Raw genomic sequence first — 288,358 nt, 5'->3', positions numbered from 1 at the left:
TTTTATCACCGTATGTGGCTGAATGATCCTGAAACCAGCTAAGTTATATATTTGTTTCCTGTTGAAAGAGGAGATCTTTAGATGAACCGTCTGGCTGTGACTCCACAGAATCTCATTGGTTCTGTTTTAGAACCAGCACTGGGATGTAGGGAGGAGTGAGATGTTAAAGCATGAATGTCAGAGACATGATTCACCAGGTTTTGTCAGTATGTTGGTGATTTTCAGCCATGACGGACACATTATGAACAGCGAGCGCATTGCTGCCCTTCTCCCCAGAAGCTCCTTAAACCGTTTCCCCAAGCAGCACATTTTTAAACCTGCCACACAGCCGTCATCATTTAGTTCCCTAATTCTCCAAATTCACGCATGATCAAACAAATTAGCCTTTATGCTAATTTCTTATGACTCAATTATGTTAAAAGCTGGGCTTGAATGACACTCATAATTGCAGCAGTAATGCCGGCAGAGATATTACTGCTGAATAACACGGTAATGGATATCAAAGCTTCTTCTGGCGAGTGGGTTCGCAGGAGTAAATAAACGCTGATGTGTTTTCACTGATGAGCTGATCTCTCTCTTTCTTTACTGCAACACAGCTGAGACTCCACAGAGTTCAGAGCAACACTGATGGAGTAAAAGACAGCAGGAAGAGTTTGGACAGCTGGCACTTCCTTACCGTGCATTTAGATTATTATTAGAGTTAGTTTTATTCTCTTCAGAAGTTTACACAAACTACTTTTGCTACAATTTATACCAATATGATCCGCTAACTTCAGGCCATGTCATCAGCACGGGTGAAGCAGTGAATGGTCCAGCTGAAATCACTCTATCCGTCTAGTTTTCAGACGGACTGCATACTTCCTGTTGCTGCAGGAACCAGCAGAGCTGCTAACTGCAAGTCATCAAGTTAAAAACAGTTAAAATTATATTTTCTTAGAAAAAGGAGAAACTGGTAATGTATTAAAAACTTATAATTACCTTTCATAAAATCTCCTTCTGCAGTCTGATTTATTTCTACATATGAATCTGACCTTTTTGTCTCTGCTGGGAATCAGAGATTTATAAATAAACTGAATTAAACAAAACTGAAATGAATTAGCTGATTGTGACACCAGACTCTGCAGGAAATGACCAAAGTAGACAAGTGGAAAACAAAAGTAGAGTCAGGCCTTAGAAACATTAAGTCTAACTTAATAACGGAGAAGATTTGAATGAAATTGAAAACTGAAATTAAGCTGATCTGGCAGCAAACATGAGAAATGAAACATTTAGAGCTCAACTGTGTTCAAGTTTTTAGTGAAACCTCAACATAAATAAATGTATAGCTTCAGGGTAATGCAGTTGGTAGCACCTTGCCTGCAGCAGAAGGTCCTGGGTTCACATCCTGGAGTTCCTGGGATCTTTCTGCATGTTTGCATCTTCTCCACATGGATGTTAGGTTACTTGACCACAGTAAAATATTGTCATGAGGGAGTACTTTGCCCTGTGAATGTATGTACTTTATCACTGCATCCATTTTATAGCTAAAGAAAGGAGGAACATAGAAGCTGAGGACGGAAACGCTTTAATAAGATCTAAGATCTAAAAAGATGGAATAAATAGATGAGACTTAATAGGCAGAAATTCAGATTTGGGCCATTTTAAATAAAAAAATATAATGTCAATTGAAAAAATGAAGCTTTCCAATTTCCTTTCTGCAGCTGCAAACAATAAAAAATAACCACATAAAAAAGTTGTAAATATAATTTACATGAAGGCATTAACACGATGTCCTGTGTAATAATTTAATGATAAATAGCTTAAAAATGATGTTGCTATTGAATAAAAACTGAGTTCTTTCTGGGCTGGGCTAAGCTCCCAAAGTTTCAACGCCTCTGACACTCCTGATTTATAAACCTCATTCTGCTGTTCACAGACTATTTCATATGAGATGAAACATCTCAATCAAAGATTCCTGCAGAGGCAAGGAGGAGGAGATGATTTAGTTGCCTCACATGTTGATCATGTTATATCTTTGCTTATTATAGCACAACCCGTAAGGCTTTTTCTTTTTCCCAATTTGCTATTCAGAGACTGTCGAAACTTTGTTCCAGGAGATAAGAGCCATTTGAACCCACACACTGGACCCTGGAAAAACAGTAACTAGGCTGAATTCTGTTTTCGAATGAGTAACAGGAGCCAAAAGTTTGTGGGAAAAGAAAAAAGAAACTTTCAGAGATCTGGACATGAAATTAGTTTCTCTGTTTTTCCACACAGGAATATTTGCAGTTTAGAAATTGTTTATTCACTTCCAGGTTTCGTGATGCTTGGATCATTTACAGTCGGGGCCAAAAGTTTGTTCAAAGTTTTGCCAAACTTTTCAGGTTTGGTTTTTGAGCTTAATATTTCATGTTGCTTTTAGAGTATTTTTATGTTTTGTAAAAATGAATCAACTAACATCATAGGTGTGAAAGAGTCCAGCTGAAATCACCGTTCAATTAGCAGACTGACTGCTATAGCAGAGCGGCAAATTAGCCTGAAAACATAATGTTCCTGCATTAATAATGGTTAAGCTTTGCAGCCACCAGTTTGCGTAGAAATGACCACAAAAGGCCAGAAAATGGCCTCACAAACATGCAGAAAACATTTAACCTGTTCAGCCCTGAGGGGTTTTAGAGCAATTTCCGCCTGAAACAGGCATCCTAGGTTGAGCGGAGACTGTTAAGAACATTTTAGCTGAAAGAACAGCTACTGGATGATCAAGATCTTCAGGGTGAGAGGGTTAGCTGCAGAGAAGAAGGTTCAAATGTCAATAGAGTGTACTGCAGGAACCAGGATTTTCTCCTCTTAAGGAGTGAGCTACAGAATTGTGTTTCCAACCAGTGCTGAGCCCGCATAACAATGGCAGCAAGTAGGAGAACTGCATCTGCATGTGTGGTGAGGTGAAGAGCTTATCTTGTAAAATGAAGGGCAGCATTTTCATCCAAGAAAAAAATGAAAGACACCCAGAAATTCAGTAACTTGCAAACTTTTAAAATTCATCCATCTATTTCTATAACCTCTTCTTCCATACAGGGTCGGGGGACAGATGGTGCCATCTCCAGCAGTCTACGGATGAGAGGCGGGTTAACAGTCATGTTTTTGGACTGTGGGAGGAAGCCAGAGTACCCGGAGAAAACCCACGCATGCACAGGGAGAACGTTCAAACTCCATGCAGAAAGACCTATCCCAGGACCTTCTTGTTACAAGGCAATTGTGCTACTAACTATGCCAGTGTGCAGCCCCCTTTTAAATCATTTGAAGCTTTTTAAACATGTGTTATGTTACAACCACAAGCATTAATTTATTTTATTGGGACTCTATGTGACCTAAACTGACACATAATAAAATAGAAGAAAAATGGTTAACGGTTTTAATCATTTTTAACAAAAGTCTGAAAAGTGACATGCATTTGTCTTTAGCCACATTTACTGTGACACCCCTAAAAACATCCAGCGCAATCAACTGAGTTGTTCTTTATTAATGTGTTAGAATGGTCCAGTCAAAGTTCAGGCCTAAATCTAAATGAGAATATGTGGTAAGGCTTGAAAACTGAGGTTCAGAGACGCTCTCCATCCAACCTGACTGAGGCATACCCTAAAGGAGCTGTAACTGCGGTGAAAGGTGGTTCTGCAAAGTACTGACTCACTTTTCAGAACTTTTAGAATCATTTTGATAACTTTCACAATTATGCACTACTTTGTATTGATCTTCTTTGTATTGATCTTAAAACCCAGATTTAAGGTTGTCTTTGCTAGCGGCTAACAGGCTAATAGCCTTGCTTATAAACATGGTATACAGCTTTGTTTACAACAGAGCTTGTCTCATTCGCTCCGTAATCGTTGGATAACGCACCATCAATGCTTGTATACACATTAATATTTGTATTGTATGGTATTTAAAATAACGTATACAATTATTGAATAAGGTATTTTCTTTGTCTTAGCAGCTGGTGACCTAGATGTGAATCACCACATTGCTAGCCGCTAGCAAAGACAGATTTTCAGAGGTTAACCTGAGGAGAAGTAGAATAAGTTAACATCTTGTTTCACTGAGAAAACCTTCGGCCATGATGAGACAACATGATAGTTTCTTCCCTCTGTATATTTGTTGTCATACATTTGATTTTTAAGACCAAGGAAACCGAACCAAACATCTACCGGTCTGGTCCTTGACTCCTGTGCTGATAAAAGCGTCACATTTCATCGTGATAGATGGATCCAGAGCTACTGCAGAGTAATTGCATATTTTAGAGCCCTCAGATGAATTATCCAGCACCGATCTGTCATTATAACACTGAAAGTCAGGCCTTTATTTGGAGTGAGCAATGTTGCTCAGCAGTGGCATTTGCACAGCTGCAGGGGATCATAAATTATTACAGCGGACATGTGCACATTAGATAAACTTTTTCATCACAGTACCAAAAACAAGGTGACTTCCTTCCTCCCCACAGGCTGCAGAAGACACTTCAGATCTTAGCCTCCAGACTACTTCTACATCTCCATGAGGATACTGATCAAGAAGGAAGCCACTGCTCTCAAACAAACACCTTCAAGTTCCAATTTGATGTTTTAAATTAAAACTTTGAAAGGTCGAGGTTACCGACCAACATCTACCTTGCAATCCAAAATGGCTGCCTACGTATGAAACTGTGAAAATTGCAGAAATAAACAAATTATTTGCAATTTGAATGTTCATACCTTGCAAAATTAGTCATGCATATAGCACTGTGCAACATCAATATGTGAACCAGGAATACTCTCTATTTCAGAGAAAAATGAAGGGAGAGCATGCAAACCACATGCAGAAAGACCAGGATTCAGCAACTGGACCTTCTTGCTGCAAGACAATAATGCTACCACCGCTGCACAGCCCCTAAATAGAATCCCCCTTTGTGTAATTAAATGTCAGTAGACATCCAGGTGTTCTGTGACGGGCTCCTCTGGAGGAGCTGCAGATGCCACAGCTCAGGTGGGAGAATCTGTCAATAGGACAACTAATAGTCATGCTATCCACAAATCTGGTCTTTAAAAAAGAAATCATGAAAAGAAGCCAAGGAAGTCCTGCTTGCAGTTTGCCAGAAACCATAACAGGGACACAGTAAACATTTAGCCTACATGCAAAACGATTTGCACACCAGAACACTAACATGGCACATCTACCTGAACACACTATTCCCACAGTGAAACATGGTGGTGGAATCATGCTGTGGAAATGTTTTTCTTCAGCAAGGACAGGGAAGCTGGTTAGAGATGATGAGAAGATGGATAGAGCTGTTCTGGAAGAGGCCACAAAGAACTTGAGACTAGGGTGGAGGTTCACCGCCCAGCAGGACAATGACCCTAAACCAGGAAATGTGCGTTTAGAGAAACCATCCATCCAGTTCAGCTGAGCTTGATGAATTATTTCAGTGTCTGGATGTGAAAAGCTGATAGAGACACCAAAAGACCTGCAGCTGTAACTGCAGATCAATGCGGTTCTTGACTCAGAGGGAAACAAAATAATGGCACCGAATTTTTCAGATTCTTAATCATTTGAAAAACATGAATCTTTTTCCTTAAAAATGTACAGTTATGCTGCGATGGGCTGGCGACCTGTCCAGGGTGTACCCCGCCTTTCGCCCATAGACTGCTGGAGATAAGGCACCAGCTCCCCCGTGACCCACTATGGAATAAGCGGTAGAAAATGAATGAATGAATGAATGAATGTACAGTTATGAACTACTTTGTGTTGGTGGGCCACATAAAACCCAAAACAACACATTGACATACATCCTGTGGTACCAACACGACAAAATGTTAAAAACATTAAGGAGGGTGGATACTGTTGCAAGGCACCGTAGCTAATGGCAGTAGTTGCTTTTAAACTGCATTGTCCAGAAAAAAGACAGCTAAACAGAACCAGCTGCACCAGGATTACTTTCTAAAGGGAAAAATAAAGAGAATACACATAGTTATTGGTAGCAATAGCTTCGACAGTGGTTTATGGTCGTGTTCATAGTGGGTCTCCTCATCTCTGAATGTAACATTTGGCAAATCCCACTGGATTTTCAACCAAAGTTGGGTGTGACGTTGTTCCAAGCTCTGATTTCTCAGATATGGAGCTTGGAAATCAGATGGGAACGGATTGTTTGTGTGTTTTGTGGAGCAGTGGAGAAAACCCAAGCCCTGCTTTATTGAACCAGCTTTGTTAGAAGGGGAAGGAGCTCTACAAAAATAAAACAGTCCAGTCCAACATTTTGTTTTAGAGGAACAGCTCAAAAATCAGTGAGGCAGAAAACTTCTGGGATCAGAACTAAATGTGTCTGAAACTCAACACTGCAAAGGTCAAAGTTCAGATAAAAGCAAATATACATTTAGGATAGAAAATTTATTTTTGGATGTGAGAGAGTAGCAAAATTTGGTTTACGTAGACAACATTCAGATGAAAATTATTTATATTTGTCGCCATAGAGATGATATTCTGTAGTTCGAGGTGTTTATGTTGTTTTTCTTTGCTCTGTTCACTTTCTAAAGTTTGTTCCCATAAACTATCAAACTACTGTCAGTCAAACATGAGTTCATTACAAGTTATTTTTATCATTCTTACAAACATATTTTTGGACTTTCTGGGTGCTGTTGAGAACTGAGCATCCACCACATGTAAGGACAGCAATCAGTCACTAATTTGTAATTTCCTCGGGAAGGTTAATGTTTCATTTTACCGGGGATGTCTCTGCTAAAGTTGGAGAACAAGTGATGCTTCATTTGGAAGTAAATTAAATCCTGCCACGTATATCAATACAAAGTACCTTCATATTTTCTAATTCCAACGTCACCCGGCTCGGTCTCTCCCATATACTGTAATCAAATTTCTGAGTTCTGTTGTCCTCATCACTGCTGCGGCGGCGGCGATGATTGCTGAGCGATTACCGCCACCGTCGTCATGATCATCAACATTTACACTTGATTTGATTTTAAACTCATTATCTGTCATCTTTAGCAGGAAATGATAAGGATCCACGATTCGCCCAAATTCATTTCTGCTTTCTGTTTCTTGCTTTTCAATTAGTTTGTCAAGTCATTAAGAAATATTGGACAGGCAGTTACCTTAGCTTGGGATGGAGGTATGGAGCTTTAGAGAACGTCTGGTGAAGAAATAAGAACTACATAATTGTAAATAATCTCTAAGTTCCTCAAACAATCATTTTCCCTACCTGTTTATTGGAAAGGCTGGAGCCAATCGAAACTCTTACCAGATAAGAGCTGAGATACCATCCGGACAGGTTCTCAGTCTATCAGAAAGCTAACAGATTTATAACACCAAGGAGAAGAGACATCAACAACAACCTTTTGGAAGAAATTATTGCTTCCCATCAGTCTGGGAAGGCTTGAAAATTCTGCTGAACCTTCCAGGAATGGACATCCCAGGAAATTCACCCCTATATCAAGGCATGCATTGCTCTGAAACTGAAGGAGGGTTGACTGGGGTCTGTTTTGCACCAAACAGACCTGGACACCTTTCAGTTTTTGAGTTTGCCCAAATTCCTCTGTATACCAAAGTATTCTAAAGTCAAATGTCAAACCGGGTCATCAACAGAACAATGATCCCAAACACTGCAGCAAATCTACAACAAAACGACTGAAGAAGAAAATAATTCAACTGTTCCAGTGGTCTAGTCAAAGTCCAGACCTAATTTTGAATGCAGTGCTGTTAAATTCTGGACTGTGGTTTGTTTTTTTCACACCACTGATCTATGTTAGCTTTACCTTTGTGTTTTTGTAAATGTGAGATTAGATCAGAATAATTTTGGAACCTGTTAAAACCTACGGATTCAAAGTCAGTGCTAAAATATGAATTTATGATACACAAATTGTATTATCTTTATTTACGTTTGTGATGTATATTAACACTGAGTATTTTCCTTTTTCATGTGTCTGCAGGTAAATTTAAACCTCATATTTATAGCTGGTAAATTTTTGTCTGTTTAATGTTAAATATTTCTATTATTTATATTTGAGGCCTTTCATAATTTCTATTATGACTAGCCTGAAGTGACAACATGCTTTTCCATCAGCTGGCCCAGTTGATTGGCATCCGCATGGACTCATTATTTTCCTCTCAGGAATTCTCCCCTCCTGACGACCCAGACAAGCTCCACCAAACCGACGGGATACCTGATCCCGCTCAGAACCTTTAGAGTCCTCTTCCCAGCCAAAATGATCGCTGCCTTTAACGGTTCAGCCTGGATCGCGGGCAAACATGCTTTGAGTTAGTTCTCGGCAGGGAGAGGAGACACATACCGGTGAGGAAAAACGAAGAGAGCAGGAAAAAGATATTTCTGGAGGAAGAGAACATCAGAGCAGGCTTGCTTGAGCTCTCGTTAACATCAAAACAAAAGCGAAGGGTGTGTATTTGATGTGGAATCACACTGAGAGGACCAGATTGAGTTCAAATGGATATTAAATGTGCAGGAGGTGGTCACTGTGGGGAGGCAGACTCCACAGCGTTCCCACTACACTGTGCTGCTTCATGAACAGAAAAAAACTCAATAACCACCACAAATCTTCAGATTTAATGAAGGCTGGACTGTTTATTTATTCCTTTATTGCTTCTGTGTATTGAATTGGAGGAAGGAGACTGCAATACCATCTGCACCCCCATTCCAGTTGGCCTGTACATCAGCGGCTGCTGATGTCAGCCTTGTACTATCTGATCGCAGAGTTTCAAACAAAGGAAATTTCTAAAATAACAGGTTTCGTTAACTGAAGCTCTCATTAAGCATTAGACTGTGCGGCTCCTGTTTGATCGGCCTACCTTCTGCTGTTACACAGCTTGTTTTCATGGGTAGGTGGTGAACACACGGTAAGCTGAGCCGTCAGATGGACAAATCTGAGCCACAGCAAAGTCAGAAATGCAGCTGCAGCCACCCACTCTCCCCTTGTTGCTGTTCTATTGTTCAATAGAGGTAGAACCGCTTGTTAATCTTCGTAAAACTATTTAAAACCCACACAATACACAAAAACCCTGAAGTTGTCACCTTAAATTAGGTACAAACAAAGAACCGTAAAACTGTGGAATAATAAACTGTACTAGATTTCAGTTTTTATTTAATTTGGCAATCTGCTACCTACAAATGCTTGCCACAGTGAGACCAGTCTCAGAGTTGAAGAACCATCTGATTCTGTGGCTGTGCTCATCTTCAGCAGTGATTGGCCAAGAGACGGGTCCACCCTGGACAGGTCACAGACGATCATAGGACAACACAGAGACAAACAGGACAACCATTCACAGACACACACACACACACACACACACACACACACACACACACACACACACACACACACACACACACACAGGGAGAACATCCAAATTTCACACAGGGATTCGAACCCTGGACCGCCTTACTGCAAGGCTGTGGCGCCACCAACTGTGTGATGAAAGAGAAAAAAGCCTGACTCCAGATGTAACTACATGAACAAGCAGATGATTTGGACCATGATATAGGAGAGCATGTCAGAACAGACGGCAAGCAATTAGGTCAAATGAGCTGTCTGCAGACGTCTGAGACCCAATTAGTCAAACCTCTAATCTGGGGAAGGATACAAAAATTGTTGGAAAAGGAAGGAGTTTAGAATCATCCTAGAACCTTCCTAGATCTGGCCACCTGAATGATCAGCGACAAATGGCCTTGGTTAGAGAGATGACCAGAACCTAGTGGTCACCACGACGAGCTCCAGTGGAGATAGAACCATGCAGACATTTAACCATTGCTGAAACGCTCTAAGAGTCAGGCCCACTTGACTCCTTCCAGAAAAACATCTTAGAGATTTCCAAACAAAAATAAAACCCCATGCATAATGTCACCTTAACATCAACCCTACAGTGAAGCATGGTGGTGACAACATCACGTTGTGGGGATGTTTTTCTCAGGGCAAGATGACAAAAGAAATCCTTTAAGAAAATCTGCTCCAGAGTGCTCCAGACCTTAGACTGTTCCAACCCAACAGTGACCCAAACCAAACAAGGCTGGCTTCAGGAGCAGGCTGTGAATGTCTTTAAGTGGCTGAGCCAGAGCCTGGACCAAAATCCAATTTAAAATCTCTCTAAAGATCTAAAAATGTTACTAAAATACTGATGTTGTCCAACCAACCTGACTGAGCCTGAGAGAATCTCCAGGTACCAAAATCAGGTGTAGCAAGCTTGTCTAACCAAACCCAAGAAGACCTGAGGCTCTGATGCTTAGGTACCTACTACCTTTAAACATTTTTATACATTTACAAAAATGCCTAAAACACATCATTATGGTCTATTTCTTGTAGACTTTTTAAAATTGCAAAACAATACTCCAGTTGGTTTTAGAAGAAGAATGCATTGCATCAAGGGATTTTTGGACCGTATGATTGTACTACAAGAGATCTGAAAGGTCATCCTGAACAGGGGCCAACATGTCTGTGGGAAAACTTCTTAAAACTAAAACAAAATAAGTTCAGTGGGATCCAACATCTGCTGCTGATGAACTTCTCCACTGTATTTTGTAAGCAGCACACAGACTCCACAGCGTTCAAAGACTAGTGTTGTTAACATAGCAACACATCTGTCAGTATGAGTTTGACGCAGTGTTCTCAACATTTCCCACCACTGATGTCTCTTTTAGACATTCCTGTCGTGTTAAAGTGTGTTTCGTTCAGTTTTTCCCCGAGTCTTAAAGCTTAAACATGATGTTTCCAGCATGCTGACTGACATGTTTAGATACCAACATATTGGAGGTGAACAGATGAAACGTGTTTGTCTGGCCAAGGCAGAAGAAGACCCCTGGGGTCCTCTCATTCATTCGGCCCCGTTCCTCATGTCGCGACCCCGCTTTGACCCCTCATCACTTCTCACTTCCCGTTGTGCATTTTCCCACCGACATAATGATGCACTGCTGATGGCCTTTCAGTCCTCTCCGATCCGACCGCTGCCACCTTTTTTAATCTAAACTCAGTGGAAAGGGCAAAGGTCAGAGTCTTTTCATAGATGTGTTCCTACTTGTCCATTTCAAAATAAACCTCACCCTGCTGTTTTAGAGATACCACGAGAGGCCTGAAAGAGAGGCTTGTTCTCGCATTAAAGCAAAGTGTTAAAGCTCAGACATTGTTTAAACTGCAGGTGAAGTGTGTTTATGGGTCGGTTAAAAGGTTTCTTTAAGACTGACAGGCCTGTCAAATAAACAGCAGGCTAAGTGTTGGCGCTTATTTCTTCCTTTCCCCATAAAGTCAAACATGTCCCAATCATATTTCACGCTACCAGCATGGGTCACTGTTAGTCGAACACATTTAACCTTTATTTTAATTGCTGCTCACTGAGCGTATTTCCTGGAAAAGAAGGAGCTTGTGTTGAATGGAAGGCATTTTTAATGCTAACAGGAGGAAATTCACTGTGATTGTAGGGGGGACTTTATATGTATTTACAGCCATTAAAATCTATGTTCTGCTTCAGGATCTTCTTCTTCCATTATATTTACAGCCCCTAATACATTATTCATGACAGTGATGTCATGATGAAAGAAACAAAGTGCTTAAGGTATCAGATGCATGCAGTGAATTATGGCTGCAGGGTGATTTTAAAAGGACATTTCTAATAATAGTGGGGATTTTTGCTCCCAGGTTTGGTGCCTGATTTAGACCCCAGTCTACTTTTAAAACTAGGCCTAAAACTTTCCGTCTTAATAAAGCCTCTAGTTAGAATTGCTTGTGTTGTCTTTAGCTATAACTATGTAATCCTGGATGCTCGAGGACATCAGGCCCACTTTTCTTCCTGCTGCCATTTACTGCTGCTACTCTTCATTTATGCATTGCTTGCTATTATTGCTGCCATTTATTTTGCTTCCTCTCTGTTTTTTACTTTCTATAGAAGGTAGTCCTGGACAAGTGCTTCTGTGTTCTGCTGTCTGTCTATCCTGGAGCAAGCCTTTGAACTGATTAGAACTGAATACAGACAGAAAATGATTCCCTGTAATTAGAAACGGATTGGACCTGTTTGTCTTGTAAAGTGCCTTGAGATGACTCGTGATGAATTGGACCTGTAAAAATAAACTCAATTGATTCCTATAACAGCTCAGTTTAAACTCCTTTAATCATATTTGTCTGACTAAATCTTCTCCAACCAGAGTTAGTGATGGAGTACCACAGGGCTTGGTGCTTGGGACAATTCTCTTTACTCTGCAGAGGCTTCCACTTGGTTAAATTATTAGCCGGCATGGGAAAAATGGCATTTTTTGGGCTATATTTATATTATATTATTTTTATATATATTTCCAATAGAAATTTCAGAGGTTTTTAAGAAATGCCAACAGCAGCTTTGCACAAAGCCGACATTTAGATCATGCAAATGTTTGTTTTGAATAATAGAAAAAAATTATACTGCAACTAAATCTCACATTTAAAAAAATACTTTACATTTTTTTTAAAGAGAAGATTAAGGTAAATATTTATTTTTTTATATTTGTTAGCTGATCTTCTGGAGGGGAATATCAAAAAAAAAAATCTGAGCAGACGAGATAAAAATTTTAAATTCAATAATTTGATCTGTAGTGGAAAACTAGCACTTCAAATGACCCTGAACACACCATCCCCCCCCCATGGTGGTGGCAGCATCATGCTGTGGGGATGCTTTTCTTCAGCAGAGACTGGGAAACTGATCAGAGCTGATGGGAAGATGGATGGAGACAAATAAAGGACAATCCTGGAAGAAAACTAGTTAGAAGCTGCAGAAGACCTGATTGGAGTGTATGTGTACCTTCCAGTAGGACAACCATCTGAAATGTTGGAAACAATACTCAAAAACAGCTTAGTGAGACATAAATGTAGCTAAAAGGAGATCACAGACATGCTGGACAAGCAGTAAACACTGTGGTTGCCTTCTAGATGGCATGTTTCTATAAGATGTTTGTTTTAATACGGCGAAAAGGTCAACGCAGCTTGTTTGAAAACTATTAGCTTTATCTAACGAGCTGTAATCAAGCGTCGGAAACTGACTGTGCGATTGCTGGCGATGTTTATGTTGTTGTTGCTGGCATCACCACCCTCCTTTCTCCACTTCTTCCAGAGTTGGATCTATATATAGAGGGAGCAGTCGGTGGTAATGGGATGATGAATGAACACAGCGAGGCCTAATTTCATGGGGCAGGCAATCACCGGAGAAAAAAACTGAACTGTAGAGGCTGTAATTATCCCCGGGGACAGATTGGTCCCAAACTACGCTGCAGGAAATATGACTTCTGATAAAGTAACATGTTGTACATGCTCAGGTTTTTACAGCGATGCGGCATTCAGTTGTGCTTGTGGGCATTTATGTGCTTTAACCTCAGGGGATCATTTCTATTCATAGGAGGTGTATGATTCAAGTGACCTCATCTCATTCGTCTTCTTAAAAGGCTGCGGACTTTTGGCTGCCAACAACTGTTTGTTTTATAACAGCTGCAGGGATTTATGCCATAATGTTAGATGTTAATAACAATGTTGAATGATTTACTGCAGCCCAGAGAACGCTGTTGCACAAATTTATTGGCTCGCATACTAAAATATTTTCATTTCACTGTCCACGTTCAGAAGAAAAAAACATGGTTGGTTTTGGGGGACAGATTGATTGTAGACAGCTCAGCAAGATAACTCAGATGTTGTAGGTGTACTTTAAGGAACTACAGTATGGTGGAAAAGTTTAAAACCACAGTATTTCATCTGCCGAACCCGTAGATAAAACAAAGAGCACTGCCTGCTCTTTCCACAGCATTTAAGAGGAATGCAGAAACCAGCTACTGCTGCTGAGAAGATGCCTTTATTAGTGGGACCAACTCTATTATAGCTGGAGTTTTGGAAGTTTCCTGTTCTGCAGCACAAAGCTGTTTCTTAACACAGTGCCAAAACTGAAAGTGATCAGCAATTACCTAAGAGTAGCAACTGTTGGTGCAAATCATTCAGGAACTGAAAGATGGCAAAATTCTCAGAGAAACAGGAAAAAAGAAAAGAAAGCTCCATCTAAGACTCTCCAGGCCACAGTCACCATGTTAAAGGTTAAACTAAAATAGGTTAATATTAGAGTCACAGGCTGACAAAGTATGGCTTGCTTGAGTGGGTTGAAGAAGAAAGTCTATTCTCATAAAATGATAACAAATTAGCTTCTGAAAGAGTTCAACAATGTTCTTTGGACCAAAGCAAGAAGTGTTCAAGGAAACAAACCAGATTAATCAACCATCAAGTACTGTCTGTGGAGAAATTAATTCAAATTCAGTTTGTCACCTGAAGCTCAAATGTACTTGGGCTGTGCAGCTGGACAAGGATCCAAGGAACAGAAAGATGTCCAATAGTTCAAAAAAACAAAAACAAAATAAAATTTTACAATGGCCTAGTTAAAGTTCAGACCTGGAGACAAATGAGATGCTGTGGAATCTTAATAGAAGAAGAGTGGGCTGTAAGAGTGGGTTCCTCCACTGCAGCCACAGTGACCTATTCCCAGTTGGAAAGCATGGAACAACCAGTTATTATGTTCAGGAGGCGATCACTGTTTCATGGAGAAAAAGTGATCGCCTCCTTTTTTCCTTGTTTGGCGTGAAGAGTTTTTTTTTATTACTAAGCTTAATAAATGAAATTGCCCTTTAAAAACTGCTTTTTACTTTGATTTTAATATTTCTTTGTTTATCTGAAACATTTTAGTGTGACTAAAAAGCAAAACAATCTGTATGGGAGAAAGCACTGAAACCTTTAGCACCAACCCCGTTTACGAGCACTTACTGCAGTTCACTTGTTGTTGTCATTGTATTTTAGCAATAATATGAAGTATCACTGAAAAAATAAAACAAGGCTAAAAAATTGTATGTTACCAAAAATTGCCTAAAATGATTTAAAACATTTGGAAAGAATTTTGTCCTGTTTGTACGATAAACCATTAGCAGCAGCACCTCAAAAGTGATTCAAAATTAAAATAATATGAAAAATGTTATCATGCAAACAAGGTGAGTGCAGTATTATTCCTTTTATTTCTAATGCTGATACTATAAATGAGATATATGTTTTGAGTTATTTCTAATAAATATAATATTTGACCCTTTATCTGATGAAGAGAGTTGTTAAAGAGGCAAAGTCTCAGCACTTCTATTATTATTTCTAACAGTAAATCTTCTGGGGTTTTATTCCAGACAATTAACTGCCTTAAATCCAATAACTGATGTTACAACTGCCACATGTGAACATTTTCTTAGTTGTTTTGAAGGTAAAGTGCTCTCTGTAAGGCAGGTCAGTAGCAGAGCAATGAATGTGTGTAGTGGTAATGACCTGATGATTAACTCAGCTAAATCTGGTCTGTTCGATCAGTTTAAACTGCCTTCATGTGAAGATTTGTGCAAAATTGTGGGATCTTTAAAACCTACCAACTGACCTATGGACATTGTCCCTACCAGAGTGCTTAAATCGGTTTTAATACATTTGGGCAAACTCTTCTCTTTGTTTTAATAGGCGTCTTTCTTTAGGAGTTGTCCCTGCTGCTTTTAAACATGTGGTGGTCAGACTTCTAGTCAAAAAGCCCAGTTTGGACCCTTCTGTACTCTCAAATTTTCAACCTGTATCTCATCGTGGAAAAAGTGGTTTTTAATCAACTGCGGTCCTTTTTAGAAACTCATTTTATTTTATTTTTGAAAATTTCAGTATGGTTTTAGATCCCATCACAGCACTGAGACTGCACTCTTAAAAGACCACAACGATATTGCGCAATCTGTTGATGCAATCTGTCTTGGTGCTCCTTGACCTCATGGCAGCGTGGATCACTCAGTCCTTCTGTCAAGTTTAAGTCAAAATGTTGGAATTCGAGGTAAGGCACTTAAATTGTTTGCTTCATACTTAGAGAGATCTTTCTCAGTAATGATTGGTGACATGTCTTCTTCTACTGCCCCTCTTTCTTGTGGTATCCCACAAGGCTCCATCCTTGGCCCATTACGTTTTTTTTTCTTTACATGCTACCACTTGGATCAATCATTGCCAAACACAACCTGCCTTTCATTGCTATGCCGATGATATACAAATATATCTGCCTGTAAATTCTGACAGGGATGAAGCCACTACTTCACCGTCTGTCTGTATCTCAGAATTTATTGGTTAGGACGAGCTTCTTTTACTTACAGCTTCTAGCCAAAGCCAAAAGGTTTTTAAATTGCATGACCTTGAAAAGGCTGTCCACGCTTTTATAACGTCGTGTCTGGATTACAGTATCTCCCAGTATTTCGGTATAAACTAATCTTTATTGAGTTGCCTCCAAACCATCCAGAGTGATGCTGCCCGTCTTGTAACAAGCCCTAGCAAACAGGATCGCATCACACTGATACTTAAATCCATTCACTGGTTCCCCATTAGGTTTAGGATTGATTTTAAACTTTTAATGCTTGTTTTTAAAGTTCTAAATGCTTTGGCTCCATTGCATTGTGTGATCTTTTAACTGTTCGTGTGCATAGCCGAGTCTTGAGGGCCTCCAATCAGGACTTGTTGGAAGAGCCAAGGTCTAAATATAAGCAGTGGGGTGATGGAGCCTTTTCTGTGGCAGCTCCTAGACTTTGGAATAAACTCCCGGCCGAATTAAGGCTTGTCTCTGACCCGGGCCTCTTCAGTTTGAGACAGCTATTTAAGAAAGCTTTGATTACTGTTTTTACATCTATTTTATGTTTCTACTGGTTTTATTTATTGTGTTTTAGGTGTTTTATTTTATTTTACTCACTGTAAAGTACTTTGGTTAACCTAGTGGTTATTATAAAAGGGCAGTGCAAAGAAATTATTATTATTAATAAGAATTTACTGTTAGACCTTTATTTTATGCTTTTATTGCTCATTTTAAGTAAAGATCCACATATATATAGTTTCAAAAGTAGACTGTGTAATTAATAAAGTTTTTAACTTTTCTTTTATATGAATCATTTTGAATTATTATATAACCCTTTAATTGCCATCCCAACACTTTTTTTTGGTTTTGCCATTTAAACAATTTTTTCACCAAAAAAATCGAAAACACTGAATAAGTGCCTGAAGTTGTCCTTAAAAACAGTTCGGATGGAGCACTTACTCCATAGACATTGTTTTTGGGCAGTTCTACAGTTGTTAAAATCAAAATGATTACATGTTGTGACCCTGATTCCTGCACGATGCTCTGCTCTGCCTGTGTTCACCAGCAGAGGGCGTAGTTGATCACATCATGCTCTATTTTCTGCTTTTATCTCAACTCTCACGTTCATCTTTGCTCTCCTTTGGTCTTTGTCCAGCAGGAATAGGTACTTCTCCCTTTTTGTCCATGATCCGAATTGTTTCGAATGCTGTTCAGCTTCCCGATGCTCTGGAGTAAATATGAAAATAAAGCTTCATGCAGGAAAGTCCTAATTAGTCTGTCACTCCAAACTAACACTTCAGACCTCCTCCTCCCCACCTCCACTGCCCTCTCTCCAGCTCCAGCCTCAAATCCCATCCCAGCCTCAGTATTTTCTCCCCCTGTCAGAGCTGGTCATGAGTGTCAGATTTAATCTGGTGCAGGGGTCGAGTGGGGCCTGGGGTGCTGGGAGAAACCCATCATTTTCAGTTTGTGTGTGTGTGTGTTTGTGTGTGTGTGTGTGTGTGTGTGATGGATACAACAGATAGAGGAAAGGATTGGGCCTCTGAGAAGGAAACAGCCTGACAAATTCAATAAAACACATCTGAGGAGCGCCTGCTGCACGTTCTGCTTCACTTTGCCTCTCAGAATAAATATGAGTTTGTCTGAATGTGCCGCACAGGGCATTACTGTTGTGTATAATTGTCTCATTTTTTTTTGGACGGGCTCTTTTTTCCGTTGTTTCGCAGAGTGAATCCAATTACAGGTGTCGCCATCACTCACGATGGTGGATGCAGCAGATGATGCGGGGTTCTGGACGATTTATTGGCTGTTTTGGAGGGTGATCGCATTGATTATCCATGAAATGTGCCAAGCAGCAGTTTCCATCGCTCATTCCTAAATAAGAGCATGGAGAAGGTTTACTCGAGGAGGGAGCCACTGGCCGAGCGTTAAGGAAATCAAAGATATCCATCTTTCCTGGTGGGGTTTGAGGGGAAACAAAAACATCATTTTATATGAAAACGACAAATAAGAAGATTCATGTTGGTCTTATTAAAGTGGCAAAGTTTTATTTCTTCAGGCCGGAGGGTAAACCATGAGCAAGACAAATAACAGAGAATCTGACACTGCACCAAACTTTACTGAGTTCTGTCATAACAGATCCATCCAACCGTCCGTCCATCCATCCATCCATCCATCCATCCATCCATCCATCCATCCATCCATCCATCTGTTTATCCATCCATCCATCCATCCATCTGTTTATCCATCCATCCATCCATCCATCCATCCATCCATCCATCCATCCATCCATCCATCCATCCATCCATCCATCCATCCATCCATCTGTTTATCCATCCGTTTATCCATCCATCCATCCATCCATCCATCCATCCATCCATCCATCCATCTGTTTATCCATCCATCCATCCATCCATCCATCCATCCATCCATCCATCCATCCATCCATCTTTGATGTGTCACGGAGTGACATTTTTGGACTTTGTTTGTGGCTTTGTGTTTGTTTACCTTTTGCTTAGTTTTTTCTATTTTGGTTTTTGTATCATGTTTTTCTTTTCTCCCTCTTCTGCCTCCTAGTGTTTACTACTTAAGTTCTTTTATGGTTGTTTTCTTATTACTCTGTATGGTTTATTATTATTATTGTAATTATTATAGTTCTTGGTCTTCCCTGGATTCTCTAGTTTTATTTCTCTTTAGTATCTTTGCGTTTTATTGTGTTTTATTATTTGTTCCTTTGCACTCTTCTTGTTTACTAGTTTATTTTCTGTTTCCTTTCCAGTTAATTCAGTCAGTGTGGTTAGGTTTCTTTACTTTTGTATTCAGATTTTCTTTATGGGTTCTTTGTTTGTTCTCAGGTTCTTATTGTTGTTCCTATGTTCCCTCTAGTTTCTCTGTTTACTTTAGTCATGATTATTCTAGTTTTCTTATTCCCCATTTGATTATTTATCTTTGTCTATAGGTTTGCTTGGTCTGTGTTTCTGTTTATTGTTTATTAGTTACTTTGCTCATCCTCAGTCTTTGTATTTGTTTCACCCGTTCCTTGTTTTCTCTGATTACCGGCCCTTTGTTATCCCTCAGTATATTAGTTGGGTTTTTTGTCATTGTTTGTTGCTGGTTCCTTGTGTTTGTCATACCCCGTTCTCAACCCACGTATTTGTGCTGAGTTTTTCCATGTTCCTACAGAACCGATCTTGTAAGTTTTTGGATCTGGACTTTGTATCTGCAGTGCCTTGTTTGGTTTCTTTGAAAACCTCTGGAAATAAAGCTGAAAACCTTTTACAACATGTTGCTACCCAGCTCTTGTCTGCACTTTGGTCCGCCCGCAAACCACATTTTGACATGATGGTTTTTTTTTTTTACTGAAAAGTTTTACATCTAAGTTAAATATGGGCAAAAACAATAGTAAAAGTAGGATGAATACCAGACCATGATGTGAAATTTAACAGAGTAAAAACAGGTAAACACAGGGGTTCTGGGTTTAAAGTAAAAGTTTCAGTAAAAGAATAAAACAGTAAAAAGATGCAGCTATTTTTAAAGCTTAAACTGAGGAAAGACCTAAACCAGTAAACCGAACTGGAAAAACATTAACCAAAGAATCTTATAGACAATCGGTGGTGTGTGGAGCTGTTTTCTTGCTGTTGGAGGGTCAGCATTAAGTATCGGGGTTAGAGGTGCAGAGAACTCTGCCCTGAACAGCAGAGGCCGAGGCTGGGACCCTGTAATCAACAGGCAGAAACACACAAACCTAGTGAAACCAACACTGGGAGTTCATTTTATAACTGTCAACTAATTTAGTCTGTCCAGCCTTCACTTTTTATTAACTCGCATAAATTTGCTGTTTTTATGCGTCTGTTAATTTGTCAAAATCAATAAGCTTCACATTTTGTTCACTCATCTGTAAACTTCATCTGTCTACAGTTACGTAAAAAAATTAGGACACTGTTATTAAATATTCAGTTCTGGGCTTTGAACTATCACAACTGTCTGGGCTTTGACTAGGCCTAGAACTTCATAATTCCTTTGTCATGGTTCAGGGTCTAGTTCTCCATCAGCTTTAATGTTTCTTTAGCTGGTCTCACATTTTCCTCTAACACCATCCAATACAAGGTAGAGTCCATGGTGGATTCTATAATGTTGAGCTGCCCTGGTCCTGCTGAAACTAAACCCAAGCATGACACTGCCACCTCCGTGCTTCACAGTTGGTATAAGGTTATTTTTCTGGAATGCTGTGATTCTTCTAATCCACATATTTCCTCTGTTCTGGTGTCCAGGTAATCCAATTTTATACTCCTCTGTAAGAGACAAAATGTATTCCTTCAGTCTGATCCTCATGTTTTTATTAAAGAACAAAACCTTTTTTCTTGCACTCCTCCCATGAACAATTTTTCCTGATTGTACAAACTAACGCTATTATATCAACCTCCTCAAGGTCCCATGAAGACATTTATGGATTTCTGGAGACTTCTTTTAGCATCTTGCAGTGTGCTCTCAAGGTGGACCGGTTAAACATCCAGAACTGGGCATGTAGGAGTGTATTTGGAATGAATCCCACTTGTAGACTGATTTCTGTACAGATAACTTGCTGAGACATCCTTTGAGACCTCTCTTAACTCCTTAACCAGACTTACTTGTTATGCACCTGTAGTGCCATCCTGCCAGTAAACTTTATGAGGTGTTTTTTCATGAAGCACCTCAGACATTTCCACCCTTGGATGGTCTGGAAATAAGCCTGAGGGCATTTAACTGACCCCAGAGTCTTCTCTTGTTGAAAATCCAGGCGGTGTGTTGGAGCAGGCCATGTCTCCATGGAGAGGTGCTACATCCATCCCCCCAAAGGGTCAGAGTTGTTCAAGTACTCAGTCTTTAAAAACTTTCAACTGACTCCTTTTATTCTCCTTGCATCTAAATACAGTCATTAACTTTTTAATTATTTGGTTCTTAAAGATCATTTTGTGTCCTTAAAAGTAATTTGTCCCATGTTTTAGTGAATTAAATTTCGTCTTCAGGGAAGAAAGAAAAGCCCTTGTGGATTTAAAATTAATTAAAATAATACCTTTTACACTGTCTGGATAATACCGAAAGCTTCAATTTATTTCTCTTTCATATTTTCATTCAAAGGTTTCATCTCCTCCACCTGCAAGTTTCTTTTCCCCCGCTAACGTGCGTAAACCACCTTGAACTGTTGATAATCAATGTTCAGCCATAAAAACCTGTCTGAGCCGCTCCCAGGAGTGAAGGGCGGTGGTGTCTTATTTATGAAACCCAGTATGCGTGCAGAGAGAGTGGACTGCGCTCCTCTGGGGTATCAGTAATCGTCTGGAATAACTTCCAATTAATGAAGCAGATGGTATTTTCACAGCAACACCTGGGATGTCCAGGCACTCAGGAGGCAGGAATTAATTCCACTTAAAGTAAAATTTCAAAAAGCTTTATCCTCTACATCCCGGTCCCTCCTTCTTTCCCCACTGCTGACTGCTCAGGGCTGTAATAAATACCCTTTGGACTCCTCTAACAGAACTGCGATTCCTCGGTAAAGGCCTCGTCTCCTTTTTCAGAAAGCTTTTAGTTTCCCTGTAATCCTGCTCAAAGACGTAACTGTCTAGGACAACTTCCAGGAGAGCACAAGGACAAAAACAGAAAAATGTCACATTCCACGTGTAGGTCCGTTTATAACTTAATATGGACTCATGCTCCTGCAGTGCAGAGTGAAGGCTCGAGTCGGTGTGCACCAGCGAAACCTTGTTAGCAAGGCAAACATTGGAACATGACGGGATTAACCAGGAATGTGAGGAAAGGCTCAAACTGGGCTGCAATTACTAAATTCTGTCCTGTAAAATAATAAGTAATTATGACTAAAACTAGCCCCACTAACAGGTAGCCACACACCAAAGGTAAATGACTCCCCAGAGGAGCTTCTAAAAAAACTAGACAAATGAGTAAAACTCACCTTTCTCTTAGTCACGTTTCCCTAACTGACACACATTTTAAAGGTTAAATAGGCCCTAAAATTTTAATATTTCTAGCCAGAGGTTCATCTACCTTTCTGCAGCTGTATATTTCTAATAAAAACCCATAAGGATAATAAATGATTATTTTTCAATGCAGGATTTTCATACATATAAAGTTGGCTAATAAAAAAAAAAACCATTATCTCCATTGAGTGAACCTCTAGGTCACTGACAACAGACAGCAGGAATAGTAGTGAGAAACAGGGATCGACTCAAAGAAGCAAGTTTTGAACATGATGTTTTGGCTTTATCTGGACAAATGACTTTTAACAGGTTCCAACATGGGTTCTGGAGAACTTTTAACAAGTTTGGCTACCTTGTTCCCTGAGGAGAATACAATGAAGACTGATAAGAATATGATGAAGACCAGGGATCGTCCCTGCTGTAAGGGGTTTGGGCCAGAATATGACTCCAACAATCCACAAATCATGATAAATGCTGTCATAGATGCTGAGGCTGAGGCAAACAAAGACCACATATGGGGGATCCGGCTCACTCAGGGCGGCATGGTCTTAGCAGCGCCTTGTCAGTTGCACCTTAAGCAAGTTTTCTGTTGCATTTTCCCTGTCCAGTCAAAAGAAGGGTTGGCACCTGTAGGAAAATATGGTCATACATCAGAACTGGCCAAAGACAGTGAAGCTGGTACCTGATTTGAATCAGTGGTGGATTTGTTTATGAGAGCGATATGGCTCTCCACCAAGGGCGGGATGACCTTAGGGAGAGCACCAGCTTTTTTTTTTTTAAAACACACCCAGGCAAAAGGGAGATTAAGCTATGGGTGTATTCACACCAGGAAAGTCCTTTGGTCCGCTTGTTTGGTCCGGACCAAAAGCGAACTTTGTTTCATTTGGTGCGGTTTGTTTTCATATTGTACTTTTTGCACGTGAACTATTACTTGTAAACAACACCACGTGGGTGACAATCATTGTTCCCATTGGACAGAAATGACAGGGGCGGGACAGAGCACAGCTGTTTCTTAACACAGTGCCAAGACTGAAACATCTGTAGACGTGCTGCGTGCAACACCTCTGTTCTGCATATTTGTGCCGTTAATACAGCTGCAATATTATTGTGAGGGTGAAGAGCAGCTCATTCAACACAGACTTTGAGACGTTCCATTTATAATTCTGGAACCCCGTCGGAGAATGCGTGCTGAACGCAGACGTTCTCTACGTATCTTGTTCCACAACAAGCCAGTAGCGTTGCTAAGCAACACAGCTTATCAGGTATGATTACCTTTCAACACACACCTTTGCTACCGGCTACGGTGGCTTTTTATGTCCAAAGAGACGTACGCTTTTTGTAGTTGGGGTTGGTAGTTGGGGTTCGCTTGAGTGTATTCACACCTGCACAAAAGGTCCGGACCAAGGGGGGAAACAAACTCTGATCCGTTTAAAGTGGACCAAAAGTGGCAAGTGTGAATACTCTCTATATTAAAAGGGCTATTCTGGTGTTTTTAAGGATTCTGGACTCCATTTAAACATCTCTAGTTGAACATCTAAAACAGCCTACTATCCATTAGGCAGAGATGAATCTCAACCCAAATCCACCAAAGAAGTAATTCTGGTATATCCAACTACAGTCCTTAAAGGCTTCAGATGTGTCCCTGTTGCTTTTGACCCATTTTTCTTTTATTTAGATGCTTTCAACCAGAGAAACATCTTCAAAATGCAATACACTGCCCCTGAAGGACTGACTTCGGACTACTGAAATAATCAATGGTAGTTTTTTTTAAATGGACAATGAGGCTCACCGCCCAGGGAGGCATGGCTACTTGGGGTGGCACCAGCTCTCAACAAATGAAATTAAAAGTTACCAGTCAGTTGTTAATCAACTCAATATTTGAGAGATGCGTTGGTCATTTTAAGGAACCTCCGGTTCACAATCTAAAAGAGCCAACTGAATGAAGAGCAACGGTAACTCACAAGCTTAATCCCCCCTGGAGATATGGGTCCGCACCCAGGGCAGCAAGATAAAAGGTGGGCGACACTTCCTCCTGACAAATCAAATGAAAAGTTACTTGTCAAAGAGGATCGGGCAGCTGAAAGAAAAAATGCTGGTCCACCACAGCTCGGCAGGTGAATGACCAATGATGGTCCCATTTTTAAGTCAAGCTGTAGATCTCAAAGGCAGCCAAGGTTCCAGTTTTAACTCTGGGTTTCTGTCCAACTTGACCATGTTAAATATTTTGACTAAGTGTCATGATGCTAAGGTGTTTTGGGTTTCTTTATACATCTGTTTCTTCCTTTTTATTTACGTTCTCCTAATGTTACCATTTTAATTATTCCTGAGGTTTTCAGTTCATTCTTGTATTATTCTCTGTTAGATTTCCCCTCTGTGTTCCTCGGGGTCTGATCTGTTCTTCTCTCCCTCAGCTTCTCACTTCATTGGTCTCAGCTTTTCCTCATGTCCTCCAGATTACTCACACCAGCATTCTGTGTCACTTCTCCATTCATCCCTCACCATTTTCAATTCAGTTTTATTTATATAACACCAATTCACAACACATGTTGTCTCAAGGCACTTCACAACAGTCAGGTTCATACATTCCAATTAATACTAACAATTGAACAGTGCAGTCGGAGTTAGTTATTTATTCAAATTGGATAAAAAGTTTTTCTATCCAAGGAAACCCAGCAGATTGCATCCAGTCGGTGACTTGCAGCATTCCCTCCTCCCGGATGAGCATGTAGAGACAGTGGACAGTCACTGGCGTTGACTTTGCAGCAATCCCTCATAGTGAGCATGCATGTAGCGACAGTGGAGAGGAAAAAACTCCCTGTTAACAGGAAGAAACCTCCAGCTGAACCAGAACCAGGCTCAGTGTGAGCGGCCATCTGCCACGACTGACGGGGGGTTTGAGAGAACAGAGCAGAGACACAAAGAAGCACTGATCCAGGAGTCCTTTCTATGGGAAGGAAAAGTAAATGTCAATGGATGTAGCTCCTTTAGTCATTTCACCTGGAAAGAAAGAACAGATTAACCTTGAAAACTGGCTCAGAGTTTGAGTCTGAAAGAGAGCACATATAATTAGTTACAGTTAAGCTCAATCGCCATGTCTAGGAGAGAGAAAGGATTGAACACTAAAAGACAGGGCTATGTGGATCATCGGTAGAGGGTGAGCATGAAGTTATTTCCCGCAGAAGCTTGGACGATGCCCCTCTCCAGAAAGGTGTCACAGGTAGACACAGAGCCAGGCCAGGTGTAGCTTCTAGGAAGAGAAAAGAGAGAACAAAGTTAAAAGCTGAAATAACAGCAAATAATGCAAAATTGGAGAGTAGTACGAGTATGCAGCAAAGAGGGTGAAAGTGGTCATTATGTCCTCCAACAGCCTAAGCTCACCTGTTGCATTTGCTCCCCGCTGGATTCTCCCGTTACACTCCCAGTTTTTATGTCGTTCTCTCCAGCCTGTGACTTGGACATGTTCCTCTCCCGTTTTTGTGTGCTCCTTGAAAGTTTCCACATCATTTAATAAATCATGGCCATTAAATGCTCCAGTCTGCGCCTGGGTCCTGCTCCTCCACCACACCCCCTGACAAACTGACTACTTCTATATGACGTTTGCACTGTTTTATTCACAGAAGAAGTGCAGTGACCATGTTTTTAGTTGATTAATGGATGTAACCAAAGTGTTGAGATGAAATTCACTCAGAAATAAAAGAGAAATGATTTTGACTCCCTCTGCGATAAACATTTCTCTCTAATAAAGTCGTTCTGGTAAATTAAATTATTTTCCTTCCAGAGGCCAAACAGATTAGATGCAAATTACACCAAATATCTACAACAAACACCAATGCTGTAAATGTATGATGCTTCATCACAAATAAAAATGAAAAAGGGATTTCAAATAATGGAAGTTGGCATCTTTTGTCTGTTTGCAGTAACATTGGGTTTTTATGCTGCGATGAGCTTTGTCTTTGAGGATCAAAACCAAAATCAGAGCTCATTATGTTTGTTGATGATCACCCATTCCTTTTTGTTTCATGCTTGTAATGATCAGATGTGGCTGAAGAGCATCTCTCTGGGAATTTCCTGTGGTTTCCAGGAGCAGGGCTGCAGCCCAGGGGGAGTTTCAGCGCTCCATATGGAACGCATACAGTCATTTACCCGTGCAGACAGACCTCTCCTCTCTGCCTTCACTCTGATGTAATTAGCAGCGTCTCCTGTCAAGAATGAGGCTCCTGTTTATCTTTGTCACAGCTTGTCCATTAAACCATCATTAGTCGGCTAAATGCTGCAGGAGTTTGCTCCCTGTGAGATCGGTTTGCCGAGTTACAAACAAATATCTGCCTCGGCTGACTCCTGTAATTGATGGCTCCGGTTAGATCAGGCGGATCTAGAAAAAGCACTTTGAGGTTAATGCCGGCCTGGAAACTCTAGAAATATAAGAGATGGTTAGTCACAGGAGGACACTGAAAGTCTGTCCACATGAAAGCAAAAAGCAGCATTACATAAATCCTTGATGCTCATCTGCTCTGAGCATTTTGAGGATCTAATAAGAGCAAAACTATGGGGCCATTTTATGTATGCCTCTCATTTCATTAACATTGCTCGATATTCATCATACGACATCTAAGACTTAGAGTGGAACTCCAGCAGGACCGTAAATCTATAGAAGGGCACGGATATTTGAGCCTAATGCTAACTTTGGCATGGTGACATGCTCACAATGTTAATACTAACATGCTGAGGTTTAGCAGCGATGGCGAGCATACTGTTCAGCATCTGATACAGCTGAGAAAAATCAGCAAGCAGAGACTCATGGGAACATTTTTCCAACAAAAATACATTACTGGGGGGCTTTTGTACAAATAGTAGACAACATAATATTTTATCTTACACAGAGGCATATATTTCAAGAAGGAAATTTGAATATTACATATGACCAATAAAAATGATTTTTAATACAGAAATTTGAAAAAGGTATGGCCTGTATAATGACAAGAAAGACTCCCAACTTGACAGTCATTGACACCCTCCACAGGGAGGGTAAACCACAAAAGCTCATTGCTAAATTAGTGTCAGGATCTGTCTGTGTTTGATTCAGTTTTTGTCATTTAACCTGCTCTGATCTTTTGTTTTCCTGTAGCCTCTCCCACAAACCGTCTCTAGTTTTCCCTGATTGTCTGGTCTTGTCATTCATTGGTTCCCTCTGCTGTTCCATTTGTATACATGTTCCCTGGTTGCCTTTGTTCCCTGCAAGTTTGTTATCATATGTAATGTTACGTCTGATTTCTGGTGTCCTGGTCTGGTTCTGTTCTCACTGCCTGGTCCGTGAGTGAGAGTGATTGAACCTCAAACTTACCGGCATGCGTCTGGCTCTGGCCTCCTTCCTCTGCACTTTGGTCCTACCCACAACCGCACAGCATGACATGAAGTGTGTCACCTCCAAGCATATTTATGGAATGTTAAGTGAAAGGAAAAATTGTGGTACAAAAATGTGCAGAAGCAACAGGGAAAACTGCAGCCTTGAGATGATTGTGAACCAAAGCCCATTCAAGAGTTTATGGGAGATTCACAAACCACCACAAACAGGAATCCATCACATGGACCACAATTGTCTCCTCTATGAGTTAAACTGCTCCAGACGTGGAGACAATGTCAGAAGTGTCTTACCTGGGCCAGAGAAAAGGGTCTGGACTGTTGCTGAGCAAGGAACACAAACATGGACAGGCTAGTCACGACAAACAGTAGAGTTTAAATACAGAGGTAGGGTCTAGAATGGATCAATGAACAAGAGGGACTAATCAGTAGAAATGTGAAGCAGCTGGTGACAGAAGGAGGGAGGCTAATTAACACAGATGAGCAGGGAGTCCAGGGAAGTAACAGAAACATCTAAACACAAGAATAAATAAAGAACCTAAGCTACAATAAATGAACTAACATGACAGCAACTGAAGAACATAAACAGGGAAATGAAGAGAAACAGATAAGGAACTCAAACTCAAAGCCCAACGCAGGAGAAACATGACAGGTCCACTGGGCTTTCTGAAGTCCGCCATCAAAGTAGCCATCTGAAATGAATTTTTAGAGCACTTCATGCTTCCTTCTGTTGACAAAAAGCTGCTTTAATCACCATGGTATCACTGTGCTGGACGGGCCAGTAAAATGTGCTGACCTGAACAATCTAACCCCAACGATCTAAGTTAAAGAACAAAAAAAATAAAATAACATTCTTTGCCAGAACAGTAAAAGTTGCATTTTTTTAAAGTTTAATTTGTTTCCCACTCCTCCTGCAAGTTATGATAGGAAGAGGATCTGGAGCCCACTTGTCATAACTCTTTCCTCCAAACTTGATTCTTTTAAACCATCTGGCAGCAATATTTTGGCAGATAAATTAATTCAGTCCAATATCCTCTCTCATTAAGGAATGTGTGCATAAAATGTCACAAATAACAAAGAATTTGAGGAAAACCTGTAGGAGTGGACATTTTTAGGTTACCATCATCAATAAGGGCACATACGCATGTTACTGAAGGTTGCAATGGTAGAAAAGGAGCTAAAATGCATAAAAAAACATGCATTTAAGGATCACCACATCTGAAAACGTTTCTTTTAAATAAAAATAAATATTCAAGCTGCCGTTCACTGCTTGATGTCTGCAGTTTTCTGCAGACCTGCAGAGGACTCACAGGGCAAACATCTGTCCTCAGCAGCTCTGTGCACCAGTGAAAGCTTTTGTTTGTGTGGACACGACTTGTGACAGTGTGTAGTCCCAATTTGCTGGGACGTCTGGCTGTGTGGGCAACATGCTGTGATGCATGCTGGGACCCTGAGGCTGGGGGGATATTAATTAGCTCAGACAAAACAATACATGACTGGCTAATCGAAAGCAATGCACAGAAAAAGGCTTTTAAACAGATTCATTTTCATTCTAACTAAATTAAATGCATTATGAAGGTGTATTTTCTTTGTGGATGGAAAAATATACTCCACCACCCGCATTTCTTTTCAAGAAACATTAAAACAAGCTCATGTTACATTAAAAAGGGAAGATGGAGCTGAAATGAATCTCTGTGAGGTGATCTCTGCACAGATAAGAAGTGCTTCACAACTTGTTTTCTAACTTATTGTACAACTGTGGGATGTGTTCAACATTAGCTTTCCCATCAGGCTTTTAACACTGATTAAAATTCTTTGCACTGTGAATTGAAACATCTTTTTATCTCATCTGCAGTGCTTCTGCAAATCTAGTATTTAATCATTATCGTGTTGTATTAATCTTTTATTTCTGGATGTTGGGGATTGGTCCGACGTGAGGGCATCGTTTGGTAAATTATGACTAAGAGAGACTGCCTTTCAATAAATTATTGACATGAACTTGCCGCAACACTAAAATCCCCTTTGTAATGTTAATTACATTCTCCTTGTTGTGCAAAAACTGCTCTAAATAGTCTGATGTTGTCTGGCATTTAGCTCCGGGATCTTTTGGGTCACATTAAAGCCACATCTAGATGAACTCCAAGAGACCATTGCATCGCAACAACACGATCATTGTTAATTATTCCAAAACTCAGCTGGGTTAGTGCTGCAGGTTATTAGCATTTTTGCAGCAGATAGTAAAATAGTCTGTGCTCTGTGCAGCAGTCATGAAGCATGCTGGCTAGATCATAGCTAATCCCCTCCACAATAGACATCTTCCAACCTACTTTGTCTGAAAAAATGACTTCCAGAAATTGTCCAGACCTGAACTATTGTCAGATGATGAATTCATTGCAGTTCTTCTTCAGAATCACGTCATTTATTTACTTTCTTTTGTTAACTTGTTGTTTTGTTAACTTGTTCATGGAACGTTCCATAAACATTCAAGGAATAGTTGAACATTGGCCGGAGATCTTCGGAGTATGAAGTTTTACTGAAGGTTTCCTAATGTTTGCTTCTGAAAACAAGCACCATCTGGGAAACGTTCCCTGGAAGTAAACCTCATGTTTTTACCTATTTGCTAAAGGTTGCAGACAATTTTCCAGTTGCTTTTAAAATCAACATCTGAATCAACTTTATTTGCCAGGTTTATGCACAAAGGCAAGGAATTTGGCTTTGGTTCCACTTTATTCTCAATGAAGACTTTTTTTTGTGGCCGGAGCTAACTTTCCTGTAATTTGTAGCAAACATTTACAAGACTTTTACAAAACCAAGTTTAGGGTTGCAGTCAACAATCAGTACCTTTTAGGCAACAGTAAGATGTTTAGCTAACATTTCCGGATCTACATCCACTAAGCATTCAGAAAATGTTTGTCCGACCACCTTTCCAGTTTAGCCAATGTTTCTTGGAAACTTTCTCAACTTTCATGTTTTCATGTCATCTAAGCATTTGTAAAAATTTTGTTAATTGTTGTGAACAACTTCCCAGTAAGACTAATAGAATGTTTTTTGAAAATTTAGCCAACTTAATTTTTTTAAATGTTAGGAAAGCTTTTGCTAAAAATTGTGACTACATTCCCATTAAGTCATCTGAGTGTTCGTAAAAGGTTTGCTAAATATTTTTGCTAACTTTCCCGTAGCCTTTAGCAAAAGTTTGCTTGGCTGCCCTTTGCTAACAGTTGAAGGTACCTTTTCCATTTGCAAACATTTTCTGGACACTTACCTACACAAAATGTTGTGTTTAGTGTTTGGACAACGTCAGCTAAAGGTAGCAGCGAACTTGCCTGTAAGTTTAGTACATTTTCCAACTTTTACTTTTTTAAGTCAATGACATGTTTGAAAAGCATTCGCTAAAAGCTGCAGTTAACTTTCCAGTAGCCTTCAAAGAGAACGTTACCTGGAGCTTTGTAAACACTCCTGTTACAATCCTTCACTTTTCGATCCATCAGTTTTGTTAAAATGTTCACTTCAGGTTGCAACATTTCAGTAATTTTTAGCCAACATTCCCCAGACGCTTTCCTAACCTAGGGGGTAGGGTGTCCTAACTTTTTCCTTCAAAGTCAACAAAGGAAAATTCTACACTAAAATTGCAGCTAACCTTTGGTAATGTTTAGCAAGTGTTTGTCAGATCTTTACATAACCTTAATTTAAATACAGTAAGTATTTGGAAAATGTACAATGGACTTGCAGTAAACATTCCAATAACCTTCAGTGGATGTTTCCCACAAGTTTGCATATAAAAACATCTAATACTTGAACAATGTGTGCATACAGATCTATGACGTAACACCAAGGAGTAAGTACTTACATTAGATTTTTTAAATGTTTTTCCTCCTATTTTTCCTTCAGATAACCTTTGTTACCTGGCAGTTATTTCCAGCCGTCACTTTGTGACCTTCAGGAAACAATACCTAGGTTACGAAATCTGTAACCTTTAGAGTGGGTTCCCTGAAATTTCTCTGGCGGTTGGGTTCTTCTAACCTCAAAAGGAACTTGAGCAACCTTCTCCAAAGGTGAATTTTAATTCTGAAAGTAAGAGAGACCAAATTTTTATTAACTTTTCCTGCCCCTGTTTCTATTTTACATTTCAGCCTGACTCATGGACTCATGGCACCTGTAATTTATTTTAAGCTTTAAAATTTTACCTTCACTGAAACCTAAAAGCAGCAAGGAAGTACTAAGAATGACGATTTACTAGGCTTCTAAAAACCTCAAAGAGTGCAGTATGACACGTACAGAAATTATTGCTATTGCTCTGCAGTGACGAGGTGAGAGCTGTTCCTCTGAGGTGGTGAAACGAGCACATGAAGCCTTGATTTCCGGCCATTAAAACTAAAAACCCAGATTTTGCCGTCGTTAAGAGGCAGCTGCGTCTGCGAGGGTCAGCTCTGAGACAGAGTTCTGCTCTGATAGCGTGTCTCCAGCTAATTATGAGAGCAATCATTATGTCTGATAAGGAAAACCATAAATCACAAAGAAAAGGCCTGACCTGTGGCTGGCCCCAGACGTTCGGTGGAGGAAACTCTCAGCGGCTGACTCAGAACAGCTAAAATTTCATTATGTCTTAGACTTGACAAAGTGCCAGCGCCATCTTTGTTACTGCAGAGGAGACCAGCTCTCATTCATCCTGGCTCTGTTATTTATTTATTGGTTTGATAAAACTCAAAGCGATGTTATCACCAACTACAGCAGTGAGACTTGGATACTGCTGCGTTGACATCCTTCCTTCATCACTGAAAAGTCCGGTAATGTATGTCTGAAAGGATCCTGTAGTCCAGTCATCATTACTTTGGTATGTGAGTTTTTAAATGAATAAAAAAACAAATGAATAATTTATTTCGGACAGTATTAACATTAACACACACAGACGTACACTCACCGGCCACTTTATTAGGTACACCTGTCCAACTGCACAAAGCGCAAATTTCTAATCAGCCAATCACATGGCAGCAACTCAATGCATTTAGGCATATAGACATGGTCAAGACGATCTGCTGCAGTTCAAACCGAGCATCAGAATGGGGAAGAAAGGTGATTTAAGTGACTTTGAACGTGGCATGGGTGTTGGTGCCAGATGGACTGGTCTGAGTATTTCTGAAACTGTTGATCTACTGGGATTTTCATGCACTACCATCTCTAGGGTTTACAGAGAATGGTCCAAAAAAAAGAAAATATCCAGTGAGCGGCAGTTCTGTGGGCACAAATGCCTTGTTGATGCCAGAGGTCAGAGGAGAATGGCCAGACTGGTTCCAGCTGATAGAAAGGCAACAGTAACTCAAATAACCACTCGTTACAACCAAGGCATGCAGAAGAGCATCTCTGAACGCACAACACGTCAAACCTTGAGGCGGATGGGCTACAGCAGCAGAAGACCACACCGGGTGCCACTCCTGTCAGCTAAGAACAGGAAACTGAGGCTACAATTCGCCAGGCTCACCTAAATTGGACAATAGAAGATTAGAAAAATGTTGTATGGTCAAATGAGTCTCCATTTCTGCTGCGACATTCGGATGGTAGGGTCAGAATTTGGCGTCAACATCATGAAAGCATTGATCCATCCTGCCTTGTATCAACGGTTCAGGCTGGTGGTGGTGGTGTAATGCTTTGGAGGATATTTTCTTGGCACACTTTGGGCCCCTTAGTACCAGTTGAGCATCATGCCAACGCCACAGCCTACCTGAGTATTGTTGCTGACCATGTCCATCCCTTTATGACCACAGTGTACCCATCTTCTGATGGTTACTTCCAGCAGGATAACACGCCATGTCATAAAGCACGAATCATCTCAGACAGGTTTCTTCAACATGACAATGAGTTCACTGGACTTAAATGGCCTCCACAGTCACCAGATCTCAATCCAATAGAGCACCTTTGGGATGTGGTGGAACGGGAGATTCACATCATGGATGAGCAGCCGACAAATCCGTGCCATCTGTGTGATGCTATCATGTCAATATGGACCAAACTCTCTGAGGAATGTTTCCAGTACCTTGTTGAATCTATGCAGGATTCAGGCAGTGCTGAAGGCCAAACCCAGTAGTAGCAAGGTGTACCTAATGAAGTGGCTGGTGAGTATATACCTCAGTGTGAGTACAAACACTGTTTTACATATTTATATATTTAGCAAATTGACAATGAAAAAGTGTTTGTCCTGTGTGTGTGTTGCCCTGCGATGGACTGGCGACCTGTCCAGGTGTACCCCGCCTCCTACCCATAGACTGCTGGAGATAGGCACCAGCTTCCCCGCGACCAGCTATGGAAGAAGCGGTAGAAAATTACTGACTGACTGACAATGAAAAAGAAAAGATAGTTAATTTCTAATCTTTTAATTGCGAATACCTCTATAAAGGTCTTGGCAATGTGCAGTCTGGAGTATGCAGATGTATGCTAACAACAGCAATGATATGAGAGGAGCAACACAGTGGTTGAAGAATGATGATCTGGGCTTGATTTGCACCTACAGGACCTGTGGACCTTGCAGTCATTGCACTCATGTTTCCCAAAGTATCCTAATATCAAGATCTTTTGCTCTGTTCGGGTCATAACACATGACAATATCCCCTAGTGCAGCAGCAATTCTACAACAAGAAGGCTGAAAATAAAATAATCATAGTGTTGCAACCGTCCAGTCAAAGCTGAGACCGCACACTAACTGAAATGCTGTTGCAGGACCTAAAGAGAGCTGTGCACAAGCAAATGTCTTCAACCTTATGGTATCAATGTCATTTGGACAGAGGAGACCAAAGATGTCTAATGATTTGGGCTTGTCTTGCAGCCACAGGCCCTGGATAGATCAGTCATCGAGTCAACCATTAACTCCTATGTATTTCAAAAGTCTTACACAAGGTCATCTGATCTATCAGCTAAAGCTCCACCCCTTTGGATCACAAGATGACAACATTTCTAAGAACACCAGCAAATGTACAGCAGAAATACTGGAATGGAAAGGAAACAATGTGTTGCCATGACCCAGACAAAGCATTAGTCACAACAGTTATAACAATATGAGGAAGCTAAAACGATGATAGTTTTTCTTTGCCCATACTACGAGTTTCAGTTTCTATCCCACTCTTTCTGTGGCCGGTCATTAGCACTCCCGCTATATGAAGCAATTAGTTTTAGAGCTTTCCTTTTCAGGTTCTTGTTTGAGGTTCATTTCTGGTTTTAAACTCCTGCCTTGGTACACTTAACATCTGGACAATACTGCATCTTTAATAATACAGAAGGGGAGTATGTCTGTTGAGCAGATGGAAGCATTAGTTTGATGTTGAATCTTGACTTTGGCTACATGCTATAAATCGTCCAGAGAGCGGAAAGCACATGGTTTCTCTCTTTTCTTTCCAACACACCTTGGTCCTCCCATTAAGTATGGTGTGTCCACATCTTACTGCAGGCTTTGACATTCTTTGCTGTTTTTCTACTACACAGCTTCTTTTCTCTTCTACACATTGTAAAGCCAAAACAAATATTCCCTTTCACTCTACAGTGAGCTTGAATTATGGACCAGAGGGGTTGAACGCATTGCAGGAACCAGCAGCTGGAAACTTCATGCTGCCACTGCGGACCCCAACTCATCCGTAGATTAAATAGATTAATGAAAGGCTTTATTTGGTTATAAAACTTACTTTCATTAGATTTTTAAAGTGTCCATGTCCTCAGACAGTGAAATGTAGAGTCAACAGTGACTGCACATGTTAGCATTTCCAGAACATTCCAGATGTCTGAGAATAAAGTCATAAAAAGCATCTGCATACCCGCCATCCCGTCTAATTTAACTACCAGACTGGGCAGAAATTATTCTTAATGTAATTTAATGGTGTGTACTCCAATATTTCCTTTCCCAAAGACCAGACGTTCACATGACATTTAAACACCATGTAAGGAGTACCGAAGAGTCTCTCACCATTAACAGCAATGCTCAGATAATAGTCTCGACTGGGGGAAACAGCAGCCATAACTGTATGTACTGTAAGATGGCATCATTATCACCCATTTCGACTGAAAAAGCCAAAGTGTGCAGGAATGTCAGCTATAATGCGTTTTTCTATTCATTTATATGCTAAATGGCGTGACCTGTATAATTCAGGATAATATCAAATAACCAGCTGTTTTCTTCACACAACAGCTCCAACAAATAAAACTCGTAAGTCTTCAGACTTGCCTCCCAGATCTTTTTGGACTGGAGTCAGGGATGTTTGGCAGGCTGCTAAACTCCTTTGACTCATTTCAGTTTGTTAAATTTAAACTAAAAAATGTAAATGTCTGAACAAAGGTGGTAACACTAGGTATTAGGGGGTAGGGCGTGCTAACTTTTTCCTGCTATTAGAAGGTAGAGTGTCCAACTTTTTCCTGCTAGTAGGGGGTAGGGTGTCTTAACTTTTTCCTCAATTAGAAAACACACTTTTGTTGATATATTTTATTAAATGACTAAAAAGGTTCAATTCTGTTGTTTAAGTCAATTTATATAACATTGTTTTGGTGACATAAGTTAAAAAGATTAGACATTATTATGGGAACATTTATTAATAAAAAACTAAATATTTTATGCAATTTTATCATTTTTATTTTATATCATTGTGTGGCAATTCCACATGGGGGCATCGAGGAGTCTAGTTCACTGGGAATGGGGGCATCGAGGAGTCTAGTTCACTGGGAATGGTGGCTGGTTAATGGTACCAGTCGACAAATGGATCACTGTTTCTCATCCATTACATCGTGTGAACATCTGACAGCAACCATACTGTACAGCAACACACTGCAGGTCTCCAGACTGCTCGGTACTGTAATACAGAATGGGAAACAGACCCAGTTGTCAACCCACCGCACTGTAAAGCTATGCTAATTAGGCTGGCAATAAAAACACTGACGGTAATTAAGAACAGGAATGTGAGACAGAAAGGGCTCAGAAAACAGAAAAATATCCGAACTCACGCTGAGAGTCTGCAGGATGGTCTGTTGTGAATTTTCTTGTCCTGGGGGATGGGTGGTGTTTTTCTGGCTTAATGTTTGCACATGAGACAGGCATGAAAATATCTACAAAAACCCATTCTAGTCCATTCTTTGATGAAGTCAAAAACGAAAGTTTTCCTCTTCGTTGCTCTTCTGTGAAGCTGATATTTGCACAGGTGCCACTGCAGCACCGCTCCCAGAGCCAGCAGAATCTTTCTGCAGGTCTTTTTACAGTCAAACAGGGGGTTTTATTTGCCTTCCTAGCATTCCTACAGTCACACTCACAAAAAGTTTTGTCTTTCAGACCCTAAACTGACCACCACAGTTTGTATTCATGACCATTCCTTTATTACATCACTAGTGACAAGTGAAACAATTTACCTGGCTCTTCCTAACAGTGACTGCAAGCAAACAAGAACCTATTTAAGGTTTTACTCCAGGGTTGTCCTGGATTTAGCTCCATTAATCTTCTCATATATGTAGACCAGCTTCCCTATCCCTGCTGAAGAAAAGCATATAAACAGCATGATGCTTCCATCACCATGTTTCACTATGGAGACACAGCATTAAACGTAGAGGCCAAAATTTAGCAAACAGCTTTTTTGCAATAAAATCTTTCATCTTACGGTTCTTCCATATAGTGCAGATTTGTGTAGTGCACTATTAATAGTTGTCCTGTTGACATATTCTTCTACCTGGGTTTTGGATCTCTGTAGCTCTTCCAAAGTTACATCGACCCTCTTGGCAGCTTCTTCAATTAATGCTCTCCTTGGCCGTCCTGTCAGTTCAGGTGGACCGCCATGTCTTGGTAGGTATAGGATTATGCATTTATGCAGACCACACTGTTTAGGTCCACCTCACAGTTATGCACTTTGTGTTGCTTCTCACATAGAATCCCAGTAAAATACTTTGAAGTTTGTGGTTGCAATGTTACACAGTGGGTGTGAATACTTTAGCAAGGCACTGCATAATGTTAACAGTGTGGAGACAGCTCTGAACCTTATGACAGTGTGACATTATTCAAACAATGATGCATAAGTCGGGGTTTGGAAGAACCTCAGTGCTTTATGACAAGTTTTGTAGAACAAACATTACTACAGTTTTTCCTCTTGGGACTCATTTATGTCTGCAAAACACATGTATAATAATCACCTTTGGGTGTGAGCCAATCGCATGTGGACATTTCATGAAATATCAAGAAACCAAAATCTGGGTATTTATTAATGCTGATGAACACTGTCATGTCTTTCATGGCACTTGCATCTTGAATGGTTCTGTATTAAACTGAAGAAGGTTCTCAGTGACCAAATACACCAGATCTATTCTGAGTTTTACTGTTAGTTTTAATAATCTTTTGCAATTCTGTCTGACATGTCTTGGAGTCATCCATTTTGGTTGCACAGTTTGACATGCGCAGCTCAACAGACATCGCAGCTTTGACGTCACCGGGATTATAAATCCGCCGAAAATAAAGATTTCGTTGCCATTTCTCGCGTGTCTCACGGGTCGACGCAATGGAGGCGCATATCTGGAGAGACAAAAGCTCGCAGGCGAACTTTTGCTCCACAAGGCCATTTCCGGAAGAGCTTGAAAGCTTGAAAAATCTGTCTGATACAAGAAGGTCAGAAGATTCATATACCGATCGAAGACCATGCCGACACCTGGCGCAGGTGAAAACCCACAGAGGTTTTACTTCCAAGGAGATGAGTTTCCTCCTTGTTGATTCAGTCGACTAAACGGTTCTTCATATTTTCCCCTCCTGGATGGATGGTAGGTTTACGTTTTTTTTCTTGAGTTGATCACAGACGTGTGATCCCCCTCCCTCGTTTTTCTTCAGACCTGACCCAACCAGTGAAGAGAAGAAATCAACGTCAAAGTAATTTCGTTCTTCGTACTCGTTGTCTTCCGCTTATCCGGGACCGGGTCACGGGGGCAGCAGACTCTGCAGAGACACCCAGACGTCCCTCTCCTCAGACACCTCCTCCAGCTTCTCGGAGGTGAGCCCAAGGCGTTCCCAGGCCAGCCGAGAGACATAGGCCTCCTCCCAGTGAGACGTGCCTGGAACACCTCCCGAGGAAGGCGTCCTGGAGGCATCCGGTATAGATGCCCGAGCCACCTAGACTGGCTCCTCTCGATGTGGAGGAGCAGCGGCTCTATTCCGAGCCCCTCCCGGTTGGCCGAGCTCCTCACCCTATCTCTAAGGGAGTGCCAGGCCACCCTACGGAGGAAGCTCATTTCAGCCGCTTGTATCCGGGATCTCGTTCTTTTGGTCATGACCCAAAGTTCATGGCCATAGGTGAGGGTAGGAACGCAGACAGACCGGTAAATCGAGAGATTCGCTTTTCGGCTCAGCTCTCTCCAGGGGGACCGGCACAGCGCCCCCATTCCTGCGGCAGCTGCACCGATCCGTCTGTCGATCTTCCGCTCCATTCTTCCCTCACTCGTGAACAAGACCCCAAGATACTTGAACTCCTCCACTTGAGGCAGGAACTCCCTTGATGCTTAGGCTGGCTCTAGGGACGTGGAATGTTACCTCACTGGGGGGGAAGGAACCTAAGCTTGTGCGGGAGGCCGAGAGATATCGACTAGAAATAGTCAGGCTCATCTCCACGCACAGCGTGGGCTCTGGAACCTATCTCCTCGAGAGGGGCTGGACTCTGGTGTGGGTTTGCTTGTTTCCCCCCAGCTCAGCCGTCTCGTGTTGGGGTTTACCCCAGTGGATGAGAGGGTCGCATCCCTGCGCTTTCGGGTTGGGAACAGGTCTCTGACTCTCATTTCGGCCTACGGGCCGAGCGGTAGTGCGGAGTACCTGGCCTTCTTGGTGTCCCTGTCGCGGGTGCTGGATAGTGCCCCTCCCGGGGACTCCATTATTCTGCAGGGGGACTTCAACGCCCACGTGGGAAAGGACAGTGACAACTGGGGAGGCGTGATCGGGAGGAATGGCCTCCCCGATCTGAATCCGAGCAGTGTTTTGTTATTGGACTTCTGTTCTAGTCACGGATTGTCCATAACGAACATACATAAGGGTTTTCATCAGTGCACTTGGCACCAGGACACCCTAGGCAGGAGGTCAATGATCGACTTTGTTGTCGTATCATCAGACCTTCGGCCGCATGTTTTGGACACTCGGGTGAAGAGAGGGGCTGAGCTCTCCACTGATCACCACCTGGTGTTAAGTTGAATCCGCTAGGGGAGCAGAAAGCCGGACAGACTTGGCAGGCCCAAGCGCAGAGTGAGGATCTGCTGGGAACGTCTGACGGAGCCCTCGGCCAGGGATGTATTCAACTCTCACCTCCGGGAGAGCTTTGACCAGATCACGGGGGATGTTGGAGACATAGAGTCCGAGTGGACCATGTTCTCCGCATCTATTGTCAATGCTGCTGCCCGTAGCTGCGGCCGTAAGGTCTGCGTTGCCTGTTGCGGCGGCAATCCCAGAACCTGGTGGTGGACACCGGCATTAAGGGATGCTGTTAAGCTCAAGAAGGAGTCCTATTGGCTGTAGCTGGCTTGTGGGACTCTTGAGGCGGCTGACGGGTACCATGAGACCAAGCGTGCCGCGGCCCGGGCTGTAGCTGAGGCAAAAACTCGGACCTGGGAGGAGTTCGGTGAGGCCATGGAGAAGGACCACCGGTCGGCCTCGAAGTGATTCTGGCAAACCGTCCGGTGCCCCAGGAGGGGGAAGCAGTGCTTCGCCAACACTGTTTATAGTGGGGGTGGGAGGCTGCTGACCTCGACTGAGGATATTATTGGGCGGTGGAAGGAGTACTTTGAGGATCTCCTCAATCCTGCCATCACTCATTCCCTGGTGGAAACAGAGGCTGGGGACTCGGGGTTGGACTCTTTCATCACCCAGGCTGAACTTCAAATCTCTGGATGCTGTGAGGCTGTCATGGTTGACATGCCTCTTCAACAGTGCCTCTGGACTGGCAGACTCGGGTGGTGGTCCCCCTTCATAAGAAGGGTGACCGGAGGGTGTGTTCCAACTACAGGGGGATCACACTCCTCAGGCTCCCTGGTAAGGCCTACACCAGGGTATTGGAGAGGAGAGTCCAGCCGATAGTCGAATCCCGGCTTCAGGAGGAGCGGTGTGGTTTTCGTCCCGGCCGTGGAACACTGGACCAGCTCTATACCCTCTACAGGATACTCGAGGGTTCATGGGAGTTTGCCCAACCAGTCTACATGTGTTTTGTGGACCTAGAGAAAGCATTCGACTGTGTCCCTTGTGATGCCCTGTGGGGGGTGCTCCAGGAGTATGGAATCGGGGGCCCTTTATTAGGGGCCATCTGGTCCCTGTACAAGCGGAGCAGGAGTTTGGTCCGCATTGCCGGCACTAAGTCGGACCTGTTCCCGGTGCGTGTTGGACTCCGGCAGGGCTGCCCTTTGTCACCGGTCCTGTTCATAACTTGTATGGACAGGATTTCTAGGCGCAGCCAAGGGCCGGAGGGGGTCTGGTTTGGTGACCAGTGGATTTCGTCTCTTCTTTTTGCAGATGACGTGGTCCTGCTGGCCCCCTCTAGCCAAGACCTACAGCATGCGCTGGGGCGTTTCGCAGCCGAGTGTGAAGCGGCTGGGATGAGGATCAGCTTCTCCAAGTCAGAGGCCATGGTTCTCGAGCAGGAAAGGGTGGCTTGTCCTCTTCAGGTAATTTTGTTCTTTTTATATTAAATTGGATAGGTACATTTAGAGGTCTGGGCCTCTCCTGACCACTCCTTTGTTCAAGTTTTATTACTGGAGTTTTTCCACTGAGTTTCTGCCTCAGAGTTTTATGACTCTTTGTTCGAGATTTGGGGCAATCATCTAAAGACGCGTGGCCCCATCGTTTTATCAGCTGATCATTGCAATCGAGACATCAGCACAATAGGAGGACTTCTCTTTCCATTTAACCCAAATTACACATTTTGTCCATAAAACTGCTGGTTTGATCTTCATAGACACTAAATGTGCATATATGTTTCTTTTATTATTATTGTTAGGTAGTCATTTTTATTCCCTTTGTGTAGAATAGTGCTTGTTAGTTAGGTGAAGGTTTTTGGACAAGAATAATGGTATATCAGAATTATTCGGCTTCAATAAATCTTCATATATAATTAAGAGAAGCGTTTGTGTTTATTTTGTGCAAGAGTGATTTATCAGTCAAAACAAGGTCGAAGTTCCTCCACCTTCATTGCAGTGGTTGAATAAACAATAACATTTTGTGGTTTTGGTTAATAATTTATCAATTGTTAATGATGAATAGCTAATTGTAATTATTAAAGAGCTGTGAGCCCATAAGCACAACACCAGAGGACATCTCTGATTTCTATTCGTAAGTAATGAGTTTTGATTAAGACATCATTTTTTTTTCAAATTATGATTTTAAATTATAATTCTTGATAAATATTAATTAATAAGTAATCATAATTCTTACACACGATAAAGTCCAACTTCTGGTACACATAGAGACACATTCTTTTCTTATTAGTAATTTTCCTGATGTCTCGACCAATCAAAGGTGCATTTATACCCACCTGCTGCTAATGTTGAAGAGGTCCTATACTGGTTGCAACATGATTCTGCAAGAAGTCACCATCCTGGAGCTTGCTGGACACTCTTAGAGGGCCCGAAGCCCTCTTCTCTATAACTGAACTTCTCATTTTTGGTGTAATGCATTTGGTCAGGAAGCTCTCTGCAGCAGAACCTGTCCCAGAACAGCCCAAACTGCAACACAGTGATGCAGTAAAACAGATTGTAAAACATTACAACAGGAAGACGTTTTGGATTCCAGCACATCTGCGGACTTTCCAGGTATTTACGAGAGCTTGGTGAGGGAAACACCAGCAGGCTCTGGCTGAGTGTCTGTCTCAGAAGGTTAGTGGCAGACTCAAAGGCTCTTAAAGGCCACGCCCAAACACAGGTGAACAACACAAGTAGTTGTCAGTGGGTGATAAACTGAAAGTACAATCATAAAGTTTAACGATGATTGTAACATTCAGAACTGATCATTTCAAACTGCAGTTTAAACAGTTGGAACAACACAACTTTCATCACTTGCTAACTTTAATTCATCTCAGTTACATTCAGTTTATTTAAACTGCACCGATTCACAACACCAAAGCCACTTTACATGAGAAACAGATCCAATTCATGATTAGCGTGATTTATAGAATACATTTCAACTTAAACTAAATTAAAACCAATACAATTCATTCCAAGTTAAATCCAATGAAATACACTCTAACTCAGTCTAATCCAAATAAAGCAATACACTCAGATTTAACTGATAATATACTAATAGGTAAAAAGTTATTTATTTAAGAGAGCACAGCTGATTGCATTTCTACAGGAAGAAACCTCCAAAAGAACCAGAACCAAGCTCGGGATGAGCCTTCATCTGCTGCGACTGACTGGGGGTTGAGAGGATAGGAGGGAGCTACACCAAATCACAGGAGCACTGGGCTAGGAGTACTTTCTTGAGAAAGGAAAAACAAAGAGAACAATCCATGTCATAATATGTCCATGTTTGGTTTTTGGAGTTTGTGTTCTGTTTGCTTTCGCTACACTGCCATGTTCTTCACTTGCTTTATTTCATTTCAGGTTTATTAGATTACTTTTCTGGATCCTATGTTTTAGTTTGTATTTCCCTATAGATCTGGTTCCTCCCAGTTTATGTTGTTTTGGCAGTCCCATTGTTTACTTATTTCAGTTCACTTAGATATTGTCTATTACCTCCCTGCACTCCCTGCTTATTAATGTTAATTAGTTATTCTCCCTCAGTTACCCTCTATCTCCTTGTTCCACCAGCTGTCCCTGATTTCCTCAGATTACCTTGGTTCTTTGGTCCATTCTCCTCTCTCCTTCAGTACTTATACTCCCTTATTTACATTCTTCCCCACTGGTTCCTCTTGATATCTCACCTGGAAACTACCCTGTTGACATACCTGAACCATGTAAGTTTCCCGTTTCATTCCATTAAAGCATTAATTCACTCACCATGTGGCTCCCGTCGACCTGTATGCACTTTGGTCCTGCTTTATCTCCACTCACCCTGACATTCCATGAAAGAAATACAACTAAACACAAATACATTGAGCCAGTAACACTTTCTATTGTAAACAAATCTGCATATATAGTGTGTGAAAGCCATGACTCAGTTAGTTGTTCTATCCAGGAAAAAAAAACACACAGAACTAAACATTATTACTGTGCTTGAAGTACTTTCTATGCAAAAGAAAAACAAAGAGTACACTGAGTTCCTTATCATCAACAGCTATATCAATGGCTTTATCCAAGAAGGAAACAATTAATCACAGAAGCACTGAACCAGAATTACTTTCTTTGTTAAAAAAAACAAAAAAAAACTGTCTTTGGCAGTAATAGCTTTCTCAATGGCTTGGTCCATTAATGAAACACAACTAATCACTGATGTACTGAACCTGAAGTACTTTCTATGGTAAAAGAATTCAAAAGGAGTACGCACAGTTTATGGTATTAATACCTTTATCAATGGGTTCATACATGAAAAAAACAGCTCACAGAATCTCTGAGCTGTCCAATGAAACCAACACAACCAAACACAGACGCTTTGGGTCAGGAGTATTTTCTATGGTATGGAAAAACAAAGAGCAGACACAATTCATGGCAGTAATAGTTCTATTTGTGCCCTTGTCCAGCAAAGAAACCCAGCAAAACACAGGAGATCTTGGCTAGGAGTACATTCTATGTCAGAAAACAAAGACAGAGGTCTTGGGTTCAAATCCCGGCCTGGGGTCTTTCTACATGGAGTTTGCATGATATCCCAATGCATGCATGGGTTCCCTCTGTGTACCCTGGCCTCATCCACAGTCTAAAAATGTGACTGTTGATGGGTAATTGGTCTCGCTAAATTGCCCTTAGGTATGAGTGTGTGTGTGTTTGTCTCGGTGTTGCCCTGTGATGGACTGGTGACCTGTCCAGGGTGTACCCCGCCTCTTGATCAATGGCTGCTGCAGATAGGCACCAACCCCCCTACAACAAAAAATGGGTGAGATTCTAAAATCCGTTCTAATTCCGCCCAGCCTTTCAGGTCCCAACAGCACACACTTCCAGAAGTGGAAACTTATAAGCTAAATAAACTTAGCAGGTTGCTCCACCCAAGCACTTCTGGTGCTAAGCCTGGACCGGTCATAGAGACAAATCCCATTAATTAAATGTAACAGCTAAGACAGCTAGAAATCTGAGCCATGCCATTTGTTTGAAAGTTAACAAGTTAGTATTTCTTGTTAAGGACATCACTTGGCACTTTGATGTTGAAATTATTCTCCTTCAATTGAGCTTTACGCTGTGAAAGAACCATGAATGTGTTTCATGGTGTATCTATTGGCAGCTGCAGGACGTTGAGCTCCATCAGGGAGGAAATGTGTCATTCAGCCAAAAAAATAACCAATCCTTGTCATCATCTTGACTTCCCCTAATAATTCCTTTATCCTTGATGGACCAGTTGAGTGGTTTAACATGTAGCAAGCGTTTTTGTGTTTTTATTGCAGCAAAAATAACTGAAGTAAAAATCCAAAGCAAACTTTAGTCCCAATGAGGCTTCAACACAGACAGAACAACCTCTGTGGTGGTTGTAGTGACATTAACTGCTGATTTAATGGCTGAGCTTGTAAAAACATGGAGCCGCTGCCAATCAGGCGATCAGCGTTTGTCCTTTTTCATTAAATGTGCATTAGTTGGGACCTCTTAATTACTAGTCATTGATTTTTGAAGACTAGACTGAAAAGTACTGGAAAAGCAGTTTTCCTTGTGACTCATGCACACTGTGGGATAGGTTGTGTATTTAAATATTATTAAAATATCTCTGCCTAATGACACATTGTGAGGCTCCACTTATAGTTCTGTTCTTTTGTGACATTCAAGACGCCCACCATTAGCCACTGGATATCTAAACAGCATGTAACTGAACTGCTTTTACAAAAGGTTCAAATCCCCATGAAACCATAAAGTCAATGTTTCCACTTAACATTAACAGGAGATGTAATTCCATATGCATCCCAGCAGAGTTTCAGTCTAGTAATTGTAGCGTGTTTATTCATTCCCTCTGCTGACTGTTTCACCCTGAGAACTGATGCAGCGAAAGATTGGGGTCCATCTAAAGTTGAGATGAAACCAACAAAGCTGGAGAAGGCTCTCCAGAAAACACACAGAGCTACCAGAACCCAGCAGAATAAACATTAGTTTGCTGCCCAGTAGGGGAAATTCACACTGCTTTAGGAATAAAACAAAGACAACTGATAAAAACCTCTAAAAAAGTTAACTAAAATGAAGTAAACGCAAAATATCTACAGAAGCCCTCATTCAAAATGAGGGCATTTTGAAAATAATGTCTGTGCTGTTTGAAGTAGCTGTCAGAATCTTGATTCTGGGTATTTAAAACGACACTTTTGAGTACAATGGGTGTTATATATTAAACTAAAAAGCTGGAAAAACAGCTGATTCTCTGCTGGTTTAAAATTGGTTTAACTGCACTTTGAAAGTCCAACAAAAACATCTCATGGAGCTAAATAAGGCCATAAACTAATTAATTCAATTCGGTAATTGAATTACCGAATTTTACTTTTACTTTTGAATGATCCTACCATTCTTGTTAAATCTTTATTGGCACTATAACAATCGAATCCTTCTCATAGCTGCTGAGCAGCTTTTTGCATGTTTCCACTGGAGTTTTGACCATTTATCTTTGGTGATAAGCTCCAAACTTTGTTGGACGATTTCCTTGCCATAACCCTAATCTTTAGCTTCCTCCACAGATTCAAGTCAAGTCCCTGGGAGCAACTCCAAAACGTTAATATTACTTGCAAAACATATTTTTCAGCCGCACATCCATTTATGAATCTCTATGGAGGCCATTGGATTACAATGAACTCACTGCTAAGTTCAAGAAACTAGTTTGTAACATGGTGCTCTATACTGGTGGAAGCAGCCATCAGAAGACAGGTGCACTGTGGTCATAAAGGGATGGACATGAGCAGCAAATCGATCAAAGAGCTGGAGGCTGCAGCAGATTCCACGAGGAACCTCTCAGATGTTTGTCCAGAAGATCACAGCCCTGGGAACAGTAAAGATGTTGCGTAGAACCTTCACCTGTTAGAGGACCATAACTTTAGGTGGAACCTCCTGTTTGGATAGAGCGAATGCTAAGTTTCTGCTTGTTTTATATAAGCTCACTGGTCACTTTATTGGGTATGCCTGTTCAAGCATGGTTCTGGTTATATTTATAAAAGCCAACTTAATTTGCCTTCTGCAATCAGCTGAATAAGTTGAAAAAAACATAATTTCTGAGCTTAAAAGACACTGATTTGCATAGCGTGTGTCTGCTCCAGTTATTTGTGCCAGTTTTGCCTCGTTGGAGGTCGTCTCGGCAGCAATGTCTTGGTGTTTGTATGTTATTGTGAAGCTGCCCCGTCTGTGAGCCGGCTCCTGGGACACCATGCTGACACATTGCTGTGTGGTGTGTACTTCCACACAGAAACTGTTTGTGATCGTGTTCCTGGGAGCCAGGTGGCCTCCAGGGGCCCCGGGCTGAGAGAACACCTGCCTGTGCAACGCCTGCAGCCGCTGTTGTCCCATGTGTTTCAGCTTGTTGTTGTGTAACAGTTACTGTAACGCGCCCGCTGAGGGCTGCTAACTGCAGCTGGTGTGGTATCACAGCTACTGAGACATTCATCAGCATGTAAATCCCTAATAATTATGATTTTTATCTGACCAAATTCAATGTTTCATGGTAAAGCTGTGCTTTTCACAAAAAAAACATGAAAACATTTCATTAGAAACAATTGAACATTTTTCTACATGTTTTTTAGCAGCAGTAAATAGAAAAGTGGTGGGATACAGGCTGGACGGGTCCCTGGTCCATCAAAGAATCAACATGAAGACTGATGAAAAAAACAACTACGCAAACAAAACCAATTTGCAGTTGCTGGTAGGCTACATGTGTTTTTCTTCCAAATTAAGCACAAAATGCCACTTTTAATGAGCCCCTGGTGCAAATTTAATTCACAGTAGCTTCTGCTGACTCTGAACAGTAGGCCGTTGTCCTCACAGGCAAAGGACTCCAGTTCATTTATGTTGTTGGGTTTATGTGTGCAGGCACCTTTCTCCAATTCCATTTTTAATAGAGTTCAAGTCTACAATGGCCACTCTCAAATCTTCAAGGCCTTTTGGTGAAACCAGGCCTTGGTGGACCTTAAGGTAAGGTTGGAATCATTGTCCTGTTTGAAGATCCAATGATGCCCAAGGTGCAGCTTCCTCACAGACTGTGTGACATTTTCTCCCAGGTTTTCCTAACTTAATCCATCCTGCCCTCCACATGCGGCAGGTTTCCTGTGTGAAAGGAAGCAAAGCTGGCCCTTAACATCACTGAGCCAATACCATGGTTCACTGTAGGCATGGTGTTCTTTTCAGCATATGTTTCATTCTTTCTCCTCTAAATTTGCGGTTGATCAAAGTTTCAGGTTTGATTTATTGCTCCACAAAACAGAATCACCAAATCTCTTCAGATGGAAGGACTGAAGGATGGATGGATGAATGGCCTTTCTCATCTTTTTTCACACTGTGTAGGACACTTAGTATCTAATTTAAAGGCAGATGAGTAAAAATGACCCAAAGAGCTCCAAGTTGTTTTGGAGAAGCGGATTTCTGTTCTCTTGTTGCAGATTTTCTGAGATTCAGCGGCCTGCAGTCACTCAGGAGAGCCTCATTCAGCTCAGTCATGAATATGTTCTGTTCCACTCAGTCTGTATTTTTAGCTTTGAGCAGACTTACAGATGGCCTACATAAAACTGAATAGGGCTTCATTATAGCAGTGGGGCAGATAATTGGCTGCCATGCCATTGTGTGGTCTCTATTATGGGAATACGGGGGAGTTCAGTATTACAGTCTGTCCCTCGCCGTCCACGCTCACGGCCAACATGATTTTCCATGATGATTTCTAAAATGAGTTTATCCTCGGGGTTTGCGGCTGCGCTGCCATGTGGTCGAAGGTCGCCAGTTTTAAAGAGGGAGCTTGAGTGTTTGGCTGTGATATTAACGCCCCCAAACCAGAAAAAAACGATTCATTTACCTCGGCCCATTGCTCCATTCCATCTGCTCAGGACCTCAGATAAATTAGATAGGACAGGAATGAAGGTTTGAGGAAGATGATTTGGGAATTAGAGTGGAGATCTTAAAGAGGGGCGCTCTCCCCATGAGATCAACTTAACATAGGCCTCATGAGATGTTCTGAAGACCAGAGCGACAGGAAAATTAATCAGCAAAATGAAGGATCAGGAATAATGGGGTGTCAAACCTGGAACCTATTAAGCTGAGATTTCTGTCTGGAAATATGTCCCTCAAACCTGGATTTTATCCCAGAACACCCAACAACATCTTACAACTTTTAAAAAGGAATGCTTACAGATGAAGCTCTAGAAATCTTCCAGAACCTTGCAGGAACTGTTTGAAAACAGCACCATTTGTCACTGATTTCATTTGAACTTCACACCTTCGTATTGTTTTCCCAAATCAAGAAAAAGATTTCTGCCAAATTACTAAACGTTGAGTTAAATAAACACTTTCTTAAATCAGTTTAAGAACATTATATCACTGACTGCCTTTTCTAAACTGAAACTGTCCTACTGAGATTTTTTAAAATAAATTTAAATCTAAATTTTTTCACATTTGGAGAAATATTTCAATACATTCATGATAAGAAAGAGCTCTCATAAGTTGTAACAGTTCACAGTTTTGCCTGATTTTTTTGATAAAAAACTTTCTGAGCGAAGATTATTTTTATTACTTTCCACACAGGTAAAGTAAATTGTTTTTTCTTTGAAGACGAGTTGGTGGTGCTACATCCCCACTGAGGAAGGTTTGGCCCCAATGCTACACCACATGTGGAGTAAAAATACTCCCCACAGTACCCTGAACACATTTTCCCCATGGTGAAACATGGTGGTGACAGAATCATGCTGTGGGCTTTTCTTCAGCAGGGACAGGAAAGCCGTTCAGAGTTGATGGGAAGATGGATGGAGCTACATGCAGGACAATCCTTAAAGAAGTTAGAAGCTGCCAAAGACAGTAGACTGTGGTGTAGGTCCTTCCAGCAGGACGCCTCTAAACATAATAATAATAATAATAATAATAATAATAATAATAATAATAATAATAATAATAATAATAATATAGACTTTATTGATCTCACAATGAAGACATTGTCCTCTGCATTTATGCCTTCCCTTGGCCAACAGTGGGCTGCCATTATGCGGCATTATTGCTCAGGGACCCAGAGGGGCAGGCTGTGGGATTCAAACCAGGGTACTTGTGGCCTCTCTGGGATGCAGATGCCCTGCTCTCTAATCACTAGGCCACCACTCCCCCAGTACAGCCTGAGATACAATGGATGGTGTAGATCAAAGCATGTCTATGAGTTAGAATTGCCTAGTCAAAGTACTAACCTAAATTCAATTAAGAATCTGGTACATACATTATATTTAGAGGCTTCAGTTCTTGATGCAGTCTGTCACGGATTCAACTATCGGTCCAGACAACCTTCTCATGCATGTCTTCCACCCTTTCCTGTCAGCTTACTGTCGTAAAAATGAGAAAAATATGTTCTTCAGTGTTCATTATAAACTGTCTATTTAAAGGAATGTTGATAACTATAGTATCCTGGTAGAGGGAGAATTATGGTCTGAATGAGATCAGCTTAAACAGGCGCTGAGGGCCACCTTGGATCCTAAGTATGTGTGCATGTGTTGTTTAGTAGACCATCTCAGCCGGCAGTGTGAAGCACGTCATGCTTTCCCAGGTGAGCTAAAGCAATGGAAAGTTGTCAATAGAGAAACAAAAACTAAGGATGTTATTTCTTACTAATGCATGCGTTGCCGTCTCATATTGTTTGAGTGTGCAACAAAAGGTAAATCTAATATTCTGTTTTAGGCTAAAGGTTGAGAAGACATTGTTAGAAATAGACTAGTGTCTATTTAACATTAAATCCGACTTTGTTACAGCATCAGTAGCAGTTTAACAGCAAGCAACCCTGCCTCTACTGCAAACAAGCCAACCACTGAAAAATATTCCTTTGAAACTGAAGCCAAAACGGACCATTTATGTTCAGCTGCATGAATGCTATACTTCTCTAACTCTAAACCAAACAAACATGTGGGAATATTTCATAGTCCCTGCTGGCCAATAAGCAGCCGGTTAAGTCCTGAGTTGGCCTGTGCAGCAGCAGCAGCAGCAGATACTCCTGCCACAATGAACATGTTCCAGGATTTATTCACCACATTCTCAGAAGAAGCGCTTTGTCTTAATGCCTGATTATAAAGAGAAGATACAGGTGTTTGGAAAATGTGACAGAAAAGAGCCTGACAGATTTATTTCCTCGGGCCCAGAATGCTGCAGATAACAGGAGTCTGGTTATCAGTGGGAAGCCCGAGAGGAGACATTCCCACAGCTTTTCACATGACAACATGGAACAGCAGGTCGAAATAAGCCAAAACACAGGAATAAAAACATGTTCACTCTAGGTCTGTTACAGATCTATTTGCTTGGGTCTTACTGGAAAAAACTGTGCAGGTCTGCAGATAACAGTGAAGTTGATTAGTTTTTCGGCTCTTTTTACAGAAATGCAGGTAGTTGGTGAGATTTCATAAAATAAACCAAGAGGCAAGATCTTTGTCCTGTGTTTCTTGTTTGATTTTTCTTGATTCTCCTATTCTTCCTTTAGATTTGTGGGCAAATTGTTGCAGATTTTGAGAAACCAGGGTTAATATAGGTGCATTTCAGTAAATGCTCTGTTCTCTCAAACCCTCAGTCGGTCGTGGCAGATGGCCGCTCACACTGAGCCTGGTTCTGCTGGAGGTTTCTTCCTGTTAAAAGGGAGTTTTTCCTCTCCACTGTCGCTACATGCATGCTCAGTATGAGGGATTGCTGCAAAGTCAACGCCAGTGACTGTCCACTGTCTCTACATGCTCATCCAGGAGGACTGAATGCTGCAAGTCACTGACTGGATGCAATCTGCTGGGTTTCCTTAGATAGAAAAACGTTTTATCCAAATTAAATAAATAACTGAATCTGACTGCACTGTTCAATTGTTAGGATTAATTGGAATGTATGGACCTGACTTTTGTGAAGAGCCTTGAGACAACATGTGTTGTGAATTGGCGCTATATAAATAAAACTGAATTGAATAGAATTAAATTAGAATATTGTTGAAAAGTGAATTTATTTCAATCATTTATTAAAAAAGTGAAAACTCAAATAATTTATTTATTAATTCCACACAGACTACAGCTGAATTGACGCTTGTCTAGCAGACACTCTCCACAAGGATGGTAAAAAACAAAAGGCACACATTGCTGCAGAAGTCTGATGTTCATAGAGTGCTGCAACCAAGTATTTTATTGGAAAGTTAAGTGAAAAACGGAAAAACGGAAAAACGGAAAAACGGTCTTAGAAAAAGGTACATGAGCATCAGGGATTGGTATTTTTACAGTGTGGGCAGGTGCCAAAAAGGAAATCAGCATCTCCATGAAGCTTGTCAACAGAGGGAAGAATGAAGTGCTCTAAACTTTCCTGGTAGCAGGCTGCTCTTGACAAAATAAATATGTTTGTTTGGGGCTGCTCGATTAAGAAAAATAAACATATTCATGATTATTTTGGTATATTTTGAAATCATTGGCATATAAATTATTACTCATGTTTGGAAAATGCATATATTGGACCTGAAAAACAGTATTTTGCCTTGAAAATAAAACTTTCCATATATATAGATATGTGATATAGTTATGTGGGTAGCAAGCACGATTGTCGCGGCTCTGTGTTGGTGTGCAGTGTATGTGTGTGTGTTTCTTTCCACCCTCTGCTCTAGAGCGTTTCCTGGCAGGTGCTGCTGATCAGGGCCTAATCACTGGCCTTCTTAAGGAGCTGAAACCAGGAGTGAGACATCAGCCTGTTGCTACATTTTTGTGGTACTGACCGTGATGTGCAGTGCTTGTGCATACATTTTGTTGTACCTAATTGGAATTTTCTCTTGTCGTTTTCCCCAGACCTTGCCCGATGGGTTTTTAAGGCTCCTAGTCCTGTGATCTGTTTTCTGAGCGAGCTTCAAGGTTTCGTTCCTCATCTCACCACCGCGAGTCTCCCTACCTTCTCAGCTTCTGGCCCTGGCTTGGGTGAGGTTTTTTTTGGAGAACCTCACTTCTGTTGTCACCTGCCTGTCCACCCTCCTACGTGGGAACGCTTAAACTGAGTCGTCACTTGAGAGCTAAAGGAAAGAATGGAAACTGCCGCCTACCACACTCATCCTGCCAACCTCCATCTCAGAGGAAAGACTTACCTCCCCAGCTAAACCACAACCGCTCTGGCTGTAAGTTCCTGAACAAACCCTTATAAAAGAAAACACCTTGTGTTCTCCTCAGAGTTTAAAGAAACGCTACATTATGACAACGATAACATTTAAAGGATTCGGTTGGCTTGAATCACGAAGGTCATTAAAACAAAGTGGGATTAAGAAGGAATAACTCTGAATGTTCTTCCTCCTGGATCTGTCGTTGATTGTTTCCAAGACATTTGAGGCCATTATGTTTCAATCTGATTAATAGAGGTGACAATTGTCTGGATCAACCAATGGGGTGCTGAGATATTTACAGGTGCAGCGCTACAGTGAGTTGTTGTGGACAAACTTTACTTCTGTTATATGGTCTTATTTGAATGGGGAAAATATTTGGAGGTAGCAGAGAACTATCAAAACGAGCTAAAAACTATTTTATTTAAATGAAATGACCACCGTGATATATTATTGGAATATAATTGTCCAGCCTGCAATGTGAAAATTCAACACAAACCTGTGTTCAAACACCTCTAATCATTATTCATTTCTCTAGTAATTCCCAGATGTGTTTACCTTTTATCAAATTATCCATATGTGGTTTTCACTCCAAGTAAAGTGTTTTTAGGCCAAGATAAAGGTAACTTTCTATTTAAGGGGAATTTAAGCACACAGTAAAATACATTTTCCTTCTGACCTCTCAGTTATAATCTCACCTATCTTGGCCTTCTTTGGAGCCCAGATTATATATTAAGGCCTTGTAGTTGTGAGAATCCATTTTAGTGGAGTCATTTTGGAAAGGAGGGCAACAAAATAGGCCTCTTACTGAAGCATGTGCCACCAGCTTTTTTCCAATTACATTGTTTTTGTGATGGTTTGCAACTGAACTCAAACCTGGACAATAGATTTGATTATTTCTACTGTCCTAGAGGACCAACACCAGCAGGTGGCATGGCTCCCCAAACCATCTGAGTGGGGAAACTTAACACTGGACCTCAAGCAAATCAGATTCCCACCTCATCACTGCTGCTGGAGACTCTGGGACCTTGATTTCCAAATAAGATGATGTACTTTCATCTGAAACAAGAACTATGAGCCCAAGTAAAACTCTTCTGATGTTGGATTTGAGGTTTATGAGAGATGTACCCAGATTTTTCTGTTGGAGAACCTTGGCATCAGATTTAGAGGAGCTGACCCTCATGCTGGTTGCTTTACAGTTGACTGGGAACCCCAGCAGTATGGTCTGAAGGGCCACTAGAACATAAAAAGATGAACCAAAACCAGAATGTTCTGGACTCCTTCCTGAAGATTTGTCATATTTGTGTTGATACTGTTTAAACACAATTACATCTTTAGGTGCCTGGAGTAGGTTAAAGCAGAGAGGGAGGAGAATGTCTGAGACAGAACGCGCAGGTGAAAAATTGAAGCCGACAGCAGAGGAGGCAGACCGGAGCGAGGAGCAACAAGAGCGCGTGAGATGGCGTTTTCTTGGCAGAGCTCCCTGAAGCACTGCACATTCCAGCAAGATTAATTCAGGCCACTTCTGTTTTTGTTATTCCAGTCTGCGAATTACCCCCAGATTACAGAGAAGCAGCTGTTCAGCCACTTCCCCCAGACTCAACCAAGACAAACATCACACTCTCTGTACGTTCTTTCCACTTCATAACCTGGCACCCACCAACAAGATTAATGAAACAGATCAGACACCGCAATTACAACCACAAGGAAATATTTATTAAACCTTTTTTTTTGTTTCTTTCAGTTAGTCATAGCTGCTCCAATATGTGTATTTACAAAGACATGGCCTTTTTGTAGAAAAGTCTGGTGAGAGACTGAACAGGAAAAAAGACATTAGAAGAGTTTAGATGGGACTCATTTAGGCACAAGGTACAATCACAACAACGTTAAAACAAGTGTGCGGTTTTGTGCCACATCCACGTCTTGCTGTGGGGGGAAATGAGTAGGAAAAATGTTCCCACTGACAAAAACATACATAAGATTATAAGATAAAGAAGAACAGATGCTGCAAAGCAAGGACAAGGTGGTAATATCTATAAGGTACCTAAATCAGGTGACAAAGTCCTTCTGAACACATTATCCACCCTACATGTTGTGGATTTTCATAAAGAAGTCATGAAACATGAATATTTGATGCAGAAACCAAAGCTATCCATCTCATCGGTCAGCTTGAAAACACCTGAGGGTGTGAAGATAAAACAGAAACACAGCACATCTTGAGCCTTCCAGATATTTCCAGCAACATAATGAACCTAAAAAAAGAACCAGGAGGACAGATCTTCTATTTCTTGCTTTCATTCAGCATCTCACGATTAATGATTGTAACATGAGCCTACTGCATGTCATGTGCATCAGCTATTTGGATAAAAATATCTACAGATACGAGGCCGTTAGTTCTTATTTTTTATATAAAAGACATATAAAATGAAAGTCAGCAGGTTCTGTATCAAACTTGTTCATCTTGTTAATGTGTTGGTTTGAGTCATCCCTAAAAAGAGGTGCAGAACATTACAGAGTGGCTTACAACAGACTAAGCGTTGGGATACACAGTATCCAGGAAAAGATCTGACTGTTTTTTTTCTGACCGCAGGCGATCGTTTAACTCATGCTGTATTTATAACGTTAAGTCTCAACAGGAAAAGTCACTCAACTATTTCACCTCCTCAACTCCATTTTTGTAATTAAACTATCACGACACCAGGTTATGAATTATATGACTATTTAGTCTTCTCAAATTAATACTTCAATGGTCTAGTTTCACTCTTGGGTTTTTAGTCAGTCCAAACAGTAACACAACTTTGCCAACTATGTAAGAAAACAGATCCAGAATAAGGTCGCTGACAGATGAAGGCGATAATTCTATCCAGTTAAAACAAACAAAATCAGCTCCAAATGTTGAACTTTGAAGGGGTTTAGTAAAGAGATCTTGAATTACATTTTAACGTGGCACTCCAGCAGTTTTACTCATCAGTTTCAGTTTACCAAACAATACAAAGGTTCTGATTTACTATTTTCAAAAAGAAGGCAGAATTTTATAAAAAGCTGAGTTGCTAAACTTTGGTCTGCTCAGTTTTGGAGTATTAGGGCTGCAATTAAAGGTAAAAGTTAAATTTTTAAATGTTTCTGAAATGGGTTTGCATGTCGTTCATGTCTGGCTAACAGCCATTAAGAGCCAAGCCAATAGCCATAAAAGCCTAGATAACAGCTACTTATAGTTGAGCTAATAGCTAGTCCAGGTACCAGCTAGTTAGAGTCAGTCAGAAAGCTACAGAGTCAAGCTAATAGTTACAAAAGCTGGGGGCTAGCTAAAGTGATGTTAACAGCTGATCAGAATCAAGCTACAGCCACACAAGCTAGCAGGTACATAAAGCCAAGCTAATTGCTGCTCTAGCTAGTAGTCAACATCAAGGTAATAGCTGGTCAAAGTCTAACTAAAAGCTACACAAGCTACCATATACTCAGAGTAAAGCTGGTAGCTAATAGCCACTCAGTGTCAAACTAATAATCTTTCGGTCGAGTTGACAGCTACTCAGAGTTGAACTAAAAGCTACTCAAGTTAGCAACTAGCCAAGCATGTACATACTCAAGCTAACAATGAGATTCACAGTCAAGCTAACAGGTAATAAGTAAAGCTAATTGGTAGATTCAAACTAGTCAGTTTAACTAGATTGAGTTGTTTTCATTGTCACAATGTTCTCAGCCAAAAATGTGTGTGGTGATTTATTAAGTGCATCAGCGGAGGCTCCTAAACAAATTTCGAGTGAATTATAATTCCACTTTAAAGAATAAATAAATATAGATAGTAGTAATGAAAATTTGAAAAACCATTGGTCAAATTGATAAAACTAGGACTCCACTATTTGAGATTGTTGAATGCAGCAACTTCTATTTTTTTTAATTTAGTATAGGAACACGAATGTCATTATTTAGCAGGTGTTAAAATACCTGATAAAGAGTTCGCCCAAACAAAGAAATATTTATTTTTTAGTTGTTTCAGAAGGTGAACGTTTGTTTTGAGTAGGCCCCAATCTGAGTAGCCGTGACTCTTCAATGAGAATATCTGATTCTCCAAACTGAATTCATTCTAACTGCTATAAACTGTAGTTAAAAGTTAAAAAGCCAACATACAAAGACTGAGCTTTCAAAAGGACAGTTTTCAAAATTTAGATTTTGATAGAATCAATTATCATTTCCTGTTATGATTTTAAAAAAAGTATATTTTGCTCTTATGCAAATTGTTTGTAAGCTTTATTGGAACAAAACTACAATTCTGCTCCAAATTATGATTCTAGCAAGATTTGTAATTAAGATATCTTTTATTCGAATGGTACATAATTATATTCTCTTGTAAAAATTGATTTTCCTTATTAAAGCTTCTGTTAATATTATTACAAATTCATCCTGAAAACTAAATTTGTATCTTTTAATATGTGATGTTTCATAAATTCACACTTTTACTTCAATAGCAACTTTAACTTTTTCTTTAAAAAGTTAACAATTAAATACATACTTATCTGAAAAATGTTATAAAGAAAGAATAAAACTTGAACTTTACATTCTTGGTGACACATTAAATTTCTGATTTAATTTTCTCTAAAGCCCAATTTAAATCCTGATTTAATCTTTTTTTTTTTTTTTACTTTAACAGTTCCCCTAATACTTCCCTGCAAGGAGCAGTTAGCACAGACCTGTAACCACAAGGCTTTGTGCATTGACAGCTGACTAAATATGAACATAGTGTTGCATTGAAACAGCCTCCTCACATGTTTCTTACTCCCTCATTTTCCCCTCTCAGTTCCAGCTCTAGGAGAGGTTCAGATTTCGTTGACCACACTCTGTGTTTTCCTTCTTCTCTGGGGGTCAATTTTTCATTCCAGAAATAACCGGTACATGGTGGATTTTCTGTTCAGACAACACTTTACCCAACATCAAAGAGAGAAACTGAATCACTCAGCTGGCAACCCAATGCGCACCTCTGCTGCCTGCTTTGTAAATAGTTTTTACTGTTTTAAAGATAAATCTCACCGATGTGGAGCCCAGTTCATGCCAGGTGTAAAAATAAATATATTTTTAATTAGATTTAAATGTAGATTTAAAAGAACAACCTAATTAAGTAAAAGGCAGATATTTCTATAATTTCAATCAAATGTCCAAACTCAAAACAAATTTTCTTACAACTTGTCGCTTGAAGGCATTAATGTTTGTTGTCCAGTGTAATGTATGATATTTGAAAAATTAAAATTAAGCTGTGGCTTCTTGTCTGTTACTTGGTGGTTAGGGTATTAAAGAATAAAGTGCCCTCTACAATTATTAGCACTCCTGTTGGTTAAATGACTTAAAATCAAAGGTTGTTATGGAGATTTTTTTTATTTTTCTCTTAACTCCTCTTAAATGTGTGTGTTGGGCCTTGTCCTCTCATGCTTATCAGAACTCTAGTTGTTTTAAAGACAATTTATTGCTTTGACTGACTGTAGGTTCTGCTCTAGCATGGTACAGATTTCTCTTGTGAAGTACCTCAAGGCTCTATTTTAAGATCCATACTGTTATCACTCTACACAATTCCCCCATAATATCTTTTCATGGGTATTTTTGAATAACTTTATTCCTGTTGCAATTTCCTAACCTATGAAGATCAATATACAACTGCCTTACTTGAAAGACATGTTCTCTTCTCTTTCCCATTTTAAAGGGTAACTAATAGCAAAAGGCCTTTGTCACACCATATTTATAACCTATAAGTCCCAAAACACCATGATCAACATAAATAACCAAAGTATAAAACTGCTTCAGTTACATTTGTTTTCATTTGAATTTTAGAGACACCAAGAATTATAGTAATTTTGTTGTTTTAATGTGTCTACCCCAGTGATACAGAAAAATATAATAGCAACAACAATAATAATAAGAAATCCTTTTACAAATCTCTGCCAGGGGTGCCAATAATTAAATTTAATTCCCTATTTTTAAGAATATAGAAAATCCATCAATAAATCTGTCAAAAGAGTTTTATGGTTTAGGAACTAATAGAGCATATTATTTATTGAACGAGGAGAATTTCCCTCAGGTTTGAATCATTACTGGTACCAGTAATTTTGCTACCAGTGATTAAGATTTAATTTTTTTAATTAGAATTTTTTTCCCCACTGAAAATTTGTACTCAAATCTATTGTTAGATCTCTATTTTTTCAGTGCAAAATTATTATGCTGCAATAAAAGATTAATTGAATTTTTCTACAACATTAGCAGCAGTACTAATCATTGCAGAGAGAGTTGAATGTGTGTAAGTTCAAAGACACTGAACTTTAAAGCTAGAATATGTGAAACTTTCTAACTTCAGTCAATGTTAAATTCTGATTTCCATGTTTGATGACACAAAAAACTAAAACTAAAAGTAAAATAAAGTAAATCTGTTCCATCAGCTTACTAAAAGCATAACGTTTAGAAACTAACTGGACAGATTCCCCCCAACTTTAACTTAACTTCAGCACCTGGCGGTAGCTGAGTTACATATGTTTTATTCATTCGAGGCAATTTCCCTCAAATTGTTAGAATTATAAAGGTTGCCAGAAACTTGAGATTTACCTGTGATTTACATTATAAAAACACCAACAAGGGTTATTTACTCTCCACTAACTAAATAAGTTAAAATAACAGTTGGAGATCTAAAAAATGTTCAAGCTGAGGTTGTGCTAGTGCAAAAAAAGATGTATTTATACAAAAAGAACTGTGTAGCAACTAGTGTTGCTGATAATTGTAGAGGACAGTCTATGTGTGGTTTATTTAAAACATACTGAACTTTTAGAATTTGTAAAACTTTGCAACTTCAGTCAACTTTAAAATCTGTTAATTGTTTGCAGGAATAGAAAATAAGTAAAAATGTCCAAACAGCTTACTGGGAGCTTACTCTGATTTCCCCACATACATTTTTATTTGTCCACCTGCCACTTACTGGGTACAGCATTATTTATTTATTTGTGACAAATTAGATAAAAACAATTATTTCCTAATGTTGACTTTCTGCCAACTGTAAAAATGCGCTCGAATTAAAGGTTATAATTTAAAAATTTTTCTTTATGAGACTATTCTACTGCAATAAAATATTTATTTTTTATGCATTTTTACCAGGAGTGATAATAACTGGGAAGGGCATGTGTCATCTTTTGAATATATTGAATCTTTGAAACCATCCAGCGTCAGTCAATCTCAGAATATATAATTTATGTTTGCTGACAAACGAAAGACAATAAGCAACTTACCAACAGTTATGAATTTTATGAAACACTATTCCGCCTACTTTAATCTTTATTTTTGCATCTGGTTCTAGCTGGGTTCCATACACTTTTAAAAAATCAAGGGAAATTTCCCTCAAGATTGCCATAAAAAGTTGTTCTTTTTATTGATCTCATGTTCGGCATGGATACATCCCTGAATTTTAAATTTGCCTATATTTACAATAGCAGTGTAAATAGTGATCCACAAAAACAACAGCATAACTACCTTTGTGACATTTGTCAGTGGCAAATTCAAAACACAAGTACTCATTTTCTACACCCTGATGAACACCAGTCTCTTTTTCTTTTCCTACACTTTGTTAAAAACAACTAAATCCATCACATGTGATCATTTCCAAACAGACACAAACTCTTTTTTTTTTAAAACAAAGGTGTCATATGAACTAGCATCCTGTGATGGGTATTTGTTTTTATTACCTTTCTATCTGTACTTACAGAATAAACCAGAACAGAAAAAAAGCGCAAGGACTTCACAATAAATAGGAAAATAACATTTTGCCTGGTAAAATGCCTTGTCCACATCTGTTCTCTGTTCCAATATTTTACTGTACACCCGTGTTGGCTGCTACACTGACATCGTATATTAAAAAAAAAAAGCAATGCATTAATTGATCATTAAATTGATTCTGTCCAAAAACGAGATGAGTGCTTCCTTAATATTCTTTTCTGTTAACAGATCCACAGTCCGTGACGATGCATCCTTTCTAACCTGAGAGGAAGGTTAAGTCATTACAGCGCCAAGCTCTTATGCAGTCTCTTCATAGCATCCTCCGTCGTTCCTCTCGCACCGAGGTGAGACTTAATCGTGTTCCACGTGGTGGCATTCCCAAACGAAAATAAAAGTCTGTAAACTTTTTCAGGATCCTGCTGTGCTTCTTTGCAATTCGAGCTAATTAGTGTTCTGACTGTGTATATCGTGTCCTGTGGGGGAACATTTTAAAAAGGACGTCTGTGTGCTTGTCTTGTCAACACAAGGAAATGGTGAAGTATCTGCATACGGTGAATTACAGCAAGGCTCTTCCATCAGCGCCCAGACTAGTTGGTGCTTTTACAAACTCAACAAACAAACAAAGGCTTCTCTGCTGAAGTCTCTTCCCCTCTCCTTTCAGACGGAGACAGTCTCATCAGTGTTTTTGTATTTTTTTTTAAAAGTGCTCCTTTAAGAGGGAGGTGTTGCAGGGTAGAGAGGCCTGTGGTCCAATCACGACAGTCCATTACCCGGGCAGAGGGCTCTTCCCTTCGGATTGGCCGCTATAACGATAAGATGGCAGCCAGGAGCATGAGGGCGGAGCTCAGGAGCAGGATGGAAAACTGGTGCCGACCAGCAGAGTTCACGTCTCTTCTGGCTGGTTCTGGTGACTCGTGACTGATTCCATCTGAGAGGAGAAAAAAAAGACATTTTTAATGAAAACATGACTTGCCATTTCCAGGTGGTTTGAGTTTTAAAAAGCAAAGTCCTCGTTCTTGTTTATTAAACCAGTGCCTTGCAAAAGTACATTTGGACATATTTTTTGGGACTGCATGTGACACACCACAAAGTAACACAAAGTATCTCAAAATTGTAAAAGAGAAGGAAGATATGTTTTTAAAAATTGCTAACAAACAAAAATTTTTTATTTGTGGGATGCCTTTACTATGATGCTTCTAGATAAAATCCAGTGCAAACAATTTTCCTTTCATTTCCTTATACATCATTCTATTCTAACTCACCACTAGGTGGTGATCAGTGGACATCTCAGCTCCTCTCTTCACCCGAGTGTATAAAACATGCGGGCGATGGTCTGATGATACGACAACAAAGTCGATCATTGATCTCCTGCCTAGGGTGTCCTGGTGCCAAGTGCACTGATGGACACCCTTATGTTTGAACATGGTGTTCATTATGGACAATCCGTAACTAGCACAGAAGTCCAGTAACAAAACACCACTCGGATTCAGATCGGGGAGGCCATTCCTCCTGATCACACATCTCCAGGTGTCACTGTCGTTTCCCACGTGGGCGTTGAAGTCCCACAGCAGAATAATGGAGTCACCGGGAGGGGCACTATCCAGCACCCCTGACAGGGACGACAAGCAAACCCACACCAGCCCGCCGCCTCTCCCCGTGGGCCACTCCAGAGTAGAAGAGAGTCCAGCCCCTCTCAAGGAGATGGGTTCCACAGCCCACGCTGTGCGTGGAGGTGAGCCCGACTATTTCTAGTCGAAATCTCTCTACCTCCTGCACAAGCTCAGGCTCCTTCCCCCCCAGCGAGGGGACATTCCACGTCCCTAGAGCCAGCCTAAGCATCCGTGGATCGGGCCGCCGAGGTCTCCACCTTCGTCCGCCGCCCACTCCTCTTTGCACCGGTCCCTCACGGTTCCCCCTGCAGGTGGTGGGCCCACTGGGGAATGGTTTTGCGTCTCTCGTTAGAGTCCGAGTGGACCATGTTCTCCGCATCTATTGTCGATGCTGCCACCCGTAGCTGTGGCCGTAAGGTCTGCGGTGCCTGTCGCAGCGGCAATCCCCGAACCTGGTGGTGGACACCGGCAGTAAGGGACGCTGTCAAGCTGAAGAAGGAGTCCTATCGGCTGTGGTTGGCTTGTGGGACTCCTGAGGCGGCTGACGGGTACCGTGGGTCCAAGCGTGCCACAGCCCGGGCGGTGGCAGAGGCAAAAACGCGGACCTGGGAGGAGTTTGGTGAGGCAATGGAGAAGGACTACCGGTTGGACCCGAAGTGATTCTGGCAAACCGTCCGGCGCCTCAGGAGGGGGAAGCAGTGCTTCGCCAACACTGTTTACAGTGGGGGTAGGAGGCTGCTGATCTCGACTGGGGACATTATCGGGCGGTGGAAGGAGTACTTCGAGGATCTCCTCAATCCTGCCATCACGCATTCCCTGGTGGAAACACAGGCTGGGGACTCGGGGTTGGACTCTTTCATCACCCAGGCTGAAGTCACCGAGGTGGTTAAAAAGCTCCACGGTGGCAGGGCTTCGGGGTTTGATGAGATCCGCCCTGAGTACCTCAAGTCTTTGGATGTTGTGGGGCTGTCATGGTTGACACGCCTCTTCAACATTGCGTGGCGGACGGGGACAGTGCCTCTGGACTGGCAGACTGGGGTGGTGGTCCCCTACATAAGAAGGGTGACCGGAGGGTGTGTTCCAACTACAGGGGGATCACACTCCTCAGCCTCCCTGGTAAGGCCTACGCCAGGGTATTGGAGAGGAGAGTCCGGCCGATAGTTGAACCTCAGCTTCAGGAAGAGCAGTGTGGTTTTCGTCCTGGCCGTGGAACACTGGACCAGCTCTATACCCTCTACAGGGTGCTCGAGGGTTCATGGGAGTTTGCCCAACCGGTCCACATGTGTTTTGTGGACCTAGAGAAAGCATTCGACTGTGTCCCTCGTGATGCCCTGTGGGGGGTGCTCCAGGAGTATGGAATTGGGGGCCCTTTACTAGGGGCCATCCGGTTTCTGTACAAGCGGAGCAGGAGTTTGGTTCGCATTGCCGGCACTAAGTCGGACCTGTTCCCGGTGCATGTTGGACTCCGGCAGGGCTGCCCTTTGTCACCGGTCCTGTTCATAACTTTTATGGACAGGATTTCTAGGCGCAGCCAAGGGCCGGAGGGGGTCTGGTTTGGGGACCAGAGGATTTCGTCTCTTCTTTTTGCAGATGACGTGGTCCTGCTGGCCCCCTCTAGCCGAGACCTACAGCATGCACTGGGGCGGTTCGCAGCCGAGTGTGAAGCGGCTGGGATGAGGATCAGCTCCTCCAAGTCCGAGGCCATGGTACTCGACAGGAAATGGGTGGCTTGTCCTCTTCAGGTTGGAAGGGAGTTCCTGCCTCAAGTGGAGGAGTTTAAGTATCTCGGGGTCTTGTTCACGAGTGAGGGAAGAATGGAGCGGGAGATCGACAGACAGATCGTTGCGGCTCCTGCAGTAATGGGGGCGCTGTGCTGGTCCGTTGTGGTGAAGAGAGAGCTGAGCCGAAAAGCGAAGCTCTTGATTTACCGGTCGGTCTACGTTCCTACCCTCACTTATGGCCATGAACTTTGGGTCATGGCGGAAGAACGAGATCCCGGAAACAAGCGGCTGAAATGAGCTTCCTCCGTAGGGTGGGCGGGCACTCCCTTAGAGATAGGGTGAGGAGCTCGGCCATCCGGGAGGGGCTCGGAGTAGAGCCGCTGCTCCTCAACATCGAGGAGCCAGTTGAGGTGGCTTGGGCATCTATACCGGATGCCTCCTGGACGCCTTCCTCGGGAGGTGTTCCAGGCACGTCACACTGGGAGGAGGCCCAGGGGACGGCCCAGGACACGCTGGAGGGACTATGTCTCTCGGCTGGCCTGGAAATGCCTTGGGCTCCCCCACGGAGGAGCTGGAGGAGGTGTCTGGGAAGAGGGACGTCTGGGCATCTCTGCTGAGTCTCCTGCCCCCGCGACCCGGTCCCGGATAAAGTGGAAGACGACAAGCGAACGACGATCATTCTATTCTCTCTCTTTTTTTAAATTACCTCTATTGTTTGATTTTCTGTATCATTGTAATGTTTTTCCTTATGTGCAGCGCCTTGAGTGCCTTGTTGCTGAAAAGCGCTATATAAGTAAACTTGACTTGACTTCCCAGATCAGCTAACTAAATTCACCTATACTGAATGGCAGGACAGTGAGAGCATTAACCAGAGAGGCAACAAAAAGACACATGGTTTCTCTGTAGGATCTGCAAAAATGCACAGCTCAGGTGGAATAATCTGTTGTCAGGACAACGTTTAGTTGTTCACTCCACAAATCTGGACTATTGGGAAGAGTGGCAAAATTGCTGAATTCCTAAAAGCAAGCCAAAAGAAATTCCTTCACTGGTTCCCCACAAGACACGTAGGGGACTCTGCAAACATGTGGAGTCAGAGACATGTAGTCAGAGTAGGCTGAAACACGTAACACTTGGTGTAAAGGACAACTAACACCCTGAACACACCATGCCCGCCATGAGAACTGGTGGTGGCAGCATCATGCTGTGGGAATGATTTTTTTCAACAGCGACAGGGAGGCTGCTAAGAGTTGATAGGAAGTTGGATGGAGCTAAACGCAGGACAATCCTGCAAGAAAACCTGTTAGAGGCTGCAAATGACTGGGGTGGAGGTACAGCTTCCAGCAGGACAACCTGAAACATACAGGCAGAGCTAAAGTGGGATGGTTCAGATCAAAGCATATTCATGTGTTAGAATGGCCTAGTCAACGTTGAGATCTGAATCTGACTGAGAATCTGTGACTTGAAAATTGATGCTATCTATCAAATCTAACTGGGTTAGAATGGGCCAGTCAAAGTTCAGGCCACAATCCTACTGGGAACCTGGATTTTATTCTGGAGTATCAGATTAAATATATGCAAAACCTTTAGCTTTTTATTTGTACACAATTATGAGATCCATACTATTTTGTAATGAAGAATGGCCAAACTTTCAGTCTAGATGTGCAAAGCTGGTAGAAATATAGCCCAAATCCTTGTAGTTGTAACTGCAGAGAAAAGTGGTTTTAGAAAGGATTGTTTGTAAAAAAAAAATAAAATAAAATAAACATTTAAAACCATGCATGAATTTTCCTTCCACTTCACTATTAGGCATTGAATTGGTATGTCACATAATTCCCATAGCAATATACTGAGTTTGTGGTTGCAATGTGCCAAAGTTAAAGGGGTATTACCACACCGTAATAAACAGAAACTTCACCATATTTTGTCTTTAACACACAAATCCAATTAGCAGTTTCTGTTAACTGTCACTAACCTCTGGGTTCGAGTGAATTGTGACTGTTTTCATCAAATTCGACTCCTTCCTGCGAGCTCCCAGAGTTTTTCACACAATTGTCTTCAGGAAACAAAGAGGAAAGAAAAAGAGATTTGAAGATTAGACTCATCAAACGTCACAGCTCTGATGCATGATCACAAGCTAAATTAAAGTAAAAAAAAAAAAAAAAACAGAAACAGAATGGGAAATCTGGTCATAGACACAACAAATATGCTGCTCACTTTGGGGCCTGACGAAGACCTTGAGCCGAAGGCAGCTCCTCCTTCCTCTGACGTCGGTGAGGGAGGCTGCAGGAAACGTGACAGTGTCAAACCAGAACACTTCAGACACATTACCTTTGGTTCTACATGTTAAAGTACCCCCTGTGAACTAATCTGCAGCAGTGTGAGCATGGAAAATGTTATTAAAATGTCAGTCTAAATGTCACCGTCATTACTGCACTTGAACCTAATTTGACAAAGGACATGATGAACAATGAGTAATATAATACAATGAAGGTGATTCAGGTTCTAAGGCATCAGCATTGCACTTTCAGAGTAATTTCTAGCTGAACCTATTGTTCTGATTGTTTTACTTTGACTCCTCGAACCAATTTCAAACGAAGGCAACTTTAATTTTTTAATTACTGTAAATGTTTTTGCATCATACTACATCTGAAGTTTACAGCATGCTCCAAACATATCGTCACTCCGTATAAAGATGGCAAAAAAGTCTTCTTTTGCTGCAGTAGCGTCATCTCACACAGACATCTGACTACATTTATTGAATAGAACAAAGCTAGATATGGCCTAAATATGATAAATTTAAAGGGTTCTCTTTGAATGCATGTTCTCCTATTCTGAATAGGGCATGTCTATTGGAATCAAGGCTTTGGAATTTACAGTGTTCTGCTGCGTCAGAAGAGAGTCTGTTCATTTTGCTGAGACTCGCGCACAATTATGCAAAATCTTATTGATTTTTCTAAATTTAACTGTGTCAGATTATGCTTCTGCAATAACAGAATAATTATATAAAAGAATAATTATAGCTCTATTTACATTATACAGGAAATCATTCAGTCATGTAACTGAATTTTATCTTTGTATTTAAAACTTAGTTTTAAATATGAGATTTGCTAACTTTTTATGCCATACCTGACCTGTATGAGGTCTAGAATACCAAAAGAAATATCATAATTTGATAAAGCACCATATTTTAAGGTTTTAACAGTAAACTATCTCACCACTTTCATTCATTTCATCTAAGACCTCTTCACACACTATACCTACTTTTAGTGAAAAACAGCGGTGAAACAGGAGGAACGGACAATCCCACAAGGTCGACGGTTTCTTCATCAGAGGTGTTCCACACTTATCTCTCATTTTAAAAACCCAATGACGAGCTTCATCCCGCTTTCTGAGCTCAGTGCTCGCCCTGATGTGTGAGTGTTTCAGCCTCCATATTTTATGTCAATGTCACCCTCATATTTCCAAGTCTAATTTGGCCAGGGGCAGTCATTTCTGTAGATGCATGGCACGCCGTTATGCTCACCTGCAGAATCTCATTTCCTGTGTTTCCTGATTGTGAAAGGCAGAGATTAAAACCCTTTCTTCTGAATTAATTTTCAAGTAGAGCTGAGGGGATCTAGCTCTGACTCGTGCTTTTGTCAACAGCGTTTTCATTTTTAGTGTGAACTTATCTTCAACCCCCAACAGATTCTGTCTGCTCTTTCAATTCCTTTGCACACATGCTACAATAACATGACCTCTTACATTTTCTGCAAGTCAAGAGTCTCAAACACAACTGATCTGACCACACAGAGACAACCTTTAACACGTCTGGATATTTAAGCATATGTACGTGCCTGTATGTTGGTTGTGGTTTCCCACGTATGTGCATCTGTGCACAGGCGTGTCCACAGTTTGTCTGTCTCCCAGACTCTACCGGGGAGTGAATCTGGCCAGCGGTAAATTCCTGATAGAAGCAAAGTGTGTCAGTGTTTCCACGGTTGCAGATAATTTCAGCTATTATTTCAAGACACTTTATTATCAGATGCCATGCAGCTGTGAGGAGAGACAAAAATTCTCACTAAACGTCGCCACGAGAGGAATATTGGATGGGAAGCAGCAGAGGAAGGAAATAAGCGAGAAAAATACTGTCAATCAACCATTTCTGTCTGTGTCAGCAGATATCGAGTTACTTCACTGGATCAAAACCTGACCGAACTGACCTAACAAAACTGTCTCTGTCATTTAAAAGGTCTCTCTCACCCTTCTTTTCTCCTGGTTTCCTATGCTGTCTTTTAGGGACTTTCCTGTAAAAAGTACATTTCTCCATTTTTGCTGGAAGATCTGAATCAGTCCATTCTGAGCTGGGGCCAGGAGCCCCCATTCAGTTAAAGTAAAATACAGGATGAGTAAATTCTGCTAAAAGCAAACTTTTCCCATAATTGTTATGAGAGATCAAAATAATACATAAATGTAAATAGATTTACTTTAATACTTGCTCTCAATTAATTTGAGTTATGGCAATTTATTTGTATAATCTTTAAAAAAGCTAAAACTTTAGCTCCTTCCATTAAAACTATTTATTTACATTCTTAGGTACTAGGACAGGGAGACCAAAATCAAAACAGTAATTGTAGTAAAAATATCATTATGCGGATATAGTTTAATAAAATATTTTTTTCATTTATTAATCCCTGTATTTGTGAGTATTTCTAATGTTCTGGTAGTTTCGTCCTTCTGCTACCCTGCAGTGTAATTTACCTCTGCTTTTGATTTTTGAAAAATAAATCCAATAAAATAATAAATATTATTTACTAATTTATCTCCCATCCCAACATCTCTGCTGTTATTTTACATCTTTTTATATTTCACTGCTAACAGTGTTGTAGCAAGTAGCACTAGATGTTAGGACCTGTCCAGCAGCTCAGAATTAAACAGAGGAAGATTATAAATAAAAATAAATAGAAAATTATCTAGATACAGATATAGGAAGCTGATGGCTGTAATTTATCTTGTTCACTGAATTTCCTGTTGATTAATCAATAGCCTAATACACCAAAACAATAAAGGTAGCCACGGTAACGTGCACAGACCTCACACTGTAATGCCAATTAATTCATCGTTGAAACAGACCCCACATGGCACATATGCAGTCAGTTAATATTGCAGCACACTGACATTGTCGTTACCAAGAGGTTGTTGTAATGCTTTGAAATAAATGGTTTGCAAAATGAGACGAAGAAACAAAAACTGAATTGGGGATTCAAATTCTAAAAAGGTTTTTATGTTCACAGTTAAAGTTTAATTAGCTGCTGCAGATCATTTTCTGCCTTTTTAATAATTGTTATTCCCATGTTTCCCCTCCCTTTCTCACCTTTCCATCCCCCTTTGCCACCCTCTCCTCACAGATTCCAACACTCTCACACAATTATCCGACCGTCTCTGCTCCTCTCTCTCTCATGTCTGCCACTGAGGTCAGAGTCTGGGTTTTCTGTCCTCGAGCAACGCGGCCTGTAACTCCAGCTCTGTCTGCAACTCTACACCGCGGTGGTAGTCAGGTCTTCCACGTTGCTGCTTCTCCATCACGGCGGGATAGATTTCCTGGTTATGCACTTCTACATGTTCAGACATGTGCTGTCATGCTCGTGCCTTATCGCAGATCACAAAACAGGATTTGGTGTGACTGTGAGGTGAATTAATACGGATCCTGATATAAATACTCCAGGATCAGATGTTTTTTTTTCTCTTGTGATGATCAGGTTATCTTAGAGAACAAAGCCTTTTGTCTGTGCTCCAGCCATGGGATTCTGAAAGGGGAACTGAAGGGGCACTGTGCTGCCGGTGTCTGCGTCATTATCGATGCAGATCTGCGCTGACTGTACAGAGCCAGCATTTGAAGCACAAAGGCTTTACAGAGAGACAGTCATTGCTCTCACACAGGGAGAGCCAGACTCTCAACTGTCTCCTCTGAAAATTGGATTTCTATCCCCTGAGATTAGGATCAGGCTTCCCCTGCTCCACCGTGGCTCTCTTAGAAAAACATGAGGCCAGGAGGAGCTTATAGCTCATAGTTCCTCATCATCCCACTGACCTTTGACCTGCAGGGACAGACTGTAACACTGAACCCCCACCATGGAGGCTTTCCCCCAGGTACTGACTGGTAACACCCACTGCAGGTGTCATCCATTTTGACAAGAACCCCTCCCCCATCTTACTGATGCCAAGAGCAGATGAGCATCACCTCAGAGGAGGACAAAGACGCGTCTGTCTTCACTGAGACATGGACATTGCCTATATCCCCATCTCATCGATCCTACAGGCGTATTGTGTGTTGCTGTAACATATATTGTGTTTAAACAATGGTCAACATGCAATTTGACATTAATTCAGTGCCGAGCAAAAATAATTGTAGCTGGTATTTGTTGTGGAGAAGCTGAATTTCGGGAAACAAGGGAAATCACTTTTATTCAGTTTTAAAAGCAATACTACATTATCAATGTGTTTTCAACTGTGGGCTTCAGCTTGTGACGCACTGCAAAAACAGGGCATATTAATACATGGGTGAGGTTCAGAACATTGATGGACAAGACTTGAGGCAAAGACTGACTCCAAACCTCGAGGGAGCCGTTACAGTGCCAGGTCATGGCATGAAGATAGCAACAGAACCACGTCATCTGCAAAGAGCAAATACGAGACCTTGTGGTTTATCTTACTAGACAGTCATCTCTACAACTATAGATTGAGATCTCGTTCATGGTGGCAAGGAGCAGCCCAGGCAACTGAGTCCAACTGACCCTTGAAATAAGCCTGGCTTGGTGCCGAGAATGTGGACACAGCTCTTGCTTTAGGTAAAAAAGTACTGGGGAGCTCTTAAAAGCAAACTGGGTACCCCAAACACCTGCAGAATCCCCTCAAAAAGTACCTTGAGAGGAATGGTTGCAAGCCTTTGCCAAATCCACAAAACAAATATGGACCGGACAATTAACCCCTGATGATCCCCTCAGCCACTCTGCAAGGGTTAAGACCTGGCAGAGCCATGACACGGAAATAATTTGCACCGCTCCTCCTGAATCTGACATTTAGAAATCAGATGGAGCCTCCTTTCCAACATGCTAAGCTTTCCCAGTGTGGCTGGAAAGTGTGATCCCTTGTTGTTTGGACACTCTCCAATCCAGTCCTCCATGCAAAATTAAAGAAGTGTGTCAATTACAGCGAAGTCCAGTTGCTTCAGCATCTGAGGAACAATCTCACTGATGTTTATAACAAGTTAATATATTTTAAAAAGGCAATCTTTAGGTCATTTACTTCAGTCAACTTGACATGATGTGTCCTTCCCTCTGAAAAATAAAGGTCACTAAAGTCTTTAAAAAACACAATCTCCCAGAGATTTCCTTTTTTCTGTGAAAAAGAAGAAAGAAAGGAAAACTTGGAGATTGCATTAATCATCATCCCTGATGGCAGGATTATATGTTCTAACTAAAGAGGCTCGGTATGTTCCCAGAGGTGTTTTCTCCTCATTTGTCATCTCTTCCTGTGCTCACATCAGATAAAACAAGGATCTCACAGATGAGTCACGCATCTGAGTCAGCAAGAGGCAGCACAAATGGCCTAAAACTGCTCAAAGGCATATGGACTGTCTCTGGGTCTCTTTCTCCCTCTTTGGACATTCAATCATCATCAGAGCTGACATGCCCTCGCCTTCACAGAGCTCAGAGCCAATTGGACAAATAAAGACGAATTTGGAAAGCCATCAATTGGCGTATTGACTTCTAAGGAATTACAGCAACGTCAACAATTCTCTGGAATGACCACAGCCTCTCTAAACAATGCAGCCTTACTTTGTAATCTGGAGTCAAGAAGACTCGCCTAGCAACGATAAGGGATGTTTTATCTCCAAAGATTGATCAAAGGAGCTAAACAATTTCTGAAACACTTTTCCTGACCTTTGAAGGAAGCTTATGAAGCTTCAACAGGACAGGAGGGGGAGCATGGATAAAGACAATCTCCTCGTTCACAAAGTGTCCTGTTATCCATCTTTTCTTCCTTGCTCTGGTGCCAAAACATCACTGGCTTTTTCACTCTTTATTACTGGTTCCTGTTAACACCCTTGAAGTCTCAGCCTGACCTCAGATGTCAGCCAAATATCTTAAAATCCACCACTGTGTCTCATTTAGTCCACCTCTTCTCTCCCTGCAGGGCGCTGACTTCACTTATGAAAACACGACTTCCCGGCTGCTTGTTTTGCCCAGTCTTCTTATCAGGAGCAGAAAACTGAGCTCAGCCGGGCGGCAACAAAGGACACTTTAGGCGAAACCCCACCGGTTGATGTGTTTTGCACCCACTGACTTATGTTTTGGTCTGGCTGACCACTGCTGGATCATCACAGTGATATCAATCTACTGATTTGGTTTTTAGGTTGAGTATTGTTGTAAATTTTTAGTCTTGCTCCAAACTCTGAATACTTAAAGACATTGATTTAATACAGTCTAATTTAGGTCAGTTGTAATTCATTTTAACAGAAAATAAACTCAAAGTAAATAAAAAAATTTAATTAAATTGTTCATTTAACTTTATTGTATATATTCATTACACACAGTGATATATTGCAAATGTTTATTTCTGTACATTTTTTATTAATGCTTACAGCTGATGAAAACCTAAAGTTCAGTTTCTCAGAAAAATTGAATATCACAGAAGACCAATTAAAAAAAGATTTTTAAGACAGATATTTCAGCCAACTGAAAAGTATGTCCATGCGCTGTATTGTAAGTACACCCAATGCGTTGTCCGTAGTTTAGAAGTGGCTTAAGACAAGGAATATGAAAGTTACAACCCATGCCCTGGATATGTACGTGCAAGGGGTGGCTTTCTGAAGGTTTTTACATTTTTGCATGCGTTTCTAACATTCTGAAAGTTGCAGGTATCCCTGTTGCTAGGGCATCTTATTTACCACACTTTTTCCTTCCACTAAATTTTCCATTGATATCCCTGGAAACGGCACTCTGAAAACAGACAGATTTTTTGTTAGCAATGACCCAATGCTGCTTACATTCCTTGTAGAATGTGTCAATGACTGCCTCATCATAGCATGACATTTCTGTATTAAAAATCTTTTTTTTATTTTTTGTGATATTCTGATTCTAAACACTTGTCTTGACCTGTGATAGCCTGACAACCTGTCAAGGGTTGAGATAGCCGCATGACCCCAGTGACCTTGTATTATTAAGCAGGTATAGAGAATGTATGGATGGAAGGGTGGAAATATATCACTGTGTGCAATGAATCTTTATAGTTTATTAGTTTCCCTTTTTTAATTCTAGTAAAATGAAATTAGTTAGACAGAATAGACAGACTGATTACACTGTATTTTTTATTAGCTTACATTTAACTTAAACTCAAATTAAATGGTTTCAATATAACATTGAAGAGATGTGAATAAAATATGTTCATTAGACTGAGTTGGAGTGTTTGAGACAGAAGGGATTTATTCAGTTATACTGAGTGTGTTTGCTATTTGTATGTCCCATAAGAGGATTTTTGTTGTAAATTATATAAAAAAAATAAAGATTGCTTGGCTAGGACTTTGGATTGCTTTTTGTATTTAACAAAAAAAAAAGTTGTTTTTTTTTATTACTCCTACTGCTAAAATCGCTATAGTCTAAAACTGCTCACATTCTGCTCAAACTCTCCATACAATGCCATCTTTCATGACTCTACAGTTTTAGATGCAGGGGGTTGGGTGCGTACTCACAGATATAATAATACTCTCTGCCAGGGCGGAACTCAAAGCCCAAGGAGAACGGAGTGAAGAGCTGGAACTTCTCGGAGAACTTGAGTGGCCCGTTAGGCGACAGAGGCCTGTTGCACTCCCACCGCTTGAAGCCCTTGGCAGTGTGATCACAAGAGCTGTAGCCATCATAATTTACCATGTAGAGGACGTAGCGCTCGGCCCGGTCGTCGGCCACCAGGCTGATGTAATGCGGACAGTAGACGTCAAGGTAGTCGTTGATGCAGACGTCGATGTGGTAATCACCTCGGTAAAATCTACAGGGACACAACAAAAATTTATTGTGAGTGTTTTGTGTTGAAAATCAGCAGAATGAAAACTGAAAGCTGATTTTAGTGAGTTGGTTAAAGCCGCAACCACAAAAACTCTTTCATGAGGTTCACGTGCCTTTCTGCAGTTTTCAGTTTTAAGGGCATAAAACGTTTCCTAAAATAACTGAATCAATCAAGTTTTGCACTGAGAGAAATTGTGCAATTTGGATAAAATTTGGTACAGATGCAGAGAGATTGTTACATATATAATTCAATTTACAAGCAGTTACTATGTCTAAAATGGACACCACAAGACATACAATGAATGTTGGCATTAAGAGTAGAGAGAGAGAGAGAGAGTTATCCAGCGGTAACCAAGTGTGTTTGGGAAGTACAGATAACGCCAGAGCAACTTCTAACTTTAGCAATTCCAAATTCAGTTTGAATCAGCCATGCAATCCTCTTTTTCAATGGAGTATGTTGAATTTGGGTCTATGCCAGCACTCTCGAGGTCCAGTTTTCAGTGGTCAGTTTCCTGTATGTGTTTTGGCACATCACAATAACAAGAACATGTAGTTTACAGGCCTTTGCACAACCCAACAACATGTTTCGGAGGCAGTTTTACAATTTAAACCAGATGTGTTGCAGCAGGCATGGATTTAAACCTTTCAACTAGTAGAGGTGTGGAGGCCTTTGGCCTAAGACAGGGTGTCAAACTCCAGTCGTCGAAGCCTGGTGTCTTGCAACTTTTTGATGTGTCCCAAGTCCAACACACCTGAATCAAATTACTGAATTACCTCCTTATGCTCTCAAGTTCTACTTATGTGATTCAGGTGTGTTGACGCAGAGACACATCTGAAGGATGCAGGACACAGGCCTTTACCTCCTGGAGTTTGACACCTGTGGTCTAACAGATAGGATTAGAGATAACACTGGACAGATGGGATCTGGCCTAAACATCCTCAGATCCTGATTTAACAAAATGCCAATAACATGGCTGCATCAGAATTAAACATTTTTAGAATTTAAGAAAAATTCATTAATTTAATAAAAATTAAGTTTAATCTCCAAAACACTCTTTATATCATAGTTTAAGGCTGGGAAATAAAACATTTTAGAATTAGGTTTGCAACAAAAAAATTGGGCTGGCGACCAGAATTGCCGAAGGTGTTGCCTAATAGGCCCTACATGCAGACCAACTCGTCAGAAAATTAATAACAAGATATTTTAACAACTAGTAAACAGAACATCCCTATGCTCTACATGGTCGCAGTAACAACACTCTTCAGTGTGGATGCTGTTACTGGTGAAAATGACTGAAAGTTTGCTATTTTCAGCATCCATAAAGTGGTAAAAAATGAGAAGACAACTGAACGATGTAAAAAGCTATATTTAGATAATATATTTTCAACAATATACAAAGATAAGTCTGCAGTCTGTTCAGGCTGTGAGACAGTGAGAGAGAGCAAGACTTTAGTGGAAAGCTGAATGGAGTATAGCACTAAAATATGCTGGATCTTGCCAGTGTTATAGTTAAGGTAAGAATCTACATTCTCTAGTAATATACAGTGAGGCAGGTGTGTCAGTAATGCTAGCTATGCTAAATATGCGAATTGCTAATATGGGAGGCTAATTATTTTGTCCTTTCTTTCAAAGAAGCTGTTCTACAATGGCTGCTCTCTAAAAAAAATGGATGACCACTCATGGTATGAAAAAACAATTAGTGCTGTAGTTTTAGAAATCTGTAACTAAATTCTAATAAGTGAAAATTAATTAACTTTCTCTAGATAAATATTTTAATTGATTGGTTTGGGAGATTTTCTTGCTATTATATGTTTTCCAAGTTCTGAGTATTCCAAGACATAAAGACATAAAAATGAAAGATGGAAAGATGCAGAACATCTTGTTGCTTTTACAGGATCTCATTATGTCAGTTTGAACCTGTAAGGATTCCCTCCTAGCAGAAACCTTTGATGGTGTACACTTGTCAGTCTTGAGCCATTTATCAATGTTGGCGCTCAGCTGAGATGACTTATGCTGCGGCTGAAATTAAACTCCCCCAGCGTTACAGGGCTAATCCCCTGGTTAGGACAAGCCTTTAGCAGCTTTAGGAGGATCCCTCCGCAGAGTGAGATTTTCATTAGCCACAATGACAGCTCTATGTAAGAGCCTCTCCCAACCCCTCATAAAATCTGTAAGGAAACAGGCCTGTTCCCAAGCTTTGCCTTCATACAGATTCTCTGCTTGCTGTTTACTGTAAACCGAGAGGAAAAGAGTCAGGGGGAAAGAGCTGCAACCAAAAGATATGCCAGGTATTCATTCCTGAGGAGAGTGATTGGAAACACATATTCCCACAGGTGCAGGAGCTTTTTCTGGGCTCACTGTGTCTCTGTAGCTGCTAATAGCCCTGTGGTTCTGTATCTCTGACATGCTGTGGATGTCTTCAATACCCCACCACTGTCCACTGACACATTGATGGCTGACGAGGGAGGCTGGGTGCATCCAGTAGACTGATGATCCAAGTGAACTCACTCTGGGAGGTAGTGGTGGTGCTGTGGGGGTCATAGCCTGACTTGTCACAGATAGGTTATCTGCTATGGCGTTATGAAAAACAATCAGTTTATTTTACGCTAAGTGAAACAGAGAAATGTTCAGGTAAAGTTCCACCACATTATATTTTTTATTATTTAATACAAGACACAACCCCATTAGTTTTGGTTCATAAGTTTAACTTTAGTTTGGATTTTCTCCATCCATATCTAAATCTTTTAAAAGGTGGTCTTAAAGTCCGCAAATGTAATTTTTTTATACCAAGGTCTAACAACTTCTGGTCATTGGTTATAAGTGTCGATCATATGCACTAAGTTAAGTACGGATGAATTACTGTTGAAAGAATCCGGTATTCATTCATAAAAAGGGGAACTTAAGGTATAAGCATTGCTCGACTTTCTCTCTGAGGCCTGCAGAAGCAAACGGTGTTCCAGAGAATCCCCTGCAGAGACGCGGTCTCTACGAAGCCAAGTGGAGCGGTTTTCCCAGTCTGAAAGGAGGACAACAGGAGCCGCATCACCGTGTTAACGTGCAGCTTGGTCGGCCCGACAGAGCGGCCCCCAGTCACTGCTCCAGAGGTTAGCTGGTAGCTAACCCTTTGTTCACAGAGCTTCCTTTAAACGTCGTTGTCGCCCGGTTAACTCCCCCTCAACATGTTTCAAATGAGGTTAGGGTTTGGGCAGAGAGATTTAGGGTGAAACGATCTTAACGTTTTCATTTTATGAAGTTTGGTTTTGTTTGTGTTGAACTCAGCTATCTTGGTGCTAGCAGGCTATCTGCAGCACACGTGCTCAGTTTTGTGTTCTGTTTGTGTGTTTTTGAAGTTAAGACAAACTTTATTTAAAGGGGTGATTTTAACACAGACGATTGATCATAACGCACCGTCCGCGCTTAAGCATTTTAACCCTTTTATTAACGGTATTTTAAAGGTGTGTGTTTGATTCTGGTGCTAAGCTATCAGCCTCCTTTGTTAGCTTCAACTGCTAACAGCTTAGAACACGTGCTTGCCTGCTAAAGAATATTTATCCAGAAAGGTTGTTAGGGAAATATAATTTACTGGATTGAAAACTAACATTTAACTAAATTTGATAACTAAGTAAACACAATTAAGCCCCATTTCTCCAGCAAGATTTGGCTCTTTTCCAAAATACTTCCTTAAATGTTTTACCATTTCCTTTAATGATATTTCTTTGAATATTATTTTAATAAATAAAGGCTGCTAATGAGACACCGTTGAGAATTAGTCATCCAGAAGGTTGGTTTTATTCAGCAGATCATTCTTAAAACATTATTTTATTAAAATAATATTTTATCTGATTTTGCATTGTGAATGGTTGTCTAAACGTTTGCTGATTATTGCCTAAGTTGGTTCCAAGACTAACTTAGCTTCATTTCCAGATTCTTCAAGATAATCCTTGGTTCTCAAACATAAACATTGCATGGTAATGTTGCATCACTCTTTTGGTCATGATTTCTAATCATCTTTAATCAACTTGTTTATATTGTACATAGTCCATTAGTCTTCGTTATTCTTTAATTCTGCTTGGTAGTTTAGTTGGATTGTTTTAGCAAAGTAAAGAGTTTGTTGATTGAAATATGTTTGACTTTGAGTTGACTTATTTTTGTTAATAAAGTCTTGTATTTTAATAAATTGTGTGAATTTATTCCATATATGTGCAGAGTTTATGCTGTTCAATAATGTCAGAGCTCGTCTCACACCTTTCTATTTTGTCCTAATACCATCGCCTTACTGGGCTGGTATTCACAGGACAACCCTTAACAGACTGAAATATTATTTGATAAAATATTAAAATGTTAATATTAAATAATATTTTCAGATTCATAGTCACAACATAAGTGAGTGCAACTTAAAATTGATCTTTGCTAGTATAAATATTCCTTGACAGCATTCATTAGATTGAAAAATACTTGAAACAATAGGAATGTCCAAGGAACTCAGAGAAGAACCAAGTAGGTCAACTGTAGATTTACACACTTTTGGGAAACTTTTCTGAACCATTTCTAAACAACTGCAGATTCCAAGAGCATCAGTTTGATCAATTATAGGTAAGTACAGGTTGTTTGGATGTGTCACTATTTTGCCATAGTCTGTCATTGTGAAATGAAAAGACATTGGCTTGGATGCTGAGGAACAACCCAAGAACCACCAAGCCAGTTTAACATTACCATGGACTGAACAATGCTGACCAAAAAATTATTTTCTACTCCAAGCCTGCCTACATGGACAATTCAAATGGCTTTGGGAGAAATTTTGTATGGTCATGTAAGACTAACATTGAGCTGTTTGGACACAATGACAAGAAGTGTGTTAGGGAGAGTCAAGGTGAGGTTTTCAAACCTAAGAACAACATACAAGCTGTGAAGCATGGTGATGGCAGCATCATGGTGAGAAAATGTGTTACTGCCAGTTGCAAAAAGTGAATGAAATGAAAACTACCTAAATTTCACCTCAAATCACCAACTAGATGGTTGAAACCTGGACATAACTGGATTTTCCATCAGGAAAATGATCCCAAACACACATCTAAACTGGCTTTAGATTGATAAAGGAGGCTAACATTAAGCCTCTATACTTAAAAGCTGCATCTGTCCTAGGAAGTCAACCAATTTAAATTAACTCTACCAATCCTCTCAAAAGAATGGTCAAATGTCCAGTAGCTTATTGATGGCAAGTTTTATTTGACATCGTAGAAATATCAGCTAATGAAGTGGGGTTTTGTTTCTCCCATAAATATGCATTTAACTAACTGGTTACTAGGTTAAACCAAATAAGTCAGATGTCTCACTGAATGACATTATGTCTTCTTAGATGTTTTCATCCAGCTGTTTCTGGGGTATATGATTAAACTGTCGAGAACAAACATGATCTAAACTGAGTAGCTTGTGATAATTAGAATGAAATAAGAGCAAAAAGGAGCCAAACTGAAGTTGTGTTTATGTCTTACTGAATAGACTCACTGAGTAGGTACTTCTGGGTCATTTAATCTTGTAACAAACCTTCCTAATAAGAAATAACTCCCCACCCAATGCCAGGTTTGTGCTGCTGATTCCTAGCATCCTCAGTCATTCTCTGGTCCTCTCTAATTATAGCCCAGTACAACGTGAAACCAAAGCCCTTGTTTTCACTCCACCCCCAGCTGGCTGCTTTGGCTCCGAACAGGCCCAGCATGATCCGTTCACTTATTGATATTATGACTTGGAGCGGTCGGACGGCTACACAGTATCACCTCCTCTGTAAGGAGCTCTGCGGGATAGCCCGCTTTGCTGTCTGCTATCTTCACCAAGACGTTAATTTCAGCCTCCGTTTTGTTTGTGTCAACTGCTGTCAATCAAGACTGGCCGCAGAAGTAGCACTTGAGCTTAGTCAGGATTGGGAAGGGGTTTACCTTATCCCTTTGTGGGAGAAAGGTGTGAAGTAGTTTGGGAAAGTCACAGTGACCCGGGTCGGACAGGGATGTTTAGACCAGGATTCATCCATATTGTGTCTGAAGTGGAAGAAGTGTTAGCAAGCATTTCAAAATAGGTCTCCAGTGACTCATTAGATTTCCACTCTGCACTTAAACTGGAAATGAATGCCGTTGGTCAGCATTTTGTTTGTGTTTTCAGTGCAGAAAGATAAATTAAGCTGTTCAAATGAATCTGTATATCTCAGATTATTTATTTAAAAAATAAATCCAGCCTTTTTATTTTGAAAATAAAACTTCTCAAACCCTACACTGTACCTTAACGGAGGCACAAATCACTGTGACTGACAACTCGGAACCCATGCATGAAAACAATACTTCCTAAAAGGCTGCATGTGAATGTAAGGATGTGGAATTTGCAAATGGAAAAATAAATATACCCTCAAGTAGCAAGGAATACAACCCTAGCAATGGAATACTATACTTTTCTCAGCTGGATTTTAGCTCATTGGAGGCTGAATCTCATCCACCTCTATGGCCACAACGAATCAATACAAATTACTGTAAGGTCCTGCAGAAAATATCACAGATCATCTTGGGGGGTTATAGCAAACATACCGAAAGATTTCATCTGGGAAAAGACAGGGGCGAGAATAGGAGGGGTGCAATGTGACAAAATAAAGAAAATAAATAAAACCAATCCAAAGATGCATAAGGCATCTTTTTGTGGGGTTTTCTGCAACCTCTTGGTCGGAAATTCCCTCCAGATCGCGTCAGTCAATAAAGGTCACCAAGAAAGCTCACAATACAAAGCTTGTACACCTTGTTAATCAATATCATCCTTATATTTTTACTTGATTCAACATGGTAGGTGTCCACAAATTACCTTTACCACAAAGCTCAGAATACACTGTGTACAAATTTCAACCGATGGTACAAATACTCAGGTTTGCCTTATCCTGGATCCTAATCAGTTTGTAGGTGCAAAAGGGTTGCTAACCATCGTCTATCCACAATTAAAGAACTCTGCCTGGTTAAATATGGTGTCCCTCAGGGGTGAGTTGTTAGTCCATTCTTTCTTTTGCCTCTTTACTTCATTTCGATTTTATTTTGATGTCACATTGGTATGTCTCCCGGTTACCTCTTTAAATCCATTTAAAATGCACTATATTTAGTCAAAAACGTCCTTCCTCTTAGCTGTATTACTAGTAACACTTCTATGGTGATGACAAACCAGTATGTCTGCTTGTTACTCTCTTCAAATTCAAGTAAATTGAGCTATTGAAAGCCTGAATAATTGTATATTTGTAATTCTTGTGACCGGATGTTAAAATAACCTGGAAATACAAACAAATATGACTGATGGGTTGGAGGCCCATGTCATCACACCAATTTATTTCTACATACTTTTTGTACATGACATTTTGTCCACTTCATCCATATTTTTGTACCAGCCTTTGGGTCATTTTGTACCTAGTTTGACTACAGATGATTTTAAACAGTTTCTGTTTTAAGAAAAATGTGGTTGTGTGACTTCAGTCAAAATTCATTATCACCAGGAAGTTGCTGAGATTATTAGCGCATTAGGGCATAATCTCTCATATTCAAAAAGTTGACTGGCCCAAATAGGGATGGCAAGACCTGGAACTCACTAGAGTCCCTTCTGGTCTGGAACCAACTTGATCTCTCAAGATCTTCTAATTGTTATTTTCCGTTCAGAAGAGGGATGTTGGAGATCTCTACATCTCAATCCCAGATTAGAAGAAAAAAACGAATAAATGGATCAACATGGTGAGGATGCCCGAATTAAACTCAGCATCTCAATCTCCATGGTTTTAAATGTGTCCCACAACAATTCATATCCTGAGTGTTTTCATTCCCTTATCTCTTTTTGTTTGAGCCGTTTGGCTTAGAGTTGGATTGTAGGGTCAAAACTGTTCAAATGGCCTCCAAAGATGCTGCACGGACTAAATGAGACAAAAAAACTGTAGCAAAAGACGCAGAAACACCAACAGATGAACAGCTGTTTGCCAGATGGTGGCAGTAGGGAAATGTTTGAGTGGCACAAGTAAAAAATTGAAAAGAAACAGAGCCATAAACATCATGACTGAGTCAAGATGTGAAGCAGCAGAAGACAGTACTGCAATCCCAGCCTTCTGGTTTTGTCCTTTACCCCAGCAACTTTCCCTGAGACAATGAGTACACCCGTCACGTCTTCTCTAAAGCGTGAGAATTAATTCATTCTCCTCATCCCTCGCTGAGGCTTTCTTTGTTTTTATTACAGGACAGATTTATTCCTCTGTTTCTCTAAATGGCTTTGTTGTTCTAGGCATTTTAGAGAATCATTAAGTCTTATTGAGACAATTTCCCCAGTGGAGTTTTTCTTTTGCTGCTGTTCTGAACAGCAGGAGGTGCTGAGAGCTGATGGAGAGTCTAAGCTTTTTATTACAGGAGGGAGAAAGAATGATGAGTAATAAAAGAGAAGCATGGTTTATCAGTTCAGAATCAGTGATGGATATGTCATAATGGGCAAAATGAAAGCCCCTAAATCCTAAATCAATTTGTCTTGGTGTTTAATCATCACTGATTGGATGAATTACTCAGTTTAGAGTAGCTAATCGATGAATCAGTAACTTGAGCTCCTAACAAAGCACACATCCAGGGTTAATCCCTCTTTTCAGTCATCTGGCCCCTTGACTTGTTTGCTTTCTTTTAGCCCCATCTGTTGTGTTTGTGGCCTGGAGCAGGTAGGGAATGAGGGAGGAAAGAAAACATTTCTACGGGTGACATATTTTAATTATTCCATCAGCTTTTTTATTTGATTTCCCGCATGTTTCTTGTGCAAACCTACAACTCAAACCCATCTAACCCAGTAAGATCTTTTTGTATTATGTGTTACATGCCAGATGTCAAAGCTCTTTCTGGGAAATGTTGCTGGAAATTCTTGGAACTGTGAATAAAAGTGTTTTATTTCCCAAAGCGAAATATCTGGAAATATTGTTTTAAGTTGTCTGAATGATGCCAGTGTTTACATTCTGAGGGGGAGACTGATTTTTTTTTTGTATTTGCTTTCTCTTTCCACACCTACTTGATTTATATCGATCAGATCATGAGTCTAATTTATAACAAGGCTGGTATATACATAGTAGGAGTGTTTTGATGACAATATTACATTGTTGTTATTCTGCTGAACATAATAAATTGCAGGCTGTGTATTAGACAACTGGTGATCTCTTACACTAATTTCTCTGTTGCAAATCTATCTTCTCAGCTGATTTACTCCTTCAACTGATCATCACTGTTTCCTGATAACTCATTTGTTTTCCCTTTACTTAAAAGAAAGACTCCCCCCTTGCCGCTCGACATCACAGGTCGCCGTGTCATGTGTGAAGTGACTTTACATCACATTTACCCAGCTAGAAATGGGAATGTATCAGCAGGTATAGGCCCAAACATGTGTTTCCTGCATGATGTTACTGTCAATAGAGAAAAATAAACGCTTAAAAACTGAAAATATATTTTACACCAGTAGGTGGCGACTGTAACGTGCTAAAGCGTTATGCATGTTTATAATACAGCCTGCCGACGCTGAAGGCTTGGGTTTCCACATCTCATTATTGGGGTTTTGGTAAAAACCTTAACTTAAATGTTCGAAATAATGACAGCACATTCATAAAATATTTTACAATTTCTGTTTACTAATCCACCTGCAGCCAACACTATTCTAAACAATAACAACTGGAAGCATACAGCATGCAGGTGCAAATAAGAAACATAATGCATAAATGCTTAATTTCAAATATGTTTAAATAAACATGTAATAATTTTGTACTCAAAATGCAGAATTTCCAAGTTCAAAGTCGGAAACAAAAATCATCTGGAACAACTCCAGAAGTTCAATTTCTGACTTGGAATCTTGGAATTTTTACTAGCCCTGAGTTGAAAATCACATTTGGAAGCATAGGGATCGCTGCTGCAGAAACTGTTTATCCGAACAGCGCCATATCATTGAAACAACCACATGAAATAAACATATCTCTGTTACTAAACATGTTAGTGTTTAAATAAAGGAAATGCTGATTATAAATAAGAAAAAGATGAACATAAATACATTGTTATTGGCGTATATATTGAGTAGTTATAATCTTAAACATGAACATCGACATGAACACAGCATTGCATTCGCAAGAGCGTAATGACGTCAGTAGCCGCTGGTACCGTCAACAAAGCATGGCTGACAGAAAGCGCTCGAATGTAGGGGTCCACTTTTCAAAATGCGGCGCGGATTACGCTCCCTGCAGTATTTGTGATGCGAAGTGCAAGGCCAGCGGCGGGAATACTTTTAATCTGAGTAAGCACCTGGTGAAGCACAATTTCCGTCAGCCTCAGATCTACGGCTACAACTCCTGCATTCGGCGCCGTTAGCACGCCTGCATCCGTTAGCAACTCGTCGTCTGCAGCAACATGAGAGAAGAAATGTTTGAAACAACTGAGATGCTAGAATACAAACAGCTGGATGTTGTTTTGATATTCATTAAAGTTTAAATATTGAGAAATAAATATGTTGCGATTTTATTATTAAACAGATAAAAATCTATTACAACATAAACACACAGAAAAGTACCGAAAACTGGTATCGTTGAGTACTGGTATCGATTTCCAGGTAACGGGTATTGGCTCCATGTCAGTTCAAATGTAAAAGGTGCCCATCCCTAGTCGTGCACAAAGACATTCAAATTATCTGTGAGTAGTGTTTTCTGGAGAGCACAGAATTGAGCAATTCTGTTTTAATGCCGTAATTAAAACTGATAATGCAGGATTATTGTACTCCAATGTGGTTGCTGTGCAGAGCCTGCCTTAGGCAGGGAGAGAGTCCAGCTGTGGGTTTGCAGGTTCAGAGAAAAACAAGCAACTGCTTGATGCAATCTTTCACTTCAAACTTTGTGCCCAGACCAGGTAAGGAGAGCCACAATAACAGGACAGATCTCTCTAATTTATGCAAGTGGGAATTTTGTCAGCTAATGTGCTGATGACACCAAAAGAGGCCACAAACAACTGTAAAAACCTTTTTTGTTTTTACTTTTAAACGTATTTTGACAAACTGGAAAATATGTGAATGCGAGCGGCTTTAATGAGGATTTGGCGACATTGAAGTACAGCTTATATGAGCAAAGAGAATAGGAAAAAATTAAACAAAAGTAACTAAACTGACAATGGCCAGATTGTAAATGCTACACAACTGATGGATAATTTTGGCTTATGTCATAACCTACATTTTGTTAGCTTTATTTCAAAAGGAACTGACAAATGACCAAGAACTAGTTTATTTTGGGGCTGTGAGTTTATACTAGAATGTTTAGGTTGCGCATGAAATAATTAATTCAACTACTTTCTGTTAAGGGAAACTTGGAGAGATGACAATAAAAATTATGAGAAAGAATGGAAACATGAAAAAATAAATAAGCAGGCAGAGAAGAGAAGAGAAGAGAAGAGAAGAGAAGAGAAGAGAAGAGAAGAGAAGAGAAGAGAAGAGAAGGACAGAAAAACATGGAAAAGGGGACAGAGAAAAGATGATATATAATGATGGAGACACTGGAAACAATGATGATGAAAAATGGCGACCAGAAAATGGAGGCTACATGGTAGGAGAGCTGAAAGACATGAAAAGAATTGCAAAAAATAATTTGTAAGAAGATGAATGTTGACAAAACAAGAGAGCAGAGGTAGGTAAGAGGGAGGCGGAGAGGAGCATAAAGCCCTCCTGTTGTTTCCTCCTGGACACAGCCGGGTCAGACGAGGGGCAGCTTCTCAGGGTAATTCCACATAGTGGGAAAAAATTAGATGTTTTCAGGTTGTGGTGACGCATGAAGCTGCTGTCTGCACAAATCACAAAGTTCAATCCACAAAGAACTCACTGCACTTTCATATCACAGCCTCTAGAGGGAACCATTTAAAGCAAGAGATCTGACCATTTGATGATGTCGCCAGATGGGGTTCTGTCCATCTCATTGCCTTGAGGGTGAGGAGGTCTCCACCAGCCTAACTCCACCTGTCTCATCATTCACAACTCTGCACCAACGGGAAGTTAAAGCCATTTCTACTTAACTGATTAATTACACACAGACACACACACACACACACACACAGAGTGAGTACATTTAAACACAATGTGTCAGCCAGAGGGCTTGGTCCGACTGGGCGCTGACAGCGGAGGGATTGGAAAACCAGAGCCTGTAAACAGCAGACAGTTGTCTGAGTTGTTTGCTGGGAACAAACCAGAGGAGGTGAATAATTGGGCTCAGATTAAAAACACATTGCTGCTCGTGGGAAGGCACCTCAGATGGTTAAAAACACAAGAAGAGGCGGGAAACAGAGCAAGGAAGGAAAAATGGATGGATCCGAGTGGGCCTGACCATCTTAAATCCCAAACATGTCCTTCAAAGCAACTTCAATAGACCAGAGACACACTGACGTTGCAGTGCGTTCCTCAGTTAGTGGACAAATCCAGAGTGTCTCTGAACTTTTAACTACTAATCCATCATCTTCTGTTTCAGAGGGGTATAAACAAACCATGACACAGACCCATTTCCATTAGCCACTCTTTAAAGTAGGAAAGACAAGAGACCATCCCATTGAAGTACGGCAGATGTGTGTTGATCTTTATAAATCCAGAAATAGCAACAGGAAAATCGTCAAAACTTGCCTAAATCTACAATCTAATGAAATCTAACACGTTAATAAAGCACATTTAAAAATCAGTCCCACTGATAGAAGAGCTGGATGTCAAGTGGAAAACAAAGCACCTTGATTAGACATTAAAAACACAACACAAATAAATAGGTATGATCATAAAACACACTTTGTTATGTGTAAAACTATAAAACATTACAGAGTAAAAACAATAAAAAATAATGCTAAGTAAAGCCAAAGCATAAAATGCGTTTTCATATGTAATTTAAAGTCTCAGCGTTGGAGGCTGACCACCGGTTGGTTCCACAATAAATGGGCAACGACTGCAAAGCCTCAATTAACAAATACAGGAAGTCATCCCCTGAGCTAATGGATCTTAATGACTCAGAGAGTGATCAGAGATTAGTCAGAACTCTTGGAACTTTACTATTACAATGTTTGTAGGTCACCCTAACTGATCTTAAAATGAACAGGGGGGCAATTTAGAGCGATCACAGCATTCTACCAGGACGTTTAAATAAAACTCTGATTTGGTCTTTGGACAACATGATGATCCAAAACATTTTGCTAGTCTAGCATAGAAACGGTCCAAAAGGCAGACAATCAGCTTTCTTTTATGGTCATCTCTGTCCCCAGAGATAAATCCTAGAAAAAAACCTGTGGGCTGAGCTGATGAGTAGAGAAAATCAGCATCCTACATGGTCTAAGATTTCCCTGAGAAAAGACCAGAAATCACCTGAACAAAGCTGCTGCTATCAGCTGATTTCAGAGAGCATTCCTGTCAGAAAAGACAGACTTCATTTATGTGACCTGACCCTTTTAGATGAATATTTCACAGACTGACTCCATGGAAGAGGCAGGTTAATTACTAACGGAGTTGTGGAGGTCAAAGGAGCAGCAGCAGAATGGAGTTTAGTGCCTGTCATCTCATGCAAACAGCAGCGCTCTATCATTAAAATCCACTGGGGCCGATTGAACTAAAAACAGCTCTTTAGGTTGATCCCAGTTTACAGCAGCAAAATAAGTAATGTGGGCGTATATTCATCTACATGGGCGGGCAAATGCAGCAGCTCACATAATCCTGCACAACTACAGGAGTTAGAGCAACCTGCAGAACCAAGAAGCTTTCCAGAATTAATCCAGGAACTAATTTCTCACCAGATTCTGCTTGCCAAATGTGCTAAAAAGAATAACTAATACCGCAGCACAATTAACAACATAATTAAACTCTGATGTGCAAAAAGGTTTTTTACCAATTCTGTGGACATCGGGTTGTGAATTTAAACACGGTTCCGGAAATTCTATGGAACAAATCCAAACTTTTCCTGACCTTTCCTTGACACAAGCAAGGAAGGACAGACACAAGAAAAAATGGAATGAGTAGAAAATAAGAAGAAAGGACAGGAGAAAGAAATGGAGGTAACAGATAAGTAGGAAAGGAAGGTCAGAACGAAGGGAGGTAGGAAACAAGGAAGGAGGGAAGGACAGAGACAAGAAATGAAAAGACCAAGAAGTATAGAAAATAGGTCAAAAGGAGGAAGGAAGGAAGGAGGGAAGGAGGGAAGGAATGGACTGCTTAGGAACCCAAGTGTCATTATGGGATGACTTATTTTGGACCTCGTCCTGCTGAAGGCCCCCTTGGCGAAAGTTCTGGACTCGAACCTGCGGTGCTTTACTCAGTAAAAGTTGTGCAGAACTGAACCTGCATAAAAACAAAGTTCTGAGTTTTAAGGGATTTTCTGTTGTATTTCTGTTAAATCTGAGTAAACATTATGTCCAATCAGATTGCTCCTCAGCTTACAGGCTGCTACAGATCACTGTCAGGAACACTGACTAAACCTGAAAACATCATCATGTAGGAGGCTACACCGAACGAGCTGATTATTCCCTGGTTCCTCCTGCCCAGCTCGCCCAGTATCGATCCAACACCTTAGACTCTGAGCTAAGGTCAGAGGTCACTGACAGCCAATTATTCAGCCTGAGAGTCAGCATTTGGTCAGTGTCTGAGCCTGGGAGATGGCTGGACCTCGCTGCCGTTCATTTTAGGAGCTGCTGAGGGATGGAAGGTGAAGTTTAATTTCCCCTCGGGGATCAATAAAGTATCTTTGAATTGAATTGAATTGTTTAGTAAAGTTACTAAGAAATAAACTCTAATCCCCATGAAATTAACTTGTGATCTTCTACCTCAGTGGGGATCTTGTTGCCCTCCTTTGTATGGAAAATTGATTTGGTTATAAGACCACATGGCAACCATTTTTCAGTTTTAAAATCTGCTATACTATTCACTCTAAAAAGGTTCTTAGGGTCTTTGGAAGAGAAACAGGCCCACAGCATTACAGATCCTCTATTTACCCTGAACCTGTGGGGTGGAGTTTTGTGAAGGGGTAGACTGTAAAACATTTCAGGTTGGTTGAATATTTTCAGTATTAAACCTCATCCCAGTTTAAAGTTGTCCAGAGCCCACATTTTAAGTCAACTTTACAGTTGAAATTAACTGACACTGACAGAGGGAATAAATGATCCACTCAATGTAATATTTCAGGATTTAAAGGCATTATGTCAGTGTTTTACAGCAACTATGTTTGATGCACAAATTTAAAAAAATGGTAACCCCTCCTGAGTGCACAAGGGCAAATGTGGGTGAATGGTTAGGTTTAGGACTAAGGTATGACTTTAGGTTAGGTTTAGGTATATGCTGGTAAGGGTCGGGTTTAGGGTTAGGGTTAAGCTACAGCAATGAATAGAAGTCAATGCAAGGTCCCTGTAAGGATAGAAAGACACTACATGTATGTGTGGGTGTCTGCGTGCGTGTGGTTAATTGTCAAAGTTTTTGAATGTTACTAATTTTCTCTGACTTTAAAGTGACTCTAATTCTGTTTCATAGTGTAACTGCTGTGATAAGACAGCAAATTATGACCAATTAACTCAACCAGGGTTCTCTATCCTCTTGTCCTGCTTCAAAATCAAGAGAACAGCAAATGTCTTAGTCACAGTTACACCTTTGCCTAAACGTTTTAGTGACTTTATATAAATTATGAAGTTTAATTGCTATTGACAGAATCTGTTGCAGAATCATTGTAATTTATTGTTTTTTATAATGTAATTTACATAACCAACCCTGTTTTGCGCCCTAAAGTGAAAACACACAAAAGAAACAAGCAGGTTAAAATAAAAAGTTAAAAGGAAAATGCATTCATGGGGAAAGTTGCTGAGAGATGTTTGGGTCACATGTAAGAAGGTCTCTCAGTGAGCCAGGCTAACAGTGCTAACAATGGCCATAGCTTTGAACTGACAAAGCCCTTCGGATGAAGAGCAAAACGTCTTTAACTACAAGAACTGAAGTCCAATTGTTTTGTTTTTTAACCCTTTTTGAATTTGCCCTGTCCTGGATGACTGAGAACCTCCACCGGCATCACAAAAAACATAATTCAGTTATATTTATGTTAGAGGAAATATTAGATATGCCAAAACCTCTGACACCAGTGACTGTGTTAGAAAATCAAATCATTCCTTAGTTTGTGATTTTATACCGCCCAATGAAACATTACGAAAGTAGTAATGTAGGATGTAAACATGCAACTGCTTCTAAAATCCCATTAAAATCTAGTTATATAGAAGCCAAAAGCACTTCTTAAACTACTAAATGAAACGTGTTACAGAAGGTTTTTCAGAAGGTTACTCTGAAATAAATCCAAAACAATTTTAAATCCTGAAAAAAGCTTTTAATACTTTAATCTAGATGGAACATATACAGAACCTGTTAATAACCAAACAGTAACACAAATTGACCTCTAAAATCAGTTCTTTCTGCATCATTCCATCAAACTACTTTCTTATGTAAGAATGCAGCAGAGTTGTTTCCACGCCACTGAGTCTTATTGTTTTTCCTGTCTGGAGGCTACTGTAGCTCTCACAATAAACGAACACTAATGCTTCTTGTTCTGCCACCGAGTTGTAAAGGGACAAACGCAAATGGACAGAGACGTAAACCGTGGATGCATTTAGGATGTCCAAATCAGAGCAGATGTGTCCTGCAGTGCACTTTTGTTTTAGCTTTTTTTTTGTAAAATTAACTTGCATAAAACCAAAGCTTTAGCAACAACCTCTCCCAGAGAGGATGCAGAAAAGCTCTACATCTGTTAATGGCTGGATTACCTTCACTTCCTGGTCCCAGGATTTCAGGAAAATAATCTGAGTATCACCTGGGTAGTCTAAATGAGCTTCCAACTGGATCATAATTGGATTGCATTTAACTGAACAGAAATTCAACTGAATTGGCACCAAGTTATGGATCCTTTTTTGTCTATGAAAATGTAAAAGTAAAATTCTCCTAAAGTGAACCAGGCTTGTCACATTTCTAAAAAATGTAAAGTTTAAATAACTGTTCTGACTGTAGGTATGGGAAATTTGAGGCAAGTAACCATTTACTTATTGTCAATTTTCCAGTCTTATTTTTTTGTCTTTCCCATTTTGAGGAGTGGCTACGAAAGACGGTCTGAATGACGTCATATTTACAAGCCAGGGAAACAGGAAGTAATGGCGTACAGAAACACTAAGTAACCTTAAAATGAAAGCCTACATGACAAAAATGCTTTGGCAACATTTATTTGGAGAGATTATTGATAATAGTGCAACTTCTGTGTGAGACTATGCAACAAATCGACCTTTCAAAACAACTCTCACAAAGACTTTTCAAATTAAACGCTTAACAAGCAATAAAATAGTGCATTATCCTGTTGGGTGGTGGCAAGCACCATCAAGATGTCTACTTTATTAATAAGGCTTTCCACCCATATGTATCAGGCTGCCAATAAGTGTGGAGAGTGTTGCAAACAGAAAACCCAAAACTGTTGCCTCTGAGCAGCTGCAATGCACTAATCAGTTAGCCAATTTTCCCTTGAACGGCTCTGACTGATGATCAACAAGCCATGAACTGAAAAGTCTGCTTTTCTCCAGTCAATTAAATCCATCAAAACTGAAAACTCCCACTTTTATTAGTGTGTAAGTGTCTGTAAGTCCATCGAAAAACAGCATGTTCATTGTTGCTTTATAGGGATTTAAATGCATCCTTAAATCCTTAGATAGCGAGTCAGCATTAGTACTGGAGTGTAAAAGCCTGATTGGTGCATTTCTACTGTTTAGGAACATTTGAGTAAACATATATTTACTGAAGCAAAAAGTAAAATAAATCTATTAAGAAATCAGTTTTTTTAACCAGTAATTGGTTTAGACCCCTAAACGTTATTTTAATAACATAAACTTTGGCTCCTACAAAGAGGAGCAAGTAGGAGTGAGACCTGAACACTCGGAGAGCCAGATGTGAGGCACTTTAAGCAGCAGGAAGGCCCCACCTAAAGCATGTTTGACTAACATGGCCTCGCTCCTCGCCCCGCAGATCCCAAACTGTGCCCTCTGACCTGCCTCCCCAGGGGCGAGCCGAGCCCCCCGCGCAGCCCTATCGCTTTACTGCACCCGGGGGAGCCACAGCCCCGCCCGCCCGGGGCCCATCGCACTCTGAACTCTGAAAAACCGGGGGCAGGGGGACCATGGTGGAGAGAGGAACCCACAAGGTCTGGACTCAATCACTCGCCTGTGACAGGCTAGCAAAGCTTTCACACACACACACACACACACACACACACACACACACACACATCAGTACGACTGCAGACAAACAGACACACACTGACACTTATCCACCAGTGAGGTCTCCCACACATCAAAGAACAGAGGGGCTGACTTGTTTGAGTAATAGGCGTTCTGCAGGGAGATGGTGAAATGTTAAAAAACCTGGAAAAACTGTTCCGTTCAAGGTTCTGGTACAAAAGGGTGAGAGCGGATCGCTTCCGAGCTCTGAGGAAGAAAAAATACACGTGTCAGAGTGAAAGACTGAGCAGTGAAAGAGGGAGTTGAAGTGATGTGAGAAGAAACTGAGGAGAGGTGAACAGGGGGGAACCGCGTGTGAGAACATCCTTGATTTAAAACTCCCAAAGGTCCAGTACACGAGCTCGGAGGTCTCCATAAGAAGGCGCTCCGTTCCCAGTTTATTTGTTTGGCCCAATTTCACATACAATGTCTCAACAGGCTGCAAAGGCTCACAGCATCTCCAGTTCCCATCCCTGAACAATTCGTTGAACAAGGCAGGAGAGAAACCCAGCAGGGCAGGGATCCAGTTCTTTATTTCCGAGGTAAAACCAGCTTTTCCTGGTGTTTTATTTAGTCATAGGAAATTGTTTCTGATCATTCGATAAAATGATGAAACCCAAAGAGAAAAAACATCTGAAAGTTTACTGATTCCTTGTAAAACTTTTGCACTGATGTCTTTTCAATTTGCCAACATTCCTATGTAAATTACAAGAAAACTCCAAGAAAACATTATTCTGAATTAGTGCTAATTAAAACAGCAAATGGGGAAAGAGTTTGTCGCTACATTAAGCTCCTCTATTTTATTAAGGCCACATAATTAAAATTCCTAATTCTTAATTAGATGTTCTACACAGACCCATATTTAACTGAACCATTTTTCTTCTTCCTTTCCATTTGCCTTGGTAATCACCTTGGAAGTCCAAACTGTAAACTGGAAATGATGGATTTGCTAACTGTTATGTTTATCCAATAATAATAATAATAATGATAATAAATATTTCTCTGAAGAGACATTTCCACAAATAAATCTTGTAGAGTACTACGTTTGCCTTTATAAATGCAAAGAATGAAATAGTTATTCAAATCTTTACCAGGTTTTCTCCACAGGTTTGGATTTCAAGGCTGGGCTTTGTGAGGTACCACTGATTTTCCATCTCTAGATTTACTCTTTAGGGGCATCAAAGATTATTTTCCCTGAAATTGTACCTTCAGATTTCAAATGAAGCCCACAACCAGTGCCAACCCTGCCTAATCTCTGTATCATGGCATTATGTTTGTACTGTAGGAGAGGACTTCAATTTTTAGAACAAAACTCTAAATGATGAGTAGCAAAAGTACTCAAACATATTCTCCCTTTAAAAAAACATACAACAAATTGTCACAAAAGAACATGGTTATTGTAAATGCAGATTGTAACAAAGAAATAATGTTGCGAAACGTATATTTTGTAACAAGCACACATATTGTGGCAAACACAAATATTGATACAAATCTGTAGTAATACATATGTATTGTAACACAAAGCATATTGTGACTTACATACATATGCTACAAAATCACATATAGTAACAATAATGCATTTTGTTGTAACAGTATGAACTAAACTGAGTGAGTTCTTATTTTTGATTCATTTAATGAAAAACAAATCTGTTTTTTATGGATTTGTTTTGTTTTTGAACCGTTACCTGGTTGTAATACCGAGCTGATACCACAAGGTGGTGGTAATTTACCAAGTTACCAACCAGCAGCAGCTGAAGTAGGGACTTCTGCAGTAAATAGAGGGAGGTTTTTGGGTCTGGGGGGAGTTTGTGAAATACGTGATTGGTTGACTTTACCTACAGGAAGTATTGAGCAGAATTAGTAGTGGCTAACAGGAAGTGTAATATTATAATACTTACACACATTTAAATGGTATTTCTGTGGGGTTTGGGACTCTTTAGACATTCTACTTTCAAAATAATTCTTGTAGCAATTTTTTTATTAATATTATTACAGCTCCTGCTGATAATACTGTTGGTGTATTATGGCTGATTGGCTGCGTCAGAATAGCTACAGCGAGAGGCTAGCTATGTGTTTGCAGTGGAGGCTGTTCTTGAGCACAATGAAGTAAGTACAGCCGCGGTATCCTGACAGACTGGTTGTGTGATGGCTAATTGCTTGATCAGTGAGCAGAAGCAATGGGTGAGTTGCTGGAGTTTGTAACTAGTGTTTGTTGACAGTCTAGTCACTTAACACCTCAATGTGTGATGCAGCGGTGTCGAAGTGTATAGCATAGCCTTATGTACCGTGGTGGCTAACAGTTAAGGCAGCAGGTTCTTCAAACTCCACTCCAAATTGTCAATTCGACCAATCGATTCTTTCACAAACGCCTCCCACATCCAATCATGACAGTTACAAACTCCTCCCACACACAAGAACTTCACACTCGGGCTTTGCAGAGACCCCCTTCTCCATGGATTTGACTTTGTCCATGTGAACAGAATTTGAAAACGTCACAGTGTATGGATTTGAATAGTAACAAAACATGTTATTAAATGAAGTTGAGCTTTAACTAGCAGGTGGTTCTAATCCCTTGCTGCTACCACAGAGTGCTGGTAAGGCATCAATTAGTTTGCCAACGGCCATGAAGCATCAAAAAGAGAGGGTTTTTCTTTAATAACCTGAACATTAAACTCTGAAGACATTTGCTATCATGCACATTTAGACAATTTATTACTCGTTGCCACAGTTTGTCAAACTGCTGAAACTGTGGCAAAACTATCTGGAAATATTCCAACCCTTAATGGTGAAAGGGGTCCCAGTGATGAGTAAGGCTCAATCACACAGGATGTAATTCTGCTAAAGTTGGATAAATTATTTAGAACTTCCTAAATGACTTTTAGCCTGTTATGAATTTCTGAAATTTCAATTAGCTGAAAATTTAAAATTGGAAGTTACATTAACTCATGAGAAATTGACAGAAGGAATGAAACTAACAGAAAGATTGTGGAGAAAGAGTTGTGGGGTGAGAGCTACTTAGGAAGCCAAAGCCTTCCACTTTACATCCAACCGCAGGCCTAGAAAAAACAGCACATGTAACATCATGTAAAGGAGCTAAACATAGAAGAAGCCTGTGAGTGCCCCGCATGCCAGCGCCGAGCCGCACCACCTGGTCCGCTCAATCTGCAACCCCCTTTCCCTTGAAACAGGACGTCTGTCTGTCAGAGTCTCATCCATCAGCCTACAAACCAGAGGCTATCACAGATGCACTGTGCATACCGCCTTGAGAGGGCATGGGTTCGGATTCAAACGGTCCGCCTTCAGAAGTCTCGGACTGGGTTTTGCAGGCTGTATATTACATTGATGTCCAGAGACTCACTATAAAATTCCAGTGTCAGCGCCCACAGAGACAGTGCTCCTCGTCCGGATATTCGGCGTATTGAGAGGCACCCACTTTGTGAGATAATGGCCCATCGTTCGGGACCTCCGGTGGACACTTTTCAATGCATATGAAATGGTTTCCTACTGTTACAAAGCATAAATTGAGATGAGAGGTGCTCCAAATTTTGGAGCACCTGTAAATGTATACCTGCTGATGCTAATGCACACAGAGACAGCTGTAGCCGGGCATAAAAAGAACCAAATTTATGTTGGGAAAGAGTAAAAAACACAAACCTTTAGTTACCAGTGCTCCCCCTATCAGACATGGTGTTCATTTTGTCTATTTTAAAACTGAAATTTACTGCTTTAAAGATTCCAAGTAATAAGTGCAATAAATAATTTAGCTTTAAATAGATAATTACGTTTTAAAACATTCCTTTTTGGTTGTAATTTCATTTTCAACAATATTTTGGAGAATAAATTTCCACTTACTGCAATTTAACTTTTTTTGTGGTATGTCTACCAGTTTCGCACATCTGCAGACTGGATTTTTTTATCTGTTCTTATTTGCAAATTAGTCAGATTGAATGGGAATCATCTCTGGACATCAATTTTCATGTTTTGCCACAGATGTTCAATAAATATTAGGCCCAGACTGGACCCCTCTAACACATGAATACGCTTTGTTCTGACCCATCCTTTGTAGCTCTAGCTGTACGTTCAGGGTCGTTTAACCTCCAACCCACTGTGTCGTTTTGTCACCTCTAACAGTTTGTTTTTCTCAGATTTTCCTGTCTCCTGCCAGCAGATTCTCCCACCTGAGCTATTGATCTCTGCAGCTTCTCGAGAGTTACTATAGGCCTCTTGGCTGCTTTTCTGAGAAATACTCTGTGTCCAGCCTGTCAGTTTAGATGGACGGCCATATGTTGGTAGGTTTTCAGTCCTGCCAGACTTCTCCATAACTTTAACCCATTTTACCACTTCCAAAATAAAGGTCAGGAAAAATAAAAGCGAATACCATCCTTTACTTTTACTTTGAGGTTTTCCAGGCTGATTCAGGGTGTTATAAATAACAAGGACAAATCTTGTGGTATTCTGACCAAAAAGGCCACAGAGAGCCGCTCAAATGTGGCTCAGGATGAAACAAATATTTTTTTCCATAGCTGCTTTCCAACAGCTGATCAGCATTAAAACAAACCAAGACACAAATATTCCTTTCATCTGCTTAAAACTCCATCATTCCTACCTAAAAAAAATGTGTTGCAATACCCGATTAAAATCCAGTGTGATTTCTCTGTTTCTCAGCTGACGCCGGATACCCAGTTAGCGCCACAGGGAGAACTACCTCAGCTGAACCCAGGCCAGTTTTGAAATTGCTGGATAAGAACCACATGTAAGAGGCTTCATGTCAGTTTGAAGAAGGATTTACTGCGTCGATGTGATGATGGAGAGGGCCATAAAGGAGGAACAGAGGCGGTGTTGATAGATCACCTCACTGCCGGCTGGCCAGCCGGCCAGCTTCCACCTCCGAGGGATCGAGACGTGAGACAGATGTGTATCTCTTCTTCTGACAGTCTCAGTGTTGAAAATTTCCCTTTTATTTCTTTTTCCAGGCTCACTACACCTCTCTGTGTGTTTCTACATGTGCAGTATGTGTCCGGGTTAAATTACTTGTTCGTCTGCAGCCAAATCCTGCTCTACCGCCTGTCATTATCAACGTATTTTAGGGAGCGGAGCGCAGTGATTAGCCCTAGCCCTTGAACTATGGACCCCCTCATTTAACACACCACTTGATGTAATTGTTATTAGAGTGGAGATACTACCCTGCTGTTCAGACTGTGGCACATAACAACTCCCTCCTCCTCTCTAGGCTCAGAGAGCTCACAGTGACGCCATCATGGCCTGCACTCGTTAGTGAGGTGGAAAATAAAACAAAGAAAAAAACCCAAGGAAATTCGCGTTTGAGTATCAGTGACATACAATCAATTCAATCCAATACAATCCAAAAAAAAATAGAGAGATTCAGGTTCAAATTCATATTTTTCAGTTCAATCCCAGTTACTTCTCATGTCTTTTGGTAACAAGCGACATAAGGAAGCCCAGTCGACTGCTTGAAGACACTGACTTTGCTGCAGCAATCCCTCCTCCTGAGCAAGCATGTGGCGAGAGTGGAAAGAAAAGAGCCCCTTTTAACAGGAAGAAACCTTCAGGAAACCTGGTTAGGAATGAATTTCCATCAAATACTTAGAGTTCCTTCTTTTAGACTCACTGTGGTAGATATTTGTGATCAGTATTCATGACCTGAATATTAAGAGTATAAAACTTTCACCTAGTTGGGGTTTATTTTCTGTTCTTTTAACAACATCTCCAGAAACAGCACAACGCTGAAGCTATTCAGCAATGTGGTAAAGGAGTATTTCTCTGGGCACGCTTTAATTAAACAAAATCTACAATATTTGCAAAAATCTGGATTGGATTATCCAAGATTAGATACAGATCCTTTAAATCGCAGTAAACGTTCAGCGATGCCGTTATTTCAGAAAACAAAGATGAAACTTTGGGTTCAGTTTAAAATCCAAAGAACAGAGTGAAGGAACAGAAAAATGTCCTTTTTAAAAAAAGATAAATGTGTTTATTTTACAGCTAGTAACTCAAAAACCAAAATGATCAATAATTAAACTCAAGTTGTGATGAGGCAAATCAAAGATAAAGGTCATGATTTATATATAAATCAATGTTAAAACATCTTTATTTTTCTTAAATTCTGATTTTTGTCTTTTAAAGAACAGAAATGAATGTCTAGGAACTAAAATGCTTATTCATACAACATTTTCCATACATATGCAGACTTGAAAAACGGTGAAACTAAATTAATCTCTACCTATCAGCTTCACAGACCAGTTTATTTTACTACGAGTACGAGTATTTTGTTTTGTATTTAACTTTATTCATACCACTAGCATAGTTCGGTTTAAAGAAATCTTTTAATTTTACCAACATGTTTCCTCTGACTAGAAGTAATATTAACACTTTGGAGTCATCTACCTAGAGTCCTAATTTAAATCTGACAGAGAATCTGGATGGAGCTAAACATTAGGGTGATGGCAAAGAGGCTTCTTAACCTTAAAGACAAAACCTCAAAGTACTAGTGGAAACATGTCTCATTTCCCATCAGGAACAAACTTCTTGGTTCAATGAAAATAACTGTAAATCCAAAATGACCAAGTGTTTGAATATTGTTCTGTGTAACTGTATAAAATGCAGCACCTCAGCATGCAGACTGCCTTCACTTGCAACTGTAAAAGAATGGGTCCAGTCATGAAATTTCCTTAATACAAAATATTCCAGTCAACTTTTAGTGGTATTATAACATAAATGGAAGCAATTGGCAACGTCAGCAACTCAGCTATGAAGTAGTAAGCCACATGAGATCATTGAGTGGAGTCAGCAGATGCTGAGGCCCAGACATCACAGAGGTCACGAACCTTCTGCAGAGTCAGTAATTACATACGTCCAAACTTCCTGTGGGCTCCAGATTAGCTCATGAACAGTGCTTCATGAGCTTCAAGGAATGGATTTCCATGGCCAAGAGGCTGCATCCAAGTCCTGGATCTTTAACTGCAATGCAAAGAATCCGATGCAGAGGCGTAAAGCACTCTTTAAATCTAGAGCAGTGAAGACATGTTGTCTGGAGTGATGAATCGCAGCCAGGACTTGGCAGTTGCCAAACGAATGGCACTTTTCTAACTGTGTCAAGTATAGAGTTTGATGGAGGGAGGATTATGGTTTGGGGCTGTTTTTGACGAGTTGGATTCAAATGCTTAGTTCAAGTGAAAGCAACTCCTATTGCTTCAGTGTACTAAGACATTTTTGGACAATTTCATGCTCCAAACTTTGTGGGAACAGTTAGTGAATGGTCCTTTCCTAAATAACATACCTCCTAATAATTTCAAAAAGCTTTAGAACCCCAAGAACCTTCATTTCAGAGATTCCTTTGGTGGGACATGAAAGGTTTTATAGAACAAACTGACAAAAAAGGCATTAAAATCTCAGAAAAAGGAAAAACAGAGGATGAAGAAATTTGTAAAAGAAAGATTCAAAAGAAAACATGAACTTAAAAGGGAAGAAAAGCACACATTAAATGAGAGTCCTGAGGTTGAGAGGCTAGATAAATATACTCCCCTCCACTGAATGATGGCCATTCTCGTTTGTCATCCACCCCCTGGGGAGACAGAGAGCAGGGCAAAGCTGGACCTACAATCTTAACCCTTCCTCTGTGCTCATTTTACACGACCATCCTCATCTTCATCTCTATAACCGCTCGTCTTAAATTCCCGCTCAGGGCTGCTGTCTTGACCCTCCGTCTCTAATCTTTTTAATGTAGCCCCTAACTCCCCATCTGGTCCGCCCTCTCTCTGCCCCGTTACTGCTATTAGCGGCTCGCCCTCTGACGTCCTACATGCTGTGTGATCACCATTAGCGCCTCGTGTAAAGAGCACCGTCATCATGCATGCCATCATTTTCATCCATAACCATTAGGATCTTTGTAAAAAGATACGACCACTTCTACAGTGTGTTCAAATAATGGACTGTAGCTACATAGTTGAACTGTTCAGCTGCTCGCCAGCACCAGCAGACGTTGTCATTATTTTTTACGACTTTCTCCTCTTTGGCTTTTAATGTATCTCCTTCCTGTCCTTTACCAGCTGAGGCCAGAGGATGAAATTAGTGGTCGGAGAGACCATCCGGTTATCAAAACAGCCGCAGGTTTGATTTCCCTCACAATTACCAGAGTTCTGAGTGTTTTTTTTTTACTCAATCGATGCAACTGTTATCTGACAAAGGAAGGTCTGCAACTCAATAAACTCGAGTCCTGTTTCATTACAACCAAGCCACGGCATCGTAATGTTCTCAACCTGTAATGATGGACAGGATTCATATCCAGACCCGATTCAGAGGAAATCATTGGTTTGTTCCATCAGGTTGGGATTGAAGGAAACGTCTTTATGTCACTAAATATACAGGACAACTTGTTGTTTACAGGGCGAAGCAAAAGTATTCATCCACCTTTATCATATGTTATTGCATTACAACCACAAAGTTTAATGTTTTTGATTTGTACTATGATTTAGAGTGCCTGATGTTAGAATGATCATAGTTTGAAGAACAATCAAATATTAGTGTTCATGTTGGAAGGAGTCAAAAGGCCAGAGTTTAAAATCGCCAGCATCAGTCAGCACACACACACCCACTCCAGTCAACACTCAGGACGTGGACGCACACAGAAAGCACTTCACGTGCTCAACACTTCTCAGATTGTGTTTACCCTCAGAACAACAGCCAATTACTTGAACCGGGTGGCTTTCAGCAGCTAACCCGGAGTTACTACAGCCGCAGAGACACAAACATTTGGATGTATTTCATGTTTTCCACACGACACTGTTTGGTTTTAATTAAACCGAATCAAAGCAGCGAACATTCCTCACTGTAGAAATAAATACACAGTTGAAACCATTTCTCAACAGAGACCTCACTGTTAAACATGCCCAAATCTTTCCGTGCCATCATTTCTCAAATGGACTATTTTCTACTGTTTTCACAGAACTTGTTAAGCACGTCGATGAAAACTGTCATACAAACATAATTGGGAGCACAGCCATATTAACCCTGTGAGGGGCCCACACCAGCTGTGGGCAGTTACTGCCCTCTTTGTTTCCCAGTGACTGGGAAGAATATTTTTCATATACACCAAGCATGTGCTGAGTATTCCCTTAACAAAACCCTTAGTTAAACGGTGCTTCTTTAGAGTTTAAGGTTCTATTTTTACAGCTGCATGCAGCTCATCTTAGGTTTTCCAGTAATATGCACCAAGTTCTGTCATGTTTGGCTACTAAATACATGCATCCTTCAGCATAAGTATGCAGTTCAATGCCAAAAATGATTAACGGAATTGGGTTATTTCCGAAATTAATAATAATGACATTTTAAAACAGTAGTACTTACTATTTTATGTCAAATGAACAAACTGACAAAAAATACATGGTGTATTCAGTGATTGAGTGGTATATATGTATGTATATAAAACATAATGGTGGATAGATGTTTTCCTCCCCAGTAACACATCTCAAACTGAGGTGTGCAGAAATGTCTTACAGTGGGCATGGTTGAAAATAGTATCACAAATAACCCCTGTAACACTATTGTAAATGTCCTTATATTTTAAGATACAAACACACTGCCATAGGAAAATAAAGCTCCTGCATCACATTTCCACACATTTCAAATAGCAGCATACAAATTTTGATCAAATAAGGCAGTATCAGTGATGAAATGCAATAACATTACCTAATCTGCGCTATATTATGCAGACAAGCTTGAGAGTGAAACTGACATCATGACCTACTTTCTGATATATTGTGTTAATAAAAATAGGACCAATTGAGAGAAGTAATAGACCATTACAATTTTATGCAAAGATCAGTTGATCTATAAATGTTTTTAAAATTTATTAAATAAAACTACAACTTTGCAAAAAAAGAGTGAATAACCCCACCTGGGCTCAGCAGAACACTGAATTTCACAGTATTGATTCCAGTATGCATGCTCTATTTAGAAAGGAAATCAAAAGTGATTCATCAAAGGTGACTCACAACTAAAAAACCGTGATGGCTTCCACAAAATGCCCATAAAATGTCTCACGTTTAGACCCACTTAACATGTTTTTCAGTGTGCCAGCATACATGGCAAGGAAGGAAATAGTTTAACTTCAGATAAAGTGTGACATCAGAAAATTGCACTGGTTTGAGGAAATATTTTGGTGAACTTTTGGCTTTGAGCAATCTTGCAGCTATTTCTATAGAAATGTCAAAATGTAGTTTTTAAAATCTCTTATTTTCCTTTTCTGTTAATAAGTAAACATTTTTACATTTTATAATAACATTAGAGATTAATTTACAATCCTTGCAAACAAGTTGCTGAAATGACCAGGAGTTTATGAGTAATAAACAATTCTAATGCCCAATTAGCTAACTAAGAGACCAAATGGTGACAGTCTTGTACTTTTCCTTCCATGAACAATGACTAAACAAAGAGGCATCAAATGTGTCTAACTCAAGCCAAAGTAACCCAAATCGGAAACTCTGAACTGCAGATGTCATCTCTCACGTTCAGCCTGTCCAGTTGTAGAGCCGAGTTGAGAAGGGGTCCCAGTTTAACACCTACAGGTCACAAAGAGCACCTTGCCTCTGTCATTCGGCGCTGGATGAGCCAAACCCAGGAAGGTAACCCGAGCCTTGCCCTGCAGGCGGCTAATCCACCGCCACAAAGCCTTTTTACTGCTCTGACAGCCTGGACGATCATCATTCAGGTAATACAAACTACTCTGACCTGAGCCGTATTCACACAGGTGGTTTTACTGAGTGTTTGAGAAGATGTGTGAGCTAAGGTGAAAGGAAATGCAGGTGATTAACATTGTGTCTCAACAAGTGTGAAACATGTTCAGACCCAGTGCTATGATAGGCTGGAGTACCAGCAGTGATCCCACACAATGAATATAATTACCTTTTATCAACAGGTAAAGGCTCAAATCCATATAATCCATGTGATAATAGAGCTCAGCTAGGGAGACCACACACAGGTGCAAACTCCAAAAAATAGCAGCTTATCACTAATATTTAACAGTTAATTGGCGTGAAAGGTTTTTATGAATGATGTTTATGAATCAAAGGATCAAATGTGGAGTTAGTTCCTTTATACCTGTCTCTTCAAGCTTTTGGTCTAGTGCTGCAGATTAACAATAGAAAGCTTCATTTATAAAGCACAAGTGAACCCTAAGGTGCCACCAGCAACAAAACAAAGACATTTAACAAACCTCTATGGGATAAAAAAAATTACAAAATTCCCCAATTTAATTTTACACAAATCGCATCAATTTTCAAATGCCAGGATAAAAAGAACTAAGATTAAAAAGTTGGTCAAAACAGGTAAAATACAGAGAAATCAATAAATTAAATCTGAAGAATGTATCAGATACTACTGCAAAGTTTTAAAATTAGTCTTAAGGGGGTTATGTGTTTAAGCATCTATTAAATCAGCTGAAACAAACCAGATTACACCAACGATAAAGATTGAAAATAATGCGGATATTTGTGCCTTGTTTTTTAGTAAAGTTATATCCTTTAACCACTCACATGCATAGAACGGGGTCAAAGCAAGACCACAAATGGGAAAAGTGGTAAATGATGTTTCATGCTTTCTACATCAAAAACACAAGTATCAAACTGTCGTGTGCAGAAATGGTTGAAAATGTGTCATTAATACTTATATCACACTATTGTGTATCAGCCTTTCGTTTCAAAGCAGTAAGCAAATTATGCATCAAATGGGTGTTCTCAAAAATAACTAGTAATAAAAATCCTACCATTACAAAACCAACAAATTTAAATTTTACTTAGGAAACTTGGATGTTTGCTTTTGGTTATTTACCAAAACACAAAAGATTTACAGATAAATTCCATCTCAGGTTAGGTTGAAGCAGTAAGACCAACAAGTAAAGGACCCAGAACCCCATAAACCATTACTTACTTTAATACTTCTGTAACCCTGTGGGAGGTGTGCAAACCAAAAATCATGAGAATTACTAAAGAATACCAAAGGCACTAAATAGTAATATGCGATGCTTTGCATTGGCATCATTAATCAAAAAGTAAAGAATAAAAGATGCAAAAGGACAGCGTGTATGCTGTTTAAAAGGAGTAATTGCAGGCTCAAACTCTTTTACAAACCTATGTCTGCTAGAAAGAAAGAGGGGGAAAAAACAAGAACTTTCTTTATTAAGCAGGATGAAGCAATGCTGCCATTCTCGGCTCATACGTGAAGGGAAAAGCACATGCACACACATGGTTGCTGCAGCATTCCTGCGCTCCTTCTGGCTCTTGTCCCACCACACTTGTCACTGGACAGCGCACAGGGCCCTGCAGTGTGTGCCAGTCGGCCTGAAGAGGCTTTCACGACCCTCTTAACATGCAGATGGTGTCAGGTGACAAGACCCGGAGCTGCAGGACACAGATGGGAGGCGGTGGCTGCTGGAGGCCCGGTACTCAAGAGCTTGTTTCCAAAATGAGACACCAGCCTCGGGGAAAACTGCTGCAGCCTGCTAAGAGCTGAGGAACATCAGCTGGACCATCTCTTCTAACGAAAATAAACACATGCACACAGCCTGGGGTTTCAGGGTAATTCATTTATGCTATAATCAGGGTTTTTAAAACTAGCAACAGTTTTGTTTTGAAAACTGTCAATGAAAAATTCATTTTATAGCACACTGAAATGACTTAAAAACTGTTTGTAGCGACTGACCCTTCAAAATCACAACATATAAATACGTAATTAAACCACTTCCAAAATCTCAAACCAGAATAATTCACAGATGAGTCTTTTTAGCTGTACATGGACACTAAATGGGCTTTGCAGCAGTGTAGTCAGACACACTGTGGCATGGGGGGTGAACAAAGCCAAATATTGGGACAAACGGACTCTCAGTGATTAGTGGCAGCGGTGGTTGATGTGTTTATTTGAGGAGTAGATGGCTCTTAATTGGAAGGAACAGCATTTGCTCTTTTCTGCCCTGTAGCAGATGTGAAGCAGGTTTCACACAGGCAGCACATGAGAGTGTAAATGGCCTTGTTGACCTTTTTCACTTATCAGACGCGAATGTCAGCCTTCCCTTTTTTTAATGTGGGCTAAATGAAGACAAGTAGTTTGCTAACTCATTTACTTCTGTTTGCAGTATTGTAGCATTATGAAAACCGCATTTTATTTAGATTCTCTATAGGCCGCTAACTGGGATTTCATATCCCCAGAAACCATATTTTATTTCTGTATAAATTAGAACAAAGCTGCTATTAATTAGATAGTAACAGATATTGTGAATTTAGCTTTATTTTGTAAAGAAAATTATTAGGACTTAGGAAAGGTTTATTTGCTGGGCTTCCTTCATAGCGTATTAAAATCACCCTCCTTTCTGCAGCACCGTTCAAACGTTGCTCAAGCGTGGCAGATTTGAATAAAATGAGACGTAGTTCAGTGTCTTGAAGGCAATCATGACCCTGCTGTTTCTGTTTCTTGTAGCTTTTTTCCTGTAATTTCATTGGCTGTCCAATTCTAAACACCAAGGAAATTACGTCTACACCACAGTGTTTCACCATACATGCCTGTTACTTAGGAGAGAAGGTTTCTACACCTCCACCACATGTTTCAGCCCTACAGTGGAGGAAGAGGAAGCACAACCAGTAATTTCGTTAGCAATCAACACCATGAAAATGTAGATGAGGGTGTTGTTTTGTAGTGCAGTGTACTGCCAAGTGCCATTTTGCACAATAACTATGTAAAATCCAAGATCTGCTCATCATGTATCACTCTGAACTGTTCCAACTGAAGCCTGAAGATGTTTTTTAATAAGTTCTGCTGTGACTATTTTAAAACCCGAAGAGGTGCTGCTCATGCTTCCCTCCTCATTCCTAAGAACAAAGCAAGTACTATTTAAACCAGGACAGATACATTGCAGCAGGAAATGCTTCCGGCTTCCTTTGGTTTCCTAGTATCAAGCCTATATGTGCAATTCAGAGGCATGCACACTTCTCTATGAGCAATTTGGAGGCATGTGCGCTTCTCTATACATTATTTGAAGCCATGTATGCTTCTTTAGCACTTCCGCTGGGAGCTTTATTCCATTGGTAGCAACTTCTATCTGCCAGGAGCCTGTTCACAGCATGTTTTTATGTCTGTCAGGAGAGTGTGGGAGGTTTGTTTCAGTTGCTTGGTGAGAGCAGTGGCAGGAGGCCATACTTATAGCAGCCTTGGTGCTAAAAGCATTGTAATAAACTACTTTGAGTGTGGTCAGGTTGGCAGTAGTGGCAAATCCTGCTTCAAATTCCCTTATGGTCAGTCTACACCAGTGTGCAGGGTCCATGCGTCTTTAAAACGTTACCACTGCTGCTACCTGCCTCTTTCAAACTGCACCAGGACCCAGATTTGCTGTAACCTCAACAATGAAACACCACAATGTCACCACAGACGTTTTGTGCATAAATGAAGTGAGAAATTTAGAAATTTGAGTCAGGATAAGGCCTGAATCATAAAAATGAAGGCTTGATTTGGGTGATGAATCAGATGTTAAGAAAGGAATGTCCATCTAATGGTGTCAATGTGAAGTTTTTTGCATTTTGGAGGAACATATTTCTAGAAATTACATTTAGTGTTTTCAAAATGCAGATGACAAGTTTTTTTTTCCTAATCGATACTTGAAAAATTGCCTCAGGGCAAATTTCATACGTTCCTATACTGCGTAGGATCGCTGTTAATAAGAAAATAACCTGGTGAGTCACTTTAAGAGGAAAATCACCTGTTACAAGCCTAAACATCTGCAGGTTCAGCTCAGCCTCTTGCGAGTTTGAGTAAACTGGCAGCCAGCACCAGCATCCTCCACATCAAACATTTTAATACCAAACTTCCTCTTGAAACCAAAGTAAAGGTTCTGGCAGAACATGCTGGTATTTATTTTCTTTCATGTCCAGGTTCTGTATTCCATCTTACATGGTTTCCCCCCTCGCAGGATGCAGTACCAAACGGAGGGCGAGCAGACATGGGTTTTAGGGGATTCTGGTGTAAGATATGGACCCCACAGAAGGGTTGCAAACCAGCTGGACTCTCTTGGTTTCAAACCAGTCAGGAACCAGTCACTGTGGATACTGGGCAAAGGAGGAGGCGTAGTTGACCTTTTGCTGGTTAATCTGCACAACCTTTACCAACTACATTTATAGTCGATAGCGGGTTCAGAACTCACTTTGCAGGATTATGTTGAATATTTATATGCAGTGCTAACTGTCTGGTCTGCTCTGGTACGGTCAGTGCATCACATGCTGACTCCTGTTTATATTTCACCACATGTTTTACTAAAAACTGTGTTCATAAAAAGCATAAAAAATGTCATCTTCTTATAAAGCTGGTACACTTAACTGTTAAAATTGATCAAATGAAAGAAAACTACAACACTGCAGTCAGGAGTTAATGATTTGTTTTTATTGTGAAACTCCTCCCTACGTTTTCTCACCCCGGGTTTGTCTTCCCAAAGAGAAATTTTCCTCGTTTGGAATAAATATTCACCTTTGTGTTTTCTCTGTTTGACACCGGAGATGAGAGCACGGACACACACACACACACGCACGCACGCAGGCACACACACACACACCTCTGAGGCAGCTCTGCTTCTCATTAACACCCTGCAGAGTAGTTAAAACACCCTCGTGCCAACACATTTGCATGTGTGCACATGTTGCAAGCTGCCAATGAGGATTCATTCAAAAGAATCAGCCCATTTGTGTATGGTCTAATATTTTGCACAGTTCTTTTGCTTCCAAAACACAAATGATTCTGAGTGATTCTGAAGTCAATCATTCACTGACAAACACTCCAAAAACACTTGTGGACTCTGTCCGCTTTGCTTCTGGGCCTATGGTCATGAATGAAACCCTCTCTGGCTGACTGAAAGTGGATAACAGCATTGGAAAGGTGGGCCTGTGGTCAGTGGGATCCGGCTGACAGTTTTAAAAAGTTCTCAAAATGTTTCCTAGACATACTCTGGTGTTTTTATTAAAAAGGCACTGCAAACTGGTGGTTACAGATGCAACAGTTGAAGCAGAGAAAAGGACAAAGGTAACGAAAACGACTCAACTCATGCAGAAGAAGATGCACCAAAAAAGCATCTGAACAGAGATGTGGAACAAGAACTATATATTTATTAACTTAACAGCTTGCGACAGAGCAGCCATCTTTCACAAGAAAATTTCTTTAACGGTAAATCAATTCTGAGAAGGTGTGCAATGTAGTCATGTTCAGCCCCTTTAATCTGATACCACAAAATGAAATCCAATGTAACCAACTCCCTGACGAAGTCAACTACCAGGTAAATAGAGACAGGATGATTCTGGAAGAAAACCTACAGAAAGGCTTGAGACTGATGAAGAGGTTGAGTCCAACTCGACTTCCTCCCTCTTAAAAACTGCTGGTAGGTGCAGTAATAAACTGTAGAAAACTGTCAACTATATCAACTGAGAAGCAGGAGTTAAGAGTTTGTGCTGAGCTGAAATTTGACGTCTGCTGTAAATCTTATCGTACGTCGAAGAACAAAGACCAGTAGTTGGAATGAAGCAGAAATGCGGCGTACTGGGGGAGGGTTGTTGGTGAAGAATGACGGGTGGAGGGAATGGTGAGACTCTTGACCGAGGCGCTAATCCTCCAGGGCTCAAGAGAAGGTGTCGGGGTAGAGAGGGAATCTGTCAGCACCCAGAAACACCATCCTTTCCCCTTTTTATCTTTCACCTCCCTACACCCCTTTTCCCCTTGGTCTTGCAGTATTCCCAAATTCCTTAGATAAAAAAGGCAGGCAAAAAAAACTGACGAGGCGGAGAAGAGCTTAGGTTTGTGCGCGTTGGGAAAAGCCCACCACTGTTCCCATGATAGGTGTATCTCTGTCCCTCATGTGTGCCAGACAAAACCCATTTGTTCCTCATCTGTTCCCCCTGATTTGGGCCTGACAGCTCGGGGTGAGCTGTGGAGGACCATCGACAGACTGATGGACGAGGAGATAAGGCACATAAAGGGACAGACAGGGAGAACATCATACCTTTCTTCACTAAACATCCACTCATGCATGGATATGAAGTATAACAACAGATCCACTGGATATGAAGGGGTTTATGTGTCAGGATTTAAAGCCAAAACAGATCCAGAACAAACCACAACAGCTTTTAGCAAGTTTTAGCCACACAAACCAAGTTAGAAACTCAATTTTAACAAATCTTTAAAATGTCGTTCTAGTCTTTCACTGAGAATCTGCATTCACTTCAGGGCTTGTTCATGGTTTCTTTGCTCGTGACATTTATTTACACAGACTTACTTCAAAGACGTGCAAATCATAGAGGTTTTACAACCAGTGCCTTCAATTCCCTGCCTCAAAATGCATACTTAAATGAATTTGTCTTTAGAAACTGAAGCAGAATTGTGTTTTGCGTTGGATAGTTTTTCTAAATCAAATGTAAATCAAAATCTAGTTTTTTTTATTCTGTACATTGACGTCACAGGTGGTTAAAATATCACAGCTACTCAACTCAACTGGGCAATATGTGAAAAATAGCTCTTAAAGTACTGGTAGAAATATTTTTACATCACTGGGGCAGAACTGTTTCCTTTCAGCAACATCGGAGGGTTTTCCAGCATGAATGTCCTGTTCAAGTTTAAACCCCAGCATCTTAATCAGATTTAAGTCTGGCCTTTGAGTAGGCCATTCTAAAGAATTGCTATTGTGCTACAGATCAATGTCCTGCTGCATAATCTAAGTACATTTGAGCTTAAGGTCAAAAACGGATGACCGGACATTCCTCTTCAGGATTTTTGGGCAGAGAGCGGAATTCATAATTCAATCAAATACTACAAGTCATACAGGTCCTGGAGCCGCTAAGCAACCAGTGCTTTAGATGTTGTTCTAGGTTTTTTTTGGGGGGGCCTCCTGGATGAGTCCTCAATGAGAGTAATCTCGGTAGGTCGGCCACTCCGGGAAGGTTCTCCACTGCTCCAGGTTTTCTCCATTTATGGATAATGGCTCTCAGTGCGGTTCTCTGGAGTCCCAAAGCCTTATGCCCATTTCAATTAGAACCAACTCTACTTGACATAGGTCAGGTCTACATGGTTTGATTCATTTTCCATCACAATTGAGTACCATCTCAATGTGGGTGGGATCGTCAATAGCAAGGCGGCCCCACAGTCCTAAAATGTAACGTGATGTGATTTGTACAGACATAAACACAATCCCACCTTGACTGCTGCTCAGTCAATGGCTGCTGTCAGACCCAGAGTGAAAGAAGAGAGCCAGAGGAGCTGGACCACCAATCAGAGCCAAACTTGGGTAAAATCGTCAGATTGTGGCCACCAGCAGGTTTCTCTAAGCAGCTCTTAATGTTAATTTTAGGTTTAACAGTTCAACTCGTCCACAGGGCTCATTTCCTTCACATAAACAGAACATTAATGTCTCATGGTCTGGTACAGGGAGTGAAGTAAAAATTGGTCACAAAGTAGCCAAAGTTCTGAAAAGCAGGAGACCTTTTGATCTAGAGAACTTCAACAGATTACAATAAAGTCTGGCTGAATATATGAAGACCTTAGGAATGGCTCAAGACATTTGCAGTGTACTTGTACTAAAAACAAATAAATTTGATAGGTTTTGAGAGTAAAAAGCGGAGTTTTCCTAGCAGTATCTCAAGCCCGTTTCCAGAATTTATTTTTATTGGGTGTGTTTTCACTGGAACCTTCTGCTTCTGAGTGTAAACCTCTTGGGAAAAGTGAACTAGCATATGAAAGTTGCCGCTCTGCAGACGAGTAGGGCAGCTGCGGCCGAGGCAGCTGTCGTTGCAGAAAGCAAGGTGGCATTCCAACAATTTTACAGAAGCTGCCGCAGCGTAACGAGGTCTAACGAAGCAGAAGAGGCTTGTGTGTGGTCCTGCGAAGTTGGAGCGACAGAGCAGAGTGTGGCACCGCTGGGTTGGCACCGCTGAGCTCCCAGAGGAGCCGCCGAAGCTTTACGGTGCTGGTACGGTGAGGCACTTTGGATAAAAGTGCTAAATGACGCTGGAGAACAAAGAACAGGAGGAGTCAGACGAAGAACCCATCTGCTGTTTGTAAATGGACTCTCTCTCTCTCTCTGAATGTAGGTCTCTTATCCCTCATAATCCCCTCCCCAAACACTGATGAGTAACTCCTGAGTAACACGCTCAGCCATCCCTGCTGGGGATTTTCTACCTAAATAAACACTCACTCGCTCACACACAGAGCCATAATAAACAAATAAGCTGAAGCGATACATTGACAGTCATCTGTTACTAGATCTGGAAAATGATTGCTACTCTGCTTCTGATTCCTAGGAATCTGCTGCAGGATTATAGATTTTGTGATTGCATGCACTGAAGAATAAGAGACAACCTAAAGATTTTGGGACAGCTGGAATTGATCATATCTCTCAACAACATTCTTATAAACACAGTTGCATTTCAGAACAGGAGAAAGGTTTATTTATACCACTAATTTATTTCAGCAATTATACCTCATATACCAATCTATTACATAAAGATTTAGTTCAAGTATTTAATTCTGTTAACTCATCATCTTTCATGTGCACCTTTGTCTGCACCTTCCACTAAACCTTCTATTAATATGCATGGATCCAGCACTATAAACAAACAGCTTCTATAGCAACAACCGATGGCTGTCTGCAGGGCAATATTTAAGAAATTGAAATCTGGGTTTATACTAGCAGTGAGCTTGAACATAAAATTAAAGTGAGGGACAAAAACAGTTGATACCATTCAACTCAATTAAAATTATTAGCGTAGCACCAAGACCTTATCAAGAAACTTTACAGGACAAACAGGTTCAATATATGACCTGAGGACCTCAGCCTATATTAAAGAGATGAAAACTGCACACCATTCTCTACAAGAGCAGACTCACAACATGAGCATATGAACATTGATGGTTTATTTAGTTATTGGTTTTCTAATTCCTGTCCAGGTTGTACCCCGCCTCTCGCCCATAGACTGCTGGAGATAGGCACCAGCTTCCCCGCGAACCACTATGGAATAAGTGGTAGAAAATCCCTGACTGACTGGTTTTCTAATTTTTGTGAATAAGTGAAAGACTAAAACACTTCTGAAGCAATAACTAGAGGGTTAGTTAGAAAATGCCAATAGTTACTGGAAAAAACGGATTGCACCCTTGTTGCTACCTCAATAGGATAGAAAAGGGAAAGCAGCAGACAGATGCTGCTGATCAGTTACACCTGATTAATTGATCATCAGTGTCAGCTTCTCTATAAAAGCAGCAGCTTTGGGAATTTAGTGCTCAGGAGAAGACAGGTGTGTGTTCAACACAATCCCAGGGCGGAAAGACATCAGCAAAGACCTCCCAAATGCAGCAGCAAATCTGCAAGAGAATGGCTGAAAAAGAAGTGAATCCATGTGCTTAAATGGTCTTGTCAAAGTCCAGACCTCAACCTGTTTGACTTACTATGGTGGAACCTTAGGAAGGTTGTGAAAACGTTAATGAACTGAAGCAAGACAGGGTAGGACAAACTTCCTCCACAAACAACCAAGAGTTAATGGTCCTAAAGGTGGCTCTACAGGTTGTTGGATCATAGGGTGTACTTAGTTTTTGTCATGATTGTATATGACAGTTTATCTTATCTGGATGCTGCCTTGAAATAAAGTTAAGGTTAAACTTATTTAGATGTGCTTATAGTCATGCCTTGCAATATGAAATATTTCGCTACAAGGATACAGATTTTAAATAACACCCATTATTCCTTTAGATGAAACATCTATTGTCAGAATTTAGCAGGTGGTCCAGGAGATGCCACGCTGGCAGTCAGAATGTAATAATCCTCGGTCCCACTGGAGGTTTTTAGCGGTACATGAGCTCAGTGCTTGTCCAGAGGCTAACATTAATTCTGAGGCCATACCCGGTTTAAAACAAAGTTAAAATCTCATCTAAGACAATATAAAGTTTTATGTTCCAGCTAATGTGATACACAGAGCTGGAGAGACAAACGGCGCCCGGGGGGTTTAGGTTTCCCTCACAGCCCTGCTTCCATCTCTCTGCTCAGCATCTTCACTCTAATGACCAACGTGCTGATGGCTGGCACATGGCCCACACCGATCCATAACCCCCCATTTGGTCCTCCTGTGTGAGAGCCAGCAGTGAATCTCAGTGCATACGTGTGTGTGTGTCTGTTTCTTGCCTTTCCAACACACCTGCTCCACGTCCAGCCAGATCCAGTGCTCCGGTGCTCAGAGCTCCACTCAGCGCTGTGCGTTGTGCTCTTAGCCAGCGTGGCGTTGCTAATCCTCTGCATTCATGGCAGGCAGGGAGTTATTTCATCGCAGTCTATCAGCTTGTGTAAGGAGATGCAGATGTTTCCCAGCTACTGATCTGTGTCACAGCGTCAAAGACTCAGAAGTGTTGGACTTGCCCACATCACAACCACAACATTCAATGTATTTGATTGGGGTTTCAGGTGATATACCAACACAAAGTAGCAAACCTGTAAAGTGGAAGGATTTTAAGTGTAGTGCACTTATATTCACCCTCCTTTGTTTTGACACGCCTAAATTAAATAGATAATAGATAACACAGATAATCCAAATGGTTGAAGGTCATACAAACACAGGTTACTATTACATCAAGTTATTCACGCAATTAGGATTTCATCTTGAGATAACCTTTTTGCAGAGCAAAAACCACCCTGGAACATATAGACAACCAGCTTCTGTATATGGTATGCCTGAAATGCCAAGACAGGACATGTGAAAACTACAACTGTAGTGTGACTTTTTATAAGCAAGGGAAAAGTGTAGCTTTCTTGTAGCCTTCTTTCAGCCAGCTGACAAGAAGTACAAGTCCAGCTGCAAGTGGAGGAAGGGCAGCGCTTTATGCACCTGGAGAAAACTTAAAGACAAGCTTTGAAATTGTTACTTTTTAAAGCCTCAATATATCCTGCCTAAATGCAATAGTTACTGCCAATATCCTGAATACATCTCTAGGTGGTGTCTCAGGTCCTGGTCCCCACATTGTGCATCTTTGCCCGACCACAGTTTTTCTTTCCACTCAACTTTCCATTAAAATGCTTGGATAAAGTCCTCTGTGATGCCAGTGACTGCCAACTGGAAAGTTGTTAAGGCCGGCAATCTCTTCAATGATTAAGAAAGCCCTACGATAACAAGTATAACAAATGAAATAAAACTAAATGATTAGTCTCATGTCAGCTGTATTCCATACTCATCTGAATTAAGAAAAACATTAGAAAATACAGGAAAACTTCACGTGCAATGATTTTACATGAGTTTGTTATGATTGAAATAAAGTACATTTTCAAAGCCATCCTAATTTATTTAGCAGCACCTGTAAAGTGAAATCAGTCCCAGTGAAGCACATCATCAAGTCTTCCCAACATTCCCAACAGTAGCTCCATACCTGCAGCTCCTGCAGCATTCCAAGAAGAAACAGCAGCAGCAAGACAATGAGGCCATAACTCTTCCTCCCTGACAGCATGGTCATTATGTCAGCAGGCCCATTAGCTAAATGGAGGACGAGCATGTAGATCATGTGGCTCTGGCTAGATAAATCAGCATCTCTCACCCTGACCTCTAGCAGGCATTTCTTCAGATGTCAACCTGGGATATCTCCCCAGGATGGCCAGCGCTGGGTCGGGTCATTGTAAATCTCACTCCAATCTGGACCGAGTGACAACTGGGAACGCTCCTGTTCTTCAACTTCAACACACCGTCAGCAGATATGAAAATGTCAAGGACTCTGTTGTGGACAGAAACTGCTTAGCTTTGCAGCCGGTGGTCAGGAAGCGACCCTCATCACGTGTCTTTGCTTTTAGTTTCTCCATTCGGGATATTTATGTGCCTCTCAGTAAGCCTTCAGCAACAAGGGGGAGAGAAGGAAGAATTAAGCGTGCCTAATAGCCATGTTAGCTAACGAGTCACATGTGCTGAGAGGTTGCTGAATGACTTCCCCTCCGCGCTTTGAAACAGATGACGGCTGTTACTGCACAGTTAAACACAGGGCATAAATTACGGCCTCCTCTTGTGGAGGAGTGTTGGGCGAAAATAACAGTCTTATAATCCGACGCTCCAGCGCTCTTCAACCGCCTCTGGTAAACTAAACTGCAAGAATCCTGAAATAATGGCATCAAGACTCGTACTAAAGATGTGAGCTGGAAGTAGGCGGACAACCCGCCCCACATCAGCGTGATGATGTGATTCGATTCGTCCAGATTTGTTTACGATTCGGGGGGAAAAAGACACTTCTGACAGCTCGGGCTCTGACATTTTTCATTTCATTTGGCACACATTGTCTTTGGAAGCTTTTTAACTTAGCAGATGTTTGTTGTGCACTAAAAAACATATTTTATTTGCTAAACGAATAAAGAAGTAATCATTTACAGAGCCAAACGTTTTTGTACAGGGGCAGAACCAAGGGGTGGCCAAGGGGTGGCCATAAGCACCGTGCCTAAAGTCGCAGTTCTCATAGAGCGTTAAATGCATGTCAAAACTCCTGTGTGACACTTTATTTGTACACTACTTTCAATAGCAGCACACAATATGTTGAAGTGAAAAAAAAAAACTTTTTTAACAACTAAAATAAAAGCATCCAACTGGTTTTTGGAAATTTAGATATTCTAAATAATCAATCACATTTGGGTTTTTTTTTTATCTTGGTTTTTGAGTGTCGGAGAGAAGAGGGGTACAAAACATCGAAAGTCCTCAATCAAAATCTGAATCTTAAACCAACCATCTGTTAGTTAACCATGTTAGTCACTGATCCTCTGCCAGGCCTATTTACAAAGTTTTGTGAAAATTAAAGATTATACAAAATCAATAAATGTAAAAGGTCTAAATAAAAATATTTGAAATATTCTTTAATTTAAAAATAGAGCCTGGTAGGGGTGGACATTTATTATGTCATTTATCATTTTCGTGAAAACTTTGTTAGCATGATAAGACTGTTGACTTGACAACAATAAATTGCTAATTATTAATGTCTGAAAACCCCCAAAACTGACTGGATTGTCGAGCTTGTTTTACTATTTCTCCACCGTTGGTTCCAAGAAAGCAGCAAAACTATAAATAACAAATGTCATTAAAAGCACTTACTGTGTGCAGTTTAGTGATAAAAATCACACTTCCTTATGTAACTGTTGTCATTATTTCATGTGATTCAAAATGTGCATGATTTTTAACAGCTGTATTTGTGTTTGTGGGCTTTTGACTGCAGTGACACTTTACTCTTTTCATCGTAACTTTTATCATAATCACAATATATGCCATACAAAATCATGATAAAAGTGTACAACTCCTAGAGTGTGGGCAGTTTCTTTTGTTCATATATTAAACTTTAAAATCTTGAAGTTCTCCAGAGGGTAAACACACCTTTTAGCTTAATTTTATAGTAAACAGGACCACAAACATCCAGGGAATTTTACCCCAAAACCAAAACAGTGACCCAAATCCAATTGTTGTTGCTGAGAATAAACATGTTTTCTAGACCAACAAGAGAAAACAGTTGGCCCGAAATGTTTATGACATTGTATGCCTTTCTTCTAATTAGGCGAAGGTGCAAGACACATTTTAATGTTTCAGTACTACTTTACTGCAAAAATCTGACTACTGTGTTTGTTTCATTAAAATATTGTGTGTTTACTTTATTGTTAAGCAGATAAAAATAAAATTAATTAATTAAATATTTTGCATTTTTGGATGAAAGCAGCTTCTGCTTCTGTATTTACATTTGGTTCTCCCTCTTCGGGGACACATCCGACCAATAAACAGACTAAATGTTCCCAAGTGGTTTGTAGTGACACGTTCTGGTCCGAATTTTTCCGTGTGTGAAAATAAATCTGAAAAGCTAAAAGTTAACAAACTCATTAATTGATACGGACCAAAGGAAATGGACTCTAGGTGTTAAGATGCCCTAAATAAAGCTCCTGAAACCTAGAAAAAACAACAATGCGTCATCAGGTTTTGCACAGCTCCAAGGAGACCCAATTAGAGTAAAGATCCTTTAGATAATCCAAAAACAGTCTGTAGATCAGTTCAACTGATTTCATTTCATTAATGCTCAAAACTTAGATTTTTTTAAACAATCAATGTGTTTGGCATTACACATTTAATCAGGAAGAGTCCGTAGTTTTCAGAGAGAGGTTCCTCATGTTCCTCATCCAAACACCGTTTATGCTGGCAGATTAAATCTGCTTCATCTTTACTCCATACTAACACAATGTTTGCAGCATGTCAGAAGAGGTCACTTGGATTATGCCGCTTTTACACATTTTTGATCAATTAGATATGAATTCCAATTAGGAAAATCAAAGTGGGCTGACTCTCAGTGTTTTTATGGGTCTGTGCCGGTTTACATAAATCAAAGAGGAAGAAAATCCATGCCCACTGTTGCTTCCCTCTTTCTAAGTGACCACATGTCGATTATGGGACCATCCAGCTGCCTCCACCCCATCGGCATCCATCGTTTCATCGATATCTGCTTTCTGAACACACCACCACACATCGGCAGGAGTCCCGTCTTTTTAAAGAGCGTTGCTGACTGCCGTATCGAGCTGTTTTAGAGGATTTCCTCTGATCCACTTTGTTTGGGTTTGCGTGTGTGTTTATATTGACGATCTGCGGAGCAGAAAGGAAGGACAGGGTGTGAGAGGAGGAAGAGGAGCTGTGATAAGGTCAGGGCCCCTTACATCTCTGCTGATAAAGAAGGACACACTCTGGCAGCCACGACAGGACATCAAAGACTGATAACACCTCGCTGTTATCTTCCTGTGGCTTTGTCTCAGACAGGTCAAATCTATCTGCGACTGTTTAGACTGCATCAAATGCACACTTTATTTTGATGAAACAGCTTCCTGGAAATCAAGTTTTAATCAACTGAATGAATCAATACAGACAGCAAAGAAAGCTTTAATGTAGAACCTCGAGAGATTTATAGAGGTCTAATTTCCAGGGTTCCTTCAGTTTTTCCGTTTCAAAATTCCGATTTCTTTTTCCAGAGTTCTCTATCCTTCCTTCTAAATGATAAAATATTAAAGTTCACTACAAATGTAAGGTAGATATTTCTACAGTTCAGGATTTAGATGTAAACCAGGGAAAAGCAGAAACAGGAAGGAAGAAAGGAAGGGCACGGGGGAGTAAAGAAGAAGGAAGTATGGACTGAAGGAAAGGACGTGGATACAATAAAGTATGGACACAAGGATGTCTGTTTGAAACATACTTTAATGTAATACTAGTTTCTGGATCAAAACTGACCAGCAGTCGCTACCAGAGTTCAGAACAGAACATTGACTGTTTGGTCTGTTGGAAGGGAGTTAGGGCAAAAAATAGGAAGGAACGACATAAGGAATGAGAGTAGCAAAGGAGGAAGGTTACAAGGAAGATAAGATAAACATTAAGAAAGATTGGAAAGTGTAAATTCAGGCTATATTATTTGTATTGTGTTGAAAGAATACAGCACACAAGAAAAGGAGACACTGACAGAAGGAAGAAAGTCAGCACTTAGGAAGGACTGAATGACCAACAGAAGGAAAGAACAAAAGAAAGAAAAGGAGACGATGGAGGAAGAAGGTGACAAAGGAGTATATGAGAAAGGAATGAAGGAATGAAGGATGTAAGAAAGGACACAGCATTGAGACATTGTGATAAGGAAATACAAGGTCCATACGTATCGAGACCTGAAAAAATACTAAAATCTAATTACAAACTTTTCCACAGTGGAGAAAACCTCACCTTCAGATAGTTTACAGGTAACCACACCCTCATCGACAAAGACACAGACTCAGTTGTTGCAGCACACAAAGTAAACAGCCCATCTGGACCTGACTCCTCTTGGTCACTGGCTGGCACTCCAGCTGGCATTGCCACCCGATCCCGGAGCCATGCGGGCACTGCCGCCGTAAATCAAGACGCATCCGAGATGCTGAGCTTGCGGATGACACAAAAACGAGACCGCAACCAGACAGACAGGAACGCTGATGTGCTGCTCTGATATTACACACACACAGATCTACATATCCCCTCGGTGTTCCCACTCAGCTCACAATGGAGCTCCACACAACAGACGAACAAGAGGAGATCACAGGGCGGCTGACATAGTTGTGTACACACTAATTAGGCACACTGCCTCAGCCACAATGGGCTTTTTCATGGCCTGCATGAACAAATCATGCACTCTTTCTCATGCACACAGTAACAGAAGCTGGGTGTCAGGACTGGGATCACCGCCATGTTTTCTATGATACCCTCTTTGATCCGGGGTGAGAAGTTCCCTGCCCCCGATGATAAAAACAAAAAAAGAGTGAGAGGAGCTTTTGAGAAGCTCTTGTTGGACGGTTTGACAGTCGCAATGTGAATGGAGGATGCTGCGTTTTGTTCCGGCTCTTTATGAACAGCCATTTTGTTTGCCAGATGACATCTAGACAATGGCTGCAGAACGGGTATGGAGGGGGTGTCGGTGGCGGCCACCGTACGAAGCTTTTGTGGGCGTTTGAATAACATAGGGTCAGCAGGTCGAGACTGGTCGACCTTTGCTGACATAAAGGCACCGAAATAACATCGAGAGAGGAACCTATAAAGCCTTGATGTTGTTTTTTCCACTTAAAAGCTGTACAATTTGACATCAACGCCATGTTGCCATCAATCAGATTTCCTGCTGTCGCTGCGGCTCTTTTCACCAGCAGCCACACTACTGGGACGTGTCATCTGGTTTAAGGCAGCTTAGGCTCCCTGGAGATCTGACTGCGTCTGAACTTTGAGTCGTTTCCAGTGAAACATCTGAAACGTGAAGGAAAACTGATTTATTCTAAAAACTGATTTTTATAAACTGAGGAATAAAGGAGTATTACAACAAAAAGAAAATCGATCAGGCTTTTTCTGGCAGATACTGAACTCTGAATCTGCGAGAGAAAAACAAAGTGAGCTGCAGGGTCCCTGTTAGAGTTAGTCCTGTTGATGCCAGCAGGAAATAAATAAATTAGAAGATTGTCCCCATTTATGCATAAAAGCATACATCTCTAACATCTATCAGAGTTTTTTAAACAAAAAAAAAACTGCATTAAAGCCCATTCAAACTTGTTAGTCACAATGCATTTTCCCTTTTGCTTACTTTGTGGACAGTCTGTGCCATTTACATTCATAATAAATATTTGTACAACTAATGATCACCTGAAAAACCCTGGTTTAAGAAAAATATTTAAAACTAGCCTGTTAATCCTTTTGCGAAGTAAACTACCTTGCGACCATTGTCCATTCCTTCATTGACTGTCCAACCCATTGTTGATTAATATTATAATTTTGTGGGAAACTTTTAAAAGGACCCAGATTGATTAGGTCCACCATGTTTGAATGATCTTCTCACGCAGACACTTGTAAAAACACTACTGTCAACGAGGCCTTTTCCTCTTAGAGGTCCATGTTAAAGAATAAAAGTTTGTGTTAAACCAAACTATTCAAATTTGTGCTTAAAATTGATCTCTTTGGCTTTAAAACAGTTAATGAAATCAAATATATTTTGTAGTGTTTTCATTTTATTCTAATATTTAATTTTGCACTCTACAGTTTTTCATATCTAGCTGTAATTCATGCAAAAGGAGCCCCAACTAAGTACTGAGAGAATAGAAATTATTGTACTTTTCAGAAGCCAGAACTTTCGGTTTAAAATATAGTTTTTTATTGATCTTATGTTATTTTCAAATTTTTGGAAAAACCAAATTTTGGGTTTTCATTATTAGCAAGCTATAAATCATCACAATTACAAGAAATAAAGGCTTGAAATATTTCACTCTATGTGTAATGAATGTATAATTTATGAGCTTCAGTTTCTGAAGTGAGTAACAAAGAATACTGAACACTTTCACAAAGTTAATTTTTTTTATCTGAATTTCTGTTCATATCTAGCTGCTAAATGAAGCTGCAGTTAACCGGCATTAAATGGTTATTTTTAAATTCGCCTTCAAAATAAACTCACATCCATGAACATCCAATAAATCCAACAGCTGTTGCATATTTTTTATAAGTTCATTTGGTCTTAAATTCATCAAGTATCGTATTTAAAGGATTTTTTAAATAAATATTCTGTGTATTTGATGTGGCCAAATACAAAATCAATTAAACTTTTTAAAATCACTGGTATACCAGGCGAAGAAGAAGCTCACAGCATTTCTATATATAATAACCCGTGTTCGCAATTGAGTTTTTTACAGTTGTGATGATAGTTCTGAGGATCATTACCACTAATTAATTAAAACAAAAAATAAAAACTATAATTTTTGTCATAGTTGTAAAATGACCTAAAGCCTTTGGTCATAAATCTATGAAAATCATTAGAGTCACAAATAAACACAAAATTGCAATAACTGAATAACGCTAAAAATAGGAAATAAATAAAAGAGTATTTCAGATTTTATTATATTTTACTCTATTTGCTGTGGCTGAAAAAACTGAGATAACATTACTGTATGATGGTAGCTCCTTAGCAAGACAGCAAAACACAGAAGACCCCCGCAGGATGTTTAATAATGTGATTAAGAGCGAAGTCACTTGGCGGAAGAGTTAAACTAAAACAGAAATGGTGCAATATAAAGATTACTGAAGTAAAAGCACTTAATGTGAAACATTTAAACTCGTGTCACTTACCTGCCTGCATGAAACCGTTAAATTCAGTGGTGAAAAATGTACATTTTGTAGGTCTGTTTTAAAACATTACCTTAAACACTGTTATCAGATCAATTCATTTGTTTAAATATTGCCTTGTTTCTCTTAGCCATCCAGGTCAACATTTTAGCATGCAGATCAAACTCTGATTCTACCATCCAAAGAGGTACCGGTACCGTCTCTGATGGATCATAACAGCTAACGGTATATCTGTGTTGTTGCTTTTTTAACTTTGGCGTAAATGGTAACTATTGGTTCAAAGCAACGACTTGAAAAGTGTTTCCAGAGAAATTAAATTCTTAAATATTGCCTAATTTTTCTACAAACTATGGCTTTCCGTGTGTTTTTTTTATTTTTAAACAACTGGAAACTTTTTTCTCCAAAAATAGAGAAACATGTTTACAGGGTTTTCCTTTTAGGTCTCATAAACACTGAATGCTGACTCCCATTCTATAAACCGGATATATACCTGGACCGTTTGGCCCAAATGGTAACATTACGTCACCCTAAAAAGTCCACCCATCCTACCAACCTCGTTTATACCGTCATTGCCTACAAATTATTCACACAAACAGCAATTTTTGACATTAATATACATGTTCTGCAGGTAAGAGGGAATAAATTAGTATTGGAAGCTTCCTATATTTCAATTTATTATCTTTTTATTGTGTATAAGTGGTGGAAATTGTATAAATCAGTAGGTTTTAAGAGTTGGTTCAAGATTTTGTTGGCTGAACACACCCAGTTCCAATTTATTAGTAAATAGCAAGCACCTGCAGAACCTACCAACATATTGAGGAGGTGATTAAATGATCAACCAACAGGGAAGCATCTAAAACATGCAGCACCAGCCATGAGGGAGTAGAAGAATGAAAACTTTAACTGTCTTAATACCAGAAGTACATCAAGGCCACTTGGATTTATTTGATTCTTATGGTTGAATAATCAGTAAAAAATAATGTGCAAGTGTGTGGTTCCTGCACCTTTATCCAAGACAACTTTCATTATCAGTAGATATTCAGTTTTACTGTGTTTTTGACTGACAAACTAAGTACACGCCAAATCCCATCTGTACTGATGGGATGGTAGTAGTTGTGTAAAAACTACATGCAACTTTTTCTTATTTTGTGCACTGAAAACTCCCATTCCTGTTGACCATTTACCTGCTGGCTAGAATGGAGACCCAGAAATCTTTGGCATGGCCTCAAGAGGAATGGTTATTAAGACTGCAGCAGATGGGTTCCCAGATTGTGGTAGGCTAAGCTAACAGGCTGTAGGCAATAATGTTAACTATGCAGAAATAAAAGTATGAAGCCTTTAACACATTCAACCAATTAAGTTTTCCTTTAAATTATTTTTTGCCCCCTTTGATTGTATTTCTTTCCTTTTTGTCCTACAATCCTCATCATGCATTGTAACCTCCCCCAATCTTCAGAAACTATCCAGCTAACTCCTTCGGGGCTTACAGCTAATTCCTGCAGCATTCTTTTCTCTTGAGACGCATATAAGGATCGTCATATTTGGGATTAGCATGTTTGCTTCATAAAGTTTCTTCTCATCAAACAGATTTGAGGATTACCACATCTGGTGTGCACAGGCGAATGGAGTGAAAAGAAAAGTGGAATGTGTGCCTGTCTTTACTTACCGACATGTAGCTCTGAGACGTTGCTGTGAATGAATTCTTTGGATTTTTGGAGAACATTACTGGAGTGAAAAAACACTATTAACCAGCTACCTTTCAACAGGGAAACAACCAGGAGACACAATACTCCAAACATCACCACAAACGTGGCATGAAATGCCTTGGATCCCTTCCAGAGAAATCATCTAACCTGTATTGTATCAAACTTGACAAATTCTCAGTGATGATGGAGGTACAAGAGGAAAACTACTCTAAAAGTTGCAAGAAAGAAAGAAAGAAAGAAAGAAAGAAAGAAAATGCTATCTCAGCAATCAGACAACACTTACAGGGCTAATCTTGCCCAGAGATTGTGATCAAACAAAACACTGCGAACAGAACTGTCAACAGTCCAAACATTGTCTACTCAAACTGAGATACTGAACGTCTGTGTGCGCGGGAGTCTGTCTCCGGCTGTGAGTGCTGAGTGATTTTCCTGACGACTGGTTGCAGTCTTATCTCTGAGGCCGATCGCTGTGATAAACGCCCAGCCGGCTTCATTACACAGATGTGGGATAACAGCAGTCAAATCAGTTTTGTTGTGTTGCGGTAAATCGCTGCATGTGGTGACTCGGTTTGGAGCAAAATCAGCCCAAGATGCCCGAGCAAGGTGAGTCAAGTGGCAGCAGACATGAGATTAGGTCACGATTTGGCACACGCAGCAGGACTTCAGCTCATATTCCCTGAGGTTTGAAAAAGAAATGGTGCAACATTTTATGACAAGATGAAATAAAGATACAAAAAGGATTCAGTCTGCATTTTCTTTCAGCATTGACCCCATTTTCTTCTGCTTTCCCACATTCTGTTCTATTGGAAGTATGTACTTTAATTTAATTTTATTAGATTGACCAAAACAAAGTAGCCGATAATTGTGAAGTTAAAAAAAAGTCATGCATTGATTTTAACAATTCCCCAAATTATTATTTAACAACTTTTGGAGTGTATTTGTTTATTCTGTTTTACTCTAAAACCCTGAAATATAATTCCATAAACCTAGATCACGCCATCAACTCTGTGAAACATGGTGGTGGCAGCATCATGATGTTGGGATGCTTCTTTTTCTGCAGAGAGAGGGAAGCTGGCTCAGAATCAATGTAGAGATGAAGGGAGTAAAACACAGGACAATCTGTAGGAAACCCTGTTAGTAGCTGTAGAAAATGTGAGACTGGAGTGGAGTTTCACCATCCAACACGACAACAACCCTAAACATGCAGGCAGAGCTACAATCAAGTTTAGATCAAACCATTACTATGTCAAAATGGCCTAGTCAAAGTCCAGACACAAAACCAATAGACAATCTATGGGAAAACTTGAAAATGGATACTCTCCATCTAATCTGAACAATCTTGAAATATTTTGGAAAGAGGAAGAGGCAAAAAGAAAAGGACCCCCACAGTATGATGCTGCCAAAAATTTTAAAAACCATGCTTAATTTTTCTTGTGAATCAAAATTTAACACTACTCTGTGTTGGTCAAGCACATAAAGTCCCAATAAAATTAAGGTTAGTGGCTGTGACATGACAAAATGCAAGGCACCACATTTCTTAAAAGTACCTAAACGTGCCAAAGCAGTGCTATTATAAACCAAAACATATCAATAAAATACAATTTTAATTAAATTTTAAGTTAAAGAACAACACTGAATGTGCTTCAATGAGTAGAAATACACTGCATCAATGAAAAGAGTTTTCTTCTCTTTGCTTTCTTTTATTCCTACATTTCCCAAATCAAGTCCATCAAGATCACAGGCCATCAATTCGCCTTAAATTTATCTCCCTGATTTAAACACCTCATCAAGCCGGCCTCACAAGTCTTCCTAAAATAGCCGCTTTCCATAGATAGTGAATAAAATAAACATTTGTCTCTGCACTGCACTTTCTGGCCCATCAGCTGTTCAAGGGCTGTGGTAAAGGAGAATCACATGTTTGGCTTGACATGAGAAAACTCTGTCAGATGAGAGAAGAGGGAGAAATGCAGAAATAAGTGTAAGAAGAAGAGTGACTGGTTTTACTGGTTGCCTTCCAGCCCGACTCCTAGCTCCCAGCTCTGACCAGCTTCGGGAGGTAAAGAGAAACAGATTTTTATGGAAGCTTTTACAGGGTGTAAAATATTGGGTGTTGATAAGGTGCTGTAGGGTTGCAAACTCAGGGGAAGATCAGAAAAGAGCCCTGGTTTTTCTGTTTGGGGTTAGTTTTACCATTAGTTTAATCTCAGGTACTTTAAAAGCTCCATTAAGGCGAGTTGAGCAGACATCCGTCACCTCCAGTCCTTCAGAAACCGATAATGCACACCCAAAAAGAAAGCTCGTAAAAGAAGAAAGTGGGTGAAAGCGCCCTCTTTAGTCTCCAATCCTATCAGTGTCAGAAAGGTTACGCTCCTTCAGAATAACCCGTGGAGATTGCTCTGAGCTCCGGACTGTTTTCCCCCTCTCCACTCTTTTTTGTGATTATGTGTCAGCAGAATTTCCTTGGTGCACAGACGACGCCTTTCAAGTCGAGGGTTTCTCATGGTCTTATGGCCTATTGGGCCGCCCATTCAGACAGAGGTTCCAAAGCAAGGATCACAATGTCTGTTTGTAGTCTGGACACACAAGCAAGAGTCCATATTTATCTTTAAAAATTCACTGCTGCACTTTCCAATGTTGACTGGCAGCATGAAACTGTCCCTTTCTTTTCTTTTTAAATGCTGTTAAGTCTGGAGCCCAACAGGTGTAAAAAGGTCAGGAGACTGCATTTACAACAGTAATGCAGCTTGCTTGCAGAAAGCGTTTTTCTTAAAGGCCTAAAATTAAGCTCATTCAGGTCTTCAAAAGTCTGAACATTGTAAACATATCGGCATATTTCTGCTGCAAGGAATGCAGCAGGAAAACCTTGAGTAGGCGCAGATGTGGTAGCACTGGTACCAGAGACCATAGCAGTGATTTTTCTTTTTTCTGCAACCACATAGCTAGACTGTGGTTTGGTTGGTATTTTTTTTACATAAATTGTCACTTACTACATCAAATATCCAGAAAAGGCCCCTAATGTTCCCCATCAGTCTATTGTGCTGTTTGAATGGCTTTGACAACCATTCCTCACAACGACCAAATAATAATAAAAGTGAATTCTAGTGTCATCAAAACAGAGACACAAACACACGAACATAAAGAAAATCTGCCAAGTTCTATATATGGAATGGGAAAAAAATCTTTCTGCCAACATTTAAATTTCTAGGGTTTTTCTTTAAAGAAAACATTTAATTTCTATGACTAGAATTTAAAGGGATAAAAACCATAACTTTGTAGTAACACAAACTATCACATAACCTTATCTGCATTGCAGCCGACCACTATGAATGTAAATGTGAATGTAATTCACCATGGGAACTTTAAACTGTGACTCACCAGTCTGTTACAGCTGGCAACATTTTGCATTAGCATCTCAGCATAGGAAAAAGCCCGTTAGCTCAGTTAGCCTCCAACTTTCCAAGCTAAAGGAGAGGACTCAAAAATACACTTCTATTACAACAACTGTTTTAAGAAAATGTTTTAAGAATAATTCACGTTTCCTAGTTGAGTCATTGTTAGGTCACTGACCGAATTTCCAAAAGACATAATGAAATTTAAGCTATGATACAACTTTAAAACTGACTGATAAAGTTTTAAAGATATTTAAATTTTCTATTTAGGTCATTATTAGATTAATTTTTCAAGATGATTGGAAATGCTTATGAACATTGTGTATGATAGTTAGCTAATTCTAGCTAAATTCAGCAAAGTTAGCTAAAGTCAATGGAATCTCTTCTATCCTATTCCCCTGAACACAGATAGCCCCCAACTTTTTAAACACTTCTATAACAGTAATTAAAAGACATTCATAGATCCTATTTAACTAATTACCAGGTATTATTTAACTGGATTTTAAAGATAAATTGAAAAGGTTTCTAAACATTGCCTCCTAACATTAGCTAGTTTAGCTAACTTTACCTAATTTAGCTAAAGTTAAAGAAAGTTTTACCAAACAAATATGCTGCCCCAATGCATTGTAAATATTTGCAAAGTATATTTTGTGTACTTTCTAGTTAGATGTAAATCCTCTGGTAGCTATGGCAACATCAGAGAAGACCTTTATGGTTTTTTAATGGAGTTTTGTGTTGGGGGCCAGAACCCAAACTGTCCCTTAATGTTTGTAGCATTCTGGCCAGGCACCGTGTATGTAAATGCGAATGTGATTTACCATGGGAACTTCGCTGCATTCCTCTTGTTTTGTATGGCTATGAAAAGAGCCGGACCCGAGCCAGCTGAGAGAAACAGAGAGGTCCAACAGCCAACAATCGGCTGCACTCAAGTTAAATTGAGAACAACATATAAATCTTGGGGGTTTTAGAGACATGCAATCACTCACACGTGTGAATACGCACATGCTCTGCAGCTCTGCAGTGACGTTCTACAGGAGTAATAGTGGAAGAGGTTCATCTCGAGCCTGTTAAGTAGCATCTAAAAAGCTTGAGCTATAATGATGGTTAGCCCCCCCAAAAAAGCAACTTGGCAAATGAGGACAGTGGTGTAACACTAAGAAGGTGTCCTGTAGCTACACACCAGCATGCCAGTCAGTCCGTGTGAAAGAGGGAAAAGAGACAGTTGGCGGTAGGAAGCAGGAGAAAATCAAAGAGAGAGAGCAGTAAAAAGTGACAAATCCAAACAGCCATCGAGGCACTAATGCTCACTGCAGGAAGAGATGTCAGGAGAAAAACTAGGAGGAAGGAATGAGATATGTGGGATAGTGTTAGGAACAGTGAAAAAGGACTCCAGTTAGGTGTATGGACTTCACTGGTAGTGACAGGAAGGAGCAGCTTGTTCAGTGGCTGGAGGAGAGTGGAGCAATGGATGCAATTAGAGAGAATAAGATAATACATAACCCCTTCATTGTGCTCATATAATACTGATACTAATACTAATGCTTTTTGGGTTTAGGGTTCCTATACAGTCATGAATTTTAAACAGCCCAGTTTCTGCTTCTGAAACTGGCATCATGCATGTTTGGTAAATGCAATAAGTGTTAACTCTTATTCAAGAGTCGCAATGCTGATAAGGTTTTGTTCAATTTTACTTAATTTATGTAAGTCTTGAATTTTAATAATTGTGTTTGTCTAAGTCTGAAACTGAACTTGCTAAAACTCAGAGACATCTTTCCTCAACGATAGAAGTTGAGAAAATGTTTCCTCAACTTCCATTAAAAGGAGTTGAAAATCGAGAAAAGATAAACTCTGCGAACCAACAAGCTCAGCTATAAAATGCTGATTAATGTACTGATTATTTTTTATAAATAATAGCTTGTTTTTCAAAATTAAATTCAATAAAACTTACATTCATACTATGTTATCTGCATAAAGGTCTCTAAATGTTAAACTGCTTATCTGCAGTTTTATTCATAGGCGAGACCAAGCGGTGTTCCAGAAAAACGTTTACAGGATGAATAACCAGAAATCCCCAAAAGAACAAAATTCGTCTTCCTTTTTTTTCTTTTCAAACTCTCGACACTTGACTGTCTGTGTGAAATAAGGATACCTCTAAACAGTATTTAAATACATACAATGAGACAAAAACACCAGGAACCACCAATCCACTCAGGATATTTATGTCTGTTTTCTTCGTTTTTTAAAGTTTTCCACAGCTATGTCTGAATCTGTGAATGACCTTTTAATCCCTCTAATCTTAATTACCTAAACTGTAAAGAAAAAACAAATTGTTCGAGGGGATGTAGATAAACATCCTGGGAACTGAATATCAATTTGTGAATTATATTGTCAAGATGCTGGTTTAAACTGTTTTTTAACTACAATGTAGAATCTTACTTGAAAAAAGAACCATGTGCAAAGGTACATTCTGGTATATGTACTGTTTAAAAGATACAAATTCCCAATCTGCTTTTCTGTCTGTAGCTTTGGGACTCCAACAAAGTACTCTGAAATCACAATATAAATAACAGGAACAAAAATATTCAAAAGGACCAAATTCATGGACTCCAAGATATCTTTTTCCTTTTCAGATTTGCTTTGGCCATTCACCGTCATGGAATCATTAATAGTTTTCCCATCTCGTCTCTCCAAACAGTATTCTAAAAGAACCTATCTGAGGAAAAATAAGACAAATATATCAGGAACCACTTTTCCAAATCACACTACAAAACTATCACTTTACCAGGAAGGAGGAGGAAAGCTTTCATTCTGGTCCACATATTCTACAAATACAAAAATGGTTCTGGATGCAAAATTCCTGATCCGCAGGTCAATTAATAACAGTGGGAGCCTATGAAGACAGTCCAACATAATGTCACAATATGATTAACAGAGCATAGAAACGTCTAATGGACCACATTCATTTCTTCCAATTTTTTTCCGTTTTCGTTTTCTGTCCAAGAAAATGTATCAGAAACCACATTTCCACTGATGTTTTGACCAAATATGTTAACAGTGTATATTTTACATAAGTGGTCATTTGTGCAAATCTTCAAGATTGAAAAGTATCTAAACCACAACAAAAAAGCTTACAAGAAATAAACTCTCATCATGCTGTATATATACTATACGTAATAGAAATGCAGTGAACAGCCTTTTATTGGCCAATACCAATAAAATGCAAAATAAATCAATGAATTATATTTTCACCATGAAGTCATAAGATCACAAGTTCATAACCTTTGATTTTGTCCTAAATTTAAACAAAGTGCTTGATGATCCATTTAAAAAACAAGAAAGGTAGGACTTTTTGATGCATTGCATAATGACAGATTTTTTGGTGCATTCACTGTTTTCCGTCTGAAAGTTGTCCTTATATCCCCACCCTATAAAGATTTGCATAAAATCTGTTTGTGAATGCTCTTTGCAAAGACAACGCAAATTTCTGAACTCAATTATAAACACCAACAAGATTTTTGAACTAGTAGGATTTAGATGCAGCAGCAGAATTTATGTGCTCCCACTGCAATTATAAATACCAGCTGGATTTCTCAATGGGAGCTGGATTTATAAACATCAGCAGGATTTAAAAGCCCCAAATGGATTAATAAAAACCCAACAGATTTATAAATGGCACCAAATTTATACATACCATCTGGATTTATAAGTATAAACAGGATTTATAAACATGATTAGATTTATCAAGACCAGCTGGATTAAAAATAACAGCTGGATTTATAAACAAACATTTGAGCTGACAATTTATTATTGATAGACTCACAATGTATCTAAATTTAAATTGATGGATATACAGACTGAAAAAAGTGAAAGCTTAAAGTTTGAAAACATTTAATGAGAAGGAAATAAATTCAGATATTTTTTTTGTTTTTGGCATACTAAACTCCGGTCAGAATTATTCAAGCAAAAATTAATATGTTAAGTGGTGAATCACTAAGAAAGATTTTATAAAATACTGGTTTCATCATGCCCGATCAGCGAGTTTATTTAGAATAGTCAAGTCTTAAATACATGCTCCAACCTAAAGTCACGAAATGATTCATAGGAAGAAAAAAAAATCTACTTTCTCAGATTCTCTCCCTCTTATCTGTCATAAAATAGTAATTTACCCCTTTAATCATGCTAATTTATATCAAAAACAAAATAACTGAAAGGAAAAATAATACAGAGATCTGTTTTCCGCTTGGGAATTTTAAGGTAGTGACAGAAAACAAACTTGTAAAACTCTGCTACCATTTGTTTTCTTTATTTCCTGCTGTGGGTTTTCCCTTCCTTCTCCATCAGCACAAGCAAACTGCAGGCCTCGGCCAAACACCAGCAGGGATTAACCCGGCGTCCTACGACACTTCCGCCTTACACGGGACGCGGCCTGCTACTCCGCCCTCACCACATGCACAAATATGCTTCCTGCTAAACAAATCCACAAAGTAGACCAAATAAACAGGCAGAGCTGAAGAGGAACTGTGGATAAATTGTGAGATGTAGAGTAAAAAAAAAAAAAAAAACTTGCATGGATGTTGAAGCCAAGCAGACTGAAGCAATGCTGGCAAAGCACCAACACACACACACACTGGGTATGCAGCGAAGCGAGGTGTCAGAGCCCGTTACAGGCCGTTGGCTGGACGCAGCCCCAGAACAAGCCGGACAAAAGCGCTGCCTGTCTCCCCTCATTAAGTGATTTAAGATCCCATGTTCCTCTTAGTCCTTTCATCGCCATCCAAAGTGAACACACTTAAAAAGCCTAACAAGAATGCCAGGGCCTGCTGACATGAATGGGGTAAAGAAAGCCAAGTTCATGGCAGAGGACAAGGGTCTAAAGCTGAGCTACACTAGCCATGCCTATTAGCCTTTCGGCAGATGGAGAAGGGGGGTGTAGTCGAGCCTGAATGCACCAAGGTACGATCTCCGGGTGGGAAACAGCGAACACTTAATCCATTAACAGTTCTTCGTCCACGGAAGGAGCAACGCTTTTCTCATGAAGTTTAGCAGAAATGGGCTGTTTCCACATTCCTGGCTAATAAGGTAGTGCTATCCAGCAGGGAAGTGGTTGGAGACGGAAAGATGCAGGAGCTACAAGATCCATGCCAAGTCCAAAATCAACCTCGTGAGTTCGGCTCTGTGGTTGAACACTACGGACAATTAAAGTTGAGTAACGTACATCACACCATGATTTATTATGTAAACTTCGTTATGGCCTGGTACTGTGTTTGGATCTGGATTTATCTAGACATAGCAAAGCTGCAAAAGTAGCAACATAGCAGCCACATAAATACATTTTAAAAGCCAAAAATCAGATTTTGGTCAAATGAGGGATAAGAAACATAGTGAAGGCCAACACATCTAAGGATTTAAGCAGGGAAATAAATGCCAGTAGCTGTTGATCACATACATTAACTGATCATCCTCAGTGTGAACACCTATAAAAGAAGGTGTTTGGGCCGTTTGCTGCACAGGGGACTACAGGTGTACATTTTCATAATGCCACGATGAAAAGACACAAGTGACGACCTTAGAGAGACAACCCTTGTTGACCAACTTCCTTACAATTGGGCAATTCATTATTTCTTAATTCAGGCAACTTCTAAACTATTTTAAGTCCATCCTGTGTTGGACAGTTGCCGATCTTTCTAGGAGTGGACGTCCCAGCAAATTCAGACCAATATCAGGGTGTGCATTATTCAGATATCTTGTGAAAAACCCAAGAGCTGCCTCTCAGATTCTACAGGTAGGATGTTAAAAGTTGAGGTGTTTGACAAAACAACTGGAGAAAGACTGATTTGTTCGGAAAGGTTGAAGGAGAACCACAGCAGTTCTGGAGCAATCCCCTTTGGACAGATCAGACCAAAGTAGACATGCTTGGCCATGATTCACAGAACCATGTAGCAGAAAACCTAACACAACACATCAGCACAAATGGCTCAAACAAACTGTCAAGCATGGCAATGAAGGCAAAGGATGTGTGCCCCTTCAAATTACAGAGCAGACCATGAACTCCTCTGTATTTGTGAGTTAAATGTGAGAACATGTCAGGCAACTGAAGTTTACCCAAACTGGGTCATCAACGAGACAATGATCTCAAACACAGCAGAACATGTACAGCAGAATGACAGAAAAACTTAAAACATAAGGTGTTGCATTGGCCCAGTCAACGTTCAGGGCTCACCATTGAAATTATGTTGTTAGATTGTAACAAGGTTTTACTAGACTGGGGTGACTGGGGTGGAGATTCAACATAGAGCCAGAGGTACAATGGAGCGCTTTAGATGAAAAGTACAGTCATTTGACCCAGTCAAAGTCCACACCCAAATCCAATTTAGAAGCTAAGGGAAGACTTGTGATGTTCTCAGTCCAATCTGACTCATCTGGAGCTGTTTTTCAAAATGGGGACAAGATTTAGGTCTCAGGCCTCCCATAGCAAAAAAAATCATAAGTTTTTATTTTTAGTCACAGAGCTGCAAATTTATTCTTGATGTATCAGAAAAACTCATGCCTCTAAAATCACAGATATTCAAAAACGTGGATTTATCTCTCATCTGATGGTCCATAAGTGAAAAATACTTAACCTGTTAAAAGAGTGAGCTAAACTGGAAAGCCAGAGTGGGTTTTAGAGTGGACAGAAAACACAAAAAATGCGTTTTTCTGGATTTGCAGAAAAGCTGCCGTGAGTCAGCCAAGGTCCAATTAGTGGTGGTATACCATGTGGGATCCAAACATTTGTTTACAAGGAGCCTTTTTTCTCCTCCTGCAGCTCTCTCCTGCAAGAATGAAGGTCCCTGGTCAGATTCCATGGCGGCGCTTCAACAGAGTAGGTGTGGCCACACCGCACAAACCTCTGGGCCTTTTGACATTATGCCACGCAACCATGAGGTCAGAGGAAGGCTCTTTCTTCCTCGACACAAAGGAGTGATTTTTCACTCGCTCCGTGAGAACACCAGCAAATAATGGACTCTCGGGCCCCTGGTATCACGTTTGGTTTCACACGCGTCAAATCCATTCTGGGGCCGGAACAAAAGGGGGCAGGAGGAGAAACATTTGTGGGGAGGGACCGGTGTGCCCAGGAGATGCCATGCAGAGTGGGTCGGATGCATTTAAATGCCAGTGGTAGTCACATGATTAAGAGGGGATTGTTTCACAGAAAGCAGGAATTCTTAGCCAAATATGAGCTGCACAAGCTGAAATACACGCAAAGCATTTATCAAATGTGCTGCTTTGAAAAAATTCAGGTCTTCAAACTGTGATCTAAAGCTACAACAAGTTAAAATCTGAGGAAAAATCATCTCTTATCACACAGTTTGTTCCAGAGCATCTAAACTTTACAGCTTTTGACTCAAAACCCCTTAATGTTAAACAAAACCTCTTGACTCTTGAGGACAAATTTTAATGTCATAACAGAACTACGGTGGATCTAGGAAAGCCACACATCTCGGACTGATGATTAATAATTTTAAAGCATTTTCAATTCGCTTCTTCCACAGTGGGTCGCAGGGAAACTGGTGCCTATCTCCAGCAGTCTAAATAAATTAAATTGAATCATACAGATTTCATGTCAGGTTCATCCATTCCAATTAATCCTAACTATTAAACAGTGCAGTCAAATTCTGTTTATTATTCAAATTGGCTAAAACGTTTTTCTATCTAAGGAAACTCAGCAGATTGCATCGAGTCAGAGACTTGCTGTCCGGGTTCTGGTTGTGTGGGTTGTTTTTTGTTCCTGTCTGCTATTGTCTGTGTCTACCCTCTAGTAGGCGCTGGTGACTGTGGTGTGAGGTGACAGGTGTTCTCCATCCCTGATGATTACTCCCTGGAGTATTTAAGCAGGAAGCGGCCAGCATCTCACTGCTCGAGTGTTAGCCAACCGTGGTACAGCTCAAGCCAAGTATCCTTGTTGAAAACCTAAGTCCTCGCTTTGTTCTCGTCTAACCTGTTGTTTCCTCTTTAACAATGTTATGCTGGAGACGACCTGGTTTTTACCCAGACTTGCCTCCGACTGATTGTTCCTGTTCCTACCTCGCTTCTCGGATTACAGAAGATAACTTGAGAGTTTCCAACCTGCAACCAAGCCGTGATCTACCGGACATATTCGTCAGCTGGCCGCTTCCAAACTTCAACCATCAAGGACAACTAGAGCGAGCCCTGTCCACCCTCCACCACACCCATGCCCGACCATCGACACAGACTCTGCAGAACTGAACGGTGTCCTCCTGGATCAAGTCACTAGAGGCAAACCTCCGCCGCTTCCAGTTTCCCCACGTATTCTCCTCCTGGCGGTTCACACCCCCCAATCTAGTAAGATACAGTTTCAGTCAGTATTTCCTCTTCAAAGTAAACCGTTATTCACATTCTGCTTTTCTCTCACACAGTTGACAAGAGTTTCCAGCCGGTACAGACCTAACATTTACAGGGGTTGGACAATGAAACTGAAACACCTGTCATTTTAGTGTGGGAGGTTTCATGGCTACATTGGACCAGCCTGGTAGCCAGTCTTCATTGATTGCACATTGCACCAGTAAGAGCAGAGTGTGAAGGTTCAATTAGCAGGGTAAGAGCACAGTTTTGCTCAAAATATTGAAATGCACACAACATTATGGGTGACATACCAGAGTTCAAAAGAGGACAAATTGTTGGTGCACGTCTTGCTGGCGCATCTGTGCCAAGACAGAAAGTCTTTGTGATGTATCAAGAGCCACGGTATCCAGGGTAATGTCAGCATACCACCAAGAAGGACAAACCACATCCAACAGGATTAACTGTGGACGCAAGAGGAAGCTGTCTGAAAGGGATGTTCGGGTGCTAACCCGGATTGTATCCAAAAAACATAAAACCACGGCTGCCTAAATCACGGCAGAATTAAATGTGCACCTCAACTCTCCTGTTTCTACCAGAACTGTCCGTCAGGAGCTCCACTGGGTCAATATACACGGCCGGGCTGCTATAGCCAAACCTTTGGTCACTCATGCCAATGCCAAACGTCGGTTTCAATGGTGCAAGGAGCACAAATCTTGGGCTGTGGACAATGTGAAACATGTATTGTTCTCTGATGAGTCCACCTTTACTGTTTTCCCCACATCCAGGAGAGTTACGGTGTGGAGAAGCCCCAAAAAAGACTACCATCCAGACTGTTACATGCCCAGAGTGAAGCATGGGGGTGGATCAGTGATGGTTTGGGCTGCCATATCATGGCATTCCTTTGGCCCAATACTTGTGCTAGATGGGCCAAGGACTACCGAACCATTCTTGAGGACCATGTGCATCCAATGGTTCAAACATTGTATCCTGAAGGCGGTGTCGTGTATCAGGATGACAATGCACCAATACACACAGCAAGACTGGTGAAAGATTGGTTTGATGAACATGAAAGTGAAGTTGAACATCTCCCATGGCCTGCACAGTCACCAGATCTAAATATTATTGAGCCACTTTGGGGTGCTTTGGAGGAGCGAGTCAGGAAACGTTTTCCTCCACCAGTATCACGTAGTGACCTGGCCACTATCCTACAAGAAGAATGGCTTAAAATCCCTCTGACCACTGTGCAGGACTTGTGTATGTCATTCTCAAGACGAATTGATGCTGTATTGGCCGCAAAAGGAGGCCCTACACCATACTAATAAATTATTGTGGTCTAAAACCAGGTGTTTCAGTTTCATTGTCCAACCCCTGTATGTTCCTCTAATAAACCTGTTAAACTTTTCTAATTCTCCAGAGTGTTCTCTGTATGTGGGTCAAATCGGTGTCTAAAACGATGACACTTGTCGCAGTCACTCCTCCTGGATGAGTTTGTAGAGACAGTGGACAGTCACTGGCATTGACTTTGCAGCAATCCCTCATACTGAGCATGCATGTAGCGACAGTGGAGAGGACTTGTAAAGTGACATAAACCATATACCCAAAAGTATTGGGTCACACCACCAAGTCAATAATTTCTGGTGTTCCAGTCACTTTCATTGCTGCAGGTGTGGTTTTCTCATCTAACTATGAACACACTCTAAACCTTGTGGAAGATGTTTACAGAATAGTCAAAGTTGTTGTTGCTGGCAACGGTGGGTCTATCAACAATCTGGACCTTATAGATTAAAAATCAAAGTTCATGTACATGTAGAAGTAGAAGCAGACAGACAAATACTTTTGGCAATATATTGTATATCCTGTTCAGCCTACCTGAAAAAATAAACAAATCTGTTTGAGGGAAAGTGGGACAAGTAAAAAATCTGCAACAACCTGGTTGTGCACACCTCTAGACTAATACTTCGTTGTAGCAACTTTTGATTGAATTTCAACATTCAGGCATCTTTGTTAGGAGCCCATCAGCTTCCACATCTTGACTTGGTAATATTTGTCTGCTATGCCATGCCAAAATCCTTCAAATCCACCAGATTGTGAGGAGACCACTTGTCCGACGCCATTTTTAGGTGACCCCCACAGATTTTCTTTCAGATATAGTTCTAGATTCTGGCTCGGCACAGTCCAAACGTTTGTTCTGATCTAGCCATTCTTAATGATCTAGACAAATCAGAGGTGGAAAAAAATGGTATTGCTCTTCATCTCTAGCTTCATCTCAGCAGACACCTGGAGATTTTGCCTCAAAGCTGACTGATATTTGGAATTGCTCATAATTTCAATAAAAAAGGGATCCCTCAGCATGATGATGCCACCACCATCTTTTACAGTAAGTATGGTGTTTTTTGGCTGTTGCTCACTTTTGTAACATTTAAAACTGTTGCCGAAAAGATTAGGTTTGGCTTAATTTGAATATGACATGTTCTCTAAGAAGGTTTTGGGTAATTTTAGAGTTTTGTTTTTGGAAGTAATTCTCCTTAAAATGTAGATCCCTTGTCACCTCTCTACAGACTGTGGCTTTAGCCAACAATGCAAATTAGCAAATGTTAGGTTAATACATTTTATTTCAGGTAAATCAGATTCTCTTTAAATGAATCAAAAGGTGATGTAACAGAGCATTAGTTCAAGGAACAGGGTTTTAACCTTTTTGTTCCTCTAGTTCAATTTCACAGGATAAGTGAGACTAACAGTGGGAAAATGTTTTTCAGAGATGTTTCAACTTTTTATATCCACTGTACGTGATCCACATTGTTATATTCAAAATGTGGGAAAAGAATAATCATATCAAAGAAGCAAGTGCGTCACCAAACACCTTGACTGTTTAAGGATTTTCTAAATTATTGTCCAAATAAAGTTTGCAAGTGGAAATCTGTTGTAAAACAGTGAAAGTGGGCCCAGATCTGCAGTCATGAACAATTAGAGCAAACAAAATAAGGATTCTTTCACTACAAGAAATGATCCTTAACAAACGATGTCAAAAGAAAGCAACTGTTGACAGATGCAAGTTTTAAAGTACATCATAAAGGCTGAAAGAGGAGCTTTCTGTGTTTATCAGGATTACTTCCACTCCTATTCTCTCTTGCAAAGCTATTCATACTGTTTTTCCATTTTTGGCTTTCTTTACAGTTCAGGTCTGGACTAGGCCATTGTATCACATGAGCATGCTTTGATCTAAACCTGGGGTATGCAACCTTTGCAATCCAAAGAGCCTACTAGATACATTTTCTTCCAGGGTATGCTGATGTTTGTGGAAAATGATTCAAAATAAAAGCATCAAGTTTCCAACCTAATGATGTAGCATGGTGGTGCGCACAGATGCAGTGCCTAAGACCATCACCTCATGGCCCGAAGACTCTTTTGTCCAGCTAAAAGAGTTTTTCGCCCATGCTGGTTGGAGAGTCTTTGAGCACTAGGGCCTGGCTATACACACAGCTGTGTTTTCTTACATCAAGTTCTGCATTGGGATAAACACATCAAAATATTCCCCAACAAGAAGTCCCAGATGCCCAGTCAGGTCCCGATGTTCCCCAAGAAGCATAACACCGCCTTCAGGTCAGACGTTTCTGAGCCGACCTTAAAAGAGGAATCAGAAAAGCCAAGCTGGATTGTACAAACTAAATAGAGGATCACCTCTCCAACAATAACCCACGGTGGGTGTGGCAGGGCATCTAGCAGACAGGCGACTGCAGGGACCAGTGCAATAGGGGTGCGGACTTGAGCATCTCACTGGTGGACAAGCTGAACACTTCACATGCTTCCAGATCCCAACCCAACAGTCTGCAGCCAAACCTGTTGCTGTTTCAGATTGTAAAACAGCAGCAGGTCAGTAAAGTTAATCGTAGAAAAGCAACCGGACCCCAAGGTGTTCTCAGAGCCTGCAGTGACCAGCTCAGACAGGTCTTCACCACAACCTTCAACCTCTCTGGTCTCTTCAACCTCTTGGTCTCATCCGACCAGAGCACGTCCTTCCAAAGGTCTGCCGTGTCCCCTATATGGCATGTGACAAACTGTACTTATTCAACAACAGCTTTCTTCTTGCCAGCGTCGTCCACAACGGCCAGACATGTGGAGTCCACGAGTAATAGTTGTCCTGTCAACACATTCTCCCACCTGAGCTGTGGATCTCTGCAGCTCCTCCAGATACCATGGGTCTCTTGACTCCTTCTCGGACTTATGATCTACTGACATATGAATGCCACACGTTAAACATTTCTATTTCTAAAACAAAAGATCTGAAAATCCTCGCACCTCAGTACTGTTTACGTTATGTTGATCTGTCACATAAAACACATTGATGTTTGCAGCGTCACAAAATATAAGGAGTTCAATAGGTATAGATACCTTTGCAAGGCACTGTACTTTGTAGACATCTCAGGTGCGCTTTATCTGGATTTATTGCAGCATTTCTTCCCCTTCCTGACATTAAGGCTGTTCAGAAACTAAAATATTGACAAACAACAAATCCCCCCCAAGCCAAGCATATATTCTGCAGTAAAACCTGTGACTTCACTGATACTAAAGTCCACATGGACCAGCAGCTCAGTCGCCTCGCTCAGTGTCATGAAGGGCTTGAAGAAAGGCCAGACGGATTAGGCTGCAGCTCCACTGACATGAAAAGCTGCACTTAATTCAAAAGCTCTCACAGCTGATTAATCACAAATTATGATCAAACAGCTGACTTACAGGATAAACATCCGACAGACACCCTGCTCACGAGTCTGCATGTGTGTGCAGGCATGCATGGCCCCTGGCGCTCCGAGGGAGATCACACTGTCTCCCCAAAGTCTGCAGACTCACTTTCCACAGGCGGATTAAACGCGCGTCCGCGGACACAGAGCCCGGCAGTAAATTAAAGCCTCCAACATACTCATTTCAGCCTTTACTCTGCAAGCGCAAGATCTCACAAAAAGTGGGTCAAATTTAGGATCAGACTTAGGCCGAGTGTGATGAGCGCTGAGGTCTTCTGGGTTGGTGCTGCACACACATGTAGGAGTTTGTACTTCAGTTGAGGCTGACAGAAGGGAATGAGCTCAGTAAAGGTGCATTTCAGAATAAAACGATAGTCTGAGTGTATTTTTTCATCCTCATCTCATCTGGAAACCTGCATCAGATAAGCTGAAAGGACATTTTAAGTTACATTTTTAAGGGTTTACATTAAATCTATTTTACAATAAAATACATCAGTTTAAAACGTCTCATCTTTTTATAGATGCTTTTCTTTACGCTGGAAAATATTGGAAAATTTAAACATTGAGAATTTTTGTAGATATAGAAAATGTTAGGTTAGCACTATAAAACTATCTAAAAAAGAAACTATCAAAAAATAAAAAAAATTTATTTTTTATTTGCATTTTTTTTAAACAAGTCATTCCTAATGCAAACTCAAAAAAAAAGAAAATCAGCCGCAATTTTTTGTAACAAATTTGCTGCTTTGATAAATTTCACATGCAGAAAAAAGCCTGAATTACCTTGACATTAAGACTTCAGGAGCATCCGAGAAAACCTTTACCGGAAAAATATTTTGTAATTTTGCAAATAATTCTAAAACTTTAACTCGGAATAAAAAAAAATTTAATAACAAACTGTCACAATGACCTTACTTTACATTTTTCTGAAAAATTAGATCTGAGTTCAGTCAATTCTCTATTGGAATTATAGAAATTAATAAAGTATAACTATTTTTGGATTTTATAATATAAAACATACTTTGTGTATTTAGATTCAACAAAGGTTTGTAGTATTTGCACCAGGTAATTTCATTTTACTGGAATGTTCTTGTTTGTTTATTTTAATAAATCATAAATGTGCACATAAAACAGAATTAAAAAGAAAGTTGGATCATTTCTGTCACAAACTTGATATTCAAGATTTCCTGTGCAGTACAAAACCTTAATGATACATTTTGCACACATTAGGCAATTGTTAAAACTTCAGCAACAGGCAAAATGTGTTATTTTCACAAAGATTAGAACATTTTATTGCTAATTATAAAATATGCTGCCAACCAGATTACGGCTGAAGAGTTTAGACAAATTGTGAGTCAGGTGCTACATTCAATGAACAAATTCACCGTGTATTCCCTGAAAAATTATTAGCAATTCATAAACCCCTAGCTTTAAAAAGCTGCATTACCTTGGAGAAAGAAAGTTTCCTAGATAAACTTATAGCAGCAGAAGGTGGTGTTTCTGCAACACCTCTAAAAGTCATGAGAAAAAGTGTTTTTAAGCTGTCAGTTTTCTTAGTTTTCTTCCACAGTTACCTTTTAATTGCAAATATTTAATATACTCGACAGGTATCCTTCAGGAAAATGACAGGAGTGTGAGGTGCAAATGAACCAAGATTTGTTCGTCCTCGTCAGAGCTCATAGTGACCCAACAGATCCCTGCTTCCATGTCAGGTTCCTGCAGAAAGCATCATCCAGCATTATACGCTGCATTATACCAGCCTCGCCTGCTTCAGGCAACAACCATTATTATTTCCATTCTGGTGTTTCTGGTGCAGATTTGGTTATCTGGGCTCTCAGGGGCCAATCAAGGCACAGCTGCTTCACGCCTCATTGGCTGCCAAGTGCCTAGGAGTGCATCCTGATTGGTTGGTTTCCCACACAAAATTCCCCATTTTATTTTTGAAGTTGGGAGGGTTGGATTAAATTAGCATATTTTCATTGTCAGTGCAAGATTTTAACCTGGTTTGTGGATAGTTTCCTAAAATATGACATGACCTTATGTTAGAGAGGGCTCAGAGTTGGAGCCTCTAAAGTTTCTTCAAATTAATACCTGCAATCATGACTAAACCCATTTGACCAACAAGTTTCAGGTGGAGGAGCAGAATAAAAGGCATGTTAACCATCATAACTGCACGCACCACAGCTCGTCTCCCAGCATGCTGCTGAGTTGCTGGGCAAAGTTTGGAGCGGGCAGCCTCCATACAGGAGTGACGTGTTTGAATGGTAAACGCGCGTGACGTGTTATGGCGGGCGTGATCCTCCAACCCCCCCGTGTATCGCGTGTCTAGAACTCGACAGCACTACTTCTGGAGGAAGACCACGTGACCCTGAGGAGCGTTTTCAGGGTTTCAGCATCTTCAGCCTCATGGCCTCGTTTTTTTTTTTTCTTCGATCAGATCTTCAGCAACACGCTGGGAGTCGTGAAACTGAGGAAAAGTGACAGAAGAAGGCGATCTTACAGCAGACATGAGCTTGGCTAAAGCTAACTGGAATAAAACATTTATTTCACTCCTAAATGTGGGTCAATAGCACAAGCATTAAATATCTAATGAACTTTAAACAAATAAATGAAGGCGTTATTGCAAAAAATAAAAATTTTTAATATTTTATTCAATAAATGAAATTGAGGTATATTTTAAAGGTTATATTGATTTAACTATTTTTATTTAAAGTGGTTGATTTTATAGTAAAAACTTTAAAAAAAATTTTATCTAGATGAGAAATGTCAATCTAAAGAGGCTTTTAATATCTTTAACTTTGTACAATTTAAAGGAATAAATTTTTTTTAAAATATAATAACAACAATCTCGGTTTATAGCTTGAGACGTTAACACCCCATGATGTATAACGATATAAATAATCAAATAAAATATTTACAAATAACGCCCTAATGAAAAATAGAACAAAATGAGCAGTTAGGTAGTATTATTTATATTAACTCTTAGTTTCTCCCACATCCTTAATTAAATTTTGCTTATTTATTTGATTTATTCTTATAGTTTTAATTATGATAACATTTACTATTTTATAGTAAAAAAAAACCTTTGATTTGATGCTCAGTATTGAACATGTTTGATAAAAAATGTAAGTGAAAATATAATTCTATGGGATGAACCTTTATAGAGTATTTTATTATTTTTGATTTATGCAATGAAAAAGGATGCGATTTTTTAAATATTAAATTCTAATTTTAAATATATTTTTTAGGTTAAATATAGATTATTAGCTAGAATGCCAGATATCTTTATGCCTCGAGACACATCTAAGAAATAATTCACAATATATTTTTCAACATGTTTACTGTACATTACTGACTTCTATACTTTGTTTTCAATCATAGCATTTGTCTATCAGACTCTTTATATCTCCAGCCATAAAATAAATCCTAATCTTACCAATAGTCATTTAACAAGCATTATACTGCAGTTATAAGAGTTCATTTAGGAAGAAAAAGTAATTAGTGAACTTTTTGTGACCAGACTTTTGCTACTTACAGAAGTCCACTAAAACTTAATGTTCACCTCCGTCCAGAGACAGAAATATGAGCAGTGAGCCATAAAGGTTTCTGATGGAAACCTAAGCAGCCGGCACACTCAGGAAACAAATAAAACATCTTTATGAGCTGGATTTTATGATCTTAATAGGCATACTCCCGGTCCAGCAGCCTCTAAGTGCTCCGCTCGGACAGCTCTGAGCTTCCGAAGCGACTTCAGCTACCGTCTGCAGAGAGCACGCTCTCCCCAACTTACTGTTTTCATTACGCAGAGCTGTGCACAATTCAAACTTTCTCTGCCTGTAATAAATTCTCATTAGACCAAACAAGGGTAGGGCATTAAAGTGAGGAAGGAAACTCATTGGTGCAAAATACACACAAGGATGAAAAAACTAGAAACAAGTTTTCTCATTGATTCTTTTCAGCAAATCTTTAGTTAAACTAAAAGGTGATAATTAAACTAAAATTATCTCCATAGTTTCAAGTTTGCCTTTTATTTTATATATATATATATATATATATATATATATATCCTTAGAACATTTGTAACTCAATGTGATAATTTAGCTATAAATACAATAATGAAATTATTTGAAAAATATTGCAGTTTTTAAAAATAAATAATTCACTTAAAATATGAAGAAAAACCTGGATCAGAATATTTGTAAAAAATAAAAACTGTGTAACTATATAAGAAATTAAAATAGTAAGAGCTTAAAAAATAAAAAAAATCAAATTTAAAAAAAACATTAAATACTTAAAATATTTTTAAAAGTCAAAAATAATACAAAATAGATTGTTTAAAAAATATTAAAATGGTATAAAACTGTTGAAAGTTATGTGAACAGTCAAAGAAGTGAAAACAATATAAAATAATAATAATTTGTGAAAATATTTTAAAAATCAATTATAGTAACACTATAAGCAATGAAAGGCAATTAAAAAAATAATGTAGTGCAATGATTTACAAAAAGATGAAAAGTTATTTTATTTAAATTATTTTAAAAAAATTAAAAGATTACATTTTTTTTTACCCATTAGATTTTTTTTTTTATATAAAACTTATGTCAAAAACAAATCTGTGGTTTAAGTTAAATGAGCCAGTTTGTGATTGTTGGACATAAAAACTCACTAAAGAAACCCAGAAACTTGTTTTTTTAAACTAGTAAATGTTCTTGTTTTGTGAAATCTTTGGGCTGAGACAGGAGCCGAGCTTTTCTTCTCGTTTGAATTCTTCTCTGCCGAGTTGCTCGGTGTCTTTGAAGCCACAAAGGCAGGTTATCTGACCTCTTCTCTTGTGTTAAACAGACAATACGAGCTTGTCGGGCCATTAGTTTCTCTTTGTAGATGCTCCTCTAGGTGTGATATCCACCCTGTTCAGGCAAATAACACAACATCGACCTAAAGAATTCAGGACCATAGAAAAACAGCTTTTTGAGACCATTAAGCCCCTCTGGGATGATTCATATCACTCCTCTGCAGTCAGAGCGGAACCAGAACTCAGATGATCTGAACTTTGCGTGAGATTCAAAACCACATATAAGGAGCATAAAGGCACTAAAGACAATCTGTGGTCTGATTTATGAGGATGTAGTACTCTGCTCCTGTGGAGACGCCTCATTGGCTCAGGACAGGAGAGCCGTGATTGGCTGAAGTGGCTGACGAGTCAGTGCTGGGACCTGTTACGCCAGATGCCCTCCTCTCGTCCCCTGCAATGTTTGCAGCCCGCCGCACGCGATCCCTCGCTCCGCTTGGCTGCACCCTCTCATTGCATTACTTCTGCTATTCTAACTCCTCCATCAATTATGCACTAGAATAACTCCGGGCCCTGATGGAGCCAAGACATGAAAGGGGGATCATCAGCACTTGTACCGTCCGCCCGCTTGTTCCCACCGTGCCGCCTGCGATCTGAGCGCCACCGTACCAGCAGCTCGCACAGGGCATCAGTGCTGGCATGCACTGACGGAGCCGTGCACCACACCAACATAACCATCAATGTGTTAGTAGGTCAGGACTGGGAACTGTGGAAACCGGGAATTCAACAAAGCTGAAGAGCTTTACTGTGGCACCACCAAAACCTGCTCTGATTGTTCAGATGATCTCACCTTAACTAGAGTTCAGCTTATGGAAACTGATGAAATATCCACAAGTTAAAAGTTTTTACATTCAAATTTAGGGAAAAATATGCTGAATATCTTTGTTTTTGCTGAGTGAACTTTTTGTTGGTCTGCGACGGACTGGCGACCTGTCCAGGGTGTACCCTGCCTCTCGCCCATAGACTGCTGGAGATAGGCACCAGCTTCCCCGTGACCCACTATGGAATAAGCGGAAGAAAATGACTGACTGACTGACTTTTTGTTGGTGTTTTATCAGTGCTTCATATTGATCACTCACAAATTCCACCTTTCTTTTGTCAACAGCTCCAAATACTTGCAGACAAACTTCCCTAAATTCTGCATTTAAAAAGTAGGTTTGTCATTGTTTACACAACAGAGAACTGTGTCGCTTTGCCACAAAATTTACACCTCTAGTTCCTTAAACATTTAGGCAGCTGCAGAAGTAGCTGGAACTTTGTTATTGTCAGCAAAACAAATTCAATTTGTGTCAACGGGTTTATTCCAGTATGTTTCATCGCTTTGACACAAACTTTACTTTATGCAAAAACTTTAATTTACCAATTTAACAAAATTTTACATCTGAGTCAGTGAAAGTACCTTGATTATTTAATGTTATTGTAACAGTAGTATTTTTTACTTCACACAAATGAAAGAGCTTGAAAGACAACAAGTTTCCAAATTCCACCAAAACGTTTCAAATTATTTGGGACTAGAGGAGAAATGATGTTTGAGAAACTTTCCCATATTGCACACTTAGGCGTTTCCATTAGTGATTCAAACACTGTTACCTTTAGATAAAAAATTTAAATTTGTTTAAAAAGATCTATTTCTTTGCACGAGTTAAGTCCAGTTTTTTCAGTAAATTTCGCCAAATCTTCACATTGAAATACATTTAAATGTGTAATCAACTGTACATAATTTACCAGACGAGTGTAAGAATAGCATTCTTCACTTTGAATTGTTAAACTTTACACAAATGAAAAAACTGGAACTAAAACGGCAACAAATTTTAAGATTGTAGCAAACTTCTGCCACAAATGTCCAAACTTAGCACTAAAGAAGAAACCTCCCCAGATTCCCCAGATTTGTATTATCGTAGGGTTTGATACCAATATTTCAGTTTGTATAAAAGTTCTTGTTTTTAGAATTATTACAATTTGCTTGTATTTATATTTACATTGTAGCACAATCTTGTGTCCAATTTGTTGTTTGATACACATTTTTATTCAAGTTTGTTAAACACTGTCCTAAATTTTCCTGTTTTGTGTTTCTGCCACGACATTTAATCCTAATTTCATTATACATGTTACATTAAACTGGCTCCAAAACAAAGTCACTGATATTTTTTGTATAATTTTTCAACTTAATTGTAAAGCTAAGTGCTCTTAAACAACATTCCCAAGTAAATGATGATAATTTCACCCAAAAGTTTACTAAAATTATTCTTTTAATATGAGCATTACAGCGTTACTTGATTTTGATTGGTATAAAATCATCTTAAACCAGAGTTAGGAAATCAAGCATTATAACTTGAAGGAAAATCTTTTAATGTTTAGCAAAATCTGCTTTCATTTTTTTGTATATAAGTTAAAACCATATTTTTCAGGTTTTGTCACAAAATCTACATTTTTCACAAAAATGCTTCAAATTTGCTAATTCTGCATAAATAAAAACAGGCATTAATTTCACCACTTTTAAAAGTAGTATGATAATAATGGTTTTTGATAAAGATGTCAATAAGCCTGAATAATCTTCAGCCAGAATATAACATTTGGCACTAACAGAACTCTCAACAAAAAGTTTTAAATTCATTTGAGAAATGAGAATTAGAAATGTTGCTCAAGGAATATTCCGGTTTTAAAGTTCAGTGATGGTAAATTTTACTACTTTCCTTCAGCTTTTTATCATCAATTTTAGAGTTAACAATTTATTTCTTATTTTTTGGGGGGAAAGTTTTTTTCCATTAAATTCCACTGTATTTTAAATTAATTGGTGACAAAGTCAGATAAATTGTTTCTACTAAAAAGAAAAATGATTTTCTCCAGTCGACATTTAAAAATCATTCAGAAAATAATTTTATTTGTAAATACTAATATTGTAGGCAGAATTTCCGCACTCGTTTTAATTCAGTTTGATATTAACGACTCCTTAACTGTCACAAAAGACATAACGGATATAGGAAGGTTTTTCCTTTTCTTTCATGGATTTAGTGTCAGATCAGAGAAGATTGGAAACTGCTCATGTGGGATCTCGGGATTCTTAACCTACTTTTATTCCCTGAAACAAGATGGAGTCGACTTTGGAAAATGGCTGCCTGCGTTCCTCCACACAACGCTGAGGAAAGGAAGAAGATGGGGAGAAGAAGTTTGCCTTGGTTCGGGAAAGGTGCAGGTTTTATTAGTCAGAGACTTCAATTAATGACCCTTAACTTCAAGTTGTACGGTGCTAAAATACATTTAAATAACTGTTTGCTCTCAGTAATTCATCAGCAAAATTTTACTGACGAGGAGGAAAGAGCAAGTAAAAAAAAAGGAAAAGTCGACCTCTCTGTTAAAGCCGTGGCGTTCCTGACCTGGATTTCTCCTGGTTGCGTGTGAAGGTTTGTCCAAGCCCTATCGTGAGATCACAAACAGCTTTTTTTAATATTTCATGGGTCCCAGAGCACAAAGTGAGCAGAAACCCAACAGGAGGAAACACATTTGACTTTCAACAGGCCGCAGATCCACACAAAAGGTCCCGCACAGTCACACCAAGTTCAAGAGAAAACTGCTGATCAGATTTGCTTTATCAGTGTGAAAACAGCAAAAAATTGCTTCATACCTGAAGAATTACACAAGACTGGGAAATCAAAACTAATAAGCACCATAGATGCTTCATCTGAGGGGTTTTGGTTTGTGTTTGAGTCGTCCGAGAGCTTTGTCAACCTGAATCACACAATTCATTGGAAAAGTCATGCACTCCCACATCAACTTTCCCTGATTCCCTCCAAGAAACACAAAAACCTACAAGTCAGCAGTCATTAAACATCAGGAAATATCGTCCCAGCGAGGAGGTTTGCATGCTTTTAGTTTCAGGCGTTTGTCCAAAGCCGCACTGACAAACACAGAGTTCCAGAAAACGTTTACTTTTTCAGACTTGGGTCCAAGCTGTCAAAATGATCACGATTTTACTTTTTAATCTAGCTGTAATTGTGAACGATGTGGCCCTACTGGCGGGCCAGTTTATTCTCATTACCTCCATTTTACTCGAACCAGAAGAGACAGCAAAGATTTTCCCTGTCAGAGTGAAAAACAGTGACAAATTGGACACAGAAACTGTTAGATTTGACCATTTCAGGTCGAACATTAGACTCAGTGATCACTGAAAGAGAGCAACTGTGTTCTGAATCCTTAAAAACTATTAAAAAATATATAATCTAATTACACACACCTTGAGAGAGGCTGTCGGTCATTTCACTCCTTGCCAATTTACTGCGTTTCTGTATTTTCAAGAATTATAGAGATAAACTGCGACAAAATCACTAAAATCTCACCTATAACTTAGCTGCATATTGTTTTCTGAAAACCTTGGATTACACCCCCTTCTATTGATTGTGGTTCTGATCCCGATAAGAAATTACAGATTAGGAGCCCTAATAACTCTAAACGACTCATTGGTTGTACACATAATTTATTAGTCATAAAACTAAATTTTCTTACAGCAGACTGTAAGCGGATCATAAAAACTTAATTTAATTTAAATTTAATTGGTAATTTCCAAGCCAGTGCAAAACATTCCTGAGGTGGGTAAGAACTGACCTATGACCGATCCTTTCTGTACTCTAAACAAGTGAGTAAATGGTAAATGGGCCGAACTTATATAGCGCCTTCCCAGTCATACCGACCCGTCAAAGCACTTGGAGCCACATTCACCCAATCGCACTCAGAAATGCACACACATTCATACACCAATACTCAGATCTGTAGGCAACTTGAGGTTAAGTGCCTTTCCCAGGGGCACATCGACACGTGGCAGGAGGAAGCTGGAATCCAACCCACAACTTTCGGATTGCAAGATGATTTCTCTTCGCACTAAGACACAGTAAGAAATTCATTGTTGTATTCACCAATTCATACCCACTTTGAGTAAGTTTAGAAAGCTATATTAAACTGTAGAATATCAAAACAGGTATGTATCTGCCAATTCATAACTCATCTCAAATAAAATAACTGACGGTTGTCAAAACAGGTACGAACCCCCTCCAGCCCAATCCCCCCCAACCATAGGTGGAAACTGAAGTATTGCCAGTAACAGGCGCCCCATAACACACTGGGCCTTCTTGTACCTAATGTTGACCGTATTTATTTTTGCATATTCCTGAAACGATGTGATAACTTCCCCACCAGATAGGTATGTGTAAAATATCACAATTTATTTTAAATTATTGGTTGTCAAAACCAAGGGTCCTAAAGGGAACTTTCTTGAGGTACTGAAAGTGTCATTTTGGGTCACCTACCAAAAAAGACACTTTCTTTATGCATATCCTTATAGCTCAGTTGTGTAAAAGGACACCTTCTTGATGCATTGAAGTTGTCCTCATAGCTCAGTTACCTGTAAAAACACCTGCTTCCATCAAGGAGGTCCAAAGAGTCTCAGCTCAAGTTTTAGATGAGATTCAAAGAGCATAAAAAAGGAGTTGTTAGGGTGAATGAGCCCCCAGTCGCCTATCTTTGATGCTTAGTGATGCCCTGCAAACAGCATCAGCTGTGGCCAGTCTGTTAGCAGCTTAGTGGCTCTTTAGGACCTTTTTGGAAGCACTTTCAGAGGCTTTCCTGCAGTCATTAGGAGCTAAGGCTGATTAATGTGAATGGTCAGGCAGGGCTTGGCTTTCTGAGTGAGGAACAGAGAGGGGTGAAGGGTCCCACAGGAAGTGTTTTGTGTCTCCACACAAAGGGAAGCCTGACCTCTTAAGCCCCTTAGAGCCTCTTTGCTAATACCCTCACCGGTGCCTACAAAGACACAGGGGATGCCATTTCACCATTGCATTTAACAGGGTACACACACACACAAAGAAGCCCCCACTAAGATTAAAACAGCAGAAAAAAGTGAAGCTCTGTGCAGCAGGGTGAGACTGGCAGAGATTAGACCTGAAGAAGCCAAACTGTTTCACATCTGGACACAACGGATCACATCGAGGCATTGTTTCCCGAATTCAATCGCTTTCCAGCTCACTGTTGCATCCTCTTTACAAATTCCAAAAATCGAATTCAAACGTGGCATTCAAAACAAATCAGTACAACAGATGCTCTTAAATGCAGTGATTAATTTTTCCCCCTGAAATTTAAAGTAAAATTTAAAGGCATTCTGTCCTAAATGTACAGTCCCTGTTACAAGTTTCAGATAAGGGAACTGGTCATTTCAGCCCGTTTTACTTATTCTAAGTTGTAGTTTAGGATGTTCTGTACCTGACTTCTTTTGGTACAAAAAGAAGCAGTCTGTGAAGACACGCTCTGTGCAGACCAAGCACGAATTCAACTTAAAAAAATATATTTTGTCATTTCAAATATTCGTTTCATAGTCCACTGTAAGAAAATTTGGTTATATGGCTCTAATAATTAATATATATGAGTAGGAGCTTAGTTATTTTGGTTTGGTCAGGCATCAAAATATCTCAGATTTTGAGTCAACTGGTCAAATGCAAATCCTAACCACAATCAGTGGAAACCGGGGAAAATATAGTCTTGAGAGAAAAATACACAAGTAAATGAAATTTGAGCATTTATTCTTATTCATCTCCTTAGTTTATCAAAATGAATCAAAAATACAGGCAAATTGACCTGAAGCCTCTGATAAGTTTTAGCAAAAAGATTAAATAAATGACATTATAATTGAAAAGTAACCCTTCTCCCAGCTACAATGCCTTTGTAGTTTGATTATATTACTGTTAGCTCTGGTAACGCTCATAAACGGGTTATTTTTTATTTCAGTTTTTTAAGGCAATGCTTGGAGCTGAAGTTAGTTATGCTGGTAAATGTTGTACCTGTCCCATTTTCACCTTCAGAAGGCTGTTTATACTACTGTTAGCCACAGAAACACTTAAAACTTGGCAACTGCCATTTAAGTTTCTACAGCAAATTGTAGAGTTCATGTTAGCTAGGTAGTTAATTAAACAGGTTAGCTGCTCCAGTAAAAATGCTGCAGCAGGCTAATTGTATTAAAACTGGCTACTGTAAATTTCGTAAGCTAATAACTGATGTTTTCAACTTGTTTTTGTTAACATTCAGAGATGATGTCAGGTAGTTAATTCAACACATTAGCATTTTTTAATGTTAACTATGTTAACTAATGCTTATTTTAATGTTAGCTGTGTTAGCCCTCGTAAGCTCGTAAATGCTTTGTAAGTTAACATTAAGCACTAATGCTTGGTAGTTTAAATTAACAGCTAGCCACGGTAATTGTCGTAAGCTGGTTAAGGCTCTACTCAGCTTTATTTATTGTTTAGATCACAAGTTAGGCAATTAATTAAATGTTTTAGCTGCGGCAGTCTATATATTTTAACATTAGCCATGCTAGCACTTATTGGTTTTCTGGTTTTTCTTAACTTTAACATTTTGAGCTGATGCTTGACAGTTACATTTGTTTGCTGCTCTGGTACAAAAATAAAATAAAAGGATTGCTGACCACAGTCACTCTCTAACTTGGTAATTGCTTTTCTTAACATGGTGATTTGATGTGTAAAGTTTATGTTAGCAAAACATGCTAGTTGCCCTGGTTGAAATCCTCTGTTTGGGTACTTTTTAACTATTAGCTAACTGCTGCATAGATAACATGTACAGCTAACTCTTGGTAGTACCTGCAAATACACATGCTAGCTCCTGTGGTAGTTCTCTTTTCTTTCTTTTAAGGGAAAAGCTTTATGTAAATCTACTCATGGCTTTTTGAACGAACAGTATTCATGTAAAAAGTTCATAGTTTTGAAACAATAACTATTTTAAAACTTTGGTGCCAGATACATGCATGTATTGTCATGTAAGTAATGCAAAATCACATCTAGGATAACCTTAATGAGCGTTATTCTTTCTCCCAGTTTGAGTAATTTTTGGGCCATAAAAATAAATATATCCATTTATGTAGAAACATAATATGCTTTTGCTGGAGAAATGTCCAAATATTCATAAAACACATTTAAAAAACAGAAATTTTCTCCAAGGTGCTGTACAGAAATAAGAATTTGTTCAGTTCTGTTTTAAACTGTGATTCACAAACTCATGTTTTCGTAAGCAATCAAGGGACCACAGCCTCCCCAGGTCCAACCTGTTTTATTGCTTGTTTATTTCTATTGACTTATATATAAAATAATCAGGGCTAGGTTGATTTAAAAAGAAGTAACTAAAATGGCACAGCAATTCTTAACCCTTTGCACTATTTTCAAAGGTCTGAAAACAGTTGAAAACATTTTTTTTTTTTTTTTAGAAGGATTTTTTATCATTGCATCTGGTTTGAATGTCTTGACAATGTACAGTCAGGTAATGTTGGGTATAGTTTAAAGAACTCATAAATCATCTAAGAGGATTAGCATCCTTGATGTTGATGTAGTTCATTTGTATCTACTTGCAATGTACTTCTTTTTCTTATGTATTATCGAAACTCAGTTTTAGACTAAAATACCCTGCCTCATAGTCATATTTGATCTCTTGTAAGTATTTCATTTGAATTTTATCCTCTCTCACAGAGTCCTCGGTAAATAAACTGACTTCTCTTATAAAGTTAGAATTCTTTTAATTCTATTTTTGATGAATATAAAAACTTTTTGAGAGTAAAACTTGTTAAAAGAGCAATAAAATGGATGAAAAGAAGTTGTTTTGGTTGTTAATGTGTCGACAGTGCCGTTGCTGTGCCACAACATGCGGGAAAGTTAACTGAAGCAATAAAAGCTACCATTCTTATTGGTAGTCAGTAGTTTCTGTCAATCACTCCCAGGTAGTCTGGGGCCCTTCGCTTTATTAGTCAGAGCATGAAGGGTGGGGGAGGTCACTGGCAGCTTCCTTCTGCCAGGATGGGGGGTGTTGGGTATCACCCTATGACTACAGCCTCCCCTCTTTCTCTGATGCAGAAAGCTAAGTGTGAAATTCACAGCTTACCTGACCAGAAAGTTCAGTCTCTGAGTGGATTATGTCAGGTAAAACTGATCAGCAACATCATGGGGGGCGGCGACAACTGAATGCGGCAGATTGTCTTCCTGAGATTTTTTCATTTTGCAGAAGTGCTGTGTGGAGGCTTAATGTTGCAGACTTCTGTAATAAAATGGAAGATAAGATGCCTCTCTGACTGTTTATTGATAGTTTGTGAAGCCCTCTGTGCAGGAAATCACATTCACTCTGCTCCCTTTGATGCCTCTGGAGATTGACACTTCCTGCGGGTGGAAACATGGATTCTGACCCCACCTTAAGACTCCTCAGCATGGATGCCTCGGGTTACAGTCTCTCCTTGTCCCACGTTAGATACAGAGCCTTTCACGTTGCAACCAAAGACGTTGTTGTGTTTTTTGGGGATTTTATGTTGTAGACCTTCATAAGGTACTGGATAGTTCTTTTAATACATGAATACCTGAAAGGTGTGGTATGCATTTGTATTTACCCCCCTGAGTCAATACTTTGTAGAACCACAATTTACTTCAGTTACAGCTGCAAGTCTTAGGTAAGTCTCTACATGCTTTTCACATCCATTCTTCTTTGCAAAGTAGCTCAAGCTCAGTCAGACTTGATTGAGAGTGTCTGTGAACATCAATTCTCAAGTCTTGCCACAGGTTCTCAGTTAGATTTAGACCTTGACTTTGACTATATCATTCAAATTCAAAAATATGGGTTGATCTGAACCATTTCAATGCAGCTCTTTCTGTATGTTTGGAAGACAAACCTCTGCCCTGGTCTTAACACTGCAGCTTCTAGGGTTTTTTCCAGGATTGCCCTTATTTAGCTCCATCTATCTACTCATCAACTCTGACCCTGCTAAAAATGAGTAGCCCTATACTATGATGCTGCCACCATTGCAGGGATGGTGTGTTTAGGGTGATGTGCAGTGTTAGTTTTTTAGACCACAATGTTGTCCATGTAGGTTTGCGATGGGACATCCAGCTCCTTTCAGGGATTCATGTGTTTGGGCTTTTACAGTTCCCAAAGGGCTCTTTGTTTAATATGACACTGAGCCTTCTATTGTAACCTAAGTTAGCAATTATGATTGGCTTGGGGCTGCATGGTGGCACAGTTGGTAGCACTGTTGCCCTGCAGCAAGGTGATCCTGGGGTCTTTCTGCAAGGAATTTGCATGTTATCCTCGTGCATGCATGTTTTTTCTCTGGGTACTCCAGCATGTTCCCACATTCCAAAAACATGACTGTTAGGTTAAATGGCTGCTCTACATTGCCTTTAGGTATGTGTGTGTACATGGCTGCTTGTCTTGTGTTTCTCTGTGTTTCCCTGTGATGGACTGGCGACCGGTCAAGGATGTAACCTAATGTCCGATGGAGACAGCCACAAGCTCCCCGGCGACCCAGCAAGGACAAGCAGATATAGAAAATGGATAGATAGATTAGGGGTTTGTGTTGGTACACAGATTTTTGTTCTGTGTTTTATAAAAGCCTTATTTTTATCTTTTTCAGTTTTTCAGTAATTTCTTTACTTATTCCCAATCAAACTTGCATCCAAACTGGCTCCTCTTTCTGTGTCACTTTCTTCCCTTAACAGAATGATCCTACTATATCTTTGCATGTGATTGGGCTTATGGTATGCTCATCAAAATGAAGTCCCACCCCAGCCTGCATGGATTCTTAGAAGAGCTGAGCAGTAACACTTGAAGATTTGGCTCTTCCAGTTCACTATATACAGTCATGTAGGCCAAAAAGTTTCCTCCTCATGTTTCTGATTTCCGTTCTGAAAAATTCAATTGATTCTCTCACCTCAGCTTTGGATCTCTGCAGCTCCTCCACAATAACCGTGGGCCTCTTGGCTGCTTCTTTGATTAATGCTCTCCTATCCTGGCCTGGCAGTTCAGGCGGACGGCCAATCAGTCTGCAGTTGTGTCATATTATAGCCTAACCCTGTTTTAAACTTCTCCTCGACATTATCCCTGACTTGTCTGCAGTTTTCCATGATCTTAATGATGCCTTTCGTTCACAAACGTTCACTAACAAACTTTGTAGCAACCAATAACATATTTTGCTGCAAACCTCTGAGGCTTTCAGAAAGCAGCTGTATTTATACTGAGAGTACCCCACACACTGATGGACTCTCTTCACCATGTGAACTCTGAAGGCCATTGGTTGCATTGGATTTTAATCAGGGGTACCAGAGTAAAAGGTTTCTGCAAACAAATGCATGCTCCACTTTTCAGATTTGTTTTGTGAAGAATTCAGAAGCCTTGTGTTGGTCAGTGACATAAAATCTCAATGAAATACACTGAAGTTTGTGATTTTAATGTGAAAATGTAAAAAGGATCCCGGGGTGTGAATACTTCTACAGGACGCCGTTAGACATGCACCCTCCACTCACCACCTCTCCTCCTTCCCTCTGCCTGAAAGGCGGGCCACCGACTACAAGCCGAACAATAGCGGGCTTTCAGCAGGTCCACGCCATCCTTGGGAGAAGGCTCGTAGTTCCTAGACCCAGTCAATATTTGGACGTGGTCCCCTTTTTTTTTTTCTCCTTTTTTTGTGTCCGTTTCTTAATCCAAGCGGAACCGAGCAGCAGGGAGCCGGGAAAAGGCTGAGAGGGGAAAGCGAGGGTAAACACTGGGAACAATGCAAATGGGGCTACTCACAATGCCACTGGGAAACTATCACAACATCAGCTCACAACCAAGTGCAAAAACCGAGCATTGTGTCCTAAAGTGGAGATTAAAAAGAGAGCAGAGTAGGAAAAGCAAAGGAGCGGAGGTCAATCTGGAAAGATTTGGATCATCTGAAAGGACTTTCTAGGTGAAAACAGAAACCAAACATGAAAACAAGAACCTAAAAAGATTCCTTAATTGTCTTAAGAAAAATATGTTGCATCTGCTACGGGAAGCTTTGGTTGGGAATTATCAGGGATTAAAGTAGACCCCTGGGGTGAAGCCGCTCTCCCTGAATGCAGGAATCCCTCTCTCCCCAGCTGTCAGGTCCTTAGTCCCACCCAATGAGGTTCTTTGATGACGAACAGGGTATCAGTTTCCATGGCTTCGGAGACACAAACAGCCAGCAAGATTAGGGAAAGAACTCGGCCCCGATTCTCCGCTGATCCTGCCTATCAGCAACAAATAAACACCTTGGGCAACAGGCAGCGGCTCCATGCGAACCATATGGACCCGGGTGGGCTCTAATGAAGCAGCTAAAGAGCTGGTGAGCAGGGAATTCACTAATGGCTGCTTGTCAGAGCAGCAGTAAATATCCAACTCTTACACTTTTTTCCATCTTTTGGTTACTAACACAGCCGGCGTGGCTGACAGGGAACATATGGGGCTCATTTTACTTTCCACCAGGAAAAAGCTACACTTCGTGTTTTTCCTGGTTTGGATTTCTTGGGATAATTTCTTTCTGGTGCCACTATTCCAGCTGAGCCTATTTAGAGTCGGTTTTGTAATTTGTCCCTCAGTTGTTAGAAATAATCTACAGATTAAAGGCAACATACTTCAACACTGTTTGCCAATATGGACATTTTAAAGTTGGAGCTTAGTGAAGTAAGTTCAATACAGTTTATCAATATTGTGTTAGTTCACCAGAAAAACAGTTCTAATTGTATAAAAACCTATTCGGTCCAGATTCTTTTCCAATTCATTCCCGTGCAGTTGCAGTCTAAACATTAGTAATATTTTTAAAAAGCTAATTATGTTTAGTCGAATCTAATCACGATACCATTTAATGCAGATTTAGTTTATTCTGAAAGGTCATTTACTGGAAATTATCAACTCAGAAAAAACTGCAGATTTGTTGAATCTTATCCTACTTAATTTTAACTTTGGCAAATAAATTCCTACATAAAATGTATGTAGGAATTTATGTAGGAATATGCAGATATCGTCCCAAACGCTGAACCACAATAACCTTTTTAGCTTGTAAACCATTTACAGCATTTAATATATTTGCCGCTCTGTTGAGGCTTTATTTAAATGACCAGTAATACAACAGTTAAATTCACCACACGACATGACTTGTCAATTCCAGTGGTATTTATAAACAAAAGCTGGACTTTTGTAAGATTTGTGACTACTGAAAAAGGATTTCACCAGCAGGATTTAAGGGTAATAAACACTAACAGGACCTAGAAACACCATCAGAATTATTAAACACAGCAGTGAGATGTATAAACACAGCAGAACCTATAAGCACCGACAGGATTTATGAACGTCAGCTGGATTTATAAACACAAACAACACTTATAAAAGCCTGCTAAATTTACATATATTACATATACATATATATAGTGGCGGATGCTGGTCTTTCAAGGAGGGTAAGCTCAATTTCAAGTTCGCTGATTCGCTGATTTCGCTGTCAATCAAAAAGGGATTCAGCCTCAGATAGATCATCCAATCATCATGCAGAAGCTGAACGTCCGGGCCAGCCGAGGCCAGGCCACTGCCCCATAGACCCCCAGAGATGCTGAGCGTCCGATGGGCGGGACAAAGCCCAGCATCTTTGCTTTGCTATTGAACTCACTGTTTAAAGCGCTGTGAAGCTGCGGGAATGAGTGAGAGGAAAGTCGCGTCGTTACCAGTGATAAGAAGCTGATTCTGAACAAAAGTTGAGCGCGTTGTAGCGCATATTTAGTCAATGACATGTACACACAACAGTATGTATTTGATCACTTATTTTTTGACATTTTAGGGGAAGCTGAGCTTCCCTTGCAGTCTTAGAGCAATCGCCACTGATATATATGTATATGGACAGTATATGGATTAACAATTAAGCTAAGCTCCTGACAAAAGCGATTCTTTCCTTAGGCCCAGAAAAGAGTTGATAAGAGCATTAACAGAATAAAAACCAGACAGAACTGATAGTAACCAAGTCACCATTGTCAGTTTAGTTAAAAAACTTTCTTTATCCACAAATTTTCAACTGGCTCCAAGAGGATATATGATCCTGTTTAACTGATGTTGGCACATTTTTCTAAACACAAGAACAAGTTTTTGCAAAAGTGTATTTGCAGCACGGAGAACATGAGGAGGAGGCTGACTCCCTTTAAACAGATTTAGCATCAAAGAAAGGTTGAAAATTTGATTGACGAAGGACAAGCTGACGACCTAAAGATAGGGAGACCCATCATGCTTTATTTAAACAACAATGAGCTCAGATAAAACAGATGTCCAACATATTTTTAACTGATATTCACATTTACAGACTCTTTAAATGAGCAGAGCAACCTTATACTCAGTGTAACCTCACCACTGTCATGTTAATGTAGCAACTGTGACCAGCATCGTAAATGCTGAAGATTTTTGCCTCAAACTGTTAGAAGTGCAGCTTCTCACAGCAAATCCTTCCCATCCGAGCCACTTCAGCACCGAGCATCAGCGTGGGAACGTTCTCTTTCTCAGATCAAAGCTTTGCAAACAAGAGCTCATATTTATCTAAATTACAGAAGGAATCCTTTCAGTTTCTTTTAAATAATAGGGGGGGGGGGCATGAAAATGTCAATGCATTTCCATTTTTCACGACTCAGTTCCCATTTCAATTCCAGAGCTCCTGTAGAGGGATTTCATGAATGGCTGAGTGTGGACTCCAGCTCCGGATGCTGGTTCTCCTTCGCTACAGAGATGAAGATGAGGGGCAGGAGGGTGAGGCAGCTCATCTGGAAACACCGCGGCAGGTTCCTACACCAAGTATGGTTACATTGAACAGCGGGGAACCTGGGGGCCCGTGGAATACTGTGAGATTCTGCTGCAGGTCAGAGGGGCCCTTCATGCTTTCAGCATGGCCCTCGTTTACATCATACAGGTTTAAAGTCATGAATGAGAAAGGGAGAAAGTCATTTAGAGTTACTCGTTTATTCGGCTTCCATTCTAAAGGAACAAAGACTAGGCGGGGTGCCGCGCCGGGGCCGTCACCGGGCCCCTGCGGCCAGTGCTGCTGCCCCGTTTTTGACCCTGACAACGGTGCTCCCTCTGCGCTGCTTAACCCGCGCCTCGCCTGGTTACTGTTGAGTGTGTGACCCCGGCATGTGTGAAACTCTCACAGGGCCGGGAAGCCCGCTGAGCCCTGGCTGCTCCGGCAGGACCCCCCGCCCACCTCTTTATGGTCCCCCAGCATGGGCTGGGAGAAGGCGGGGGAACGTTTGGACGTGAGAGCATGGCAACCGAGTAACAAGACTTGGAAGCTGGGAAGTGTTTCAAGGACAGGAAAACTAGAGACACAAAACAAAAGCACGGGCAGGCTGGGAGCGCCGTTTTCTGACTCGGATATCTGCGAGCGGAGCAGGATACATCAACATCTCTGAGTGTAACACCAACATCAGTGCAACTGACAGGGTCACCATCATAGAGACACCCAAAAGCCTTGGTGGCTGTTTGGCGTCTAACGACCAACAAACAGGCTTGTTATCCTGAAGCAAAAAATGCTGATATGACATCAAATCCTGCAGAAATAAACTGACACACACTCTCACGCTCACTGCGTTGGTTTGATTGAACACCAAACATGTGGCACTGACTCATGAGGGGAGGCGCCTTGCACACACAGAGGACCAGAAATGTCCCCCCAACACACAATCTTAAGCTTTCAGTCACCAACGGAGAGGAAAACTCACAAACCAAAACAGACTTTAAACAATAAACAAAGTAAACTCTGAATCTGAACTCTGACAGGATCAGACTCTTTAGAGCAGAGACAGAAGACTCATCTCCACTTAAAAACCTCCAAAGAGCAGATCGTACGATTAACCCAGAAACATTCCAACACACTACAGAAGCAGGCAATGGTTTGTCAGCACAGACCATCAGCGATGAAGGAAATTATCCACCAACGTGAAATCCTGACAGAACGCTCAGTTAACTGACTGGAAACACCCTGGAATATCACACTGCTGCTGCAACCCGGCTGGCATCTGATCCAGAGCTCTTATAACGGGCGGGGGGGGGGGAATCTGCACTACTTTCAATCAGCTCCAGTAAAAAATATAAAACACTTAAACTGGTCAAAAGTGGACTGATCTGTTGTACACTGATTACAGATTCTTTAGAAGCACTGTTTTTATTCCGTGTACCATTTGTTTTATGAATAAAATGCAAAACTATCCATTTTAATGGTTATTTTGCACTAGAACCACTGCAATATATAGACTTATCAAACCTGCACTGATTGGTTATGCACCAATTACAGATTATATAAAACACAATTTATAATCTGTAAGAGGTTTACTCTGTAGATGAAAGCACAAAGTGACACATTTCAATGATTGTCTTGCACAAGGAAAACCTTAGACTGAGATTGAGTTATAAAACCTTAATATATGGGATGATCAAGGTGAGAACAGGCTCTAGTTTATGATATTTTCCCCCCTTTTCACACCTTAGCTTGTGTCCAGATTGAATATCTAAACACTTCTACTACCTTCTACTTTCTACTGTGACTACATATGTTTTACAGCAGAGTAAATCTTATTTATGATCTGTTAAATGTTTATTATATAAGTAAAAAACAGAAACAGTTCAAGATTCCTTTTCTTCTTGGGCATTTACACATTACTGGTCAAATTTGGACTAATTTACTCCGGAGGCGAGATGAACCAGTCAGCCAGAGATCAAAATGCTGATTGGCAGGTGAGTTACAGAATATTTCATGTTTTTCTTCTGTTGCTATTGATTAAATGCATCTAAATTACAAACTCCCACCATTTTCAGTATATAAAAACATGAACCAACAGCTCATAGTTTAACAAAAACATAATCTAATAAAGATTTTAACTCGGTTTTCTGCTTTGGTTCCAAACCACTACCTCTGTGAAAGAAACTGCAGCCAATTTTTCTCTTTTATGAATTATAGTCCTCAGGAAAAAAGGCAGTAAAACCAGCCATACTGGAGACCTGGAAATTGGTATCAACTGGGAAATCCTGATTGGTGCAACTCTGCTTCAACCAGATTCACTGTGATCAGTGCAGAATAATTTGGTCTTAAGCGGGACCCCATCCAGTCTGGTGTAAATGTTGTTGAAATTGTCCTTTCTGAGTTTTCCCTACAGGAATAAAAGCTTCACTGATCAGAAATTGAATTGTTTTACATCACAGAATCCAGGCCAGGTTTGACTGGTTTAGGTGCTGCAAGTTTCAGGCTTAACATCATCTAAGGAGGCTTAAATGTCTGAAAGCATCGTGTTTTCACATTTCACGGATCACAAACCGGGTTTTATAGAATCTGACTTTGGTGCTGAATAATTTGGTCCAGGTTTCATATATCGGTGGTTTTAAGGAAAAATAAAAGCATTGCAAATACTCTATTTTTCTGTTTTTACAAAGAGAACAAAAGTTTCCCAAATCTGTGTTATAAACAGTCTGCAAAAAACAGTTAAGTCCAAGTTCAACACCGTCTAAGTTGGTGTAGAAGACTAAAAGCCCTAATTTTCACCTATTTGTGGTTTCCCTAAAGGTTTTTACAGATAATGAATAGTGTTTTAAAGGGTCTGTACAATAATTCAGCACCAGTTTAAACAGTCTAAGTATTTTGATTTCCAAGCTATTCCCCATCTAAGGTGGTGTAAAAGCTTGAAAACCATTTAATTTTGTCCTTTTTAGGTTTTTCCTTATAGATAAAATAATTCATAACTCACAAACAGACTCTTAAACACTCTTAATAAAGAGAGAAATAATTCAGTCCAGGTTTGACAGCCTAAGGTTAGGGTTGCAAAACCACCACTGAAACCGGCTTATTTTTTACAAATGAAATAAAGGTCCAATAAATCTTAAAATGTGTTTTAAGGAATCTGTACTCAGTGTAAAATAATCCAGTCCAGGTCTGATCATCTCAGTATTTCAGATTCCGAACTGGAGCTGATCAAACTCGTTGGAGAGTCCAGGAAATGTGGGGGAATAGCCCTTTAGTGAAAGTTGAGCGCAGCGCACCGCCGGGGACTCCCAGCGGAACCGCCAGGGGTTCGGGACACTTACCTGGGGTTGGTCCGGTTCCAGAAGACAGCGTAGCGGTCGGACACCACCTTGGACGCCGGGTCCTGGCCGAACACACACATCCCAATAATGAGGATGAGGAACAGGATCATTTCCACCTGCGGCATGTCTGAGCTGAGCTGAGGTCCGGTTCTGGTTCTGCGTGTAGAGCGGAGCTGTGAGACAGCCTTTCTCTGTGTTTATCTGAATATTTTCTGGTAAAGCAGCAGATCTCAGATCACTTCTTCTTGGTTTTACTCCGCATGCAGTTGTCCAAGCGACGAGGCGCACATGGAGCGGCGCTTCTCCCTGTTCCTCTGTGCGGAGGACCGAAGAAAACCAGCGGAAGATCAGCTTTCTGCGGCTCCGGGCTGAACTCAGAGCCGTTCCCGTCCTGTTTGACACGCAGAGTGAAGTGAAGCAGAAAAATGACGCACAGTGTCTCCTCTGCGGATCTGCGCCAGGAGCGCACAGGACGCGGTTGTTTTCGGGGGTCTAACAGAAGGAGAACCAAGTCAGCAGCGCTGTGGCTCCAACTGCCATGCTCTCTCCCGGACCAGCCCCCTCCTCCATCCCTCTCTCTCCCTTCCTCCCTCCTACTGTGCCAGCCGCCGCACGCTGGAAAAAATGTTCTTCTTCAAAGCGCCAGCCTCCTCTGTTGGAAACTGTTGGAAACTGTCGGATCTTAAGGCTCCTTTTGCAGAGGAGCTGAGGACAAATCCATCCATCCGTTTTCTTTATGCCAGCTTTCCTGCAGAAATCAAGACAAATATTGCAGCAATCACCCACTGGGACACGAGAATGAATATAAATATAACCAGACAGACATACACTAAAAAACACAAACTTTTCATACAGTCTGACATTATTTAGATTATCATTCCTGCTTCCGCTCAGTCAGGATTATCACAATTCTTTCTAGTTGCTAAATCCTTAACGTTTGGCCCAAGTCTTTTATAGTCACTGCGGAGGACCCTAAGAGCTGCATGTGGCTCCGGAGCTGCGGGTTCAGACTGGTTCACTGTTATATCATCGCTGTTGGACAAAAACCTCAACAAAAAACAATGAACGTTTTGAGGAAATGAAAAAAAAACCAAACAGATTTCTTCTAAATGTAAATTCAAATTGTTTGGTCAGAGGAACAAGCAGTTCTGATGCATTTAAATGGAAATGTATCAATAAAACCACAAATAGATGTGAAGAGTGATCAATAAGAAATGATTTTCACAAGAAAAATGAAATTAATTAAATTGGAGATTTGAGGTTTTGGCACGACAGCAATGATATAAAAAGCTTGGACATGTCCACCCACTATGCTGTTCAGGAAGGAGACGGGTTCTGTGTTCCAGGACCAGAACTAGAGCTGAAGAACTTGTAAAGATGCTTGCTGAAGCTGGTAATAAAGTCATTAACCACAGTGGAACGACTCCTGTACCGCAAAGCTGAAAATCCACTCAGAGGAAGAGGCCATTACTCCAAAGGACACATAAAAAGCCAGATTACAGTTTGCAAATCACATAAAATTTTTGGAGACATGTACTGTGGTCTGATGAGACTAAATTAAATTTACATTTTCGTCCACAATGACCACCGTTACATTTGGAGGAAAAAGAGAGGAAGCTTGCAAGCCTGAGAAGGTACGGTGGTGGCGGCATCATGTTGAGGACAGGTGCATTTCATACAACAGTATGTGTACATATTTGTATACTTATTTAGTCTTTTTATTCCTTTATATTTTGCTTTCTTAGGGACATTTCACGCCCAGTTTGATAACCAATTATTTTAAGTAATACTCTTTATTTTATGTAAAATGGGATGAACCCAAGTATGACTTTCATATCTGGACACTGAGTACGAGAAGGAGCTGTCTGCCAAAGGACATTTCATCCCACCCATGCATCCATTCTAAGATGTCATACCCGATTTGTAAAGAAACATGTTGAGTACTTTTCTAGACCTTTCTGGAAATGGGCTAAAAAATTGTGAATGCAAATTTTGTATCGAACTACTTCGGGTATGAAAAGTAGCCATCTGCCAAGGCATGTTTCACACCAACAACGTGTCAATTTGCAACCACCGGGGGGGATATGTCCCAATCGTTTAGACAACTCGGCATTTTAAGTAAATTTCTGTGTTTTACTTGGACTGGAATATTGATTGGCGAATACAGATACAAATTTGCACCCTACTACTGAGGTAAGAAAAGAATTAATCTGAACTGTTTTGTTCTATAATGAACAAAGATTGTTTAAATTTTGATGAAACCTTTATTCTTTTCCAAAGAGCATTTTTAGTGTTTTTTGTTTTTAGCATGAGGGCCACCTTAGAGAAGAAAGAATGTACAGCAAGGTCAAACCTGGATTGGATAACTCTACAGTGAATAGAGATTCTGTTTATATGATTAAACATAGCTCTCTTCCCACTGGATGAGTGTTTGTGTGTGTGTGGTTCAGAGGATGCAGGCGGTAATAGGGGGCTTAATAAGAGGGGCTCACCCAAGGCCCCATTCATGCTAGAACCGCCCCTCCCTCACACAGATACAGACTGAATCTGATCCCAGCTGCTGCAGCCCTGCTCTGCTCTGTTTGTTGTTGCAGACATTTCTTACAGCGTTGAGTTTCAGGCTGCGCACCTTCTCATTGGCTTTGGGATGTTTGAATGACGGCGGCTTGGTTTACTAAACCAACATCCCTCCTCTCCCTGCAGCATTCCCAGACCTGCAGACCGACCCAGGATCCGCTCATATAGCCCTATATCACTTTATTATCTTATTAGACATTATCTTGCTCTGTCTGTTTCATATATTTTCTCAAAACTCAATACGTTCTGAGATTTTGGTCGTTTGAGTAGACGGATGAAAACAGTTCTGCACCAAATGCATCATCAAAGATCAAGTACATACTTTTACGTTGATTTAAAACCTGATTTTATTAAAATGTTTGCATAAAAAGTCACGTTTCAGTGATGGGTGGACTGTGCTGCTCAGTGCTCATGAACCACAGCGCCCCACTGTGGTCAAACTCGGAAAGCCTTATTAAAGTGATAAAATATGACTTCTTGAGGGTCCCTTGAGTCTGAGCTCCACCTGGGGCTCTTGGACCCACAAAATGCTCTTTTTAAATAAGCTATTGAAACATTATTTGTCTACATATTTTTTATTATTTTCATGAATGTCATGACTAATTACAGTCCTCACCATACATGACCAATATTCATGTTTTTTGAATCGCTGAAATGCAAGTTTTAGTGATTAAAGTCTCATTCCTTTACAAAAACCCAAAGTGCTGAATTCTTTCATGCTATATATGCAAACTGTAATTTCAGGTTGTGTTTCACCTGAGCCTAAGAGCCTCAACAGTTGGTAATAATGCTGTTTCCAGTACATTTTTTTATAATAAATTACTCTAGCTGTGTCTCTTGGACAAAATAAATTGTATTTTAGCTGTATATAGTGTATCATTATGTTTTTCTATTTTTAAAATAAATGCTATTATTAGCTCCAGTCCTCAACTCACATAAATGCAGATACATTTTTAATCCTTAAAATGCCAGTTTAAAAAAATAAAATCTCCTTTCTTTTAGAAAAGCAGATTTTCACCATTCCATCACATTTTTTATACAAAGTTCCTAAAAAGTCTTCAGAACGTTTATACTTCTTTTTATATAAATTAATAAATATCCTTATCTTGAGAAAAACAATTAAACCTGACGTTTTGAAGGGATTTTAACATCATCGAATCAAAAATCAAGCTGCAATGGAAGGTTTTAAATTTGTAGTTTGAATGGGAGTCAAGTTGATTTGTTTAGGTTAAACTTTATTTGAAAGATCTGAGTAAAACAAAAAAACATGAAAAATGTAACTTCTCTCTAAATGTGCATGTCATTTGCATCAAAACAGCCACGTTTGTGCAAAAATAAAATAAATGCAGCATAAATGTGGAGGGGCCCAGGAGGGTTAATAATGAAATAAGAGAAGATTATAAAGAAAATATCTGCAGGATTAATTAAGTTATGCAGAACAAACAGGATTAAACTGGTTATTAAAAGCTGGCTGCCATTCGTAAAACCAGTCAAAGTCACCTCAGATGCGGTTTGTCAACCATAAATCAAGATGTTAAGATCACTTTGTCTTTTTGGTTTTGTAGTAAATCACTAATAAATAAAATTCAAATCTGTCCTCCCAAGAACAAGCTCCCATGTACCTCTGATGACATCACAAAAGGCATGAGGCGACTGACCAAAGTTCGTTGGTTCCTTGTTTTTATCTTCTTTATTCTCATGATTTTAATCAAATTCCCGCTTTGAGGGTGTTACCTTGTGTTCTGTGGACGCAGTAAAACGTTTGGGCCGTCTGTGGGAACACTGCATGGAGGTCTGGAACATCTGGCAACACATGGAGGAGGTTTTTGAATAAGAGTGAGGCTGACTAAAATTCACAAATTTATTTAGGGATCATTACGAGCCAAGTCCTAACAAAAACCACATGTTTGGTCGCTGTGTCCTAATAAGATGATTCTCAATTCCTAACAATGTCTCTTGAAGAACTGCTCCATCAGCTGCTGCTGCTGAAAATGGCTGGCTTAAAGACCTGTAATCAGACGTGGTGAATATGTATGGTAACCGATTAGATGGAAAAATTCAAACAGGAATATGAACACATCTGTTCCATTAAAGTTCTGAAGACAATCATTGTTGCTTCAGTTTCAGTTTATTGTATAGCGCCAATTCACAACACAATTCAAAGTCAAGTTCATGCAGTACAGACCAAACGTTTGAACACACCTTTTCATTCAAAGAGTTTTCTTTATTTTCATGACTATGAATATTGTAGCTTCACACTGAAGGCATCAAAACTATGAATTAACACATGTGGAATTATATACTGAACAAAAAAGTGTGAAACAACTGAAAATATGTCTTATATTCTAGGTTCTTCAAAGTAGCCACCTTTTGCTTTGATTACTGCTCCGCACACTCTTGGTATTCTGTTGATGAGCTTCAAGAGGTAGTCACCTGAAATGGTTTTCCAACAGTCTTGTAGGAGTTCCCAGAGATGCTTAGGACTTGTTGGCCCTTTTGCCTTCACTCTGCGGTCCAGCTCACCCCAAGCCATCTCGATTGGGTTCAAGTCCAGTGACTGTGGAGGCCAGGCCATCTGGCGCAGCAACCCATCACTCTCCTTCTTGGTCAAATAGCCCTTACACAGCCTGGAGGTGTGTTTGGGGTCATTGTCCTGTTGAAAAATAAATGATGGTCCAACTAAACGCAAACCGGATGGAATAGCATGCCGCTGCAAGATGCTGTGGCAGCCATGCTGGTTCAGTATGCCTTCAATTTTGAATAAATCTCCAACAATGTCACCAGCAAAGCACCCCCACACCATCACACCTCCTCCTCCATGCTTCACGGTGGGAACCAGGCATGTACAGGTCCTTCTCAAAATATTAGCATATTGTGATAAAGTTCATTATTTTCCATAATGTCATGATGAAAATTTAACATTCATATATTTTAGATTCATTGCACACTAACTGAAATATTTCAGGTCTTTTATTGTCTTAATACGGATGATTTTGGCATACAGCTCATGAAAACCCAAAATTCCTATCTCACAAAATTAGCATATTTCATCCGACCAATAAAAGAAAAGTGTTTTTAATACAAAAAACGTCAACCTTCAAATAATCAATCAGCTGCATTGACCTTGCCCTTGATAAAACACAGTGGACCAACACCAGCAGCTGACACGGCACCCCAGACCATCACTGACTGTGGGTACTTGACACTGGACTTCTGGCATTTTGGCATTTCCTTCTCCCCAGTCTTCCTCCAGACTCTGGCACCTTGATTTCCGAATGACATGCAGAATTTGCTTTCATCCGAAAAAAGTACTTTGGACCACTGAGCAACAGTCCAGTGCTGCTTCTCTGTAGCCCAGGTCAGGCGCTTCTGCCGCTGTTTCTGGTTCAAAAGTAGCTTGACCTGGGGAATGCGGCACCTGTAGCCCATTTCCTGCACACGCCTGTACACGGTGGCTCTGGATGTTTCTACTCCAGACTCAGTCCACTGCTTCCGCAGGTCCCCCAAGGTCTGGAATCGGCCCTTCTCCACAATCTTCCTCAGGGTCCGGTCACCTCTTCTCGTTGTGCAGCGTTTTCTGCCATACTTTTTCCTTCCCACAGACTTCCCACTGAGGTGCCTTGATACAGCACTCTGGGAACAGCCTATTTGTTCAGAAATTTCTTTCTGTGTCTTACCCTCTTGCTTGAGGGTGTCAATAGTGGCCTTCTGGACAGCAGTCAGGTCGGCAGTCTTACCCATGATTGGGGTTTTGAGTGATGAACCAGGCTGGGAGTTTTAAAGGCCTCAGGAATCTTTTGCAGGTGTTTAGAGTTAACTCGTTGATTCAGATGATTAGGTTCATAGCTCGTTTAGAGACCCTTTTAATGATATGCTAATTTTGTGAGATAGTAATTTTGGGTTTTCATGAGCTGTATGCCAAAATCATCCGTATTAAGACAATAAAAGACCTGAAATATTTCAGTTAGTGTGCAATGAATCTAAAATATATGAATGTTAAATTTTCATCATGACATTATGGAAAATAATGAACTTTATCACAATATGCTAATATTTTGAGAAGGACCTGTAGAGTCCATCCGTTCACCTCTTCTGCGCCGCACAAAGACACGGTGGTTGGAACCAAAGATCTCAAACTTGGACTCATCAGACCAAAGCACAGATTTCCACTGGTCTAATGTCCATTCCTTGTGTTCTTTAGCATAAACAAGTCTCTTCTGCTTGTTGCTTGTCCTCAGCAGTGGTTTCCTAGCATCTATTTTACCATGAAGTAGCCTAAGCATCTCTGGGAACTCCTACAAGACTGTTGGAAAACCATTTCAGGTGACTACCTCTTGAAGCTCATCAACAGAATGCCAAAAGTGTGCGGAGCAGTAATCATAGCAAAAGGTGGCTACTTTGAAGAACCTAGAATATAAGACATATTTTCAGTTGTTTCACACTTTTTTGTTCAGTATATAATTCCACATGTGTTAATTCATAGTTTTGATGCCTTCAGTGTGAAGCTACAATATTCATAGTCATGAAAATAAAGAAAAACTCTTTGAATGAGGTGTGTCCAAACCTTTGGTCTGGACTGTACATCTTAATTGATCCTAATTAAGTTCAGTTCAGTCACTTTTAGTTTATTATTCAAATTGGATAAAAAGTTTTTCTATCTAAGGAATCCCAGCAGATTGCATCCAGTCAGTGACTTGCAGCATTCACTCCTCCTGGATGAGCATGTAGAGACAGTGGACAGTCACTGGCGTTGACTTTGCAGCAATCCCTCATACTGAGCATGCATGTAGAGACAGTGGAGAGGAAAAACTCCCTTTTAATAGGAAGAAACCTCCAGCAGAACCAGAACCAGGCTCAGTGTGAGCGGCCATCTGCACCAACTCACTGGGGGTTTGAGAGAACAGAGCAAAGACACAAAGAGAACACAGAAGCACTGATCCAGGAGTACTTTCTATGGGATAAAAAGTAAAATATTAATGATAGTAGCTCCTTAAGAGGCTTCAAATAGGAGAACTAGGACATAGGAAATAGGACAGCTAAGCAGTTAAACTCTGAGCCAGTTGTCAAGTCTAGAGTATGAAAGAGAGCACATAGAGTTAGTCACAGTAGAAGCTCAGCCAGTTGCTATGTCTAGGAGAGAGAAAGGGTTAACACTGAAAGACAGGGCCATGTGGATCATCTGCTTCACCGTCCACAGCAGGATCCATCATGGCCTGTGGGTTGTCAGAGTCAAACTCTTGCTCAGACACATACGCGTATAGCTTCTGCAACTGTAGTAACTATCAACTACTCCAGATCTGTAATATCAAGAAATCACTTTAATTGTACCTGCCTGACAACATCAAGTAGGCTAAGAGATCTCAAAAGCACCACATCATGCCTCGATATAAAGAAATTCCAGAACAGAAGAAAAACTAATTTGTAAGAGATGAGGGATTCACAGTGAGAACCAAAGCATGGAACAGTGGGTACCTTCCCAGGAGAGCTTTTTATTATCAGTGTCCATTTTCAGTGAAAGAAAAAGAGACGGCTGGATAGTTTCTTAAAACAGCAGCAGCAGCTTGTCTGAAACCTGAACAGAAACGACTAAAACCTCACTGAGAACCGGAGCAGTAACTGCTGCTTCTTTTCACAAACAGCCTTATTTCTTCCACCTAAAAAGGTCTGCTGAACTCCATCCAACCCGCTTCAGTCTCCCCCTCCATCTGTTGCTCTCCATGTGACCACACATTTGTGCAAAATGTGTTTCGAAACTGCAGCTTTCTCAGAGCACCGAGCTTCTGTTGCACAGGAGTTAGACATACGGGAAATGCAACGGCATAACAATTTTGGGAAGAAATGTTTGAATATCTGCTTCAGAAAAGTTGCACACAACATGTTCTCCCAGGGCATGTTCCTCCTCACTGTGCCTGCTAACAACATATATGTAGTTTCGCACAGTTTCAGTTTTTTTCAGTTATCGCTGTGACTGTAGATATGAGCTGGTGCAAGTGATTTCCATTTGCTGTCTTATGAAGATCAACACAGATCTTCCTCAATGGAATTGCATGTTCTCTTGTCTTTGCCATATTGAAAGCGGCTAAAAGAAAAATACATTTGTGTCACGTCATATTGCTACCCCAGCTTCCAGTTCACAATTATGCTTTGCCTTGTGTTGGTCTGTCACATAAAAACCCAATTAAAAGTCCATGGGCTGCATTCCTGTCACTGTAACACCTCAATTTTATCAGGCACTGCTGCATTCAAGAAGACAGTTTACACTATTTGCAGAGTAAAAAACTGTGCAAACAGTTCAAACTCAGCTCCAACTACAGCAAATAAACCACACTTTAGTACATGACTTCAGAAACCATGACAAATTTACAGCAGAACACAGGAACCCACAGAGCATAACAGCTCCAGCTGCAGAACCAGCAGCCTGAAACTGAACAAGCACACCTGAGTGATGCGCACCTGTTCGAAAGGATGAATCCTCAGCTCACCGAAGAGCAGGCTGAACCCAGCAAAGCATGCTGAAGTGAGGTCACTGGGTACATTTATGTGTTTTTACATGCAAACATGCACCTTGTAAATTCATCAGGGTTTTAATGGACATACACAAACCAGCAGGTCAAGGGATTTGCATGCATCCTCTGCAGCTTGTATGTGTGAGTGTGTGTGTGTATCAAGGCGATGATCCACCTCACCCAGGCAAGACTAATCCGTGAGCTATAATCACCTCATCTCCCTTGCTAAAGTGCCTGTCCTACTTCATTTACGCCTGATAGACGTCTGTGTTCCCCAAGACAATGGAGTCATTATAAATTAGGGTCTGCCAGAACAACACGCAGCAGCCTGGTATTTCTCATGGCCTCATGAGTCAACTGTCTCTCTCACACACACACTTTGCAGAATATGATTTCCTTTAAATTTATCAATCACATATATCAAAGCTGTGCAGTAAAGAAGCCCCGTCAAATAGGCTATGAGTGTTTATGTTTGTGCTGCAGCCCACTTCCATTAGCAGCTGGTAAACAGTCTGTAATCACGTTCTGCTCTGTAAAGAAAAATCCATTTCAATAATCTTGAAACTGAAGAACTGCACAATCAGCCTCTTTTCATCACAAATCAAATGCATGCTATTAACATTTGGCTTGTCTATGTTTTGATGATTAATTCGGCCTTTGTGAGGATTTCACTGAAGATCTTTCAGGGAGGCATTAAGGAAGCGCTGCGGTTTGTTCAGAGGATTCATAGAAAAGCATTCAGAGGTTTAATTTTCCTCTAAATGAATTAAAAACATTTCATCAGCCCGCTGCTTTATCAATATATTAATTTCTATGAAATACAGATAAGAGCTGCTCTGCCTGTTCTGTGTTGGTGCACGTCTACAGCTAATAAAAAAATCCTATAATATCCTGAAAGTTTCTTAGAAAATTAGAATATTACATAAGATCAGTTTCAGTTTTTGCATAATTGACGCTCTGGGTGAGAGCCTTAAAGATTTTTTGAAAATTTAACAATATTATCAAATTTTAACATCTTAAGGGGCTCGGGCTGGATGTGAAGCCATTCTCTACAGAGATGAGCCCAGTTAAGAACCAGTACCAAGCACCCGTCCTGTAGTGTACGGTCCAGTACTGAACCACTAACTAACTGTATGTCTATATTCACTGGTCATATCTTCTATACAAATACATGTAATGCATCATTTGTCAGACAGTTAATTAATTATGTTTGAGCCCTTATTTAAATCTAAATGTCAGGTCTCATCGTTGGAGCCACATGCAGCTGCAGCATGGACATTTAGCAGCCAAGTGTACAATTACAGCAGAACCCTGGCAGTTTACGTAACAATGCACATAAAGGGCTCCAACTGAGGGTGCTGAGGAACACAACCTAGAGAACAATGATTACAGCTTAGACTGCTCATCTGCCACTGGGTCTACTAATGCTGACAGCTCAGAGAGGAAAACTTATTCAGGAAATTTTATTGTGTAAAGTTCTGGATCCATGCAGGACCACCTGTGGTGATGTGGTTTAATCTATAAGGAGGCAGGTGTGTCTTCAGAGTTACTCTGCTCTCATTAGTGCCTGGAGTTCCCAGTTGATCACAGTTTGATTTTCCCGTTTGTCCAGAAATTGATGGACAGGTACCTATTGGAGCTAAAATCTGAAGAATGCTCCAGCCACAAGTCCAAAACGTGATGTTCTGATCATCAAGACTTTTTGTTATCATTTTTGTCTTGTGACATGTTGCTCCATCATGGAAAAAAAAAAAACTCAGAGATCGTCACCCTAAATTTTTGGAAGAAGTTAGTCTTGATCTTTGGTGATGGAGACGTTCTTGGCCTGAATCGGAGGAATAGAGAACAGACTACTCCATTGGCTAAGAAGGAACCAAGTGCGTTTGGCACCACACTGATGGTAACCCTCAGCTTTTATTGTAGAAGGGTTCATCAGAGGAAACGTCTCTGCTCCAGTCTTCTGCTCACCATCATGGTATCTCTTAGAATTATTTTTTAATGTTACTTATATTTAACCCTCGTAATGGTCTTAGTTCCCCCAAGGCCTTTTTTGGTTTGTTTTTCCCTGATCTGTCTGCTGTGCTCCTTGGTTTTCATGATGCTGGTTGTTCTCTAATGTTCTCTAACAAACCTCTGAGACCTTCAAAGAACAGCTGCATCTATACTGAGGTTAAATTACTCACAGCTGGACTCTGTTTACTACTCACTACTCACAGGCACTAGATTTTATTTAGGGGTATCCGAGTAAACGGAGCTGATGTATGCATGCTTCAAATCTTTATTAATAAGAGATGTTGAAAACCATTTATTATTTTCCCACCACTTTACAATCATGGTCTATGACTGTATCAGCCTCCGCAGCACAGCTGGGGATGGTTACAGTCACTTAATCGTCAACAAGCTTTGCTCTGCTGGTTTCCAGTACGGTATTTAAAAAAAAGCAAACACGTAGGCCAGTGTTATTGAAATAAATGATGCGTAAGAAACAGACTGAAGAGTCACTGACTTCCTATTTCCTTATGAATGCTGTCCTCATCTTTTCATAGAAGAGTAAATGTTTGGATTTCTCCCAGAGGAGCCCTAAATATTCCTGGTCTTTCCCATCTTCCTCGCTCCAGGTCCAAAACTACAGCGTGACCCTTCCCAGCTGGCTCCAAACAGCATCCGGACGCTCACCTTAGAAGAAGTCATAAAAGATTTGCCGGGTGATGAAAAATATACAAATGAAGGTGAAATAGGAGTCGAAGTGACGGGGTCGGTGGGGTGTGAGGAAGATGCATGATGACATGTTGACTCAGACCCAGAGAGACGTGGGAGGTCCGAGTTATTCCTGTTCAATCTGCACTTGCGGGTCTGTGTGTGGCACCTAGTTAAACTCTTTTGTATATGTGACCTCCGAGAAGACAAATACACAAACTCACACCGGCACAAACAAAAACCTGAGCCTGTGTAAAAGTAGACAAACGCACACCTCAGGCTTACGTGGAGGGAAGAAGTCAGAACTGCACAGCGTCCATGTTTTCACAGTGATGTTTCCCTGCATGTAGGTAAGTAATGTCTGTGACCCGTGGAGCCGGCGCTGCTTAGAATCACTGAGACTGAGGCGCTGCTGACACTGGAATGTGAGCTATGTTAGAAACGGGTGGGGGTGGGGGGTTCTGTATTATACCGAAGCTCTGCATGAGATGGGGCTGACCGTCAATATGGAAAACATTAGGACACCCTATGAGTTCAGACATATGGATCTTTAATATCAATTGTAACAATACTGAAAAAGTAAAAAAAATATATATAACCAAACAAAAAGATCTTTTAAAAGTTTTGGTAAAAAGTTTTAAAAAATCAATATCTGATGAGGAATAATTTACAACAGCCCTACATTTGTTCTTAGTTTAAATGATTAAAATCACAGAATATAACAAGAAGTTGAAGGAGGTTGTCCTTGTTTAAACATCATAGTTTGGTGCTCCTGACTGTTGAATTGAGATTGATTCTGGTAAGGGCTTTAAAGAGGTCTTAAAAGGGTTTGATTGGTTTATGTGTATGAACACATGTGGGTCTTTTTAACCTTCAACAGAATATCTGCCTTTGAGGGCAAGTGTAAGGTAAAACCAGCCAAAAAAACGACTGAATGGGTTTTTTTTGTGTTTGGACTGTTTGTAGAATCATTAGAGACCCAAAAAGAAGTTTTAAAAAATGATCAAAAAGTAAATTTTGCATAATAGGTCCCCTTCAAATGGAATGTCCTAGGCCTAGTCAAAGCCCAAATCTTAATCTCAGTGAATTCTGTGGGGGGGAGTTGGATCGGGATGAATATACAAGAAACCCCTCGAACATTTTATAGCTGAAAATGAGGAGTGGAGCAAACCTTACTCAGACTGATGTCAGGAACTGGTAGATGGATACAAGAAGTTATTTCAACCAAATGGGGTAACTCTAGCTATTGGGGTGTCCTAAATATTTCTCAGATTCCCAATTTCTATTTGAATACATTTTGTTTATTGAGTAAAACAATGTTAATGTATGTTGTCTGGGCACAAATAAATCACTTTTCCTTTCCAGAAATAAAAAACAGATCTGAGATTGACATGTCTTCTTGACTAAGGATTAAATACATTATGTGGTAATTCTCGTTTTTTCACATCAATGTACATGTTAGGAGATACATTTTAAATTCCTAAAAAGATTTTGGCCAGAATCTTGAAAGAAGAAGAGAGGAGACATTTTTACTATCCCAGTAGCACTTTGAATTCAGCTGGATTCAACCTAACAACGGAAATATAATATTCGAACTTTAAATGAATCATAAAAGGCCTGCACTTGTATAACGCTCTATCAAGTCCCCAGAGATCCCAAAGCACTTTACACTACAATCAGTCATCAGGTTCAAACTGGCAACCCACCGGTTACAGGACGAACCTCTACCACTGCCGCCACTGTTGAAGATAAAATTAAAACACGACAATGTTGTATTTAAGACCAATAATGCATGCATGATATCACAGGCAAAAACAATTGAGATGCTATAGATGTAATGACAGGGAAGCACCAGTAGGGGATCCAATGTTATAAACCTTTATGAACATATTAGAGAGGTCAAACAGAGTCCAAATTAATTGAAAACTAGATTAATCAGATATTACACATCAGTAGTTCCCTATTCCACTGTAATCCTGACCTTTGGGGGTTCTGCTGCTCACTTCTTTGAAAGTGATGGCTGGCTGTTCTTTGTCTCCATACTGCACTTTAAATAAGTGAAAAAGCACCAGAGTCTAAAGCAAATATGGAAGACCTTCAGTAAATCTAAACAACAATTGATCAAGACTACTTTAAAGATTATGAGAAAGTTTGGCAACCTCAGAAGAAAGTATGAAGAAATAAGAGATGACACAATGTTCCAAACAACAAACGATGCTACTATCCAAATATGACTTTAAAACTTCAGGTGTGAGGCACCAAACATAAATTACCTCCTTCAGTTTTGTCTTTTGCATACAACAATCAACACATCAAGATGTTACACTGCGGCAACTCCTGTACAGCATTCTGGGCAACCAGCAAAAAATGGAGAAACTCACAAATAACCAACATGAAGCAGCAGCTGGGTGTAGCACTGGTGGCATGACTGATATGGACATGTAAGACCAGCAGGTGGCCCGTGCAAACACTCCAAACATCAGCTGAACCACTCCACCACATTTATTAACATTATAGTGGAAAGGTAAAGAACAGCTGAGATGTTTTTCTGAATAAACTTCAGATTTAACGTCTTTCTCAAACATTCTCTCAGTGATCTGAAGTAAGGCTGCTTCATGTTGGGAGCCTAACTTGGGATACGGGTGTTATTTTATAGCACCAGAGCTGCGTTACGTCTCTGTGCTTCCACTAATTAGCGACAGCCTGTGGAGAATGTGGGGCTGAGGTGACTCTGCATCGGCTCGTAATGATGGATCACAGAAACCGATGCCAGTCCAGCAGAGCCTGGATCCTGTGCAGCGAGGAGGGCTGTAAAATATCTGCATTTTAGATGCTAATTCGTGCATGTAGTGAGTCAAATTCAAGTGTTTCTACTTGATTTTTTATTGAATGTTGTTTATAATAAAATGAACAGATATAATGGTTAATGGTGCGGTAAATTGGGCTTAATACGGAGGATTTTTAATTCTTTATTATTCCTGGGATTTCATTCAAAGGAAAACTAAGTTGGGTGATGCAAATTTATTTTCTTTATCATTTATAAAGCATTATAGGAATTGGTACTTTAGAATGAAGAAAGGTAGATGAAGGTGAGGGCTGCAAAGGCATGCAATATGTGACCTGACAGACGCCCGTGCACTTGCCCTTTGGGTCTTTGTAAGGTCAGCAGTTTGGAGAGCAAACAAGACACACCCATACAGATAGACTTCACAGAGATAACATAAAGGATTTGGCACTTTTTACCAAACTGAGGTTGAATCATCAAAATTGTTGCTTTTAATGAACATGTGTCTTATTATTTGCCTTAAAGATCACAGCTCCAAGCAAAAAGGTTTACTTTGCACAAAATCATAGTGACTTTTAAATAACCTGCTAGCATTCTTAGAGACAATATAACTTAGAAATTCTTAAGAAAGTCTTAAGAAATTAACACAATATTTTCAAGATGTACTGTATGCTTGTACCATGAGATCCAATCTCCAAGCTCTGCAGAAGAGTCATTTGTTGACTCTTCCCAACTGGGCTGGGCTTATAAAATTTGAACAGGGCTCTTAAATACATTTGCACTGCAAAGAAACAATGCCCTTACAGAGTTTGTATTATGCCTTGCCACTTCCCTCCTCATCATTTCATATTTTGCTGGTTAATACTTTTGTGTAGATGTTTTGGATGTGAAAAATAACCATCTGCTACTGGATTTGCAAAAGTGGCAACGTAGTCTGTTCCAGTCTGGACGATGTTTCGTACCTTTTAGATAATCTACTCATACTATAACTCTACTGTAACAGTAGAGTATTTAAATCCATTAAATATCTATTGTCATGATGTCACTCAGAGATTTGTTGTTTTACTTAGGGGTCTGTTATATGGCATAAGATGATTGGTCCAAGCAAAGAAAAGAATCACAATTAGCTAAAATGAGAATTAAGTCCTTTGGAAATAGTTAATAATTAAATTAGATCATATGAGGGATTTCTCACTTCTCACACTCTGATTATTATCTCTAGGCTTGGAGAAACCAAAATTCATAAGAAATATGAATAGGTATCAAAATTAAATAGCTAAATAGAGTTCATAGGAGAGAAAGCAGATACATAAATACATAAGTGACTGGACAGTTAATTTACTAGAAAGGGAAAATTAGCCAGCTTGCAAAGAAGAAATCTACATACAGCATACTAGCAAGAACTCTATCATTAGCTATAATCCTCACTTGGTAACTATCTTGAAAGCAAGCTAGCTAGCTAATTACAAACTTATCTTTATAGCTTCCTAAAGCAATACAGCAAGAGAACTTGCATGTTGACCAAAACATAGCTAGCTAACTAGTTACCTCTGAAAAGCTACATCACGAGATAGCTAATTTGCTACCTATAAAAGTAGCTAAAACCTCATTAGCTAAATAATCCCCATACCTGGCTAATAAGCTTACAACCTAGCTTCTAGAAAGTTTGTGACAACCCAGGTTAACGCCTAATCTAACCAATTCTACCCAATAGTTTAAATCAATAATGTTAAAACTGCCAATATTATTACATGTTATTTAATATTTTCTAGAGAAACACACACTTGGAGAACAGCGGTGTGTCACATCGATCAACGTGCATCAATCAGTGCCTTTAACACATACTGTGTCATTCAGCAGTGGATAGTTTGCCCAGAGGTGTGAATACTTCTAAACAGAACAGGTAAGAATGTGATCGCTTGATGCTATGCCTCAGATTTGGTTCATAGTTTACTAAGAGAGCTGTTAGTACTTGCTGCCTTTCTATAACCTGACTGGAAACAGAAGAAACAAGTAATAAATGCCTGAACCAAGTAATACCCCTATACTTTACTTTTTAAGTAAAGTATAGGGATGTCTACATACTTTTGCCTTAGCTACTTGCCTTTCCTTACCCACAATGACAGTCAGAACAGTAATAAAAAAGTTTAAAACAACAGGTTGGATGAGGAGCCTGGTTACGGCCACACAGAGTAAGGAGGATGGTAAGGAGGTAAAGAAATCTGCAATGGTTGCTGTTGAAGAAATACAGTGAAAAGTGGCATTTTTGCATAGTGAAGTCTCCGTACAACCATTTATGTTAAGGCTTTTGTGCAGATATTTATTAGATGTACTAGTAATTGTAGGGAGAGCTATATTAAGAACAAACACAACCCCATTCTTTCACTCCCACCATGCAGCGTGTACCATAAAATAAAATTAAAACTTCCCCATTAAAGTCCCATGGTATCCCATCAGTATATAAACATAAAATCAGTGAGGCACAAAAGATTTATACGTGGGAGGAAGTCTCAGCAAACAGTAGAAACTCCCGAGGGCATCTTTCTGGTGTCTGTTTAAAACATAAAGCAACCAACTGTGAAGCAATGGGATCCAAGCTGATGGGAATCTGAAAATGAATCAAGAACAGTATAACATTGCGTCGTTTTAGCCCTGCACTGATGGAGCACCCAAACAGCCAAAACTTAGAGCCAAAAAAAGACGTCAGTTCACGAGATCTTTGGAGCAATTTACAGAACATGTCTGGTTAGGATGATAATCTTTAATTTCACTTTAAGGTTTGAAGGCCTTCACAGAGTCCCTGAGAACATGTAAGGAAGCCGTGCAACCAATTTGAAAATTAAATAACAATAATAGTAATTCAAGGTTGACCAAACCAAAAGGTGAGAACCTCATATCTGCCAGATCCATGGTGGCCTAGTACAGTCATACTGCAGAACCCAAAGGGAGTAATCACATAAAAATAATAGATGAAACTCATACTCCGTTCATCAGTTAAATGGACTGGTAAATGGACTGAACTTATATACAGGTCCTTCTCAAAATATTAGCATATTGTGATAAAGTTCATTATTTTCCATAATGTAATGATGAAAATTTAACATTCATATATTTTAGATTCATTGCACACTAACTGAAATATTTCAGGTCTTTTATTGTCTTAATACAGATGATTTTGGCATACAGCTCATGAAAACCCAAAATTCCTATCTCACAAAATTAGCATATTTCATCCGACCAATAAAAGAAAAGTGTATTTAATACAAAAAACGTCAACCTTCAAATAATCATGTACAGTTATGCACTCAATACTTGGTCAGGAATCGTTTTGCAGAAATGACTGCTTCAATGCGGCGTGGCATGGAGGCAATCAGCCTGTGGCACTGCTGAGGTCTTATGGAGGCCCAGGATGCTTCGATAGCGGCCTTTAGCTCATCCAGAGTGTTGGGTCTTGAGTCTCTCAACGTTCTCTTCACAATATCCCACAGATTCTCTATGGGGTTCAGGTCAGGAGAGTTGGCAGACCAATTGAGCACAGTGATACCATGGTCAGTAAACCATTTACCAGTGGTTTTGGCACTGTGAGCAGGTGCCAGGTCGTGCTGAAAAATGAAATCTTCATCTCCATAAAGCTTTTCAGCAGATGGAAGCATGAAGTGCTCCAAAATCTCATGATAGCTAGCTGCATTGACCCTGCCCTTGATAAAACACAGTGGACCAACACCAGCAGCTGACACGGCAACCCAGACCATCACTGACTGTGGGTACTTGACACTGGACTTCTGGCATTTTGGCATTTCCTTCTCCCCAGTCTTCCTCCAGACTCTGGCACCTTGATTTCCGAATGACATGCAGAATTTGCTTTCATCCGAAAAACGTACTTTGGACCACTGAGCAACAGTCCAGTGGTGCTTCTCTGTAGCCCAGGTCAGACGCTTCTGCCGCTGTTTCTGGTTCAAAAGTGGCTTGACCTGGGGAATGCGGCACCTGTAGCCCATTTCCTGCACATGCCTGTGCACGGTGGCTCTGGATGTTTCTACTCCAGACTCAGTCCACTGCTTCCGCAGGTCCCCCAAGGTCTGGAATCGGCCCTTCTCCACAATCTTCCTCAGGGTCCGGTCACCTCTTCTCGTTGTGCAGCGTTTTCTGCCACACTTTTTCCTTCCCACAGACTTCCCACTGAGGTGCCTTGATACAGCACTCTGGGAACAGCCTATTCGTTCAGAAATGTATTTCTGTGTCTTACCCTCTTGCTTGAGGGTGTCAATAGTGGCCTTCTGGACAGCAGTCAGGTCGGCAGTCTTACCCATGATTGGGGTTTTGAGTGATGAACCAGGCTGGGAGTTTTAAAGGCCTCAGGAATCTTTTGCAGGTGTTTAGAGTTAACTCGTTGATTCAGATGATTAGGTTCATAGCTCGTTTAGAGACCCTTTTAATGATATGCTAATTTTGTGAGATAGGAATTTTGGGTTTTCATGAGCTGTATGCCACAATCATCCGTATTAAGACAATAAAAGACCTGAAATATTTCAGTTAGTGTGCAATGAATCTAAAATATATGAATGTTAAAGTTTCATCATCACATTATGGAAAATAATGAACTTTATCACAATATGCTAATATTTTGAGAAGGACCTGTAGTGCTTTTCCAGTCATACAGACCACTCAAAGCGCTTTACACTAGAGCCACATTCACCCAATTGCACTCACTAACGCTCACACATTCATACACTGATACACAGATCGGTAGGCAACTTGAGGTTAAGTGCCTTGCCCAGGGGCACATCGACATATGGCAGAAGTAAGCTGGAATCGAACCCACAACCTTCTGATTGCAAGACGACTACTCTTCCTACTGAGCCACAGATTGTTGATTCTAGTCTTTATTATAAGTTTAATGGTACAGTCCATTGAAAATCATAAAGGCCACCAACACACAGTTTTCAATACCCACCGGGTGTTAAAGCAAGAAAATTTAGTGGGACTAAATTCCTGACTTATATCTGCTCTGTGTCTCACTGTGGATGGAGCAGGGATGATTTATCGAGGGGTTGAGTGGGAGGTGGCAGTGATAACTCAAGGTAATCAGTGTTTAGCAGTAATAGGGAGCCTGGTTATTGTAACTGTCATGGAAAAAACTAAAGTTTCACAGGATGAAGTCAACTGATCTGAGGTTCAAAGGAAACTACTCAGTATACGTCATTATCAAAAATCCCTGTTAGTCAGAGAATATGGTGGAGTTGTTTTAGGCATTGACGCTTTTCTAGTCACATGATTAAGGTATTGATGTTTTATTTTAACAAAATAAACATCAACCAAATTATTGAGATGTATTGAAAGTGTTTTGGTCACAGATTTGTTTATGTAATTGTCCATGGCAAACAGATCTGGAAAACACAATTCACTGAAATCACCATGGATGGATGGATGGATGGATGGACAGATGGATGAATGGACCTTTAGGGTTGATAATCATCTTCACTGGACCACTAAGAATGATTTCCATAGTTGGGATTAGTAAATCCATAGTTTTGGAACCACTGGGATGAGTGGAAGGCAGCATAAATTCACAGCCACCGGTCAAAAAAAAAAAAAAAAAAAAGGTTCTAATTCAAGCATTTTCAGTTGTAGAAAGATGGGAGAAGGTCATGAAGATAGGGGAAAAGTGAGGATTTTGTAAAACAAGTCGGGCTAGTAAAGAAAACGCAAGCATTTTCAAAATCAGCATGCAAGGTGAGCACGTAGAGTGAAAAGTGGCTAGCCTCAAGACATATGACAGCAGCTGGGCTGCAGTGGAGGAGCTAAGGAGGAGGGAGATTTAGGTGGAGGTGCCACAATGGAGCACAGGCCCCATGGAGTTGGAGGAGTAGCTAAAAAATCATCCGGGTGGAAACGAACGAGTGCCAAGAACTTATAAGTGAGGTAATAAGCTGCCGAACACAATGAAAACCAATGCAGACAGAAAATCAGGGACTAAATGGTTGTTACTTTATTGTCTAAAATGTTTTGATTGATTGGAAAAGTGGGAAGCCTGGTGGGTTATTAGAAACCTAGGCTGGATCCCACAGAGGCCCCTATTGTCAATCAATGTCAGTGGAATGAATAACAAAACTAAGAGAAGTAAGGTGATACTTAACATGAGGAAGCTAAATGCCAATATAATATATTTACACAAAACACATCTGGCACAGGTAGAGCCTGAAAAATCAAAGACATTTGGGTTTAGAAACTCATACTGCAGTACATGTAAGACAGGCCATAAAAGGGTAAATTCTATTCATTTTGAATGCTTGAAAGAAATTCATGATAGTGAGGGACGTTACATTATTGTAAGAGATAAACTAGAAGGGGAGGTGGTTATGTTAATTAGGGCCCTCCTTGGTCGGAAAGGGAGTCTTGTCCTCATGAAGCGGCTGCTAAGCCGACTGCATTTGAAACCTTCTCCCAGAGTGGGAAGGTTTGAAGCCACCCCCCGTAGTGGCTCAGTGTGGACACCGCTTAACTGGCTAAAAGCTGCCGAGCTTCACTCCCGTCTCCCTCAACACGCATGCGCTGACTAGCCAAAAACAACAACATCAACACTGGAATTCAAAACAAATAAAATACCTTGGAGTAACTGTGACTAAACAATGAAATGGTCTTTATAAAACTAATTGTGATGGAATGAGCATCCAAATTAGGCATGATCTAAACCGAATGGCAACACTTACACCAGACTTTAGTGCAAACATCCCAACAATAGAAATTACCATCCTCCCATGGCTATTGTACCTTTTCCAGTCCCTGCCAGTTAAAATCCCAGTGGAAATATGTAAGAGCTGGGAGAGACTTATCTCTAGATTTGTATGGAACAGTGAAAAGCCAAGAATAAAATGTTGCAATTGTTCAATGCTGCAATTGTCTAAAGAGCCTGCTGGAGTGAGACTCTAACTTGAAAGACTACAATGGCAGTATGTGCAGCACAAATCAGGCCAGTGATAAAGAGGGAAAGGTTAAGATGTTGAGCTGCTTTGCTTAAGATGATAGTTTTATACCAAGTGCACACCATTCAGGATTTAGGAAGTGGGAACAAAAAGAAAGATGGGCATCTGATGTGTTTCCAAAATTTAAAAGATCAGTATAATTTGGAGAAAACTCACTTCTTCTAGGATCTGCAAATCAGAGACGACTTTTCAAAGGAAATACAAAGTTCACTAACATCTTACGGCTTGCTGGATTGTAGATTAAACATGTAGAGGGGATTACAATTCAAAGAATTTTCGGTACTATATAAAATCCTGGGAGAAGGCACGACAACATCAACTGAATATATAAAAAATAAATGGGATAAGGAGATAAGAACTAATATTTCAACCAAAGAAAGGGCAGCTGTGGGCAAAACCTAGAACACAACCAACTCCAGAGGCTGGAGAGAATACGGGTAGAAACATCTTGCCTGATTCTTTATTACACCAAAAATTTTAAATAAGCAGGCTCAAGGTAATCTGCCATGTTGGAGAAATAAGGAAGCACACAATACATTTTTGTGTCGGAATCTGCAACAAGTTTAGAAAAATGTGAACCTTGTAGTAAGAAATAATTTGGACTACTAAGTACGGCATAGTTTTAAATCTATGACTCTTGGGAACATTAAAAATTGTATTGTGTATTATGACCTGTACTTGACAAATATTTTATTGACTGCTGCAAAGAAAGCTATGACAACAAACTGGTATGAACTGGATGCACCATCTTTAAAAGAATGGCTGAATGTTGTTGGTGAATGCAGTGGAAACAGAAACTTTTATTCTTAGAGTGAAAGACTATATTTCTGTTGATAGGTGGGGAAAATAGACATTATAGGGCACTAAGGAAAAAGCATGATCGAGTAAAAACATAAATGGACTGTATGTATATACTATAAACATATATGAATACATTTATGCAAGTATCTGTCGGCACCCACACTTTTCTGTCCATTTCTCTCATTTTTTTTGGTTTGTTACCTGTAATTTAGTTGAGGTTAATATCAAACTGTGAATAAAACCTTCAACAAAAATCACAGTATCAAAAGAACCAGCTCTGGCTAGTTTATATCTGCTTCATTGTTCAGGCCTAAGAGATGATAATATGAACTGGTTTCCACTGTACTTAGATTCATGTACAGGTGGTGATTATCCAGTCGACAAACACCTTACAGTAAGAATAAATACAAAAGTCCCAAAGCGTTTTTTTATTTAATTTCTAACATACACTTTTATCTCCATTCCTGTTTTTACTCTAAAACCTACAACCAGAACAACCAGCTTTTTATTGGACTTTTAAACCACTTTACATCTTCCCAATTTGACATTTTAATCAATGAATAAAATTACAATAAGCAGTTTGGTCTCTGCTGACAAACTGTGATGGTACCCAGATGCTGTGAACCTCATCAGGGTGCATAATGATAATAAAATGTTGCAGCAGTCATAAATACAAAAAGAAAAGTGTTTTCTTATCATAATTTGGCCATTACATCTCCCGATTCCACTGTGTATTCACAGATTCATTTCACAGCTGATGGTAATGCTGATCTCAGAATGGTGCTTTGGGAACTTGTTGACCAACATGGGGTTATGTTTGCAGGTCAGCAGCTAAGAATAAGATGCAATCTAGGAGGTTCTGTCCAAGTGTCGTCTTTTTAAAAGGAAGCTGTGCCAAGGGTTTCAAGGTGATGGAAGGGCCTCCTGGGCTGCAAAATAATGGATCCGGTCACCTTGCTTTTCCTGAATAGACCATGATCTGTACAGTCGTATGTCAGCCCATCTATCTGAGAGCATGATGGCACGACTTTACAATCAGTCATGCTTGGATTGGGTTCCCATTCAGATATACAGTGATGTGAAAAAATAAGATTGAATATTTTGTTATTTCAATAGAAATGTTCAAATATGGATGTCTTATTTCTTTTTTTCTCTGGAAAAGATGGACATTTTGTCATTATATTTGCAATAGATCTGACCCACAGACAGAGAACACTCTGGAGAACAGAATGAGTAAAAGGTTGTTTATTTGGAAGATGATAATCAGGAACGTAATGGACAAAAATCTCACTGTATGGAGAGAGGGGAAGAGGTTGAGTGAACATAGGGAGACGGAAAGTAAACGAAACTAAGAACAATAAAACTAAAATGATTGTGAGTTCGGCTTACTAGGTAGCTGTGGACAGGACGCCAGGGGTAGAGAGATTTAGGATCCAGGTTTAATGAAGGTGAGTCCGTAGAAGGTTTCTTGGGTGCTGTTCTGTGTGAGCTCGGAGCGGACAGGAATGAGTTCGGTGTGCAGATGCTTACGTTGGAGGGTGGACAGGTTACGCTTACGTTTTGGTCCAGGAGACAACCTGAGCAGGAAACTGCCAGCTTGATGCGAATCAAAACGAAGACAGGAGATAGGATATGAAATCCACAGAGCGTAGATAGGCTTGATCATCCAGAGTAACTTCCGGAGACGTAGTCAGTACACAGTGACATAAATCCAAAGCTTAGGCTTTCTAAATCTGCAAAAGGAGCAAAGACAAAGTTACACAAGGTCAAAAAACAAAGCATAAACTTAGTGTTTGGCTCGAGTTTGTACCACTGGTGGCAAAACACTCTGGCATCGAAGTGCTGGCAGGCTCCTGCTTAAGTACTCCTCAGAGTAATCAGTGGAAATAAGTCGAACCTGTCACCCAGCACACCTGAGAGCTCCAGCACAGTCTGAAAATGAGCACATGTAGCAAGCATAAAAACACAAACACAACCCAGATCCTGACACATTTCATTACAGATAAACACAAAGCCATCTACTAAATTTAGAATCAGTCTGTGAAAAGTTTGCCCAACTCCTCACTTTCAGCTGTGAGATGTTTGAAGGGTTTCCTGCAGGTTCGGCTCAATCTCAGTAAGATCAAAATCTTGGCTTTGACTAGGCCCAGGACTTTCCAGTTTTAATTCTCAGCAGCTCCCAAGTGGACTTCCTGGTGTGTTGTGGGTCATTGTCAAACTGCAGGGTCCAGTTCTGCTAGCGTTCCTTTCCTTGAATTTGTCAGTGCCACATAATAATTGGATTTTAGACTCCTCTGTCCAAAGAGCATTGAACGAGGAGCCCTGGTCCACATTCTTTCTGGCAAACTTCAATCTGGCCTTCATGTTCTTCTTAGAAACAACGGATTACCTTCTTTCACACCTCCCATGAAAGTTAAACTGGTTCATTCTCCTTTAGGTTATAGAGGCATGCATTGTTAAATCAACAAAAAGAGCCTCTTGATGACATTTTAGGATTTATGGAGACTTCTTTTAGCATCTTGCGGTCTGCTCTTAGGGTAAACTTGCTTTGACGGTCAGACCTTGACATGCTGGCAGTTGTTTTCAATGCACTTTACCTGTGGAATATTTTTTGTACAGTGAAACGGCTGATTTCAAACCCCTTTCAGATGTCTTTAAACCTCTTACAGGACTCATTTAACTGCTATAATCTTCTCTCCGAAGGCTTCAGACAGCTCTTTAGAGATCATCATGGTGTTCAGCAGTCAGGAGCACCAAACAGGGCAAACCACCTTGGAAAAGCTGAGTAATAATGTTACAATCATATGATACAACTGTGTCATATTAGCCATTATCAAGTGAAAATAAATGTGTGGGTGTCCCTATTTATTCCCCACCAGAAATGTCAACTTTTGTTATATTTTACATAAATGTTTAAAAGGTTTGTCTGCTTTTATTGCTTAGTTATATCACTTCTGTATGTTGTTCAAACTGATATTAAATGTGTCAGAATATGTTTCTTTTTATAATAACAATAATAATCAGCTTTATTGGTCATTGCACATGTACATTACAACAAAATTTGTCTTCTGCATTTAACCCATCCCTTACAGGGAGCAGTGGGCTGCCATTGTGCGGCGCCCGGGGAGCATTCTGGGCCCCTTGTGTCCCCTCTGGAACACAAACCTCCTGTTCTAACCACTAGGCCACCACTTTCGTAGGGTGTCCTTACTTTTTCACAACTGTATACAACCTGAATTATCACCAACATGCTTCCACAACCAGGTATTAGCATGCCATCCAATTATCTGCTGCTTCAAAGCAACAAAGGGTGTAAAAAAAAAAAAAGCAAGAAGCTGCCGGTTCAGACATGAATCACCCAATTGGGTTTTTTATTTTCAGTGCTCTGTCAGGCGTTATATGCGGCCACCTTATCCTCAACCGTCTTCCTGTGTGTGGCTGACAGATGAGAAGAGGGGAGCAGATGAAAGATGATGATGATTAAAATAATACGCCTCTTGTCATGGTGTAGAAATCCCACTGAAGAGGCCTCCTCTTCCAGATGGTCGATACCTCCTCTGCGTTAAAAATGAAAAGTATCGATCTTGTTTTAGCTCAAGCTGCTCAGCTGATTGAGCCTGAGAAAATTTGTATCAGCGGCCAGCCCTTTGCATGAGGAGGAGAACCTGACAGGACGCCTCGGTGTTCATCTGAGGCGGCGGCGTTTCCTCTGGATGTGATTTCTGGGAGGGCGGCTCCCTGATAACAGCTTAATCTCTCAGACACCACCATCCTCCAACACACCTGGACATCTTCCAGGTTTCAAACAGAGGATCATCTCTCCAGGCAACCAGACGTGACCTCCTTGTTTACACCTCGGTGCAGGTGAGATGTCTGAATGGAAGCTCGTCACCACAGTGACAGAACAAGCCCGATTTGGAAACTCCACCAAGCACTCAGTTCAGTGTGACCTGCAATCAAATCACAGAGTCCGGTGACGATCCGCACACGGGATCACATGCACATGCTGATGCATGTGGTTCAGGATCAGGGTCTTCCCAGGACAGTGTCCACATGTGTTTCCAGGAATATGAGATAGTGATACAAAGAGCCAGAGGTCATCTGCCCTGTGCTGATGAGGAACATCGATTCGGATTGGGTTCTTGGTTTGTTTCTGGATTGCAATGTTTAAATAGGCCACTAGGTTTGCTAAATGTTGAGTCATCTGGAAGTTCATCCATCTTCCTGCACCATCATTCAACCTGCCCAGTTCCTACACAGTCTGGAAAAATCTAAAATTTAATTTCAGTATTTTCCAGGTATGAATACGTATGGAAAAGCAAAATAAGTAGGGAAAAATACTTGTATATCTAGTCTTTCCCACCTTCTTTTCATCCCTTGTGTCCTACCTCCCTTTCCTCTATCCATCCTGCCTTCCTTGTGTCCTTTTTTTCCTTTATTTGCTGTCTTTTCTTCCTTCTGTCCTCAGTAGATTGTGTCTGTCCTTCCTCCGTGGTATCTTTCCCTCCTCCCACATGCCATTCTTTCCTTTCTTCCATTCTCTCTTCCTTTCTTGTGTCCTTCCTTCTTTAGTTACTTGTGTCCTACTTACCTTTCCTCTTTCCATCCCTCCTTCCTCATGTCCTTTCCTTCTGGCACTTCTTCCTTTCTTTGTCTTTTGTGTCCTTCCTTCTGTTTACCCTAAATTCCTCCCTCCTTTTTTCTGTCCCTCTTTCCTTCCTTGTGTCCATCCTGCCTCACTTGTGCAATTCCTTTCTTTTTGTCTCGTGTCCTTCTCTCTTTAACTCATTGTGTCCTTTCTCCCTTTCTTCTGGTCTTCCCTCCTTCTTTTCACGTGTCCTACCTTCCTTCTTTTAACGCTTCTTTGTCGCTTACCTTCCTTCTCTCTGTCCTTAGATACTTGTGTCCTTCCTTTCTCTTCTTTCACGTGTCCTACCTCCCTTCCTTCCTGGTCTTTCCAGGCTCCATATTTAAAGCCTGCCAACTGTTGAAACATCATAGTGAACATTAGTATTTTAAATTTTAAAATGAATGTGAAGGGCTGAGAACTTTGGAAAGTTGAGTCTCGCAAAGTCTGGAATATTTTAAAACGAGAAATGTTTAGAAACCTTATCCATGGAAAACCTTGGTGGGAATTCCTTAAAATCCTGGATCACATACTTTTCAGTAGGCTGAGATTTCTGGATCAAAAAACTGAATGTTGGTTTTTCATTAGCAGTAAATTACCGGAAATAAATGCTTGAAATATATCACTCTGTGGGGAATGAATCTATATGATACAAGACTCAGTTTTAAACCCATTCGTTGAGATGAATAAACTCTCAGGTTTTCAAAATCAAGCAACAATTTTAAAACCTTGCTGTGTGAACCAGGCATTACCTGAAACCCGTTTCTTCTTTTTAGCTTTTATTCAAAACATAATATGAATAATTTATTTTCTTAAAATTTTGTGGCTCCATCGCTCTTAATTCACAGTACCGTTGACTTAGATCCTGGCATTACCTCTAACTCTGATGCCATTAAACTGGGATTTTATGATGAAAATAAAAACATACTGAAAAAAAAACAGCAAACAATATCAAATAAAAAAGATTCAATGCATTTGTTAGAAAAAGACCAGAAGAGGCCAGAAGGGGAAGAGAAATATTAACCAATACATCACAGAGCTGAATGTGCCTCCGTATTCACAGATCTGTCTTTGTTAGAGCATTTATTTCACCTGAGAATTTAAACCTAGAAAGCCATTTTATTTCTTTTATTGTTGTTTGGAAAATTGTCATATTGGAAAAGAAAAAAAGATGGATGTTTTATACCTTACTGGTTCATGACTTCCATCAGAGTTGTGTGAAAAAGTATTTGCCCTCGTAGAGATTTCTACTGTTTGCTTTGTTGTCCCACTGAAAATCTATCGGACAAAGATAACCTGACTTAGTACAAAAAACTGTTTTCAGATAATTGTTTCATTTATGAAAGAAAAAAATAAGCTATCCAAACCAGCCTGGTCCAAAATGAAAAATGACTGAAATAATTAATTAACCTTAATAAACCACATTTTTGGTTTAAAGAGAGAACTGATTGTGATTAACCATGTTTAGTAGCCACTCCAGGCGTGATTAAATATAACCTGTATGACAACATGAAGTGGGCTAGAAAGATCTCAAAAAGCAACTCATTAAGTCCTGATCTAAAAAAATTGAATCAGAGATGAGAAACAAAGTCACTGACTTCTATCAGTCTGGGAAGAGGTACAAAGACGTTTCCAAGACTTTGGGACTCTGGAGAACCACAATGAGAACCATTATCCACACATGGAAAAACTTGGAACAGTGGAGAATCTCTCCAGGAACGGCCGACCTACCAGAATTACAACAAGGGTGTGTCAACAACTTTGTTACTTTATGTAAACTTGCTGTTTTTTTAAATGTGCTTTATAAATAAATTGGACTCTGACTTCTTGTCTTTCCCATTTTGAAGAGTGGTTAAGATAAATACCCCTTTGTATCCCAATATATTTCTACCCCAGGAAAACAAGAAGTTATGAATTATAAATAAAAATATCCAGAACACTCTAATAAACTATTAAAAGTAAAGTGCAAATTACAAAAAGTATTCAGTTACGTTTATTTTATAGGAATTATTAGCGGTAGTCATAAATGTGACACTGATGATTTAAAAAAAACAACAACAAGAAAACAACAAATAACAAACAAATTATTTGTTTTTTTTTAGGACAAAGGAAAAAAGGGGAAATGGTTTCTTTTGATTTTAGAGTTTTGTCCACCAAATAAATTAGGTCACATTAAAGACATTAATTTATTTATTCAGGAAAAGGTTTATGTTGGCATAATGCTGCTGCAATAAACAATTGATTTATTTTGGGGGAAATACTCAGGCAAATTAAAACAATATTTGTATTATTTATAAAAATGAATACAGGGAATAAAGAATCACACTAACGTTTTATTTCACTGTGTGGTTATGATCTAAATGTTTTAAGACTTTTTAAAGCCAAAAGTCATTTATTTATCACATTATTACTTAGAGATCTGCCATTATACATAAAACGCAGTTAATTCAACAACAAAAACTCTTTTTTTCTGAGTTGCTCTCCAGTCTTTTGCAACACAGGAGCAACAGCTCTACACCAGGTGTTATGCACACAGAGGGTCCCCTCACACAAATTAAAACCAACTCAATCTAGTCTAATTAAGACCCAGAGCCTTATTGAATAGAGCGCTAAATGGAAAATTAGCAGGACTATCACACATGATGGTAATCTGGAACATGCTTAGTAAATGCACCACTCCTCTCCGCCTAATGCTCTTGTTCTGTTTAAACTGCGCAGAGACATGATGCTTCAGTGAGGAGTAATCCATGTTGTCCGATTAGGAAGGAGGAGGAGGAGGAGGGTGGAGTGGAGACAAAGGAAATGGAGAGTAGTTTCAAGAGAAAAGAAAGAACGGAGAAGGAGCAGCTAGAAGAGATGAGGACACAATTGGGAGGTAAATGGAAGGAATCAGGAAAGTTTAGAGTTTAGAGTTTAATAATCAGTATTTTACTTGCAGTATGTGACAATAAGAGGGGGATTAAGTTTGGAGGCTACAGTAGAAGTTTTTATGGTTTATTTAGCTACATAAATAGGTAAGCTAACAGTTACTTAGAGTAAAAACTTTTTTTAAGTTTTTACTCTAAGTAACTGTATTAGCAGATCAGGCAGATACTGAATTAGGTATTTTACACCTTATTTTGTATAATCTATTTTCAGTAAGAGAATAGCATTTAGACATCTAGATATTAGCTTTCTTCTTTCATTCTTAGTTTCAAAGTAGCTCAAATTCTGTCTGATTGGAGAGAAATATTCTGTGGAGATCAATTCTGGGTCTTCCCACAGATTTTCAACTAGATTTTGTTCTGGATTTTGACTGGTCCATTCTAACACATGAATATGCTTGGATGTATCCATTCCATTGTAGCTCTGGCCGGATGTTTAGCGTCATGGTCCTCCTGGAAGGTGAACATCCATGCCAGTCTCCAGTCTTCTGCAGCCTCTATAACAGTTTTGCTTCCAAGAACATCCTGTAATAATCTCCGTCCATCTTCCTATCAACTCCAAGCAGCCTTCCCGGTTCCTGCTGAAGTAATCATCCCCACAGCATTATACTGGCACAATAATGTTTTATCATGGGGATGGCTCATTCACGGTCATTTTTCCATCAAACAAAGTTATATTTTGGTCTAATTTGAGAAGGGCACCTTCTTCCACATGTTTGTTGTGTCCCATGGCTTGTGACAAATTGCAAACAGTACTAATAGTTGTTCAGACACATTCCACCACCTGAGCTGTTAATCCCCTGCAGCTCCTCCAGAGTTGCAGTGGGTAAGCATGGGTGCTTCTCTGATTAATGCTCTCCTTGCCCAGCCTGTCAGGTAGTTAGATATCTGTATCTTCCCAGGACAAATGCAGGTTGTATTTCCAGTTTCTGCCATATGTCATCACTCAAATTTATGTTATATGGTGTAAATGTGTTCAGGAAATGGCACTGAGATGCTGTTAGCTTGACTCAGACATGAAAATTTGCTTCTGACTCTCCAAACTGAGGTCATTTGGACTTTTGTCTACTGCGGTTTAGATCCTGGCGGTTTGAAAAGTGTCCTCATGTGGGATGAGAAGTAGGAGATGGAAAAGGAGGAATATTTAGGCAAACAGGACCAACAAAGAAACATCAATAAGCTATTTATTAGTGTAAAGGTGACAAGGAAAAGAAGAAAAGTCAATAAATTGAAGAAAAACAGGGAGAAGGCATAAAAGGTAAGTAGTTGCAGGTAACGGGTAGGAAGAATTAGGAGGAGACAAATGACAAGGAGGAGAATCAAAAGTTCTGCAGGTCAAGGAGGCCACAGCTGAACCTACAGATGCTCTTCAGTCAGGAGGATCCTGACGGTGACCTCATCTCTGAAAGAGGAGGTGATTCATCACAGAGACCATAAATCAACTAGTCTGACCTTCCCTGAGCACAGCTCACACCCCCAACTGTTTATCCTGCCAACTCGGTGATCCATTATGTGGCACAACGGACAGCCGATAAACTGAAGATACGTCGGTCACAGCTGAGCTGCCTGGGAATAGAGATAAATTGCTTTAAAAACTTTGGAGCTGTTCGGAAATTACTTGAGGATTGTCTTATCTGGGAACAAAAATAAAAAGTTATTTTGTTTTTATTAGGGGTGCAACGGTACATGAAAGTTTTGGTTCAGAACGTTTTAATCAAGGAAAATAAATCTAAAAAAAAATTTTTTTTATTTCTGTCCACAGTAAACCGGGAATCTTTTATTTGATTTTATTATGCTCTAAAACTTGTGTCCCACCTGTACCTGAATGCAGCATGTGCAGCTGATTGGATGCTCCGGGCAGCTGGATTTGGACCAACAGAACCCCAATGGCTGTACTGAGACAAATGATGGTTGAAGAATGGGATGCCATCCTACAGCAGTGTGTGATCACGCTGGTGACCAGCGAGAGAAGGAGGTACCAGTTTACGGTTTGCCTACCCGCTACTAAGGCTCCTGCTTGTTAAATCCCGATTCTTTTATGCATTTATTCTTATATTGCCAACACGCCTTGTTCCTTCAAATCTCAATCATTCAGTCCACACTAAGCTGCAGCGTTGAAAGAATAGAAAGTTTCTCATGGATGCAGCCCTCATATTCAGCTCTGCTGCTCAGCCCACAGATCCATTTTCCTTAAGCAGAAGCCACCGAATAACACTTTTTACCCCCGATTCCCAGTCGAGGAAAGTCTGCATCAGTCTGCTGTAGTTGTGGTCAGTAGGCAGGGTGAGTCGGGCCAAACATCTGCTTGTGTGAGATGAGGTGATGACTGGGTTCTGCAAGTGTGTGAAGGGAACCAACTCGACCCGACCTCAGCTGCAGTCAATCAAACATGTAGCATGAACTGATCACCAACCCAAATGCTGACAGCCAATGAAAAAGAGAGACCTAGATACGGCATCGGCTGCGAACATTATTTGTAACTATAATAAATCAGCATTGGGCATAAACACATAAAACACAAATAAAATAATATTAAAAACACCTAAAAAACAAATAAGAAAACACTCAAGAGATGCAGTACTCTGAGATTTAAGACTAAAAAATAGGAAATATTAAAGGACCTTGTTAAAATTAGCCAAACAATTCACATATTGAACATAAAGGTAATGAGACTTCACTTTACAAATTGACATTTCTGAGGGAATATTTTTCGTATACAATAAATCAATTTGTCATAGATTCCTAATGTTTATTTGTGTGATCAAACATTTTATTGTCAGTTTTAGATTACAACCAACATTGACAATTATTCCAAAAACCCAACAAACAAGAATAACTTGATACTGTTCAGCGTTTACATGCACGCCAATCGGATTGTCAATTGGCAGAAACCATCCCTTCATTCGGATTATAATTTCATTCCGATCCTGCCGAATCCGATCAGAATATTCCGACTGATATGTTTACATGACACATTTTTAGTCCAATCCGCCATTTATTCCGATTACTTATTTCCATGTAAATGTAGCTAGTGACTTGCAGCATTCACTCCTCCTGGATGAGCATGTAGCAACAGTAGACAGTTGCTTGCATTGACTTTGCAGCAATCCCTCATACTGAGCATGCATGTAGCGACAGTGGAGAGGAAAAACTCCCTTTTAACAGGAAGAAACCTCCAGCAGAACCAGGCTCAGTGTGAGCGGCCATCTGCCACGACCGACTGGGGGTTTGAGAGAACAGAGCAGAGACACAAAAAGAACACAGAAGCACTGATCTAGGAGTACTTTCTATAGGAAAGAAAAGTAAAACATTGATGGTTGTAGCTCCTATAGAGGCTTCATATAGGAGAGAAAGACAGCAGATAAGCTCTAAGCCAGTTTTCAAGTCTAGAGTATGAAAGAGAGTATACACAGAGTTAGTCACAGTAGAAGCTCAGCCAGTAGCTATGTCTCTTTTTAATTTTTATCAGAACTCTTGCTGCAGCATTTGATTTAACTGCATTTTGTGGACATCCTGATAGTAACGAATTACAATAGTCCAGCCTTGAAGTAACTAATGCATGGACTAGTTTTTCAGCGTCACTCCTGGACAGGATATTTCTAATTTTGGCAATGTTCCGGAGATGAAAGAAGGAAATCCTAGAAACCTGTTTAATATGGGATTTAAATGACATGTCCTGGTCAAAAATAACACCAAGGTTTTTTACTTTATTATCGGGGGTCAATTTAATGCCATCCAGGTTAAGTGATTGACTAAGCAGTTTCTTTTTGAAAGACTCCGGTCCAAAGACGACAACTTCTGTCTTGTCTGAATTTAGAAGCAGAACATTTAAAGTCATCCAAGTTTTTATATCTTCAAGACATGCGTGTGTCTATCTAACTGGTTGGGTTCATCAGGATTCATGGATAAGTAAAGCTGAGTATCATCAGTGTAACAGTGAAAATGTATCCCATGCTGCCTGATAATTTGACCTATTGGAAGCATATATATAGTAAAGAGAATTGGCCCAAGTACTGAACCCTGTGGTACTCCACAATTAACCCTGGAGTTTAAAGATGATTTATCATTTACATGAACAAACTGGAATCTGTCAGACAAATAAGATTTAAACCAGCCTAGCGCTGTTCCCCTGATCCCTACAGCATATTCCAGCCTTTCTAAGAGAATTTTATGATCGACTGGATCACATGCAGCACTGAGATCTAACAGAACCAGAACTGACACAAGTCCATTATCTGAGGCCATAAGAATATCATTAGTGACTTTCAGCAGAGCTGTTTCAGTGCTATGATGAGCTCTGAAGCCTGACTGAAACTCTTCAAACAGGTCATTGCTGTATAAATGTTCACACATTTGATTAGCAACTATTTTCTCAAGAATTTTAGATAAGAACGAAAGATTGGATATAAGTCTGTAATTTTTCAAGTCATCTCGATCAAGCGAAGGTTTCTTAAGTAAAGGTTTAATTACAGCTACCTTAAAAGCCTGTGGTTCTGATCCATTTACTAAAGATAGATTAATCATATCTAAAATGGGGCTGGTAATTAGAGGGAACACTTCCTTAAATAATTTGGTTGGGATTGGGTCTAACATACAAGTTGAAGGTTTAGATGAAGCTAATATTTCTGATAACTCAGGAAGCTCCACATGATCAAAACAGTCCAAACACAGATCAGGTTCTACAGTTACTTACTGAGGATGAAGTAATCATCTTCGGGAGTATGTCAAAGATTTTATTTTTAATAGAATAAATTTTATTTAAGAAGAATCCCATAAAGTCATGACTGCTGAGAGCTAAAAAAAGAAATCCCCATTGCATAAAAGAAACATCTGAAATTGTATTGTTAAAACATCACAAATTCATGAAAAGTTTTGCACAAGTGATTATGTATATTAGACATGTCTTTTGAAACTTCCATCCATTTTCCACTTCTTTTGTACAGGGTCACAAGGGAGCTGGCACCTGTCCCCAGCAGTCTACAGGCGAGAGGCGAGCTACTCCCTGAGCAGAGACACACAACCATTCACACACACGGGCAAATTAGACAGACCAATTAACCAAAGAGTCATGTTTCTGAACTGTGGGAGGATGCCGGAATACCCACAGAGAACATGCAAACTCCATGCAGAAAGACCCTGGGCTGGGAGCCAAACCCAGGACCTTCTTGCTGCAAGGCAGCATTGCTACCAGCTGCGCCACCATGCAGCTCTTCTTTGGAAACTCCACAAGAGATATTGCTTTTCTCCTTAAGTAGGGTTGTGAGTATTTATGAATATGTATTGCTTTTGTCAGCTTCATTCAAGATTGTGGAAGTTTAAATGCTTATGTCATCACATCAAACAGCTTAAACCTCATGATGAAACTTGACATCAATGTTTAAATGACATATTACTATGGGACATTTTCTTAACCACAAAGAATGCAAATCCTTGTTGAAGCCCAGATTTGTATGCAGACTGGTTGTTACCAGTAATGTTTTGCAAATATAAATCATAATTCATTTCTGATCATTGGGGTCCAACTTGGTTTACATTATGAAGAAATTGCTATTTGTCATGGCTGCCTTCTGAGTAGCCAATAGATTGGTTTGGATGACTGTCAGATTTTAAGTAAAAAATTACTTTCAGATGAAGATTTGTGACTTTTAAGTTATTGAACCCATAAAAGTAAGTTGTCATCACTAAACCAGAAGAATAAAGTAAGATTAATGTAAATAAATCCCAACTATGAACTGCAGGCCAAATACTATTTTTAGAGTGTGTGTCCACAGCTTTATAAAAGTGGAAACATTTAAAGAGAAACTAAAGACAAGTTTTCTTACTTTTTTATGCTAAAGTTTATATATTCATACAATGTACCAAAAATGAGTGGTTTTAAAGTCTATATTTTCAATGAGCAAGATGGGCTTAAAAACTGTGACATTTGTATTCAAATTAATAAATGATTTACATTCAGTGTTTCTGGAGAAACTATCTAAACCTTTGGTTTTCCTGATGCGAAATTAGATATTTTTGCTTTACTTTTGCTGACAGTAAAGAAATGAAGGAAAACACAGCGATAAAGATGGGGACAGATATAATAAAGGTGTCAGCTGGAATTCGATCGGCAGCTCTGCAGTTCACAGAAAGAGCCCTCAGGGTGTCCAAACTGTTGAAATGTGAAGACCGCTTATTAGTTGGAGGCTTTTCTGACATACATAAAATCATTTTCCAAACAAAGAAGAAAAAGCTCTGGTCCAAATGGGACAAAACGGGTTTACAATTGGACAAAAATTACCAGGAGCAACATAATGTTCCACCAACAGTAAAACAGCAGCATGTTGGTTTTTTTTTCCTGCGCTCCACATCAGTCGGCCTCGAAAACCCAATTATATCCTCTGATGATTATGGTTCACCTTGTTCCCTGAGATGATACCGAGTCCACTCTGAACTACTCAGGTAATAGAGATTATACAATCAGACACAAGGACCCCCTGAGATGAAGAAAAACCTTCATGACCCAGTCATACTGGAGAATCCATGTTGCAGGTTTCATTTCATAAGACCTGTAAGACCTAAATGCACCATGAGAATAAATAAATAAAGACATGAAACCGAACACAGGAATTGGGTCTCACTCCTCTTTCCAGCATTACTCCAGATCATTGAGGTTAGCAGATGAGGGCTTTTGTACAGCTCTCTGAAGGTCCCACCACATGGTTTCAATCAGGTTGAAGTCTAGACTTTGACTGGGCCATTGCAGCACATTCATTCTTGACTTTTTGTAGCCAGTCCATTATGTGTTGTTTGATGTAACACATCTACATGACGTTTTAATTACAGTCTCTGTTGACACGGCAACCATAGAGACGTGAAGATGGCCACTAGTAGACAGTATGTTCTTTGAAACTTGTGTTCTGGTTGGATCAGAATTTAAAGTATGCATCCGTCATGCCTTGTAACAGAGTCAGGCTGGTGGAGGTGGTGTAATGGTGTGGGGGATATGTTTCACTGACTTTAAGCTATTTCTAAATTGGGCATAATTTAAACCCTTCAGCCTACCTGAGTATTGTTGCTGATGATGTCCACCCGTTTATGACCACAGTGTATCTATCTTCATCTCATAAATGGGTTTGTAGAACATGGCAATGAGTTCACTGTAGTCCAAAGGCCGCCACCTCACCCTGAAGATGTGGTGGAATGGGACATTTTTGTCATGGATGTTTCAGGCTACTTATTACCCTCTACTTTTTGTATTTCAAGGAATAGGAAGACAGAAGTTGTCACTTGTGGGGTTGGCAGCTGGGGAGATACAGGCCACAATTCATTGGCCTCTACAATATCGCCACCTATTGGTGTGCATGAGTGGCTTTTCAAAACAATGTAGCCGGTAATGGTTCAAAGCAATAGAACAATTAAAAAGGATAAAGAGAATATTATAGAACCAGGCTTTTTCTGGAATAATTATCTGCTCTTGATCTAAGGGAACCTCTGTTCCTGCTTTAATGAAAAAAAGGTTATACTTGAACTTAAAAGGGATAAAAATGTCTTTAAATGAGGTGTATTGTTCAGTGTCACAGCATCTTACCCTGACTGAGAGGAGTTTGTGGTCCTAAGTTGCCCCAGAGCACACGATGAGTCCACATTCCTCAGACTTGGTCTTCTTTGGACGTCCCAATGAGGGTCCTCATTAGCAGTGACCTCCTCGTTAATGTCTCTTAATTTCACATGAGTGTGGCGAACCTCCCCCCACTGGGGGTCGGAGGTCATGGCTTGGCTCTCATTAGCTCTGTGAGACGGCATTTGTTACGTTTTATTTTGCGGTGATTGAAGCCGAAGATGTGGTCCGTCCTCCTTTCAGACAGGTCTAATCTCCCTGTGAGTTTACCCAACCCTAACACTCAGCTTCATTTAGAGCCAGAGAGATTTCAGAGGCAGAGACGTGACCCCGAGCGTAAGCCGGCTTTCCTTCCTTTCTTCCTAATGCTAATTTATTTATTCCGTGCATTAACCCTTTTACTTCGGTTCCCCTCGAGGGATCCTGTTGAGACATCTATCACTCTATACCATAACGCTCTAGACTACTACTGGATGGACTGCTTGCTAGTTCTCATTAAAAATTTCCACTAAGTTTCCTTATAGTAGAATAATCTTATAATTTAAGTTTACTATAAATTGTAATAAAAACATTCAAGGCAATAATGAACGTTTTAAAGGTTCTGTATCCTGGGGGACACACCCATCTCACATGCTGTACAGGAGATGAGCCCAGAACTTTCCAGCAAGTTCTTGGTGGATCTGCTGGTATAGTTAGGCATTATTAGGCTCCGCAGATAGAAAATAACGTTAGAATAAAGATTTTATTCAAACAGGAAGTCTCAATTTAACATAATATTTTAGTGTGTGTATAGAGGTGGACAGAGAAGCCAGATATTACTCAAGTAAGAGTAATAATACTCAAAATAATATTAAGTAAAAGTAAAAGGTATGGGGCACTGAAACGACTCATAGAGGTTCTCAAGAAGCTAGGTAAAAGAAGCTAGTTACTGAGCACCTCAGGGTGCAACAACAGCTGTTTTTTAATTAAAACGTGTTCTGTTATTCTAAACGTCACCAATAAACTAAAACTTAATACAAGTATTGCTCTTTTTTTGACCGCAAAGATGTTTTTAGGCCGAAAAGACTAGTTTATAAAACAACAATAGCTCAGGCGCCGAAAACGAGGGTGTTTCTGAAGGCTTATTATCCATAATATGGACGCCTCCCTTCCATATAAACTATTGGATCTGCTGCTGCTTATTTGTCCTGGATGAAAAAATCCCCAGAGAGGATTTATTGGCTGTTTCTGTTCTTTTTATACTTTTCACATGAGGTCATCACTTGCAACATTGGGTTGTAACAGGCCAAACTGGTTTTCAAGCTCTGAAATAAAACAAAGATTGTAAATTTGAAGATCGTGTTACTAAGAAGAAGCATTCAGGGGTACACAAGGTTCTGTAAAACAAACCTGGGAGGTTAATAATGTTTCAGCTGCAACTCTGAAGGAAATTTGATTGTTTACTTTTCACTAACTGGGTTTGAGAAAAATCAGATGAGAAACAAGGTGAATAAGGCCAGTATGATACTCAAAACTAAACCATAACCTGCGCTTTATTGTTATCACTCCTCATGTGCAGCTCATATCTTCTGGATTAAACTTAATTGCACTAATTCATATTTTACAAATCACATTGCTAGTAACTTTGTTTTTAGCATTTAAAAAAACATGTTTAGGCTGTAAAAGTTGTAGTGATTTCCGTCTTTATTACTCTGCTTAATGAATGAGCTCATTAACAACTGGAGTGAAAATAAAAACATTTTATTGCGAGTAAAGGAAGCACCTGAAACTGTGGTTTCATGGAGATAAACTGTTTGTTTTTTCTGCACAGAGATGTTTATAGCTATGACCAACCACATCTCAACCAGACCAACTGTGAGACTAATGCTGCTTTTGTGGGAAATAACTAAGCAGGACATTGCTAAAATAACCTTTACAGTTAAAAAAAAAAAACATTGTTGCTCTCCTACCCACCATTTTCTAATTATATATTTCTAAAGCTGTGGAATCAATTCGAGCCTTGAAATAAAGATAAAAAAGTGCAGCACCTTCCACACTTATAGCCAGCCCTGTTAATACTTTGGACAACTCTCTTTTATCAATGGGACAAAACTTAGTCCTTCGGGATCCTTGACCATTTGACCTTGACCTCTTTGCACGATCAAAGGTGTCTGGAGTTTGACCCTTGCTGGTCCAAATCATCCAGAGTCCTGCTTCTTCTTCTATGCGTTCTTCTCTTCAGCTCGCTCTACAGACTTTCAATTGGTTTTATATCTGGGGACTGAGATGTCCATGGACGAAAGTTGATTTTGTGTCTGGTGAACCATTTCTATACTGATTTGGCAAAATGTTTTGGATCATTATTATCCTGCTAAAAGACCCAAATGATGACCTGAATTTAGTATTGTGGCAGAAACCACCAGATTTTAGTTTAGAACGTTCTGGTATTTCAAAGAGTTCCTTTGGAAAAAGAGCAAGCCTACAGCATCACAGGTTCTCCACTGTATCTAACATGCACACATTCACAATTTTTATACCAGACCCACCTGAAGTGTTTGTTATAGAGAAGCTCAATGTTATTGCCATCTGTCCAAAGTTCACAGCTCCAGTTAAAGTCCAAGTAGCAAACTTCACACGTAAATGTCTGTTATGGTAGGACAGGAAATGGCTCCAGACTAACCCGCTGGCACATTGATAGCATCTAATGGCTGTTACAGAGACTTGATGACTTTCCGGAGCAGTTTGCTAACACTGAGTTTTTCACCTCCATAACCATCATCCTTTCTGTGTGTGGAGCCTAGATAAATCTGGGTCAGCAGATCTCAGTCCAATAGAGCACCTTCAGGATGTGGAACGGAGAATCGCTATCGTGGATGCTGCAGACAACTCTGGAGAAACTGTGTGATGCTATCGTGAAAATCTCTGAGGAATTATTCTGATAGTGTGTTGAATCAACATCAAAAGGAATTAAGGCAGTGCTGAAGGGAAATGAGGTCCAGTCTGGTACTAGCAAAGTGTAGCTAATATGGTAACTGCTGAGTGTGTGTGTTAGGTTAAACAGCTAGACTAAGCTGACCTTAGGTCCCCTTTACACTGAATTTAGACCGACCTATGGTCTCCATGACCTGCATGTCCATTCAAAGCTATTTGGATCGATGCAAATTTGGAAGACCTAATATTATGTCCTCTAAATTTGCAGATATGATCTTAGGTCTTGCTAAGTAGGTCTGTTTTTGGTCAGCAGTGGGTTTGATCTTGGAACTCTCCCATAGAGGCAATTTTATTCCTACTTATTGTTGAATCATGAACTCTGACATTAAGGCCTGTAGAGGCTTAGATGTTGTTCTGGGTCCATGTGAGATTTTCTCGATGAGTTGTCGATGTGCTCCTGGAGTAACTGTTGTAGTCCGGCCACTGCTGGAAAGGTTCTCCACTGCTCCATGTTTTCTTCATTAGTGTAGAATAGTCCTCACTGTGGTTCACTTGAGTCCTAAAGCCCTGGGAAAAGCTGTGTGACCCTTTCTGGACTGATGGACAGTCACTTTGTTTCTTATTTCTTGAATATTTTTAGAGTAGGCCATGACGTGTTGCTTTTTGAGATCTTTTTGCCTGCATTATGTTGTCAGACAGGTCCCGTTTAAGTGATTTTATTTTTTTACTCTACAGGTCTGGCAGTAATCAGGCCTGAGTGTAGCTGGTGAAATTGAGCTCAGCTTTACAGATATTCATGATTTAACAAGGGGGTCAATTGTTTTTTTCATATTGGTTGGTTTTAAACATTTTTCCTTTAATAAAAGAAATCATTTGAACCATGGATTTTGTATATAATCTGGTTATCTTTGTCTGATATTAGAGGCTGTTTGATGATCTGAAGAATTTAATTGTCATAAAAAAGCTAAAACTGAAGAAATCTTTAAGCTGGCATATACTTCAGCTGCCATCATTGGGTTTTATTTATTGTTGAACAGCTCTGAGATGAATTCTCCATGACTAATAAAAAAAGGCAAATACTAACTAATGGATGTGTTGATGATATGCCCCAAACAAAAAACATCACATGATCACCTCAGAGCCCCGTCAACAAACTTGTCAACATGTCAATGGTGCAAACATATTGAGCTGTCTGCTAAGATTTAATGATAAACAAAGGCTTAAGCACACATGAGCACTGTGCACTTACTCCGTCGCACACACAGACTCATGCAAGCAGAGATCTCATTAGTATGGGAATTGATGCTGACAGTGGATGTTCATCTCAGCTGGTGGTGTGAAGGGAGACAACACACTCTTCAAAGACTGATAGAGAACATGGCTCTGATATTAGCTGCACACTGAAGCCTTGGCACAGCAGGCAAATAAAGCTGCTAATGATTTTTTTTACATGCACGTTGTAAAATCATTAAATAATGTCACATGTTTGTTCTGTTTAAAGAGAATGCATAATATATGATATGTTTTTTCAGATCGTCTTTGTGTCAAACTGTTTTAAGGATGAGAGAGATAATAGGATGCAAGGGGTTCTCATTAATGAGATAGAAGCAGTGACTAAATATACAAAATGGGAAAATAATAATAAACAGGTAACTAGCAGGGGAGGAGGTCTGTGAAACAGATACATTTATTACAATTACTGATGTGGCTCTCTTCAGTCAGATTAATTATGGATATCTATACAGAATAACTGAAAAAGATGCTGGAATGAATATAGTTTTTGTTATACAGAAAAGATATTATACATCTTTATAATATAAACATTTATTAAAACAATGTTTTCTTTAGTCACATCAGCTCATCAGGAAGACCAGCTCTGTCCTAGGATGCTACGTCATCCCAGTGCAGATGATGGGAGACAGAAGAACTCTGGTAAGAATAACGTTTGGACAATGTCTCCCACCAACTGCATGAAGCTGTTGCAGAACCAGAAGAGATTGCTGCCTCCCAGGTGCACACAGGAGCATTATCACAGGTCCTTCCTCCCAGCCACTGTTAGATTTTATAACCATCACTGCTCCTAACAAACTTAATAAGTGTTTACATCTCTGCTATTATAGCACAGTTTTCCATATTCTTGTAAATACTCAGCTGTTGTTGTTAATGCACAAATTCAACAAAAAAATTAATTAATTGCTTTCAAATGCAATTGCCTCCATAAGCACACTACACTAGACTCCACTGCTGAAGAAAAAAACATGTTGAAGTTTGTTTTCGATTTCTGCAGAAGGTTTGGAAAGCCAGTGAAATATTGGGAGAATATAGCCTGGTCAGATATGCCAGAGGCTCAACTCTTCAGATGTCCTTACACACACCATGTTTGGAGGAACAATGGTTCTGCACACACCCTCAAAAACACCTTGCCAAATAAGAAATTAGCTGGTGATAAAATCATGATGTGGGCTTTCTCACGGCATATGGTTCTGGCAGAATCCATATACTGCATAGATAAATGTACCAGGACATTCTTTTTTTCTTGTGTGGATTTGCCAAGTAAGACAGTAACCCCAAACACACAGCCAAAGAAACTCTTAATTGGTTTCAGAGAAGGAAAAAAAAAAAACAGCTAGAATCTGAACTGAAAATCTATTAAGAGAACTGAAGATCAAAATGCAAAGAAAGGACCCACAGAACCTTCAAGCTGTTCTGGAAGAATTGGTCAAAATGACACCTGAGCAGTGTATGTGACTAGTGTCTTTATACAGGGGACATCTTGGTGTCTTTTGCAAAAAAGTCTTTTCCAGAAAGTATTTATGCATTAAAGAAAGAATGTTCAATACTTATTTCCTGTAATTCTGTTTTTTTCACCCATAGCTTTATTTCTGAACCAATTTGTTTTGATTTCTTTGAATGTGTGGATTGCATATCCTAATACATATTAGATATGCTTACTGAAAAAAACCTTGTTGTGTTAAACACCTTTTTTACTTATATTAAATACTTATTTGTTAAACATTTTCCAAAGGCAGTTTCTTCCTGCAGTTACGTTTGTATAAAATCTGCCTTGCAGTCTTCCCCTGCCTGTGTGCAAAAGAGGCAGCTATTTAACACATGCAGATGTGTTTATGAATGCCCATGTGTGAACATAACCCATGTCAGATTAATAAACGGAGAGCTACAGGTACCTAAGACTCTGCTCTGGTTGCAAATGAATTAGTGCTCATATCCGCATGTTGCCTCAGGTGTGTGTAATGAATGACCTCCGCCTCATGGCTGTTGGTGTGTTTTCCTTATTGATAATCCTGCAGGTTCTCCTTAGACCCCTTGAGTTCAGGGGCTCAAGGGTTTAGAGGAAGTTTTGTTTTGTCCTTTCTTGCCTGGGAGGATCCACAGGCTAGCTTGCATAAAAACATGGTGGATCAATGCTCACAACACAAGGCCCACGAGTTATCTCCCCCATTCTGTCCACCAGCAACAGCCTTTTGATATGTTAAATTTTGAAAATGTGTCAAGATTTTGAAAAAATGTGATACATTTCCTACTGGTTATGTGAAAGAGAGACATTCGAGGTAATATTTAGAAATATTTTGATTTGCCCTTTGATTTCTGTGTTTGCCCCTATCAAACCTATTGTTATCTGTGTTTCTGCTAGGCTAAAGGAGGCTGTCCAGACTTTTTTATGTGATGTTAAGAGGAAGGTAAAGAATTAGGACTATTCTGGCCCTGCAAAAAGGACATTTTTCAAGAAGTCATGTTAATACAACTGGATTACACTATGACACAGACAGACAGACAGACATACACCTAACCCACACAGCTAAGATCACAATAATTTTGACCGCTTGTTCTCCAATCAAAGCTGATTGACTTCTGAAAAGGTTGCAGAAATTTTTCAATCACTACTCTAAATCAAAAGCCATATGCAATAATTTTTTCTAAAAGAAAACATGGCAGCCCAGAACGCAGCTAAACCGTCACAAAGATACTTCTGGAACCCCAAATTCAGGCATGAGTGTCAAACGCAGTAAGAAGGATTAGCAAAGTCACCAATTTAAGTTCATAAAGCAAAGATTTTCTTGGTAATTTATCAAGTGAGAAGTAGAAATGTTGAGAGCAGTAACTTGGAGATGTAACACACCAGCGCCTTACCAAGGAACTTAAAAGAGCTCTGTGGTAAACCCAGTCTGCTGGTAATTCACCACACCAGCAAATACAAACTTGTGAAAAAAAAACTTAAATTGGAAACACTAAATTTCTGGCAGTATTCAGGTGACCCATAATGTGTGCTCCAGTTCTGACCAGCATTGTTACTCTGATCCCCACAAGCATGAGCACTCCCATTTCTCCCAACATCTGGTGTTTTTATCATCATTATTACTGCGTACCAATATATAACATTTGCTCCTCAGCAATATAAAAAGAACACATAGGAACAGACTTTAAAGCATAATACTTGTTCAATGTAAATATTTCTATCACCACACGCTGTAATCAGCCAAAAGAAAGAAAGTTGAAGGCGCTTCTTGGTTGTACACATCAACAAACACAGTCCACCTCAGCAAATACAGACACACAAATAATAAAATAATCTGCTGAGATGATGGAGGAAATTAAACAAGTATAGATTGAATTTCATTTTCTCAGGCAGCCAGAAACACCAAAGTTCATGTTTCTCCTGACGCTCATTACAAATAAGCGGCTGCTCACTGACATTTAAACCACAATAGCGTTATAAAGTCTAAAAGAAAAGATCATAACTTTAAATTGAACATGCTGTGATATTTCGTAGCAGACAGACACCACCGTTTCATCTGCAGCAGTAAAATCCAGCCTGCACAAACACACACACAGAGTAAACGAAGATGTTCTCACTAATCTCCCCCTGCTTAGAAATATAACCGTTTGCACAACGAGATTCTGTTATACTTCCTTGTGTGCCGTTATTATATTGTGTGAAGCTCTATTGGGTTTCAGGTCTCAGCGCCAATGCAAACTCTTCAGCAGTTATTGGTGGCTGGAATGATTCTGATTGTCATAACGTCGAGTTCCCCTCGATGCGAAACACAGAATCTGATACTTCATTATTTTGGCTCCTTGTTTTGTTATCAGGGGTTTCAATCAGCTTTAGAGGGACTGGTGTTTAAAACTCACATTGTCTGCAGGGAGGATCACGTCTGTAACTCTGAGCCAAGCCATCATCTGGCTGCTTGTTCTTTTCTTTCTGCATGTAATTATAGGAAACTTTATTGTTACCGTTAGGCTTATTGAGCATATTTGCTGAAAACAAATACTTAAAACAGTGAGAAAATATTTGGAAGATTAAGGCTTTTTTCAGGCTATTTCAATTATGATTGTTTAAATATCTCTAAGTCACAATAAATGTCATTTTTAAGGCACTTTACATGAAAAACGGGTCCAATTCATGTACAGAACTGTATGATCCAGCCAGTCCTATGCAATTCACTCATATAGACAGATTATGTAATGCATTCATTCATTCATCTTCTATCTTGCCTATTCCATAGTGGGTCGCGGGGAAGCTGGTGCCTATCTCCAGCAGTCTATGGGCGAGAGGCAGGGTACACCCTGGACAGGTCGCCAGTCCATCGCAAGGCAACAAACAAACAACCAAACACACTCATTCACACACCTAAGGGCAATTTAGAGAGACCAATTAACCTAACAGTCATGTTTTTGGACTGTAATACAATGCACCTAAATTCAGTTTTCTGCATCAAGGCTTTCACATTATAGCTATCTGTCTGTCTGAGCATGCATGTGGTGACAGTGGAGAGGAACAATTCCCTTTAGACAAGAAGGAACCCAACAGAACCAGGATAAATATGGGCTGCCATCTGCTGTGACCGACTGGATTTTGTTTGGTAATTATGATGGAACTGTTTTTAATTTTCTTAATGTAAAACAAATGACACCAGAGATGCAGCCTGGAAACTTTCTGTGTAGCTTTGCCAGGGCTAATTGGAGACAGAAATGACAAACCAATCAAGGTTTGGGGAAAAAAAGTTTGATTGTTAAAAATGCCTTTTATATTTTTAATTATTTTTTATTTTCAACTGTCATCCCTGTGCAGTCAGCAGTGGACACTCCAAGGCTTGCCTGCCAGCAATCCTTTACGAACCTGTTCTTTACCCGAAGCATCCGTGCTTCTGATAAAACTACCCTCTGCTAAAGTCCAGTAAACTGTCATGTCTCACAGTGGTCTGATATGTGTTAAAGGCTCCAGATAATGCAGGTTGGGTGGCATACCATGCTGTGCATTCCCTTTAAAACTGTGTGCATTCCCTCTTGTCTATATCTTACATGAAGCAAACAGAATATTGATCAAAGTAAGTTTTCAGAAAAGAGATAAATTCTCATAAAAATAAAAAACTACTGACTAGTACAACTGAAGCGAAAGATAAAGCAGGTTAAAATACACACTTCATGATATTTATGCCTTTTATTTCTGTAGTAATGGCTTCTTCCTTGCTGAGTGGCCTTTCTGCCCAAGTCAGTAGCAGGACGTGTGAATACCAGCTTCAATCAGCAATGTCACAAGGCCTTTTGCTTTTATTCTAGGACTAATAAACAGATTTAGCACCAAAACACGTTAATCTCAAGGACATAAAACCAGTCTTCTTCCTGGACGGTTTGATGGATGCATTTAACTGTTTGAACAGATGAACTTGGTCCATTAAGACCTTTTGTGCCCAAGGATGAACCAGACTTGTGGAGGTCCACAGTTCTCTTCCTAATATCTTCTAATTCATCCAGAGTGTTTGAGGTGTTGCCGTAAAATACATACACATCATCTGTTTTTTTTCCAAATTGTTTAACGTCATAGAAATCTTTGAATTTGCAGAAATTAATAAACATTCTTTAAAACTTATTTTTGTGGTTATTCTGGCGTTTAGCAGACAGTATGACCAGTGATATTTTTTAATGCAGTGAATGTAAATATCTGGTTTCAGCTGTTGTTGGCCACTTGTAGTTTTTGTACAGCTTCATGTGGTCAGCCTAAAGCAAAGCTGTTGGAATCAGATGTTATTTTGAAGCCAGGCTAGCAGGACAGCCTCCAGCACAGCTTCAGCTGACATTTCTCAGTTTACCGCTGATGAAATTCTGTTCCCGACCCGATGGCTGCGTCCTTGTTGAAGTTCAGTGCGAGTCATGTTAGCTGTGGCTTCTTGCCTTTCACATGTCACCTTTATTAGACTGCGCTCTCTGTTTAGTTCGGTCCCATCTGGTGGTACAATCCATTTTTCTTTCACCTTCTTTTCTGTTCTTATCTAAATTTTTGCCCCCACAGCCTTCATCATTCCCAAAGCCCCTGCGAGGAAAAGCAATCTAACCCGGCACAGGAAACCAATCAGCCTGTTATTCCTGGCAGTGAACGGAACAGCCATGTTTTAATATTTATACACCAAACTATTCATATCTTGTAAATCAAGGTTGCTGATGGGCAATGCAAGACTTTATGTAGTGTCAGCAAAACACCTTTGGAGAGAAGGGAGATAAGCAGTAAACCTGACTGGCAGTAAAGTCGGGTTCAGTCATGCAGACACAAAACTTGGACTGGTACATCCTTACTGGGCTGCACAGGTAAAACACGTTCAGATTTTAATTAAAATTTAAGTCCATAAAAGGCAAACATCTTGATAGGTACAGTGCATCGCAGACGTATTTTGTCATGACTGTCATATGCATCACAATTTACCCCATCTGAGTCAATAATCAGCAAAATCACCTCAGGGTCAAGTCTTTTAGACACGGACTTTGACTAGGCCATTCTAACACAGGAATATGCATTGATCTAAACCATCCATTGTATATCTGACTGTATGTTTAGGGTTGTTGTCCTGCTGGAAAGTAAACCTCCACCCCATCTCCAGTCTTCTGAAGCTTTTAGCAGGTTTTCTTCCAGCATTATGCTGGATTTAGCTTTATCTGTCTTATCAACTCTGACAAGCTTCCCTGTCCCTTCTAAAGAAAAGCCTACCCACAGCATGATACTACCTCCACCATGTTTCAGTGTGGGGATGGTGTCTTCAGCGTGATTTACAGTGTTTGTTTTCCTACACATAGTGTTTTGAATGTTTTGCTCTCATCTGACCTTCCTTCACGTTAGCAGCATTTCTTGTAGGGCTTTTGGCAAACTGCAAAAACTCCATATTTTGCCATATTGAGGGTGAAGTACAGCATCACACTTAAAGCTTTGTTTGTAGGCCAAAAAGTTTAGGTCTGGTTGCTTTTCCTCCTACAAACATCAGTTTTTCTGCAAACAGGGCTTCTTATGGTTTTCTTTCAAAAATTGCTTTGTCTTGTTACTCTTGCCAAGGTCTGCCCGAACATGTTGTCTTCCAGGATTGTCCTGTATTTACCTTTAACCATCTTCCATCAATTAAGACCAGCTTTCTGGTCTCTGCTGAAGAAAACCATCCCCACACTAAATTGGGGAAGGTGTGTCCAGGATGATGTGCAGTGTTGGTTTCCACCACACATGGGGCTGTGCCTGGAGGCCAAAAAGTTACATTTTGCATCATCTGACCAGAGCTCCTTCAGCCACGTTTGTTTAATCATCTGCATGACTTTAGGAAAACTTTAAACAGGACTCTTGCTTCAGAAAGAAAGAGTGGTTCTTGGCAATCTTTCATGATGGCTAGATTTATGGAGTGTACCACAAATCCTGTACCACAAATTCTCTCACCTGAGCTATGGAATTCTGCAGCTCCTCCAGAGTTAGCATGGTCCGTCCAGCGGCTTCTTTGACTTAGGCTGTCTTTTCCCAGCATTTCCATTTAGTTGGATGGTCATTCCTTGGTAGGTTTGCAGTTGGTCCATCCTCTCTGCATGTTCAGTCGATGGATTAAACAGGGCTCTGAGATGTTCCAAGCTTGGGATATTGTTTTAGAACCTAACCCTGGTTTGAACTTTCTCCATGACCTGTCTGCCATGTTCCTTGGTCTTCATGCTGTTTGTTCTCTAATATTCTCTAACAAGCCTCTGAGGCCTTCACAGAACATCTGCATTTATACTGAGATTAAATCACACCCAGGTGTTTTCTGTTAACAAATCACTTGACTTCTGAAGGCAGTTGGTTGCTCTAGATTTTATTTATGGGTATCAGAGTAATTGTTTCAGGATTTTCGTTCTATAAGTTTTGTTCTGTTGCATTAAATCTTGCTAAAATACACTGACTTTTGTGGTTGTAAGGTTGTAATTCCAGATGTGTGGGGCTAATAAGGATAAACGTTTTTTCCTGGAGAAGATTTCACCTTTTTATTTATTTGGGGGATTTTATTGTGATGTATACCACTCAGCATTACTAATGCATTACTGTGTGGATTCCTCCAGCAAGTCTCACAACGTTTACATAATCATATTTCATTAGACAGACTGAGCCTAAGTGGGAGCCAGGAGAAACATTCCCAAAGGACATTCAGGGTTCACCCTTTTTTCACACAAACCGAGACTTGGAATCAAACCTGCTCGGCCATTAAAGGTTATCTGGAAGATAAAGCTGTGTCGAAATAAAACTTTATTAATCAGTCATTGTTATCTGTGATGTTTCCTCACCCAACTCTTCAACATCATCCTCCTCCAGAACTGAAGCCTCCAGCTGGATTGTGTCCGTCGCTTCCCAAGGCGAGCCCCAACTCCGGAGCAGAGACGTGGGCTAATTCTTCTGGGCTAACAAATTGGCTCTTATCCCTCCTCTGAGGATTCAACTTGTCAGATCATGCAGATAGCAGTGCTGCAATGAAATGCTACAGCACACACAGTTTAAACATATAGAGCCATTAGAGGGTCCTGGTGGAGCTCTGCAGGTCCCAAAGTCCCATAAACCCGACTCAGCCTGGCAGGAAGAATAAAGCAACGCCCCAACACGGATCCTGTCACCAGCTAATATGTCAGTCATCATGTTTTAAAGCCTGACTTTAACACAAGGGAAAACACTCAAGCTGTTCACCTCTGACGGACTCCAGAGAGTGGGCTGTTTCTCTCCAAAAACAGCCCAGATCCTTAGTTCAATGCAAGGCCAGAACCACTAGAAGCAAACCAATGGAGAAATATCTGCAGTGTTAAATGGTGTTGGCTTTATTTGCGTACGCTGTAATTTAGCTACAAGCAGGGGTGAAAGGAAATGCTCCACGTTTCCCTCATAAACCCTCGCAGCATTTCATGCACCGCTCATACCGTGGAAAGCGTCCTGACGGTCCGGTGCCAAGGGGAGTATCTGGTGTCGTGCACGCGTTTTTTATAAGAAGCACAGATGTTTATTAGAAGATTTCGTAGCAGCACGGTGGAGCTGAGGGTTGTGCAGCAGACCGTATGTCTTTCAGTTGGGCTCTCTGTTATTTTACTTTGCTAATTCTTTAAAGGAGCCTGTAGCTTGGAGAGGAGGTATAGGGAGCTGAGAGCAGTAAGAGCACTCATGGGCCTGATAACGTCCGTCTTAATCAAAACTGAGCTGAAATTCATAGAGGCCTTTTTTTTTTTACTGCATGATCTGAGGCACCTGGACTCCACAGGAACCTATGCCAGGATCCTGTTTGTGGATTTCAGCTCTGCCTTCAACACCATCGTCCCAGCTCTGCTCCAGGAGAAGCTCTCCCAGCTGAGTGTGCCCGACTCCACCTGCAGGTGGATCACTGACTTCCTGTCTGACAGGAAGCAGCGCGTGAGGCTGGGGAAGCACGTCTCTGACTCCCTGACCATCAGCACCGGTTCCCCCCAAGGCTGTGTTCTCTCTCCTCTGCTCTTCTCCCTGTACACCAACAGCTGCACCTCCAGTCACCAGTCTGTCAAGCTTCTGAAGTTTGCGGACGACACCACCCTGATCGGACTCATCTCTGATGGTGACGAGTCCGCGTACAGATGGGAAGTGGACCATCTGTTGGACTGGTGCAGCCAGAACAACCTTGAGCTCAACGCTCTAAAGACAGTGGAGATGGTTGTGAACTTCAGGCAGAACCCAGCCCCACCTGCCCCCATCACCCTCTGTGACTCCACAATTGACACTGTGGAATCTTTCCGCTTCCTGGGAACCATCATCTCCCAGGATCTCAAGTGGGAGCCAAACATCAGCTCCCTCATCAAGAAAGCCCAGCAGAGGATGTTCTTCCTGCGGCAGCTGAAGAAATTCAACCTGCCAAAGACTATGATGGTGCACTTCTACACAGCCATCATTGAGTCCATCCTCACCTCCTCCATCACCATCTGGTACGCCGCTGCTACAGCCAAGGATAAGGGCAGGCTGCAGCGTGTCATTCGGTCTGCTGAGAAGGTGATTGGCTGCAGTCTACTGTCGCTCCAGGAACTGTACACCTCCAGGACCCTGAAGCGGGCAGGGAAGATTCTGGCTGATCCCTCCCACCCCGGTCACAGACTCTTTGAGACTCTCCCCTCTGGCAGGAGGCTGCGGTCCATCCGGACCAAAACCTCACGCCACAAGAACAGTTTTTTCCCATCTGCCACCAGCCTGGTTAACAAAGCCCGGAAACCACCCTGACATTCCCCCTTTCCCCCACACCCCCCCTTTTTTTGCTGACAGGACACCTGTAACCTGTAACTCTATGCGTTACATTAACGCTCAGCTTGGACTCCTGCTTTACTTGCACAATGATCATCTGCACTGTTGTATTGCTCTTGCATCTTATACTGCTCTATATTTACTCTCACTCACTTAAAACTGTGCACTTATATTTATATTATATTGTAGATATGTTTGTACTGTTTAATTTGTACTGTATTGCACCGACTACGCCAAAACAAATTCCTTGTATGTCCAAAAACGTACTTGGCAATAAAGCTTTTCTGATTCTGATTCTGATTCTGAGGTGTAGGAATGAAAAAAGCTGCTGGTTCCCCTGGCTGTTCCTCTGATGGTGATGAAGCAGTTTCTCATTGCTCTTATCTGTGAAAATATGACAGTAGAAGCAAATATAGCAAAGAAACAAATGAAAAGGGAAATTAATTAAATGAGCGACGGATGGACAGAACTAACGTTGTTCAGAATGACCAGGTCAAAAACCGGGTCGCTGTCAGCTAAAAACAACAAACTGTGAGGGTTTGGAGAAGATTGGCTCAGTTCACAGTTGAATACCACATTCCCGTTCACACTAACATCTCCTTCCTATAGTGTAGCAATAAACCCCCTTTTGAAAATCTGATTTTTGCCTATTCTTTTTGCTAAACTCAAACTGAAAGGAGAGCATTCACAATTCTCCATTGGATTTATCTCTGAACTTTGACTAGGCCATTCTGACACCTAAATATGCTTTGATCTAAATCCTTCCTTCATATCTTTGGTTGGAAATCCAGGGTCGTTGTCCTGCTGGAAGGTGTACCTCCACCACAGTCTCAAGTAATCTCTAATGCCTGGTTCACACGACAGGATGTTCAAATTGTCAGTTGATTTGAGATGTCAGACGAGAAATCTCGCAAAATCTCCAGAGATGAAACATGAGTTCAGAGTAATTCCCCACTGTGTTTCTGTCATGTCGCTTTCTGATTGGCTACACGTCACGTGCAACAGGCTGCGTGCTCGTTTTTCTTCAGGGAACACCCCACATGGTAGGATATCGGGCCAAGGTAATCCACATGTTGAATATCCCTGATTTGAGGTCGGAGCGGTCCCAACACTCTTCCGAGCAGACTGGATCAGACTTAACACTCCACACAAAGAATTATCTCATGAGATTATCTTAAGAGACATCACGATAAACCGTGCATATCGGAAGGGGAAGATCGGGTCAAAAATTGGCATAAAACTCCTGCAGTGTGACGCAGGCAATACAGGTTTTCCTTCCAGGATTGTTTTTTACGTTGCTCCATCCATCTTTCTATCAACCTTGACCAGCTTTCCTGTTCCTTCTTAAGAAATTCATCCCCACAGCATGTTATTGCTACCACCATGTCTCAGTTTTGGGATTGGGTCACAAATAGCATTTTGTATTTAAGCCAGAACATTCTATTTTAGTCTCATCAGACCAGAGCATCTTCCACATATTAACTGTCTTCTACATGACTTCTGACTTTCTTCAACAATAACTCTCTTCTAGCCACTCTGCCATAAAAGCCATATTCTTGGAATGCACGAATGATAATTATCCAGGTAACAGATTCCCCTATCTGAGCGGTGGATCTCCGCAGCTCCTATGGAGTCACCTAAATTTCTAAAGTTCATTTGCACAAACACACATTTAAACATTTTAACTTGATTTTTAAACACAGAGCATGACTTTGTCAGCAATGTTGGACCTGTTGTGATTCAAATTAAACAAAAACTGTGCAAAATGAGAGCCATGTTAGCCCTAAAATAAAGTCATGTTTGAAATTAGGACACTACACTGGTAATATTCAGTTCTTTTAAAAAAAAATTTCACATCTTTTTGTCTAATTTAATTTTTCATCTCTGGAAAAGAAAGTAATTTAACTAAAGGTTAACACTAAAAGTTAGCCCTAAATTACTCACTGAATGAAAAACATGTTTACCAACGAGAGACAAAGTTAGTACACCCTACCTCCTAATAGCTAGTCTTACCTCCTCTGGCAGAAATAACCTGTGTGATGCTTTTCGTATCCATCTACCATCTCTGTCGTACTGAGGAAAGTTTGCTTCACTCCTCGCTTTCAGTTGTGAGATGTTTGAGGGTTTTTTTGTATGTTCAGCCCATTTCAGCATCTCAGTGAGATCAAGATCTGGGCTTTACTTTCACTTACAGATTCTCAGCTGGTTCTTCGGGAATTTACTGGTATGTTTTGGGTCATTGTCATGGAGTCTAGTTCTGCTTCAGCTTTAATTTTTTTTACACATGGTCTCATATTTTCTTCAAGCAACCTCTTAAAACACAGTACAATTCATGGCAGATTCTATGATGGTGAGCTGGTCAAGACCTGGTGCAGCAAAGCATCCCCAAACCATGACACCTCGACCTCTGTGTTTCACAGGTGGTGTGAGGATCTTTTCCTTGCTGGGTTTAGTTTAACCCAAACATATCCTCTGTTCTGGAGTCCAAATAATTCAGTTTTAAACTCTCCTGTCCAAGGAACATTATTCCAATATTCCTGGTCGTTGTCTACGTTTTCTCTGTCTAACTTCAGTCTGACCTTAAGGTTTTTCTAGGGAAAGTTTCCTTCTTGCTCACGCCCCATGAAAGCCAAACGTTTGCAGTTTCTTTGCCACAGTTTCACATAAACAGCAAGAGTCAGGTGATGCCATTTTAAGGCTTATGGAAACTGCTTTTAGCATTTTGCAGCCTGCTTCCCAGGTTAACCTCCCTGGACAACCAGACTTCAGCATGTTGGCAGTTGTTTTTAATGTTCTCCATTAGGACACCATATGTGGTCGAGTGGAAAGGCTGATTTAAAATTCTCTGGAGATCTTTTTCACCTCTTTACAGACACATAAGCTGCAAAAATGTTTAACTTCTCATGAAACTTTAGTGGTGAAATAAAGAGCTCATAATGAGGTTAAGCTGTTCATTTAGATAAAAATATGGAGGCTGTTTATGGACGGACGGATGGATGGACGGATGGATGGATGGATGGATGGATGGATGGATGGACGGGTTGATGGATGGATGGATGGACGGGTTGATGGATGGATGGATGGATGGATGGATGGATGGATGGTTGACGGACAGACGGACAGACGGACGGGTGGATGGATGGATGGACCTGATGCATAAAAATAGATCAGTCTAGAGGGGGATGTCTTCATCCAGCCCCTTGTCTTCTTGCAGTCTGTCCTTCAACCCAATTTAGATGGCATATATTTTATATCAAGTGGTCATTAACTCTCCTACATGTCCTCAGAACATAATAACTGAACTTCACCATGATGAACATCTCAAGCTTTACATGCTTCTCTTGTTCATGTACTTTTTCTCTTTGTCACCAAGTGAGACTGCTTCTAAAAGCTTTACTTTCTGCCTGGCACACTCACTCTGCATCTTTTTGTCCTCCTCTCCAGTCTCCATTCATGCTCCCCATTCTTACCTGCATCACTCTCTCTCCAGCTTTCTATTGCATTCCCTCTTTGCCATTATGAAAACCATTTTCCCTTCAGTAAACGGCTTGCTGATTCCCCCCTCTAACACGAACAGCCTGCCTTTCATGGAAAAGTGCTCTCTCTCTCTCTCTCTTTTCTTGGTATTAATAGTATCTAGCATGGAGCCGTTACTGCAGTCTCACAAATAGAAATGTTTTGAAGGAAGGTGTGGGTACATATCACATTTCCCTCAGAAGGAAGTCAGAGAAACAAATGCCACACCGTGGGGATAATTAGATTTTCTTTTGCTGGTTATGTTTGAATTATTGATCACATTTGTTCAAAAGAGTGACAGCTCGTTGATTGATCGTAGGCCCTTAAGGGTCCATTAGCTCCATTGTTTGGTAAGGACTGGTTCCTTTGCAGTGCATCTAATTGCCACTAATGTCGAGGGCAGAGGCATGACAAATGACACAATGGACTGACTGGTGCCAACAGCTTTTACCAGTTAAGTGTATAAAAGCTGCTATGATGTACTTTATGGAATGATTCATTGCAGTTTCAACTTATAATGCTATATTTTCTCTAAGCTGAGCTCCTTTCAGTTTCAGTGCATGTTTGCTGTGTTTCTCTCAGCCTATAAAATGCTTTGGATGAATGATTTCTTCAACAAATCCATCTACGATAATCTCATACACTGCTAGCAATAATCACTTTGCCTCTGAGAGACATCACTTTAGATCCTCCGCTGCTGTCTCAACGCCACTCCTCCCACCCGGAAGAACGATTTAACAAGAACGGGGACATTTAGAGGCACATTTACAGATGCTGAGACCACAGTGATTTCTCTTTTGTGATACCAGACAAACACATGAAGGGCTGAAACTGCCAACGGGAATTAAAAAGTAACGATAAAGATAATTAGATCACTCAAATGTCTTACTTGTTGCACATTCTCTCCCTTATTTTATTACTTATGGATGTTTACTTCCTTGTTTAATTTTTGGGTTAAAGCGGGTGAGGTTCTATTCTAATCTGGTGTTAACCCAACTCACAACAGAATCTGCCGTATCATTATTTATTAAATAAAGTTAAAGCCAAAACGAAGCACTAATACAACCCAGATAAGAGTAAATGAAATAGGATTCACCTTTTTAAAGGGCTAATTTAATCAGAATGTTCAGAAATCTTGCATCTTTGAGGCATATAGAAATAAGAATTGGCTTGTTTGTCAAAGCACATGTAATAAAAAACACACTTATGCCATGTGGAGCAGGCTTCCTGTTTCTTTTTCAGGCTGAGCCCAGCCAGGCTCCAGAAGTCAAGAGTTGGCCATTACGCGCTCGCTGCCGAGCTCCCTCCTCAAGGCCTCAAGAAGGTGCCCCAGTCTCCCTAATCTTGACAAGGTCTGCCAAGTATTGTGTCTTAGAATCGCACCTCTTCTGGTGGATTGCTTCCTCTGGGTCGAGGATTAATCTCTGCCTTAAATGGGAAAAATGGAGTGTCTGGATGTTTTGTTAAGCTGATGGGAGAATTGAGCAGAAGATGGATAAACAGGTTGGGACTGCAGCTGTGCTGAAGAAAGAGCTCAGTCAAAAACCAGAGCTTTTAATTTACTAGTCAATCTGCATTTCAGCCCTCATTTACAGACAAATGGCACCCAAGAGGCTGAAATGTGCTACCGATGACCAGGGTCTGTCTGATAGGTAGGGTTAGGACTTCGGTCATCTAGAAGACGCTTAGCTTGGAGACACTTCTCCTATACATCTCAAAAGTCAGCTGATGTGGTTTGTACATGCCTTCTGGGATCTTTGCTTTGAAGGAGGAGACTAAAAACTCAGTGGTGGGGCTTTACATCCCCGCTGTCCTGGTAAAGCCTTGGTATCCCCCAGAATCAGCTGGAGAAAGAAGTTTGTGGGTTTTGACTCCTGAACCTGTTATCTCAGTGATCCAAGCTCAGGGATGGACGAACGGACGGATGGTAGGTTGGTTGGATGGTTGGTTGGTTGGATGCATGAGCGGATCGAATTAGTGTTTGAATGGTCATTTTTTAAAATGGCTTTTTATGGTCAAATTAAAAGTCATTGTGAAAAAAATGATTTGCAGAGTTTGAGCGGTGTGACAAAAGACATTGGTATAAAGTTTTGACAGAAGTGTTAATATTGTTCTTACAAAAGTAAAAATTAATTACATGTAGACTGGCCTTGCCACACAGCGCCTTTAAATCCTTGGGTATGGTTTAGATCCGTTAGGTCTCCAAGCTACTGCATTTTACACTAAATTTATTCTCGCTTCCTCCTCCTCATAAGATAACCTGGCATAGAAATCAGGCTGCAGACTTTGTTTCTACTTTTCTCTTGCATCGCCATCATGTTTGATGTCCAAATTCTGTTTCATAACATCATTCAAGGATGCAATTAAGAAGGAAAAGTTGTGATATATGCCGATTATAACGTATTTTATCATAAAAGCTCCACCTTGAGAATAAAAAAACTTCCCTAAATATGTGTGTAGCAGAAATAATTCGGTTAGCATTTCAGCAGAAAAAAAGGAACAGAAGCATGAGTGAAAGAAAACACACAGGAAATTGTGAGGGCCAATTCCCAATGGAAGAAGTCAAGCTGGATGAATTAAGGAAGGGCAGCAACAAAGACTGAATGAAGTTCACCTCACATGGGGAAAAACAACCCTTTGACTCAGAACAATGTGATTATAGTTCCCCCAGCCAGGCAGCAGGTGCTGCTGTGGTCCCCGCTCCAGTGAGCTGTGTCTGGGCGTATGGGTGGCTTCTCCCCCAGATGGGGCACAACAAATTCTGGAGAGCCCGTGTTTGTGTGTGTGTTTGTGTTCGGCAAGGTTAAGGGAGGGGAGCGAACTGCCATGTGGACGAGGTGATTAGATTGGCAGCGTCTGAAGCCTGGGCGCCTGTCTGAGGGGTTAGGGCTCATCTCTCGGTGTACAATCAGCTGCTCTGTGATTAGTCACTGATGGGCGAAGTCACCAAAAACGTAGACTGCAGCCAACTGTTCCTCTCAGTAAACAAGGTGACCGTGTTCCACATTTGCCAACATGTCTCTCCTCATCCAAATTTAATGAGCTCACAGCCGTGGCTTCTTTGGCTGATGTTGATGTTGGCGTCATGAGAACACGCAGAAAGGACTGGATGGTCAGCTTGCAATTTGCTCTGTTTGTTCTGCTTGTCCATCAGTGGTTCCACATTTGTGCAGATATTGAGCATTTTTGATCCAACATGCGCTGTGGCATAAGGCTCAGGAAATAAAGCTGTTCATTTTGTCAATATGGCAACATGTAAGAGGGGAAATAGGGCAACGTCAGCCAGGTAGATTGAACAGAAACAGACATCCTAACGTAACAGGTGCTTGATTATAACAGCTTTCCATCAAGCCAGAGGAAAGATTTTACATGAGAAAAGCAAAATAGTTTGATTTCATTTTTACATAGCAAAATTCTCAGAGCATTATTTCTCCTTCATTTAATTAAAAACAACACATATAAAAATGTAACAATACTCATCTAAAACACACCGACAAAATAATACTGCCATGGATTAATCTCCAGTCTGTCCTTGGGGTTCTCTCATAAAAACAGAACCGCTTAAAATTGATAGAAGCCAATTAATGACTGTTGGGACTGAAAATGTCTAAAGAATGAACCATGCCAGATAAATACACCATCCAAATAATAACTGGCCTGACATTATCTTTAAAAAGTTATAAAAGACAGTTTTATCCATACATCCATCCATTGATAGAGACAAACATTTGTCTTTGTGCCAGACATTAAATCAGCCTAAACTTTTACGTGTTTTATGTCAGTTATGATCAGGGATGAAAATAGTTTAAAATTCTTGCCGGTACTTAGGGGCGGAGCTAGAGGGCGGGCTGGCGTGGCACTGGGGGCATACAGACAGACAGACAGACAGACAGACAGACAGACAGATAGATAGATAGATAGATAGATAGATAGATAGATAGATAGATAGATAGATAGATAGATAGATAGATAGATAGATAGATAGATAGATAGATAGATAGATAGATAGATAGATAGATAGATAGATAGATAGATAGACAGACAGACAGACAGACAGACAGACAGACAGACAGACAGACAGACAGACAGACAGACAGACAGACAGACAGACAGACAGACAGACAGACAGACAGACAGACAGACAGACAGACAGACAGACAGACAGATAGATAGATAGATAGATAGATAGATAGATAGATAGATAGATAGATAGATAGATAGATAGATAGATAGATAGATAGATAGATAGATAGATAGATAGATAGATAGATAGATAGATAGATAGATAGATAGATAGATAGATAGATAGATAGATAGATAGATAGATAGATAGATAGATAGATAGATAGATAGATAGATAGATAGATAGATAGATAGATAGATAGATAGATAGATAGATAGATAGATAGATAGATAGATAGATAGATAGATAGATAGATAGATAGATAGACGACGAGTACTTGTTCCGCTTTATCCGGGGGCAGCAGACTCAGAAGAGACGCCCAGACGTCCCTCTCCCCGGACACCTCCTCCAGCTCCTCCAGGGTGAGCCCAAGGCGTTCCCAGGCCAGCCGAGAGACATAGTCCCTCCAGCGTGTCCTGGGCCGTCCCCTGGGCCTCCTCCCGGTGGGACGTGCCTGGAACACCTCCCGAGGAAGGCGTCCAGGAGGCATCCGGTATAGATACCCGAGCCACCTCAACTGGCTCCTCTCGATATATATATATATATATATATATATATATATATATATATATATATATATATATATTTCAATTGTTAAAGAACTGCCATGTATGAAACAATGATAAACCATTTTATACTGCATAACTTTTCAAGTTTCCGTCTTTCTTTTGAACAAAGAAGTTATTGTTCTCTGCATTGTGGTCAAGTTTTGATTTCATATAAATTAAAAATTTGACAGTTCGGTTGTTTGCGGTTTTTATCTAAAAGTCTGTAGATGGTAAGTGATTTATTGTTCGTCCTGTCCTAATGCAAGTGACCCAAAATTCCTATCTCACAAAATTAGCACATTTCATCCGACCAATAAAAGAAAAGTGTTTTTAAAACAAAAAAACGTCAACCTTCAAATAATCATGTACAGTTATGCACTCAATACTTGGTCGGGAATCCTTTTGCAGAAATGACTGCTTCAATGCGGCGTGGCATGGAGGCAATCAGCCTGTGGCACTGCTGAGGTCTTATGGAGGCCCAGGATGCTTCGATAGCGGTCTTTAGCTCATCCAGAGTGTTGGGTCTTGAGTCTCTCAACGTTCTCTTCACAATATCCCACAGATTCTCTATGGGGTTCAGGTCAGGAGAGTTGGCAGGCCAATTGAGCACAGTGATACCATGGTCAGTAAACCATTTACCAGTGGTTTTGGCACTGTGAGCAGGTGCCAGGTCGTGTTGAAAAATCTTCATCTCCATAAAGCTTTTCAGCAGATGGAAGCATGAAGTGCTGCAAAATCTCCTGATAGCTAGCTGCATTGACCCTGCCCTTGATAAAACACAGTGGACCAACACCAGCAGCTGACACGGCACCCCAGACCATCACTGACTGTGGGTACTTGACACTGGACTTCTGGCATTTTGGCATTTCCTTCTCCCCAGTCTTCCTCCAGACTCTGGCACCTTGATTTCCGAATGACATGCAGAATTTGCTTTCATCCGAAAAAAGTACTTTGGACCACTGAGCAACAGTCCAGTGCTGCTTCTCTGTAGCCCAGGTCAGGCGCTTCTGCCGCTGTTTCTGGTTCAAAAGTGGCTTGACCTGGGGAATGCGGCACCTGTAGCCCATTTCCTGCACACGCCTGTGCACGGTGGCTCTGGATGTTTCTACTCCAGACTCAGTCCACTGCTTCCGCAGGTCCCCCAAGGTCTGGAATCGGCCCTTCTCCACAATCTTCCTCAGGGTCCGGTCACCTCTTCTCGTTGTGCAGCGTTTTCTGCCACACTTTTTCCTTCCCACAGACTTCCCACTGAGGTGCCTTGATACAGCACTCTGGGAACAGCCTATTCATTCAGAAATTTCTTTCTGTGTCTTACCCTCTTGCTTGAGGGTGTCAATAGTGGCCTTCTGGACAGCAGTCCGGTCGGCAGTCTTACCCATGATTGGGGTTTTGAGTGATGAACCAGGCTGGGAGTTTTAAAGGCCTCAGGAATCTTTTGCTGGTGTTTAGAGTTAACTCGTTGATTCAGATGATTAGGTTCATAGCTCGTTTAGAGACCCTTTTAATGATATGCTAATTTTGTGAGATAGGAATTTTGGGTTTTCATGAGCTGTATGCCAAAATCATCCGTATTAAGACAATAAAAGACCTGAAATATTTCAGTTAGTGTGCAATGAATCTAAAATATATGAATGTTAAATTTTCATCATGACATTATGGAAAATAATGAACTTTATCACAATATGCTGATATTTTGAGAAGGACCTGTATATGTTCTGTTGAGCTATCTGCAAGGCTTGTTCTGATAAGCATCTGTTGAAGAGATGCAATTAAAAATTGTAGGATAGTATCTCTGTAGAACTGGACTGGCCCCTTGTCTGGCTATTGAGCTGTCCAGCAATCAAGTTATCTATTAAGCTTTCTAAGTTCTATCAAGCTGCCTCTCAAGCTAACTGTTCAGCTATTGAGTTACCAAGCTATTAACATATCAATAAAGCTATTTCTAGGCAGTTATTTATTAACCTATCAATGTTGTAGTGAACTATCTACAGAGCTATCTATGTTCTGAGAAGCTATCTGTCAAGCTATTTGTCTGTCTAGGAATTGAGCGATCAGATGTAAAGATATGTATGGAGCTGTGTTGTATCGAGCAGTCTCTCAAGTGTCTATCTAGCTTTTGATATATCTTGCTCCCTAGGTGTCCCTTATCTGGCTACATTTAGTTGGCCTATCTACCAAGCTTTCTGTGTTCTACTTGGCTTTCTAGCTATCTATTTAGCTAGTGAGCTATCTTTTTAGCTGTCCAGCTATATCTGTGTAGCTTTTGAGCTATCCAGCTATCAAATTACCTATCTTGCATTCAAGCTATCTGGGCATCAAGCCACCTATCTTGTAATTGAGGTACTAGCTACCCATGTTGAAGTCAAACTATCTAGCTATCAAGCTACCTGTCTTGAGGTCAAGCTATCTAGCTATCAAGCTACCTGTCTTGAGGTCAAGCTATCTAGCTATCCAGCCACCAGTCCAACAATTGAACAATCCTGTCATCAAACTATTATCCTCACAATCAAGATATTGAGTCATCAAGCTACATATCCAGCATGCTACGTATCTTACTGTTGAGCTATCTAGTTCACTAGCTAGCTTCCCAGCCTCATAATGTTATACATATTGTTGATGAGCAATATGGCCAACGTTCATTTCCATGGACAGTCACAGTTTTAGACGACATGTCCCTGGCCAAAGCTGTCCCATGAAATGTCTCAGATTTTAGCTTTTTGTGAATGAGGAAAAAAATATTGTGTGTAAAATGTTATTACGGTAACCGGGGGTAGAAAGCGCGAGTGAGTATGTTGCATGCAACAACAGCTGTTATGGTAGCTGGTCGACAGAAGAAGAGCTGAGCGCCCTGCCTTGGACTGGGCTGTCCTTGCTGTGATGAAGGTTGGGTTCACGGTAGGAAACATTACAAGTGTTGTCAACATACTCTGTGCCAAGGTAAAAAATAAGGCTGGCATGTGTTTGGTTTTTACTAAAGATGAGGACCCAAATGCAAATAAACCAAACTTTTATGAACGACAGAACAACAAACGGCAAGACAAGAGCACATGGAGAAGCTGCAGCTGAGTAAAGGAGAGAGGGAGAAATTACTTTTTAGGCACTGCCTGAATTAGGAAAGTGGAGCACTACAGTGTCAACAGGAGTTCGTCCAAAGTAAGATGTTTTATATTGAATGGTGATTAATTTAGATTTTCAGAGCTAGTTATTAGTTGTTTTGTTAATTTATTGTTGTGATATGTGAACACAGACTTTCAGGAGTTTGTCTACTCAGTTTGGACATATGACAAAAAATAAATGAGTCAGTGACAATTGAATCTGAATGAGGCAAGAACTGCATGAACTGAGGATGATGAGGAGGGAGAGATAATCACCTGGTTAAATGCATATTTCTTCTGTTGTATGAGCTTTTAGCTCCAAGTAATGGCAAACTTGTTATATTTATAACAAGCTTGCCATTTTATCAAATGTGGAAACTGGTCAAATAATTAAAGAAATGTTAATATTTTAAAACTTATATTTGGATTACCCTAGTTTCTAAACTAAAATCTTATTTTATTTGTTAAATTGTAATCACTCAGTATATGTTCTAATGTTTTTGCAGAGGATTATGATTCTATTATAACTCTGTTTTAGAATAGTGAAAGACTGATAGAAGAGGAGAGAGGATGAAAACAGAAAGACTGTTAGAAAAAGAGTGAAAGAGCAGAAGAAAATGGGAAGAGTTAAAGAGAGAGGAGGAAAATAGACAAATAGAAAGAAGAGTAAGAGTGTTAGAAAGAAAAAGGAGGAGAGGGAAGAAGACAGACATTACTACCACTATTACTTATTTAATTATAAATTTGTATTACTCTTAGGAAATGCTAACAAAAGTGTGAATAGACACTTTCTTGCTATCACACTTGATTTTTACTGTTTAAGACTAAATATTTTAAAATAAATGAAGCCATAACTGTACCAATGTTTTCATTATATCTTGATAACATCTAGTTCTTTTAATCTCCGAGCTGGAAATGTCCCCGGATTTGATTTTAAAAATCTGGTCACCTTATATCTGTCCCAAAACTTAATGTTAAGCCATCTATCAGAGGAAAAGCGATTCAAACACAAATTGTCTTTGAATGACAGACTGCTATAAAAGATCTTTAATATGCTGATTAATATTGGCCACATTTACCAGGTTTTGATTTTTAGAAATGTCAGTCAGTCAGTCATTTTCTACCGCTTCTTCCATAATGGGTCACGGGGAAGCTGGAACCTATCTCCAGCTGCCTACGAGCAAGAGCGGCAGGGTACACCCTGGACAGGTCGCTGGTCCATCGCAGGAGAACACAGAGACACACAGGATAAACAACCACACACACATTCATTCACACCTAAGGGCAATTTAGAGACCAATTAACCTAACAGTCATGTTTTTGGACTGTAGGAGGAAGCCGGAGTACCTGTTGAGAACCCACGCATGCACAGGGAGAACATGCAAACTCCATGCAGAGTTGAACCCAGGACCTTCTTCCTGCAAGGCCACAGTGCTACCAGCTCCGCCACCGTGCAGCCTATTTTAGAAATGTAAAACTGGTAAATGGTCTGCACTTGTTTAGCGCTTTATCAAGTCCGAGGACACCAACGCTCTTTACAATCAGTCATCCACCCAATCATACACACATTCACACACTGACACTGGCAGGCTACACTGTAACCACAGCTGCCCTGGGTAGACTGACAGAAGTGAGGCTGCCATACAATCGCCGCCAATGTCTTAATACCTTCAGGAAGTATCAATAGAATTATTTAAAGACATCAACTTAACGTTGAAGTTCTTAAAATATGTTTTCTCTGGTTAGATTTGGAAAACAGTCTATCACTGAGGCATGCTTTTATTTTGAAAGCGGGCCGTAAACATGAATGCCTTAATACTAAGTATTCGGGCAAACTGAAGGATTCTCTTAGTTAGAGACAGCAGGATACAGTAAACTATCCCGACTAACAGCGCTATCTAGCACTAAATCTGCAGGGCCTATAACCTCTTAGCAGGAAAATTATGGAAGTTAGCCACGGCTAGCAGCTCTTTTTCAGAACCAGGCAGACATAATGAGGCTCAGCACCGACTTGCAAGAGGCTTGACCTCATCCAGTAGGTAAGATGCTGAGGCGGTGATGATGTCCCAAAGACAGCCCCCTCTTTCTCTGTCCCGCCCCCTTTGTTTTCACATTTCCAGATGGATGTTTACATGGAAAAGACCAAGGAATGGAAAAAATAAATATGGGAAAAATGGACTCGGGGAAGTACAACAGACTTATATTAGAAGAGAAAATACATCTAGATTTAATAATTAAAAATACAAAAAATACAGATAAAAACATTTAAGTGAAAAATGTTTTTGTAAATATATTTGTAAGGGAATAAATAGGAAAAACATGAGAGCTGAGGAAAACAATCTATTAATAAAGTCACATCTTTTTTTTATTTTGTTGCATTTAATGGCCCATTAATTTATATGTTAAACTATTTATGGGGTGAGTAATTAATTTATTTTTAAACAAATTATCTATTGCATCTATTTATTTCTGAATTTAGTCTTAATTATGGCAGGACTGGTCCTCCAGAGGCTACTCAATATCTTACCTTCAGTCGATGAATGTCTTGGCATTTTAACTTTGATGACACTAATTAGAAACCAACAGAGAGGTGCATATTTACCACTATCCATACTGAACAATCTTTCAAGCATTGCTTTGTGTCTATGGTACTCATCTCTCTGCCCTGTCAGTGCTGGATCTGGTTGGCTTGACATTCAGGGTACCAGGTGTGGGGTTGGAGGTACCCAGCTGTGAGGCCACCAGCCAAGGCATGAATCATAACAGCGTCCCCCATCAATCAGTCAGTCGCGCCTGACGGAGGCCTCAACAGGACACCCGAAATGAAAGGTGACAGGGTGTCTGGCTGCGAGCCTGAAATGTGAGAGTCCACAGAATCAGAATCAGAATCAGAATCAGAATCAGAAAAGCTTTATTGCCAAGTACGTTTTTGGACATACAAGGAATTTGTTTTGGCGTAGTCGGTGTGTGTGGTGCTGTGGCTGTGATCCAGAAAGTAAACTCAGGATGTCATGTGCGTGACTCATTGAAGAAATGTATTATCATGGTGAAGCTTTCTATTTAGGTGGAACCATGGTTGGAATGTCTCAGCATGAACAACTCTCTCTGTCCCCTAAATCTTGTCCCATTCATCCTTCTGTACATCAGAGCTTGAATTGATCAAGTCCTTTAGAAAAATACAAACAGCTCAACCTGTAACATTTTCTATTTAACCCAATTTTTTAGCAGTATTGTTTTTAGAATAAAGCTCTACATAGCAACAATACAGAAAATGAGTTCAAGGAAATGTTTTCCACATTATTCAGTCATTTTAAAATGACTTAAAATGTATTGTTTGTAGACACTACTTTGTTCGGTATTATTCTACAGTTGTCTCAATATTAAGTTTAGAAACCCTTTATGTTTTTATAACAGGTTGTTTTCATATATTTGCTGTAGTCGTTTAATCATGCCAACACCATTATTTAAAGAAAGAACACATTGATGGACATTTTTGGCATTTTGTGGTTTATTTTATACTATTTAAGCAACAAAATATTGGTAGTTTAGTAAAGTACTGAGAAAATTATTCAAAGCCCGATATTAACAAGCCGTGGCTGGTTTTTATATAGTTGGTATGGCTCACTATCCAGGGCATTATCAGCTTGGGGGCACCATTAGCTTTGCAAATTGGATGGGATGTTTTGTACGTGGGTTGAAAATCAATGATTTAAAGATATTTTTGATCATCAAATGGTTTACGAAGTGTTGAATGTGAAACTTTTACCATACTAATTTAAGCCTAAAGAGGAGCTTCCTGCCAAGGGACATTTTGTACTGACCATTTCTCAATCAATTACCGTATTTTCCGCACTATAAGGCGCACTTAAAAACCTTTAATTTTTTCAAAAAATGACAGTGCGCCTTGTAATCCGGAACGCCTTATATATGGATCAATTGGTTAATTGGTTGATCCATACTGGTTGTACACGGCGCTCTGTCAAAATGTTTCAGTACGACTGGTAAACTACAAAGCCGCACTGCTTGCAGCATTACGGCTACCGTAGTCAGGGGCGTCGCCGAAGTAATAGCGGTAAACACCTGTACTGTGCTTACTCCTAGTCCAACACCACTTGTGTGTGTATAACGTTTGAATGTACTGTTGCAGGAATTGCCTGAACTATATGTGATTAGAAGCTCAGTGTGTGGGGTGTATGTTTCGTGTGTGTGTATGGAAGATGTTGACATTACTCTTCCGGACAGAGGTGGCACTGTGTGCTGCCGTAGCTGAGAATCAAGAGTGAAGGAGTGACGTCGGTATTATTGTGTGTGTGGGGTGGGTAGAGACGGCGACCGGAGCAGCGGTGTATGAGTCTGTAAGCCCTGTGTTTTTACGTGCTGCAAAGTCATTAAAAAGAACCCCGAATCTCGTCAACAACTCAGTGTTTTGATGCTGTTTCTTCATGCTCAACTCAGCAACGTATGAGTGAGGGAGTTAACCCCGAGGAAACTAGTAACTTCGGCCCTGGAGAAAGCGTCTCCCCTGTGTCATCAGACTACGGTCAGGGGACAGAAACAGGAAAGGTTAACAGTACTAACGTTTGATTTAGTGCATCAAACTGTTTCTTTTACGTGTTTACTGAATCAGGGAAAAGTTCCCTTTCACGTTTTAACTAACGTTTGATTTCAACTTCAACTTCATAGACTCCAATGCATTCCTAACGTGCGGTTGGCTCTATTCAATAGAATTCTATGTAGAGGAGACCTTACCATGAGAGTGAATGGAGTTATCAGAACGCTGGTTTGTAGTGTATTAATAAAGTTTGACTGACTGACTTATCTGTTTTGTTGACATTCTCTTTAGCACAGCTCCATCTAGTGGATGCATAACGCAACCCCAGTCAAACGTTTGACTGCAGTAGCTTCTATTCTATGCGCCTTATAATCCGGTGCGCCCTATATATGAAAAAAGTTCTAAAATAGGCCATTCATTGAAGGTGCGCCTTATAATCCGGTGCGCCTTATAGTGCCGAAAATACGGTAATCAATCAATCTTTATTTATAAAGAACCTTTTATATAAGAGCCAACACAAACTGCTTTACACAAGATACAATTTAGACTAAAAGACAAACAAATTGGATAACCACAACAATGACAAAACAAAACAAAACAAAACAAAACAAAACAACAAACAACAAAAAAAAGAAATAACGAGCTAAACGAGGTAACGGATGGAAAAGCAGAAATAATCTACCCACCCGGGGGAGTGTAATAGTCAGTTTCACATTAAACATTTTAAAAGTAACTTTCTATATTTTACTCTACATGGGGCACAGATTGATGAACACGAATACAAATTTTCTACCCAACTTTTCTGGGTATAAAAAGGAATTGCCCAGCAAAAAGACTTTTTGTACCACCCGTATGTTAGTTCATACCCATCTTGGGGCCAGTTTATAATTATGTATAATTTTCTATATGTTACCCTAAATGGGGTAGAATTAGTGAACATGGATTCCTCTACCTCGAGATGTTCTGCTCCAACCATGCATTAATTCCCGCCTCAGGAACATTCTGTAAGCCCTGTGACAACAGACCATTTAAACTCATTTCTTATGATCTACCCATGTCTTAAATAAGGAAATGGGGTTTTGTCACTCAAATAAATACTATCAACCAGCAAGAGGTCACTTAGTGTCATTAATGTCACGATTTACGGGACTTTGATTTTCTTTTTGACTCTTTTTTGGCATTTGTCACTCTTTGCTTTCCATATTCAGTTATTTTCTCAGTTTCAAGAGTCCTCGTGTTTTTCTTCCGTACTTTCGTTTTTTAAATGTATTTTCTAATGTGAGTTGTAGTCTTTTAGTTGTAGTTATTTTCTGTAGATCTTAGTTCCTGTTTCATTTTGAAACCTGTCTTTCCTTGAGGTCTGTGTTCCATTTCTTTTATGTTTTCCTGTTGCTCCTGGGTTCTTTGTCACCTTTTGGTTTGAATCTTGATTATTTCTTATGATGGGTTGTGTTTCTGGCTTGTATGTGTTATTGGTGTCTGATTCATTGCCTCCTTGGTTCCCCTGTGTATTCTCTCTATCAGCCATTGTTCTCCCATTTCCTCAGTTCAACTTTAGTTACTTGCCTTCCCTCACAGCTGCACCCTGTTGCTAATCAACCACCTGCTCCTCGTCTAGTAATCACCTCTCCAGCTTAAATCTATCTCAGTTACTCTGTTCTTGTTAGATCCTTCTGTTGTTACCACCAGTCTGTTTAGTTTCCTTGTGCTCCTCCTTCTTGTTTTTGATTTCCTTCTGGGCTTTAGTTTTTTGTACATTTTTGATTCCCCTCTATTTAGCAAACACTGTTAATTTTCACATTCTGCCTCCTTCCCACAGTTGGGTCCCCACACTTCACCACAACATGACACCATAGGTTTGATTAGAGTTCCTAATCAGTCATATTTCATAGTGTGAGCTGGTCCATGCAAGTATCAGAGCCAAAATAAATTGAGATAGTGTGTAACACAAACCTTCTCAAAGTACTATACAATAAAACTGAAAGGTACATGGGTTGGAGTGTATATGAGGGTGAAATGGTTTGTTTACAAGTATGAAAGAGAAGAAATGGTGTGGGTAAAAAGTGGCTACGAGCACAAAAAACATCAACAGTTGCCAAACTAGTTTTCTGTTTCCAGAGAATAAGGAATGTATACATGCTAATTAATCTTTCTCTCAATTTATAGTTACTATGTGTAGTTCTCCATAGCTCTGGCAGGTTTAGGTTTGGTATTGTTTTCATTCAGCCAAAAACTTTGTTTTTGATGGGAAATTGGCCACACATCTCTCCAAGTATAATACAATTATGTAAAAGGGATATAAATTTTAAACAATAAACAATGTATCTGCTTTTTTTAATTTACAATTCATTAAAACTGGCACGTCAAATTGTGACATAAGAATTAATTTTTGGTGTCTTGAGGTTGGAGGACCTCTTTGCCATCACCCTGATCTTTAGCACACTCCACAGATTCTCATATTGAAGTGTGGGCCCTGGCTTTGCCACTCTGTTCTGTAGTTCTGTTGTATTGATTTGTAACATTGTTGGAAAAAATATGCATTTAAATACACTTGGCCTCTGCAGCCAGAGAAGAGATTTAATAGTAAGACATTTTGTAATATTGTGCAAATATTGGTCTCCTCAGAGGTCACCCACTGAAGTGTGGTTGTGAACTCTTCTGGCACTAAAAAAAGCTGCAAATATGTCATAATTTTTCTATTTTTAGAAAACTAAACTGGGACTGATTAAAGGAAGAAGGAAAAGCCAATGCAAACCCATCAGCTCCTTTTTAGGTTGCACTGTATATAGCCTAGATTTGACACTTTAACCTCCCTCCATATATTTTCTCCCACACCTACATCACACCCTGTCTTTCCCATTCACCGTGTCCAGTCATGTGGAAGCGATGAATCAGTGATCCCACCTCCTAAATGCATGTAGCAAGAGAGTAGCCAATTATTGCTCCCTTGGGCACGAAGCTTTGGATAATAGGAATAAAATACTTCCTCTGCAGGTCTCTAAAGTTGGCCCCACCTCTATATTTCCTCACTCATTGCCAGTTAGCTAACTTGTTAACCTACAGAACAGAGAAGAACTGAAGACTCCCTTCACACTTCATATAAAATCCATAGCATTTAAATATTTTCACTCCAAGGATGAGCTTTTTATTTCTTTCCAAAAACTGCCCACTGTTTCAACAAAAAGCTGTTTTGATTTCTTAAACCAGATGTTTCACAAAATAGTGAAGCCAATCTCTCATTTTTGTGTTAAAGTGGAAAGCTGTTGAAGTTGACACATTAACAATATCAGCCAACAGTCAGAACACATCTCGTCTGAAAAAGGCAAAAGTGGAAAATGTATAAACATTTGTCTTTTATATATGACTCACTAATTTGCTGGAGGTTCAAGAAAGTATTTTACTTGAGAAGGCCAAAGTCTGTTTACCTCTTGCTGGTGATTATGGCTGACTGCAGCAGGTAGTTTATCTTTATCAGATGGAAAAGTCCTTGTTTGATTGAAATGGGAGTGACCAGTTTTTTGGTCAAATGTTTTGTGGTCAGGTGAGACAAGATTAGGCGATCTGGACACAATAATGTGAAGAATGAATGGAGGAGTCAAGGAGTGTCTTTCAAGCCTAAGAACACTAAGGCAGTTGTCAAGCATAGTGGTGGCAGCATCTTGTTGCGGGGCTGTTTGGACTGCATGAAGCAGATGAAATAATACTTCGCCTCAAATCAACCAGTAGATGGTTAGAAGATGGACATAATTGGGTGTTCCAACATGACAATGATCCAAAACACACATTTTGGAGTGGATAAGGTAGGCTAAAATCCAGCTTCTAGAATTAGTTTAACATCATTCCCAGTAAAAATGTGTTGACTGTGCTAAAAAGCCAGTTCTGGACCAGGAACCCAACCAGTTTAAAGAAACTTGACAAATTCCACCAAGAAGAGTGGTTGATCTGTCCAGGGCGAAGCACGCCAGAAGTTTGTTGGTGGCTTCAAACTGGGTTTGGTCAAAGTTCAAAATGTTTCAGTTTGACCAGATTTAATCTGACTTGTTCACCAGTTATTTTCTTCCACAGTTGCATGTTGTACAATCATTCCAGATTGGAAAAACTGTTCAAATGCATCAAATAGTCCAAACTTAATGACATAAAATCCCAGGATGGTGGTTCAGTTAGGATGAGTTCTGACTACAGATTAATATAAATTAAAATTGACTCAAACCTTCTCATTCAAAGAGTTTTCTTTATTTTCATGACTATGAATATTGTAGCTTCACACTGAAGGCATCAAAATTATGAATTAACACATGTGGAATTATATACTGAACAAAAAAGTGTGAAACAACTGAAAATATGTCTTATATTCTAGGTTCTTCAAAGTAGCCACCTTTTGCTTTGATTACTGCTCCGCACACTCTTGGCATTCTGTTGATGATCTTCAAGAGGTAGTCACCTGAAATGGTTTTCCAACAGTCTTGTAGGAGTTCCCAGAGATGCTTAGCACTTGTTGGCCCTTTTGCCTTCACTCTGCGGTCCAGCTCACCCCAAACCATCTCAATTGGGTTCAGGTCCGGTGACTGTGGATGCCAGGCCACCTGGCGCAGCAACCCATCACTCTCCTTCTTGGTCAAATAGCCCTTACAAAGCCTGGAAGTGGGTTTGGGGTCATTGTCCTGTTGAAAAATAAATGATGGTCCAACTAAACGCAAACCGGATTGAATAGCATGCCGCTGCAAGATGCTGTGGTAGCCATGCTGGTTCAATATGCCTTCAATTTTGAATAAATCCCCAACAGTGTCACCAGCAAAGCACCCCCACACCATCACACCTCCTCCTCCTCCTGCTTCACGGTGGGAACCAGGCATGTAGAGTCCATCCGTTCACCTCTTCTGCGCCGCACAAAGACACGGTGGTTGGAACCAAAGATCTCAAACTTGGACTCATCAGACCAAAGCACAGATTTCCACTGGTCTAATGTCCATTCCTTGTGTTCTTTAGCCCAAACAAGTCTCTTCTGCTTGTTGCCTGTCCTCAGCAGTGGTTTCCTAGCAGCAAGAATGCCATGAAGGCCTGATTCACACAGTCTCCTCTTAACAGTTGTTCTAGAGATGCTGCTAGAACTCTGTGTGGCATTGACCTGTTCTCTAATCTGAGCTGCTGTTAACTTGCGATTTCTGAGGCTGGTGACTCGGAGGAACTTATCGTCCACAGCAGAGGTGACTCTTGGTCTTCCTTTCCTGGGGCAGTCCTCATGTGAGCCAGTTTCTTTGTAGCGCTTGATGGTTTTTGCGACTGCACTTGAGGACACTTTCAAAGTTTTTCCAATTGTTCGGACTGACTGACCTTCATTTCTTAAAGTAATGATGGCCACTCGTTTTTCTTTACTTAGCTGCTTTTTTCTTGCCATAATACAAATTCTAATAGTCTATTCAGTAGGACTATGAGCTGTGTACTGTATCCACCTCCTGCACAACACAACTGATGGTCCCAACCCCGTTTATAAGGCTTCAAATCCCACTTATTAAACCTGACAGGGCACACCTGTTAAGTGAAAACCATTTCAGGTGACCACCTCTTGAAGCTCATCAACAGAATACCAAGAGTGTGCAGAGCAGTAATCAAAGCAAAAGGTGTCTACTTTGAAGAACCTAGAATATAAGACATATTTTCAGTTGTTTCACACTTTTTTGTTCAGTATATAATTCCACATGTGTTAATTCATAGTTTTGATGCCTTCAGTGTGAAGCTACAATATTCATAGTCATGAAAATAAAGAAAACTCTTTGAATGAGAAGGTGTGTCCAAACCTTTGGTCTGTACTGTATATATATATATATATATATATATATATGCATTATACACTGCTCAAAAAAATAAAGAGAACACTTAAACAACTCAATATAACTCCAAGTAAATCAAACTGTCCACTTAGGAAGCAACACTGATTGACAATCAATTTCACATCCTGTTGTACAAATGGAATAGACAACAGGGGGAAATCTTTGGCGATTAGCAAGACACACTCAGTAAAGGAGGGGTTCTGCAGGTGGGGACCACAGACCACTTCTCAGTACCTATGCTTTCTGGCTGATGTTTTGGTCGCTTTTGAATGTTGGTGGTGCTTTCACACTCGTGGTAGCATGAGACGGACTCTACAACCCACACAAGTGGCTCAGGTAGTGCAGCTCATCCACGATGGCACATCAATGCAAGCTGTGGCAAGAAGGTTTGCTGTGTCTGTCAGCGTAGTCCAGAGCCTGGAGGCGCTACCAGGAGACAGGCCAGTACACCAGGAGATGTGGAGGAGGCCGTAGGAGGGCAGCAACCCAGCAGCAGGACCACTACCTCCACCTTTGTGCAAGGAGGAACAGGAGGAGCACTGCCAGAGCCCTGCAAAATGACCTCCAGCAGGCCACAAATGTGCATGTGTCTGCACAAACGGTTAGAAACCGACTCCATGAGGATGGTATGAGGGCCCGACGTCCACAAATGGGGGTTGTGCTCACAGCCCAACACCGACTGTCCAGGAGTTGGCGGATGCTTTAGTCCAGGTCTGGGAGGAGATCCATCAGGAGACCATCCGCCGTCTCATCAGGAGCATGCCCAGGCGTTGTAGGGAGGTCATACAGGCACTTGGAGGCCACACACAATACTGAGCCTCATTTTGACTTGTTTTAAGGACATTACATCAAAGTTGGATCAACCTCTAGTGTGTTTTTCCACTTTAATTTTGTGTGTGACTCCAAATCCAGGCCTCCATTGGTTAATAAATTTGATTTCCATTGATGATTTTTGTGTGACTTTGTTATCAGCACATTCAACTTCAAGTATTCAATGAGAATATTTCATTCATTCAGATCCATAATGTGTATATATATATATATATATATATATATATATATATATATATATATATATATATATATATATATATATGTATGTATATATATACATATATATATATATATATATATATATACATACATATATATATATATATATATATATATATATACATATACAGGGGTTAGACAATGAAACTGAACCACCTGTCATTTTAGTGTGGGAGGTTTCATGGCTAAATTGGACCAGCCTGGTAGCCAGTCTTCATTGATTGCACATTGCACCAGTAAGAGCAGAGTGTGAAGGTTCAATTAGCAGGGTAAGAGCACGGTTTTGCTCAAAATATTGAAATGCACACAACATTATGGGTGACATACCAGAGTTCAAAAGAGGACAAATTGTTGGTGCACGTCTTGCTGGCTCATCTGTGACCAAGACAGCAAATCTTTGTGATGTATCAAGAGCCACGGTATCCAGGGTGATGTCAGCATATCACCAAGAAGGACGAACCACATCCAACAGGATAAACTGTGGACACAAGAGGAAGCTGTCTGAAAGGGATGTTCGGGTGCTAACTCGGATTGTATCCAAAAAACATAAAACCACGGCTGCCCAAATCACGGCAGAATTAAATGTGCACCTCAACTCTCCTGTTTCCACCAGAACTGTCCGTCAGGAGCTCCACAGGGTCAATATACACGGCCGGGCTGCTATAGCCAAACCTTTGGTCACTCATGCCAATGCCAAACATTGGTTTCAATGGTGCAAGGAGCGCAAATCTTGGGCTGTGGACAACGTGAAACATGTATTGTTCTCTGATGAGTCCACCTTTACTGTTTTCCCCACATCCTGGAGAGTTACGGTGTGGAGAAGCCCCAAAGAAGCGTACCATCCAGACTGTTGCATGCCCAGAGTGAAGCATGGGGGTGGATCAGTGATGGTTTGGGCTGCCATATCATGGCATTCCCTTGGCCCAATACTTGTGCTAGATGGGTGCGTCACTGCCAAGGACTACCGAACCTTTCTTGAGGACCATGTGCATCCAATGGTTCAAACATTGTATCCTGAAGGCGGTGCCGTGTATCAGGATAACAATGCACCAATACATACAACAAGACCGGTGAAAGATTGGTTTGATGAACATGAAAGTGAAGTTGAACATCTCCCATGGCCTGCACAATCACCAGATCTAAATATTATTGAGCCACTTTGGGGTGTTTTGGAGGAGCGAGTCAGGAAACGTTTTCCTCCACCAGTATCACGTAGTGACCTGGCCACTATCCTGCAAGAATAATGGCTTAAAATCCCTCTGACCACTGTGCAGGACTTGTATATGTCATTCCCAAGACGAATTGATGCTGTATTGGCCGCAAAAGGAGGCCCTACACCATACTAATAAATGATTGTGGTCTAAAACCAGGTGTTTCAGTTTCATTGTCCAACCCCTGTGTATATGTAGGTCTTAATATGTTTCTTATTTAAAGTCTGATTCCTACAGCAGCTTCTCTTTTTTGGTAAAAGATAAAAATTCTTCCATTACATGAACATCTCAGTGCAACAGAGTAAAATGCATTTTCTGCAGGACTCTGTTACTGTAATGTTTTAAAAATAATGATTAACCAGAATTTGCCATCATGATGGTTTGAGCCTCACACATAAAATGTCAGTGTAATAATGGTTAGGTGCAGCTCATTATCTCCAAGGTAAACCAGGAGAGGTCCTCTCCCCCCTGCGAGATGCAGCAGATGTTACAAAGCGCCACAAATAAGGTTTCAAGAGGCCTCTTTGTTGAGTGCTGTACTTGTTGCATCTGGAGAGGCTATTTGGAAAGAGAAATTATGGTCCTCATTGAAGATATGAATTTCTCATTTTTCCTTTTCTGTCCCCTTTGTTCAAGCCTCACTAACAAGAAAATTAATTCGGAGGAGAAGGTTGTGCCTGTTCATTGTGCTTTGAACTCAGTGTCCTTTTCAGTCTCATTTCAGAGATGAATGGATTCATGGAAGATATAGAAGGTTTCTACATTTCCTGGGATATAAAGAAGATAAAACTTGCACATGTATTTAACTATTTTTTACTTATTAACTTAAAACTGACTAGGTTATTTGTATAATTGTATTTTTTCCTTAGAATTTATTGAGGACTACAGTAGGTCTACGTAGTTTTAAGTAATTTTGCCTAATGGACAGCAGCTGGCAAATCCTCTGATTTTAAAGGTTTAATTAAAGCTTTTTGTTTTTTTTATATTAACCCTGTCCTGTCCGGCAGAGAAGCGCTCAGAATTTATGTTTGAGTGCCAAGAAAAAGCCCAAAAGATTTACTTTCACAAGTGAAGCATTACATCTAACACTTTAAACTCTGCTAGATATTCATGAAAAGAAACTTTATTAGAAACTGCTTTGGGATTATTTAAATTATTATGGACACGGAGACAGAAATGGAAAGGAAAAAAAAGAAGCACGAAAGAGAGAAAGGGAGGCAAAAAGGAAAAGGGAAGAGAAGGAGAATAGAATGGAGGAACGAAAGAAGGATGAAGAGAATACAAGATAACACACTGCTTGCTTCTACACCTGCAGAAACGTTCGTATTACCAGCCTTTTTACCGAAAGGTGCACAGTACTTATCAATGCAAGATGTATTTAGTGGTAAATGCGGCTCAATATAGAACATTTGTGTATCTGTTAACACCTGAATCTAAACACCTGTTGCTCTGAGTGTGAGCGCGCTTGTGTATACAAAGTTTCTCCATAAAAATATGCAATAGTGAGTGTGAGGAGCCACAGACCCGCCCCCCTGGACCCGTGACAGATAAGGAGGAGATCTGAGCCACAGACATCCAAAGCCCCCCCAGAGCACAGAAACCCCAGGAGAACCACCGCTGGGACTACTGTAACCCCCCCGGAGAGGAGCAGGGGAGAATCCTAGGGGAACCACCCAGCATCCACAGTGAAGAAGCCCCAGGGAGCTGCAGTGGCGAGCCCACAGGCCCCGCCGGCAGCCGCCTACGCCCGAGCAGATCCAGCTATGGACCCAGAGACACCCTGGGACATATCACTCCCCTAGCAGAGGCCCGACAGAGCCCAGGGGCAAGCAGCCACCAGGAGTGAGCCAGCACACACCAAATCACCCAGCCCCGGATACCGAGAACCACAAGAACACCGGCGGGCTGAGATACCAACCACCGGCAGGTAGTGTGGCGTGGAGGGAATAGGCCCCACATTCGATGGGGGCCTAAACTGATCCAGGAAAGGGAGCAGCCAAAGACCCAACCTGACACAAATAACAGGGACACACACTCACAATCACACATTCCCACCCTCACATAAAAACACTCACACCCACGCACCCAATGTAAAGACAGACAACAATGGACGTCTCACACTCCCCATACATACTCTTTACTGCTGATACCCCATAGGGACAACCAGCCCCCGGACCCAGGGGAGGTCCCCTTCCCTCCAGGGGTGGAGGTCCCCTTCCCTCCAGGGGTGGAGACAGGCAGACCTGAACCTGGTCTGGGCTAGCCCGGGCTCGTGCCTGAACCTGAGCGACCCGACCCCAGTCCCCAAACACCCCCGTTCTCAGCTGGGGAGGGGGCTGTTGGAATTATGATTATTGATTAATTAATATTTATCAAGAATTATAATTAACAATCATAATTTGACTAAATTAATTTCTTAACCAAAATCCTCATTTATGAATCGAGACCAGCGATGTCTTCTGGTGTTGTAATTGTGGCTCAACGCCTTTGATAATTACAACCATTAAATACTCAGTAATAATTTATAACTATTACCAGAGATGTTCCTTTTTAATCCACCGTTTCTGCCGAAACGTGGGGAACTTTTAACCTTATTTTGACTGACGAATCACTCTTGCACAAAATAAACACAAAACGCCTTCTCTTTATCTATGTGAATATTTATTAAATCACAGCCTGATACAATCCGCTCTTCCGATTTAATAATCTTCACCTACTCAAACATGCAAAGTTCTACACAAAAAGGGGGTAAAATACCTAACTAAACAAAATAAAACAAAACAGCAGTGGAGTCGACCAGCAGTTATGGCAAAAGTGATAATATGACAAGGGAATATGGTGTTGAATGAAGCTTTGGGAGCGCAGCCCGCCAGAAAGTGTAGCTCAGTGAGATGCACAGTCATAAACCTTCACCCCCAGCAAGGTTGTAAACCCCGAGGACAAAAGGGTAATACAACTTTTGGCAGCAAGCCAGTAAGCGGTAAAGTTGAAGACAAAGAAAATGGTTGATTTTCACCATAAGGTTATTATAGCAGTCCAGTTTCACAGCGCACCTGCGCGCAGGTGTTCGCACGGTAAAGGCACACTTGCGAGACACGGCAGCCTCCGAAAGTACCAGCAAGTTTCAAAACAATGGCATGCACATACAATTCAGAACACATTAGACTCTAAATGGCGACTCTAATCGCACTAAAAATCCTACTTTACCCTGCCCACGCTATTCCTAATAAAGAAATAAATAAAAAAAAATAATAGGATGAGTTTTACTTTGTTGAAGTCTTCCTTCTGAGCAGAGGGAGAGAGGAGAAGGGGGAAAGTTGGAAGTTAGAGTGCGTCCACAGTTAACTTCGGGAAGAGCGGTCAATCTTCGTCCTTTGGCCTCCTTGGCGAAAAGCAAAAATATGATCAGACTGTCAGCTGTTGACTAGAACCAAGCAAGGTGGGAAAGTTGCGTCTCCTTGAAACTCAGTGGTTTTGGTTATGTGTTAAACTCACGTCTTCGATCAGCAAAGTGAAATTCCAGAAACCTCTTTCATGAATTTTTCGTTTCCCAACAAAGGAGAATAAATGAAGACTCCACGTGGAACCTCTACTTCTCCAGAGGATGCTTCAGTTGCGTGGTAACCGTGTCAAGGTCTCCAGCTGAAGGCGTTCTTTAAAGGGGGTCACATTCCTTTATAATCTCCTGTGACGTCAGACTTGGGACCAATGGGATTTGTAGTGACGGACTGTCCTGGATGCAAAATGGCCGATGGCGTTGGAAAGGCATAGTGGCGTCCAGCAATGTGCAAATGGTCCAATATTCAGCAAACAAGTGGTCCAACAGGGCCATGTACAAAAGAGGGGTCTACATAGTCCAAACAAGCCCGACAACCAGAGCCGCCACAGAATAAAATAGTCCCAAACCCCAATGAGTTCCAACCCTAACCCAATGAGCCCCTCCACCCCCAATGAACCTGACAAGAATCTCCCCACCGGGCCACCCCCAACCAGGACACAGATATCAAACACATGCCCCCGAACCCAAAAGCCATGAATCACCCCCCCACAACACATGGGCACACTGCCACAGGAGAGCTTCATCCCCGAAAGGCCGACAAAGCAAAACCCACACAGCGCAAGCTCCACACACAGCCCCGCTCCTAGCACCCTCCCCCACCACACAGCGCGCTGCGACAGCAAGGCAAGGGCCCCGCACAATGCTGTCCCAGCCCCCGCCCACAGGCGCAACAGGGCAGAAACAGTTGAGCACCGAGCTCACAACAGAGCCCCCGACCCCACGCCAAGACGGGACAAATTCACCCGGCAAGAGGTCCCTGGCCAGTGGCAAGCACTTGAGGTTGGCGTCCCCCACCCCACCCCCGCAAACCACACAGACACATCCCATCACTGTCACTGAAACGATAGCCCAGGTAGAAACATCATCCAGCTCGGCTCTACCATCGCCGCTCAGCCGATCCAGATGCCGGTGACCTCACATCCAAAAAGAGGACACAACCCCCTCACCCCACACGCTGCAGTCCCCCGCGCAGCCCCCTAGCCCAGGTTTAATTAAAGTTTAAGAGAACAACTACATGTTCAGATTGCTCAAACAGCCCAGCCACTCATATCATGAGAGGTTCTGCAAATTAAAAAATAAAAATATTTTGGTAAACATATAATATATGAATATATATTTATAAATATATAAGTGCTACTAAAATGAAATACATGATTGTGATTGGCTAATTACTAGTAGTTGGTTTCCCAGCTACAATGAGCTCCACTTTCGGCATCTCAAGTAAATCAAACGCAGCGTCAGAGTCAAGCTTCCACCCTGGGTTCCAGCATTGTGGATGACCTCCAGAGCTCCACTGTGGGTTCTCCATGCCACCTGGCCGCCCTCCTCCAGGTCTCCTTCTCTCCCGCAGCTAGCCTTCTGATCTTCTGATCCATCGCTGATGGCACCCAGACCTTGTGTTCTGGTCACCTTCTACAACTTCACCATTCAAAAGCCCCAGCCATTCCAGCAAGGGACTCTAAATGTTCATTCATTGGATTTGTTGAAGCCCCCTCCGACCACCTGGTTTTGTTATCTTATTTTTTTTCTTCTTTCTAGACTCTAGAGGGCGTCTGAAAGCCGCCCTTGGGGAGGGGATTCCTACTACTATTCTTCCGTATTAGGGTTTTGATTTTCATTTGTGTTTGTTTTGTTCATTTCCTTGTTGTTTATTCATGTTCTATGGGTCTTGCCATATTCAGTTCAGTCTCAGTGTTCATTATTGTTAGCTAGGTATTTCCATACTAGTTCATTCCTTTGTGTTTAGTTTCTTAGTTTATTCTTGTGTTCTGTGTTCATTATGATTTATTTCTCTCTGATCAGTGTTTGTCTTTTCCTCTTGGTTAGTAGCTTCTTTATGTCTTAGTTCAGCTCCCTTTCTGTGAATTTGTCTCCTTTCCTCAGCTTCCCTGCTTTAATTCTGCCAGACCTTTTCTACATCTCCTTTTTCATTGTTTCTTGCTGGATTCTCCTGTTACTCTATGTGCTGCTCTGTCCATTATTCACACAGCAGAAAATCACAGCCGGCCTGAACCAAAACATTTATTGTTTGTCTAATTCAGGCGCCCCGATATGGCCGTCACAGGCTTCTTATCAAAACATTTCTCCTGGATGTTCTGTAAATACGAAGCTCTGCCCCAGCAACCCCCCTCATCTGTGAACTGAACTGTATGGCCATTTGATAAAACTTCAATCTCTTTTTCAAGGACAATGGCACCTTAATCAGTGTTTACAGTCCAATTCTTTGCACACACGATCATACTTAAATATTGGCACCTCCACGAGTCCACCATGTCCCTGCAAAATCTTTGCTTATATGTGTTGCTTTCCCATGCTCCTTATTTTTACCTAAATGTGGATTTCATTTCTTCTCCTTTTCATAGATTTTTAAATTTACCAGTTGAAAGGAAAATAATAGTAGTTTCTTAAAAATTTTAACAAAAGCTGTTTTTACACCAGTGACTCGGTTTCCTTAGTTAGAACTCAGTGATTGCTTAGTTAAATTTCAATGGATACAAATGACTGTTATTATTGGATTATTATTAACTGCATTATACCAGCAAACCCAAGGATCATTCTCTCTTAGAACAAGATGCTTTCCCCTACATAGAGGACTTAATGATATAATTACCTCTTTAGAAAGATTGGTTTGGAACCAGCTCTTACCAGTAAAACCCAAAGGATTATTCATGTTATCTGTATCATTATAATGTTAGCCGGAGATTTTTTGATTTCTCAGAAGGATTCATAGATTTTTAGATTTCTTAGAAGGACTGTAGTATCATTTGATTTGTTTTTCTTTGTCTGTATCTGGGTTTATTTTCTTTGTGATTGTATTGTAATTGCATGTACATCGCTTTGAGTGTCTCGTTACTGAAACGTGCTATATAAATAAACTTACCTTACCTTACCTTACCTTACCTTGCCTTGCCTTGCCTTGCCTTGCCTTGCCTTACCTAGATTCTTCAGCATGCTCATCCCAAGTTCTTGTCTGCACTTTGGTCCAATTCATTCTACACAACATGACAGTAGCTAAGAAATGTCGACACTTCTTGTACAAATCCTGCCTTTCAGTTGCATTTACAGAAAGAGTGGACAAAATCTTTCAGAGCTAGTGCATATAGAAAATCTTCTGATTTACCTTAATTTGGCACTTTTGTAAATAATCAGTTTGAAAAGGTTCCTTCAGTCTGAGAATACTCGGTTGTCATATCTCCCATCCATGGGTGTGCTGCTCTGCTGTATCTGCCAGGGACAGAAATGTGTTTGTTTGAGAATTTGTTGATGATCATCATATGTTGGAAAACTGGCAACGACTAGGGCTGCAAATGAAAGTTATCTGTTGGACTGAGATAACCCCACCAAATGTCTGCTGCTGCTCCTACAGCAGAGAAATGTTTATTTTAGCCATGCTCTCATGAGCTGGATAAATGTCTCTGAGTTTATTATTTGAGTATTGCAATACTGTTAAGTGTGTTGAAAATGTATTCTCCAACTTCATAGGTCACATTTATCCAACCTCTCTTCTCACTTACTGAGGGTGGAGAATATACAACTGAAGTATTTACTAAGGCAAGGTTGTGTACAAACATGTTCAGATAGGCGCTTGGGAACTAAAAATTAAGGCTGTTGTTTAATGAGCAAATAATTCCCACAATTTACTGGTTATGGTCCAGAAACAAAAACAAGGTTAAGAAACTAAGACCTCCGTAGGAGTAAAGACTAAAAACATACCTACCATCTAAGTGATGCTATTTTAATATACTGATTGGCTAATCTTCAGTATGTGTAACTACTGCTACCAAAACAGGAGTTTTGTCAGTTTGTTTTTGGAGAATAGGTGGGTCTTAACACCCTGCCAAAGCAGAAAGACATCAGTCACAGCCTTAGAGAAGCAACTGTTGCCCATTAATCTGGTATGAATTATAAGGCCAATTACCAAACTATTTCAAATACATAATCCAATAGAGAAAACAATTATTTTCAAGGACTGGGGTATGGCTTGTTGGCAAAGTTGCCTCTAGAACAATGTTCTTCAGACCAAACAGACCAAATAATCACAAACACTACATAACTGTCAAGCATGGCGGTGGAGGGGTGATAATTTGGGGTAGTTCGGCATCCAGAGGACCTTGGCAACTTGTAGTCAGAAGCCCCTTTTCCACCAACAGTCCCGTTTTTTTTTTTTACCAGGGTAATTTGTGTGCTTTCTGTTTTTTACTGCTCTAAAAGGCCACAGCTATTTTATTTTTTTTTACATCAGCCGAATGACGAATGGGTAAGTTGCAAGAAAAGTTGCAAAAAAAGCCCTTATCCATCATTTGTTCACAAAAGAAGTTCAAGAATGCACAACTGGCTCTTTTTCTTGTGGTGTTGAACCACATTGTAAATGAAACCCAGCAAAAGAAGGCAGGTGATCTCCTGAAGACACCTTAGAAAACAACAACACGCAGGTCTTAAATATGGCAGGTGAGTTGAAGTCAGAAGATTGTAAGAAAAGGTCCATCAATCATCATTCTTCAGCACATAACCTCAACAATCCCAGGATTAATCTGAAAGTCCTAACCCAGACCAGGACCTTTTGTCCAGGAAAGTGTGGACCCAGGAAATTAAAAATACTCTAAAAAACTTGTGTCAAAATCCCAGGTAATGACTAAAAGACCCTGTTTTTTATGGCTAAAGAATAGAAAAGGGGCTTTTGAGTCGAACGTGAGAGCATCGTTCACTGATCCCAAACACACCAAAATGGCCTAAAAAAGAAAGGAATGGCGTCATTCTTAGAAAGCAGTTTGTTCACCTCCTGTTCTGAGTTAGCTAATAAAGTCAGATACCTTTTCTCTGTGCAATATTCAGAGATTTTCCAGTTAAAGGAAAGTCTGGTAAACCTTCATCTTTCTGCATGCAAACTATAAAAACAGAGTTTCTTGTAAAAGCTGCTGTATTTCTTGCAGCAGAGATGCAGTGTGCAGCCTCTGTATTCATGCATTGTTTTCAGAATGCTATATTGTGCTCTCCACCTCCTTCTCATCTCTATTCCTGGAAGGAGCTCCCTCGCAGCTGAAAGCAACATATGGGCTCATTGAGATTCGCATGGACGCTCCGTGTCACCGCTCCCTGGTTCTCATGTGAAGAACCAGGGGTGACATCAAAAGGAATTACTTAGAGGGAAGAAACAGAGCGGGGGGTAAGTGTCACCTTATTAAAACCTGACCCTAAGGCATCTGAATGTTATGATTTGGGGTTGTTTTTGGTTGCGGGTGTTTTTTCTCATTTGTTTCTCACAGTTAAGGTTTTGAGTCATGCTTATGGTCATGTTTTAGTTTTTGTCTTGTTCATGTTTTGTCAAGTTATGTTTTTTTTTGTATCTGGTTATGCTTTAATTTCATAGTTTACTAGTTTGTATTCAAGGGTCTCTGTTTTGCTCCAGCCACGTTTTTGTTCTGTCTATCAATTACCTTTATTCGGTGCACCTGCTCCAAGCTAATCTGTCTCCTTGCTCCACCTGGTTAACACTCAATAAATAAACACCTGTTCAGTTACTCATCGCGGAAACATTTCAGTTCATGTCACCTGTGTCCTGTTCATCATCCCAAGCCTGTCTTGCCAACCTGTTTTTGCCGTCACCCTCCGTAGTGAGTTTTTGTTAATTAAATCTTTTTTTACTTACGGTCATGCTGCCTGCTCGTCTGCATTCCGAGGTCCTTCGCTACACAAACCCTAACAGAATGTTTCCGCCAAACACGGATCCCGCGGACGAGCAGAAGGCAGACATTTTGGATCGCTGGGATCATCGTCAGATGGAGGAGGCAATGTGGCATCTGCCCAAAGATTTGGAGGTTCTGCCGTCTCCACGGCTGCTGGAGCGGATGGAGCGTGAGGCGGCCCAGCACCAGAGAGTTCGGGAGGGCTGTTCTTTCCCTCCGCGTCAGCTCCGACGTTCCTTTCCTGTTCCTGTACCGGCAGCTAAGCAGTCATCTTCCTCCCGCCGCAAGAATAGCCAATGCGCAGGGGTTCCCGGCGAGGAGGAGTCTCCCACGGCCGCTGTGGTGACGTCTGGAGCGGTGGTTTCCCTGCCAGCTAACGTGAAGGCTGTAGCGAGTAATCCCGTATCTTCATCTGCCACAGGACTGTCTGCCAGGCTCGCTGCACCTCTGCCCAAGTCATCTTCACACTCTCCAGCCAAAGATTCTGAGGCAACACCAGAGGAGCTGGAGGAGCGATTAAGGTTTTTTGCTCGCCAGATAAAGAGCTGTAGAAAACCTGTCTCCTGTATTCCTCTTCTGAGCTTAGGGAGAGAATCAAGCAGATGGAGGAGGATTATGAGACGGCAGTAAGGCAGTTTTACTGCCGTCCGCCTTCACCCACGCCAAGCCACCGGAGTGCTGCTGCTGCTGCAGAGCGACCCACGCCTGGTCTCCAGAGTGCTTCTGCTGCAGCTGCAGAGCTGTCCACATCAGGTTTCCTGATCGCTGCTGCCGCAGCACAGCTCACACCATGTCTCCTGACTGCAGCTGCTGTTGAGCAGTCCACGCCAGGTCTACAGCCTGCTGCAGTTTCCAGGGGAGTCCGAGGATGGACCGCCTCTATTACCTGTTCCAGAGGGGTCTGAGGGTGGACTACCTCTGATTCTGGCTCCTGGACTGACTGACTGTGTTCCAGTGCCCACTGACTGTGTTCCAAGCCAAATTGACTCTCAGCCTGACTCACAGCCTTCGAGGTTCTGGCTCGACGCCTCAGCTCCTATGCACACCACTGAGGGTCTCGGAGATGCCTGAGCTTCTGCTCATGCCACTGAGGGTCTCGACGACGCCTCAGCTTCTGCTCACACCACTGAGAGTCTGGTCCTCGTTCTGGTTCCTGATGAAGGGTTCGAGGATGAACCTCCCCCGGACCCAGCTTCTGAGGGGTTCAAGGAACAGCTTGTCCTCGTTCTGGCCTCTGAACCCAGGGACGAGGGGTTCAAGGAGGAAGCGCTGCCGGACTCTGTTCCTGAGGGGTAATAGTAGCAGCCTGTCCTCGTTCTGGCCTCTGAACCCAGAGATGAGGGGTTTGAGGAGGAAGCGCCGCCGGACCCTGTTCCTGAGGGGTTCAAGGATCAGCTTGTCCTCGTTCTGGCCTCTGAAGGTTAGCCAGGCACCGCCTCTGCCTCCAAGATTCCACCAGGTCTTTGCCGCCGGCCGCCCAGGTCTCTACGTTTCTGCCGGTCTCCAGGTCTTCGCCGCCGGCTGATCAGGCCTCTGAGTAGCGGGTCTTGGACTCCTCCTGAATTTTGTGTCTGCATGGGACGACCTCCTGATCGTCCGCCTGAACTGTGTGTTTTTTGGTCTAGACTCTTGTGGACGTTTGGTATCCGCCCTTAAGGGGAAGGTTCTGTTATGATTTGGGGTTGTTTTTGGTTGCGGGTGTTTTTTCTCATTTGTTTCTCACAGTTGAAGTTTTGAGTCATGCTTCTGGTCATGTTTTAGTTTCTGTCTTGTTCATGTTTTGTCAAATTATGGGTTTTATTTGTATCTGGTTATGCTTTAATTTCATAGTTCACTAGTTTGTATTCAAGGGTCTCTGTTTTGCTCCAGCCACGTTTTTGTTCTGTCTATCAATTAACTTTATTCGGTTCACCTGCTCCAAGCTAATCTGTTTCCTTGCTCCACCTGGTTCACGGTCCATAAATACACACCTGTTCAGTTACTCATCACGGAAACATTTCAGTCCATGTCACCTGTGTCCTGTTCATCATGTCAAGCCTGTCTTGCCAACTTGTTTTTGCCGTCACCCTCTGTAGTGAGTTTTTTGTTAATTAAATTTTTTTTCATTTACGGTCATGCTGTCTGCATTCCGAGGTCTTTCGCTACACAAACCCTAAGACTGAATCCCACCAAGAGCTTCGGAGATGGTCACTCTTGTGATGTAACTCACAAACCAACGTATTCACATATCGAGGTGAATTATTCAGCTACTATCCAACTGTAAGCCTTGAACGTGTTTAAGTGTTAAAGACTTTAGGTATAAATGTATGGTGGCCGGGAGGTGCAAACCAAGATTACAAAGCCTGAAACACTTCAGACTAATTCACATTTCAGAAAACAGTTTAACAAGACGCTTTTACAAATGACAAAATCTAATGGAAAGGGAATGTTCCAACTCTGAGCCGGATGCGGAAGTGATAACGGGAGCACTCATGGCGACCTAAGTGGCATTCTGTTTTGATCGTTTGTGGCACAAATATGAGTAAATTAATGTTTTCCATGTGGACGGTCCTTAAAATCTGAGAGACAGCAAGCTCAATTCGTGGCAGTGGCAGCTGGAAATGGCACTTCTCCTGCTGTTTTACTGCAGTCAAGCCATGCCTCCACTTCAAAAAAGTTGGCCCTCACGCAGTTTTGTTGGACACGAAAACATCGGCAGTGGCGCTTGCTGAGATCTTAGTACAAGCAATGTTTTTTAAAGGAACTGATTCGTGGTGGTTGTCATTCTTGCTGTTACTTATATTAGATTTTAAAAAGTCCACCGGCGAATATGTAGATATGCCGTTTTTGTCACTGTTTTGTATGATTTATTAGTGTTCGTTTTTTAAGAAAATCCATTTATATTCTCTAAGCTTCCACAGTAATCACAACAAAATTGCTTCCAGTTACAAATCTCACTTCAAGTTGACAGAAGGACACCTCCAGATGTCACTCATCAAATTTCAGTAACATCTGATGTGGAATTTCAAAACTAAAGGCCTTAAATCTAAGACATTTTATGTTTATTTTCTGTTTGTTTCTGTGTTAATTGCAACAAAACGGTTTGTTTCCAGTGACTACTCTCACTTCAGGATGAGAAGAGAACATGTTCAGATTCCACTCATCAAATTTCTTCATGATCTAATGTCGAATTTCAAAATTAAAGCCTGTCAATTTTAGACATTTTCCATCTATCTTCGACGAAGTTGCCAAAGATATTCATGATTTGTTTTATAGTGCTATCATTTGTAATTTCTTAGTACTTGAAATATGTTTTAAGAATGACTATATGCAATTGCCAGACCTATTGCAGTCCAGTATCTAAACAACTGAAGGGACAGTTGCGAAAACGCGGCAAGCACCACTTGATTGCTCTCCATCGGGACTTGTAAATGTGTCAAATGTTTTCTAAAATGTGAATTTGTCTCAAGTTTTGTAAAAGTGTTTGAAATTTGTAATGTTGGTTTGTACCTCCCGGCTACCGTATAAATCTCAAGTCAAACCAAAGTTTTTTTTATAGTAGAGTCATTAACAACAGCAGCAGATCAAAGTGCTGTTAAAAATATAAATGAGGGAGACATGTTAATTAAACAACAAAATATGCTAAAGTATCAGCCCATTTAAAGGGGTGTCCCACTTCATCTGCCAAGATTTGAACAACTTTTCCTTTTGACTTCGATCTGTGGGCCAAGGAGAAGACCTCGCTTTTATTTACCCTTTAACAAAAAGTGGATATTAAAGTATTATTTATACAATTCTCAGCAATCAGTGGAAAAACAAATCTGGATTGGCCTTGCAGCAATCAAACCCTTTTTAATAATTGCTGAGTAGTTTTTTGCTTTTTTCCAAAGTCTATGAGACTGAATGGTCTCCTGGCCATCACTCTAACCTTTGGCTCCATCCAGTCATACTCAAGAAGAAGAAAAAGAAAAGGAAGACAAATACATCATCATCTTGGGAAAATGTAAACATTACAGTAAACCTAAATCTGCCAAGGGTATGAATAATTTCGGACTTAACTGTACACCAATCAGGCATAAATGATGGTTGGATTGAGTGACACTGATCATGTCTTTATTATGGCACTTGTTGCTGCTTAATGTGTTGGATGTAACATATTAGGTAGCAAGTGAACATGGTGTCCTTAAAAACAATTTTAAAAGCAGGAAAAATGGGTTTAAGAAAGATTAAATTAACATCTCCAAAACTGCAGCTCCTATGGGGTGTGCCTGGTCTGCAGTGGTCTCTATCTTCAGATGTGGTCCAAGGAAGGAATATTGGTGAACTGGAGATTATGCGGCCGATTGATAAAACTTCCATCTCTCTTCTCAAGGACAATGGCGCTTCTATCAATGTTGACAGTCTAATTCTTGCAAACACACTCAGATTCCACCGTATCCTTGCTAAATCTTTACCTATGTGTGTGTTGCTTACCCCTGCTGAGGTTTTTTTGTACTATTTCAGACTCTATTCTGCCCAGAATAGAGTCTGAAATATGATTTCTTTCCACCTATATTACTTTACCTAAATGTGTGATTTCATTACTTTTCATAGATTTTCAGATTTCCCAGAAGAATTACCAGCAAAAGCCAAATATTATTAGTATATGAAAATTTGACTACAGCTGTTTTAACACCAATCACCAGAGATTTTTAGATTTCTTAGAAGGATTGTATTACAACTATTTCATACCAGTCATTCAGCGTCTGCAATTGGCTGAGTCCAAATCCTCAAAATATCCGAAAAGCCTTCTTCACTCCTCCTTAAACAAATGCTTTTAAATGCACACAAGGAGCAGAGCCATATAGAAATGGACCTTTGAGACCCTCCTGCACGTCCAGCATCTTGTTTTTAGCTGCACGACTCGCTGTTAGTCTCTCTCTGCACGGCTCATTTTCCCATCGAGCCGCCATGTCTGTGTCATGACGGCGGTGAGACTGATGCTGCCCAGCAGTGCTGATAAACCCAGACCTTCAAAGCTCTCATGGACGGGATCTGCACACAAATACGAAAGACTAAAGCATGTTTAATTCATAATTTCTTAGTGGAATCACAAGGAAACATCCATGGACGCACGTGTAGACTTCTGAGAAATAAAATTTTCATGATACTGTCATACTTTGGACGACTCTGGACACATGTTCCCGCTCAAAAATCAGGAAGAAAGCTGCATGTAGACCATTTGACATGATGATGGATTGCACGTGAAACAGGCGTGCTGCTGTTTCCAGTTCAGTGGGAGCTGCAAGATGAGGTAAACTCTGGAGAGGAAATTCAAATCCTGTCCACTCATGCACCAACACCCCAGTCCAAATGGACTGTGGTACTAAAAGGAGAAAAGGGAAAGTCACGAGTGGAGGAAGGAAATCAACGCTTATTCCTTCAATTTTTATGCTGACAAGGCAGTAAACCCATCGTTCTTTAGTGGTCAGTTACTTTGTTAATTCCAGTCCTCAACTCGCCTTTTTACAAAAAAGTCTTCAGATCAATCTTTACATCTTTAAATTCTGCATCCAAGCAGCCAGAGTTTCTTATTTTTAGTCGGTCTTTAAACTTTCTGCAGGGCTATTTAGAGTTTTTGTCTGGGCTTTGCCTGCTTTCTCTCAGATTTTTTTAGTTAAGCACCAGACCATAAAAGAGGTTTTTGTAAAAAAATGACTCTTAAACTCAAAGGATAAACCTCCCCAGTTCTCAGGGGACATTTTCCTGCTACCAGTAATGCCTCTCCAGTCCAAAACACTGAGTTAAACAGGGCCAGTTTGATTTGAAAAGCTGTTTTTCTATTAATAAATTAAATCATTACATGAAAACAGCATTCTGTATTTACTCAGGTCATCTTTGTCTGATGTTAAAACATGTTTGATCTGAGACATTTAAGTGTGAAGGACTCTATAACGAAGGAAATATGTTTTCCTTGCATAAGGAGGTTAGGGGTGGTTTGAAACCTTTGCACAGTGCAGCATGTTGGCTCTGAAGCATTGGAGTCAGCAGCACTTTATAATCCACCTGAGAGTGCTGGCGGATATGGAGCAGACCCGGTTGGTTTGGAGGTGACCTGTCGGACAGTGAGAGCAGCCAACATGTGCAGGATGTGGGAACCGGTTCACGAGGTGTTGCTGGACCGAGACCACAGGTTCCTGCTCATGAGGTCACCAGCTACTCCTCAGAGTTCGGCTGGAAGGAACCTCGGTGACGTTTTTTTTTTTTTTTTGCGGTTACAAGTGTTCCTGGTTCAGGAGTAGGGTGCATACATGACTTTTCCACCTTGCTGGTATTGAATGATGGAGTTAAGGGTCCCCTGATGAACATATGGGAGATCATGAGCGTGGAGCTATTTCCTACAGGGGTGGAAGCAACGGGACCTCCAGATGCTGCCGTCACCCTCAACATAAAGCTGGTGCAAATTATTTATTTTTAAATATTTAAAGCACCTTCAATTTTCAGCTTGCTACGGTATCCAGCTGGCTGCTCGTGTCTCAATCTGTGATCATAAGTAACATTAATGAGCTGCAGGTGCTGGAGGGCATGTTCAACAAGTTATTTTCTGTTTGGATCAGGGAATTCAGGTAGGTTTAACAATGAACCTCCATGGAGGAGGTTTTAGTGAAAGTCTGCTGAGCACTAATCTGTTAAAACAGCTTCCAGAGTAGCAGTAGAAACTATTATTGCAGGGCTGATTAAAGCTATAGGTCTTAAATATCTCCTACTGTTAATTAATGTTCATTTAATTGATTTAATGATCGCAGATGATGAAAGAAAATGTAGAGAGCATCTATCACTGAGTTTAAAGCATTTTAATTTGGACCACAAGGAGCACAAGTGTTTGATTTCCTTTAAATGATACATTATTATAGAAAAGTACATTTAAGTGATTCGGCTTAAAATGAAATATTTATTAAAAACAAAATTAGGTTTCTCAGAAAATTTGATAATTACATAAGACCAATTAAAAGTATGTTATTACAGAAAAATAATGTTATGGTCTACAGCAGACATGAGCTGCAACTGTATTATTTGTGAAAAGGCACTCCTGATGCTGATTTCATTTTGCAGCAGGACCTGGTACCGGCCCACACTGCCAAAGGTACCAAAAGCTGGTTCAGTGACTATGGTAACATCCTTGTAAGGCCCTAATTTATTGCAGTTAGGTAGGTAATGCTTGGAGGAGCTGGGTCTAGTGTGATTTTTATTTAAACTATTTTCTTCTTTTTCATATGGAGACAAAGTGTTGAAGAGTTCAGTAAACTTAAGCTGTCTAGCACCTAGCCAAGGCTAGTGTAAAATATATGTCCCAAGCTGGGCCTTTTAGGTAATTAAAAAACAAGAGACATAAAATAAAGTAAAAAATGAGAAATGCTGCTCTTAAATCACAAATGTAGGCTCTTGATTTATGATGTAAAAAAAAAAAAGAAATTCTGAAAAACAATAACCAAAGGATAAACCCAACATAACTAATCTCAGTATTATGTTAAAAACAAGATGTTACTGAACCTTTTGAAAGCAAAAAGTATAATTTCAACACATTTCTTATTTAATAACTAGGCAGTAAATGCCCAGATAAATCTGAAACTGCAGGGGACGGTGAGTTGTGTGATTGCAGGCGCATTCATTTCTTTATAAATACAGCAGGTGGGTAATTACTCAGGAACAAACAGAGGAAACTTGCAGATTGCGAAGGATGATTAGCTGACCTCCTGGAGTTACTCGTAATACGTCTCATAAATCAGCAAAAACTAGTACAACATTCTCTGCTTTATTTTTTTCTTTTGCTACCGTATAAAAGAAAGAAAGTACACCCCTTTCAGTTCCTGGGTTTTAGGTTTTAGGACAATTGAATGACGTGATCTCAACTAGATTCTAAAATTATCTAAATATAATTTCAAGTCTGCAAAAACACACAATATGTTACAGTTTTGGTAATTTAAAGCTCTGCAATGTACTGCAACTGCAGGGTGGAAAGACATCAGCAATGACCTTAGAAAAGCAACTGTTAATGCTGAGCAAGTTGAAAAGCTGTGCCTGTTTGGGGGGATGACTTCATACCAGGACTTTGAGGATCTCCTCCATCAAGTCACCATGTCCTTCGTGAAAGGGGCATTGCCTCAGGACTGGCTGGGATGGTGAGTCTGTTACCATGGCAGAGGTCACTGAGGGAGTCAAAACGTTCCCCAGCACCAGGAGTGGATGAGATTCTGAAGGTTCTGAACATTAAGCTGCCGTGGTTCAGTGTTTCATGAAAGACTGGAAGAGCAGCTGTGGTGCGGAGACCAGGATGGTGGTCCCAGTCTTTCAGAAAGGGGACTGGAGAGTATGTTCCAACTTCTGAGAGTCCACATCTCTCAGCCCTCTTGGAAAAGGTAACTCTAGGGTGTTGAAAATGAGGGTACAGGTGATCAAACGTCATATTTAGAAGGAGTACCGTGACTTTCGTCCTGACCGTGGAATGGTGCATCTTTACAGTCACAGAGCTGCTTAGAAGGTTATGGGAGTTCTTAGGTGGATCTCCAACAGGCTTACTACTTTCTCCCTCCAGGTATTTTGCTGGCGATGCAGTGGGAGTATGGGGTACCTGGGTGGCTTGTAAGGGCTTTCCAGGAGGATGAGAGTAGAGCCACTGCCCAACTGCTTCAAAAGGAGACAGATTAGTTGTATCAGACACATGATCAGGATACCTCCTAGGCACAAACCTTTGGAAGTTTACCAGAGGCTTGGGTTGGGTTTCAGGGATGGATGGATGGAATGAAGATGATTCACAACTGAAAAGTTTTAATTGATAGTTTTGTCTTGCAGTACTGTAATGATTTTGGCTTGTTTACAGCCACAGGGTCAGGGCACCTTGCAGTCATTGAGACGTCAGTGATGTCCTCTGTGTAAAATATTGTTGAGTCAAATATGAGGCCGTCCCAAACTGGGACGGCCTCATATTTGACTCAACCGGGTCACCAACCGGGTCACCAACCGGGTCACCAACAGGACAATGATCCCAAACACAGCAGCAAATTTACAACAAAATGACTGAAAAGTAAAGAATGGTAGTTGTTGCAATGGTCCAGTCAAAGCTCAGAGCTCAACCTGACTAAAATGCTGCAGGCGTGCCCTTCAGAGAGCTTAGCAGAAACTTGTCTGCAAACCTCAATGCAGAGAAGCATAGAGAACTTTTAAATTCTAGTAAATGAATTATTTTTATGATGAAGGTGAAATGTTTAAAAGTTAAGTTACGATATGTCAGAGTCTGGTTGTCTCCGTGCCCCCTGCTTCCTTTTTCCACCTCTAGGGGCCGCGGAGCTGGAGGACCGAAGGTGTGACAGGTGTTCTTCATTGACTCATCAGTTCAGAAGACTATATGAGGACGGCTCACCTGCACTCCTGCGCCCGAGTGTTTTTGCCCTTCGTGGCAGTACTCCCTGGCCATATACCTTGTAGCTTATGTTTGCTTTATGAGGATTTTTACTAACAGTCTGTTTACCTTGTCTTAGGCACCTCAGCCTTGCTCCTTGTTGGAGATCTCAAGAAAACCTCTGATCATAGTTTGGACTCTGGATTCATTCCATGCAGCGGGCTGCTCTGGATACCTCTCTGTCTGGTTAAGCGAACCCTGTCCACCCTCCTACGGTTCCTACTGGATCATCAAGAAGCCCCAACGGAATCAGCACTACCTCACTGTCCCAGACTCGCAACCATCTCCCCCCGGCGGATCGCCCCACCCGAATAGTAAGCCTACCACAGAATTAGCAAGTCTGTATCCCGATCTGAACTCATCTTGTTGTTTTCCCTTCCAGTCTGACGGCCTTCCTGGAAACTTCGCTCCTTATACATTTCACAAATTGTTGATAAATTCTTTAAACGTTTCTCTGTTTGAGTGTTCTCTACGTGTGGGTCAAATCGGCATTAAAAACGATGACACAATATTTTAAGAAATATTTATTTCATGCAGTTTCAGTTGTTTTTCATTTTTTGCACAATCCCACAGTGGGTAAAATATAGTTTTAGTTCCTCAAAAAGTCCTTGTCTCTCTCTCTGCATTGACATTTCAGCACAAAGAAGCACAACTCTTCACTCTGAGGCCTTGATATTTTTTTTTGTCCTCATTTTTCTAAACAAGAAGTCATGACATTGTGTAGATGCATCAATTCTGCAAATAATTATGTCTTTTCGATTCTTTGTCACAACAAGCAGCAGCATAACACAAAAGGACGAGTCAATGCGAGAGGGCTCAGAGGCTGAATAAAACATGCGAGCATGAAAAGCCGTGGCAGCACACGACGGTAATCACCAAAAAGACAAAGGACTTAACGTTTTTTTGTCACATGTCACAAATGTCAAAAAGCAACAAACTCAGGCAGCAATCAAACCCCTCGGCTTGTGCCACAGAAACCCAGTTTTCTGATTTGTCATCAGCCAGTAAAGCAGCACCGGGTGGAGAGCACAGAACATAAAGCAGGGGATTTTTCTATATTTCTATATAGGCAACTGTGAGACAATTTAGAACAGATCTGCAGTTCCTAGAGGTGTCTGATTAGACAAATAAGAAGCTGAGCACATTTAGAGGTAAAGATAAATTACCATCTTCTTTTTATTTATAGTGTTTGCGGCACAATTGGCCTTTATATTTATTTTTTCAAAAGTAAGCAGACAGGAAGCGGGGTGGAGAGAAGGAAGAACCCGGGACAGCTGCATTGAGGACTGAAACCTCCGTTTATGGGTCACACTCTCTACCACGCGCCCGTCTTCTTCTTCTTCTTAGTTTATCTTAACTTTTAAATGCAAAAGCACCGAAAATAAACCCGTTCAGTTTAATTTCTGGGGTTCATGCAGGATGGTCACAACAATTTATTATGCAATACCTGATAACAACCATTGATTAACATGCCTGTAAAATAAGAGCAGGCTGAGTGTTTTCACAGACAGTTTTGTGTACCACGCCATGCAGAAGTATTCACAGCTCTTATCCTTTCCCACATTTGTCACGTTAAAGCCACAAACTTGTTTTTTTTTTACGGGATTTTGACACACCAACACTACGTAAAACGTTACGTGCGGTGAAGTCCAAAATTATTCCAGCTGTTGCCAGATTTAGATTTAAGTCCTTTTATTCATCCTAGAAGTTTGTTTCTGATAGGAAATGAGACAGATATTTAGTAAAAGATGAGAAAACTATGTAAAAGGAGAATCAATTTGGGGAAACGTTTTTTTGATAAATTTTTATTTACATTATGATTAAAAAAATACACCAAAAACTATATACATCATTCTCATTAATCAGTGAATTGGCATTATAGAAATCAAACTCATTAAAATCTGTAAATATTAGTGTGCTTTTTAGTCTGTTTACTTTATTTCATACGTAACTATTTTATTCTAAGATTAATTAAATGATACATTTCTGGGCTGAATAGTACCACAATTGGTAGCACTGTTGCAAGGAGGTTATGGTTCGAATTTGCAAGTTCTCCCAATGCATGCGTGGGTTCTCTCCAGGTACTCAGGCTTTCTCCCACAGTCCAAAAACATCAAATGTCTATTGGTCTCTGTCACTTGTCCATGGTGGACCTTTCACAGTGACCGCTGAAGATGGCACCAGGCCACTCACGACCCTGCAGGCATTAGGAGGTACAGATGGTGGTTGTTCCAAAGAACACCTTCAGCTCATTATTATTCCATGTGAGTGATAATGACGGTAAATATTCCCTGTCTTTTCACAGCTGATTGCAGGTTTTAACTTGACTCTTAATTATTTACCTTTGGTGATGAGCTCAACCGCTTTGAAGGCCTCCTTGTCACCTTCATCTTGAGCTTCTTCCACCAGATTCAAGACGCTGACTGTGCTGCTCCCAGATGTTATATTATTCCCAATCAGAAGAAACATGGAGGTAAACTTCAAAAATCACAACCTAAATCTGCAAGTGGTCTAGAATGAACCTTGTGAGGTTTAGTACATTTTTTTAAATAATAACATTTTGAAAGGTGCTGTGTGCATTTGTACAAACCTCCCACTTTACTCTAACACCCCTAAATAATTACACCTGTTTGTAATTTAATCTTATTTCTGAGAACATTAGACCAAGGACCACAGCAGACGGGTCAGGGAGGATGTTGAAAGATACATCATTTCAAAGGCTGGGTCAACAGTAGCAAGATCTCTGTCTCCTTTAGTCCTGATCACAGGACCTCAGGGACCTTCTAGAGACATGAAGATGTTAAAGTAATTTGATGGTACTTATTCATGGAATGAACCAAAAGTAAAAAGGATTTTGAAGTGAACCTGATGGGGAGCTAACGGAGTGCCATGCTATGCTATCTGTTTAGGAAAACAAACACTGCACATCTGAAGACTACAGTGAAACATGGTGGTGGCAGCATCATGTGGGGATGCTTTCTTCAGCAGAGACAGGGAAGCTGGTCACAGCTAATGGAAGGGTGGATTGAGCTAAATACAGCAAAATCCTGGAGAAAACCTGTTAGAGGCTGCAGAAGACTAGAGGCTGGGGTGGAGGTTCACCTTCAAGCAGGACAACAACCCTGAACATACAGCCAGAATGGTTCAGATTAAAGCAGATGTATGTGTAGGAATGGCCTAGTCAAAGTCCAGACTTAAATTAAATTAGGATTCTGTGACAAGGCTTGAAAGTTATTGCTCTCCATCTAATCTCACTGAGCCTGAGATGATTTGCAAAGAAAATGAAAAAACTCTATATGTGGAAAGATGGTAGAAACATACTCTGAAAGACTTTCAATTGTATGCAAAGGAGGTCCTACAAAGTAGTAACTCAGGGGAACCGAATATGAATTAATTCCACACTTTCAGGGTTATTTGTATGCAAAAACCTCTCAATTAGGCTCTACTTTGTGACAGCAAATGCATAAAATCCCATAAAATACACTGAAGGTTGTGGTTGTAACGTTACAAAAGGTGGAAAAGTTAATTTTGCAAGTAAACTAGCTTCCATGAAGAGTAAATATACACAACACTGCTTCTGCATTAAGACCCTAAACACAGCAGTACAACTCTATGAAAGCCCATACTGACTCAACCTACGTTTGCAACACATATTAAACCGTTTCCCACCAGAAGGCCTCAGAGCCAACCATCCCTGTTTGCTGAGCAGGACCACCACAGTGGCGTGCAGCTAGCCCCCGAGGACTGAACCACTTCTTTTCCCTGTGACTTGGTGTGAGAACTTTTATGTATGGGGGATGTATTTGGACTTTCATTACTGTGTATGAATTAATTCATAGAGACAGGAAGCTTTGAAAGGTGAATTCTCCACCTAAAGAAAAAATCCATTCTTTGCCTCACAGGTTTTGGTGTTCTGAGGTGAATAGCAGAGCTCGTCTGATTTTCAACAACAAACCCAGTGGCCTGTCCTTCTACCACTCCTTTTATCTGCGTTTTCCCTCTTGGCTTGCATCTGCATGCTTTTTGAGTGAAAATTAGCCCAATGTGGCGACTGATGCAGCACCGGGACCCTGCTGATATCTGCCAACCACCTCAACGAGAAGAAAACTGCCGAGACGGGAACCAGCAGGCTTTCTTCCCAACAGATAAAAACACAAGCATGAATCGTTATTATTATTAACCCGTCTGCCCGTCTTTCAGATCGGCTCCAAATATCCAGCCACCTGCCCCCCTTGGGGGATGTCAATAGAAGAGCCAAGAGCCTGCAAATCTGTCTGTTTATATACATCACATCAGGAGCAAATATTAATGCTCAATTTCCTAGCAGTGGGGCCATCCCATAATGCATTTATCCTCTGCAAATAGCAATGTCACACTAACTCTGGGGAGAGGCGTCAGCTGAAATGTTATGAATAACTTGATCAAATTACACGGTCAGACCAAAAGGGGAATGATAAGGCCAACGCTGTGTTGCTTGGCGAACCTGAAGGGCCCAGCCAGGTTGGGGCTCCCAGCCAGACACCATGCCTGGAAATAAATTAAGCTGTTAGGAAACCCTACAGGTCGTTCAGAGGTGGATACGCAGCGCCATCGGGGCATGCCTCAGCTGACGCATGCCATCCTAAGACCAAAACTTAATCTAGAGGTTTCTGTTGCATGCCACCTTATTTGGAGCTAAACCTCTTCAATGGTGTCTTCTGTCTGTTCGTTTAAGGAGAGGCAGCAGTCAAACTAGTTTTTACCTTGTTGTTCCTTCACCTGGAAGGTTCTGAGCTTCTGTGCACAAAGCCACATGAGTTAACTTTGTGCAATAGGTCAAGAAGTCAGTATCTTACCTGCAGAACACAGCAGTGAGAGTGATCCCAGTTCGGAGAATCAAGGAGGAATTCTCATGATCGGGTCGAGCTAAGAAATGAAATCTAAAACAACTAATACTAAACACTGTTTTATAAGTTTAAACACTTTTACTCTTTCTGCCACAGGTTAATCTAACAGTGCAAAATTATAACAAACAAACTGCGAGGTGTTGATTTGTTCAGTGTCTCTCCAGAGCATCTCCTACCATCTGTATGCTGATGACAAACACCTTTATATCTCTGTGTCACCCTAGACCACGACACTCACTAAGTCAGTGTGTTCATGATATAAATGCATGAATGGGTCACAGTTTGCATGTCTTTTATTATCAGTGGGTTATATTAACTGCAAATGTCTCTTTACTAGCCTCAGTAAAAAAATCAATCCGGCAGCTGTAGCTCATCCAAAATACTCCTGACCAACACCAGAAAAAAAACATCATATCACCAGGCTAAATGGTATTGGGCTGAAATAGGTTTTTGAGTTGCTGGTACAGTAGGAACCACCTAGATCCATCAGTTCTTAAGTGCTTACTCAGTACTACCAGGACTAGAACTAAACAAGAAGAGGCAGCATTCAGTTTCTATGCTCCTCAGCTCTGGAGCAAACTCCCTGACAACCTGAGATGTGCAAAAACTTGTATGTTCCTTTATATCAGGACTGAAAACATGACTGTTTACAGCAGCCTTTCATCAAAGAATCTGTTAATAACTATTTGAAACATTTGTTTCTTTTAGTCCTTTAATATCTTTATTTTAACATCCTTTTCTTTTATGAATTGCTTTAATGATTTATTTTCTATCTTTCCCTTGATGTCCCGTAAATCGCTTTTGGATTGCCTTGTCTAAGAATAAACGTGCCTCGCCTAAAGTGTACGCACACCTGTTGAGAAAATAATTTCTTAACTTTTCCTTTATTGTGAAAAACAAACAAATCTGTTGGGGAGAAAACCTGATTGTTGCGACCTGATAAATATACGTAATCTTAGACTAAAACTTTGTTAAAGTTTTTTTGATGTAATTTTAGCATTCAGTCTTTTTAGGTAGCAGTCAACAGGCAGACACATCTTGATTTTGGTTATTATTTGCTCACTCTACTTTCCAAAGGTTCTGTAAATCTCTCAGATTGGGAGAACATCTCTATTTTCCACAGTCTTCTTCAGGTGACCACACAGATTTCCTGTCAGATTTAGTTTGAGGTCTCAAAATGATTTCAAATCAGTGATTTCACTGTAGGGAAATCAGTCTACACGGGGAGGACATTCAAAATAACTGCCAACATGTACAGGTCTGTATGTCCAAGCAGGTTCACCGTGAAAGCAGACCGCAAGGTGCTAACAGTAGTCTCCAAACCCCTACTGATTATATTAAAGTTCATTCTTTTTCAATCAGGAAGAGACGGCACAAGTTTAACTTTCATGTGAGGTGGGCAAGGAGGAAACCCTTTTTCTCACAGAAAAACATGAAAGCTAAACTGACGTTTGCCACAGAGAACGTAGACAAAGACCAGAACTTCTGAAATAATGTTCTTTGGACAGATGAGTCTAAAACTGAAGTGTTCTTAATAAAGAACAAAATATTTAACGGGGTGTCCTCATTTTTTACATGATTGTAATAGTGATATATTTGGTATGTTTTGTTTTGCTTCCAAGATCTCTCAAAGTGAGCTGAGTTGTAATCACAATTCCAGGTCTGAAAAGCAATAATCGCATGAAAATAATATAAGACAAAAAATAAAGAGGCTGTTTACCTACAAGATGGCGCCGCAGATGGTCGCCTCGGCGTGTTGGTGCGCATTGTTTTGTTTTGTTTTTTGCTTTAAAACGGTCTTCTGTGATGGTACCCGGAGCTCTCTCACCAGAGAAGAACTCATGAACATCAGGGCTACTACACCAGAGGAGTTATTTCCAACTTTTCTGCCTACTGCTCTGGAATTTTTGGACATTCTGGTCAAAGGTGCGCTCACCTTTGTTCACGCAGTGAAACGCCGGAAGAGAGGGAAACGGGCTGGGGTGCTGGTACGTCTTCGCCAGCGTGGACTACGAAAACCGTTACCTGGAATATTTCTCTCTAACGTGCGCTCACTTCCCAACAAAATGGAGGAACTACAACTGTTGTTGGGGAAAAACAGGGACTTTTATTCATCGGCAGTTTTGTGCTTCACGGAGACGTGGCTGTGTGGATTAATACCGGACTCTGCGCTGCAGCTGGCAGGATTCCAGCTCTACAGAGCGGACAGAGACACGGAACTCTCCGGCAAAGCGAAAGGTGGAGGAATCTGTTTTTACCTCAACAGTGGTTGGTGCAACGACGTGACAGTGATTCAGCAGCACTGTTCTCCAGACCTCGAAGCCTTCATCATAAACTGTAAGCCTTTCTATTCCCCCCGTGAGTTCGCTTCGTTCATCCTGGTCGGTGTTTACATCCCGCCGCAAGCTAACGTGCAGGTCGCACAGCGCATGCTCGCCGACCAGATACTGAGTGTGGAGCGGACCAACCCGGACTCCTTAGTAATCGTCGCTGGTGACTTTAACAAAGGTAATCTGACCCACGAACTCCCCAAATACAGACAGTTTATAAAATGTCCGACCAGAGAGGACAACATTCTGGATCACTGTTACACCACCATCAGAGACGCTTATCACGCCGTCCCACGTGCTGCACTGGGCCAATCCGACCACATCATGGTCCACCTGATTCCTGCATACAGGCAGAAACTTAAGCTCTGCAAACCTGTTGTGAGGACGACAAGGAAGTGGAGCAGTGAGGCTGTGGAGAATCTCCAGGCGTGTTTAGGCTGTACAGACTGGGATGTGTTCAGGACTACTACCAACAGTCTGGACGAGTACACAGAGGCTGTGACTTCCTACATCAGCTTCTGTGAGGACAGCTGTGTACCATCATGCACCAGGGTGAGTTACAACAACGACAAACCCTGGTTCACAGCTAAACTCAGAAGGTTAAGACTGGATAAGGAAGAGGCCTTCAGGAGTGGGGACAAAGACATATACAGAGAGGCCAAGTACAAGTTTGGCAAGGCAGTGAAAGAGGCCAAACGACTGTACTCTGAGAAGCTCCAAAACCAGTTCTCAGCCAACGACTCTGCGTCTGTCTGGAAAGGGCTCAAGCAAATCACCAACTACAAGCCGAAAGCCCCCCACTCCATCAACGACCGACGCCTCGCCAACGACCTGAACGAGTTCTACTGCCGCTTTGAAAGACAAAGGGACAGTCCTGCAACCATCTCCCACGACGCCCCCCAACAGCTGCAGCCACAATCCACCACCCCCACCTCCCCAACCTCAAGAGGGGCCTTGGCACCTCCAACCCCCACCCTGAAGTTCCCCCCCACCAGCCCCCTACCCACGCCGAGGACGGCTCTTTCCATCCAGGAGAGGGACGTCAACAAACTCTTCAGGAGACAGAACCCCCGGAAAGCTGCTGGTCCGGATTCTGTCTCACCAGCCAGCCTGAAGCACTGCGCTGATCAGCTGTCTCCAGTCTTCACAGACATTTTTAACACCTCACTGGAGACATGTCATGTGCCAGCCTGCTTCAAGTCCTCCACCATCGTCCCTCTTCCCAAGAAGCCAAGGACCACAGGGCTTAATGACTTCAGACCCGTCGCCCTGACCTCTGTGGTGATGAAGTCCTTTGAGCGCCTTGTGCTCTCACACCTAAAAGACATCACCGACCCCCTCCTTGACCCCCTGCAGTTTGCCACAGAGCCAACAGGTCTGTAGATGATGCAGTCAACCTAGCCCTTCACTTCATCCTCCGGCACCTGGACTCCACAGGAACCTATGCCAGGATCCTGTTTGTGGATTTCAGCTCTGCCTTCAACACCATCGTCCCAGCTCTGCTACAGGAGAAGCTCTCCCAGCTGAGTGTGCCCGACTCCACCTGCAGGTGGATCACTGACTTCCTGTCTGACAGAAAGCAGCGCGTGAGGCTGGGGAAGCACGTCTCTGACTCCCTGACCATCAGCACCGGTTCCCCCCAAGGCTGTGTTCTCTCTCCTCTGCTCTTCTCCCTGTACACCAACAGCTGCACCTCCAGTCACCAGTCTGTCAAGCTTCTGAAGTTTGCGGACGACACCACCCTGATCGGACTCATCTCTGATGGTGACGAGTCCGCATACAGATGGGAGGTGGACCATCTGTTGGACTGGTGCAGCCAGAACAGCCTTGAGCTCAACGCTCTAAAGACAGTGGAGATGGTTGTGAACTTCAGGCAGAACCCAGCCCCACCTGCCCCCATCACCCTCTGTGACTCCACAATTGACACTGTGGAATCTTTCCGCTTCCTGGGAACCATCATCTCCCAGGATCTCAAGTGGGAGCCAAACATCAGCTCCCTCATCAAGAAAGCCCAGCAGAGGATGTTCTTCCTGCGGCAGCTGAAGAAATTCAACCTGCCAAAGACTATGATGGTGCACTTCTACACAGCCATCATTGAGTCCATCCTCACCTCCTCCATCACCATCTGGTACGCCGCTGCTACAGCCAAGGATAAGGGCAGGCTGCAGCGTGTCATTCGGTCTGCTGAGAAGGTGATTGGCTGCAGTCTACTGTCGCTCCAGGAACTGTACACCTCCAGGACCCTGAAGCGGGCAGGGAAGATTCTGGCTGATCCCTCCCACCCCGGTCACAGACTCTTTGAGACTCTCCCCTCTGGCAGGAGGCTGCGGTCCATCCGGACCAAAACCTCACGCCACAAGAACAGTTTTTTCCCATCTGCCACCAGCCTGGTTAACAAAGCCCGGAAACCACACTGACACTCTCCCTTTCACCCACACCCCCCCTTTTTTTGCTGACAGGACACCTGTAACCTGTAACTCTATGCGTTACATTAACGCTCAGCTTGGACTCCTGCTTTACTTGCACAATGATCATCTGCACTGTTGTATTGCTCTTGCATCTTATACTGCTCTATATTTACTCTCACTCACTTAAAACTGTGCACTTATATTTATATTATATTGTAGATATGTTTGTACTGTTTAATTTGTACTGTATTGCACCGACTATGCCAAAACAAATTCCTTGTATGTCCAAAAACGTACTTGGCAATAAAGCTTTTCTGATTCTGATTCTGATTCTGATTATTGCAGGAGATGAAGATGGTTCCAGAAACACATGCATCAACTTTCATGTATGTGAAACCAGACAGACCCCCACAGCAAACTGAATAAAGCTTAAAACATCCCTGAATGTGGAAGAAATGGGACCTCTGCACTAAGTCATTATGTTTCAGCAAGCAGTTCTCTGAAACTTATTTTTCCCCTCACACTAATTCAATTATAAATCCAATATCTTCTCTCTCTGTGCCAAATGTCAAGCTGTGCCTGAGTTATTCCTGACTACGTGCAGAATCAGTTTGTTTTGGCCAGAAACATGTGTACTGAGGCATGCTGGGATACTGTTGGCCTCCTTCTCTTTCCGCATACAGATTTAAAAAAGGAGACGGAGAGATAAGCCACCTGATACCTCTGACCCTCAAACAAGGCCATCCAGGACCGGGTTCTGTGCCTAAGATGACTATCATTATCATCTGTGTGTCTTCTCATACGTTTCAGCACGGATTACCACTGGAAACAATGGTTCTTTAGTAGCTGAGTGCTTAAATGCACTCCCATGTGAATGGTTTTGATATTAACAGTCAGTCAAAAAGTGCTTCCAAGTTGGCTGACTTGGTTCCTCTAGGAGAATTTTATTTTAAAGCAGTTCCAAATTAATGTTGATAAAGCTTTGACAGGGAGGTGGTCACATGTCTAAGATATCATTTATTTCTTCCAAAACATCACAGGACCTTTGGTAATTTCCTTCATATAATTACCAGGACACCTGTCTGTACCCATTGGTATTAAATTCTGATCACAAAGAGTACAAGTTAGAGGATCTGAAAAGCAAGAAGCTGGTACGTCGTCATCATTTCAGCTACAGTCAGTGAGTAAAATCATGAAATGGTATCATCTGAATATATTTCATGTAAACAGCTATCAAACTAGCTGCAGACACCAGTATACATCGGTATTTTATACTTGTAAAAGATAACTAACAATAACTGCAGTGAACCTACATCAGAACATGTAGGGTGTTTTCAGTTTTAACATGAGCTCTGGTTTGTTTCCCCCATTGTTTGCGGGTCGTTTGTGTAGATATGAACTCAGCAATCGCATCAGTTGCACCGAGACAGTTTGAAGGAGGTGGTCTCGGTGTTGTCCCAAACAATTTCTAGAGGGGTGGACGTGATCGGTCTTCAATCTAACACAGCTACCAGGTGTACACTGGAAGCTTGAGCCAAACGCCTTACCGGCTTCCCAGCCAGGTTTGCTTTACATTGTGGGATGCGGTGGAGCAAAGGCCATGCATCTTTTTCTTAAAGTCCCATACAGTAAGAAGGTAGCTTACTGTTTACGAACAGTAAGCACAAACCTCTTTCAGCGAACCAACTGCTAACATGTCTGTAAGATTTCTTTCTGCTCAATTTGTCGATGTTTGGGGACCACAGTAGTTTCACATCTATAGTCAAAGTGTAACCCCAGTGTTCCTACTTATGGCTTCCCAGTCAGTCAGCATCATGGTTAACTCACCACCACAGATGTGCCTCTGCAAAATCTCTACTTGGGACATGCACAACGTTTGCGCTCCCTGTCTCTGGGCTTGGAGCACACCCAGGCAGCGCTTTGTCCGAGCCACCGCACCCTGTTGGCGGTCAGACGCCTCGGAGCTCCTCCGGTACTTGGTCCCCATGAAGCGATCACACACTATATCTAACACTGACTCTTAAAGGAATGACTCTCAACCAGTTTCTAACTTTTAGCTCTTTTAATCTAAATTAAGGCAGAGGAATTACAGAGATCAGCTCTGAGGCTCTCGTCTCAAGACCCAACACTCTGGATGAGCTAAAGACCGCTATCGAAGCATCCTGGGCCTCCATAAGACCTCAGCAGTGCCACAGGCTGATTGCCTCCATGCCACGCCGCATTGAAGCAGTCATTTCTGCCAAAGGAATCCCGACCAAGTATTGAGTGCATAACTGTACATGATTATTTGAAGGTTGACGTTTTTTGTATTAAAAACACTTTTCTTTTATTGGTCGGATGAAATATGCTAATTTTGTGAGATAGGAATTTTGGGTTTTCATGAGCTGTTTGCCAAAATCATCCGTATTAAGACAATAAAAGACCTGAAATATTTCAGTTAGTGTGCAATGAATCTAAAATATATGAATGTTAAATTTTCATCATTACATTATGGAAAATAATGAACTTTATCACAATATGCTAATATTTTGAGAAGGACCTGTACAAGTCCTGCACAGTGGTCAGAGGGATTTTAAGCCATTCTTCTTGCAGGATAGTGGTCAGGTCACTACATGATACTGGTGGAGGAAAACGTTTCCTGACTCGCTCCTCCAAAACACCCCAAAGTGGCTCAATAATATTTAGATCTGGTGACTGTGCAGGCCATGGGAGATGTTCAACTTCACTTTCATGTTCATCAAACCAATCTTTCACCAGTCTTGCTGTGTGTATTGGTGCATTGTCATCCTGATACACGGCACCGCCTTCAGGATACAATGTTTGAACCATTGGATGCACATGGTCCTCAAGAATAGTTCGGTAGTCCTTGGCAGTGACGCGCCCATCTAGCACAAGTATTGGGCCAAGGGAATGCCATGATATGGCAGCCCAAACCATCACTGATCCACCCCCATGCTTCACTCTGGGCATGTAACAGTCTGGGTGGTACGCTTCTTTGGGGCTTCTCCTCACCGTAACTCTCCCAGATGTGGGGAAAACAGTAAAGGTGGACTCATCAGAGAACAATACATGTTTCATATTGTCCACAGCCCAAGATTTGCGCTCCTTGCACCATTGAAACCAATGTTTGGCATTGGCATGAGTGACCAAAGGTTTGGCTATAGCAGCCCGGCCGTGTATATTGACCCTGTGGAGCTCCTGATGGACAGTTCTGGTGGAAACAGGAGAGTTGAGGTGCACATTTAATTCTGCCGTGATTTGGGCAGCCGTGGTTTTATGTTTTTTGGATACAATCCGGGTTAGCACCCGAACATCCCTTTCAGACAGCTTCCTCTTGCATCCACAGTTAATCCTGTTGGATGTGGTTCGTCCTTCTTGGTGGTATGCTGACATTACCCTGGATACCGTGGCTCTTGATACATCACAAAGACTTGCTGTCTTGGTCACAGATGCGCCAGCAAGACGTGCACCAACAATTTGTCCTCTTTTGAACTCTGGTATGTCACCCATAATGTTGTGTGCATTTCAATATTTTCAGCAAAACTGTGCTCTTACCCTGCTAATTGAACCTTCACACTCTGCTCTTACTGGTGCAATGTGCAATCAATGAAGACTGGCTACCAGGCTGGTCCAATTTAGCCATGAAACCTCCCACACTAAAATGACAGGTGTTCCGGTTTCATTGTCCAACCCCTGTATATTTTATTTCACTATAGTATAAATGGGAAAAACAGCTATGAGTCATATTAATAAAGGTTATTCCTAACAACCCCCCTGATGAGGTGTCATTTAAAGGGTGCTAGTTTTAGTGCTAGCAATACTAGCATCATAAATTGGCTTGTGCTAAATAATTAGCACTGACTTGCAAACTATAAATTATTTGTTTTGAAACCGTGTTGATTAAAATGCGACTTTTATGGTTTATTAATTGCGTTATTTAGTGTATAAATAAATCTGACCATGCTAATCCTCCTGGCAATGCCCGCATTTTTTTTCTTTTTTTTTTTTTTCTTATCTTAATAAGATGGCCAGAATCAATCCTTGTACCAGAGGTATATTAAGAAAGGTTATTCCTAACAACCCCCCTGATGAGGTGTCATTTAAAGGCACCTCACTAATTTAGATCAGTTAACCCCCTAGGCACTGGGTAGTGGTACCCACTCCCCGAAACAATCATTCAACCCTGTATGTGTGTTAAACCTATAAATGACCCCCCAAGGAGGAGTAGACAGTAGACCCCTGGTTGTGTCTAAGCAACAGTTGATACAGCTAGTGGAGACAAGTCTAACCCCATCAAACCTGTATGTGTATGATTTAGAGAAAAGAGAGAGAAAGGACAACAACCTGAAGCACAGCAGAAAATTCTGTCTAACAACATGTGAATCAGTTAATGTAGACCCTAAGTGTTGATTTTCTTCGTCCATCTTCTCTGCCCCTGAGCGACATCCATCCCCAAGCGTCTTTTGGCAGGTTCAGCTACCTGAAAAGGTGAGTCTTAAAATGGAATATAGAATCATATGTTCATACTAGGCAGATTACGCCCAATTGTAGGTAATTATCAACTACTATTATTATCATTAAAGCAGGCCACATAGTGGCTTAATCAAATGGATCCTAGTCAAAAATATTTCATCATTATGAAAAACAATGTACTTGTTTAGCTGTCACGGTGTGACATTTTGGACTTTGGTTTTGGTTTCTTGTGAGGGTTTATTTTGTATAGATGCTTCCATTTTGGTTTTTGCAACATATTTATTTGTTTCTGTTTCCCTCTAGTTTCTCTGTTTACTTTAGTTCATAGTTATTCTAGTTCTTTATTTCCTCCTCTGCTTTATGCTCTTGCTTAGTTTGTGTTTTCTGTTTATTCCTTTCACTCTTCCTCAGCCTTTGTATTTGTTTCACCTGTTCCTGCTGCTTCCCTGCCTCCTGTCACACCTGTTCTCAGTTCCCTTGATTACCTGCCTTTGTCTTTCCCCAGTATATTAGTTGGTTTGGTGTCTCTGTTCATCGCTGGTTCCTTGTGTTTGTCACACCCCGTTCTCAAACCACGTATTCGTGCTGAGTTTTTTCCATGTGCCTGCAGAAACTCTTGTAAGTTTTTGGATCAGGACTTTGTTTGTATCTGCAGTGCCTTTGTTTGGTTTCTTTTGAAAACCTCTGGAAATAAAGCTAAAACCTTTTACAACATGTTGCTGCCCAGCTCTTGAATGCACTTTGGTCCGCCCACAAACCACACTATGACATTAGCACAATTAGAAACCTTTTCACTTTAAAGCAGCCTCCATTTATTACTTAACACATGTCCTAAAAATCAACCTATGGAAAGGTGAACACATAACTAAAAATAACCTGCGAGGTCCTATTAATACTCTCATTCATGACATGTGCTTAACTAATTTCACTTAATCTGTCATTAACTTATCTAATTAGCTGTACAGCATTCATTCCATTAAATGAAATATTCTGATTCCTTTAATATCAACATTATTCATTAAGTCACAGAAATCACCGTAAAGGATATCGGGTCAGACGACGGCCCCCCTTTTCACTTATGGGTTATCCTCTGTCAATCCAGTGATCCTGATCACGGCCCCCCCTCTTTCTTACACCCTTGATTTGAGGGGCCCGACCCCTTAACCATTGGCATTTGATAGACGGTTGTCACTCCCTGAGTCCATGAAGCCCATGGTTGTAGTCATGCACCTAAGGATGTTGTGTAAGCTGTAGCAGTGAGCGGTGCGGCAGATAAGCAGCAAGGGCGGATATATTTAATTGAGGCGGCAAAGAGATAATTAGAAAAGGCCCCAGAATCATACATCCATAACAATCCCCCTGTTGAGGTGGGAAGAACCCACATCAATCAATGTGTCTAGTGCATATGGACCTAAGCTAGAATATGGGAGGCAGTTCCTTCCATCCGTCGCGTAACTATGCCCCCCCAAATGGAGTACCATCTCTCTGGTAACTACCTGCAGCCCTCAGTGTGTGGACCCCCTCTGTTTCCCATAGAACAGACCTATACATAATTTCTCCAGCACTTTGGTTTGGTTCCATGAGATCCACATCATCACTTGTGCTTAAATATTCAGTGGACAACATCAGTGTGCTCTGGCACCAGATCCATTTGATATTCTGGTAATCTCAAACCTCTGGTATCACTGGAACCGATCGCACGATCAATACACCTGAGAATGAGAGCTCGAATACACGTTGCACAACAGCATACATAAACTGCGATCACCACAACAGTCAATGAGGTGAATATACTCACCAGTAGGGTTCCCCCATTTTCTAAACCATGTCTCAAACATTTTTGTGAATTGTTCCATCGATTTCTGAGTGCGATTATAATTCAATGGACAGTGATTAATATCCTTTTAGGGCCTTCGTTAGAGATCCATCAGGTGCTGTAATTGTTGGGAATAAAAGAACAACAAGCCTCTCCACAAACACCACACAACCTTCTTCTTCAGCTAGGATCATATCCAAAGCTTTTCTAATTTGACAAGAAATAATTTCAACATCCTGTCTACACAGCCTTCAGCTGTCTCTCCTGTTTTGCCGTTGTGTCATTTAAAAGATTAGAATCGGTTGCAACAGGAAGCAGTTTGTATTCTAGCAGACATATCAAATTCAAAAACACATTTTCTGAAAGGCTCCCCCTGACGAAGTCGGCCAATCGGTGTCAGGGCGTCCTGGAGGGAGAGGGAAACTAGCGAACATCTTTCCTGTCCAGTCAATAGCAATTATTATTCATTATTAAAGCAATTATTCCCCATAAATCAGTTCTGTTCAGCAGCAAGTAAAAGTTCAAGGCCTTGTATCAAGTTAATTTACAATCTAAGTTGCAAACATCCTCCATAAATAAATAACTCAGAAGCACATAGGAAGTTATAATTTCTATTCATGAAGTTATTTGAATTGATTAAATAGTTGAACACTCCTTTAACCCTTCATGCACCTTATTCCACAATTTTCCACATTCACAGAAGCAAACATTTGTTTGTTAATTATTCACAGAGTTTTACTTTAGAAATCCTTCTCCCCAGTGATTATTGATTTTGTGATCTTATTTCAAATTTACCAGGATACACTCCTTCAAGCTTTAACCCAACAAATAGAATTTTTATTGTTAATTTCTTTATCACGTTCCCTCTGTTGAGGTAACCCAGCCCACTCAGAATAAAGGTTCATTTATTCTGGACTTAATCCTCACAGAGATATGAACATGAACTCTGCATCTGTATGTGTTATTTTATTTTATGTCTTGGTGTTAAGTGTATGTGACTATGTGGTTGCTATGCTGGTGGTTGTGAGAGTGTGTGTTTGTGGGTCCTTGACATTGTTGTGGGTATTTCTGTGGGATTTTTTCACATTTATTTGATTCGTATTACTGTTGTTTATCCTCTGTTCTGCAAGGACCCTCTCAAAACTGTCGCTCCCGGAACTGTACACCTCCAGGACCCTGAAGCGGGCAGGGAAGATTCTGGCTGATCCCTCCCACCCTGGTCACAGACTCTTTGAAACTCTCCCCTTTGGCAGGAGGCTGCGGTCCATCCGGACCAAAACCTCACGCCACAAGAACAGTTTTTTCCCATCTGCCACCAGCCTGGTTAACAAAGCCCGGAAACCACCCTGACACTCTCCCTAGACAAGCTCCATCAAACTGTTGTTTTAACTAGTTAAAGCGTCTTTGTGGTTGAAACTTGCTAATATATTTCTCCTCCCTGTCTCCAAGCATTGCTCCAAAAGAACAAGCAGGGAGTTAATTTTCTAGTGACGTCTCAGTCATTCTCTCACTTCACACAGACGTTCACACACTCTGGCCAACCAGGCGGTACAGCACCGTTTCCTGGTCCAAATGAGAGCTTATTTCGTTATCTCTCAGACACCAAAGCTTATTCACAGTAGAGTTTATTCAGTGAGCTAGGGTCTGTTAGCTTAGCATGTAGCAGTCAACAGTCCGTCACTTTCGTCTGCTCACTTCCGACTCACATACATCCACACTCCCACTGACCAGTTGATGTTACATTTTTATATTTATACAGCTGCTTATTCAAAAAGGAGCCAGCCGCTTTTAAATTTTTCTTATGGAAACATTAGAGAGCTATTTAAACTCAAGACCCCCTCTCGGCAGCGTTTTGGGTTCTTTAAGAGAACCGCAGGACCTTTAAACCATGCCGAGGATGCGCATCTATCTCTGCGTGTTTTACTCACAAGGAAGTAAGCTCCTTTAAGGACTTTCAAGAAGTCCAAGGATCTATCGAAACCTAATACTTCCCCTCGGTGGTATCTTTTGACCGTTCTTATGGAACGGTCTGGACCCAACAGACCCTAACCGAGTTTGCGTGGCTCATTCAGGGGGTCGCTTTTATATTGTGTGCGAGGGAAAACTATCTTCCCTTCCATGCAATAAAGGAACTTCAAACCTACACCCTTAGATTTTAGCCTAAGTTTGGAAGAGTGTACCAGTCTTCCCGGGCTGTCACCGTTAAAATCGCACCACTTATTAACACGTCTTATCACTTATTAATGCGTACGCAACAATTATTCTGAACCATTTCTCTGCCTCCAAGAATTACAAAAACAGACTCACTCAGAACTAACAACACAGCCAGAGTGTTTTTACAGGAAAAACACTGGAGATTTTTAACAGGAATCTCCTTACCTGTTTGCGGCCGCTGCTGTGATGTGTTGTCCTTCCGTGGCAACCCTATCCAAAAGTGGTTTTCGCTTCCGGGGCGCGGGCGGGAACACCAATTTGTCCGAGCTACCGCACCCTGTTGGCGGTCAGACACCTCGGAGCTCCTCCAGTCCTTGGTTCTCATGAAGCGATCGCACACTATAAAGGAACGACTCTCAACCAGTTTCTAACTATTAGCTCTTTTAATCTAAATGAAGGCAGAGGAATGATTACAGAGATCAGCGCTGAGGTTCCCGTCTCGGACCGTCGCCGTCTGTAGAAGGATGACGAAGAGCCCCAATAGAAGGTCACATATAGTTTTTATATCTGGCACTCCAATGCAATGGATGTGCTCTCCCTCAGTGACTATTAGTAGACTATGTGTCACCATTGTGGTGTCTATCTGTTAGATTGTGTAGTAGCGGGTGTCCATACTTAATCTAAGTTTGCTGTAGCTTTCTAATCAGACCAGTTATACCGGCTGCTCCACTATCAAACCCAGTGCCCCAGCCTCAGGTCATTTATGACAATCCTTAGGCCATTTCTCCTTGTACTGTGTGTCGATGAGCATTCTTATCCTATTGTAACAAAAGGGAAACATTAGAACTTATATTTTATTTCACTATAGTATAAATGGGAAAAACAGCTGAGTCATATTAATAAAAGGTTATTCCTAACAGCTTTCTTTAAACAGCCACTGCTGCACACTAGTGCTCATAACTAGCCTATCGCTGCTTGACCCAATGCTTTCGCCAGCTACACCAGCCTGTAGCTATGCTCACGCAGCCACTCCAGGCATCAGCCATTATACACCAACAGTGTTATAAAGAGAAGCTGTAACAATATTAATAAAAACTAGAGCAACAGGGAAAATTTTTAAACTATGTCTAAAGAATCCCAAACCTCACAGGAACACCATGTAAATATTTGTTAATATTATAACACTTACCGTCCCTCAGCCGGACGGAGGAGACAAGCGTGAAACAAATTTACTTCACCCAATACTTCCTGTAAGCAAATTCAACCAATTACGGCTTTCACAAACTCCCCCCACAACAAGTCAATCCAACTAATCACAGTTTGGCGAAACACCGCCCACACCTAAAAACCTCCTCCATATTACTGCAGCAACCCCCACTTCCTTAATTGGATTCTGGTACATTCATTAGTTTAACTGTTAGGCTTAGAATGCTTTGTTGTTCTCCACATGCAGAACCGATTGTGACTTTTTGACCTTTACATTCAGTCAGTAATGTGTTAGCAGCACAAATACATGTGAAAAACAATAAAGACAAATGACGAAGTCGTACAAAGCCTTCCTTTCCTTCCTCATTATTAGACACTCTGTCACCCTGATTGTGTCTTACCCCTTATTGTTATTCATGAGCTGTCTCAACATGTGTGAGGATGTTTTATTGCTGCTCTGTCATTGTGGCTGCAATGACACTGTGATGAGGCTTCGTAGCCTGTAGTCAAGTTCAAAGAGTAATTTGCCTGAGTGTTATTTCAGTGGAAAACAATGGCTTCTCATCACAGGTTTCTTCCTTCTAGATAATGTCAGGCTGGTGAGCTGTGGTGCTGATGGGCACATATAGCACTCTGAAAAGTGATGAGGTAGCTGTTTAAAAGACAATTACAAACATATACAAGCACAAACAAACAACTTGAGTACCTTTGTCGTAGCATATAGCCTTTCAAACTTGTATTTGGTGTACAGAAAAAACATCATGCTTACATGAACTTTATGCATCTTCAGCAACTCCCTAACAGCTGATAAAATACTGATTATCTTATCTGAAGTAGATCGTAGTCAAAGAGACCTCAGAGAATCAGAAAGACATTTTCATGGAGTGAAGATAAGAGTTAATTAGAGTGACGTTTATAGTTAACTCAGTCTAGCTAAAAGCTAATCAGAATTCAGCTAACAGCGTAACCAATCAAGGTAAAGCTGCAGAAGGCAGCTTTTGTAAAAATATTTTTTACATATATAAACCGTCACTATGTCCTGACAGTAAAATATTAAACAGATGATCTGTAAAAAAAAAAAAAAGCTCCTCTGGCTGCTCCCAGTGGTTCTACTGCCATTTGCAGAAATACACCACTCCCGATTGGAAACAACCAATCAGAGCCAGGAGCAATGTCTTAGCAGTGTCAATCACACTCGTGTACATGCTGCTCTTTCTCTGTCTTGGTCACAGATGCGTCAGCAAGACGTGCACCAACAATTTGTCCTCTTTTGAACTCTGGTATGTCAACCATAATGTTGTGTGCATTTCAATATTTTGAGCAAAACTGTGCTCTTACCCTACTAATTGTAGTATAATACATTATAATAATATACATACATTAATAACGCAATTAATAAACCATAAAAGTCGCATTCTAATCAACACGGTCTCAAAACAAATAATTTATAGTTTGCAAGTCAGTGCTAATTATTTAGCACAAGCCAACTTGTAATGCTAGTAATGCTAGCACTGATTTAGCTCACCAGCATATTGTTAGCTTGCAAACTATAGCAGTATCAATGAGTCCAAAAACTGTATATTACTTTAAATAGTAAGTTTTACATTGTAATAATTACTTGTAATTGTAGTAATTTTTATACTGATTTCACCTGTGATGCTTCACCGGAGGTGGTTGCTCCACCCGGTCTACTGTCCTCTGCCATCTTTGAATTTGTACCATGCTGTGTTTGATGTTATCGCAGATCGATTACTCCGCCCTGTGACGTCATTTCAACAGTTTTCTACTCATACCCACAAACTTGAATTCGTGTCCACACAGAAGGGAAGAATTCGTAGTCACAAAAATTAAAGTCGTATTCACAAGACTTTGCACTCACAGCTTTTGGATTCATACGTAAAAACAATCCGCGCAATTTCTCAGACTCTTCATAAGAATATTTCAGCAGAGTTTTGGGTACAAGAACTTTATTGACATATAAATACGAATACAAATGTTATAATTAAGGACACGTCTTTTTGACAGCTATCTTACTCCATATTAAATACCCTGCTACATGTGTACAAGGCCTGAAAACGGCGGATCACTTTTGTTATTAAGCAATATTTTGATAAACTGAGCATGTATTTTAGGTTTACACAGCTACATTCTTGTCTAAAACATTGCAAAAGTTCATTTTGTTTTACAGAAAGCATATGTCCAACTTTATTTAGTTTTTCTCCCCCACCATTGCTGATTCAGTTTGAGCAATCCGCTTTGACCCACAATGACTCATGGAATAGGGTGTGCCATGAAGGGATACACCAAACCCATCCTTCAAATTTGGGGAAAAGAAGGACGCATTTGTTGGCCACATTTGGAAGAGCCTTTGAATTTGGGCGGCCTTTGTTGCCTTGCTATGACGTAATGGGCCTACAAATACGGCCTTTGAAGGATGCAGCCCCTGAATTTGGGCACAGCTGCAGAGACAAGCTAGCAGCTAATCACACAAAGTTAACTGTCAAGCTAGCAGCTAATCAGAATCAAGCCAGCAGCATGTCAGAGTCAAGCTAACAGCTACTCAGAGCTAAGCTAACTTTTAACCATAGTCTTTCTGACAACTGATCAAATCTAGCTAACATGTATGTGTAGAGCCAATTAAATTAAGCAAAAAATCACACAGCAGATCGCAATAGCAGCAGTACAAGGTCAAACTTGCAACAAATTATAATCAAGCTAACAGGTGGTGTTAGTTAAATGTTAACCAGAGTCTGGCTCACAAACAGATTCTGGTTAACAACAATTTTTTCAATGCAGGTTAGAATAGTGCGAATATGCTTATTTTGTTTAACAGTACAGTAGTTTACTACTCTGGCTGTAAGGTGTTCGTTGTGTTTATCAGAGAGACAGCCTGTAGCGGCTGGTTTTGCGATAGCACTCTGTAGCACCGACATCAAGGTAAAAGTCTAAACAGTTTGTGTCCAGGATGTGTGGGTTCTGCAGAGATGTTAGCTTTTCTTGACCCTAAACCTGTACAGGTCATGGATGAGGGAAGGTTACTACCAATTATCCACTCTGCAGACCTGATTGTTCAATGCAGTCTGGACCTGGTCGGGTGAAACTTTGTATCACCCGACCCGCCATATTTACTGTAACCCTGGCTTTACTGTATCTGCTCCAGTCCGGTCCAGTCCACTGCAAAACCCCTCAGGGATGGATGTGCAGAAAACCAATTAAATAATGGCCATGAGGGCCATTCAAGGGGTAGGAATTGCAAAGCCCTGTACATGACCTGTTATATTTGTTAAACCGCAGAACCACTGAGACCAGGACCACAAGGGGAATAATAATGTTTCTTCCCTGACCATCCAGTCAGTCTGGGCATGAATAATCCTTAAATCAGGCAGAGAGATAGTGCAGTAACAGAAAATGCAAAGCAGTGGAAAGTCCCTAGAAGGTGGCAAAGAAAAAGGCAAAGCGCGTCTATGAAATCGCATAATTGCGCTGCGGGGAATTTTAATCAATTAGAACCGCAGAGCTAATTGAAGGCGGTATTGTGTTTACTGACTCGTAGCGTTGAGCTGAGGGGGGGAAACACACTCGTAGTGTTGAGCTGGTGTCTCAGGCATAACCAAGCGTATCCATCTGTATATAAGGTTCATTTTAGACTCAGAGCACTCTGTCCCTTCTGCTTCTGTTTTTACTTTTAGGGAAATAAATGCTTTAAAAAGGGTTTAAAGTACAAAGCCTTGTACAGGGTAAGCACACACATACACACACCTTTGGTGAGATCTATTCATAAACGCAAAGCCCAATCACATTTTATCTGTCACTGTTGAGCTCCGAGAGTTGACCCTCTCGAGCAGCCGGGCGCTGAGTGTCTAATGGTGTCTGACAGTGTCCAAATGGACTCCCATACAGTTCAGGAAAGGTCATTTACATCATTAAGTGCTGCTGATGAGATGAATAACAAATGAATTACACCCGTGATGGGTGCTGAAATAAAAGAGATGATTGAGACAGGGAACTGTGCTGTCGGCCGCGATGCAAACAGGTGCCATGTTTACTGCGAGCGTTTATCCAGCTGCAACATTTTCCTCACGTCCTCCAGAGTGAAGGTAATTTCATTACCTACCATCCAAACTATACATGCTTGACTAGTAGACTGGAGAGAGGAAATCAATACACACGCCATTATCGCGGTTCTCAGCTGAGGTGTAATATATGTTGCATGTCGTTTGCAGTGTAAAACAAACCTCATTTACTGTTGACTAATGAAGATTTAAGAAGCTACTGTTTGTCTCTACTTTGAGCAGCTGTCAGGGGTTGATTGCATCTCTACATCACAGAGGAGTCCTCGCCGTGGTGTAACAGTGCCGTTTTATGTTTCACGCTTGTCTCCTCTGCCTGGCTGAGGGAAGGGAGAGGCCAGAGGGCGACCCTTTGACCCTGCAGGATGATGGAAGAGGAAGGGGAGGAGGTGATGAAAGAAGAAGTGGGGGAGTCAGAAGTGAATTGGGTCACCAGACTCCTCCATCTGCTATGAGACCTGCACCTGTCTGATTTGTAATTGAAATAAATTGCAAAAGAAATGAACCACAGGCCTGACTGACTTTGTCACTGAGAGTTTGACATTTCTAATCGACAAGCTTCCTCTTTCTCATCATCACAAGCACATTGTTTTTGCCACCATTGTTTTTCTAATGGTCTTATTTAATTCTCACAGTTTAATATTTATTTTAGATAAACATTATTTTATACCCATCACCCTGTTTTAAAGTGATGTGTGGATTAGCAAAACTCATAATTTTCCAGGCACATGCTTCAATGTCTCAAATAATTTTCATTCGGGTGTGGAAAACATTAAGCAGTGAATCTTAGAGAATAATATAGTAATCAAAGACTTGTTTTTATTCCCTTACCTCCACCTTTATAATAAGAAATATCAGCCTTTGCAACCAGTGATCAATGTATAAAGCAGTAAAACGTCTCACATTAACTGTGTCCAAGCCTTAAACTTAAGTTAGAATAATTTGCTTGTTTTTATTGATGCTAAAATATAAGTGTTTACTATTGGCTGTTCAAGTAAAAGTGATGTTTAAGTTTACTTCAATTTCTTCATGTGTGGTTGTGTGGAGTGTTTATGATCGATTAGAATCTTACTTGAAGTAGACGGCATTCAGAGCCCACATTCTCATGAGGAGTCGAGCTTACTGTCGATTAAGGATGCAGCTACTAACAGGCTACCTAGGAGCTAATTTAAGTCAAGCTAGAAGCTAAACACAGTCATGTTATCAGCAAATTCATTCTCATGCTAGTTGCTAATCAGAGTCCCAGTACAGCTAATTGGACAACTAAAATTAGTCAAACTAATCAAAGGCAAGCTAGTAGATACTCCATACCAAGCTATTCAATATCAACATATAATCAAATCAAGCCATCAAAGTTAAGATAGCAACTAGCCAGAGTCAAACAAAGAAGTAATCAGAGACAAGCTAATAGATACTTAGAGCCAATTTAAGTGCTATTCAGGATCCTGGTTGCGGCTAATTGATGTCAAGCAAAACGCTAATTAGATTAAAGCAATAGCTCACTACAGTCAAACCTAACATTAGTCAGAATTAGCAGCTGAGCCAGCTGTTGCTCAGAGTAGTAATAACGGCTAATCACAGTCAAGATAACAGTAACTTGGAGCAAATTCACTGTAACTCTAAGTCATGCCATCTGCTAATCAGTCAAATTACTGCTAATAAGAGTAAAGTTAAAAGTTAATAACAGACAAGGTAATAAAAGACAAGCAAGTAGTTTCACAAAAACAAACTAAATACTACTGCTCAAATATAGCTAACTGCTACTAAAATTTAGAGAGCTACAAGTCAGGAAGAAGCCAGGAGCTAATCAGAGTGCAGCTACTTACAGCTATGGTCATGCTATTCAGAGTCAAGCTTATCAAATCAAGCTAACTCCTTCTGGTAATCCTATTAGCAGCTAATCGGACTAAGAAAAACAACTATTCAAATTAAGGCTAATACCTAACTAGAGTCAAGTTAAATGCTTATTAGAGTCAGGCTAACAGTTTTTAGGAGTGAACATAGCAGCTGTTCAAAGAATGAACAACTTGAGCATCTAGAGTCAAACTAATAGCTGTTCATAGTCAAGCTAACAGCTGCCGGATAAACAACTGAAAATTGTAGTTTTACTAGCATTTTAGGCATTATTAGGGCGTTTGAACACCTCATCAGTTTTCAATTGGGCAGTTAGTTTTGAGTCACTTTTATCTAACTGTAAAGATTACTCTATTTTAGTCGGTTTGTTATCATTCAAGGACGCAGTCACAATCAACAGGAACTAAATCATATTTTGGCTTAATGTTACAATATCCTTATTTTTGAAAATGTTTAAATATGACTTAGGCAATTATGCTATGAGGCTTATATATGAGAAACAATTGCTGCTCCCCAAAAAGCATAACACCACAAACCATCTGTCAAGCACAGTGATCGATGTAGGTGTGATGATTTGGGCTTGTTTTATACCCACAGGACCTTGGCACCTTCAAGTCATTGCGTCACTCATGACCTCCTCTCTGTCAGCTAAGGTTTCACCCAAACTGGGTCATCAACAGAACAATGATTCTAAATCTCCAACAGATTGCATAAAAAGGAAAACATCAATATGTTGCAGTCCCGCAATGAAAATCCCAATGAAATGAAATGCTGTGGTCCTACTTAAGAGAGCTGTGCAGATATAAAAGGCTGTATCTAAAAGCTTGAGACAATCGTCTTTGCTTAGTTTTAGCCACAACGTTATATTCTTATACTCTAAGTCTGTTTACCTGCATAAAACATAAGAATGATCTAGGGGTAAACCAACTGAATATTTCAGATAATTAGGTAATTTAGTCAAAGACTAATTGCCTTTATTAATGAGGTGTTGCTAAAAATCTAATTTAGGACATTATCAAATGATTGAGATTTTATTACCCACAAGCTAAATGAATCATTGTTTTATAACCTAATTAGAGTGAAAGGTATCCTTCATACGGATATCAGACAATAATAATTAGAGTTATCTAAATGAGAGAAACAAAATTCATAAATTCATACTTGAAAAAACGAACTCAAGGGGTTATTTTCAACAAGATGCAGATAAACAGCTGAGCCATTTTTCTGACCTCTGCAAAAAAAACTGTTTTTACTGTGAATCAGCAGAGATGACGTCAAATAAATCCATTTAGTAAGCATTCTGTCTGTTCACCATTACACCCTGTGCTGCTGCTGTGATTCTGTTGTATGATTTATCCGGCAAACGAAAAGAAAAACATTTTTCAGATGACCTCAAAAATAATGTCATATTTTATGTTACCATATAATATCTGACCGTACGGAAATGCAATAATGCTAGAAAGACAGAATGCCCTCATTCAGTTCTAGGGTTGTCAGGACAACATAAAACTCATCTAGTTGTTATCAGTTTTTTGCATAATTTAATTGCAACATTTATAAGCTGTGAAAAATACATAAATAAATCAGCCTCATAATCAAAAAAGCATTTAAAGGACATATTTTACCTCTCCATTGAGTTAATAGAATTTAAAGGAAGAGATTTCTGGCCACAGCGCTGGTGGTGTAGAGGTTAAGAGCACGACCATATATAAAGGCTATAGTCCTCTATTCTCTAGGCCGTCCCAGGTTTAAGTCCTGGACCCAGCGACCTTTGCCGAATGTCTGCCCCTCTCTCCTGTCTGCCTACTGATGAAAAAATAAAGGCCTCTAGTGCCGAAAAAATATCATAAAAGAAGACATTTCTATGTTTTATCAGGATTTGTATTTATGAAAGGGAATAATAACATTTTAATAACCCTTCACATATCCGCCTTTTGCTTCAATGGCAAAGGGAGACGTGATGCCGTAGAAAAATAACACTTCAGCGTCACCAGGTATATCGCACATGTGCACCACTGCTACCTAATCATTGTGAAAGCAACTCAAACATGGCAGCAATAACCCAATAATATTACTATGCTATTTAGATGTCTCACTCACATCGACATGCCGGATGCTTGCCATTAAAAGTCATGACTTATTTTCACATCAGTGTGGCTTATAATTAGTATGTGACTACTTGCGGGTGCTCATAGAGCATTAACATTTCATTCCAAGTTGTCAGTTAAACCTTAATTATGAATAAAGAAAACCACATGGTGACCTCACAGCAAAAGTAAAATACCCCATCTGTTTTTGACAGGCTTGTTTGGAAGATTTGCCAGGAGAAAGTTTCTGTGTTAGCTTTTGGTTGCTTTTTACTTATCCAACCGATTAAAAGGTAAGATTTTAATTTGGTGTATTATAACAGGGAATAAAGTATAGTGGTTTCAGAGGACCAAATTAGGAAACACTGCTCTAACGAGCTAGCCAAATGCTGCTTTAAGGTGTAGATAAATAATGAAAATACAATATTAAAATCCCCTATCATTGTTTTGCATAATTTGTGAATTGAAGAATTTGCCTGAAATGCTCAGATGTAAAAATGTGTATTCTTGAGTCCACGGAGCGAGACCGCAGAGGGAGCTGGACTAAATGGAGAGTAAACTCAGAAATATATCTCATTTCTGAACACTGTCCCTGTGCAGCTGTCTAGGACTCAAGGCAGCTGACAGTTTCAGCCGGCAGCTGAAATCAATACAAGTTCTTTAAGTCTGACGCGCATTCAGAGACACAAGCCTCAAACAAAAACCTGCAGTTGAAGGATAACCTTGAGACAGATCTCACTGCGGGGCACGACAATGAGTGAAAAAGAGTAAAGCAAAGGAGAAAGAGGTGAGGGTGCAGAGAAAGAAAAGGGTTTCCCCGCCAGCTGGCTGCTTAGCAAGCTACAGAGAGTTCAGTATGGAGGCGCTGGTTGATGGTGATTATGGAGAATCCTGCAGATACTAATAAAGCAAAGACAAAATCTAATTTTAGAAGCACTTTGGTGTTCACAAATGAGATATTTTCAGGGGACAACTAGTAACCACTTACCTCAAATCATTAGCAGCACAGATTCATGTTAACGTTAATATTTCAACTCAAATTGTTCACTTAGTTTGTCCTTAAATCTATTAGTAAACTAAATAAAAAGATCTGTTTTCATAAGGAGCTGTTAAAATCCACACTCCTGCCAGCCTTATGAAGTGTAAACCTACTGGAAATGCAGAGGTGGTTAGTAACTAGTTACATTTACTCAGTTATATTCACTTGAGTAATTTCTTATTTTTTTAAATGTACTTCTAGGAGTCAATTTACTACACAATACTTAAAAAATATATTGTCTCTGGACATAGGACAATAATTTGATCCTTGACCACAGCCTATAGCCTTGCAAGATAAGTGATGCTGTCATCTGAATCACGAGAGCTGGCGTGCAACATTGTAGTCAAAGATTTGAATGTGTACAAAAAAGAAAATTGTGGTTAAGTTATGCAGAATTGTACCATTTGAAGCTCATTAAAGAACTGCTTTATTATATAAGTCCAGGATCTGTGCATGTAAGCACTGACCCTCCACACTGTATTTTTCAGAAAGCAGCTGGATGAAAGAATAAATTACTTTATTGAACCAACAACAAAAGGGACCGCTGAAACGTTGCCTAACACAGATAAATGCATAACTTGTATGAGGTGCAAAACAAACAGCTGAAAGAGCAAGAAGACCTGGAGCTTAAATAATGCTGTAGTTAATTCACTTTTTAGGTGCATTTTAGGTTTACCTGTTCGATTGCTTGCTAAACCGAAGCTGAGCATCAGAACGAGAAGGAAAGGGGATTTAAGTGACTTTAAACGTGGCGTGGCTGTTGATGTTGCACGGTCTGGTCAGAGTATCTTAGAAACCGATGATCTTCTGAGAATTTCATGTCAAACCATCCCTACAGAGAATGGGCCGGAAGAGAGAAATTGTCCAGTGAGCGGCAGTTGTGATCTCAGTTAGATGGCGAACAACAGATGGCTTGTTGATTGAAGATCTCTTTAACTCCATTAGGAAAGCAAGTAGAAACTAATGCAGATGCTCATTTCCTTTGCTTTTCCACTTTGCCATTTAATCACTTCCTGGAATGACAGTTTCATAAAGAGGTTAACATATATTCTTCAAAAAAGAAAAATTTCCCCTAGTGATAATAGTTGTGTAAGCCTTATTTCAAAATCTTTGTTTGCTTTGGTTTAAAGACGTACTAATGCACCAAATATCTGTTCCCTGAACTAAAAGACATTTTCACCACTCCATAAAAAGAGAAAATGGAGTGGTGAAAATGAGAGATATGCTCAACCATGAAAAGGAGAGTTTTAATTGTTTCCCTGGAAACGATTAGGAGCTCTCCATGAGCTCTGGTGCTGAAATAAATGCTTTTCTAAATAAAGCTGTACCTTACACCCTGAGAAAATAAAAGAAAGAAAGCAACAGAGTTAGTCTACTTTACAGAAATGTCTCGTGATTATCTTCTTATACATCAATATGTCAACTGTATTAATGTCCTTTTAGCATATTAGATGTGTCTATGGATGACGACTTAGAAATTACTGCTCTTTGACTTAAACAACGTCCAAAAACATGTCAAAATTTAAATTATTAAATAATTTGTGAGAAAGACCACGTCCAGTAATGCATCACATCACAGAAGATAAGAACTAATTTCAGCTTCAATGCACAGCTTGAAGGAGATCCAGTGACCGTGGGTTGGCAGCACCTAAAAAGGAACCTAAAAAGGAATGGTGGGGCAAGGGATACTGTTGCAATTGATTTTAGAATAAGAAGAACATGTGTTGCTCACTGTTAGGTTGGAGGGTGGAGATGGAGAGAACTGAGATCCTGGCAGTGGGTTGGAGACGGAGACAAGGAGGTGGGACTTTGGGTTCCAGGAGCAACAGAGAGCAATGCAGAGGGGGACTTGAGATCCTGAAGAGCAGGCAGGCAGACAAGTACTGAGATACAAGAAGACTGGGGAGCAGGTGAGTTATCCGTGGAAGATCTGTCACAGAGGCAATGATTGGCCTGTGGTTGCTATGGAAACCAACATCAGCTTCAACTTGTGAGGCACAGAGGATATAAGGAGCGAGCTGAGGTAAGAATACATGCAAAGATGACTCTCCCACAAAGGAAGAGGTAAATAATCGAAAAGTAACACAGGGAGGCTTGACTCTGCCAATTCACCTGATCATCAGGTGAACTTTGGTCATTCAAGAGCACCTTAAATCCCCAGCGGTCTGATAAAGATGACTGCAGTCAGGTGTGAGATCTGCAGGAAGCCCGCCACGCCATCCAGAAGAGATCCTTTCTTCAGGCCAGAGTCTCACACAAACACAAAAACTCACACCCACACTACAGGATCATGACACTCTTAAGTTTGCACTAGGAAAATGAGAAAATGCTAAATAAATTTACATATCAACAATAACTGGGGAAAAGAATTGGGTGATTGTTCGAACAAAGAAGAATTCAAAATGTTAGTCAATCAGTCAGAGTCATACCCTAAGTTCAACTCAATGGGGTCTTCTTAGTCACATTCCTGAAGAGCAGAAGATTAAAATTTAGTTTTTTTGCTTCAGTTTAAACTTGTTCAACCTGCTTGGGAACAACATTTTAAGCCTGATTGAACAGTTTTATGATCCTAAAGCTGTTATAACCTGATGGTGACAAATGTGTTTTTTTTTTAAGAAAACATTTTAAGTTGTTTTAACACATAATGGAGGCAGCAGAAGATTGAATCCATATTTTACTATATGTATTT

The 288,358-nt window shown here is 40.5% G+C and overlaps 1 protein-coding gene and 2 long non-coding RNA genes across 5 annotated transcripts in view; all 3 read right to left on the bottom strand.

Moving 5' to 3' along the window:
• Positions 1–25,685: 25,685 nt before the first annotated feature.
• LOC124872877 lies at positions 25,686–27,786 on the bottom strand. The gene is made up of 2 exons (XR_007039375.1): positions 27,747–27,786; positions 25,686–27,516 (listed from the first exon to the last, which is right to left on the bottom strand). It is a non-coding gene; the product is annotated as an uncharacterized LOC124872877 (long non-coding RNA).
• Positions 27,787–54,476: 26,690 nt separating this feature from the next.
• On the bottom strand, positions 54,477–163,565 carry LOC124872422 (ephrin-A5b-like). Of its 3 annotated transcripts, XM_047372396.1 has the most exons (7): positions 118,938–119,231; positions 114,613–117,824; positions 113,394–113,571; positions 73,584–73,876; positions 66,068–66,133; positions 65,826–65,906; positions 54,477–61,450 (listed from the first exon to the last, which is right to left on the bottom strand). In XM_047372396.1, exons 3-7 carry the CDS (start codon positions 113,492–113,494, stop codon positions 61,326–61,328), a joined length of 666 nt encoding a protein of 221 aa, XP_047228352.1. In that variant the 5' UTR covers positions 113,495–113,571; positions 114,613–117,824; positions 118,938–119,231; the 3' UTR covers positions 54,477–61,325. The 3 variants fall into 3 exon arrangements, with proteins under 3 accessions (XP_047228352.1, XP_047228353.1, XP_047228351.1); XM_047372397.1 differs by lacking the exon at positions 113,394–113,571; XM_047372395.1 differs by lacking the exons at positions 113,394–113,571; positions 114,613–117,824; positions 118,938–119,231 and adding an exon at positions 162,763–163,565.
• A 122,758-nt stretch (positions 163,566–286,323) lies between these two features.
• The window catches only part of LOC124872206, a 13,614-nt gene continuing 11,579 nt past the window's right edge, over positions 286,324–288,358 (bottom strand). The window contains exon 4 of the long non-coding RNA XR_007039217.1: positions 286,324–286,682. This is a non-coding gene — a long non-coding RNA (uncharacterized LOC124872206). The remainder of the gene's footprint in view (positions 286,683–288,358) is intronic.

Source organism: Girardinichthys multiradiatus, chromosome 8 (genome assembly GCF_021462225.1).
Source record: "Girardinichthys multiradiatus isolate DD_20200921_A chromosome 8, DD_fGirMul_XY1, whole genome shotgun sequence".
Classification (NCBI taxonomy): domain Eukaryota; kingdom Metazoa; phylum Chordata; class Actinopteri; order Cyprinodontiformes; family Goodeidae; genus Girardinichthys; species Girardinichthys multiradiatus.
The sequence above is the reverse complement of the archived record's forward strand: the minus strand, read 5'-3'. Positions and strand labels throughout refer to the sequence as shown.

What these genes read in the sequence shown, in the direction of transcription:
- LOC124872422 (XM_047372395.1), bottom strand. Translation starts at nt 162,887, where the DNA reads ATGCCGCAGGTGGAAATGATCCTGTTCCTCATCCTCATTATTGGGATG. An exon ending in TGGAACCGGACCAACCCCAG is followed by an intron (nt 73,877 to 162,762) that starts GTAAGTGTCCCG and finishes GTGTCCCTGTAG; the next exon opens with ATTTTACCGAGGTGATTACC. An exon ending in GGTCTTCGTCAGGCCCCAAA is followed by an intron (nt 65,907 to 66,067) that starts GTGAGCAGCATA and finishes TGTTTCCTGAAG; the next exon opens with ACAATTGTGTGAAAAACTCT.